Source organism: Eulemur rufifrons, chromosome 15 (genome assembly GCF_041146395.1).
Source record: "Eulemur rufifrons isolate Redbay chromosome 15, OSU_ERuf_1, whole genome shotgun sequence".
NCBI lineage: Eukaryota > Metazoa > Chordata > Mammalia > Primates > Lemuridae > Eulemur > Eulemur rufifrons.
The window spans coordinates 93504239-93792596 of record NC_090997.1 but is presented as its reverse complement, the minus strand read 5'-3'; the positions used below and the strand labels follow the sequence as shown (position 1 = coordinate 93792596).

Below are 288358 nucleotides of genomic sequence, written 5' to 3'. Positions count from 1 at the left end.
ATAACAAATCCCATAGTGTCAAACGCCTTTGCCAGAAGGATTGCTCAAACCTTTGGAAGCATTCTCAAGTACACATGCTTAATCACTGCAGGCCCAGTTCATGGAAAAATGACATGGTACTTGTGTGGGCGGAAGGTTCCTGTCACTTTCTTTGGGCCATCAATCCCATTGTCAGCTTCTGTAGCCAATATCATCCTGTTCTCCTTTCTTGGGGCTAGCAGTACTTAAGTATTAGAAATGCGATGAGCGCAGGGGATCTAATGATATTTTTTTCCAAATAGCTTAGATTTTTCTAGAATAGGCCTGATTTCAAATATCCTGTCCCCTTGCCTTTTAAAGTACATTCTGTACTCATCATATTGAGTCCCAATTTTTACTTTAAAAGTAGGTTACAGCATTTCTTCTCTTCAGCTTATTAAAGATTGTAAGTTACCTGCCCAAGAAGGAGATATATATTAAATTATATAAATCAAGTAAATAAATTATGTAAATTAAGCCTTGTCAAAATATAATAAATCTAATATTCACTTCACTTTTTAATAAACCAACAAGACATTCAATTTTTCCTTCAATCAATATTTGTCACACATAGGGCAGTTGATGAAACAGAGGCTCAGTGTGACATGATATCTCTTCTCAAGGAGTTTGCAGTTTAGTTGAAGATGAATACAACTCATGAAGAATTGTGAGCAAGAAGCATAGACAAACAGGTGTGATAATGGTATGGCATAAATTGCTACCATTGTGGAAATTCAGGAAGAGGAAACAAGTATAGGAAGGAATAGTCAGACAAACCTTAGAAAGAAAATGGCAGATGACTAGACCTCTGAGATCTTGTTGGACTTGAATGGACACAGAGGAAGAGTGTCCTCGTAGGGAAAATATTGAAGAGAGTGTGGTGGGCATGTATACCAAGGTCAGGCTGGAGGAGTGAAGTGTTTGACTGGTAGGGAATGCAACAAAATGAAGACAGAAAATTGGACTATGGAAAGGTTTAAGACAGGCAGATGCATTCAGACTTAGTGGAGTAGTGCATGGGAAACCACTGAAAGGTTTTGACAAAGTGCTAAGTTTCAGGAAGCTCAGGCTGGATAAGAAGTCTGGTAAACTAAAGGTCTTCCATTATGATTCAAGTGATAGCAAAGAGGCCTTAGACTAACTTGGTATAAGTGAAATGGAAAAGGAAGGAGAGCTGTAAATGATATTGAAAAAGATCTATCAAGACTAGATGCAAAGAATAAAAGACAAGAATGGGTCATGGGTTACTCCAAACCTAGCAACTGGGCCCATGGTAATCACCAAATACCTGGGTAACCTGAATCACTGATTTCTACATTATATGGAATTGAGTGAATATTGATGCCACGGATAAAGAGGAGACTTTAGAAGATACTCTATTTGAGAAAGAAAATGAGTTGGGTTTTAAATTCATAAATTGTGAGATGATAAAGGGAAATCCAAATTAAAGTATCTCTTAGACAATCAATGAGGTACATAGCTCTCGGGAGAGGTAACGAAAAGAATCAGCTGCAAGAATGTGACACTAAAGCCCAATGTGTGGCTGAGGGGTCCAAGGAAAGGCTCTATAGTGAGAGAAGAGCACAGGCACAAGGTGAAGCTTTACTGCTACTATCCCTTGAATTTGAAGACCAGTTATATTACACACGGAAGTTCTGTCCGGTGCTGAGAGATGTTACAATGACAGAGCTGTGTACATAATCTCACCATACTTGATCAAATTGCATTTTAGTATTAAAGCTCTGTGAGAGAGCTGTTTTTTAAAATGTATTGACTTCTGTTAAATTAACAAATAATTTTTTTGAATTAATAGAATGTGTTTCAAACTCCCAGCCTGAAGCATTAGATGAATCAAAGTGGTGTGTGGCATAACTTACATCTTTCACCATCTCTGTTTCTAGAATAATATGCCATGACTAAGTACAGGGGGATTTATGTGGGGCTCTGACATACATTATAGCACAACTACCTTGATAAATTGCACAGTTATTATTATACTAATTCTTAGACGAGAAAACCAAAGACCACAGAAATTTGGTAGCTTGCTTCAAATCAAATAGTATATGGTAGAAATAAGGTTGTTTCCAAGGTTTTCTGGTTCCAAAGGTCATGCTCTTTCTGCTATGTGATGAGAACTCATGTTCAACAGTGCTTCAGAAAAGGTGGGACCTCCTCCCAAAATCCAGATGAACAAATTACTACAATGCTAGATCTCCAAGAAGAGTTTTCAAGGGAAGCAGGTTGCTAACTTCTTTCCACTTCTTGTATTCCACTGTACATGCGCGCGCGTGCACGCACACACACACACACACACACACACACAAATCTCCTGAAAGGGCTACCAAGGTCAGGAGATGAATTATAGTCCATCACAGGTTCATAAGTATGAGGAATAATTATACTGCTACAAATTCATACTTTATAAAAATAGGTGCTTCTCTATTTACAAACTTTTAACTCACAACCCTATTCCTACATATAAACAAAGCTCCATGTCAAAGCAAAAGTCCACCATTTCTACTCTTCACCAACAGGTGGCACCATGATTGTGCACAGACATTTTAGTCTTAAATTCGTTAATCTGTGGCCAGAATCATAAACTCAGGCAGGTAAAGTAAATGAATGAAGTGAGACCCACGTAAGACAAAAGTGGGTAAAACTTGTGGTAGACTGTGGAGTGCATGCTGATCAATAGAAGGCAGCCAGATCTCAACTCTAGACCATTGTCATCAGGAGGGATTGGGGACCCACTGTTGCAAGTTATTCTGATTTTTCAAGATGGTGCAAAAATTCGTGTGAAAATTCTGACTTTTATGTGAACACTCTTGGTTTTTTAATTTGGCAGCTAATCCACATTTTATAAAAGCACTGTGCAGATGAAACACATGCACATCTGCAGGCCAGATTTTGTGCTTTTTGAATTAGTTTATTAACATTATTAACTCCATCATGTCCAAAAAGTACAAAGCAGGAAGAGTGATGAGAGGCATAAGAACAAAGCCAAGAAAGTAAGAAATTCTGAACTCATGCCACCAATGCCTAGTTAGATTCTCTGGAGAAACCCAACTTTACACAGACATGGATACATTAATTGACTCAAAAGTAATGCTTTGGATTCACAAACAAATGGACTTAGAAATGGCTTTTAAGGGCCTTACCTGTCATCAAGGCAGAAGGGTCGACAACAAACACTTACATTGTGAACCTTCTTCAGAAAGGTATTCTCCTAACACGTCCATAGAAGGGCTACTGTTCTGTGTCTCCAGGACTGTTCAAAAAAAGCCTTTGAAAATTGTCTTATAAGTTACATCAAATATGAACTTTGAAGGCAAGCTGGTCGAGAAAAAATAATTTGACCCCTAATTAAGAGAGGAACTGGAAGAAAGATATTGTGGCATGGTGAGAAAACCATGTGAGATTTGGAATCAGAAGATCTGGACTTTAGTCTTAGCTCTGCTATTAATATCTACGTGATCTTGGGCAAATCTTATAACATTTATGTAGTTCAATTTCATTTTTATAAAGCAGGAGTTAATAATTACTTTCCTTACAAAATTGTTTTATTAATTATAAATATATAATAATATAATATAGTCTCTAAATCATAAGGATTAAACAATTTTTAATTTTAAAAAAATTGCTATTAAGATAACAATAATGAGGAAGAAGAAAATGATGTTGGGAAGAAAAAACATATCAAATGAAGTGCATAAAGCAGAAATCATTTGCACTCTGTGAAAAAAAAAATCTTTCCTGGCTCTTTCTAGATTGAAAGAGCATATAGACTTCTCAGAAACTAGCAATAAAGAACACGAATCCCAAAACAATGTGAATATGGGAGGACAGCTACATCCGACTAAAGCAGCTGAAGCAAAACTATTATCTTCAGGGCTGGGACATTATAAGTCCTAGACTGTGATTTTTAACAATTTACTCTTACTTTTATGATTTATTTTTTATTTTTAGAGCTAGGATCTTGCTTTGTCACCCAGGCTGGAGAGCAGTGGCACAATCACAGCTCACTGTAACCTCAAACTCCTGTGCTCAAGGGATCCTCTAGTCTCAGCCACCCAAGTCGCTGGTACTACAGGTGGGCTCATCACCATACCTGGCTAATTTTTTAAATCTTTTATATAGATTGGGTCGTGCTATATTGCCTAGGCTGGTCTCAAACTCCTGGCCTCAATTGATCCTCTGACCTCTCAAGGTGCTGGGATTACAGGCATGAGCCACCACATCTGGCCCCCTTACTTTTATAATTAAAATCATTTCTGTCACATTGAAAAAACTTGATCTGAGAGTGGGATATCTGGGGATATACACATCTACATCATGACTTTCACTACAGAAAGGTGCAAAGGATAAGAGGAGGCCATCTCCCATTACATTGAGAGAGAATCCAATGCTGGGATATGGGTAGTAAGTGAGGAGTCATAGTGAAGTAGATATTATAATGCCACATTTATATCATTTTGTATTAAGCTGATATATGTATATCAATTTATATCATTTTATAGCCAGTATTTGGCAGCATCCAGGTCAAGAGTTTTTAGCTGATTTATTAATTTAAAAAGATTTTGCAGGAGATGTCCACTCTAGTGATGATTGAATAACTGGGATTTGATTTACTCTCCCACCATAAACTACCAGAAAACTGGACAAAATATATGAGGAAACAGTTTTGGCATATTAGACAACATGTAACACAAGACTGTGATCTCTAAGAGAATGGAGACAAATAAGGTGAACCCAGCTGTCTTCTTGGAGTTGCATTCTGGATCATGAGTCTTGGCAAGATCTCATGTAGAGTGTGGCAATCTCACTTTACTTGGGGAGACAGAAATTAAATTTGAGGGAGGCTGAGTTTGTTAGAACTTGTGGGACAGAGTACTAAAGGGTGTGGGGAAGTACATGGAGAGAGCTCCAGAAAACTTTATAAAGAACAACAATCATATTAAATGTAAATGGTTTAAATTATTTGGTTAAAAGATAGAGATTGTCAAATTGAATAAAAAAGGAAAGACCTAACTATATGATGCCTACAAGAAACTTACTGTACACATAAAAACACAAATAGATTGGAAGTAAAAAAGATGAAACAAGATATATCATACCAACACTAAAAATAAATAAAAAAGAAAAAAGTTAAGTTTCTATATTAATATCAAACAAAATAGATTTTACAGCAAAGAATATTACCAGAGACAAAAAGTTTATTTTATAACAATAGAGGTTAATTAATGAAAAGAACAAACAATCCTAAATGTTTATGCAACTAATATTAGATCTTCAAAATACATGGAACAGAACTGAAAATATGGCAAGGAGAAATAGAAAATCTACAATTATAATTGGAGAGTTCAACATCCCTACTCAATATGCTCCCAAACAAGTAGATATAAAATCAGAAAGGGTCTAGAAAGTTTAAACAACTCTATCAACCAAATTGACCTGATTGCCTATTATAGAACACTTCACTGGACTACAGCAGAGTACTCTTTCTTCTCAAGTGCACACAGAGCATTTACTAAGACAGACCATATTCTGGGGACAGAAAGCAAGTCACAAAAAATATAAATGGGTTCAAGTCTTACAAAGTATATATTTTCTGACCAAAATGGAATTAAATTAGAAATCCATGACAAAACTAATCTGGAAAAATCTTCAAATATTTGGAAATTAAATAACACAATTTTAAGTAACTCATGGTTCAAAGAAGACATCAAAAGATAAATTACAAAGTATTTTGAGACAAATGAAAGTGAAAACACAACATTCCCACACTTGTGAGGTGCAACTAAAGTAGTACGAGAAAGGGTAAAGGAATATTATGAACTACTTTATACTAATGAACACTATACTAATAAACTTGACAACCTAGGTTAAATGGACAAATCCCTTGAAATGTAAAACTACTAAAGTTCATACAAGAAGAAATATATAACCTGAATAGCCCTTACATCTATTAAAGAAATTTAATTGTAGTTAAAAATTTTCCCACAAAGAAAAGTCCTGGCCATGTGGCTTTACTGAGGAATTCTAGCAAACATTTAAGAAAGAAAGAATACCAATTCTACTCAAAGTCTTCCAAGAAATTGAAGAGAAGAGATTATTTTTCAATTCATTTTATAAGACCAATGTTACTCTAATAAACATATTGTAAAAGAGAAAAAAATCCCTGCGCATATATAATCAATTTGCTTGACAAGTTGCCAAGGTAATTTGATGGAGAAAGACGTTTTTAAAAAATGATGCTAGAAAATCTGGACATCTGAGTGCATAAATAAATAACCTTAACTCTTACTTCATACCATGTACAAAACATAGGTTCAATTGGGCCATAGTACTAAATGTAAAATGCAAAACTATGTAACTTCTAAAGGAAAACGTAGGAGAAAATCCTTGAGATATTGACATAGGCAAAAGTTTCTTAAGACATAAGAAGCCCAACCCATAAAAGAAGAATTAATAAATTGTACTATGGGAAAATTATAAACTTCTGTTCTTTAAAAGATACTCTAAAGAAAATTTATAAACAAGCAACAAACTAGGAGAAAATATTTGCAAAACACATCTTCGTAAAATGACTTGTATCCCAAATATATAAAGAACACTTGCAACTCAATGAAAACAAAAACAAAAAATTGGCAAAAATTTTGACAGATGCTTCACTGAAGGGATATAGTTAGAAAACAAGCACTTAAAAAGATACTCAACATCATTAGGCACTGTGAAAATGCAAATTAAGACCACAATGAAAATCATTACATACTTACTGGAATGGCTAAAATTTTAAAAACTGACAAAGCCAGCGTAGACCAGATGCAGAGCAAATGGAATTTCATGCATTACTAGTGAGAATACAAAATTTTACAGTCACCTTAGAAGACAGTGTGGCAGTTTTTTAGAAAGTTCAACATACCATTTGACCCAGCAATTTCATTCTTAGATATTTACTTAAGAAAACTGAGAGTATATATTCATAGGAAGACATGCATACAACTTTATTCATGCATGCAATTTTATAGCAGCTTTATTCATAATTTCCAAAAACAGAAGTCATGTAAATGTTCATCAATAGATAAATGGAAGAACAAATTGTGGTACATTCATACAGTGGAATACTGTACTACTCAGCAATAAAAAGAAATAAACTACTGATACACACAGCATGGATGGATCTCAAATGCATATTGCAAAGTGAAAGACACCTATCTAAAAAGGCTACATATGGTAAATTTCCACTTATGTGACATTCCAGAAAAGGCAAATCAGATCAATGGTTGCTAGTAGCTGGAGGTGGAGGGAGGGAATTGACTACAAAGGGTCACAAGGGAACTTTTGGGGGGGATTAAAAATAGTCTATGTTTTGATTGTGGTGGCAGTTATAGGACTACATACATTTGTCAAACCTTATTGAACTGTACACCTAAAAAGGGTGACTATCACCATTTTTAAATTATATCGCAATAAACCTGACTTGAAAAAAAGTAGACAATAAAAGGAAAGTGGTTACTACATGGCATAGGGAGCAGTGTTGTCTGGGCTCCAAAGATTCACAGGACCTTCACCACAGAAGGTCTTTCATCATCTCTCATCTTACATCTGAACAAGTCCAGAAGCTTCTATTAAGCAAGCTCCCCATTTAACCCAACCATAGTAACTTAATGTATACAGTAACTTCCATACTTGGAAAAAAATACCCCGAAATGTATTGTCTGCTCATGCCAGGTCTTCCTCACTCATTCCAGGAAAGGAAATAGTTGGAAGTCTATGTGACAGGGAACACCTTGAAAACAAAAGCTTGTTCTATGTCCCGAAAACAAAAGCTTGTTCTATGTCCCTAAAACAAAACCGAACAAAACCACAAACAAACACAAACAAACCCACTACCTCTATCCACTCACCAGATTAGTTACAATTCAGAAGACTGACAAGACTGACTGGAGTTGATGTGAAGCAACTGCTGCTCACAGACATTCCTGGTGAGGATGTATTAATAAACAGGAAGGACAATGACTCTGTGTGCTTTCATTTATATGAAATTCCTTCATAGGGGAATCTAAGCGATAGTGACAGCAAGCAGATCAGTGGTTGCCTGGGGCTGAGTGTATACAGGGGGTCTGACTGCAATGGGGTCCAAAGGAACTATTGGGGGTGCTGCAACATTCTTGATTGTAGTGGTAGCCACATGGGTGAATACATTTATCAAAATTATTTGAATGGATGCATTTTATTATATACAAATTATGTCACAATAATGTAGATTTTTTTTTTCAAAAACAAGACTTTAGAGGCCTCTATCCCCTGCAGTGCAATGGACTAGATGCACTTTTTAACCCATTCAGTGAAAACAAGTAAAAATATGGGTTAGTATTTAATTTTTGCATTATATTGATTATGAGCTTGCTATTCACAGCTAAGTCACATAGTAGGTTTTTGTTGTTTTACCTTTTCCATACATTAAAAAATTTTTTTTCTTCTTAGGTTTGTGGAAATAAACAAAAACCAACCAATGAGAACAAATGAAGGCTATTTATTCAAAGCTTTCGATAACAAGGGAGTTGGCCACCATCATTTGCATTTTGGCAGAAACTCAAAGGCAGTCAGAGGAGTGGGAAAGAGAGGAATAAAGAAGTTTCTTTCAGATGTGCCCTGATTGGAAGCCGTAGGCATCAGGAAGCTGGAGGAGGGCTCACTAGAAGCTGGACATCCTACATGATGGGTTAAAGGGACATATTTGGCTTTCTCTGATTGGTCCAAAGTTGGAAGTAGGAACAAAACTTAGAGAGTTTGTCAGTTATTAATCAAATCCTGGCTGTGTTGGCTGATTGCCATAGGGGCTATTGTTTGCCTTCCTGAACCACTTGCTAGAGAGAGCAGTCTGATTTTCTACAAGTCTAACTTACAGATAGCTGGCTGGCTTCCTGGGCTGGTTAGTGACGATAATAGGTTGGTTTCAAGGGCTGGTTGCTGCAGGCTGTGGGTCAGAGCTCTGTTCTTAAACATGGTCTGGCCATTGTTCAACTGTATATTCAGTCTCTAGGTTTCTATGACCTTATTCTTAATTTAAATCCCAAATCATTATCAGATATCTCAATCGCTTCTGAGGGAGTGTATCACTTTAATCTTAATAAGGAAAACTACTGGAAATCCTTTAGTGCTTCTCAGTCTAAACTTGCTCTGTGACCAGGGGACCACCTGCCCTGTCCACTGAGGGATGTGTTGCTCCCCTTCCTTGTATGGGATCTCTTTACTTCTACTTCCCACACCTTCCTCTGTCTTGCTTCATTCTCCTATATTGCTGGTACACATTAACTTCTTGAGAAAAATTGAATGGGTGGTAAAATTTCAAGGACTTTGCTCATCCCAAACTCTCTTTAGCCCAACTTCACTTATACATGATAGCTTGGATAGGTAGAAATTCTCTTTTGCAAAATAATTTTCTTCAAAATAATTTTCCTTCAGAATTTTCAGGCATCACTCCATTGCCTTTTCACCTTTAAATGTTGTTGTCATTCTGGTTCCTCATTCTTTTATGTAGCCTGTTTATTCCTCCCTGGAAGCTTGTGGGATCTTCTTTTTTTTCCCCAACATCCCAAAATTTCACAACGATGCACCTTAGCATGGGAGCCTTTTGATCTATGGTCCTGGACACTTGGTGAGTCCTTCCAATTTGGAAGCTAGTGGCAAACCATCTTGAATTATTTGGTTGTTTATTTCTTTCTCTTTATATTCTTGGTCCTATTTCTAGAGCTTCTTTTTTATATACTCAAATTCAGGGACTATTAGTTCTTTAATTTTCTTATATTTTCTCTCCTGTTTTTAAATTTCTTTGTCTTTTGTTCTGTATTCCATTAAATTTCCTCAAATTTATCTCCCAACCAAGTTTTTCTTCTCTGCTCTTCAACCAGTCACCCAGTTTTAGCCCTATCTTCACCCATACATTCAGAGACTACTGATGTGGCCAATCCCTAAACATTTTGCTGGGGTGTTTGGCAATGTAAATGGGGTGCTTCGTGGTTTTCCATGTAGACAGTTTGAGAATGAAGCTTCTCAGCCCGCCAAGGGTCAGTTTCTACTCTTTTATCTGCTTCCTAGTCTCTAAAATTTGCTGCTATTGTTTCCACTCCTGTTCAATTTGTCCTTGTGGTTTTAAGCCTCAGCAAAAATCTTTTTGCTAGTGTTTTATTGGGGTTTTAGGAGAGAGTGAAAGTAAATATATGTGTTTCATTGTCCATCTTTACCAAGAGGTACTGACCAAGACAGCCTTATTGTTCTCCCAGCTAGACTCAACTTTACACAGGTTTCTTCCTCAGTATACCCACGACCTCCCTTTTCTTAGAGCATTTACTTTAGAAAACTTGCAATTGTAAATTCTTTCTCTGCCCCTTTGAGAAGTAAATCTTCTCTCAGCCTCTTCTCAGTTTTACAACCCAGGAATGTCTTTCTCAAGGACCTGGGAGCTGTGCCTTTGAAATGTAGTCATCAAGAAAGACAGTGTCTCTACTGCTCAGCCTGGGTAGAGGCAGGGTGAATCTAACTCTGATAAGCACAGATTAGCAAGCACAGAAGCCTAATCACTCTGACCAATGTCCCCCACCCTTAATACCTTCCAGTACTTTTCCACTAGCTCACTCCAGTGTTTACCAACTCTCCCACCTTTTGTTTTATTGGAATTGAGTTCAATTTCTTTCCCCTATTGTAATAGTCTTGAATAAAGTCTTGCTTGACTGTTTAACTCTGTTTGGTGCAATTTTTATTTTACTGGGCTTGTACATTTTTAGTTTTAAAAATTATTTGGATCAATAACTGATAGAAGCAAATATTTTATCTGGAAATAAATCATGTTTTTGACACCTTATCTAACTCAATAAACATTTCTTGAGCACTTGGATTGTGCTTGTATTATGCCAGGCATTGAAGATACAAAAATAGCAATAAATTCAGAAAAAGGACAACCACATCCAAAAACGTCTATTATGGTCATTGAGTTTGATTTGTTTACTTATGACTGAGACAAAGACTAGCTTTGTGACATCAGACAAATTTAGTCCCCTCGCTGTACCTCTGTCCTACTCTAAAAAAGCAGTATTGGACTATATGGTTTCTAAATGTCCTGTTTGACTCTTGGATTCTGAGAAGAGTTTGAAGTAATTCAACAACTTATTTTTGACACTAAAATTACTAAAATGATGTTAAATTTTTACTTTATACAATTTATTTAACATGTTCATAGCTTTTAAAAAATATTAGTAGAATTGGATAGGAATAACACAAAATTCAACTAAGTATAGCTCAGTACTCTGAGAGGTACTTACAAATCAATATTTGAGCCTTATCTGAAATCCAAGTGAATTTTTTTTCATCACAGAATATAGTTTCAAGGTCTAAAAAGTATCTCTGGAGAGTATTACATTTTGGAGCTTGCTAAAAGTTCTTCTATAAATACTCCAGCAAGTGAAAGAAAACAAGCCATCAGCAATCACTCCCACGGATTTATTCAGCAGGCCCAGAGTGCTGGACTCTAGTCCTAACCGCTGTCAGGTTATAAAGGAGGCAAAGCCATCATTCAAAGGGATTTAAGTGCCCATTGTGCATAAAGACCTTCTTCATGTCTCAAGGCTAACAAGTTAAGATCAATGGTGCAAGTCTTTTAGCCTTAGTGGGTGCTTGGCACAGCAAAATACAAACACAGTAAAAATAATTTCACTCCAACTCCTGGCTGAGCTTAGCCCAACAGCGGTGGTCAGGCTGTGGAGAACTATAAGTTATCTGTAGTCATGGAGAGTTGTGTGACTGTGGGCAGACAGACTTAACCCCTTGGAGTATCATAAAGTTGCTGAAAGAATGAAAGGAAATAGATTATATGACATGCTTAGCACAGTGCCTGTCATATACAATGTGTTCGATAAGTATAAGCTAAAATTATTAATGTTAACAGTAAGAGTCAATATTAGAGGTAGCGATAGTATTAGAGGTAGAATTTAATCCATCTTGTATGTATTGCAGGGCAGGGGTCCCCAACCTATGGTGAGTTGTATAATTATTTCATGTGCACTACAATGTAATAGTAATAGAAATAAAATGCACAATAAACGTAATGTGCTTGAATCATCCCGAAACCATCCCTCCCACCCCGGTCTGTGGAAAAATTGTCTTCCATGAAAACGGTCCCTGGTACCAAAAAGGTTGGGGACTGCTGTTGTAGGGGATCGAATATACCCCCTCAAAAATACCACTTTAGCATAAGGATTATTTTGAGCTGAAGACACTTGAGAAACAGCAGATGCAGGAAGAACTCTCTTACCTTCCCTTTTCTACCTAAAAGCAGAATATAAAACTTCCCATGAGCAAGGTGCCCTCCCTGTACCAGGAAGGGCAGAAAAACTCTTACTAATCAAATTCCTATCAGCTCAGAGATGGAATCTACATACTAAAGCTTACTAAACCAGCGCTTATCTTCCTCCCATATATTTACCTTTCCACTCCTGAAGCCTAAACTCTCTTTCCTTGACGTGTCACTTTTCTATAAGTTTATCATTCTTTGTTGAGTTGCTATATAAGCCCCGAGTTCTAACCACTTCTTTAAAATACTGATCACTAAGTTTCACCTGCAAGTGTGCCTGCTGCGTGTGTGAATAAACTGTTTTTATCTTGTTAATCTGTCTTTCGTCAGTTTAATTTCCATGGTCCCAGCTGTAGAACCTAAGAGGATAGAGGAAGAGGTTATTGTCTCCCTTATAATAGGTATGTGTGTATGTGACAGCTGTGTCTATTCAGAGGAATATTGATCTCATCTATTGATTCAGGAAGTCTTTGTGGAGGAAGTAAAAACGTCCCAGGGTTAATGGCTCATGAGATGAGGGTTAGGAGGTATAGGAGGAACTGGGGAATTTGGAGGAATCCTCTGGCCAGAGAGGGATGAGAATACAAAGTTATGTCTGAGATCTAGTCTTTCTCAAGTTGGATTTCTCATCTGAACCACAGAACACAGGAAATGATCTGAAGGCCCATTTTCTTAGTTCTCACAAGGGTGTTACGTTCTAGTATCATGCTAGAGACTCTGAAACTGCGCTTTATAAAATTAATAAAGGGCCACAAGGTGAGAAATGTGGTAGGGGCCTGAACTCTGCCAAGGCATAAGCATAGTTAAAATACATTTGTAACCAGCCATTGTTCCCTAACTTGCTTTTCTACAATTGCTTACTCCTCAGGTGTCCTATAGCTGATGGTCATCAAGATTCTTAGCTTTCTTCCTTGTTCCCATAGATAACATCATCCTTGTGAAACCTGAGGCTAGTTTTTGAGCTATCCTCCAGGCTGAGCATTCTGGAGGAATGGCTGACTCACCCAGACCAGTGGCCCATACCAAGGAACTGACTCAACTGGTCTTGCAACCCCCACCCAGAAACTGACTCAGCACAAGAAGACAATTCGTACACACCCCCGTGATTTAGCCTGAACCCAGCCAATCAGCAGACTCAATTGCCTAGCCTTTTGCTGTCCAAATTACCTTTAAAAACCCTTTCTCCCCAGTTCTCCAGGAAATGGATTTGAGAACTTCCTCTGATCTCCTTGCATGGCACCTGTGATATTGAACTCTTTCTCTGCTGTAACCCCTGCTGTTTCAGTATACTGGCTTCCTCTTGAGCAGAGAGCAGTGACCCTGGTAAGGTGATAACAACTCAGGGAGGAAGCTAGTCCATTGCAGATGACTCAGGGTTCTGGGGCTTAAGGCAGGTCTTGGACTTGATGAAGTCATGTGGAAAGTGACTCAGTGGTCTTCAAGTCGTTCCCAAACAGTGCATACTGTGAAATTCTATGCATCTGTTAAAAAAGATAAGGTGGGCTTGTATGTTACATAGAAAAATATCCATGTTATTAATAAATGCAAAAGGGCAATTCTTGAATAGCAAGTGTAGAATACTTCATTTTATTTTTAAAAAAATCCTATATGCAATTACTAAAGTGCAAAACAAATTCTGGAAGATAGTACATCAAACTGGAGAAGAAGTTGCCCTTGGAGAATGAGATTTGAGTGAAAGTAGTGGGTGAGCAAGGATAAACTTTTACTCTTTATCTTTCTTGTTGACATTTCTTCTATCAGCATCTACTTCTTTTGCCATTAAGAACATTTTTCTTCTTAATCACCAGTTCAGATATGGTTCAACAAATCAAGATATGAAAAGAGAAGGTAACTTTGAAAGAGAAGATAACTTTGACAATGCAAGTTGTAGGTGGCAGGGGAGGAGGGAAGTAAGAGACAGAAGTGGTGGAAATATTAATAAGTGTGTAAGTAATTGCAGGTGTTTGGGGAAGTGCTGAGTACTTGGGGAGTGTGCAGGCTGAAACGTTAGAGGTTGGTGAGGATCCAGAGGCAGGCTGGGACTGGATGGGTCATCTGGGAGGATGGGCCAGGTGCTCTAGAAGGTTCCCCAGCACTGAATGCACAGAGCACCCATCTGCCTCTGTAACTCCATCTTCTGGAGGGGTTGGCACAGCCACAGTCTCTGGCTCCAAAGTCAGAGCTTTTCTCAAATCGGTGACTGGACCTGAGTTCCCCAAATGTGAGTCATTCTCATAGCTTCTTTATGCTCTCTCTCCAATTTACTTCTTTTAGCTCAATAAATTTGTCTCCATCTTGACTAAGAATACCCATGAAGTAATGAGTTTCTTTGTTAATTACATTTTCTACTCCATGGTATAGTCATGCATCATTTACTGACAGGGATACGTTCTGAGAAATGTATTGTTGGGTGACTTAGACTTCGTCGTCATGCCAACATCATAGAGCATACTTACACAATCCTGGCGCATACAGCCTATTATACACCTTGACTACCTGTTATAGCTATTGCTCTGATCACTGTCGAGTATGTGGTCCATCATTGAACAAAACGTCATTATGTGATGCATGACTATATTTATTAAAATAATTTTTAAGAAGCATTAGTCTATATCCTACCACCTAAAAGCATCAGAGTGTATTTTGGAAAATAACAAATTACATTATTTATTATATATTAGATGAGATCATTATTGAGGTCATGCTATAAAGTAAAGGAAGGTGGGGATAGTAAATATGTGGAAAGAAATAGACCAAAGACTGAACCAAATTTGGATCCCCTTGCCAGACACTGAAGCCAAGAGTTATGGCAGAAGAAAGAGATGACTTTATCACATGGCACCAAGCAAGGAGAACAAGCGGCTAACACTCAAGACCTGAACCCTCCAATAGTTTACAAGCCAGGGTTTTTAAAGACAGGGATATATATCAGGCAGGCAAAATTGCAGTCAATACATGGAGGTTATACATTGGCGTGGCCCCAAAGATGGGATATCATGAAGTGGCAGGGGTGGGGGTCGGGGCGGATAAGTGGATTCGGAGGTCTTTGGATTAGTGGAAAGGAATGTCGAGGCAAGTGTGACAGGCCCCTTGGGGGAGGGGAATTTAGAACAAAGATTGACAGTCAGGGTTAAGTCTTCAGTTTCCCATTATCTGCATTTTCTATCCATGGAAGTTTCTGACAAACAACTCAAGGACTCCTGTTGAGATGCCATCTTTCTGTTTTCATAGGGAACCAAAACATCTCCTGACCCTGGCTGGCTTGGAGGGCCCCGGTTCTCAATAAGTTGCCCATTTGCTTTTCAAGGCTAGCCAGGTGCCTGGAACTTCCCTTGAGGGGACTCAAGATTTTCCTTTATTTTCATGGTTGGGGGGCCTGGCAGGCCCCTAAGGCAGGTCCCTGCTCTGTCTCAATTATGTTGATTATGTTGGAGAAACAATCATTAATTGTCGGGCCAAATATGGGACACTTTTCATGGGTTTGAGTAAAATTTCCGTCAGGGAAGAGGAGTGACAATGAGTATTGTGGATGAGGACTTTATCACAGGAATTAGACCTTACTTACACAACTGTGAGAGGAGCTGGAGGTCAAGGTCTGACGAGGGAGTTGGAAGCTCAGGGGAAGTCCCCTAGCCAGCCCTCCGGAAGCACTGGGGCAGGCAGGCAAGCAGAGGTTGCAGGGAATCTGGGAGCAACATGTCCAGACCCTGGAGAGGACCCACCATAGAGAGCTGGTTGGGACATCCACGGCGAGCTGGTCCTCCTACACCTGCTGCTGGGCCAGGGTCAACACTGGGTAGTGGGACCAGCAGTCAGGAAGAGGGGCTGGACTCAGAGCAGAAAGTGTGAAGATGAACTGGCAGAAACTGGCATCGCGACGTCTGTTTTTCACAGAGTGTGCTTTGGCCAACTTTCTTTTGGCCAACTCTGACTAAGGCCCATCCTGGGAAGGGGATTCTGAGAAACGTAATTCTGGCTGGGCCAAATCAACACAGTATATAGCCACTACACCATGAGAAGAAAATGTGGGGTTAAGAAATAAGAATAGAATGGGAACTACTGGCCCAGGCAAGAATGGGGACCAGAGGTATAACCACTGATTCCAAGGTTAAAACAATTAATGCAGATCTGGCCTCTCAATGAGCTTCCTGCTAGGGTGATTCACACTTAATTGAACTTTTATTGGCCCCACATGGGTTTTTAAAAGGCCACGAGTCCAGACATTTTTAAGTCTGGCGCCTTAGACCACTCAGCCATCTTGACGCCCAAATCCAGGCATTTTGAAGCCTGGACACAGTACCAACAACCAACAGCCAATGCCTTCCTCTGCATGCCTTGCAGGGGCACAGGTAACAGCTGCAGTCACCTAGTCGTTCATTCTACATTCACGGAGCTCCTGTGTGCCAGCACTGTTCCAGAATCCGAGGATACTGTAACGAGCTGTTCCAGAACCTGAGGATACAGTAATGAGCTCAGGAGACCAAGTTTCTGCTCCATGCTCGCAAGAGGAATGGGAGACAGGCAACAGCCAGGATTGTCCACGCTCCTCGTAGCAGGGAGGTAAGAGCTATGACTGTAAAGCAGCGCACAAGTTTAGAAAGGGACTGGAGATGCTCCCTAAGGTAGGGCAGTCAGGGAAGGCCTCTTTGGGAAGGCAGCTGGTGAAGAATGGAGCCGTGTAGCCCTCTGGGAGGAAAGTCGTAGGAACAACCTGCGCTAAGGCCCAGAGAGCAGAAATGCTTCTTGTGCTGGAGGAACCCCTGTAGGCAAGTGTGACAGGGCAGCCAGGGCCAGGAGGGAGATGAGGCCAGAGACCATGGTAAAGGCTTTGAATTTCATCTCAGTGAGAGTGGAAGTCCCCTGAGGGTTTGAGCAGCAAAGTGACCTCCTCCGACCTTCTGCAAGGCAAATCAAGCTGCCACTGCCCAGGCAGAGCTGACTGGAGTTTTGCGTATAATATAATTTACACCCACACAAACAAGCAGGGCTAGAGAAGGGAAATTTGAGTGACAACTTAACTTTGAATGAAAAGTTACGTTATCATTTAACTTAATGGACGAAAGCATTGGAATATCAATACAGCTCATTTTTTTCTGTAGATAATTTAGTTTCACAACCATGCCCTGCAGTTGGCTGAGGGCCTTATCCGTCAGAAACTTGGCCTCTGGCTGTACAGATGAAATCTGGTGTGGTCCCACTCCTAGTCTGGAGCCCAGACCCCTAGATAGGGCCCCAGACAGCAGGACAGCAGCATCATGTCAGCAGAAGCAGGTGGGAAGGGGAGGGGCTGCTCCTCAAGAGGGGGCTTAGCTGGTGAATGTGAGAGGCAGTGATGGAAGCAATTTGCTAAGTCAGAAAGGCCCAAACGTAAGGAACAGGTTGTGTCAGTATAATTTCAACTTCAACTTCTATTCCATGGCCAGATGCCAGTTCTCGTGGTCATAAAATGTTAGAGCTGTAACAAAATAGTTTAGAGAACTTCAAGTCCTATAAATGATCAAACTGTGCTGCGTAGCCCCAGAATTCCACAGAGGTGACTCAGGGACACCCTGGAGAGGGGATGCAAGAGGGAGCCAGTGGGTGGAGAGAGGGTCTCCTCCCTCCCCACCCCTCCCCACTGCTTCCATCTATGTTAGACTGGGTATTTATCTAAGATTTTGCTTGAAGGAAGAGTTTCGTAGGCAGGCACATGCACACACACACACACACACACACACACACAGAGAAAGAAAAAAAGACAGAAAGAAGTTCAGAGATTAATTACAACTGTTCTGGGCACCCCCTTCCCAAACATGGGCTCTTATCACTTACTGCCTAGGAGCAATATTATTTAATGAAGATTCACTACGTGCCAGACACTCCACTGAGCTTTTTGCAAACGTTCTCTCATTAATCCTCCAGTAACCCTATGAAGCAGATATTATGGTCCTATTAAGAAGAAAATTGAGACTTAGTGAGGTTAAGTAAATTGTTCATGTCTTACACCTAGTGAGTGGCAAAGCCAAGATCTGAACCCAGGCCAAGTCACCTGATGGCTAAACTTTGACTCCTAACTTCTATGCTATCCAGAGAAAAGAAAACCTATCAGCCAAGGTTATTCTCATTACCATTCAAAGAAATTTCTTAAAATATTTAGAATAGCCAGTGCATTTATCTGATGGAGCTGCCATAACAAAACATCATAGACTGGGTGGCTTAAACACAGAAATTGATTTTCTCCTAGTTGTGGAGGTTGGAAAGTCCAAGATCAAGGTGCTGGCAGGTTTGGTTCCTGGCGAGGGCTCTCTTCCTGGATTGCAGATGGCACCTTCTTGCTACACTGTCACTTGGCCTTTCTTGGTGCATATGCATGAAGAGAGAGCAAGCTCTGGGGTTTCTTCCTCTTCTCTGAATGGCACCAGCTCTGTCAGATTAGAGACCCACCCTATGGCCTCATTTAACTTTTATTACCTTCTCATAGGCTCTGTCTCCAAACATGGTCACATTGAGGGTTAGGACTTCAAAATGTGAATTTTGGGGGCACACAAACATTTAGTCCCTAACAACCATAAGGGTTATATATTATAATATTTATAGAGCCTTCAATATTTTATTTAACACATTTTTATGTAGTGCTTACTCTAAGCAAAGCACTATTATAAGTGTGAAGTAAAATAAAATCTTAATCCGCCTCCCAGCTGATTGAGTGGACCCCTCTTGGCCAAAGGGACCCCAGAAAACCCTAAAGCTAAGTGGCTGGCCATGAGAAGAGAGGTCAGACATGCTTCTTCATGCCCCTGTCCCTTCTTGGAGATATCATTTGTAACTCATTAACAGGCCTAAAGTTGCACAAGATGAGACTTAAATCATACCTATAGGTAGGCCATCAATTTCCTTAACAGATCTGGTATATGTCCAGGATATGTCCAGTGGCTTTTCTCTGATTAACAAACTTCCTTATCTTAACTTAAAACATTCCAAGTCTTTAGACAAACAAAGCTTCATTTCTTTAACCAATCACAAATCAAAGAATCTTTAAACTCACCTATAACCTGTAACCTCCTGCTTCGAGATGCCCTGCTTTTCAGGGCCGAACCAATGTACACCTTTCATGTATTGATTTATGACTTTGCATGTACTTGCTGTCTCCCTGAAATGTATAAAACCAAACTATAACCCAACCATGGCAAGACCACTTGCTTTAGGGTTGTTGGACATGGCTCTTCAGGCCATGGTCACACATATTCAGCTCAGAATAAACCCTTTTAAATTATTTTGCAGCGCTTGGGTTCTTTTCCATTGACATAAGTGTTTTTTATAAATATTAACTCCTCTAATACTTCCAACAGCCCTAAGATGTAATATCCCCAATTTTCAGATGAGGAAAAGTGTGGCACAGAAAAACTGAATGATTTGCCCCTTAGTGGTGATTGGGGATGCAAACTTGTCAAACACATCACAGAAGAGTACAGTCGCCCCTCAGTATCATTGGGGGGGTTGGTTCCAGGACCCTGCAGACGCCAAAATCCATGAATGCTCAAATCTCAGATATAAAATGGCATAGTACTTCACATAACCTATGTACATCCTTTAAATCATCTCTGGATTACTTATAATACACAATACAATTCAAATGCTATGTGAATAGTTGTTATACTCTATCCATTTTTATTTGTATTATTTTATTACTAATTGTCATTTTTTTTTTGGTTTCAAATATTTTTGAAATGAGGTTGGTGGCATCCAAGGATGAGGAACGCACTGATATAAAGGGCCAACTGTAATTCAGGGAATCGGGCTCCTTTCCAATCTGTGGCTCTGCCCTCTTCAATCCACGCTTCTGATGTCACTATAGAAGGGGAACGAGTGTGAGAGGTTCTGTGGGCCAAAGCTGGTTTCCTCTCACATTCCATTGGCTAGAACTCAGTCACATGACCACATCTACCTGCAAGGGAGGCTGGGAAATGCAATCCATCTGTGTCCATGTAAAGGAAAAAGTCAGGTGAACAGCTAGCAATCTGGTCCACTATAGAGAAGGACACAGTAAGTGATATAAAATGTACTCAGTTTATTTGGAGGAAAAAATTGAATTTCTTCACTTATTTTTTTTTTTTTAAATTACACATCTAGTAGGGCTAAATGACAATAGGTGGTCAATTTAGCAAATGGCATTTTCTGAGTAGCCACATGTCCGAAGACAGAATCCACAGCGTGGACTGCTTGTGCCTGCGCTGTGGCGAGGCAACCTGTGCAAACAACGAGCTCCCCTTCCCCCTTCTTATCTTTCCCTTTGTGCACCGCCATTCCTCCCTCTGAGCTGCATTCCCTCCTCTCCCACCACTTTCATTTTCACTGTTATTTAGTTCCACTCTGATCCACTTTTCTGTGTGAAGCCAGGCAGGGTCACCACAGGCACAGCCAGACCCTGTCACTTTGGTGGCCCTAGAGCTGCAGGAGAAAGAAGCTGTCAACTGGAGCAGAGAGAGGGCTGGAGACAGGCCAGCACCCAGCTTGTCCCAGTCCCAACACTTTCCAGCTCTAGTTGACCTGGGAAAACTTTACCATGTTGGACATCAGTTTCCCCACTGGTTAAGGTCCAGGTTTATACAGGAACACCTTGGAGATGGGGCTCAACACCATGCAAAGGAGATGCGTTCACAATACTCAGCTCCAGGTGGAGTAAGTGCTGGAAAGTGAATTTAGAGCTGAGGGGCAATATATTGGTAGATGCTCAATCCTTCTTCCCTTAATTGTATCTTTTAAAGAGAAAGACTTTTGCTCTGTCACCTCTGTCACCCAGGCTGGAGTGCAGTGGCACAATCATAGCTCACTGTAACCTCAAATTCCTGGGCTCAAGCGCTCCTCCTGCCTCAGCCTCCCTAGTAGCTGGGACTACAGGTGCGTGCCACTACATCCAGCTAACTTTTTTATTTTTTGTGGAGATGACAGTCTCGGTATATTGCCCAGGCTGGTCTTGAACTCCTGGCATCAAGTGATCTTCCTGCTTCAGCCTCCCAAATTGCTGGGATTACAGATGTGAGACACTCTGCCCAGCCTCTTAATTGTATTTAAAGAAGATAAAATAGAATTTTGAGAAGGATTTGTTCCCACCAAGGAAATGGCTAAGCAAAGGCTGGGTGGCTACATGGCAGAGTTGTTCTCACAGGAGTTCTTAACATTTTTTGGTGCCATGAGCCCCTTTGACCAGTGAAGCCTGTGTATCTCTTCTCAAATTAATGGTTTTTTTTTAAAAAAAATTATTTCAATATGTTTAGGAGGTACACATGCTTTTTTGTTACATGGATGAATTGTACAGTGGTCATGTCGGGGCTTTTAGTGTACTGTCACTTGAATAGTGTACATTGTACCTAACAGTAATTTTTCATCCCTCAGACCCCCTCCCTGCTTCTGAATCTCCATTGTCCATTATACCACCTGCATGACCGTGCACACCCATTGCTTAGCTCCCACTTATAAATAGAACATGTAGTATTTGTTTTTCTATTTCTAAGGTACTTCCCTTAGGATAATGGCCTCCAGTTCCATCCAGGTTGCTGCAAAAGCCATTATTTCATTCTTTTTTTTTTTTTTAAGGCTGAATAGTACCCCATGGTGTGTGTGTATATTTTGTATACACACACACACACACATGTGCACATATATATTATATGTATATATATATATATATATATTCCTATTGTTTTTGTTTCTCCGGAGAACTCTAGTACATAAAATAATATGAGTGCTTCTTTATTAATGCTCTAAAAAGAAGATCTAGCAGTGGGCCCAATAGCTACATAATTTCTAAGTAGTGACTTGTGTAAAAGACATCACAGGGTACTTTCAGTACTGTAAAGTGATATGAAAATAGCTGTGCTTTATATTGGTTACCTCACAGATGATGCCAATACTGGCAATTGTTGCTTGCATTCATAATGGAAGAAAATGCTGAATTGCACTTAGAATTTAGTGGGGAGAATCTAATTCTTCTATTAAAGTTTGTGGAACCTCTGAGTTAAAAACCCCTGTGCAAAAGCCAATTTCAGGGTTGGCGTTGAGGTTGACCTAGATCTCTCTACATACCAGTCAGGTATTTTTGAGGTTTACATCAGGGAAACTAATCACCCAAACACGACTGTCAGCCATTTGTATGCCCTTCATATGCACATAAAATACAGTTCTGGACGCTTTAGGTGCCTCTCTGGGGGACCCATTGAAAGTCCCCTGCTGCTCCTCTTGTCCTGCCCCTGCCTTAATTGCTGCCTCCTGCATGGGGAGGCAAACAAAACACCAGTGCGTGAGTTTTAAATGTGAGGAAGAGGAAAGTTGCTGCCTCACAATGCTTGCTCACATGCAAACACAATGACATATTTCACGACTTGTGGTGGAAGGGTCGTGCGGTTCTGCCTGAGCCTTAGCCAAGTGAGTCAGGAAAGAGGAAATACTTGTTTATTTGCATGGGTGGTGTTGGATGGGATAACTGACCCACTGACCACGTGGCTAGTGAGGACAGGGACAGGACTGAGGTCCTTAACTGTGTTGTGTAGTTTGTAAACCAATGTCCCAGAAGGCAGAACCAGAAGATAGGGCAGAGTAGCCAAGGCTGGCAAGGCCAGGCTGGAGCACAGAACTAAAGTCCAGAGGCTGCACATTCTTTTTTTGTTCAATTCCACTCTCCCTTGGAGTAGCCTCCCCCAAAAAGAAAAAAAAGGGCACTGGCATGTTTTATTAGTGTGCACTGTTCATCTGACAAGTATCTGTTGAGCTCTGGCACACACTGGGTACTGTGCTAGATGGTGGGGGAAAACCGATGCAGCAGCCAAGTCCTTGGTCTCTAGGAGTCCCGTCTAGGGAGGGGATCAGATAAGTAGGCAAATAGTTATAGTCTGGTGCGATGCCTATGCAGGCTCTGAAACCTACCTCAGCACTGTGGGAGCAGGAGGCCCGTTCAACCCATTAAAAAAGAACTCCACTTAAAAAAAATGATGTGCAAAATGCTTTACTTGAACTATTCCAATAAAAACCTCTAAACTTTAGACCACTTTCCCTTTTTTGGATTTTATCCTATACAGAAAAGTAAGCAACAAATAGTAAGTGAGGGAGAAAGAGTGGAGACTGAATTACTTGTCATCACTCCTTGAGAAAGCACTCAATTTCCACCACCTCCCACTTCCAAGACACCTTTTTGCTCAGCCTCATCCCCTGCCAAAGTCAATAAAAATGCCAAGAAGTCAGAAATAAGGATAATATAATACAGTTTATAAAGTTCCATAAAGCAACTAAATTTGAAGACGAATTCTGGTTGCCATCCCTTTGAGAAAAGTGAGCAAGTCAGTACCCGGCGATGAGAGAGGGGAATTGAGACAGAAGCTCAGACCTCAGACGCCACTCACCGCAGCCACAGCCCGCGTGGTTTCGCAAATGCTGGAAGTGAGGCCAGCTCTGATGTGGCTTAGCACCCCACTGCCTGGGGAAATCTGGGAGAGTGAGACCCCCAGGGCTGAGCCTCAGCCTTCGGGTGAAACGCGGTAGCCTTTCTACTAGTACTGATGGAGGGACAGCCTCTTAGGTGTCTTCTTCGTGACGACTCATGGTTTTACTGGGTAGAAAAATAGAAGCGAGAAGCCCTAGTTGATAACCTAGACACTAGCACAATTGGTGACCTTCATGGCACCCAAGTAATTAACACACTTCGGGGAGTGGCTGTTGAATAGTAGTGGGTGCTGGCAAGTCCACCTCTCCTTCACTTGCCAAAACTGAGAGAGGAAATTAATTGTCCAATTTGTACATTTTTAGAGAGTTGAAATGCAATACCAGTGGTCCTGCATCAAGCGTATATTTGGTCTCTCCTGTCTGTGCCTAAAGAAAAAAAATGTGAAAATCACTCTTCATGCATCTTTTTGAATAGCTTCTCCAAATGAACGCTATGCATTTTTTTCTAATTTGGGAGGGGAAATATATCTGCAAGAAAAAATCTGAGTATTTGTAACATCCTCCATGATCCAACCAGCATGAACCCCTCATCAAACTTTCTCTTGTGGGCAACCCCCTTAAACCCCAAAGCCAGCAGGGAAGGGCTTCTGAGCAAGGATGGGAGGTCCCCGATGGCTTGGGCAGCCTCGGTCTCCGTCTATCTTGACAGCACGGAGAATTACTACGGGGTGCCTCCCAGCAAAGCCCGATTCCATACATTCAGAGCCTGGGACTAAATAGGAAGTGCCCAAGTGCCAAAGTAAATGAGTCTCCTCCCTCGGGTGGTGCCAAGGCCCTGAATTTAGACCACAGCTGAAAGGGCTCTTGGAAAACTTTTGGAAACCTCCCCTAGGAAGATGGAAGAAATGCACACACTGTCTCTGTGTGCAGCACGACGGCACTGAATCCGGTCTGCAAACAACTGCAGAGCTTTGCAGGAACTGCAGCTCTACGAGGTGGAGCCTTCATCTGTCCCAAGGAGGCCTCCAACAGACACTTGGGCCAGGCAGCAGTAGTGAGCAATTCTGAGGCAATAAACTCAAACCAGGAGAAAGGGGGACTTTTTTTTGGTCCAAGTCTCAGGTCCTGAGATCTGGGGCAACTTTGAATGTCTCCCTCTTTATTCTCCTTCCCTCTAAAACTACCACTCCTCACTGCTCCACAAACCATCCCTTGAACAGATTTCAGCTTGGCACAGAGATAGGAGACCAGAGGAGGCTTATTGGAGCTGGGAGAGGATTGGCATTAGCCAATGGGGAAGTGGTTGAAATTAACCTCAAAAATTAACCTCAAAAGAGCTATACGAGGGGCCGGGGACAGTGCGGTCCTAGTCTGACATACCCTGATGGTCTTGGTGTGGAGTGCCCAAGCTCTGTCCTACCACATGTCAAGAGGAGAGAGGGGTCAGCCTTCAGCCTGCTCTCAGCTATCCTGGGACCGCCCTATCTCTACTTGACCTTCAGAAAGGGGCCTTGTCCTCCCAAGGGGGGACTTTCCCGGGTCTGCCCTCCCAGACAGCTGCCTGGGATAGATGCATTGAGGCCATGATGGAAGGAAGGAGAGCCAGGGGAGAGGCCAGGGCCAGTGAAAAGTCCCTGACTTATCCCACATGGCTTCGCTGAAATCTGACCAGAGTTCCCTGCCGGGGAGCTTGATCCCCTCCGAGTTTATAGTCTGAACTCCGACCAGTCTGGCTAAGCAGGACTTGAAGAAACTGCCAAATAAAAAGCATCAGCCAGTCCTCTGTCTAGATGGACATGCCAGTCACTCCTGTGCAGTAACTTCAGTGGCACCTGTAGTCACTAATTACCCTGGGATGTTTGTGGCTAGAAAAGTTGTCTTGCTATATCCCTTGTTATACAAAGTGGTCATTTGGAAGAATGCAGGTAAATATATTCTTAAATAGGGACCAAGTTGCCACCTAGGAAAGAAAGGGTGAGAGTCCCCTAACTCTTCCCTTTCTAGAATGTAATGTGATCAGAACTTCTTGGACTGAGATGGTTCAGACAGTAGCCCTGGGCACCCGATCAGAAAGGCATTCCAGGGAAGTGTGAGTTTGTATACCAACCTGGGCTCAATGCTCCACCAGAAGTTTTGTTTGGGGGCTGGTTTTGGCAGATTATTTAACTGAGGCTTTAAGTACCTCCAATAAAACTACCCAAGCCAGTTTAAGACCAGGCTGGGCAACATAGCAAGACCCTATCTCTATAAAAAAAATGAAAAAAAAAAATTAGCCGGGCAAGGGGGAATGTGCCTGTAGTCCCAGCTACTCAGAAGGCTGAGGCAGAAGGATCGCTTGAGCCCAGGAGTTTGAGACTGCAGTGAGCTGTGATCACGCCACTGTACTCCAGCCTGGATGGCAGAGTAAGACCTCATCTTTAAAAATAACAACAACAAACTACCCGGGCAAAGAGAGCAGTCTGTGAGGCTGAGTGCAAATCCCCTTTGGGGATTTAAAACCCTAGATAGATATAACTAGAGAGACTGGGATTGTCCTTTGCCCTGACTTAAAATAAAATATCACTATGGTTTTGAGTTCATCTGGAGTGATGACAGCAATGGCACACTGAACCACAGGGACACAGTTTTCAACAGTGACTCTGTGGCAAAAGAAATTACGATGCTGGAAAATGGGAGCCCAATAGTGAACAGACTTCTCTGGCTTTTATCTCAGCCTGTTGTTTGGAAGCAAGACAGGCCTTTTCGAGTTGAGCAAATCCTGGGATTCTGAGGCAATTTCTTGCAGGGGCATTAGAGGGAGAGACACAAGATGCCTTGTAATTTGGGCACGTGAGAACTGAGACAATTAAATGAAATAGAAAAAGACTACCTCACATTGGGAAAGCAGATCAAAATGGTTAGTTATTTTCAGAGATGAAACAAACTCGAAGCTGTTAGTATTCTCTTACTTCTATTATTGGTCCTTTCGATGAACGGCATATTTAAGGAAACTGAGGCACGTGTATGAGAGATAGCAAAATGTCATTGAACAGAATTTCAGCCAATTTGTGATACTTTTAAACACAGTTTTAACTGATTTTTCAGGAAGAAACAGAGGAAGAAATGAGATGCTTTGCAGGTTTGGGCTGGCATTTGGACCCCGCCCTCAGGCTCTTCTGTGATCTGAGATCAAGGGCACCAAGAGCCCAGCTGTGGGCTGTCAGGAAGGTTGGCGTTGGCGGAAGTTCCGTGAGGCTTGCTGGAAACAGCTTGACTTCAGACTGTGGGGCTCAGACAGAAGGACGGGGAGAGGACTCTAGGCTGGGAAATAAATTCGTGCAAAGACAAAAATAGGAATCATTACAGAAGATTCCAGCGACATTGAGGAGACAAGGCATGTCTGACTGGGATAGGGAATGGCTGTATTGTGGAGGGCCTTGAGTGCTCCTTTCAGGATTAATTATTAGTTCCTGACAGAGCCTGTGGTAAATAAGAGGTTTTTCTCTATGCAGAGGCATAGACCAGGTGGAATCCACATTCAGCTAATCATTGAGTGGAGAATCTTCTGTCTCCAAAATCCCTCTGCAGGCCCCACCCCACACGCACCAAACCTCTGTAATGAGACGGCTGCAGATCATTCCGGCCCTCTCCCTGCTCTGACCCCTGCTAATCGGGGCAGGTGTTCCAAGCAAGTACGTCATAAACACAGAAACGGTGCCCTGGCCCCCCAGTGCCATCGAGGACCCAAGCTCTGTCTAGTTTCTCATTTCCCTCCCTGGCAGGCGGGCTTATGTCCCTCAACTCATAGTCCCCCTCGGCTGCCATCCTGCTCCCACCCTCACTGCTGCCTGCCAGGTGGCAGGAGAGTCTCTCTGTTGGCGAGGGAAATATCACCCCAAAGACCTAAGCCAACTTCACCTGTTGCTCGTTGGCCAGAACCCGGTCCTGTACCCACTGCAGGCTGCAAGGGGGATTGGTGAAGGGACTTCCGGGGAAGAGACCAACACTGCTAGGACGGGTTTGGGCCAGTCATGATTCATGCCCTTGGGCTGGGAATGAAGAGGCCATACAACGCTGAAGTTCTGTCATCAGACAGCAAGGGACAGCTGCTGGAAAAAGGTGGGTGGAGCGTGGGGCCTTTCCACTCAAACTCTCTGCACAGATGATGACAATGAGGCTGAGCTGAAGGGACCTGCCTGGGGTAGCAGAGTAGGCACAGAGCCAGAGATCCTGCCACAGTCAGCCAAGTGCTGGGGGCTCAAGTCACATTCCAAGGCCCAGGGACACCTCCACTGAGGACACTTATAGTTCTTAACCTTCACTGTGCATCAGAAAACCCTGGCGTTCTTGGGGAAAAGCTCGTGAATGCCAGGCTCCACCCCCTGAGGTTCAGATTCAACTGGTTCTGCAGGGGACCCGGCAGCCTCCGTTCCAAAAGCTTCCCAGGTGTAATGGTGTTTTTGATGTGTCCACGTGGCCACTGTCTTCAGTCACTCAATGAAACACTAACTTAGGTGTTGCTGCGAAGGCATTTTGTAGATGTGATTAATCTGTGAATAATCAGTTGACTTTAAGTAAGGGAGATTATCCGAGACTATGTGGGTGGCCCTGATTGAGCCAGTTAAAAGGCCTTAAAAGCAAAGCTGAGGCTTCCTGGGTGAAGAGCGTCCACTGTGGACAGCAGCTTGGGCTGGTGTGGGAGCGTTCCAGCCTGCCCTTCCTGATGGCTGCCCCCCGGATTTCAGACTCCCCTACCCAGACCTCACACCTGCATACGCCAATTCCGGGCACTAAATCTCTACATATGTATCTCCACCGGTTCTGTGTCTCCGACTGAATCCTGCTACACCAGGTAACTTTAATACGCAGCTCAGGCTGAAAACCAGGGGATTATTCAGTGGTGGTTACGGCAAAGTGGTTATTTCACAGTAAAATAACCGAAGGTCAAATCTCATCTCTTCTACCTATGACCTCCGTGACTTCGACTGCCTCAGCTGTAAAATGGGAATCACAGTGTCTACTGCGCAGACACTGTTCAGGTATGTGTAAGTTCACTGCACATCTGAATTGCATGGCGGCAGCTGCTCTTACTATACTATCAGGCCATTCTGGGCCAGGAGCAATGAAACGCCACACAAACAGACAAGCCTGGTGTTCTGGCGTTCCCTCTCATTGCTTGACATCTAAAGTTTAGGACTTCTGTTTAGAGTCACCTAAACACTGCCTTCCCTCACTTTGCTCCTACAATAGGAAGGAGGACACCTGCCGGCACACAGACGCACAGACAACGTCACCAGGTGCAGGCCACGGAGACGGGTCCCCAGCTCTGGTATTTAAGGAGTAATGAGGTCTATCAGTCTCCCAGCATCATTGTTCTAGGGCGTTTTAATAGGTGATTTGGTGTCAGGGCTCAGGTCTCGCTGATCAGTCGGAGGGTGGAGGGTCGTGGCGGTGCTGCTCTCCCTCCCGCCGTCCGTCGCATTTCGTTTCACCGCGGGTGCTCCTGTTGCGCAGCGCGGACACCTTCCTCCCGGGAAGCGCCTCCTCCCCCATCTCCCGCCCTCCGCCGCCCCGCGGTCCGGTTCAGGCTTCAGTCCGGCGGAGCAGTGCCCTCCGGTGGCCGCACGCCGCAGTAGCGGCTCCCTCCGCGAGAGCGCCTGGGCTGCAACCTGCTCTGGGTTTGTCCCGGTTGCTCTGATTTCTTTCTAAGCCACGGAAGCCCACGTGCTCCAGTTAAGGCTTTGATGGGCTGAGAGGAGCTGCCTTTCTATCCTGCCATTAGTGTATGACCTAAGCTGCTCCTGTCACCTCTCTGGGTCTCTGTCGCCTCACCTACAAAACGGGAGGGTTAAATAGATCCTATACGGCGTTAGCATTTAGGATTCAAGGCCTTATGATTCTGCGAAGGTCATTCATTCAACAAATACCATGCGCCCAGTGGAGAGGGTTCAGGTTCATTGGAGAGCAAACCTGTGTGTTCCTGGATCTCACACTGCAGCAGGGGAGACGGATAATAAGCAATAAACATAAAGAAATAAACTGCTTAGTATATTAGAAGGTGATAACGCTACGGGGAAAACAGCGCAGGCGGAGAGCTGTGCCCTGGGAAGGCTGAGGGAGGGGCAGTTGCAGACCATGGAGTCGGGCCAGCCTGACTGCGAGGAGGTGGCCTTTGAGCAAAGATGGGAGGTGAGAGCTGTCTGATAAACTTGAGGACCTATGAGAAAGCCTGTAGGGCTGAATCAGAGTGACTGAAGGGCGCGTTGTGGCCATGAGGCCACTAGGTAACAGGAGACAGTTCCATAGAGTCTGCTAGGCTGTTGCCAAGGAGTTATCCTTGACCCTGAAAGAAATGGGGCCACTGGAAAGTTTTGAGCAGAGGAATGGAATGATTTGCCTCGTGTTTTTTATAGGTTGTGTCTTAACTGCCATACATACCAAAGTACCATGGACTGGGTGACTTACACGCAAACATTTATTATCTCTCGGTTCTGGAGGCTGAGAAGTCCAAGATCAGGGTCCTGGCGATTTGGTTCCTGGTGAGGGCCTTCTTCCTGGCTTCCTCTCCACATGGTGGAGGGAGAGAGAGTAAGCTCTGGTGTCTCCTCCTCTTCTTATAAGGGCACTAATCCAACTTTGGGGGTCCCACCCTTCTGACTCTTCCAAGTCTAATCACCTCCCCAAAGCCCCACCTCCTAATACCACCATATCAGGGGCTGGGGCTTCAACGTGTGATTTTGGGGGAGACACAAACATTCGATCCATAGCAGGGCCACCCGGGCAACTGTATGCGCTGAACTGCAAGGGCAGGTGGGATGGGGGCAGGGGAAGCCAGAGCCCATGGGACAATCCAGGTGAGGGTGGTGGCTGTGGCTTGGGCATGCATGGCAGAGATGGAGGTGGTGTGAAAGGGTCAGATTCTGGAGAGACTTTGAAAGTAGGCGCAACAGGACTTCCTGACAGACTGAATGTGGAATGTGAGAGAAAAAAGACCAGGGTGACTAAGGGTTCCGAGCAGAGTAACTGGAAGTTGCCATCGATTGAGATGGGAACTGAGCTGGGTGGGGCAGAGGTTTGAGGGGAGGACCTGATGTCCCATTTGAAACATGTTAAGTTTAAAATGTCTATTTGTGAAGAGAATTGAATGTGCAAAGTTCAGGGAATTCAGGGGAGAGTCGTTGCTGGAGATAATTATACTGTTCATGGATGAGCACAGATTCTAGAGTCAGATGGATTTGTGTTCAAATCTGAGTCCTGTTACTTACTGGCTGTGTCAGGCTGGAAAAGCGTCTTAACTTCTCTGAACCTTGTTATTCAATATGTATTATTTCAGCACTTCCACGTGACAGGTACTGTTCTGGGTGCTGGGAACACAGGAATAAACAAAATCCCTGCTCTCATGGAGTCTAAAGCCTGGTACAACAGGGATAATAATAAATGACCACCTTAGTGTTCACTGAATGAATAAAGTGGGTAAGTTGCCTTGATCCAGCACACAATATAGTGCTTTGTCTGGGCGTGGTGGCACGCGCCTGTAGTCCCAGCTACTTGGGAGGCTGAGGCAGGAGGATCACTTGAGCCCAGGAGTGTGAGGTTGCAATGAGCTGTGATGATGCCACTGCACTCTAGCCTGGGCAACAGAGCGAGACTCTGTCTCAAAAAAAATATTATAGAATAATATGCTGCCTCCACAGCTGAATACAGCCCCTGATTTTGCTTCCTTGGCTTTATTCCAGAGCCCAGCTACCAAACCCAGCATAATGACAAAAATCGAGATGGTGCTTGAGGAGGCATGGGTGGTCCAGCAAGCAAACAGTAGGGACAGCATTGTAACAGGTGGTTTGTTCTTGTTATAATCAGCATCCTCTTAGTTAACAGTACTATGTTTGCTGTCAGGTGATAGATGTCTGGGATTACTTCTTTCACTCAAAGCTGACCCTTTGAGATGGAAAGTAAACCACAGAGAGGAGATCCCCAAAGATGAGAAGAGTCCCTGGCATGGAAGTCTGAGGTTCCCAAACATTCACAGGGTGGGCAGAGGAAGAAGAGGCCACTAAGGATGCAGAGAGGCAGCGGCTATCAAGACAGGGGTGGGTAAGAGAGGGTGGGGGCTGTGGAGCTCAGGAAGGGGAGGTGGGAGCGAAGGCTAGCGCTGTCCAATGCTGCTGAGAGGGCACAGAGATGGAAGGTGGGGATTTAATGACCAGAAACGTTGCTTCCATTAGTGGCCTGGGTTGCATCCAGGGAGCAGTGAGCAGGGGTATATATGGAGGCTAAGGAAGAAGACACAGTGGATGGGAAAGTCTTTCAAGACATTTGGCTGTGAAAAACAAGGGGGGCAGGAGGATTTTCTAGACAAGGCGAATGTAGGCTTGAGAGAGAAATTTTGAAAAGAAAGAATGGTTAACACCGTTCTAGTTGACAGATCTTTCTTCATAGGCAAAACCAATACACAACTTTGGCTCATGAGCAGGAAAAGGTTGTTTGGGAAGAATCCCATGTAGCTATCGAAAAAGTCTTCAGTCTGGGATTCTTTCCAAAACTGCTTCAGGCAGCTTTAATAAGGGAATCTGTTTCTAGATCAATACAGTTCTAAAATTGATCTGCTTGGTTATCCTACTGGAGCTACTTTCCCATCTCTTTTCTCATAAACATCCTTTTCTCACGTCACACACAAAAAATGCATGCATCTTAGCAGGTTGTAAAAATGTCTGGGGCGCCACACAATTAGGCAAATATGATATAACTGGTGCTGCGACATCTATAATCATAACGCCATATGCTGCTTCCTACCTTCCACCATCCATCCGGTGGGAGACATTTCCAAAAATGCTTTAATTTCTCTAGTTCATTATTATTTCTTAAAAATTGTAATATAGCTGTAATTGATAAATTATTTGATAATGATAATGATATGGATAACTCAATCTGGGAGAATTTTTCACAGCTAGAGCCAAATGATAGAAAGAAATGCAAAGAAATTAAATTTCAATTCATAAACATTTTTATTACAGGGAAATATGATCGGATGATTCAAAACTCTTACATATAAAAATCTATTGCATTAGGGATAAAATTTATGGAGGAAATAGAAGGGATACAGGATCTCAAGGAGAAAAGGGAAGAAGAGTAACATTTTTAAATTGCTTGTTCTTGTGTGTTTTAAATGGGCAATGGTTGGTATCAAACTGCTATGGTATTTATTTTCCATTGTATGTATGTTTTAAAGCAATCTTGCAGTTTTATTTTAAAATGCAAATATGTACAGTAAGCTGCGGGGAGTTAGCTACGCTCCCCACAAAGAGATTTTTTCTCTTCCGATCAGGTCTCTCAGTTGACTACGCCAGTTTGCAGGGAGTTAGCTACACTCCCTGCAAAGAGGTTTTTTCTTCTGATCAGGTCTCTCAGGCAGGGGTCATCGCAAAGGATGAAAAATATAATAGGAAACAGAAATAAAAAATAAAATGGCAATAATAATACACAGAGCCAAAGATATAGTTTATAAAGTAAAGGTTTATGAAAATAGATATTAGGAGGGTATCCGGATGGATATATTTCTACTCGCATAAAATATATCTCCGACTGAAACTCCACACAGGTATTTTATAGGGTAGATACAGGCTCCTGTTGCCTTGGCAATGGGATTTACATATTAACAGGCAGTTTGCTTTAGGGTCAAAGTCTTCTAAAAGGCCACTACAGATCCTTTAACTAACTCTAACTAGGGGAACAATGAGTTATAAAATCTTCTTGGGGCAAACTTCTAAGTTTTATGATAAGGCTATTACTTTAGCAAAAAACAGAGACATCTTGGCTCCGGTGATTGTGTTCTTGGAGACAGAGATGATCCCAGAAGTCAACATGGGCTGTGCTTTGTGTTAGTTACTTTGACCGCATGGTTCTGTCTGGCCCCGGCTTGGGCATTAGCATATCTATCTGATTAGCTCTCATCTGGGGGGGGGGGGGTCCTCGCCTGTCAGCTCCGGCAACCTTTTGGTTCTAAGGGCGAGGCCCGCCTTGTCTTTCAAAACAGGTGAGAACCAAAGGCCCAATTTACAACTGTCTCTTTGAAGTGCAGCTTTTACTGACCTGAGATGAGGCAGCTTTTGAACTAACACATTTATTTTTAATTTAAGGCAAAGCCTTATTTGACTTCTGAAATCAAATCTTGTCTCCAGAAATACAGGGGGCATTTCTATAACTCAGTATTCTTAGGCTCAACATCTCCCCCTTTTTTATTTTTTGAAGAAAGTTGATGGAGTTGGACAGCCATCACAGCAAGGCATTGGTCTCCGGATTCTGGTCTTCTTCGGAGTTTTCTCCAGACTATAAATAAACACAAGCAAAGGATTAAAATAATGCCAAAAGTTACAATAGTGGAATTCCCATAGATTTTAAGATGATAAAGTGGATCAGCTGACTCCAAACCAGAAGAGATGTCATTAATAATGTCAGCTTCAGAGAGCAATTTAAGTTTGTGACTGAAGGTATTTAATATTTCTTGTTGTAAGTTTCTAATCTCTTCAGTCAGATTTCCTTGATTAAGTAGATTTTTTTATGTTTTCCCAAGGAAACCGAGTTTGATTATATATATGAGGTGTAACACAAACTTGAGTGATATTCCAATGGCAATGAAGTCTATGTTGCTTTTGTAGACTTATAACCTGGTCTCCCAACAAGGTGACTGCTTGTTGTAAGTCAGCCACTTGAGTAGCTAATTTAGAGTCAATTTGATTTTGGGTAGACTATAACTGATTTGAATTGTGGTGCCAATTTTGAACAAATTCAGTGGTCTGAACGGTCTGATGCAGACCGCAGAAGCAGTGACAGCAATGATTCCAAAATAGCTGCTATTAAGAGACCAATAAATCTTTTTGTACATTTAGGAATGTGATTAAGTAGTTTGTCTAAAAGGAACATTGCTACTGTTTCTTGCCAGACTCTATTCATTTTAACAGGTAACCACAGTCCTGTTCTGGCTTTGAGAATATAAAGTGTTTCTTTATAAGGATTAAACTTTATAGAATTGTTAATACAGGTATAATAAGAACAGTTGTCACAGGTCACTAGGAAAGAAGGTTCATTATAAACAGCATGTCCAATCATAAATAAGTAAGGCAATCTAACACAAACTTGAATATAATGAGTAGAATTTAAATTAAAAGTCCATTCTCGGCTATTCTTTGTATCCAAAGTGTGCGTGCTAATCCAGGCCTGCAAAAGGTGCCAAGCAGCTGATACTTTCCACAATTGATCATGAATAGGGCCATCTAAAATATGAGGAGCTGGAGAGCTCATACCATCATTGAGCCATGTAATATGACTTTTAAGGTCAGTGTCTTTTACGGACATCGAGGTGGCAGTTTTATTCCAATGAAGCTTTTTAAAATTGTGAGAGGAAGCAGGATGTCCATAGGGACTCCAGTCTAGGACAACACCATAAGATGTGGACCCAGCAAGAGTGCGCCCCATGTGAGCTCTACAATTGTCCCATTGTACCCAAGTTTTAGGGTCAGAAATTATTACTTTCTTACAAATGGGTACATCTGTGGGTGCAATTTTAGAATGCCCAATAGTGATGTGTCTGGTTGCCAGACACTCTTACCACCAGGCTCAGCACACAGATCATGGCAAGAAAAAGATTTACAGATGTTTTAGGTACAGATGTCCGGCTCAATATCCTGTCTGCTTCTTTGTATGTTCTCTTCAGCTGTCCCCACGTCATGATCTGTGCCTGACGTGTCTTCCACTTTTTCCCCTCGAGTTTCCACTCTGGGCTTGATTCTTCTGCTTGGAATCCAGACTGTTTGTCCATCATCTGTCAAAACACAAGCAAAACCTCGACCCCACACCTTCACCCGTCCTTCTTTCCATATATTTTCTACATCACCTTTCCACCAGATAGGCTGGTGAGGGAAAGAGTCTGATTGTCGACTCCCATTCCAATGCTTTTCTATTGCTGTTAATTTATCTTCCTTACGAATATTCAAAAAATTTAAGGTAAATAGGCTTGATTTATTCTATCTTTGGGAGACTGTCTACCTCCCCTTTTTGTTTTAATAACATGTTCTTTAAAGTTTGATGTGTACTTTCTATAATACCTTGTTCTTGAGGATTATGAGGAATGCCAGTAATGTGCTTGATGTCCCATTTAATACAAAAAGCTGCAAAAGAATTACTAGTGTAAGCAGGGCCATTGTCAGTTTTAATGGTGGCTGGGACTCCCATGTATACAAAACAGGAGTGTAAATGTGAGAATACATGTCTAGCAGTTTCTCCAGAGGATGGAGTAGCCATAAGACCGGAATAAGTATCTACAGTCACATGTACAACACCTAACTTGCCAAATTCAGGAATATGAGTAACATCCATTTGTCATAATTTATTTGGTGAGAGACCTCCAGGATTAACTCTTGTAGAAAATTTAGGCTGATTAATTAATTGACAAGTGGGACAATGAGAAATAATATATTTGGCTTGATTATTGATTATATAATTGCATTGACTTTTCTTAAATCAGTTAACATTTGCCATTTGCCAGATTTTCTTTTAATAACAAATACCGGAGAATTCCACAGACTGGTGGACTCCTCTATATGTCCTGCTTGTAATTGTTTTTCTACTAATATTTGAAGAGCACCCAATTTTTTTTTTTTTTTTTTTTTGCGGCCACTGCTCTGTCCATATAGCCTTTTGTGATATCCAATTTAAAGTCAAAGCATAATGGTGCTTTTCAGTAGGAGTGGCTGCTATCCAAAATTTGGATGGCCTAAACCATGCCAAGAAGTATGTGCCTTTGGTGCCTCGAAACTCTTAGCCCCTTGGCTCCTTTTACCCAAACCAAAACAAGGGCTATAATTTATATTTGGCATAATCTGTTAAGCAGGAGCAGATATATTAGGTATATTGATGTATGCTCCCCATTGCTGTAACAGATCTCTTTCCCGCAAATTAATAGCGATGTTAGCCACGTAAGGTTTTAAAGTGGCTGTCTGTTTATCAGGGCCTGAACAATTTAAAATTTGTTGACTTTGAAATATATCAGTCATCGTTCCTATTCTGGTAAGAACAGTAGGAACTTGTAAAGGCCAAGCTTTTGGCCAAAAACTTTTAGAAATAATTGTAACATCAGCTCCAGTATCTACAAGTCCAGCAAAAGATTTGCCATTTTTTTTTTATTTTTTATTTTATTTCAGCTTATTATGGGGGGTACAAAAGTTCAGGTTACATATGTTGCCCATGTACCGCCTATCCTCCCAAGTCAGAGCTCCGGGCATGTCCATTCCCCAGAGAGTGCGCATTGCACTCATCATGTAGGTATACACCCATCCCCTCCTCGCAGCCCCCCTCCCTGAGTCAGCACCTTCAAGCATGACCATTCCCCAAACGGTGCGCAATGCACTCATCATGTAGGCATACATCCATCCCCTCCCCCCACCCCCCACCTCAGTCTGATATCCGATTGGTATCATTCCCAGATGTGAATTTAGGTGATGATCAGGGAAACCAATTTTCTGGTGAGTAGATGTGATGCTTGTTTTTCCATTCTTGGGATACTTCACTTAATATAATGGGTTCCAACTCTCTCCAGGAGAACCAAAGAGATGTCGTATCACTGTTATTTCTTATAGCTGAGTATACTCCATGGTATACATATACCATAACTTACTAATCCAATCATGAATTGATGGGCATTTGGGTTGTTTCCACATCTTTGCGATTGTGAATTGTGCTGCTATAAACATTCGGGTACAGGCGTCTTTGTCATAGAATGACTTATGTTCCTTTGGATAGATGCCCAATAATGGGATTGCTGGATCAAATGGTAGGTCTATTTGGATCTGTTTAAGGTATCTCCATAATGCTTTCCACAGGGGTTGCACTAGTTTGCAGTCACACCAGCAGTGTATAAGTGTTCCTGTCTCTCCGCATCCATGCCAACATGTGTTGTTTTGGGACTTTTTGATAAAGGCCATTCTCACTGGGGTTAAGTGATATCTCATTGTGGTTTTGATTTGCATTTCCCTGATGATTAGGGATGTTGAGCATTTTTTCATATGTTTTTTAGCCATTCTTATATCTTCTTTTGAAAAAATTCTATTCATGTCATTTGCCCACTTCTTGATAGGGTTGTTTGATTTTTTTCTTGCTGATTTTCCTGAGTTCTAAATAGATTCTTGTTATTAGTCCTTTATCTGATATATAGTATGTGAAAATTTTTTCCCATTCTGTAGGCGGTCTGTTTATTCTCGTGACTGTTTCTTTGGCTGTGCAGAAGCTTTTTAATTTAATCAGGTCCCATTCATTTATTTTTGTTGTTGCTGTGGTTGCCTTAGGGGTCTTCTTCATAAATTCTTTGCCTAGGCCAATGTCTGTAAGAGCCTTTCCTACATTTTCTTCTAGAATTCTAATCATTTCACACCTAAGGTTTAAGTCTGTTATCCACCGTGATTTGATTTTTGTGAGAGGTGAAAGCTGTGGGTCCTGTTTCAGTCTTCTACATGTGGCTATCCAATTTTCCCAGCACCATTTATTGAATAGGGATTCTTGTCCCCAGAGTATGTTTTTGTCTGCTTTGTCAAAGATTAAATGTTTATATAAGGATAGTTTTATATTTGGATTTTCTGTTCTGTTCCACTGGTCTGTGTCCCTGCACTTGTGCCAGTACCAGGCAGTTTTAAGAACCACAGCCTTGTAGTGTAGTTTGAAGTCTGGCAAATTAATACCTCTCATTTTGTTTTTATTGCTTAAAATTGCTTTTGCTATATGAGGTCTTCTCTGATTCTATACAAAGTGTATAATTATTTTTTCTAATCTGTGAAAAATGATGTTGGTAATTTAATAGGGATTGCATTGAATCTGTAGATCACTTTGGGTAATATAGACATTTTAACAATGTTGATTCTTCCGATCCATGAGCATGGTATGGTTTTCCACCTATTTACAAGTTCTGCTATTTCCTTCCTCAGTGTTTCATAGTTTTCCCTATAGAGGTCCTTTACCTCTTTAGTTAAATGTATTCCTAGATATTTTATTTCTTTGTTGCTATTTTGAAGGGTATTGAGTCTTTAATTTGGTTCTCTGATTGACTGTTATTGGCATATATGAATGCCTCTGGTTTGTGTGTATTGATTTTGTAACCTGAGACTTTGCTGTATTCGTTAATCAATTCCAGGAGTCTCTTGGTTGAGTCCTTGGGGTTTTCCAGATATAACATCATCAGCAAAGAGTGAGAATTTGATCTCTTCTTTCCCTATTTGGACTCCCTTGATTCTGCTCTCTTGCCTGATAGCTCTCGCAAGGACTTCCAATACTATGTTGAAAAGTAATGGGGACAGTGGGCGGCCTTGTCTGGTTCCAGTTCTAAGTGGAAATGCTTTCAAGTTTTCCCCATTCAGTATGATGTTGGCTGTGGGTTTGTCATATATGGCTTGTATCATTTTTTAGGTAGGTTCCATCTATGCCTATTTTGTTAAGCGTTCTTATCATAAAAGGGTGCTGAATTTTGTCAAATGCTTTCTCTGCATCTATTGAGAGGATCATATGGGTTTTATTTTTGCTTCTATTTATGTGGTGAATTACATTTATAGATTTACGTATGTTGAACCACCCCTGCATCTCTGGGATGAAGCCCACTTGGTCGTGATGGATTATTTTTTTGATAAGAAGTTGGATTCGATTTGCTAGGATTTTATTGAGAATTTTTGCATCTATATTCATAAGAGAAATTGGTCTGTAGTTCTCTTTTTTTGTTGCATCCTTTCCTGGTTTTGGTATCAATGTTATGTTGGCTTGGTAAAACGTGTTGGGGAGAATTCCATCCTTCTCGATATTGGAGAATAGTTTATGTAGGATGGGCACCAGTTCTTCTTTGTATGTGTGGTAAAATTCAGGTGTGAACCCATCTGGACCAGGCCTTTTCTTTTTGGGAATTTTTTTTATTGCTGTTTCTATTTCAGTTCTTGATATTGGTCTATTCAGGAATTCTATTTCTTCCTGGTTGAGCCTGGGAAGGCTATGTGTTTCTAAAAATTTGTCCATTTCCTCCACATTCTCCTGTTTGTGTGCATAAAGATTCTTGTAGAATTCATAGATGATATCGTGTATCTCTGTGGCATCGGTTGTGATTTCTCCTTTTATGTTCCTAATGGAGGTGGATTTTTCTTTTCTGCTCTTGGTTAGTCTAGCCAGAGGTGTGTCTATTTTGTTTATCTTTTCAAAGAACCAACTTTTTTTTATTAATTTCCCTTATGGTTTTTTTGTTGTCCTTTTCATTTAATTCTGATTGGATCTTAGTAATTTCTCGCCTTCTGCTGGGTTTGGGGTCAGTCTGTTCTTCTTTTTCTAGCTCTTTGAGTCTATTCATTAGGTTCTCTATTTGTAAGTTTTCTGTCTTTTTGATATAGGCATTTATGGATATGAATTTTCCTCTCAGGACTGCTTTAGCTGTGTCCCATAGATTTTGATAAGTTGTGTCTCCATTGTCGTTTAATTCAAAGAAACTTTTGATTTCCATCTTGATTTCTTCCTTTATAGAATAATCATTCAGGGGAAGGTTTTTTAGCTTCCATGACTTTGAGTAGGAATGAGAGTTTCTGTTAGAGTTCATTATTACTTTATTCCGCTATGATCTGAGAAGATGCATGGTATAATTTCTATTTTTTAAAATTTTTTAAGACATGCTTTATGGCCTAGGATATGGTCAATCTTAGAAAATGTCCCATGAGCTGATGAGAAGAATATATATTCTGTGGACTTTGGGTAGAATGTCCTGTAGATGTCAGTCAGGCCCATTTGTTCTAGCATTCTATTTAAGTCCATTATTTCTTTGTTTATTTTCTGTTTGGAAGATCTGTCCTGTACTGTCTGTGGGGTGTTAAAGTCTCCAGCTATTACAGTATTGTTATCTATCATTTGGTTCAGATCAAGTAGGGTTTGCTTTTTGAATCTGGGTGCACCTAAGTTGGGTGTGTATATATTAAGTATTGTCATGTCTTCTTGTTGAATTGTGCCTTTCATCAGTATATAGTAGCCATCTTTGTCTTTTATTACTTTTGTTGGTTTAAAAACTAAGTTATTGGAAATTAAGACTGCCACACCAGCTTTCTTTTGGCTACTGTTTGCCTGAAATAGTGATTTCCATCCTTTTATTTTCAGTCTAAATGCATCTTTGCAGGTTAGGTGAGTTTCTTGAAAACAGCAGACACTTGGTTTGTGTTTTTTTATCCATTGGGTCAGTCTATGTCTCTTGAGTGGGGATTTCAAGCCATTCACATTTATTGAGAGAACTGATAAGTGGGACAGATTTCTGTTCAGCTTGTTGGGTAGAACTTCATTGCTATGTTTTCTCTCGAGCCATTGTGGTAGCTGGAATTTGATCTTTAGCTCTTGAGTAGTTTTACATTCGTGGGTCTTTCTTGTGCTGGTACATGTGCAACTCTCTTTTTAGTACTTCTTGGAGGCCTGGTCTTATCTTGGTGAATTCCCTCAGTCCTTGTTTATCTGAGAATGTCTTAATTTCTCCTTCGTATAGAAAACTTAGCTTAGCTGGGTACAAGATTCTAGGCCAGGCATTATTCTGTTTCAGAAGAGTGAGAACGGGGCCCCAACCTCTTCTTGCTTGTAAGGTTTCAGTTGAGAAATCTGGAGTAATTCTAATGGGCTTTCCTTTGTATGTTACTTGTTTCTTTCTCCTTACAGCTCGAAGAAGGGACTCTTTAGTGGATATTTTGGTCAGTCTGATGACTATGTGGTGTGGTGTTTTCCTATTTGCTATGAATCTCCCAGGGGTTCTTTGAACTTCTTGAACCTGTATATCTAGAGTTTTAGCAAGGCCTGAAAAATTTTCCTCAATTATGTCTTCAAATAGCTTATCCAATCCTTGCTTATTATCTTCTTCACCCTCAGGAATGCCAATAACTCTCACGTTAGGCTTCTTCACATAATCCCACATTTCTTGTAGACTCTGATCATTTCTCTTTTTTCTTTGTTCTATCTCTGTGACTGACTTATTTAATTGGAAAGTGTTATCTTCAATCTCTGAGATTCTTTCCTCTGTTTGATCTACCCTGTTCTTGAGACTTTCCACTGTGTTTTGTAGCTCTCTGAATAAATTCTTCATTTCTAGGAGTTCAGTTTCGTTTTTCTTCAATATTTCAATTTCTTTAGTGAATTTTTCTTCCAAATCCTGTATTTTTGTTGAGGTTTCTTTGTGTTGGTTATCCATTTTTTCTTGTATATTATTCAGTTTTTTTATAATCCATAATTGAAATTCTTCCTGTAACATGTTGGTATTTTGAGTCTGGTTTGTGTCAATTGGTTGAGAGCTGGTATTTCTCTTTGAGGGTGAGATTTCCGTTTGATTCTTTGTGCTCCCCGTGTTTTTTCGCTGAGCCCTTCCCATCTGGATCTATCGTTAGATCTTTTCTTACAGTTTTAGTCTGGTTAGCAGCACACTTTTTATTCTGTTCTTAGGCTGTGAAACAATCTAGGTATGTTGCTTCCTTTGTCAAGAGGGGAAGACTGTTGTGTATTGTTTAGAGTTTTTTTTTTACCTCAGTTGGGGGGCTGCTTCTGGTGGATCCAGCCCTAGAGGATTGGAATGACCTAAGACTGTTTTGGCGAGTTAAGTCACTGTGTTGTGGACTTTCAGTTAGCAGGCAGGATCCACACTAGTTGCAGGCAGAAATTCTCTCTGTTTTTGTTTGTTTGTTTGTTTGTTTGTTTTTCCTTTGGTTCTTCCTGTATAGGGGTGGTTTCGGTCTCTTTCCACAGGAAAGACACTGGCTACGGGGGTGGGCGGTGCCCATGCTCGCTCAGCGCCCCAGCTGCTGCAGGTCCCATGGGCAAAAGTTTGCCCTGGCCCAATGTCCCCAAGGACCAGGCTCTACACTCTCACATCTGGAGAAGTACTCAGTATTCACACAAGGCTGGGGCTCCTATAGAGGATCCACAGACTAGGGCAGGGAGCCGCCCAGCACCCTATGGCTCCACAGCGGCTAGGCTGTGGACCCCAAGATGGCGACCACATGCCCACAGATCGCCGACGCTGGGGGTGAATGTTCAGGGTCCGGCAGGCACCAGAGCCAGGGGCCTGGCGAGCTCAGAAGCCCACAGTAGCTCCCCAGCTAGAGGGCCACCAAAAAGAAAAGAAAAGAAAAAGAGAAAAAAAGGAAAGAAAAGAAAAAAAATAAAAAATAAAAATAAAATAAAATAAAATAAAAAATAAAAATTCTGTAATTCGGCTTTTCGCCTTAGCGCATCTCCACCCCTCCCCCCATTAATCGCCATCTCGGTGGAGATCCCTCAGAGTCCAAGCTGTACCCTGTTGATGTCTCCTGTCCACAGAGTACATGCAAAGCCTGAGCTCTTGGCGTGGGTTCACGGACTAGGGGAGCGAGCCACCCAAGGAGCCGCCTGGCACCCTATGGCTCTGCAGCGGCTATGCTGTGGACCCCAAGATGGCGACCACATGCCCACAGATTGCTGGCGCTGGGGGTTAATGTTCAGGGTCCAGCAGGCACCAGAGCCTGGGGCCTGGCAAGTATAGAGGCCCACAGAGCCTCCCTGGCTAGGGAACCGCCGAAAAAAGCAAAAAAATACAAAAAATCTGTGGTTCAGCAACTCTTTGCTGCTTTTCGTCTTAGCACAGCTCCATCCCTCCCCACTAAGTGTGGTCTCGGTGGAGATCCCCCAGAGTCTAAGCTGTTTCCTGTTGATGTCTCCTGTCCACAGAGCCCTATGTCTCCTGCGGTGATTCTACACCGACTTCAGGCAGGTCTCTAATTAAGTGGGTGTGGAGGTCAGTGGGGAGAACAAGCTGCTTTCCTATGAGGCTGAACACCCCCCACTCAATGGTGGGGTGGGTGCAGCCATCCCGTACTCTGCTGTCTATTGTCCGTCCTGCACTGTCCAGAATTTCATGATGCTATTTCCCGTTCACCTCAGACTTTTCTTGCTCTCTGTGTCCCACATTGATTCTCCATGGATTCACACTGCTGTTCTTGTGGGGGAGCGATCCTCTAGCGTTGTGGTAGACCAAGATCCATGCCTTCCTCTCTGGGAGCACAAATCCAGGAGGTCATCTCCACTCCACCATCACAGGACCCCCCCAAGATTTGCCATTTAACTTAATTTCTAATTGAGGTCTCTGGTCATTAATAAAAGTTTGCCAGTATACTTTAGTTCCAGTACTCCCCAAACCTCCTTGCCTTAGAACATCAGATTTTCCAATCTGCATATCAGGTAACAATAGAAGTTGTGCAATCCAGTCTCCAGCCTGAATAAGATAATCAAAATTGGAACTCATCATAACTGAAATTTCTCCTGAGTAATCTGAATCAACTATACCCAAATGCACTGAAATTCTTTTTAATATAAGAGAGCTCTGGTCAGTGATAAAAGCTCTGGAAAGTTGTTTATAATTTTTTTTTTTCCAAATGTCCTTTACGGCCATAATCGACACATTTTACGACAGTTTTTTTGCTTTTTGGGAATGCCTTTCCCACCGCTAGCCTCAGCCAACAATTGCATTTTAAAAGCCTCTGATTTAACTTTTCGGCAAAATTTTCTTTAAAAAATTTTTTGAGCAGCGGATGTAAACGCCGCTAACATTTTGAATTAATATTATTAAAAGCCAATATATGCAACATCAAATTTTTCAAGTCAGGCGGACTAACCGTTTTTTGCACAACATCTTGCAATCTAGTAATAAAATCTACGTAAGTTTCATTAACATTCTACACAAGAAAACATAGACTGTTTAGGAGAATTTATCTTTTCTTATGCTCTAATACAGCACTGCTGAATTTGAGCAATAACCTGATCATCTTTTCTAAGATCTTAGTTTGTTCTTTAAAAGTTTTTCTAGCAGCCTCTCTCAAGGGCAGATTATGCTTCTGGGAATCATTTGCATTAGAAAGCAGCGGTTCCCAAGCTTAAAGCTGCTCACTTGAGTGAAGCAGAGAGCTCTTAAAGTGAAAATTCTCCTTTAGAATTTTTTTCTTTTTCTCTTTTTCTATATTTTCTATAGACCCAAGAAGAAGGTCAGTACCTACTTTTACTGGCTCTGTCTTATCCTGGCCCAACGCAGATGGAAGGTCCCAACTGACCTTCTCTTTTCTGCTAAAAACAGGCTCCAGATCTTTTATTAAGCTTATTTTAGGATGGATATCCCCCGTCTCACTAAAAGAGAATTCTGAGTTAGAATGAAACAGCTGTAGAGCTTGAGAAATTAAAGAGCAGAGCTTTCAAATACAGAGGAATCTTTTTTTTTTTTTTCCTTTTCTTTTACAGAGCGCTTTTCCTAGTGTTTTCAGTGCCAATTGCTTTTGCTGTAGCTTGAACTCACCTGGAGGTGGGAACCAATCACAGTGCTTGGAAATTAAATGTAACAATTTCTCGAGATTTTTCTTTTTGGCAACTAATTTAGCACTCTTTAATAAGCTCTCAACAATTTCACATACTCAGAAAAGATAGTCTTCCTCATTATTTTAATCCAGACAGAATAATAATTTACTTTGCCCTGGAGATGTTCACTTACCTCTCTTTAGGTAAGACACGCGTGTGACATTCAATACTCTCCAGGTCCCTTGCGATGCAATTTGGGAACTTCTTCACTTGAGCAAAGCCTTTTGCCTTCAAGACCCTATCAGAAAATCCTGCCGACTATGCCAGTTTGTGGGGAGTTAGCTACGCTCCCCGCAAAGAGGTTTTTTCTCTTCTGATCAGGTCTCTTAGGCAGGGGCCATCGCAAAGGATGAAAAATATAGTAGGAAACAGAAATAAAAAATAAAATAATGGCAATAATAATACACAGAGCCAAAGGTATAGTTTATAAAGTAAAGGTTTATGAAAATAGATATAAGGAGGGTATCCGGTTGGATATATTTCTACCCGCATAAAATATATCTCCAACTGAAACTCCACACAGGTATTTTATAGGGTAGATACAGGCTCCTGTTGCCTTGGCAATGGGATTTACATATTAACAGGCAGTTTGCTTTAGGGTCAAAGTCTTCTAAAAGGTTACTACAGATCCTTTAACTAACTCTAACTAGGGGAACAATGAGTTATAAAATCTTCTTGGGGCAAACTTCTAAGTTTTATGATAAGGTTATTACTTTAGCAAAAAACAGAGACATCTTAGCTCCGGTGATTGTGTTCTTGGAGACAGAGATGATCCCAGAAGTCAACATAGGCTGTGCTTTGTGTTAATTACTTTAACCACATGGTTCTATGCTTGGGCATTAGCATATCTATCTGATTAGCTCTCATCTCGGGGGTCCTCGCCTGTCAGCTCCGGCAACTTTTTGGATCTAAGGGAGAGGCCTGCCTTGTCTTTCAAAACAGGTGAGAACCAAAGGCCCAGTTTACAGCTGTCTCTTTGAAGTGCAGCTTTTACTGACCAACGAGACGCCCTCCTGAGATGAGGCAGCTTTTGAACTAACACATTTATTTTTTCTTTAAGGCAAAGCCTTATTTGACTTCTGAAATCAAATCTTGTCTCCAGAAATACAGGGGGCGTTTCTATAACTCAATATTCTTAGGCTCAACAGTAAGCCATAAATTTACAGTTTTTCAGCTATTTAAACTTATGATTAAGAACTTTTAGATGGCAGTTTAAAATGTGCAAGGGGGTCCTTAGTTTTTGAATATTTTAGGGGTACACGAGCAAAAATGGTTGATGACCTTTGATATAAGGAATCAAAGGACAGGCTGAACAAGCATGAGAAAGGCCAAAAGACAGATGGTGCCTCGTTGCTGGGCTCCATGGATTTTGTCGGCACCACTGACACGATTCAGTTCCAAACCGAGCCCAGCTCCAAGGAAAGGGAGCCTGAATGGCCTGATGTGAGTTGTGCTCTGCTCGGAGGAGGATGTGGGACACTACGATTGAAATTTGTGCCAGAACCACTCAAAATGTGGAGTGTGCAGTTCTCCCAAAGGAAATGCAGAGTGTAAATATCAAAATAGAGGACTATAGACTGGCTGGGAAAGAACAGCATCGGCCCACAGCAGACATGTCCAAGGCGAAGCTACAGAGCAGTGATGGAATAAATATTGGTGTGGGGGTCCCAGGACAGGATCCTGAGCTCAGACAGAGGGACATTTCCCTTGTCATGGCAGGAGCAGAAAGGAAAGACCAGATGAGGCTGCAGAGGGTGTTTGCAAGTGAGGCCCAGTGGATGATTCCCGTCATTCTACTAAGTGGGGAAGAGAATCATTCAGGATGAGGGGCAGGTGGATCAGGATTTTGGGAGCACATAAGATGACATTTCTCAATTATTTTCTTGTACTTTTCAAGATTTTTTTGTTTTTAATAGAGTCTAATGTTCTCAGTATACGGCACACCATTATAATTCATACAACTACCTCTTCTGGTCTTTTCTCTCCCCAGACTGAGTCAGTTTTCCTCTAGTTCCCACAGCCTTTTGTACACGTCTCTTTTATGGCTCCAACCATATTTATTACCCAAGTTTTGGGGAGTCCATTGAGGATGAATGAGGATGTTGGTGAATTCTAATCTGATTAGCCCTAACTACTGTGGTTCCTACGCAAGTAACCTGAGATCCTACTATATTAAACTCAAACCCAGTTAGATTAGGATTTTCAGGTGCTAAGTGTATAGAAGGTGACATCTAAATTCCCTTTTCAGTGTTCCTCTCTGAATTAGCTTTGGACGGGGGTGCTATATTAGGGGTTGGAATGCTTCCAATAAGGTTGCTCCTGGTCCCCCGATGAGTGGTATAGACCTACATCCAAATGAGTATTCACCCTCCCTTCTCTTCCTCTCTCTCTGTCTCTCTCTGTCTCTCTGTCTCTCTCTCTCACACACACACACACACACACACACACACACGTGAATGCGCGCTCAAAGTCCAGAGAAGTACCGTGTACAGTTTGCTCTGAGAGGGTTCTCATAGGTGAGAGTGAAAATAGTTATCATTCTAAGAGCTCCAAAATGAGTTGTGTGGTTAAAGAATGACTACCAACCTCCTTCTCTTTTCTCCTTTCATTAATCAAATTTATGTTCTTTATAACTTCTAAGTGAATGCAACATAGAAACCCACATGTGAAGAAAGAGGTTAGAATAAACACTGCTCAAGTTTTCTTAGAAATTATAAGAAAAAAATCTCTTCTTTGACTTGATCTATTTAATCTTAGGAATTAGCGTGGGATAAATTAGATGAGATTTATGGTTAGTTCTTTAAAATAATGCAGCAGTTCTGATGTGTCCCCACTGTAAGAATACATGAAATACCCCCATTTACAAAACGGATTGGAGGAGTGGGGATTTAAAAATGAAGCCTGCCATAGTGAAGTTTCCTTTAATGAAACCCAAAAGTGGGTTTAAAATAGTCTATATCAAAATTTAAAACACATGTAACTTTAATACAGCTACTTCCCATCTGAAGTGATGTAGGTATAAGGATATTCATAAGTTTTTTTATAACAGCAAAAGGTTATACTTTTCATAGAATACAGGTTAAATAATGGCCTGCATAATAGGAATACTACGCAGCCTTTGAGAGAATGGAAGGATCTCTAAGACATATTAATTTATAAGCAGAGTTGAGTAAGCATGAAGAACATGCTACCATTTCTGTATGGAAAAATACATACGTAATTATATTTATAAATAGAGTCTTTCTGGAAAGAGGACAGTGATGGTTATAACAGTTGCCTGTATTGAGAAGAATGAGGTGGCGGGAAGGGAGGGTGATTTTTTTTTGTTATTGTCTCAAGTGCATATATTACCTACTCAATATTGTTTATTATAAACATCCTCCACCAATAAAAAATGCACCTTCGTATTAATTGTGGTACAATTTTGAAAACATATTTTGTCAGGTTAATTTCTAGAACATCCAGACCTATATATTTTTTCCCTTTCCCTCTCTCAACGGAAGATGTGGGTTGTGTTACCATTTAACTGTATGATATTGAGCAAATCAACCACCTGTGTGGACTCAGATTCTTCATTTGAAAATAAGCTTAGACTAAAGATGACTTCCAAAAATCTTATTCTAATCTAAGATCCTGTGGTTATATGACTTGATTTTGCATATCTGAAAAAATGCAATAAATTGGCAAAGAGAATCTGGGTGCATGTCAGGAGAGTGAGTGTTGGGGATGTGGCAGAAATAATTGTACACAACTATTTCCACAATATATTTCATTCTTTGACCACACTTTATAAATTCCCTTTAATTTCTACTCCATTTATCTTTGGTCTTCCACTCAAGGAATAACAAAAGAGGCATATTCAACTGAAGGAATTTATTTACTTTTTTTTCTAGGTACATAGATGACATAATTATAGACAAGTTTTGATACATAGGGAAACCCTCTGTCCACCTTTCTTTTTGCTAAATGAATCGTCACAATAATTTTTACAATTTTTAAAACAATACACAGCTTTCTTGGGCTGAAGCAATTGCAAGAACATATTGGTACTGGTATATTACAGCTACTTACAATGTTTAAGAACAGCAATGGAGAAAAATAAGTTATTTAAATATTGATTTCATATACAGAAAGTGCAATGTTGTTAGTTGTTATATAACTTGCTTGACAGTTGCTTTTCTCTATCAATTTAAAAATCAAGATAACTTGGACTCAGACTATTAATTTTTTTCCGAAAATAACACAGTACACACATGCAGCAGTGACTTGGCGAGGTGACCTCTTTTGCTGCAGTTATGAAAGCAAACTTTACTGTATCAGGAACTGATTTCCACTAGACTAGTAATTTCCAATTTCACCCACACCTTGGGTCAGGACAGAGAAAAGGGCCTCTGACTAAGGCAAGGCCATGAAAAGATATCTGCTTCTTGGTTATCTGGGAATGTAAATCGTAGTTGGAGCTGGCCACACTTCCGTCCAGCCAGCTTTGACATTCAAATTATACACAATGTGATGTGGTAGCTACCTGAGCCGAACTGCCTTTCCAGGTTTCTTTTGTGCTTTCCAAAGACAACAATTTTCACTGTTACTCAAAATTCTGTACCAAAAACAACTGATTAAAACTGGATATTGCTGAAGCCAACCACCGGTCTGCTAACATCCACAGGTGGCCCTAACCCACCTCAGTCAAATGTCACACACAAACATTCAGGCTTTTCTCAGACCAAATTAAAAGTTTAAAGCAAAAGAAGACCAAATAAACACTAAAGATATATATATATATATATATATATAAAATTTTTTTAAACAACAAAATAAAGTAAAAACCACCTCAGACCCCTCAGATTAGACATTCCCACTGAAAAGTATTTACGGTCCCTGAATTTGACTTGCTTTGCAAAGGCATTGATTTCCAAAGAATAGTGATAAAAATATGGTTTGGCATTCTCAAAAACTCCAGAAAGTTTTCTTTTCTGGTGTTACCTTTACCTAAATGAAAATCCTACACTGAGAATGAACTACAACTTGGAAATTCACACGAGATTGCTCTCTCCCCTTTGTTACCTTTTACATGACTTTTGTGTGGTGTTTTTGCTCAGCTTAAACAATGAGCAGAATCTCATCAGAATGTCAGACTGTCGCGCCAAGGTATTGCGAAAGCAGGACGAGAAGCCTGTTTTACCGCACCCATCCCCACCACTGCATGTGAAATTCGCTGAATGCTCTGATTACAGGAGAACCCTGCAGCCTCCTTATATTCCAAATGGGCTAGGCCACAACCCAAGAGGACAACAATAAGTTGTTTTTAAGAGTTCAATAGAAATTTGGCAGCTTTACCTTTTTATTCTACATGTCCACAACATCTTCACATGGCATCTTATAGAAGGTGAATATTATTAAAGAAACAAACATTATTTTTAAAAATGCATACCAAAGCGTGAAAAAAAAAATACATCACCTGAGAATGTCCTTTTCCTTTGAAACGTGGATCCAGAGATGAAGCACATGCTCAGAATGGCTTTGTGATGAATGAACTCACTTCCTCCCGCCCCCAGGGAAATCATTTGTTTTAATAAGTAGATGAAATATTATAGACCTTTTGACCAAGACCTTGCGCTCAAGGTGTTTCTGTTATAAATGATCACACTGGATGCTTAAAATAGTGCTCATGATTCAAATGTAAAGGAAACTCATTTTTTAAGAAATGGAAACCTTAATAGTTTAGTTGTATAAATTTGCTGTTTACTAGAAGATCTGACACTAGACTAAAAGAGGATAGAATATGCTGAAATCAGTTGGAAAACAAATGAAATATGCACATACTTAACACATGGCTAATGCAGTTTGTCTGGCTCCATAATGAACCTTTGTTTGAATTAGAAGAATTATCTAAATAAGAAGGAGAACATCTTAATTATAAAACTGAGAAAACTTTTAAAAAACATGTTATAAACTACTTCCCTTTTTAAGTACTTCTTTCTGAAATATGTAACCTTACCATGACCTTTTGCAAAGGTGATCTGTTAGCTGATGAATGAATTTTGGAATGGAAATGGTCAGGTTCCAAGTCAATACTGCAGCACAATGACCAACATGGTAACAATACTAAACTGATTAAAACGAAAGGCAGGTACTATAAACACACACACGCGCACCCACACATACACAATATCTTTGCAAACTCCAGATAGCTTTTTACTAGATTCGTAGTTAGTTTAAAAACCAAAAGCCAAGATGAAATGTGTGCCTGACGAACACCTCTACAAAATAAGCCATGTTAGAATGAGATATTAGAAAAGCCCACTTTTGCTGAAAACATCCCAGACGTTAGATGGCAGTCTAAGCTGAAGATTTGGAACTACGGTTACAGGGTTGTGGGCACTAGATAGATAACTGCTTAAAAGCTTATATTAAGGCAAATAAAAGCTGATTGCTAGAAAGCAATTATTAAAATGTCTCTTGTTTCTCTAAAGGAGAATAGGACCTTTTTTTTTTTTTCCTGGTGCAGCCAGATGTTCTAACTTTTGAACAAATGAGCATGGTCAATAGTGTACAATAGTCTGTTCCTTTGGCCTAGCTAAGCCCGTCTGGCCCTCGGCATCCTCAGGGTGACAGAAGGGCAAGGGCACTATCATAAATGGAACAGGCTGTCCTCCCCCTCCTCCCAGCCTCTGCCAGTGCACAAAGACAGACTGGAGGCCCAGCATTTGTAGCCAGTTGGCATCTTCTGCATTCTGAAAATAAAAATAAGTGCTTTTTTCTTTTCTTTGAAGGTCAAAGAGAGCTGCACTAATTTCCTTGAGGGGGCTTTTCTGGAAGAGAGGGTTCCTCAGTCCTGTGCCAAGTTTTCCTGTTCCGTTTGGCCACACGCTGGGCCTTTCTTCTGGATCTGGTCTGCATGTCCAGAGATGGAGGAATTGCATCAGCATCGTAAGCACAGTGAAAGGGTGGCTCTTGTCCAGGGAGGGCCTGGCTACATGGCCTCGGGGCCTGGTGGCAGTTTGAAGAGTCTGGCTGCGGATAGGAGCTTTCTTATGTGTCTCTCCTCTGTGATGCCGGCCTCCTGAAGGCAAGTGTGGGACAGAGAAGGCACTCGGCTCAGCGTGCTGACCCCTGCTGCGGAGAGGGTGCTGGTGTACATGGGCAGACCGATGGAAATGAGCCAGTCCGACACAGACGCAATGCATCCAGGAGAGACGGGCTTTCTACAGATTTCCGTGAGTCCACCACTTGGGATCTGGATAGATGAAGAAAACAACGTTACAGGAACTCTACATGTGCCCTTGGAGGGCTACTTCTTACACGTCAAAGGAATAGTACTGAAATACTGCATTGGTGGGTTATTATCAGAAAGTGATAATGCAGTGAGATGTCAAAGATCCAGTCTGGCAGGAAGAATTCTAAAAGATGAAACTAAAGAAGTGTTCTACAAATTTCTAGAAGGTGTTTGGAGGAATTAGATCCAACCTGAATATGTCCAACTTTCCAGACTAAGCATTTATATATCCTGTTATTTTGTCTCACTGTGATATAGTGTTCCACGAGAGCCCTAAGGTGATTTAAAGAGATGTACCTGTCACCCGTGTGATAGTGTGAAAAAGGATACTCAATGGGTGGGAGTTTTATTAAGTAGATTTTCTACTATATTTTGAGTCTACATTAAAAATCAGAAAATTAAATATTTAACGAATATAATTATAAAGAATTTAAAACGCAAAAATATCAAGTGTTAGCTAGGACAGGGAACTGGACATTTAACCTTGACTACTGGCTATAAAAGGGCTTTACCTTTCCAAAAGGTGATTTGCTAACAAGTGTGAAAATTCTTGACTTTGTACAGTTTTGATGAAACAAACCCTCTTCAAAAAAATACATCCTCCAGAATTAACCTTGGAAGTCCATGAAGATTTATTAATAAGGATGATCTTTACTATGTTATTTAAAACAAAAGGCTGAAAAAGGTCTAGACATTTCAAAACTATGGGATTGGCTTAATGATACTACATTCACCTACTAGAATACTTTGAAATACAGTAGTCTCCCTTGGATGGGTTCCTTTTCTGTGGTCTGAAAGTATTAAATGGAAAATTCCAGAAATAAACAATTCACAAATTTTAAATTGTTCACCATTCTGTGCAGCGAGATGAAATGTTATACAGTCCTGCTGCATCCCACTTGGGATGTGAATCTTCCCTTTGTCCAGCAAATATGTCATCTACACTCCCCACCCCTTGGTTACCTAGTGGCCATCTCAGTTACCAGATCAACTATTGCAGCAGTGCAGGGCTTGTGCTCGCTACACCCTTGTTTGATTTCATAGGGGCCCCAAAATACAAGAATAGTGATGCTGGCAATTTGGAAATGCCACAGAGAAGCCATAAAGTGCTTCCTTTAAGTGAAAAGGCAAAAGTTCTTGACTTAAGGAAAGAAAACAATTGTATGTTGAGGTTTCTGAGATCTACAGTAAGAACAAAGTCTTTTATCCGTGAAATTGTGAAAGAAGGAAAAAGAAATACGTGCATAGTATATATAGGGTCCAGCATTATCTTCTGAGAGGGCCCAAGGAATCCATTAGGGATGTCAGAACATATACCCTGTGGATAGTACTGGGATAACGGGGGACCATTGTACTGATAATATAAAATAATTTTTTATTAATAGAGAAACAGATTCATGATCTGATAACCCCAAACAATCGGGTTTCAAAACTGTACATTTGCTGTTGTACATGTGCACAGAAGTGATTAGACAGATTTTTAATGGGCAAGTAAAAACTGCATGTATTTATGGTATACAATATGATGGTTTGATATATGAACACACACTGTGGAATGGCTAAATCAAGCTATTTAATATATGCATTATCTCACCTACTTTATCATTTTTTTCTGGTAGGAACACTACAAAGTTGTTACACTTCTTAGCAATTTTCAAGTATATGATATATTGCTATTAACTGTAGTCAATATATTACAGATATCTTGAACTTATTCCTCCTAACTGAACTTTTGAGTCCTTTAGGCAGATTTTTAAAAAGTTCTTTGCAGTGCTGGGAATATGAATAATTTTCCTATCTTTTTTTTTTTCCCCTTCCAAAACTGTATTTTGAAAAAGTTCTAGGCTGATCGTGTATTACTTTCTCCCCAGGTGTCCTTGCTATAGCTGTAGTGAACCCTGCCTACTTGGTAGCTGTCGGTGCTGCTCGTCATTGAGCACCAGAACTAAATGAGGACGTTGGCAGTGCGGGCTGCTTACCGCCATGCGGTGCTGCTTCCGCAGCAGCTTCACCCGGATCTGGTCCATGTTGGTGGCGACGTCCCTCTCGGGCTGATCCAAGTCCTCTGCATATCTCTGTACCAGCGCTTCAGGAATCCCGCAGCGGCCGTGCTGCCAGGGAGAACAGAAATGTGGCATCAGAGGTTGTAAGGATGTTTTGTTCTTTCTCCAAGTTACACCAAACATAAGGTAAGACATGGAACTACTGGAAAGTATCACCAAAAGTTTTAATTTGAAATGAATGTATTTTCTTTATTGTTAAGATGGGTGCTTTAGAGGGAATACTTTCTATATCTTTATCTCTCAAATACAGTGAGCTCTAGGAAAATGGTTTGAAACATAATTAAGGCAGAACACTAGCATCTTATTATTTTGGGGGCCAATGCCTTTAATTCACTCAACTCATTTCGCAAAATGTTAATATGATTCCTTGGATGATATTGAAAACAGCCTCCAAACTGCAGGAGAAAATAACAGGTTTCTACTCTAGATACTTTGCTGTTTGTGCTTAATCTGTTAAGTTATACCACCACATTACTAGGCCAGCATTTACTGTGGAGTAGAATTCTCACTACTTTTTATTTAAAGGGGTTTATTCAAGAAATATCGAGGAGGAGGAGGAGGATCGTATTCTAAGGCATTCACAGTCTTGAGAATTTTGTAACAAGGACTCCGAGAATGCGTTATAACAAAACATGTGTTTCCGGAAGCAAAGCACAGCCACATCTATTATCATTGATTTGTCTTCAAAGGCACTTGGTATTGGTAGATCTTATATATTTTCTCCAAATGAGAAATAATTTTTCATGTTAAATCTAAACATTTTTGGTACACTGGGGGTGATTTTATATTATCTTTTTCCCCCTGTTAGCTGTAGAGATAATTATATAATTATTATATCTGAATAGGGTTCTACAATTTTCAAAGTATGTCCACATTTATTTTATTTGCTCCTAGTAATCCTTCTAAGAGGTAGTTATGGAGCTTATTTTTAACCCCAGTTTACATACAGGGAAATGAAATGGGGAGAGGTAAAAGTCTGAACACATACATGATAGGACACAGACCCGTGAACTCAGGTTTCCCCTGCCCACTAGACCATCCCTTTCAGGAACCAGTTCTGGTAGTGATCGTTCTCCCTGCAAAGGACAGCTGCCCCAAATTAAAACCACCAAGCAACAGCAAAAGAAAAGAAAACTCGGAGGCCGTAGTTGCATTTGATGTGGAGGCTGCTCTGCATTGGACGCCGAGTGTCCTGGCGGGGGACAGCAGCACTGGCTGTGGCTCCTTCTGTGCCACCAGAACAGCCCGTGCCGCGGGGCTGGCCTGGGCCCAGCTGGGGGGGGGGGGGTTCATCTCACATGGCCACCGACTTACAAAACTAAAGGCCTGTGACATGGGCCCAGCGCCTTTGATACCTTATCAGAATACGGCTCCTCAGTGAGATCGATGCCTTCGGCGTGTAGCTTGTTTTCAGTGAGCATTTCCAGGTCCACTCCCCGGGCACAGGAGACCTTCCTGGTCAGGGCCGGGCCCAGCTTCACGCCGTGCTCCTGAAGGCTCGCGCTCTCCGGGAGCTCTGAGAGCCAGGGGGGTGGTCGTGTGCTTGGTGGGCTGCCCGGCTCCTGCCCTGAGGAAGGCCTCGCAGCCAGCGCCGGGGGACAGTCACTGGGGCTGGCGGGGCTGGCGGGGCTGGCGGGGCTGGCGAGGCTGCCCTTTTTCACTGGCAGGCAGGGAGCGTCGGGACTGGGGAGGGTCCCGCCAGGGCCCACAGGAACAGGGTGCAGTCCGTTAGCAAGGCGTTCTCTGCTCTTTTTGGCAGGAACAGGTGGAGGCTGTGATGGATTTTTTGGCTGCGTTCTGGCCTCAGGGACCCTCTGTTCAGCCTCTACCCCTTCTTTGGTGCTGGGGGGAGGGTATGTTCCTTCCAAATCGTGTCCTTTTCTGTGACCCTCGAGAGGTGTCCTTGGGAAAGCGTGTTTGACTCCGGGAGGTTGAGCATCGTAGTTTCTGGGCAAACACGGAGGTGCCGAGCTGCGGGGAGGGGCTGCTGTTGAGCCCTCCGGTTTCTTAGTAGTCGCTTTCTGAGGTTCAGAAAATCTCTTGCTTTGGGTCAGTAGCAGTGCATTGTCGACAGCAGAATCTCGCGTGGGAGGCTGGACCTTGGTGGCAGAGGCGCTTGTCTTTTGTGGCACTTCCGGGACAATCTGGGGGGAGGGTTCTGTCACCTCGGTAGGCACATCTTGTTCAGCACCAGGCTCTCCTTGAAGGTCATCCAGGGAATGGGAACGGGGCCAGGACTCCACAGTCTGGGGGCCCTCCAGGGTCTCACAGCTCCGACAGATGGAAACTGGGAGGCTTCTTCGGTTTTTAGTCAAACCAGTCACACCTGGCGGGTCACAGCCCTCGGAAGTGTCTGGGCGGAGGCCACCACCCAGCCTGCCCTCCTCCTCGCCCTGCTTCAGGGCGCCGCCCGCGGACCTGGTCAAAGGCAGCGTCGGGTAGGCGCCCAGCTGGCTCCTCTTGAACGACTTCAAGCTGGACTCGGTTGATGACTTGGCAGACAGGAGGCTAGTTTTCCGAGTCTTGCCTGTGAGACACAAGGGATATTTTACAGTCACGTTTTAAAAGCGAATCAATCACATTGATGCACGAAGGTGTGCTAACATAATTGAAATCTCCAACTCCCATATCCTATTGTTGAATTACACTAAGGACATAAAATCACCATTTTACGACATCGGGTGATATAAGGTTATTATGGTTCATTTTTATTTTTAGAAAGACTTCTTAGTCTTATTAAAGGACTCATGGAGACTGAAATTAATTGGGTTATAGGGAAACGAAATACGCTGTGTCAGGCAGTAAAATAAATCCAGACTGAAGATCCATTCCTAGCTGCAGTCGGCGTGGGAGGAGGCTGATGGGCCATACCCCATGGAGAAGCCACACTGATGGGACTTCTGTCTGGTGAGTATAATTTCCTACAGTCGTGACTGGAAAATTGAGGAGTGACTGAATTCTGGAACAGGGCCTGTGAGTGGTGCCCCCTGTAGGATAATCAGTGAATACTCAAATAACACCTTTCTGGAAGCTGCTCCCTGATAAATTTGACCTAGAAACAGCCAACCAACCTTGAAACCGACAAGTAAACAAACTTATGTGAGTACTTTGCCAGAGGCAATCTGTAAAAGACTGATATAGTTCTAGGTCCCAGTGAAGCAACAGTCCTGGTTAAAATAAACTGTCACGCTGATAATTGAACAGTCCACCAGACACGATCTACTTATTTGATGACTGTTGAGTGATAGTAACTGCTGCCTCTGAAGCTTGATAAGCTGTACCGAGAATATACTATCCATGGGCCAGGCACCATGCTATGTGCTTTGCTCCCATCAATACTTTAAACACACACACAGCACACACACACACACACACACACACACACACTAACTGTCCCTTGTTACATTTTTGGTTAGTATCATGTTTGTTGTATGCTTTGACACGGGGCTGAGATGCCTGAGGGGAAAACCCCAGATAACAAAACACATGCCCAGTGATCCTACTACTCGAGGCTCAGAGAAAAAGAGGAAAATCCTAAACCCACTTCTGGTTTGGAAGGCACAAAGAAATGCTGGCTCCAATCTCTGGAAAGTCACTGTCTTGTAAGAAAACGTTTTCTCCCTAATCTCTTGTTTCAGTAAACATTTTTAACTAAACATTTAATTTAGGGTTTTGATATCCCCCCATTAAGTAATCTTACCCTTTCAATAAATAAGCAACAAGGAGAAATCAGGTTGTGGGCTGATTTGATTGGGAAGGGAGAGAAAGGGTTGAGTAGTGCCCACGGGAAGAAGGAAATGGCTACTTTGGGGTAAATGAAGACAAATTCTCTGACAAAGTCTCTATGTGTGTGCGCTGTGTGGATGAGGAGAGGGATCAGAAAGAAAAGACCTGGGGCTGTAGCATTACAGGTGGTTTGGCCGTTATCAGCAGGGGGAGAAAGAGATTCCTTCCATGATTTCACAGCTTTCTATTCAGTTCACTCTAATTTCAAACTGATGATATTAAATGTATCAAGCATAATTCCAGACACTTAAGACTGATGTATAAGAACAGTGGTCTGAGCTAGGCACGGTGGCTCACACCTATAGTCCCAACACTCTGGGGGTCAAGCTGGGAGGATCGCTTGAGGCTAAGAGTCCCAGACCAGTCTGGGCAACATAGTGAGACCCTGTCCCTACAAAAAAATAGAAAAATTAGCCAGCTGTGGTACAGCTACTTGGGAGGCTGAGGCAGGAGGATCACTTGAGCCCAGGAGTTGGAGGTTGCAGTGAGATATGATTGGGCCACTGCACTCTAGCCTGGGAGACAGAGCAAGACCCTGTCCAAAAACAAAAAGAAAAAACCCTGAATAACAGTGTCTCCTCAATCAAATTTTTTATGAATGATTCCATCCTTGTGATAAGACACAAATCAACATGTGAAATATTTTTGCATTTGACAAAGCAGAGACATGGTCAAATGGCCATTTGTCCTCCCTTATGGATAATAACGGGAGACCTCAAACCCTGTCTCACCTGTATGTTCCACACTGATAAACAGCAATATGCTGGGCATTTGTAGGTTACTATTTTGTTGTTTCATGGAGATCATTAGCTTAATGTTAGTTCCTACTGAATATATTGATGGCCCATTTTTCATTAACGGAAAAATCATCACAGATAAATGGAAAAGGAAAATGCCTCTTCAGAAAACATATCACATTAAAGCTTAAAAATCAGTTGAAATAGAAAATTCTTAAAACCTCTTTAGCATAAGTTTTAGAAATACGGCTTTCCTTCCCCTTAACTCCCAATATAAACTGCATGGATTAAGTACTATTTTCACATTCCACTTACATAGGAAAGATCCCTGAATTGACTTTGAGTTCAAAGTACGGTCCACCAGTTTCTTTAATCTAGTTCTTCAGCAGGTGCACCTGAATTCTTTGGGGTATTAAAAATTCTGCCAGTGATATCTGTGAAATCCTCACCAATCCAGAACAGTTAGGGGATTAATTTACTGAAAACTGCTGGCTATGGAAAGGTTGTTAACAGAAAAGAAACACCTTCAGAACCTACATGAGGATTTTGATGTTTATTGACACTGACTGAGCATGCTCTGTGACACAGTTGTATTTGGCATTCGAGCTTGACCAGAGGCTACCCAAATATTAGGGTTTGGGGAAAGCTACTATCTTCCCAAATTGATAGAACATCCCGAATGACAGGGCTCATGGGTCAAATGTTGAGGTCCCCAAGATGTCCATCAGAATTGGGATTAGGGTGAAATTAACAAGGTGCCCCAAGGGCACACTCTAAGGGGGTGTTCACACTCACAATCATGAGAGCCTAGGGTTGGTACCTGGAAGTGAGCACCTCTTAGAGTTTGCACCCTGGAAACCTGCCTGCCTCACCCTAGCCCTGGTTTTAGTGCCCACGATGGCTCCCAAACTATTTTTTGCCATGATCCCCAGTAATAAACACATTTTACATTCATCATCCAATACACACGGGTATGTATGTGCACACACACACAAACAAAACTGAAACAAAGATTACAAGTGACAATACTAACAACACTAACCCTTACCTTATGGAACGCATTCTGATATTTTCTATTCTATTTTGTCTTATACAACTACTATCCAGGACCCACTGAATTGATTTCACAACCGACTGATGAATTGGAACCAGATGTCCACTGCAGGCCTCAGACTTAGCCCTGGGTATGGGTGACTGCAAGGCAACCAGACATCCACTTCGAGAGCTGAACTTTAAAAAATTTGCTTAGGTAGGTGTCCAATAATAAATATCTTAACATATGGGCTCCCAGCTGGGATCCAAAGGCAGCTAAAAACTATCAAATCTGGGCATTTTCCACGATAGTCTTCAAGTGTTCGACAGAGATTGAGGTCACTGTGGCAGCATAAACCCTTTGCAGTTGTTCTAATCTCGCTATAATGGGAATTTTGGGGTCACGGCAGCAAACTACAGAGCCACCCTGGTAGCATTTAACCCACCTGACCCTACTGCACTTAAGGGTCCTCATCTGTTTGAGACAAGTATGTTTTCTGAAATTTCATAGTGACTGCTTAGTACAGGGAAGCAACACACAAAACGTGGCCATCCAATCATCCTCTTCCGCAGTGACTGTCACACAGCTGAGGCACTGAAGACACCACTGCCGGTGTGACCCTGATGGATGGCCTACCTGGTAAGTGGTTTTCCTTATGGATCTAATAGTTCCCAACACTCAAATGTTGGTTTTTATTGCGTAAAGAAAAGGGCATAGGAGACACACAATTTAGGTTTTACAGCTGCAGCTATTTGAGATGGAATTTGTTAACCTCTCACAGCAGCCAGCAGGAACAGACAGGGAGGCTAACTACAGGCTAGAATGGGGACGAGGTCAGGAAGGAAAAGATTATCACCGAGTTCATAATGGTAATAGAATTGCTCTTTTGGAGAAAATTGTCCTTTTGAAATCAGTAATTGTCAAAGCGGGGTCCTGGTGACCTGTGCTGACATTACCATTTTCCAGGTTCTCACTGCTTTCGTAGCACCCCGAGTCTCGGGGGGAGCATCCACTCAGACCCTGGCTGTCCACGAGCAGCTTCTCCTGGGATCCTGACTGGTCGCTGTTGCCTAGAGAAGGAGAACACAGGGCATGGAATCACCAGTGGAGAGAAAGGCAAAGGTTCAAAGTCAACCAGACCTCGATTTTATCCTTAGATATAGCCATATACTTTGGAGCCTTGGACTTTTAGAACAGAACAGATTATTTTAAAGTAAATAAGATCAAAATAAACTTGTTGAGATCAGACTATTTTTCTTTCAAGTAAAAGTGTCAATCACATGGAGATAAATTTGGAGAGGGAGTATGTAGTTGGAATATGTTGATCCCATGTAAGTTACCCAAACAGAGGCTGACTCTGGCCTCAAGGCTATGAGGAGAGGGGAAATGCAACATGTCCTGTTGGCAGTGGAGAGCAGTCATAGTCCCTTCTGAGCCATGGCACCGAAGGCACCGTCAAAGAGAAGCAAAGAGTGAACAAATGCCCCATTCGCAAGGTGGGATTAGGGCATATGCTCTTCAGAGACCTGTAAGACTCGTGCTTCAAGCCATTTACATCACCAGCTTTCCAAATTTGGGAGCTAATAAAGTGTCAAATGAAATTTCAAATTTTATTAGCATTTAGGCACCTTCTTAGCCCTTGGGGATACGTGTTCTTGTATTATCTCAGCAGGAGTGAGATTGGCAGGAGGGGGCCAAACCCCTAAGCGGATGAGGGGCCAGTGGCAAATCTACGCTTGTTTCTGTGGTTCGGGATGAGTCACAGGTTTTCTCTCTTTCCTGCTTCCCCCCTTGTCTTGGGCCAGCATTTCTATTTACCACACATCAGGCTAAGGCAACGGAAGCTCAGGAAACCCTCTAACTTGGAAGGTGAGTCACAGATACGCTTACGGAGAACTGGAAGTTGAACATCCTCATTCTGAGGGACGCTGTTACAGAGAAGCATCATCATTTGTCAGCTGTACCTCAACAAAGCTGGGAGGGGACAGGAAATCCAGAGAAGCACAAGCTGTGTCTGTTGCATGAGTCTGCGGAGTGGACCACGTGGGAAGTCATGTGGGCCTCAAGCCCCCAGTACCCCCCGCCGTGTTCTATACAGACAGCATGTGGAGCCTCACATGGGATGCGGAGGCTACACGCAGAATATCTTCGCGTTATTATGCAGAGTAAGTGCTTGGTCACATAAAACAGAAACCAAGAAAACCTTTTCTATATAAAATAGCTAGTTGCTGCGGTGAATGGTTGGATTTTCCTTTCTCTTCACCTCCCACCCCCACCCTTCCAACCACACACACACAGAAAAAAAAAAAATCAATAAACCAGAAATGTGATGCCTCTCCTCTGGCCATCAAAACAAAATTGTGGGGAGGCAGAGGGCTGCCAATCCACATATGTGCCAGCTGTTCCTCGGGTCCACTGGCCACTTCCTGTTTGTGTTTCTCACAGGGAGAGCATTCCGGAACATGAATTACGGCAGAGACGGCTGCATAGTGAGTCCTTAAATCAGAATCCCAAATTAAGAGTGCTATTTTTAAAATGGTTAATGAAAAATTAACTAATTGGAAGCACAAGAGCAAACACTGCCCCCACTACCACCAAACTGTGGAACATTCTAGAGCAATGTCCTCATTGTGTGGAAGAGCCTGTGGATTTGGAGTGGCCTTTGTTCTAGCCTAGCATGTTATTTAGGAAAATGATACTATAAAATGAGGGCTTTGAGCTATCCATTACAACCCAGGAAGAGGAACCTGGGTGTAGCGTGTCCCTGGTGACAACAGCTCAGGGTACGGCAGTGGCCAAAACAGACTGCAGAGTGCTGACCGACGGGAATAACACAGAAAACCTTCCCTGGTGCTGCATGGAAATGCGTGCTGTGTCTGCATCTTAGGGGTGCCAAGCCTCACCAGAAGACACCGCAGGATACCTGAAGTTATTATGGGGAGGGAAGGGATCCAACCCACTGCCTGGAAACCAAGAGTTCAATCTGTAAAATCATGAGGCATAAGGCAAGGGGCTACAGCCACTGTCTTTGTTACCAAGAAAAAGCAGTGGGGTGCCTCTTACATGCAGTACAGAATCAACACCAATAAACTTTCACCACTAATCTGCATTCATGCCAAGTGAGAAAAACAGTGAGAAAAACAAGAAACAAGATGAGTTAGAACCCTAAAAATCCTCGCAGTCGATTAAGAGCAAAAAAAGGCTGGGTTGTGGGGTGGAAATCCCCTTTGAGCATGACCTGAAGGGCATCTGCTTCGGCTAAAGCTGTCCCCCCCACCCCCAACACGTGTGTGTGTGTGTGTGTGTGTGTGTGCGCGCGCACACGCACACATACACACGGAGAATACGCTAAGACACCCATGAGATCTTCAAACCGCAAAAGGTGATGGTGTACAAGGACATGCACCATTTTTTAGAGCAGTTACATCGGGAAAGAAGGAGGGAAGAGAATGGGATTCTTGAACAACAGGACTTTCAATAGGCTTATAACATATTTCTTAAAAAAGAAAAAAAAAGAAATGAAGCAAAAATGGCAAAATACTAACTTTAGTTGAATTCAGAAAATACATGTTTGCCTTTGTTTTAATTTTCTCTGTACTTTTCTGTGTATTTGAAGTAATGCCTAATTAAAAATCTTATAAAAATTATTGTTTATACTGAGCTGTACACTTAAAAATGGTTAAGACAGTAAAATATCAATTATCTGTATTTTACTATAATTAAAAAGTTTTAAAGAATTTTTTTAAAGGAGCTTCCATTTGGCAGATGTAAGACAGTGGGTTTGGACTCAGTGCAAGGAAGACGTATGTGACAGTGAAGAGTCTGCTCCAAATGGAACCTGTATGAAGACGGGTGTTCCCCACGCACTGAGAGAGGCTGGACAAGTCTGACTTCCAAGCAGGGCTGGACACTGTGCTCTCAGTGGAAGCCTGAGCTAGAAAACTTTCAAGATCCCTATATATCTTCAAAGATCTCAATAGACCTCTGTATCTCTCTAGTGCACAGAAATTTAGTTTGACAGAAACCTATTGTGCTCCTCTGACTTATCAGATACTTAAGGGAATACTTCTTAACCACAATGATGTTAACTGCAGTGGATGTGACATCTCGTAACCCTAGGCTATGTCAGGACCCAGACTCTGGGCACTCATTGGTACCCCTGAGCACTGGAAGCCTTTGTTTTAGAACCAATAAAAGGAAGTAAGTACTATGTTATCTATCAGGGAAGTCCTAAACAGTAGAGCAGCACACATCCAAGACGGGATTTATGAAGAAGCAACGAGGCCTTCTTAGCCTTCTGACTTAGCATCCTGATGGATAAAGATACCCTCCTACACAGTGCCCCTGGCTACAAATATCAGGAGGTGATCCTAGGAGGGACAATGAGCCTGAGCCAATGCGCCATGAAACCGACTAAGCACAGGTCCCTATTTACAATCAGGATTTAGCTTTGCTCCTCCTACATTGCAAATGAGAAAGGAAACATAATGGATAGTGTACATAGACCAGCTGTTCTCAGTGGTTGAGGAGGAGCAAATGAGCTGTGTTATACAGCAGATATGGTTCAGGAAAATAAATGATTTAATATAATATTAATTCATATTAATAGAGCTGGTCGGCTGTACCAGTCACTGTAAAGCTCCTTACACACAACCTGGCCATAGACCCCCAAAGTGTCTCTTGCAGGGATTCAAATACTAAAAAGACCTGGTTATAAAGTAGTATCAACCACGAATTACAATTCCCTCCAAATCTCTCCCTGAAGGCAGCCTGTTTATCTTGGGCTTAGACATCTATTTGATGGTGTGTGTTCCTCTATGTTATCAGTTAATTTAGAGGGAGTGCCTCTTTAGCAGAAGCGAATTTAACCTAATGATGCACTTGCTTCCGTGTCTCTTGGGCCTGATACATTCAGTAATGTGTAATTTTTTTTCCCACCATTAACCATGGTTTCGGCGTGTCTTTTAGCGATAGAGATACTATTAGCTACTGATGTGCCCGAAGCAGAGCCCTTGAAAGAAAATACATTTGAATTCAATAACTGGAAAGGATACTCCCCTCGTGAAGAATGATTTCAGGAATATTTCTGATGTCAGATTGAAGAATAAAGAGCAAGATAAGACTGGGTTAATGGAGCAAAGGATACAGTGTATTCAAAACGAATCCATAGAAGCTATGAGCTCGCTGATAATTCTGTTCACGGGCTGTAAAAATAAGCTGTCATTCAGGTTGGGAATTTGCAAGCCAATCAATAAGGAATTCTCTGCACTACACATTCACTTCAGAGAGCCATTTCTTCTTTAACGGATGCTGATGAATTTCATTTATTCAATAACCAATCTATTTGATGAGAAAAAACTCCTTGTGTGCGTTGAGAAGTTAATTAACCCTTTGCTGGGGGAGAAACTCCCAGTTGGCCGGTCACTTTTGTGCCCTGGTATCCTAATGGCCTGCTGAAGGCTGCACATCCCAACAGTAGCCAAGGGGGAGTCTATTCATTTCTTAGCAAAACCATAATTCAATTCTCTTGGACAGCTGGGGCAGCATTATCTTCAACTATTACCTAGAAACACACCAGGAAAGATATCAGTGGGAAGTAAGGTTTTCCTCTGCTCCCACGTTAACAGGCATGTGTGCACTGGGAATTTATGTCTTTGCGCTGTTTGACATAATACGAAATTGACCTTGGCTTTAGAAAGAGCAGGACCCAGTGAGTGACTCCAGGGACCTAAGCACACGTCGGCAGCATCCGGCAGGCCTGCCGGTGACTGAAGCACCTGGCTGATCTGACAGGGAACACCTGTGCGTGTGGCGGGACTTACTGTCATATTCCTGTAACAGCTCCACTGCTGTCAAGAGAACAGCTCTGTGTTCTGGGTCCCTGATATTTAGCTCGTCCAAGTCCTCCTCCTCCAGCAGCTTGAAGGTGTCCAAATCTTCATAGCCATTGAACAGGAAAGTGGGCATGTGCTCCTGGGAGAGGGAGAAAGGAGACAGCGGTGGGTCAGCTGGCCCAGCCGTGGGACACACCACCAATGTGCCTCCAAGCCCCACGCTTTCCCCCATCGTCACTTGTATGCTAATTGAAAGATTAGCAAGTATCATTTATGATATATTCTGTACCTTCCATTCCCCCCAGCTCAGGAGGCAGGAAGGTCGTTTTATGAATCACGGGTTAAGAAGATGCACATCGCAGGCTGTGATGGATTCTGCTAGCTTGCATTATAACTGTGCCCTTGATAAGAGCTAATTTCTTTAACTCCACATGGCCCACAGGGGAGGAGACTCTGCCTTCATTTACATGGCTATTAAAAGCCAACTTAGAAAGCCCCATGAACCTCTGAGGAGCAAGAGTGTTTTGCCAGGAGGAAACAGAAATCTACCCCTGCACCCCAACCCTGCTAGATGCTGGGAGTGATGGTGGGAGAGAGGGGGGAGCTCCCCTTTGGAGCTGGCCATGAGCAGAGCATCAGGGGCTTTGCTTACAGCCTTTCCAGTAGGAATTGTGATCTGTGGCTTAGGCTGTCACCCACAGGTGAGGTCAAGGCCAGCGCTAGAATAATGCTATTTCTGCGGAAGAATGGATACTCATCATAGGGAGCAATGGACCCCTCCCTTACTGGGCAACATAGATCAACCCCTGCTTCACTCTAAAAGTGCCCTCACTTCTTAGTTTGGGAGAGGCAAAGGCAACGTGTGACAAGTGACTGACTTTCAGGTTAATCCGATCAAGGAGGTCCTCCACAGATTTGGGCTGGGGTGGTCTTCCTTTTCTCCTCCTCCTGGTGGGGCGCTTGGGCTTCTCCTCATCCTCGTTCAGCACGTCCACGTAGATGAATTTGAACGTGCCAACTTTGTTGTTCAGCAGGCCCATCCAGGTCCCCATGGGCGGTTTGCTGATTATATCAATGATATCTCCTTTCTGTGGCCCAGAGAGCAAACATCTTTCCATTAGGTACGTTTCTAAGCACAAATCATGAATCAGTCAGATGCGTGAGTCATGCAGATGTGAAAACATTACAAAGGCCAGAATTAGGGCTCCACAAGTCACCCTCCCGAGCTGTTCAGGTAGGAGATGACTGGGAGGGCAGCAGGGGCCAGACGGGACACTTATGACTGGCCCCAGGTCACGGCCCCTCCACCCTCCTCCCTGCAGGACCAGGCATGCCTGGGGCATCTCTGGCATTCTTAGCCAGGCTGCCACCCAGCACCCTGAACACCTTCCCCCATCCAGAGCTCTCCCACTCCTTGGAGAAAGTGTTTCCCACCAGCCCTGTGCCAGCAGCAGTCCCTGTCCTGTGACCGCTGCATGCATCTTGTGGAACTCCATCCGTCCCGCATAAATACCTCTGTTCACACAGAGAACGCAGTCATCTTTCTTTAGATGGAGAAAACACAGAAACCAAGGGGTGGAGAGGCAACAGGGATTCTAGAGGGAAGCTGAGGTCAGAGGACAGGGCCGGGGATAAGGTGGTCACGACAGAGGGATTAATACAAGACCCTCCTGCCTCAACCACTGGCTGCCTTGTGGTTTGTTTTTCACTACAGAGACCAGTGGATCAAGTAGACAGACATTGTCCTCTCTGCACCGTAATAGCCCAGCATTCGACAGTAAGGTAGAAAGAAAAACTCTTAAAAAAACAAAAGAACCCAGTTCACGGCTCTGAGGCCAGGGAGGGAGATACCTTGAGCTTGAGCGAGTCTGTGTCGTAGGGGCTGGGGGTGAAGTCGGTGTGCACCCTGGCGCGCCCGCAGAAGGGGCCCCGGTAGGGCGGCTCTTCATCATCACCGTCTTCTGACTTGACGCTTTCCCTGTTGCTGGTCGAGGAATCGGTGGTACTTACTGTTTGGCCACCTGTATGGGAAAAAGAGGAAGCACCGGGGTGAATGCAGATTGCCCACACGGCAAAGCTGGGAGGTATGGAAGGCATTGCCGATTAGCCAACGAAGGCCCAGAGAACGGAGGTCACGGGCTGCAACCATGTCGGGACCGGAGCCAGGCCCGCTGCCAGTTCTCTGGTTGTTACCCCTCATCAAGCCCCTGCTTGGACAGGGGACTCACAGCAAGTTACCCACATGACACGGAGCCTCCCTGACAGAGGACACTGCGGTACTGCACACTCGACTGCCCTTGCCATTCACGAGCTGTCATCTGCAACGCACTCAACTCTCACCCCGTTTCACAGATGAGGAGACAAATTCAGAGAGGTCATGTCACTTGCCCCAGGGCAAGAACTTAAAGCGGTGGCTTTAAACTTGGTCTCTTTGCCCATATCATTTGGCCACCACCGGCCCTGAACTAGCTGCGCAGCATTGGTCCTCAACGACATTTCCCTTCCCCACCCCTTTATTTTGTTGGTTATCTTTGTGTGCTTTTCACCTTGGCTTATTCATCCTCCTAGATCCCTCCTCTGAGATGCTCTCCCTGTCTTCTCTAATGAATATTAGTCACCACCTCTTTTGTGCCACTGCTGTGTGTCCGCTACTAAACAACTACGATTCTAAGTCCAGAGAGTTCGTATGTCTGACTCTCTAGTAGCAACCGTAGGATTGGAACATGGTCTTAGATATCTTTGAACTGCCCGAACCTGGCACTCAGTAAATGTCTGATCTAAACTCCAAAGAAAAGCATCTACAGTTATAAACGAGACTTACTCATGGAGCTCTGCCCACTCAGAGAACTCCGAAGACTTTCTACGGAACCCCCGGCTTTGAGCTTGGGTTTGTCCATGTGTTCAGAGTCAGGCTGTGAAGTGGGAGGAGAGCCAGGCATTCCATCCAGGCCAGAGTCCTGAAAAGGGTTCAACAGAGTAAGTTTCATCATAGTGGACACGTGTTATTTTGTAATTCTCAGCAATTTAGTCCTCAGCTAAACCAATCAAATCAATATTTATACCCATATTGGATTCTATAACCAATATTCTCCTCCTTTTTAACCTATACCTTTGTTTAATTTTAAAGCTATGTTTAATTCTAAGCCATGTTACTATTTATTAAGCACTCAAAAATTATTTTTCATGCTCAAATAGATATTCGTAAAATCTCTGAGAAAAATCTATCTACCATACAGACAAAATATTTAGTTAAAGGCTTGGAGACTCTTAGCATATTCAACAGTCCGTTAATGAGGGTGGTTTTCAAATGTAGATCAAGCACAACCCACTATTAATTTAATATCTGGAAGGATCATTAGATGGTATTTAATCCACTTTAAAGGGAAACACACTTAAAAAAAGTATACTCCTTTTTCTTTTTTTTTTTTTTGTCAAGACAGAGTCTCATTTTGTTGCCCAGGCTAGAGTGAGTGCCGTGGCGTCAGCTTAGCTCACAGCAACCTCAAACTCCTGGGCTTAAGCGATCCTCCTGCCTCAGCCTCCTGAGTAGCTGGGACTACAGGCATGCGCCACTATGCCTGGCTAATTTTTTCTATATAGATTTTTAGTTGTCCATATAATTTCTTTCTATTTTCAGTAGAGACAGGGTCTCGCTCTTGCTCAGGCTGGTCTCAAACTCCTGACCTCGAGCGATCCTCCCGCCTCGGCCTCCCAGAGTGCTAGGATTACAGGCGTAAGCCACCGCGCCCGGCCAAAAGTATACTCCTTGAAAATAAAATTGGCCAGATTCTTATGTTTCTGTTTATACAAATTATTGAAATCCACTAAAGAAATACCAACCTAAGCCCCAGATATACAGCAAAAATTCTATTTTCGGTCTATAATAAAATTTCCATATACTATTCTATGGTTTTAGCCTCTTTCACTTTTTTTCTAAGTGTTGTTAGTAAAAAGCGAGGAAGGCTCTTTCAGATCAGAATGCTGACAGCAGTGACTCAGCAGTACTTTCACTTTTTGGGGTGGTATTGTCAACTCAGCAGCTCCTCATTTGCACATATAAGTATAACATGCTTTTGGTTAGCGGCGCTGTATCTATAGACAATATCACACTTCAAAAACTTTGCAGTGAGCATTGTTTACTTGCCAAGATAGAAAAGTGCCCGGCATACTGCATGGCCACGTGAGCACAAAACCATCTAAAGGAAACCTGTTATTTGCATGGTGCCGAGTCATCGGAAGGGCTTTAATGCGATTCTGCCCTGCAAACAAATTTAAGGACCACGGCTGTGGCAGCTTTTGATCCAACACACATTTGAGCTTTACATTTAAGGAAAGTGAGGAAACAGCCTCAAAAACAACTATAAACATAGTTGCCACTATTGGGAAGTTGCTGAACCTGCAAAGTATGAATTCCTTAAAAAAAAAATTCCATTTTTCCTTTCTGAATCATGAGATAAGTGATCTTTCCATTTAAAACCTTTTGTAATGATTCTGGGAAAAGCATAGATTTTGAAAAACAGCAGTATTAAATAGATAATCTCTGATATATGTTCTCAAATGCTTTAAAAAGTTAATTTATTCATCACATTATTTATTGATTACCTATAAGAACGGGTACGAGTCCAGGTTCTGGGCATATAGCAGGAACGGAGAAAACAAAAATCACTACCATAATGGTGGATATATTTACTAAAGTTTTTTTTAAAACCACACAAAATCACACATTAATTTTCTCTTTCCAGAAAGCATTATGATGATCAATTGTTTCTTTTTTTTCCTTAACTTATGTGAAATGATTGCTTTAAAAAAAAAACAACAGAGCACTAACAATACAAGATTGCTATAAGGTAGTAAAATTATAGAAAAATGCTCAAAATGACATTAAAATTCTATGCTCATGATCCATAAAGCAGAAAATCGCTGGGAACATAAGCTTATAAGGGCTTTTAGTGGCTGCTTCAATTGTGGGTAAAAGCAAACTTAATAAAGTGCTTTAAATTAGTGGCATCTCTTTCTCTGGCAGGCTATCAGCGGCAGAGGAGCGCGCACAGTTTACTGCGTTGCTAGGCAGAAACACAGAATCACCATCATGTCTTCACTCACAGGGAAAAGAAAATGAAAAGAATAAGGAAAAAAATCGCGGTGAAGACGCACTGAAGGCAGCCCAGACTTCCCCTGCAGGTCTAACAAGCCAGGGACACCACTGGCATTTTGGGTGGGGAATTCTTTGCTGTGGGGCCATCCCATGCATGCAGGGACATTTAGTAGCATCTCTGGCCCACTAGATGCCAGTAACACGCACTTCACTCCGACCCAGTATGACTATCACAGATAACACTAGACATTGCCCCGTGGTTCGTGGGGGGGCGGGGGATTTAAAATCATAGCCCTCTCCCATCTCCCCTCCCCGATGAGAAACACTGTAATAAACTGAAGCTGTCCCCAGGTTTTGTTTGAATCCAAGCGCAGTGGCTGGCTGGCTGGCGGTGTTGAGCGATTCACAGAGTGGTGTTTGGTGTGAGCTCACTCTGGCCACCAGAGGGCAGCAGCTGAGCAACAATGTTTGCTTTCCTGGCTGTTTTATTTGGTAGATAGATAAAGCAGCATCTCCTACATATTTCAAGTAGACAACCAGCTCATATATGGGGACTTCAACAGGCTACAAAGCTTACTGTAAAGGTGCCAGAGGAGAGTGTTTTGAAAATCTAATGGTCAAAATGACCTCGAGGCCCCGCACTCCAAGTGTCTTTATTCCCTCCACCCATGCGATTAAGACAGAAACGGGTCATATTTCTAGCTATGAAATTACAGAACAAGGGGAGGAAAAATCAATTCGGTGATATCTTAATGGCTAAGATAGGGCCAGTTAAGCGAAAACATCTCCCTCAGAAACATGATTACTACTGAAGTCCGGTGGCCAGGAAGTAATTTCTGAGTTTACTTCTCAGACCAGCCTATGTGCTTCTAGAACAATTTATGCTACATTTGGTAACTCTGCTGTCCAGAAAACTTTTTTAGGTTTGACTCTGGTGACATCCATTTTGTAGCAAGGGATATTTTAGAGAGTAAAATCCTTCCTTTGTGTTGAAATTTCTAGTGCTTACTGCACAAAAGGATAATCCTTTCTTTACGAGTGTCTTTCCTTTTGTCTGTCCATAGGACGCCAAGGCAGAGACTGTATTTTATATTCCCAGCACCAACCACCGTGCCTGAACAACCCGAAGTGTTTAACAAATGCTTGTTGAATTGAATGTTTATCCATATAAACAGAGCGTGGTCCTGCGGTGGGTTAATGCCAGGGAATATACATATTTAGCACCATTTAAAAGCACCACTTAAAATCTCAGACGGGTCACCCTCAGCTTTCCTTGTTGTCAGGAAGAACCCAGGGGCTTTCTGCTAGGTAGCCGCTTACCTGCTCAGAGACAGAGCTGCTGTATTTTTTAGACATTCTTTTCCTCATCGTCTCCTTCACTGATTTCACCTTTTTCCCGAGGGAGATGCGGGAGGCAGTGGGTGATTTGATTACTTCTTTGTACACAAAATCTCCTTCTTTACCCTGTAAAACAGAATGTTCCAAGTCCCGTTAGTCACAGAAAATGAAGCCCAGAAACAGGTTTTATTAGTCAAGCCATTAATGTTCTAGCTCTCACAAAAATAGCAGCATTCCCCAAGATCTTCAAGTTTTTCTCGTGTTAACTCAGTGCTGTTTCTCATCTCTTTGATTAAAAATTAAAATCTATTGACTAAGGGGCTTCTTGTTTGTTTGTTCAAAGTAGGATATCAGTTATTTTTTATTATATTTAATCTTAGTACATTCTTGCCCAGTTTTATTTCTTCCATCATTTTAAACACCCAGGGGAATTGCATTTCATCAAAGAGTGATTTACTTGAACCAATGTTCACGTAATCCCAGGAGTATGGCAGAAGAGGGGGAAATACCACTAAGTCGCCCGAGGAAAGGGGTAAGATCACATTGGTGAGAGCTCAGTCATTAGAAATACAACATCTGATTGGATTTCTGTCACTACACGGCTCAGTGTGGTCAGTCCCTAAGAGGGTAAATTCCCTTCTTCTAACAAGCTAGATTTTAGTCTCCTCTTATTCAATTTTGCATTAGGAAAAAATTTTTTAAAAACCCAAAAGGAAAAGAAATCATACTTTCATTTTTTAAAAAGATGGACTACATGCAATTATTGGTTTAAAAATCAATAAAACTTGATATTCAAATAAAATACCTTAATTCTCTTCCAAGAAATTCTCAAACACTTCATCTATATCACAGAGGGGTATTTTAGCTGACCCACGATTGTAATAAATACAAAGCATGAAATCCTCATTTTACAGTTTCATGACAAAATATACAAGGGATAAGCAAAACTGTGTACAAGATTCACCTCCAGCCTTGAGGCCTGAGAAAGCAAACTTCAGGGAACAAAACTTGTGCACTATAGTGGTGGTCTGTTCCTAAACTATGATCCAGAAGCAGGTCCGAGAAGGTAGTAACCTTGGCCCTGAGGTTCTGGTTTGCTTTGGCCCCAGGAGGACTGGGTTCTTTCCAGAACACCACAGATCACAAAGGTCTTGGCCCTTCAGGGCCAGGTACTGGGCCCATGGTAAGACTGATTGTCTTGAAATGCCATTGCAGACTCTAGGTCTCCAAATCACAGGGCTCCATCCTGTTGCACTGCGTGTATGTAATAGTTATGTGCTTGCAAACAGCATGAAAAAAAGACCATGTGCACAAATGACTCAGACCAGAGAAGCCAAACTCATCTGGATTTGTTACTTGAAGAAAATTGGAAACAAAAGCCTTAAAGGAACTGTGTTACTTTCAGGAGGGAGGTGGTGGCCAGAGTGGTCATCATTCCTTCCACATGGTACAGAGGAGAGTCTTTAAGATGGGTGAAATAGGATTGCTTTCCAAATATGATTAAGGTTTACCAAGGAAAACATTACCCAGTATCCACTCTCAAACATAGCAAATGGGAAACTATCGTCAAACACACTGTTTGAATCCAAATCTTTTGCTTTCCTCTGACATATACTCACCATTGGGTCAGAACTATTGCTGCCAATGTGCAGAGAACGATTTGTCAAGTCAAATCCTCCAAAACTGCAGGTTCTCTATGGAAAAGAGAGGGCAGGGCAGAAATAATTCAGTTATGCTTAAGTTAGCAGGCAGTGCACCAACCCACTTCCCATTTGCAGGACAGCTCTGAATCACAAATATGTGTAAAGGATGAAAGTAGAAAACAAGAAATGATGAGAAAAAAAAACACATGATTCATGTCATAAGGAAGTGTCACTAATTTTTCCCTTTCACAGGCCACTGGAACGTTGCCTACACCAGAGGTCTACAATCCCCTTAACCCCCTTAACGTGCAGAAACCAACCATTTACCACCCCCTCCCCCCCAAAAAACCCCAGAAAACCTCCACGACTTTACATAAGTTTAGTGCTGTAAGATTCCTGTCTCTTAGCACAGAACTTCCCCTCAATATCAGCTACATACAGCGGTAAAAATGAAGTGATTTGCATTAGAGGATCCATGCGCTCCATGGTTTTGGAAACCCGGGTCTGAAATCCTACAGCTCTGACACCAACAGCAAGATTTTCTAACAGATTTTGTTTTGTTTAGTTTTAAATCGCTGAGAAGGGGGGAGAAAAGGTTATGTTTATAGTAGTCCAATCAAGCCAAGAGGATTACTCACTCATTGCTTCCCCATCCTAGCCAAAAATGCTGATAACTTTCTCATCTCACTGCCCCACTTAATTAATGACGACCCCTTTTCTCAGAGTGGATGAAGTGGAGACACCACATTTGCCCAGGAAAAAAGGTTGATTCAATGACTATCTTTGACCACCCCTTTAATTTCAATAGGAAAAATGCTGACGTTATACAGAATGAAAACTTCACTGTCCTTTTAGTTTGTTTCTAACTTTGTGGAATTGCTTAAATTTCAGTGATTTTTTTTTTATTTGCTGAACTTGGTTCAAATTCGCTGTTGTTTTTCTAGTGAAAGCCACTCAATGGCCGTCCTGCTCCCCCAAAGCACTGTAATTTTGTTACAACAAATTATCTTTTTTGAAAATTGGTAATAAAAGTTGAACAGCAGGTTTGGGCTTTATCATTCTACATTACCAGTTTTATAGAGAACCCTAAGCACCAGCTATTAAATGGAAAAAATGAACAGAAAAGCACAACATATACTATAAGCATTGCTTATTTAAAATAAATATAGTTTAGATACATAGTAATTAACTGAATTGAGAGCGTAGAAGGAAAAGGCCTAGGTTGTTGGAATCACACAGATATAGACCCAAATCCTGGTTCTGCCATTTACTTGCTGTGTGATCACAGGTGAAGTACTTAAACTCTCTGAGCTTTGAATTCTTCATCAGTAAACTAATATCTACATCATATACTTGAAGACTTCTAGCGCACTGTCTGACATAGGGCACACACTCCATTGACGTGGGTCTCTCCTATTACCTCTCATTAAGGCTACACTAAGAATTTGGTGGCTCGCCCTTACAATTGTTATATTGAAGTCTTAGTCAACTTTACAAATATGCAAATTAATGGCTGTAGCTTTGTTCTGGGCCTTATGATCTGGGGGTTCAATTGTAAAACCAGGGCATCCCAGGAATGGGCCACAAAATGAGAAATGGCAGTTGTAGAAAAAAGGAGGGCCAGACAGGAGATGAGGAAGACATCTCAGGATAACCACCATCAGGATATCACAGATCTGTTGTTCTTCACCAGTGCTGTTGCTGCTGTATTAAACAACCTGCTACTGATTTGTTTTCCAGCGGTCATTACCCTAATTGTATGTTAAATATCAATGGGAATCTGATTTCCTTTATAGCCAACTTAACTGGACCTATATCTACTCTATAAAAAGAGAGAGACCTTTCTACACAAAACACTCACCGAATCACCTGCCACAGCAAGTCATCTTATGACTACTCCTCAAGGCTAATTTTTAACATTGACTTTCCCTTTCCAGCTTATAATGCCAAATAAGTTTGCTCATTCTTGCAAAATCAGTGATTTGATTCTAGTTCCTTTGCTGTGACTCAGGGCTGCACAGACACAGTATGGCACCCAGATGCCTGATCACTTTATGGCTTTTGCACGTACGTCCCGCTTTAAACTATAGCATCCACTGCAACGCTGGAGCCCAGCACGTTATTTCTGAAGCATATGAAATAACTGACAAAAAATTTATGTGGAAACCATAACTGCCGTAAATTAGAAGCTCATTTATGTTTTCATGTGCCTTGTGTATGCATTTATTCCTAAAATGAAAAGCTTAAAGAATGGACTGATTTTTAACTACCAACTAAAATCTCTCCCAGTGATATGCTAAGTTATCTGGAACTGATTCTTTTTTATCAGTGGAGGATTGACAAAAAACATAACAATGAATATTGCTTGAATTAATCTCCAATTTTTTCTATAAGATCAAGTAGTTCTTGAAGCAGCATTCCTTCAAAAGAGAACGTGGATTGTAAAGAGCGTAGTAAAAGTAAATAAACCAGTCTTTGACTTTGATGATGCAAACAAATGAAACCTAGATGAAGATTTTTTTAGTGCATACATCTCCTGTACAGATAATTATAAAAACATTTTAGATAGATGCTTGGGATGAGGCGCACTAGTCAATGGAATGGTCATGCAGTTGAAAACATGTTTTGGGGGGACTGAATTTAAAAATGGACAAAATTCCAAAATGTCATGCATGTCTGTTCTCCCAAACAAAAATTGAATGACCAAATAAAAAGCAATGACAAGTGACCATTTCCAGTGGATACAAAGCATTATCATTTCCCTGAGGTGTCATCAAGCAAATATGGCATTTTTGAAAGGCAAAAGATCAAGGTTGAAGATTAAAGGACACTTTTGGATAAAATGAAGAAAATATATGACAAGGAGAATAGAAAAGAACTTTTTAAAATAAACTTAGCAAAGAAGTAATATTGATCCTTCTTTTTTTTTTTTAAAAAAAAGAGCTCTCTTTCTATTATTGAAACACTTATTTGCTCTTACATTCTCGAGGTAATAAGAAAATTAAAGTTTATTTTCCTGATTACATAATTGCACTTACAATAAAAGGTATGTGCAAACTTCTAATTCAGCATTGACTGCTTATTGTAGCAAGTATTAAAACTGTCCAATACTGCCTCAAGCTCACAGTACCTAAAAAATAACTGAGTCTCAGACTGATACTTGAGATAGAGATTACACAGTACCAACTTGAGTGGAGGTGGGAGGGATGGCGAGATTGGTGCTTAGAAACAGGCTGCGTAAATGTTCACACTCAATGTCAGTGAAGAAGTAATCATTTGCCCACAATGTTAATTAGCACAAATCTCAGAAATATAACTTCTCGAGAGAAAGTCCTGCTGAAGTTATCTCATTAACCTGGCAATAAATAACACCAGAGGCACATGAGCCATTCAAGGTGCTCAAATTGGATAAATTTTCAGTATTTCATGATTTAAACTCGCAGAGGTGAGTCATCAATCAACAGAGAAGTAGATCTGTTCTACCAAGGTAATGTCAAAAGGCACGAAGGCAGATGAATTGGGCGGAAGGCTTCTGAAGGTAAAAGAATAAATGATACCAAGACTGGTATTTTACAAAAGATCTGTGGGTCACAGCAGACCAGAGGGTGAATGAGTGAGAAAGAGAATTCTCTTATTTTAAAATAAAGACAAAATCAACAAAAAACTGTTGTCATGATGCAGAGCCAGAAGAAAAGTTTCTAGTACATACTAATCGTATTAAAAGTGTTGCAAGAATTATACAAATGTGAAAAGATAGAAAATAAGATCTAGGAAGAAAGTCAGCACATGTGGAAGTATTTGGAAAACCCAAGGGTTAGTAAGGACCTAACAATCTTTTCAGAACAGAGAAAGAAGGTCACTTGAAGGTTGGCACTGACAAGTCAGTCTTCATTTTCACAAAAGCAGGACTTGATTGAATGAACTTAACTCACAGTAATCGTCTAGGGAAGAACATCCTACTCATGAATGTGAAGGAACTCTGTGATGCAAGCATACCCTACCCTTTCAGATCTTTAAAAGGAGCCCACAGCTGGCCGTCCCAAGTGGACTAAGCAACATGCCAGAGGGCAGCAGGGCCAGGAACTCCACACTCTTCCTCACTCAGCGCCATTTTATACAGGCCATTGTACAAGCTAAAAGGTGGGAATTTCAGAAGGAAAAATACCTATATTCTGGAATTCAAAATAAGTCATGTCCTGAAAATAAATTTTACTAGGTCTCTGATCATGTGGTCTTAAAACTGAAAATCATTCTGCTATGTGAAACCTTGCTCTATACAGAAGAACCTGCAGGGCAGCGGGAGACATCTCCAAATGTCAATTCATTTGTTTAAAAAGATAAGAACGTTGAATAAACTTAAGTAAAACAAAAGAGCTCTGATTTTTTTCTTTCTGGGTAGATTCGCACACTTTGCGCTTGCCCCACTAATACAAGAAGTGTACTGTGCAATGTTTTCGAATCACAGGGTTGGTGACTGTGATGATGACAGACCTTCCGTGATTGAGCTCCTATTGCTTTCATTAACTGAAAGAGTAAGCATCTCTTTCAAGGGCGAAATGCCCGTCTGTTTTGCATCAGCTTCTTTGAGGTCCAGTAACGTGATGGCTGGGAACCAAGACAGCCGCTCCTGCAGGCTGCCAAACCCCACCCGGGGCCCTGGAAGCTCCCCTCTGGATCAGCACCAACTGGCAAGGGGGTAAATGGACAAGGAGGAAAGGCCACCTCGACGTGAAAGTAGGATTCGAAATGCGAGGGGATGGTGGAATGGACCCTGAAGTTATGAGTAGAAAGAGGAGAGGGAGGAAGAAGCCAGGCTCCCCCGAAGAAAGGCCATAATGCTTGACTGCACATCACAGAAATGACAAGGCCGTCCTAGGGCCATCTTTGTGACTCACAGACTTCTGGTGGATTCTCAAGAGAACCCTTTTAGTACAGCGGTCCACTGTGGCAGCCCACTTCCTCTTTGCCTCCTCCTCCTCCTCCAGCAAGCACCGCCTCAGGTCCTGTTTCTCGGCCTTGCTCAGGGTCCTGTCTGAGGCAGGCCGCACTAGCTGGGTCAGGTTCAGGTGGCTGTACAGACTCCGCTCCACCACGTAGGTGATATTGAACTCGCTGACGGCGGAGCGCCCGCGCACCCTTCTGCTGGGGAAGCCGCAGCTGCCTCCCCCTTTGGGTTTCTGCCGGAGCAGCTGCAGGTCACAGGTGCTGCTGGGGACGCCTTTTCTGGAGGGACGCTGGCAGAGAAAAGCTCTGGAACAGGAATAATTAGTATCCGTTTTCTTCCAGCGGATTTGCTTCCGGACACTCTGAACCTCCTCCAGGGACACCAGAAGGTGGTGCCTGCGACGGTTGTTGTCATAGAAGCAAACACCATCCGTACTTACCCCGTGGCTCAGGGACCCGAGACCCTTCTTCATCTCCCCCTCCGTGAGGGAGCGGGACACTTTCTGGGCCTTTTCTTCTTCTGGGTAGGAGAAGAATGTCCCCATCTTCTTGGGGGGCTTAATCAGGCCCCGACTCTCTCCTTTGCTGAAGGTTTTGACCAGCTTCCGGCCGGCTCCCCAGGTATCCAGGCTGCTGGACGATGGAGACGTGGTGAGAGAGTCCGAGTCATCTTCCGGAGGTTTCTCAAGGGAGCCGTCAAAGAAAAATGGCTTCTTGTGCACTCCCGAGTAAAGGGCAGCCCTTTCGTCCAGGACCGGTGGATTCTCAAACACGTGCTCCTCCCCACCTGGAGGGGAACCAACACAGCGTCCCCTGTGAGCACAAGCTTTGCATTCTCTCCTACAACCTTATTTACGCTCCCCGCCCTGCCAAAAACGAGCCAGTCCACACAGAGACCACAACGACCTCCCTCCGCAGAGCATCACCCTCTTCATAAACCCGGCTCCCACCGAAAGATGCACATAAAAATGAAAATAAACTGTGCGAATGCATAGTTTCACATAAGCTTAATGTTAAAAGGTTTCAGATGTGTTTTCTTCTCTGTCTTTAAATATCTTTGCAGACCAAACACCTCCACAGACCCATTGAAAATGCCGTTTGCAAAATCTAAGCCAGTCATGGTCACGATATGCCTCAGCATTTCAAGGTAATTTCTCCCCAGTGTCCAAGTGCAATCCTCAGAAGCTAGGAATCTGAATCTTTCCCCTTTCTCAAAGGCCCTCCTTTATGTTGGCTCTCGTGGCTTTTTATAGGTGGAGAGTGATGAATGCCATGTGGTTGACAGTGATTTTTTTATTGGTACATATGCCATTTAAGTGATTAAATCTCCAAGGGAGCTTGGGTGGGGTGAAGCAACATAAAAAGTTGTATCTTGCAGACATGATTGACCAATGATCTCCTGTTGACAGGCCAAACACAAGAAGTTAGGGAACTGGGTGATCCTGGCCGGATATTCCACTCAGGCCCTGCTAGGAAGCTGCAAGGGCATTTAAGGCCCCTGACACGCAGGCAGTTCCATGGAGCGTCCTACTTCGGTTTAAGGATTCCAGCTCGTGAAACCCTCACTGGACCCAGGTGGCGGCCAAGCCCTCCGGAGCCCAGTGGAAAGGTTTGGACGTGCTGGCAGGAAAACTGAGTTCTTTTCTGGATGTGTTATGTGAACAGATGTGAGAAAAGAAGTAGGTCAAACTGTGGGTGTAGTGATCCCCACTGGCCGTGGCCCTTTAATTAGAGGGAAACTTTTGAGCTCTGCAGCTCTCCCCTTGCTGAGTTGTGAAGAGGAAAAAAGAAACAGTTCCTTGGGACAGAAGGATGGCTCTAAATATACCAGCAGGGACGAGGGTGCCAGTGTGCGGTTAGTGTGGTTAAATGTCAGCGATAAAGGGGGAGGAAGGCTCATTTCAGAGCGGAGAGACGGCTGGAACTGGAGCAGTCCTTTAAAATTCTAAAGAGGGCTTATGTTCCAACTGATGGGAATTGCAGTTACGAATACAAAGAAAAGGGGCCGGCTACTATTCAACACAGCCCAAGATCAGGTTCACATTAATGTCTGGGAGATGGTAGGGGGCGGGGGAAGTGGGGAAGGAGATGCATTCAAAACTAGGTCCAGTCCAAAGTCCACTGCAGAACTGTTCAGGAATCTCTCAGGAGAGTTTAAAAGCAGGGTCCAGGTTCCTGAGGGGAATTCGTCAGCCCAGAGGCGGTGAACAAATATCATGGAAGTTTCCTGTTCCTTCCTCAGGACACCATACTAATCAGGTGGGGAGACCAAGGGTCTTTGTGCTGTTACAAGTAAAAATGGCCACCTCTTCTAGATACGGCCCAAACTCCACCGCCAGGAGGAAGTGGCTGAGCCACGGCACAGGCTGGAGGCAGAGGCAGCCCCACAGCGGGTTTCTCCATAAAAGAAGTCGGACATGGTTACGGCTTTCCATTCAGCCAAGGTGTGCACTCAGACTTGCAAAGACCCTTATTCACCCACAGTCCTAAGGGGCTTTAGGGAAGCCAGGTGGGTCTACCCTGGAAATTCTACAGATTTGCCCTTGGCAGTGGCTTGGACATCTTCTGGCCTCTGTGTCTGAAGTTGTCATCAGAGAGTCCAGTGCTTCTGTGTCATATCTGGGTCTGTACTCAGCTGGTGCATGCCTGCCCAAGACGTGTGTGGCTCTATTTTCTGGTTCTGGAAAGTCTGACCCTAGTAAGGAGTTGAAGGGAAAAGTGTCAAGTGCTTCCCAAGTGGCTGCAAGGCCTGTGCCGAGAGCAGGGCTTCTGCACTGTAGGTCCTCTCTCTGTGCCTGGCCCTCGGCCTGACATCCCAGCCTGGACCTGGATTCCTTGGATTTGGAGCATCACTTCTCCCATCTCCTCTGACTTAAAAGGACAACTATCCATCCCCTTTGGTATGACTTGCTTCACATGACAGACTTTTATCCGTTTTAGTCAGCTGAGACCCAAACACCAAAGTAAGGTGATTTTGGCAGGGGGAGAGAGGTAGGATGTGGGTTACTGCCAAGAACGTGGATTCATGTGCTAGACTCCAGCACCATGACCTTGGGCAAGTCCTGCCTCCTTTGGAGCCTCTGTTGCATCACCTGCAATCAGGCCTACCCTTACATGAAATCCCTGGCAAGGCTACCATGAGGACAACGTTACGTGTAAAGAGATATGTGAAGGCCCTCAATCAGCTGAAATGCTGGGTATAAAAGCTGATGATTCATGACCATGTACAGCTGAGCCAGAGTGATGGGAAGAGTGTCTCTTCTGGGGCAGAGACACAGAAATGAGCAAAGGGCACTAATGTGGCCCGTATTAAAAATTGTCCAGGGCCATTTGTGCCACGATAGAAACTCAAAACCCAAGTTACAAGGGTGAGATCAAGTGAAGAACTAGGATACTCCTGGCTTCCCCAGGGCTCCAGAGCTCGCGGGGGAGAGAAGAGGTGGGAGCAGAGTGGACACACAGGCTGCTGGGGGGAGCTGGGCTGCCCGGGTGTCACTCTGGGCCTTCCCTGGCTGGCTAGGTGACTGGGAATAAACTAGTACGCCTCTCTGCGTCTCAGCTTCCTCATCTGTGAAATGAGGGTGGTATAATTGCCTGCCTCTGGTGGCTATTCTGAGGGTGGCGTTAAAAGGGAATATAAAATCTAAAGTGTTTAGGGAGTGCCTGGCTCATGGAATGCTCTCAGAATAAATGGTAATTACCATGCAGACAATGTAGTATTGGCACAGGCATGCATACGGGAAGTCAAAGGATCAACTCTTTGTGAGTTCAAGGGCACCGGGAGGAAGGGTTATTATTGGGAGTGTGAATTCTTCCTGCTTTGCCGGAAGAACAGGGACCAAGGGAGCCCCTCCCACGTACCAGTCCTTTTGCCAGGGAGGAACCTCAGAGAGTTCTATTATGCAGGGGCTGGAGGGAGTGCCAGTCAAAGCAGGTGCCCTGAGCTACACACATACACCTGAGGCCCGTCCAGGAGATACGGACAATCTGGCCAGTGGCACTTCAGCTCCTGACACATCAGACACCAGACTGTAACTTGGGACTCAAGCTAAGTCCATTGTCCTTCAGTGAAACCTAATTTATGCCCAGATGGATTAAAATTCAGAGCCAGAAGTCTATACAGTTATTACTTTTTACCCTAGAGTGACCTCTTTTGGTACATTTTTTCTTATTTATAACTATGCCTCTCAGAGATCATTGGATAGATTTATTCTGACATAAATATGCAAATTAGGCTATGTATGTCATTTTAAACATGTTATCCTAGTGCACATGGCCATCATGTGTGAAGGGCCCAATGGGTGACAGGCCCAGCATTGGGTACTTCACCCACTGTATCTCAGTTATGGACAAGACACAGCAATCTATTCGTTATATTTGAGATTTGATTTTGGCAAGTGGGCATGAGGTTTGTTTTGGACTGTGCCTTCAGGTTGACTGTTGACAATTCCATATGGTTCTCCCTGACAGCACCAACTGACACTCTGTGTGTGATTTCAGTAAGAGCTGCCACGGTACGAGAAAATCAGGGGTATATTCTATACTGTGGAAACCACGACTGCCAGGCAGGTATCAAAACATCCAAATGTAAAATCAGCACCGCATCCAAAGTAAACATTATTACCATGAAAAAGAACACCCAAATGAAACCCTGGAATTAAAGACAACCCTAAGTTTATCAAATTAGCCATAAAAAGCTGATATCTCCTAGCACTTTGGGAGGCCAAGGCAGGAGAACTGCTTGAGATCAGGAGTTCGAAGCTGCAATGAGCTATGATGACACCGCTGAACTCCAGCCTGGGTGACCGGTGTGGGGGAAGGGGGATGGCGGGGAAGCTCATTTCTCTCTCTCCCCTCCCCCGTCTTTTCCCTCCTAACTCCTACTGTCCCATAGTAACCCCCTTACCTTCCACAGTATTCTAGGAGATTTAAACCAATAAATAACAATAAACAAACAAAAATAAAAAGCAGCAATAATAACAACAAACCCTTTGCAAATCAGAGGAAGTTCATTTCCTTACATGGTTTAATTTTATTTATATATAACAAATAGGCCTCTACAAAAATAATTTCAAAACCTCCATGTTAAACTTTTGAAATTCCTCACAATGCAGATGTGACATTTTAACAAGTAACATGCTTTTTTTTCTTAAAGGCACGCACTAGTATTTTTTTCCTATTCATATATTATCATTTTCCAAACAGGAAAAATCTTATTCAATTATTTTATCTTTTTGGGGAGGATTTATAAGATGCTGCAAATGCATATTATTAACAAGAGAGATGAGTGTGGTTGAGATTTAAACCGGCATAACTATACTTGAAAGGTTCACTATTCATTTCAATAAATCTAAGCTGATGCCTCTTTTGACATTATAGTTTCATCTGGCTAAACCCAGCCATATAGCTCGTAAAGGTCCCTTTAGAATTGCAGGTCCTTAAAGGCCCATTTGAAATGAGACCTAAGACTGTTTACAAGAAGAACAAATCATCTCTGAGAGATCTGAATGGACATTAAGTGCCCTGACTATGAGATGTTTGCTCAAGATGGATGTATATCAAATTTGGACTAAATTCACTGAGCAAGAACTAGAGTCCTTTTTGGGGGTGGAGGCTTATGCTATAAAAAGTTATAAAGTTTATATAAAATGGTATAAGCTCATAATTAAAGCCATACCACACCTTGAGAACATTTCATTGTCATACACTAGCCATTTTCCGTCTTTGTTACATTTAAATTACTAAGCACCCAAAATGCTTTTGACACCGGGATCCTTCATTCTGTACCACACTGAGCAGGGCCCCGCTGACATGCAGACACGATCCTATTGGCCTTCACCAGAACGCAATCCATTTTCCACTTGAAATCGTATTTTGTTTCTACTGAAAAACTGACCCCAAATGATTTCCTTTGGAATAACCACAGTGGTGTTTGCTTTTATTTTTTTCTTTTTTACCTTCATTGCTGGGCTTTTTCATTTCTTCCACCCTAATTAGTTTCTTTCTGACTCTGCGAGTGGAGTTTACCAGCTTGTGTAACCTCTTAAACTTCACCGACTCCTCGGTCTCATCATCCGATTGTTCTCTTGACTGGCAAAGAAACAAAGGAAAAGTGAATCAGATAATTGCTCCAGAGCCCTGCCCTTGCAGCCAGATGCAGCTGGCCTCGCTGCCAGTCGGAACCTTGGCAGCTCTGTCGCTGAACTTGGAGCACCAACAAATTTGCCCAACAGGTTTACAGAGCCCACATACCATCGTAAGGTCTACAATGCAGTGGAGAATTAGGTCCTAGGCACGGAAACACACGCCCTTGCCCTGGAGTGGCATGTGGGACATTGGTTTCAACTACTTCCCCGTCCTCTTTTAGGAGAACTCCGGCAGGACTCTCTCCCCAAGGCCGGCCCTGCGATTCCAGTTACGCTGCTGTGGTTTGGCCCATCAGGACTTGCTGTGTAACGTGGTCATCAACTACTTCTCCAAACCAAAATTCTGTTGACTTTTTCCAGTCCTTCCCCGAAAATCAAAAACAGCAGGGCAGGAAAGGGGAAGACATGCAAAGAGCCTTCTTCTCGCCCATTGGTCAGGACCGTCTGCCACATAGCAGCCATGCCTTCCCGCCTCTCCCGGCTCCTTCCGAGGGCTCACAAGGCCAGCGTGAGGACAGACCTCGCATTCCTCCAAGACAGACAAGGGAAAAAGCTGACCTTTCAGCCATACAGCACAGTCCATATTCCCTAGCATCCCGTTTCATTTTGCAGGGATTCAGTATGTTCGAGCCCAGCTGTTTTCCCTCAAGTATCAAACATTACAGAGAGAGAGAGAAAAAAATTCTCTCTCTGCGGCAGTGACCCAGGCTAAAAACAATCCTTTCCTTGTGAACAAAATGAGGGTTTCATTTCCAAGTCAGCTCCAACATTCAATATGCAGCTTCCTCTGTTGTATCTGTTCAAAATGTGAGAAAGCAAAAGAGGTCTCCGGCTAAACGAGCGTGCTGCACGGGCCGGGTGCCGGGGCACGCCTGGGAGCTCGCGGCCTCCTGTGCAGCTGGGGACCAATTCCAGCTCCTCCTGCACGTCCTGACAACAACCCTCTCTCCATTTCCTCAAACTCGGTTCACAAAATAGTAGAGAGAGAAATGCCTCAAACTCAAACAGAAAACAAAAACAAACCACATCTCTGAACACGAGTCAAATGTGGAGACTTTTTCCCCCAAGAAAAGCTTGCATTAATCCCAATTTTACAGACAATCAAATAGAGAAGCAAGAGTTAGCAGGGAACAGCTCAAGAGGAGAAGAGGCAGAGATTATATGAATTAGGCATAGAAATGGTGCACGTGTGAGTCTACCAATATTTTCTTAGCACCATGGCACTCTGTAAGGGATAAAAACAACTCATTTCCTGGCCTCTGTCCTCGCCCTGGAGCTCACAGCATACAGCCATTATACATGCTCCCTGTCTGGGTATCAGGCAAATCATTCACCCACTTATGATTAATTATGATAAACTTATCATCAATAAGGTATCAGGACCGGAGTACTTCTCTGTCTTCTGTGAAGTGTATCAATATCTAGGTTCAATTTCTCTAAAATTCCTAGATAAAACGTGGCATGCAGATTTGATAATTAAAGTTAACTACTGGTTGCCTGGTAATACAGAATAGAAACTGGACCCGAAGGTAATGGGTGAGGGAGGTTACATCAGATGCTGGCAATTATGCTTAGGGCATTTGGACTAAAACTTAAAATGTAAAGAATTAAAATAAATAATAAGTATTGCTCCTAATACATACTGGTATTGTCTGCTTTGAATATCATTTTTACTTGATTGAATTGTTGATGCGTGATGAAGCATTCGGAGTGGTCAACCAGAGGAATGAGAACTTGGTTTTAACCCTCATTCTGGATAATTGGAATCTGAATGACAACCCACAGTGCACGGAATTATATACAAACATTTAAAAACATTCTGACTTCTTGATGTAGTTCAAAAAGCCAAGCAATTTTAACAGAGGAAAATTAACAGAGGAAGTATCAGCATTATGTGACAGAAGATCTCTGTACACTATGTCTTTAACCCTTACATTAAAAAATGTCAAAATCAAGTGAAAATGAAATAAGCACAGATTGTTTGTAATCAAGACGCAGGAAGCTATATTACAGGATGAAAATCATTGATGTGTATTTCACCCCCACACCTAAGTTGTTGTTGGTTGTTGGTATCTTTGGGTGTGGGGGTGTAAGGATTGAGGAGAAATTAAAAGAGAAATGGGATATAGAATGAAGTAACACAAAAATCTTAGTCCACAGACACAAATCATATGTAGGAAAGGCGCATTAGAGAGAACTTTTCAGGGAGAAATCGAAATAGTTAAACCAGGACAACAGACCTAAAGGCAATGCCCCCTCACAAAACGCTGCTTTCCTCCGCCCAGATACACTGCGGTGAAAAATAACTTATTTCAGGTCCTTATTTAACTGTTTTCACATGTTCCGTGTGTATTGTTGAGAAACACGAGCTCTTTAGAGCCTTGAACTAATATTATTTTTATTTTTCTAGAAAAATGAAGGTTTTGGAGGTGTTTGCCATCACAAACCATGGCAACCAAGAACAACTTTTGCATTACAGTTTTGGAAACCAGACAAGACAGATCCAGCACAATTTATGTGAAGAAAAATGTAAGATAGAACCCAAGTCATTCAAGAAATATGTCTGTGTATATATATATATATATATTTTTTTTTAAATAGAAAATTTCCTCTTTAGTCAGCCTAGAAGTTACTAGAGTTCAACAATGTATCCCAGGGATGCTTTTTATTGACGGAGAGGTGCTGACTTCTCACTTCCTCCTGAGTCCAGAGGAAAAAATGAGTCGTGAAATATTTGCCTTTAAAAAATTCTCTCCAGCTGTTTTAACACAAAAATGCTGTAAACGGCATGCATTTCTCCTAAACTGAGGGTAAAGCTTAAATTCTTCATATTTCTCTTTTTAATAAGCATGTGCAGCTTCCCAAATGCTGAAAACAATATATTGTATCTTTTTATTCAGGAAATATACCACCAGGGACGGGGGTTTGAGAAAATTTTTTAAAATCAAGAAACATAAAAGAATATATAATTTTCAAATTAAAACATTATATATATCTACTTTAAAAGAAATCTTTCCACTGGAAGAACTTTGGAGACTATAAAGAAAATCTGCATTATACATAAAATAAATGATCAATTCTAAGAAATAGGCTCAGAACTATTACAGAACAGGTTTTAAACAAACTAAAGCGAAAAAATAAAAGTATATATTCATACACATTCAAACATGAGATGGTGTCACCCCGGGGCTGAGCACTAAAATAAACTTTTATACGATCATCTTCCAAACGAGAAGGTGAACGCAATCATGTGTACGGCACAGCCCACCCCCCCCCCACCAAACTTTCAAAAGAAAAAGGCAACTTATCCCACCAAAAGATGTGGAAAAGTGAATTTACAATATTGTAAATAGAAACATTTGATTTCCAGCCTCTCTTTTGCAGATTTTTCCAGCAGAAAGCCCATATGGCTCAACTTTTAATTACTTTGGCTAATGCTATATGTAGTAATTCTGTGGTGAATGCTTAAGTGTTTCATTTCTGGTTTCCATAGCAACATTACATCAGATTGCAGACAGCTGGCTCCACAGTTTTAAACCATAACAAATTGACCAAGCCAAGGCACAAAACTATAGCTGCTTTAAAGAGATAGCGCACCATTCGGCTGCCAGGGCGCTGAATGAGGAACCTATGGGGCGCGTTTGGCACTCGGGGGGAAGGGTGGAGCCTCTTTCCTTAACAGCTTCTTTTGGAACAAGTGCATCCTTGACACATCTGCAATGTTCTAATAGGAAAGACACGGAGCCAGCATGGGGAACTTTTTATAACACAGCTACATTCGGCATGATCAGAAAAAAGGAACACAAGGAATAGCATCTGTAAGTACAAAGATTTATGTGCCGGATCTCACTAAAAGCGTCCCCTTCACTGCTGAACGTGAGCCTGTCACTGCTGGTTGGTAACAGATACTTTACTCAACCCTATAACAAACAGCTCTTGCAACTATGATGCCCAGAACAAATGCTTTCCAAAAGCCACATGGCACTCTTGTGCAGGCACAGTAGAAATGTGCTATAATAAAGGTTAAACCAAACTTGAAAGAAGCAACTAGACTCTTCTGGGGACTGCTTGAGACCATGCTGAGCACAGGATTCCAACTATGCCCTTTGCAGAAACACTCTCACTCAGCTTGCTTCACAAGCTCCAAACACTCAACACACTGTCACAATTAACACCCAGACTCAATCAACTTATCTCCCTCAGTGCCACATAACATTCTGAGATATTCGGGCATTTCTGAAAAGTACTTTGAAATCGGAAATGTATTTGCTTGTAAAATTCACACAGTGGTCTCTTTTTAACCTGTTGCATGATCAGACATATATGCTTCCACTTTCTAGGTCTGCCTTGTCATGGCATTAATCCTAAAGTTAAGAGAAGGAAGCCGATCAGTTGTCAGCTTATGAAAAGCAATGTGCAACGCTGTCTGAATTCAAGCCCTCCCCACGAAAAGCCTCCACTGTTCACAACTGAGCTCCAGCCCATGTATGCTCATTCTCTCAAATTCTCAAAATAACATCCACTATTCTTTTCCAAATGCTATACATTATCACTGGCTGAACGCACCAGGCAAGAATGCTCAGAGTTACCAGGTAAGGAAGTAAACAGGGGAAGGAGGAGGACAAATCTAGAGGGATTTAAGGAAAAAAAAAAAAAGAGAGAAAGAAACATCAGAGGCAGGAGCAAGCAAAAAGCTTTTTCTTGAAGCGATAGAAAATGCATTTTTTTTCCTTTCCAGTTAAACACATTCAGTGACTTACCGGCTTCGGCATTTAGCAGGCCTGAGAGGCAATTTTGAAGATGTCTGTACCCCCCACCCCCTCCCCACTCGGAGAGAGTCTTCACTCTTGTTGCGTCAACTCTGCAATCTCAAAATTAGGATTAGGCACTCCTCGAACATGTTCCTCTGGAGTTACATGATCGGGCAGGCTCTGCAGTCACAGCTGAGGATCCGAAGAGAAAGAGGGGAAGACACTGGATTCAATTAGCTCCTTTCTGCTTGCTGACTGATTCCCCAGTCGCTTGCTAACTGCATAACTTGCAAGAAAGGCATAAGTCATCAGCTCTAAGCAAATCTCCTATTCACCACAAGGAAAAAAGGGAGTGTTGTGCATGGCCAACAATCCCTGTTTTCACTGAGGAAGGCTCCCTGACCTCCTGCTGGCCTGCAGTTCCTTAATTACTGTCTATGGAATTCCAGAGAAAGAAAAAAAGAACGCGAGAATCTGAGCAAATCCAGGACAGGGACTAACCCTTAAAAGTGACAGAACTTAAAAAAAGATCCCGTTTGCAGATAGTCTTCTGAACACCCCCTTAAGGGAGTAGTCTCGATTGAAAATAGACACCTTCCAGTGGCTATTTTTGAAATTACTGAATTAAAACTTATGATTTTGGTTTTCTCCTAGAGTTCTCACTTTCTCTCTCTGTCTCTCTACCCACTTCTTTTTTAAATTTTAACCACCGGAGTAAACGTAGGCTATTTCCCCTTCCCTGAGGCGTCTAAAACTGTCTTACCAAATTGTTTCAATGCTCATTTCAGAGCAGCTGAGTTCTCCTGCATTCTGGAAACGTGAATGTGTGTCACAAGATGATCATTTAATTTTCTCAGGGGTCTCTGGGGAGCAGGAGGCACATGCTGTTACTTAAACAGAACATTGTCTAAACAAGACAGGACTAAAAACCCATATAAAGTCTCCATGACGTGGGCTGCAAGTCACGTCTGTCTGTTCAGGGCTAAGTTCATTCAGCTGGGTAAGTCATTTATTCCCACTGCGTAAGTCATTTATTCCCCCATTTATTCCCCCAGTTTGAGTCCTATTCCCAGGTGTCTCTCCCATTGTGTGAGCTTTATGTATTAGGTCAGGACCTGTCTCTTTGTAGAACATCACAGAACTCAAATACCTGGCTGCACAGGACTCACCAGCGAGTATAAACCATGATCCCTCCTTAAAATGACAACTTTACATCTGGGCAGGGGCCAGAGGTTACCTAAACTAAAAAGCAAAAGAGGGGAATCAGAACACAAAGCTCTCAAGTGGAAGGCAGACGTCCTAGATTCCGCAACAGACCGCCAGCACACCGTCCCCTAGGCTCCTGTCCTGGTCTTCTTCCCTGGGACCTCTGGTACCTCTCACTCTTCAGCAAGAATTGCATCAACCCCCGACTCCCCCAGTCTTCTGCCCAGCAGCGTCCCTTCCCAACCTGTGTGGAGCTTCCTCTTCTTTCTCCCAGCGAGGGTCCACCGCACCTTCCCTATACTGCCTCGTTCCCGTTTCCCGAATCAACTCTCCCACAAAACATCCCTTCCCCACCGCCCTCTGAGGGCCCATAGAACCTGTGGCAGGTGCGTCTCCGATGTTGCACTTCCAATACTCATCTATACCCACGTCCCAGATGCTCACGTTCCCAGGCACTGTGCCGAGCGCTTACACGCAGGACCCCGTTTCACAGACAGCAACGGCAGGGGCAGAATTTGGGACTGCGTGGTTTGCTCCTGTGCTTTACCTGTACAAGGACTTTCTTTCCCCAAGACTGACAACCACGCTGCAATGTTGGGCTTTGAGTTCCTTAAAGCTGTCATTAGAAGTCATCAGTTGAATCTCCTCATTACAGTATAAAAACTAAGAAAATAAGAATGCCCCAGTGAGAATGGGGTAAAGGGAAGAGGATTAGCCCAAAGCCTCTAGAATCAAAACCACCTGGCAAATCACTTTACTTCTATGGGTTTTAATATTCCTACGTGTAAATTTGGTATGATAACATTTACCTTACAGCATTGTTTTAAAAATTGGGTACATATGATCAGCAAATGGAGTTCAGTAAGTGCTTATTACCCACCTGTGCAGTCTTCTATTTGTTATTGAGTGGAGTCCAAACAACACCTATTTTCCTTCTCATGAACTGCTCTTTTCCATGCTGTGTACATCGCAAGGACAGAGGCAAAGTTTTCCACGTGGATGCTAGTGATGAGGCCAGCATCGCAGGCTGGGGCTGAGCAGGCTACTTAGGTGCAGAGCACACTCTGGAATGGGGCAGGCATGGGTTCGGATCCCGTTATGCCACTTGGGAAGAGCATGCGGCCTTGGGCATGTTTCCTAACCTCTCTCGTTTCTAAAGTAGACAGTGAGAAGCCTCCTAGCACCCCTGAGAGGATGAAAGGAGACCTTAATGTGAAGCCTAGTGCCCGGTAGATCAATGCAAGACATGCATGATGTCTGGGCATGAACTATGCAGACACCACAAAGAGGGTGGCAGGAGGGACACATCCCAATTCTTCCCTCCAGCACATGGTGTCCTCCTCATGGCGCTTTACCTGGAGAGCCCCCTAAGGCAAAGAGAAAAAGGGGTGATCCTGTCCACCACTTCTCGGTGTCACTGCCGGCATCTCAGAAGATGACTCAGGTATTTACGGAGACACTCACTGTTGGGCTCTCCCTGGGGACCCAATGTGGAATTGCCTTTCAGAAGACAGGAAGCTCCACGGCGGTGCGGCCCTGTCTGCTGGGTGTCCCCTCGCTTGTATTCACCGTGCAGTGTGCACCTGTAGCAGGCCCTCCGTAAATACAGTGTGATCAGTGTGGAACACAGAAGTTTAGACTCTTCAGACCTGAAGCTCCCAGACCTTGCCATGTATCCAAATAAACTGGGGAACATTTGCAAGGCTAGACTGAGCCAGGGCACCCTGGAAGGCTTCTTGGTGGAGGTTAGGGGGATAGATTTTATGAGAGAAGGGCAACGCCGCTCATTTTCTGGGTAGTGGACTTGAACTTACCCAGCACACAGGAGGTGTCCAAACTTGTGAGAACAGATTCCAGCATTTGACTCCTGGGCTTGGGAACTGTTCATTATTAGTCATAGTTCCTCGGAACAAGGTCCAAAGGCCTCATCGTGGAATATGTGGCTTTGTGTGGTCAGATTCTGACTCTTATTTCTGGTTTCTGTGTGTGTTATGTGCCACTGTTCAGATACTCTGTGCAAAGGACCTCTCAGGGTACTTGGCTCTCACTTCTTCACAGCATCTCAAACACCCATCTCTCCACCTGCTGGTCCCTCTTCTGGGAAAAGCTCTGCTCATTCCATCCACCTCCCCACCTCCTACTCATCCTTCAAGATTCAGCCTTGTGTTGCCTCCTACAGAAAGCCTTCCTGGCTTTGCCCCCACCTCTCTTAGACTATGTGGCTGCACCATAACCTAAACATATTAATATTTTATCCACAGACTGAGAACACGTATACTGTAATCACTGGATTATGCAGATTCTCATTAAATGTCATGCAGACAATGAGCATGGCATCTGTATTCTAGTAATATTTGTTGTTTATTTGACTACACATGATAAATTACAGAAAATATGGGAAATGCAAAAACACACAAAGGAGAAACAAATGACCTATCTACCCACACTCAGAAAAATTAGCAATATTTTAGTTCATGTCTTCCCACTTTTCTCTCTCTCATCCACATTATACACCCTTATGTTACTGTTTTTTTACAAAAAAGGACGACGTTTGATCTTCAGCTTCTCCCCCTCACACAGTCATTATCGGTGTCCCCAAAGACTCCCTGGAGGGAACACACACTGAGTAGAAACCACACGCCCGCCCATAATCGCGGTCCCTCTCTGAGCCACACTGTCGCCTCTGACCCTGGAACCTCAGTGTACACTGCCCAAACTGTTCTAGAACCTGTTTTTAAAAATCAATGTTTTGGAAATATTGCCATGTCCACAAATGTTCAACAAACAAAATACAACATATTAATGATTCAGTAGTATTCAGTCATAAAAGAATCCCATATTTACTTACATAATGCCCCATGATCGTTGGACATTTGCCTATTTCCAGCTTTTCAATATTATAAACAATTCTCTGATACACACTTTGTGGTAAAATTTATAAAATGTCCAACACATTCCTTTTTTTTAGAATACATGATTATAGAATTGATGCGTAAAAGAAAGGGCATATCTTTAAGACTTTTGATACCTATTAACAACTTGCTCTGAAGAAAAATCGTATTATGTAAAAATATCTCACAAGCAGTTGCCAACACTGAGAATTACGATATTCTTTTCCACTTAGGTAAGTAAAAACAGTATCTATGTTTGGGCTAAATGAATATTATATTTCCTGATTTGAATGAATGAATGAATGCACTGACTCAAGGCGTTAGAGAAGGCAAGGAATGCAAACATGAGGACGCTGGCATTGCCTGGGCTCACAAGGCTTACAATCTGGAAGTCTGAGGGTGGGGAGAGCCCCAAGAGAAAGTCAGAGATATGATTAATATACGTCAACTATGATAACTGCATGAGAAACACACACAGACACAGGGACTGGGATGGGCGAGAACTCACCTTTGGGGAAATTGAGACATACTTCAGTGAAGGGAAGGACACTTGCCATGGGTGTGGGGACATTTCCGTGTGCCTGTGAGCCTAGAAGTCCAGTGTTTAGATGGCCCTGAGGCCCACCCTGCCCACCCTTAGATGCCCGCCTATCTAGACAAACAAGAGTTCAGCTGATGCCGCTGCCTTTATAAACAGCATGTGACACCAATCAACAACAGCTTCCCGGCCCTCCCCTTCTCCAAGCTTGATTTCATAATCTCCCCAACATGCCTGATCTCCCTCCGTGGTCCAAAAAGTGAAGCATTCAAGGTCCCTCCCTACCTTAGGGGCAGCACACTGGCTCTGGCCAGCCACGTCCAAGATGTTCCCAGCGCTGAGAACCCAGCAGTGGGCCGGCCATGGTGGGAGCCTCCTTGTCACAGTCATCAAATTAATGTGTTATTCTTTGTGTTTACAGAAAAATTAGTCTCACTGTTTAAATAAGTTAGAATTACTTAAAAATGTGTTTATGAGTTGCCAGAAGTGACTATATAAAACATGAAACACATTGTGGATATTTTCTTTTCCTCTTTTATCACAGAGGAGTCAGGGAAGGACTCATCTGTTTTGTAAGAAATATTTTGCTCATTAGCTGGTGACATCATTGCCCTCTGAAATTAGGAGATTTCTGTTAGCATATGGAAAAAAAGATGAGATTCCATTCTTCTCCCAGAGGTGCAGTATAACACTGAAATAACCTCCCTGCCATTTTCAAAATTAACTAGTTGTCGTCAGACTTGAAGAAAGAGAAAGAGGAGGAGGAGGAGGGGGAGGAGGTGGAGAAGAGGAGAAGATAATTACATGATACTTCTATTTGGAAAAAGTATGTGAAAATTTGAGGTAATATTACTATTCTCTAGGGGCAAAGACTTGTCAGCACTTAATTCACTTAAGAAACTGCTTAAAAATTTAACTATAAAACCAAAGTAGCCACAAATGGATGTTATGTTCCATAATAAATTATCCTATTTCTTAAACTCATGAATTATTTTTAATCGGACCCAAATAATGGTGCTACTTTTCCCAAAAGGAGAATGGAGAAAATATGAGACCTCAAGAGTCCCTACAGCCAAGTCTAAGGCGACCGAGAACGCAAATGAGCCCACCCCTCCCAATTCTGCAAGTTGCCAGGAGGCAGGGAAAATGCCTTGCTTTCTCCTACAGGTGGTAGTTGGGGGGGGGGGTGTGGTGTTAAGTGAAGGAAAGAGGACATCACTCTAAATCTTTGGAAGATCTTTGCCTGGGATTATGTCACCCTGCCCATAGGTCAGAGAACCCTGCTGTTTGTGAGTTAAGGCAACAGTGTTCTGAGAAGGCAGTCAACAGTTCTACAGGTCCCTCTGATAAAAGTGGAGTAGTGTTACCCAAAGCAAATCTATGGTGTCGGGCACACTGAAGACTAAAGCGAAACACCAAACCCACTCATTCCCAAGTGAATTCGACTCTCACACAGCCCCATGCCATGGAAAAAGGATGATTCAGAACATGACTGCCTGCCAAGTGGGGCAATTACATATGCGTTTGAGGTTCTAGTTTCTGGAGCTGATGGAAGTGTTCATCCCAGAAGTGGTAAGTCTCCTAAGGGATTGGGTGGTGTTTGCAAAGTCACATTACTTTTATGGCATCTTAGACTGACTGACTCATAGATTAGGCATGATGACTTCTTAGACAGGGCTGCTAAACAACCTTGTCTAGGCAAGTGACCATGTACAATTACAGAGAACTGATGAAGCCAAACGGCAGTAGAAGGTGTGGACACCAAGTCCCTTCCTACAACTCAAACTTGTGCCACCAGATCAGTGGTCATCTGTTGAAGCTGGAGGCAGGTGGGCCCAATGTCACCACCTAGAGCCGCAATCTTAACGTAATTCTTCTTATCTTTGCACAAAAAATAATAAGCAAATTTACTTCAAGTTCCAAATTGAAATAATCTAGGCTGACTTCCCTACCTGTGAAAAGGAATCATTTAGAGCTAGAACAGTTGTTTGTGGCATCTAATTGGCACAGCTATCAGGCCACAATCTCTGCTGAACACTCAACCACAGAATATTCTCACAACAACTAACAAAATGAGCAACAGCTTGCACCCACCCCCCTAAAAAAACCCCAAAACATACTACTAAAAACTAGCAAAAATATTGCACCAAGAACAACCAAACAAGGAAAGCTACACAATCTAATGCATTGAACTTAAAAACTCCATGAACAAGGTAGGAAATAAATTTCTGAAGCCCACTGGAAAAGGCTCCCACTTCTCCAAAGGCCAGACTGGTAGAATCTTGAGAACTCTTTCACATAACCCCAATTCTGGAAGGAGGTAAACTGCGTGGCCTCTTTATCGTTTTCTGACCTAAGAACAGTGGAAATGGCCACAGGAGAGCAATGAGTACGAAGATGGAAAGTCAATAGTGAGGCTGTTCCTGATTGAAATAAGAACTTACTAGGAATCGGAGAAATGAATTAAAGGCAGAATAGCTATGCCCCACCAGTTACCCCAGCCATGAATCAAGTGCATGGACTGTGATACAGCACATCTAACACAACCTAGGAGAGAAAAGGCAGAGTCCACATATCCCAGTGAAGACACATTCCGCCACTTCCCTGGCCATTACATCAGGCTATAGCAAGAACAAACATGAATGGACCATGAAATAAAGCCCTCAACTGTATCTTGGGTGGAGTGGAGGGATCTATTGTGAGATAGCATGGCAAACAGGTCAAAAAGTAACCCTGTTTATATCAACACAAATACAAAATGTTCTTTGTTTAAACATGGTGATCAGAGCCACCCAAGTATGACCAAGGTGGCAAAAAAAAGACGCATGCCAACTACTCAAACAAACTATAGCAAGGAGGAAAAGGAGAGAGAGAGAGCCAGCCTAAAAAAGACAAAAATCCAATCTTTCGATCCCATCTCTCCATCAGGAGAAAATACAACTCAAGGAACAGGAAGAAATCCCTAACAATTGCTTCACTCTATAAAATAAGTTAATAAGAACATGAACTCAATTAAATGAGACCTCAAAGACAGGATGAAAAAGATGAATGATACAAACCTAAAAGTTGCAGAAATACGGAAACAACCTATCATGGAACCAATTTATAAATCAGAATGAAGAATAGAACCTACACCCTAGAAGTCAGAATATTTATATAGAGAAAAGCTTCATATACTTAAATCAATTTTCTCATATTATGCAAGTTTTAAGATTTATCCAGCTCATCATCTAGACTTTACTGCTCCCACTAGCTGACGTGCATTTTTCCTCCTTCCCCTAGAGAACTCTTATCCCGTGTGAGCTTCAGGCAAGGCTTCCCAGGCCCTCCTTGTTGGGGCTTAATGGAATTTCCGTGTGCAACTATCACACTTGGTAGGAATATCCCAATTAAGTCCACAACCATGGCATCCAACAGTCTGTCTCATCTTCTCAAACATAAGCTGCATGTGCACAGGCACACAGTAGGTATGCAATAACTATATGCAAAATAATTTGTAAAAGAATGTTAAAGATGGCATCCTTTACCTACACTCTTGGTCAAATGTGCAAGGCAAGAAGTGATTTACAACCTTTTAGGAACAAATTGTGCAATGCTACTAGCATTATACTAGTAATAGTACAATCAATATTGGAGCACTGGGAGGGGTGGTATAAAAAGGGAGAGGAACAGGGCAGAGGAGAGAATAAAGGGATATTTTTAAAGAAATCATTCTGTTTTACTGGAATTTGGTTATGTTAAAATATTGCTTCCAAAATGCATGTCATTGTCTGATGAAGTTCTAAGAGTTTTGATATAAGAGGTAAATGGTGACAAAATTTAAACGGACTCTAAGTGAGTGTTGGGCAGCCTAAGATTTCAATAAGCTGGCTTAGGGAGGAGGTGGCCCTCGGTCTGGACCCTGTTCACAAACCACGGTAGGACCTGGGTATCTCCCAACCCATCCATTAAAGAAGGCCCAGCACTAGGGCAAATGATTTAAAGAGGAATTGACATGGCATGAATCAATAATATTGAACAAGTGATGGAAATCCTCTCTTATCTCCAACTTCCCCCAGGATGCTCCCAAGAGCAACATAAGAAACTGGTACTGCAAATCTAAATGCCAATCCCTAAACCAGCTATTTATATCTAAATATCTGTATTTCGATATAATCAGCTAGCAGGGGGAATGTAATATATCCTATTTGGTATTCCTCTATTAGGTTGGACAAAAATGAAATTAACATTTTTATAGGTCAAAAGCTGTCTAATATCTCCAATTTTACAATGCTCAACCTAATAAAAGAAACGACAGGCCAAACTATATCCAAAAGCTACCCCAAATTAAAATAAAAATTTTTAAAAATAGATATGCTCAGAATATATAGTACATGGATATTTTGTCACGATTTATTTTTACTCCTGTGATCCTTAGTATGTTGAGGAAGGCCTGCAGGCAGTACCCTCAACTCCCTGCAACTGTACAAACTGTGGAAGGTAAAGATATACCTGGTTAGTTCCCGAGGTGCAAAGAGCCAAATGTCCAGTTATTTCTGGGCCTGCCAGGAGAGTGCCCCCCAACGGGACAGATATGGAACCTACACCCACACAGTCCATGAGGCCCCTCACCAGCAAGATAAGGACCTAGTTAATTTCAGTACAATTATTTGCTTACTCTTCAGGAACAGTACTCCTCAGTCCAAACATGCTCCTGGAAGTCATAACAGACCCACCCCTAAACGCACTTACACAATAATGCCTTCTGAAACAGAAAAAATATTGATAATGTGTTTGCTAAAAGCATAACCAAGTAAATATGCACCTTTATGTTAAGGTTATTCTGACAATTCCAGCCTATGTGCTGATACGTAAATGTAAGCCATCACTACTCTGTTAATGGCATGTACAAAAATAGCACTTTTGTGAGAACTCAAGTATTTTCAGAATGGCAGGTGAAGGGAAGAGCAGAAGATCTTCACATAAAGTATCAGAAGCTAACGCTCATGGGCTATTTACTCTGTGCTGTTTAATCCTTACAATACCCTTAGGGATAGATATGATTGGTCTGTTTTCCAGTTGACGAAATTGAAGTGCAAAGAGATGAAGCAACCTGCCCACAGAGGCAGAGCTAATAGGTGGGAGATTCGGATCCCAGTCCAAGGTCTGAGTCAAGTCTGAGCTTAACCAGTCCCCTCTCCTGCCCACACTGGGCCAGGGCCTGATTTGCAGAGGCTAGTATGGGCAAGATCTTCCTTCTTGTCTTTGTTTAAACATGGTGATCTTAAAGGACTCGGCAAACACGCCTCAAACTTTGGCCCGTGTCCCAGGCAAAAGCTGGGAATAGAAGGACAGTAGGGAATAAATGACAAAAAGTCACCTAAGCAATGACTCTCGATCAGCTGATAACCAGCTGGAACACAATTCATATTTCTCAAAATACCTCATTATGTATATTTTTCCAATGGATTGACTTTTCCTTAGTCTCACCCTAAATTGCAGATCTAAAGAATCATTACTTTTACTTTTAATGAGAATTTTAATAAATCCCTATTTTAGTTTTAGAATCACGATTTTATTAAAATAGAGAGTAATATTTTCTACTGTAGTCTCCTATCCAACCAAATAACATGGAAATTTATAGGAATTACCCATAAAAATCTGAATAATCATCTGAAGGCTTCAAGTATGCATTTTAAGACCAGAATCAATAACAGTTATTTTTAACATAGTTACATTTAGAAAGACTTAGAAAAGGACTAATTATCTGACACAATGTTAACAGAGCATCCTCAGAGCATCCTATAAAACTGCGGTCCCCAACCCCTGGACTGGTACCAGTCCGCAGCCTGTTAGGACAGGGCTGTACAGCAGAAGGTGAGAGGTGGACCAGCGAGCGAACCTTCTTCTGTATTTACAGCTGCTCCCCGTCGCTCGCATCACAGCCTGAGCTCTGCCTCTCTGCTCCCCAATGTGTGAAAAAATTGTCTTTCATGAAGCCGGTCCCTGGTGCCAAAAAGGTTGGGGACCGCTGCTATAAAGAAATGCTGTTGTCTGCCCCAGTGATACAGGACATAAATGCCCTGTGGTAAATTATTGCTAGGTTTTGTTTCTTCTTTCTCCAGGTCATATCACAAGTCAAGTGAGTAAACTCTTCTTCTGTGTGAGAAATAAACCGAAGCACACCTCCTATTGTTTTGTGTTTAAGCCAAGCTAATAAAACCATTAAAGCTTCAACAAGCAGAACAATTTTCCAGCCATAAATCAAAAAGGATCTTGCCAATTAGAACCCTTTTAAGCTGAAACCCACACACTAAGAGTTATGAAAAAACCCTCTAGGCAAAGAGATACAATGGAAAAAAAGTAAACTCCATTAAAAAGCAAAAAACTTATTCAAAAATGAAAGTTATTTTTATAGTTGGAATCTATGCTCTCTTAAATTTCCTTATCATAAAATATAATAATAGAAGAGGAGAAAGACAGTAGAAACAAAGCCAACCGTTTTCTTGGAGATGCTTTCATGGTGCCTGGAAGGCTGACTCTAATACTGTGGGCTACGTCAATCTTCACATAATTTATGCATCCAATAAATATTCAAGTCAGCAAAAATATGCAAATCATATATATTTTTTTAATTGCTAGAAATATTTATGGGTGGGAGAAGATTTCATAAATTCATCATAAAAAATGCTGCCATAAAAAAAGTCTTCTTTGGGGTCAGATTTCTCCAAATGAGAAAGCCAATGATACTGGTTTATATTTTAACAGCTTTGAAATGTAAAAAGGGATTAATCTTCAGCCTTCTTTTTTTTTTTTTTTTTGCCACGATAATATAAATTAAGCCACTCACCACAAGAACCACTTAAAAGCAATTTTGGGGGATGCTCTGGCTTTTGGCACACACCAGAGTTGCTAATTATCTTTTAGAAAGTTCAAGTTTTGGCTAAGGCTGTGATTCCATCTCCTTCCAAAACATTAAACCTGAATCTTCTGGCTTCAAGACAATTGAGGCAGGTGAAACTTGGATAAACCTGAATAAAACCTGGCTGCTTGGAGAGGAACACATTTATGGTTTACAATTTTAGAAAGCCCCAAAAATATTTAACAGAGGCCAATTGAAAAATCTCATAATATGGGGATATTTTAGTTGAGACCTTGAAAGTCTTCAATCAAGGAAACGCTGAAAATAGCATTTTGTCAAAAGTGAAAGAAGTGACCACATGGTGTTCCGTCTCTCTGTGTCCAAAACAACCACCTGGCTCTCCTGTGCCTCAGACCAGGTTAGTGGCAAAGATATATTTGTAGTTGGAATGAAAGGCTATGAAGATATGCACACATGGATATAAAGTATTATTATAACACCACAGTTATAACATTATAACATTCTTTGCACAAATATTTCCCAACTCTAAATCTCCCCAAATGCAAAAGTGATCAATTATGAAACCATGACTTGCTTTACAAAAAAAAAAACTCACTTCACAAAAACATTTCACCAGAGTTGCTTCATCCCAGGAAGGAGCTCCAGCTACAGAAACACAATTCCAACTTTTTCTGGAACACATTTTGTACGAAGTGAAGCAAATAAAATGAGACCAAGATATATTATTTGTAATGGACTCTAAGAGCTCATGTGCTTTGTTGTCATTGTTGTGGCTGTAACTTTTCTTTACCCATTAAATATTTTCAAAACAATTTAAATAACATCGTAATTGAGTAATTACAGTTTGCTATTTTTTGGAAAGATCTTTCACTGCAAGCATTTTCACTAATATTCAAGCACCAGGTACCGATCACCAACTCTTACCCACCAGCTGTAAAAACAGAAACACCATAATTTACTAAAACTTATGGCTTGAGTAAAAAACTAGAAAACCCAATAAGACAGCATAATTTATTTAAATGTTTTCTTAACCAGAAGGTAAACTGAGCCTCAAAGCACAAAGTTGATAGCATAAAATGAGAGCCCTTAAAACCTTCCCCCTGGTAGGAGGCAAATGAAAAAATAAATGTACCAAAATCAATTAAAATGAAAAATATTAAACGTTCAGATATTTGACAGGAAGTCAAGTTCTTAACCAACAATCACTTTTAAAACTTTTAACTCTCCCAGCAGAAGTTTATTGTTAATGAAAAACAGCACAGAACAGATTCTTCTCTGGCAAAGAGAAAGCTATTTTTCACTTCCCCTGGTATCTATCTTTAGTACTTTACACTCTTGGAAACTGGGAACGTGCATATGGATTTATTATGAGGCAACACGCAATTATCTAATGTCAGTTATGGGGGTGGGGAAGCCTATGAACTCAATGCAAATGAAATCCTAAAGCACGACAGGCATCAATATAGGCATTGAGGTCTGGTGACAAAGGCCTTATGATCCCTGAAACTCTCATGGCCTGGACATTCCCAGCTAGAGCCAGTGAGCTATTTACGTCTCAGTATAGAAAGGAATCGATAGAAAACTGAAAAGCCCTGGACTTCACACAAAAGATACTCAAAGCGCCTAACCCCTGGTGGGTGAATTATCTGAAATTAATTGTTCGGCTACACATCTAGAATAAAGAGAAGGAATATTTTGGCTGGAATTTCTTGCCAAGTTTCCATAAAAACACAGGACAGGGTAAAGTCAGGGTAAGAGGGGCAAGAGTCATTGCGACCTTAGGATCACAATCAGGTTTGAGAAAACTTCAGTGATGACAGTGGTTGGCTGTAGTCCTGAACAGCATGACCAGAGATGGGCATGGGTGTTTGCAGAAAGTCAACTAGCAAAATACCCAACGTGAATAATCCTGCTTCCGAAAACTCTCTCCATTGCTGAATAACTTATCGTCACCTAAGCCTCTAAGCCAAAAGAGAATTTACTCTGCAGAGCTTCTGGAAGATTGTGCTCTACGTGGAAGAAGCATATGGTATTTCTGGCCCTTGGTCTAACTAGGACAAGCTGAATTTATTTTTCAGCTCTCTATGAAGAAACAGTTTGGTAAGAAGTTATGAATGTAAATATGTACATGACATCTCGAATTTGTGTGCACACATGTGGGTGTGATTTTCACTTTTGCATTAAAGCGTAAACTCCACCAGAACAGGGCCTCTCTTTCTCTTTCACCTTTGTAACCCAAACATCTAGCACAATGCCTGCTACGTAGCAAAGGCTCTATAAAGGTCTCCCGAAAGGACAAAGAATCGCTCAAGAGAATGAAATGTCCAATTCAAGAAGAATACATTTCATTCTGATAATTTATATCTAGGTAATAGTTCTGATTGATCCTCTGAAAGGGGTCCAACAAACCAATACTTACTTAATAATACTTTCTTAGCAGGTTGTTCAAAATACCTGGTAATATTCAACTTATAGTAATTTTTTCCTAAATGAGACATGCCTCTCTCCCTGAAGTCTAAGTGTGTGAGGATTTGCTACAGTCCTGTTTCTCTGAAAGAACAAAGTCTTCTAACCTCTCCCTTGACTCAGATGCCATTAATCAGGACAGTATACAATGAATCTGATACTAAAGGACTCACTATGGACAACTGGGTCTTTGTTTTTTCCCCCCAAACTGGGTTTGATTCACATCAGTCTGGAGTTACTGTATTTATTCTTCATGATCCTTTAAGCCCTTGGTTTACATTTATATTATGTTAGTCTTTAAGACTTGGGGATAAGAGACCCAAAAAGGCACATTGAGAAGCATGGACGCAGTTCTTTTGATTAGCTCATAGTCCCAGGACACATTGCTGGCTGGGCTATGACACATTTATTATTATAAATGGTAACGTCTCAGTCTCTTTCACACAAAAGTAAGCCAGGAAGGGTTTTCAAATTCATAATCCTTTGTTTCTTAGATGCAATGGAAATCTGGTGCTTGAATCAGGAAATCAGAGACAAAAAGGTAGCGGGAGAGTTATATTTACTTCTGATAAACCACCATTTGTTGCTTTGTAAATCTGTAGTTGCAAGACATAAAACATGCTCTAAAAGCAGCCAGGAAGAATGAACATTCAAATACAACTTTGTTCTTGAAGTATTCCTATATGAGCTGGACATTGGAGAGGCAAAAAATACAATCTTTCTTGCCCAAGAAGCTCACTATGTCCAAAAAGGCTGAAATATGTGTAATTAATTCTGATACTCTAGGATAACTGTGTATGTTTGATATACAAAGCGAGCTTAACAAAAGCACAGAATAAGAAGCAATAAATAAATATGCTTAAGGAGGTTAACGAAAGTTTTACGAGGGAAGTGACAGTTGGGCTTTGCCTTGGAAAATGAGTAGATTTTCACCAGAAAAAACCTGGAGAAAGATGTTTTAGGTAGAGGAAATTGTGTGAGATAAAACACAAAAGTATGAAAGTACAAAGCAATGCATACAGAGTTCAGTGTGGATGAAATAGAGGGTATTGGGTGTGGTAATGAAAGATGGGATTGGAGAAATTGATTAAAGCCAGATCACATAGGGCCTTGAGTGTGCCAAGAAGTTTGGAGTTTATCTTATAGAAATGGAAAACCATCAGGCTTTTTAAAACACAGGACTGCAAGAAAAGAGGGCTGTTTTAGAAAGAGGACTGGTGGCGTACAACATGGACAGGAGAAGACAAGAGGCTGAAGACAGGGAGGTGGATTTGCTTCCAAATTTTAAGGAAGAGATAACCTAACAAACAAAACAAAAGAACTTCATAACACACGAAAAGGGATAACTCCTTCCATTCCTGCTCCACACAGTTTGATGACGGCACCCTGAAAGTTCTATTTGAAATTCTCGAGTTTTAATTCCCACAATCCCTGTGGAACTTGTAGTTTAAGAAGCACTGTTTTAATGACATTAAAAAAGTATGAATAAATAATAAAAGGTATCCAAATTGGAAAGGAAAAAGTAAAATTATCTGTTTTTGCAAATGGCACAATCTTATATATAGAAAACACTGAGATTACACACACAGATACAAAAACTGTTAGAGCAAATAAACAACTTCAGCAAAGTGACAGGATACAAAATGAACGCATGAAAGTTGCATTTTAATACACTAGAATAAATAATCTGAAAAGAAAATTATGAAAATAATTCCATTTATAACATCAAAAAAAATATTTAGGAATAAATTTAACAAAGGAGGCAAGACTTATATACATTGAAAACTGCAAAACATTGCTGAAAGACATTAAAGACATAAATAAATGGAAAGATAGCCCATGTTCATGGATTGGAAAGACTTCATATTGCTAAGATGACAATATTACACAAATCGATCTACAGATCCAATGTAATCTCTATCAAAATCCCAATGGCATATTTTGAAGCCATAGAAAAAGCCCAACCTAAAATTCATATGGAATCTCAAGGGGTAATGTATATAACCTGAACTTTTGTACCCCCATGATAAGCTGAAATAAATAAACAAACAAACAAAAAAAGAAATTAGAAATAGAAGAAGAAAGTAAATACAAAGTTAGTAGAAGCAAGGAAATAATAAATCAGAGCATAAAAAATCATACAGATGATAGCAAAATTATAGAAAAAGTCAACAAAGCTGACAGTTGTTTTGAAAAAATAAAAACAACAAACCCTTATCTAGACTACTAATAAAAAAGACTCAGGCGCCCCCCCCCCAATAAATAAATAAATAAAAAGATGAACAAAATTGGAGACCTCATACTTCCTGATTTCAAAACTTGTCAAAATGATATAGTACTAGCAAAATGACAGACACAGACCAATGGAATAATATAGAGAGCCCAGAAATAAACTGTCATATATATGACCAATTAACTTTCAAAAAGGGGTCAAGACCATAAAATGGGGGAGAACCATTGATACATAAACCATTTTCAACAAATGGTTGGGAAAATTGGATATCCACATGTAAAAGAGCTAAGTTGGACCCATACATTACATCATATACAAACATTAATTCAAAATGGGTCAAAGACCTAAACTTAAGAGCTCAAACTCCAAAAACCTCAGAAGAAAACACAGGGCAACATTTTCATGCTAGTGTATTTGGCAATGATTTCTTGGGTATAACACAAAAAAGCACAGGCAACGAAAGAAAAAATAGATAATTATTTCAAAATTAAAACTTCTGTGCATTAAAAACACTATGAAAAGAGAAAGAAAGGCAATCCACAGCATGGGCAAAAATATTTACAAATCATATATCTGATAAGGGATTAATATCCAGAATACATAAAGAACATCTACAATCCAACAACAAAACAAACAACATAACTCAAGAATAGGCAAAGGACTTGAATAGATATTTCTACATAGAAGATATACAAATGGCCAATAACCACCTGAAAAGATGCTTAACATCATCAGTCAGTAAGGAAATGCAAATCAAAGGCATGAGATACCATTTCACATCTGTTAGGATCACTATTACCAAAAGAAGGGAAAATGACAGAAAATTTCTGCATTGTTGACAGGAATGTAAAATGCTATAGCTACTTGGGAAAACAGTACAGTGGTTCTTCAAAAGGATAAATATAAAATTAGCATATGATCAAAAAATTCTAACCCTAGGTATATACCCAAAAGAATTGAAAGCAGGGACTCAAAGAGATACTTGAACACATGTTCATAGCAGCACTGTTCACAATAGCCAAAGGGTGGAAACAAACCAAGTGCCCATCAACAAAGGAATGAATAAACAAAATGTGATATATACATACAGTGGAATATTATGCATCCATAAAAAGGAACAAAGTTCTGATACATGCAGCAATGTGGATGAACCTTGAGAACATTATGCTGGGTGAAATAAATGAGAGACAGAACGACAAATATCGCATAATTCCATGCATATAAGGTACCTAGGGCAGTCAAATTCCCAGGGACAGACAGTAGAAAGACAGCTACCAAAAGCTGAGAGTGGAGTGAGGGGGAGAGTGAGGAGTTAATTGTTTAGTGGGTACAGAGTTTCTGTTTGGGGCGATAAAAAGTTTCAGAAAGGTGGATTGTAGCGCTAGCTGCACAGCAATGTGAATGTACTTAATGATACTGAATTGGACACTTTAACAATGGTTAATTTGGGAAAATTTTATGCTATGTATACTTTACTACAATAAAAAAACCAAAAAACAAAAACCCAGCATGATAACACAATCTGGACTGTAGATGGCTCTCTGTTGGGTAAAGAAAACCGAGCAATCTATATGCAGAGATGTCCCTCCCCTTCTCAGACCCTGGTGGAAGTTGGGAGTTGTAAAAAGAAATGCAAAGGCCAGCATTGCAAAGGCAGCCCCTTATTAGCACAAGTGGTCAAGATGCTCAAAGAGATGACAAACTTACATTGCAGTTGGACGAGCCATCGCATGTCGGGTAAGGACCGTCTGGCCAATCGGCAGGGCCCAGGGCAGCTGAGTGCCGGTGCTGGGCCTCGTACTCCTTGAGCTGCAGCGAGAAGACATGGAAAACTGAATAAGAATAACGGCCAGACGCGTGCACCAAGCAGCAGAGAGATCACTTTGGGCACCTTCTTCGCGCTGTTGTTGGTGACTAAGTGTCAGACAGACATGTCTTCCAGACAGAGAGGAAGATAATTACCCTGCCTGTGGGTTTTCATCTAAATCAAACCAACAGACACAACAGCTTCTTTGTATCCTGTGTTCCAAAAAGAACCTTGCCTTTTCACCTCCTGCATCCACACTCATCTTTTCTCAGCTTGATGACAAGTTTGAAAGCAGAAACTGTATATAGTTTGACCTCTGAATTATGGCCCCCCCACACCAATTGTGTAAGTGAAAAAACATACGCTCCTTTTTTCAGGAAGAGACAAAAGGGTCAACTACAGACACTTTAGTAAAACGAGGTAGAAGCCTGAAATTGATTTTTTAAAATCACTTGCTTTTCTTATTCAAAACTGCCTCAAATTGCCGGTCCGATGGCATCACCTCACAAAGGTTATGTGGTTTATTGGGGGCCTTTGAGGATGGGGAGGAAAAATAATAACTATGATATCATCAGAGATATTTAAAATTTAGGTTTAGAAACTAGGTTTCTAGCATTTGAAAACACAGAAAGGCAAGTGAAATGTTATAGAAAGTGAGCAAGTTTAATCTGACAAAATGAGATGAAGGATCTTTCAGAATGGCACGTGTTAGAAGGTCCAGGCGTGTTTTTATAAAACACACAGAAATTGAGCTCTGCTGCTCAATCCAACTAAAAAGTTGTCGCTGCAGTAAAATCCTATCAAAAAGCAGTTTTTATATATGAATTTAAGAGAGTGATCACATTATGTTCCGTGTACCAAGTAATTTAAAAACAGAAATAATTGAACGTGACAGCCCACGGGATGGTGACCGGACAGTCCTCAAGCACTCGAGCTATGTGGATATGGAAAAGCCACCACACTGACAATTATCCCTCCAGGAAAAAGCAACTTTCCCAAGTGTCATTTCTACCTGCGAAATTCTTTTCTGCACATGTCAGTGGGACGAGGTAGGCAGTCCTGATCATCAGGTAATAGCTGGGTTGCAGAACCAAATACCAGCTGGGAGCCCGGGGGACAGATTATTTAAAACAGGCGTGATAATAAATCAACCTCCCAGGGTTATTGCCAGAATTGAGTAAGATAGCACAGCAAAACTCCTAGCACACGGTATCTAGGCAATACAGTTATTATTATAATACTATTATCACCATTGAGGTTTCAGAAAAACGAAAGCTCAAAGTTCACATTAACTCCGCATGTTCAAACGTTTTGCTATTCCGGGCGCTAATCATTTTAATCTTTCTAATGCATTAGGGACACATATTGTTTAATCTTTATAGTAATGTATGTTATGTATTAGAAAACTCTTTCCATCTGGATATATTGGTTTCCGAAATGCGACATTCTCCCTGTATGACTGGGAATATCTGCCCGATGGCAAATGAGATTATCATGGGATTATCAGGTTTTCTCCAGGTCTCTACTCCGTTTTGATACTCAACCTTAGCCGCAACTACCAGGAGCCACTAAATAAGCTTCATCTTTTATGAAAATAAGACACAAATTCCTAACTAGTCAGTCAATCACAAATAGACAATGATTTTTTTCAGCTGTATTTCCATCTCTACCACCTGCTTTGAGGCCTAAAGGTAAGTGTGCTTCTTCCGATAGAGATTGTAATTCTGTGCCCTATCCAACTTATTAGCACTTAACTGTTTTTTAATTACCTTAATTACAACATGCTGTGTGATTTAAAGTTACAAAATAACATCTCCAAATTTTTTAAAGTGCATTGTACAGGGGAAAAACAACTTGGTTAGTACTTATGAAACTACTTTTTTTTTTTTTTTGAGACAGAATCTCACCCTGTTGCCCCGGCTGGAGTGCCGTGGCGTCAGCCTAGCTCACAGCAACCTCAAACTCCTGGGCTCAACCAATCCTTCTTCCTCAGCCTCCCAAGTAGCTGGGACTACAGGCTTGCGCCACCATGTCCGGCTAATTTTTTCTATATATTTTTAGTTGTCCGGATAATTTCTTTCTATTTTTAGTGGACACAGGGTCTCGCTCTTGCTCAAGCTGGTCTCAAACTGCTGACTTCAAGCAATCCTTCCACTTCGGCCTCCCAGAGTGAACCACCACACTCGGCCTGTAAGTACATTTTTATACTCCACTTTGCTTCAAGAAGTTTTGATTTAATTATAATTTCAGGGATAAAAATGGTGATTTATGATTTGAGAATCTGTATATTTTAAAGCAAATTTGTAGTTTTACATTGCTTCCATAGTTATAAGGACATTTGTAGTTTTACATTAATTCCATAGTTATAAGGACATTTTAAAGTGTGCGTGTTTCTTTTTTAAGTAGAAATGCTCCTTTATATCCTGGTCTCATTGTCTTCTCACAGTTGAAGTCCACGACATGATTCTTAGAGAGATGGCCAACTTTAGTAGATTAATGGTTAATTCTATCTTGGAGACCTCTGGGGGGAGAGATTTTACACCATTCCAATTTCTACTAGTGCTTATTGTAAAGAACATTTACATTATACCAAATCTAAATCCCCTCCAGCTGCTATTTTAATTCATTTCTTTCTATTCTGTCCTCAGTAGAGAATTAAAAAACAATCAAAACATTTTCCAGTACGTCTTAAAGGTGTATGTTTAACAATCCTTCAGACACTTAAAGACTGTCATTAAGTCCTTTTCTGCTTCTTCTCTGAGATAAATCCTTTCAAACTTCTCCCCATGGGACTAATTTTTAAAAACCTTTTATGAACTCTCCATGAGCCCATGTGTCCAAATCTCTGTGATTTGATGCTGCTACTACAAGGAAATGACTCAATGATACATCTAGGTTCCCAGTTCATAATCCTACGTTCTGGTATACCAGGTGCCCAAATTCCCTTTACGAGACTGTTCACCTATCCCCCAGCTATCCCTCCACTGTAAGTATAAGCTCACACTTGCACCCTGCTCTAGAGGACATGGCTAATAGAAGCTGTCCCCACAAAGATGCCTAGAAGGCTGTTCCTTCTCCCCAGTCAGCTTTCAGACACTTTTTTCCTGGTGGAACAAACTCTACAATGCAATTCACCTTCTAGACTTCCTCACACCCCATGGGTTCAGGCTGAGGCTAGATTTCTCCTGCAATCACATTCTTGTCCAGCTTCTCCCTCTGACTCAACTGGTTCCCTTCCTCACTTAGAGAGTTCTTTTAAAAGCCTTCCTTCAATAAATGACTCGCACAATGCTGTAAGTCGGATGTTCATCTTCCCAAACCTCATGTTACAATTTGGTCCCAACGTTGGCGTAGGGGCCTAATGAGAGGTGTTTGGGTCATGGGGGCAGATCCCTCATGAATAGACTAATTAACTGGAGGGGTAGGTGAATTCTCCTCCATTGGTTTCTGATGGAGCCTTTCTCTAGATGTCCAATCTTTCAGCCTGCACAACCGTGAGCCAAATAAACCTCTTCTTTATAAATTATCCAACCTCAGATACTCCTTTATAGCCAACACTAAAGGGACTAAGACACTGATGAATCCCTGCCTCAGGCTCTGCTTTAGGGAAACTGATGTGAACAACCCCTGGAATTAAGAAAAGTTCATGATGCCAAACAGCAGTGACAAACATGAGGTGCTCATTTTTAATTGCCTATGGACTTTATTTTTGACTGTCACACAGATATAGCCTTGTGGAACCAGATACACACTGATCAGATGAGTCAATATGTAATATTTAGTGATTAGATCACATTACTTTGAGCAGTCTTTAGTATTAATAATTATCATTTAAGGAAATATGATTATTAAGTCATAGTTTACCATAGATAGTGTATCCAGTTAAAATTTCAAAGGACATATTTTTCTATAACAAGGCTCCATCATTGCTGAGTAGCATCATACCAAAAAATTACTGGTATTCTCCTTTATTCAAGGCTTTAAATGTGAGATTACCCCCTACCCTCCTATCTTCACCAACACACACAAAAATTACCCAGGTAAATGAATAACCTATAACTTCCAAGTGTCTCACTAGGCTTTCCGTATCTTGCAGAACTAGTACAAGATTTGAATACCCTGAACTTACTTGCTGAGAGCTATGTATGCTCTTAAAATGAGTACGGGCACACCTTATTTTATTGTGCTTCGCTTTATTATGCTTCACACATGTTGCAATTTTACAAATTGAAGGTTTGTGGCAGCCCTGCATAGAGCAATTCTACTGGTGCCATTTTTCCAACGGTGTATGCTCACTTTGAGTCTTTGTATCACGTTTTGGTAGTTTGCACAATATTTCAAACTTTATCATTCTTATTATATCTCTTATGGTGATCTATGATCAATAATCTTGACGTTCCAATTGTAGTAGTTTTGGAGTGCCACAAACCACACCCAAGTAAGATGGGGAACTTAACTGACAAATTTGTGTGTTCTGACTGCTGCACAGCAGTTCCCGTCTCTCTCCCTCTCCTCAGGCCTCCCTATTCCCTGAGACACAACAATATTGAAATTAGGCCAGTTAACAACCCCACAATGGCCTCGAACTGTTCAAGTGGAAGGAAGAGTCACACATCTCTCATTTTAAATCAAAAGCCAGAGATGATTAAGCTCAGCGAGGAAGGCATGTTGAGGCAGGTCAAAAGCAAGGCCTCTGAATGCAAAGCCAACTCGTGAATGCAAAGGTATCAAAAGTGCTGCTCTAGTGAACACAGCAATGATAAGAAAGAAAAACAGCCTCACTGCTGATAAAGTCTGAGTGGTCTGGATAGAAGCTCAAAGCAGCCACAACATTCCCCTGAACCCATAATCCAGAGCAAGGCCCTAACATGGTCTTGTCCTGTACTCATCTATTTTCTGACCACGGGTAAATTGCAAGGTCTAAGTCTTAACACGTTTTTAATACAGCGATAAAGTAAACCTAGACCCTGAGCTGCTCATCAGTTAAAGGAGGCAGATTCTCTCTGCACTTTATTTTCTGTTCTCAATAACATCTTTCTCGAAGTGTTCCGTCTCCACCTAAGAAGCAGCCCATTTAGACACCTGCAGTTGAGGGTGTGAGCTGCCCTGAGAAGGGCCGTCCAAAAAGCATCTCTGCTGCATCCTCATTCGTCACAGGTGCCCATCTTTGTATCTGGAATCTAGTAAAGTTTGGAGAATGGCACCAATTTTTTCTTCAGGCTTCTGCATTTGCGGATTGCCTTATGGACAATATTCTTGATCCCTCGATGAGCACCGTGGCTGCATCTGTGACAGGGAAAGGCAGCCAAGCTGGTGGGAGCCCTGCACAAATCTGCCTGCAGCTGTGCCACCTTCTCGCCGCGTTGCCTTCTGATTGCCCTTCCGTGTAAACAATGGCTAGTTCTTGAATTACGAGCTCAGAAGAAGCTTCAAGCAATCTTTTTCCTCCACATTCCCCTCAACTTGAAAATATTCCTTTGTTTCTTTTTCGATTATAGAAACATGCTGTGTCTAAAGTGGGCTAGAGCAAGGCTGCTTTTTTCTCTTGCTCCAAGAACACTGGATTAGGCACCAACATGGGCAACTCCCTTTCCACACAGGTGCTGTCAGAGGACTGCAGACACCTTCCCTTCGGTTTTACTATTAAAAGCAGTGCAGCAGCATCCCCCTTCCCAGGAGGTAATTAACGTCTTGCTCGCCAGGGTAAAAGTAAATACAGGTCTGCATTTCTCGTGTGCACTTTCTAGGAACTCAGTTGGACTTCCCAAATGCTATGGCATGCCCAAGGAATGGAATCGGAGAGAAAATGTATGGTGACTTTTTGCCCCGGCCAGCAGCTGGGCCAGATGGTCAATGGTGTGGTTAAACAGATCAGGCTGAGGATGAAGGCCAGGCGATCAGCAGCATGGACAGGAGGTTGTCACCTGTCACCTGTTCCATCGCCTGCCTAGCACCAGCCACCTCATCTGCAGTAAGCTCAGCGACACCAGCCAGCCACGGCTGCCACCTCCATGTGGAAGTCTCTCAAGCCACAGAGGGAGAGGAGCCAGCAGGTGGGTAACCCCAGGCAGTCCTGGCCACCAGGTCTCCTAGTAAACCGGTCTCACCCTCCAGCCCACATAGGTGGTTTTTTCTTTTCCCAAGGTTGTCTCAGCAACAAATCAAACTTTTTTTCTTAACTACCGAGGTTCAGAGTCAGTTATAGTATTACTCTCTTAGCTGCAGTTTTGCTTTCCACAATTTCAATTACCCATGGTCAGAAAATAGATGAGTACGTACAATAAGATATTCTGAGACAGAGAACACATTCACATAACTTTTATTATAGGATATTATTATAATTGTCCAATTTTATTATTAGTTATTGTTGTTAATCTCTTACTGTCCTAATTTATAAATTAAACTTTATCATATATATATATATATATATATGAAAAAATACAGTATATACAGAGTTCGATACTATACAAGTTTTTAGGCATCCACGGAGGGTGCGGGAACGTATCCCTGTGGATAGAGGGGACTACTGTATACTAAACTAAACCGAGGGTGCTTGCCACCGTTTCAAGGTTTCAAACCTTTAGGGTTCCAATTAATGGTTGCTATGGAGTGAATACTGGTCTCCTCCAAAGCTCATGTTGAAATTTTGCTGTCGTGGTGGTGGTGTTAGGAGGTGGGACTCTGGGAGCTGATCGGGTGGTGTTAATTCCATTATAAAAGGGCAAGTTCAGCCGCCCTTTGCCTGTTGGCCCTTCTGCCTTCTGCCAGGTGAGCGTCCAGCGCACAGGTGCCACCTGGGAAGGGAGAAGGGTCTCACCAGACCCCAAACCTGCTCCTCGACATCAGACTTCCCAGCCTCCTGCACTCCGAGCCAACAGATGCCTGTGCTGCTCTGTGACAGCAGCACAAAATGACTGCGACAATAATAAAGTTATAGCTCGTTCGATGGATCCTTGGGGATTGGAAGGTTTTCATCCATTTATAAACCTGTTTATTTGTGACTTATCTGCACAGCACTGACCCAACTGACCAAAGTGAAAATCCAAGAGCTAATTAGTCTGTTGTCAACAACAAAGCAGGGAATCTTTTGACAAATTGTGTCTCACTATCATAACTGCTACTCCGGTTCCCTAAAGGTTTATTAGGCTTCTGTTAGTGCCTAATTTAACTCAGGGGAGGAAAAAAAGAGACGTGATAAACTGCAATTGATATTTACTTAGATTGAAAGTAAGCCAAATTTTAAGGTATATCTGAAGCAAAAGCTTTAGATTATTCAAAGTTCAGTTTGTGAAGGCATCTTACAGAACTGAGGTTTTTTTATTTGACTTTTATTTAATAAATAATTTTGTACCATGGATTACATTCTTATCAGTCTTTTCAAAAGGTCTGTAAATTTTGCAATGGTACTCAGAGGGTCATTTTTCTCCTAATGTCTGCTATTTATTCATTCGTGTAGTTGTTAAATATGGAAGCTTCACCTCACAAGGTGGAATGCTTCCATCAAGTAAACTGAACGTAATAAACATTTGGCCAGACACCATGGTTCATGCCTGTAATCCTAGCACTTTGGGAGGCCAAGGCGGGAGGATTGCTTGAGGCCAGGAGTTTGAGACCAGCCTGTGCCAAGTGTGAGACCCCATCTCCACAAAAAAAGAGAAAAATTAGCTGGGTCTGGTGGCACATGCCTGTAGTCCTAGCACTTGGAAGGCTGAGGTGGGAGGATCGCTTGAGCCCAGGAGTTAGAGGCTGCAGTGAGCTATAATGACGTTACTGCACTGTAGCTTAGGTGACAGAGCGAGACCCAGTCTCAAAAAATAAAAAAAAAATTAATAAATATTTTATCTGACAATGTGGATACCCAATAACCACTAAAATATCATCAAAATAACACATTAGATATTACGGCTGGTCCGAAGGTAGTGAGTTATCTCACTTGACTGTTCACAGTCAGTAATAGATATTATGTTCCTCTACCCTTTGATGCCCCCAATATTTTTAAACGTCAGGCGGCCCAGTGCTCACAGATACCGCTGAGACACCTGCATGCTCACCCTAGCGAGGGCTTCCTCAATGGTGATCATCTTTTCTTTGACCATCATCATCAGCTGGATCCGTTCCTCATCACTCATCGTTATTTCGCTGGCAACATAACCAACATCTTCTCCTGGAGATTGAGGAGAGAGAGGAGCAGGCATGAGAACAGGGGAGATGACACAGAAGACCCACGCTGATAGACTGTCGTCTCCGGCTGGGGACAGGCATTGCTCAGAGGCACTATGCTGCCCGCTACTCACGCTGCAACAGGGCAGTAGGACCGCGCTGCTTTACTGGAGGCCCATGAGCACCTCTGACTGGGAAATTGGCTCCCAGAACATGTGGATGTTATGATGGAAACAATCCCTCAAATGATAGAGCCTTTGAGATGGAGTGAGCAGTGGGGGGGAGGGGGAGGTTTTGAAAACTGTGACAGGAAGGTCCTCGTCATAGGCAGGGCAGAGATCTCATGTAAACAACCAACCAGATCTGACAAGCACTGCACGGCTGCTTCGGCTGAGGGTTCTCTCCATGAGAAATATGAACGGGAAGGAAATATTTTTGCAGAGGAGTGGGAGAAAACTGTCAGTCACAACAGAGGAAGGTAAGGTCACAGAGTCCAAACCCGCAGCCTGGTAAAACCCTTCAACCTTACTAAGCTACGTGGTGGTTGTTCCACTAAGGATAAGCGCAAATAAATAAAATCACAGATATGAAGCATGTTGAGTTCATGAGAAGAAGGACACTATGTATGTCTGTATCTGGAAATATTATTGTAATAAAAAGGTTTCCAAACTGTCAGGGGAAGTTGACTTCCAGCTCGAAACTGAAGGCAGCCAGAACCGCAGAGGAGAAGAGAATCCCCCCTTAGATTCCTTCTAAAGTCTTCCCTGCAAAGCCAACGGACTGCCGTTGCTGATGCTGTATTTGAGCCCCGTTGGCCAGTTGTGTGAGTGACAGTCACGTGACCGGTCCGTGAGTGGGGAAGGACATGTCGGTGGAAGTGGGCCGTAAGGCGCAGACCGGGAACAAGCCCACATTCCAGTCCCTCATCCTGCCCCTGTCCCGTCTCTCTCATTCATCTTTCACCAACGCCCGGTGTCATGAGGATGCCCGGCTGCGGCTTAGTGCGCCCTTGGTGTAGAAGGACAGAGTGAAGGAGTCTGGCTGCAGACTCACAGGAACCCATTTCAGGCAGGGCCTACTTTGGAATTTATGTTCCCCTGTATTTTCCTATCTCATTTCCATTCTGTAATCAATCAGTCCGGAAATACTACTCGAGTTCCCTTCGCCACTCATCTACTTGTACGGGAAGAGTAATAGTGTGTGCGGGGAGGAGAGAGGCCTGCTGGCTTGATTCATTTTCCTATCTGTGTCGTCTCTGACTGCGGGGAGGGTGACGGGGAGTTGGCCGGGTTTCTAGCCCACGTGGGCTGGTAACTGCTGGTTTCCTCCTTCCCTCCCTCCCTCCCTCCCTCTCTCTCTCTAGCTCTTTCTCCTTAGCTTTCTTCCTAAATAAGACTTCCTTGGAATCCAAGATTTGTTTTGAATCACAAATAATCCTGAGTATATCAGAAGGAAAAACTGGGAATGTTCAAGAATAACTTCCTTAAAGTAGAACAACTTAAAAAAAAAGAACCACGTGGAACGCTGCCACGGAACCCAGGTGTGCTATGGCCAATCTGCGGCTCTCATCTTTTTTTCTCATGTCCACGTGTGTAGATAATTGGAGACACACTCTGAACCGCAGTGGACACTATGATTTTGCAAAGGAAAACAAGTCGTGTCACCGGTGAGCAAGGAAAAATTTCCATCTATTGATAATCATATTCAGCGGGACTGGAATCTGGAAGTGGATTTGTTCCGCTTTCCTCACTAAATACCGGGGAAACATAACTGGGCCTCAAAGGGATGACATATTTACTTACTATATAAACAACAACAAAAAGACACAGCCAAGAGTAGGGCAGAACTCCCTTCACAAAGCAGCCTGGGCGAATTCCCATGATGTCAGGCCGTTAAGAGTTTCCAGGGGCAACAACCCCAGACCCGTCCCTGCCACGGAAGAGCACTGAAAGTTCAGAAGACTTTCAATGCAAAGTCGCAAAGACTCCAAGTAGGGTCCAAAACCAGCAAAGGCTAAGACTTTCTAGACCCTGTTAGGTTAGATCTTAGTAAGGTGAAAGTAAAGATCTTTCCGAAGTTGGTGTAACTGAGAAAACTAAAGATTTGGTCTTTGCGGTCAGATCTATGGAAAAGAAAGGACTGCTAACTCTTCCCATTTGTTTTCTTTAATCTAAAAAAAAAAAACAACCCACTGGGACGAAGTCTTAAAGTAATGATAGGAATGTCCGAAAGCTGAACGTTTTATGGGCACATGCAATCAGTTACTCTAACTTACAGCGCCCATTTAGATTAGCGGCTCGGGCTTCTTAACGTTTCAGAGCTAAATGGACCTACTGTCCGCCAGCTGCACTGCAGTACCTTTTGAAGTCTGCCTCATTATTCCTTTCTGGTTCTTTCGGAAGTTCTGCCAGAAATACTTATTTTTCTTCTTCCAATCTCCTTTTCCTTAAAAAAAAAAAAAAAACAAAAAAAAGCACAAGCAATAAATTCATTAATAACAAAAGTGGCCTCTTCCTTATAATTCAAAGCTAATAAGAATACTTTGATTTAACAAAAAGACAGTTTTTCCCTTTCAGTTTGTGAAAGACTGGGGAATGCCTATAAAGTTGTTTAAAAAGAAATGCAAATTTCCTAGTAGCAAGAAATGGTGCAGTGGAATTAAGATGAGAAATAAAGAAACATCAAAAAGGCAGGCAAAACATGCATTTTTGTATTCACTTTGATGTTTGTTTAACTAGCATGCCTAATTCTGCCTTGTCTTGTGGTATATTTTCCCCCTTTGGTCTTAGCCACAATTACTTCAACTACACCACAAATAGGATATTTTAAGAAGTTAACTTAATGTTTTGTTGTTGTTCCTATTGTTGATCTACCCTTGGTTTATTTTTGTGATTCCAGATCTAATGTTGAGACCAGAATGACTGGTATGTCCTGTGCCCACTGGTCAGCGCGGCGGGTCCCCACGGTCTGGGGGGTTGACCTGCACTGCTGCTCGACGGCATGTAGTTTGCACGGGTCTAGCTATGGCACGAGTGGGGCGTGACTCCTCCCTCTCTGGCATTCAGGCTACTCAGTGAGCTACCTACAGCTTACCCAGAGCACGGGATGAGAAAGAACAGATTGCAATCTGGCTGTGACATCTCCCGGCTTGGTCTCTCACTAACCTCCCACCCTCCCCTGACTACTGTGGGTGACTTCCAAGCGACAATAAACTCACCGCCATAGCCGGACAGTACTAATATTTGGTAGAGTTTCAATCACCAAAGTAAGTAATATCTTTTAAAAAGCAAAGGGGAAGTATAATGAAAGGGTAGAACTGCCCTTTATTCTTTAAAAAGAAAAAGCAGCAGTGATATCTGCCATCGTGCTGATGTGGCACACTGAAAACAGCAGCTCTGTCACCATCTGGTGTCTGTCTGGTTGCTCCACGGCCACTGGAAACAGGGCCCAGGAAAGTCATGGGTTTCCGCAGTCTAGACGGGTGGTGCCAAGCAATGCCGCATGGAGCAGACATGTGGGAACCACGTCCATGGCGCTCTCGGGCTAGAAAGGGCATCATTTGTCAAAACAGGATGCCTTTATTTAAGTTCTGACAACCCTCAGAGCTGTGGGAATGAAATCAGAGCCCTTCAGCCTGAGACGTCCAATGTATTCTTATCTTGACACAAGCTTCATGGTATCTGCTGCCTTCGGGCTTAACACTAAAGCAAATGTCAGCCATAAAGGGTTAAAGAAGACTTATCATTATTAATTCAACCTTCTCTCAGACAATTTGGTAATATATTTCTTTGACTATAAGCTATAGTCCCTTCTTCCCTTTTCCGATTTTAATGTTTCTGAAATGGAGATGCAGCCTAAAAAATAAATGATAATAGCTAACATTTGTTCAGCACTTAACCATATCTGGGCACTTTGCTGCCTAATGGCACATCTCATTTAATAGTCATATATATGATGTATTATTGTTCCCATTTAGTAGATGAGAAAACTGAGGCTTAGGGAAAAAAGTGACTTGCTCAAGGTCTTAACTACTGAGGTTGGTAGAGTTGTGATTCAAATCCAGGCAACCTGAGGTTGCCCTAATCACTACTGCCCACCCACCCTCTGACCCAAACAGAAAAGCTATGACTAAACCAAGCATGCATTTTATAATCAAGGATCTACAAAATACACAACGCCTTAATTGCGCAGAATCTTTGATCCAAAAAGTCCAAATTGAAGGATGTATCCTAAGGACCTTATCAGGGACACAGACCACAGAATTTTTACGGCAGCATCATTTGTCTACAATGGAGAAAAAACTGGAAGCTAAAGGTCCAGCACAGAACTGACTTGTTCATCAAATTATGGCACATCCAAGATGATGAAATATTATGCAGACTTAAGTGCTCACAACATATTCAATTTTAAAAATTATAAAATAGTATGTAGAACATGATCACGATTATTTTTTTTTAAAAACCACACAAATAGGAAAAAAAGAGAGAAGGAAGTTATACATCACATTCTTAACAGTGTTTATTTCTGACTAGAGGGGTTTCTTTGCGGTTTTAGTGTTTTCACGTTTACGTTATCTATAAAGCATTAAAAAAGAGCAATTAAATAGTTAAACCAAGGAAAGTGGTACTGACCTACAGAGCCGTCTTCTGAATTTGATTTATGAAGAGGGTTCCTAGAAAAGAGAACAAGCCGGATTACCAGGGAGCCTTGCTTTCATGGGAGAACTGAAACTCCTCCTAACTAGTCTGACCCAGCATCAATACTGCTTAACAGAGCCAGGGGAAATTGGTGTAGGATGTTTACCACGGGCCTTTTCTACCTGTCTGCCGGCTTCCTAGAAACAGCCTTGTGTGCCGTTTGTCAACATTTATTAAGGACTCACCCAGGGTAAGACCTATAATATTAAACGAAGAGAATAGACTTCACTAGATGATTGTGCAAGTACCTTTCACTTCTGTGAACCGTTAAGTATGGCCATTGGAAAGTCTCTCGTGTAAGTGGAAAAGAGAAAGCAAATGATAATGAAAATGTAAACTCAGTACTGCAGAGGCCACCTAGCCCAGCAGCTGAGTTAAGTGGTCAGTTGTAAGAATAATGAGGGGCGGGGTGGGAGGAGTGGGAGGGAGACTGGATGCCCCGAACAGAGGCCGCGGCAGCCAGTATGCAGTTCCTCCAGGGGTCACCGCCAAGCGGCAAGTGCAACGTTCGTCTCGCTAAATCTCCCAATGTTCAAAGAAAAGCCAGAAATCTGCATTTTTGCAGGATAGCCCCAGATTTTTAAGTGATGGCAAGTAATTCCATGTTTTTAGAAATGTGTTCAAGTTAATCAATGCATGTCTGGGCACCAGATTTGGCCCCACATCCCACCCCACACCCTGGCACCCTACCCCCTTGCTGCCAGTTTGTGAAGGTTAATATAGAGGAACCTGAATAACCTGAAAAGTATACACAGCCCCGAACCAGTTAATTAAGCATTTCTCCAGAAAATACTTAGATACCAATATAAAGCAAGCAGGCAGGGAAACCAAAGAAAGTTAAAATTGGTTGTCTCAAAAACGAAAGAGCAGAACTTTGAGCATGATCTTTCATTACATGAGTCCAAAGCCCAGAGGGCAAGGCCAGTGTCCCTGGTGTGCTGACCCGGAAACCAGACAGAAGGAACCTACATCAGAACAGAAGCACAGACACTCAGGGCACTGAAACCAGAATCTTCACTCAGACCTCACTGCCGTGACGGAGGATGGAAACACTTCCACGTCTGACTGCTTGGGAAGACAGAGGTTGGAAGCCAGATCTGAGTTACATCGAAAAAATTAGCAGAAGAGAAGCAGAACATTCAAATCATCTGACAGTGATTTTTCTGCCTACCTTACAGACGAAAGGACCTCACAAATTTAAGGTGACCAGAGCCAGCTCTAATAAGCTGCCACCCTTCAGTGCAGCCGCCTTGGTGCTGGCTGACTGCTGGGTGCCACCGCAGAATGGAAGGCCCCAGCCTCGCAAGCAAGGCTGAGGGGAGAGAACTGTTTCTGGCCAGCACAGAAATCTGAAAGGCTTCTATTGTAAACTAGGGAGAGTAGGAGCTGAGAACAGAAGCGGGGAGAAACAGTTATAGAGGACAAGGGCTACATTTGAATTCTAGTTAATTCCCCCTTACTACTATGTTGTGAACACAGAAAATATAAGGAAAAATCTAACTCATCAAAAAATTGGTGGCCCGGCACGGTGGCTCATGCCTGTATTCCTTGCACTCTGGGAGGCTGAGGCGGGAGGATCACTTGAGGTCAGGAGTTTGAGACCAGCCTGAGCAAGAGCAAGACCCCGTCTTTCGTAAAAATAGAAAAATTAGCCAGGTGTCCTGGTGCATGCCTGTATTCCCAGCTACTCAGGAAGCTGAGGCAGGAAGCTCGGTTGAGCCCAGGAGTTTGAGGTTACAGTGAGCTATGATGACGCTACTGCACTCCATCTGGGGTGACAAAGCAAGGCTCTGTCTTCAAAAAAAAGTGGCCAGGAGCGGTGGCTCATGCCTATCTGTAATCCCAGCACTTTGGAGGCTGAGGTGGGAACATTGCTTGAGCCTAGGAGTTCAAGACCAACGTGGACAACATCGTAAAACCCCTTCTCTGCAAAAGATTTTTTTAAAAAAACTAGCCAGGCGTGGTGGTGCAAACCTGTAGTCCCAGTTACTCTGGAGGCTGAGGCGGGAGGACCTGCTTGAGCCCAGGAGTTTGAGGTTACAGTGAGCTATGATTACGCCCCTGCACTCCAGCCTGGACAAGAGAGAGAGATGTGGACTCTAAAAGAAATTTAAAAAAAAAGAAGAGGATGGAAAAGAAGAACAAGAAGAAGGGAAAGAGGAGGAGCAGCAGCAGCAAAAGCAAATTGGAAAACGCACAGGGCCACCGGGGAAGAATGGGCAAAACAAAAAGGCCACAGGGAACAAGCAGTTGGCCAGTGGGCCAGGGCTTAAGGCAGGAAATCCTTCAAAGAGCAATAATCTTTAAGCTAAGTTTGGACTCTTAACATTTTTTTTTCTCAGATCTTACTGTTGGATTTTAAACTTGAAGTCACGGTACTGTGCATCAGTCCCCTCACTCCCGCTGGCCGTGACCTGGCAGCAGGCTGTCTGTAAGGGCCCACTAAGAGCACAGGGAGCCCCACACGTATTAATATTTTTATGCCACTCTAAGGACTAGGAAAGTCTCGGCCTAATTGCTCAGATCCAAATATATCAAATATCCCTAGCTGTGGATAAAACTGGTTAACCATGTAATGAATTAAAAATATGTATGTGAGCTTTTACTTTTTCTAAAAGAAATATTTTTGTGGGAAAATGGTCTAAAGAAAGATTACTTTCCTTTAGTCCTTCGCTGGTTTAGAATAATAAACCTTATCGAGTTGTAAGGAATTTTTTCCAATCATTTAGTCCAATCCCAATTTTACAGGAAACCGTGGTCTCCAGAAATCAAGGAAGCGGCCGGCGGTTCCACAGCTACGCGGGGCCAACACAGGACTGTACCCAGGTGACCTAGACTCCAGCCCCACTGTTCTTCCAATATATGCCTTACTCTCTTTAGTCTGGAAAAAAAATGTACATAAAATCGTCTCAATTCAAAGGCTCATTTCTATTTTTCCAACCCTGTTTTCACTCTTTCTGCCAAAGGAGAATGTTTAGTATCATAAAAATACTTTGGACCTTACACTGCAGAAAAAGGTAAGCTTTTACTACCATGCGGTTTTCACAAAATACAACAGTATTTTCCTCTCTAAAATGATGATTTACAGTGTTTTCATTATTTTTATCTACTTTCTTCAAACTATCACATATTTTGAATAATTTTATCCTCTGGTTTGGACTTGTCCTAGTCATCACTTGTCTTTCCTCGGGATGCCAGCAGATGGCACTGTAGTTTCTTTATTCATCTTGGGGTGAGTGCGATTTTTGTTTTTAAAATTTCACAAGTTCACCATCCAGACACTGTCCAAAGAATAACAAGCCAATGTTTCATAAATATGAGCCTCCTCAACTCATCAAATTTGCAAAGGAGGAAAATGACACCATATGAATTTGAATGCAGACAGGGGTTGGCAGAGCACTGATGCAAAAATGCCGTCTCCTTTCTCCTTGAGACTGATTATAGAATTCATCTAGCAGGAGAAAAAAAAATCAATGATGTAACCCAATTCCAAATTTGGAAGGCAGCAGGTGGAGGGGGTCATTTACTGATCTCCTGGTGGAAGAAATTAATGCTCAGAAGTCAGCTCCAAAGAGGCCCCGGGTAGCATATCCTTCTTCCAGCCTGAGAAAGGCAGACGCTGGGAGCAGATCTGAGGCCTCTTGGATCCACCACCTTCATTGTCAATGGGTAATAAGGACGGGAACTTTAGCATGGATTTCGATGACCAGGAAGCAATAATTTACATTTTATTGCACTCTGATGATTTAAAGATTTAATAATCATCAAGTATCGCATTTTTAAAATTTTTTTTATTTTTTAAGAGACAGGGTTTTGCTCTGTCAACCAGGCTGGAGTGCAGTGGCAGGATCATAGCTCACTGCAGCCTCACACTCCTGGGCTCAAGAGATCCTCCTGCTTCAGCCTCCCAAGTGGCTGGGACTACAAGTGTGCGCCACCATCCCCAGGTGCATTTTGACCAGACGACGTCTCAATATGTTGCCCAGGCTGGTCTTGACAGAATCAAACTTTACCAAATACCTTTTCATCAATAACTATGACTATCAAATCCCAACAGTGTTTAAGTGTAAACAATTTTTCTTCCAGATGCCTAAACTCCTTTAGTTGTCCCTGAAAACAAAATTCACTTAAGAAAACTCCTAAATTATGGAATGTATTAATTAGATCAAAAAACCAATTTAAGGGATAGCATCCCCAGTGCTTAGCTAATTTCTTTTCTCCAACCTCAGTCTTTTAGAGATTCTTTGTTAAATTGCTTTGTTCATTCATTTTCACTCATTCTTTCACCCAGCAAATATTTATTCACCTCCCAGTACGAGTCAGGCATCCTCTGAGAACTTAGCAGGAAACAAGACAGATAAGATTCCTGCGGCCCTGCAGCCTGGAAGGGGTGGGGAGAGCGACTGCAGAGTCAAGGGGTGGGGAGAATTCCAGATGGATGGACAGAGACGGCCTCTCTCAAGAGGTTACAATTGAAACCTAATGACCAGCTGGCATAACACCCACTTCCACAAATTCGGAAGGCTGGGTGGGGAAGTGGCAGGGGAGGAAACATGAGGCCTACTTTGGACACGCCTGTAGAGATGGTAAAGACACAGTTGGACAGAGTCTAGAGCTGGAGTCTAGAGTTGGAGTCTAGAGCTGGAGACAAGAATGTGGAAGTCGCTTGCATCTTCAAAGCTATGAAACAATAAAGAGGAGCATTATGAAGACTGCCCTCTGGGGAAACCCAATATTTAGGGATTAAAAAGAACCGGTGAAGCTTGGGGAGGAGTGGTCAGTGGGAGAAGAAATACCAGGAGAGTACACTTTTGCCTTTTCTGGCTAGAATCATATTAAACTCCATTTTACAAAAATTATATTGCTGCCTCCAACTCTACACAGGGTAAACTCTAGGTTGCCATATTTTCTTTTCTAGTAGAGTCAAATGGTTTCCAGTGGAGATCCCGGTAAGACCATACAGCAGAAGGAGGAAGAAACACAGGTCCAGGTGGAATTCCTTACACTTGTGTAGAACTCCTCTTCAACATGATGCTCTGTGAGCCACTCATCACAGAACAAGACCATCACCGAGCCTGGGGGGTGATGACTTGCCTGAGGTCCAGTCATGCTGGGCAGGGGCCAAGCTGGGGTGGGCAGCCCTCTCTGACTCCTGAGTCCAGCATCTTGCCCTGTTCACCACACTCTTTCTCATTTATATAACGGGATTTCATCTCGTATGCTCTCTACAGGATGCCACTTTTCTGTGATTCATGGGATGGATGGAAAGGACACCATTATATACCGGCCCTGCACTTGGGTAAAATACTGAAATGATACTCAAGAACTTGTGAAGACAGAATGTTTTCAACACCGAATCTGAACACGGTCTATGGAGATATCAGAACCAAGTACTTGCAGAACACTGTTCAGGAGCTGGCTGTGTTGACTGCTCCTCCTGTCCGCGTAGAAACAAAGGAGGCCAAATATTATGGCTCAAATTCATTCTTCTTCTCATGTCTATTTATATACAAATAGCCTGAGGTACCTCCAGGCAAAGACAACTCTATCTCGTTTTTACATACTGAGTCTGCACACCACAAAAAAGTACAGTGAATAACCAAGCATAAAGAAATTCTTAAAATAGACTTCATGTCTTGGCTTTGATGGGCTGTCCAGAAGCTTCATTATAACCAAAGCAAAAAAAAAAAAAAAAAAAAACAACAAAGGCAGTTATAACCTAATTTCCAAGAAAGGAACATATGTTATATGTTACTGGAAAACCTGTACTTAAGAGATTTTTTTTTTTTAAGTTCCTTAATCTTGAGTCTCAGGAAATAAACTTCTCCATTAGTTTATTTCCTGCTGAACTTGGAATCAGGGTTTGTGCTGTGTCTCAGTCTTTTCCTGCATCATCCCGGCCCAGCCAAGGCAGGCCCCAAAGCCAGCAGAAGCCTTTTCTTCAATATGTAGAAGAATGACTAACACATCTGTGCTATGAGATTGTGCACGGACGGGGTTGGAGGGAGAAGGTTAAAGGGCTGAAGGACTTACAAGCAGTTAAGATTTTCTTTATGTCCTACTTAAGTGTGACTAACTACGTGCATTCACATTTTGCTTCTTTCGTGACAAATTATTTTATGCAAAATAAGTAATTTCATAATTTAATATTTCTTATCCTTTGGGCATGGAAGATATTTTTATCATACAAACCTATCACCTCTGTTTAATGGAAATGAATATGAAACAAAATTCACTGCAGACTATGTACTGTCTGCCATGAAAATTCAAGGGTCACCCTCTCGCTGGCCGCAGGGCCAGGACTCAGGTGAGGCGAGAGAGACACTGAGGGTCCAGGCCCTGGGAGGTGCTCACTGTCGGGGCCAGGCAGGTGCAGGGAGTGAGCACCTCCTTAAATCCCACACCCTGGATCTGGCCCTTCGTGGCCGATAGCCGCTGGGTTTCATACACTTGACATCATTTAGCTTGGGAATTCACTGGCTGAGACTGAAAGTAATTCTGTTGCCAAAATGTGGCATATTGTTAGAACTCCATGAATATTTAGTATCAATGACAACGTTGGTGACATTTTGTCAAGCCGGTCAAAACACTCCCCACACAGGCTTTTTCTTTCATTTCACGGTCTATTCCCAGCCTGTACGTTCTGGCTTTTTGTTCCAAAGTCACCTTCATAAAATGATCAAGGCAGGTGTCTGCGGTATCAAATCCAAGGCAGTGGCCCCACCCGGCATAGGCTAAGAGCGCACATGCTCAGAAGTCAGGCAGACCTGGAGGTAAATGACAGTGCTTCCACCCGTCTAAGCTCTGATTGTCTTTTTATGTGAAATAGTGATGATAAAAACAGTGCCTGCCTAATAGGTTGTTAGGAGGATTATGTGAGGCAGCGAATGTCAGCCTCGAACTTGGTGAGTCCCAAATAAACGCTACCTCTGATAACTATTCGTCAGAGCTGCCCCGAACTGTCTTCACAAATTAGTTTTCACAGAATTCACTGTCCTCATCCCAAGTACCGCCACCACGTTACCTCCCATTCTAGATTCCAACAGTTTCCAAAATACTAGGGTTCCTCCTTTTAAATTTTTTTAACACTAACTTCTCTCAAATAACTAGGATGGACACTGATTTTTCTTGCACGTCTCGAACCCTTTATAAAAGCAATTTGTGCTTTTCTTAGACGTACCAAAAAAAAAAAAAATACATAATGATCGAGCATGATGTTGAAAACTCTTTATCCAATTGATTTTCAGCATAATATTTCTATTTGCCTATATCCTATTGTCTTCCGTAAGCAGTATTTAGCTTACTGTATGTAGCACATTATTTGGTGTATACTAAGTAACTTTTTACTGATGTTGAGGCAGCTTTTCAGTAGGGACACTTATATCATGGGAAATGGCTTGGGTCCGTCAGTTATGTAACATTAACTCTCCAAAAGAAATGGCAGGATTTTGAGGTTTATGAATTATGGATATTGTCTCAAAACAATAATACCATCTAATCTTTAATTCTGATTCAAAGGGGCTCTTTTACCATGAGTTGCAAATTCTTACACTTGGAGGACTTGAAAAAGTTTGCCACCTTTCAGGGGTGGGGAAGCTGTGGCCTCAAGGCCACATGTGGCCCTCCAGATCTCCAAGTGCAGCCCCTCGGCCAAATCCAAACTTCACCGAACAAATTCTTTTAATAAAATTTGGATTCAGTCAAAAGGCCACACTCAACAATCCAGAAGGCCACAGTGGCCCCAAGGCTGCAGGTTCCCCACCCCAAGTGGCCTATTCCTTCTGTATAACATGTCTCAAAAGAGCATCTTATTCATAAAAATAAGAAGGAGAAAGATAGTGCCAATTTATGTCTTCAACTTCAGTTGTAATGACAATCACATTCGTTACCCTTGAATCCCGGGCTATTTGTAGGAGATATATGGAAGTTCTAGGTAACTAAACATGATCTTTCCTGCTGCAAATCAAGCCTGTCTCCTTTTGTTTTGCATTTGGCGGAAATCATGAGCAGCTGACTGGTTCCTCAATGTGAATGATGTCTCACTGTTGTCACAAGGCCACTACCCAGGAAGTGGCACAGCACAGCCAATGGCTCCGAATGTGGGTGTTCAAAGCCAAGCTCTACCACTTACTGATCAGTGACTCTGGGCAAGTTACCTGGTCCCGCTGAATCCCAGTTCCCTGCTATGCAAAATAGAGACAATAATATGGTTTCCAGAGGTTTCGATCAGTTACAACCTTTACTGTACTTAGAATATGCCTGCACATGCCAAGCACTAAATAAAATAAATTAAAAGAAAAGAAAATATGCTTGCTATTATTATTGGCCTTTTCTTTCAACCAGCTTCACCTACGGGTCATGTCTCCCTCAGTCCTTCTCCAAATGTGCTTCCGTTTCTCAACACGGAAGGGGCTGGTTCTCTGGCACCTCCGGAGCGGCTAACAAGCTCCCCAGGCCAAGAGCAGAGCTCCCTTCTGCTGAATCTGAAAATCCCTCACAAAGGTGCTTTTCAAAGAGATTTACGTCCTTTCATTCACCAACTGCTCACTTGTACCAAAAGTGAATGATGCAGGTCACTGGCAGAAACTGAAGAGTTCTGTGTCTGAAAAGCAGCCAGATGCCATCTCTCCACACAGAGGTCCCCGGCCTAGTTGTGTCCAGGCCACAGCCTCACCAAGGCCAGGACTACACAAGTGCAGAAGGGCACATGGGCCCGGAGCAGGGAATCAGATCTGGGACGAGGTTCCAAAAAACCTCTCAACGGGTCTTCTCTTTTCCATCAGGGCCATATATATTTTTTTCACTTGTGACCCCCTTGGGTTTGAACTGTCTAAGAAGTTGATATAAAATTTGCTCTCTGGAAGGTAGCTTTGATGTTGGTAACACCACTGACAGTAATAGCACATATGCCAGCACTGCAAAGTTATCAATGCCTTCCCAATTCCTTCCAATTTAGTAACTAACCTTCAGTAACTAACATTCTTTTAACTAAGGTCATAGAAAAAGGAATCAGTAACTACGCAGTCTCACAGACAATCAGTGATGACTTATTGTTTGGTTGGTGTAGGTAATGAAGCTCTACACACCTGGATGAGGGAACTGCACACAACACGGTCTGTACCTCCCAGGAGCTCCCAAGGACTTGGGTGGATTTTACTGACTACAAGTTTAGAACGATAGAGCCCGTTGCCTCCCATGTCAACATCCATTCTCATCTTTTTTCTCACAGAACTCCGGTTTTCTTTGGGGTGGCAGTGTACCCTGTTTAAACACTCACTTTCCCAGACTCCCTTGCAGATGGTGGGGGCCAGGTGTCAGTGTGTGGCAGGGAAGGGACACTGGCGCTTTATGGTGGGGTGTTTCTAAGAAAGCTGGTGCTTTCCTGATGCAAAGGACTGACTCAGTGCACACATCTTTTGCCCTTGGCTCTTCCCCATTGTCCTGCCTAAAACAGGGGCGCATTGCCCAAGCCGTCATCATTATCATTTTATCATAAGAAAGGCAGTCACAATGGTAAAGTAGGAGAAGGAATAATTCCTTGAGTAGCGGCACAAGCCTTGGCACACCTACCTCCGGACTCCTTGCTATATGACAATATGCTCCCATTTGTGCCAATACTGAAATATCAGTTGCCCCCAACTGAATATAATCCTAACATTTAGAGGTTAAGAATAAAAACAACTAACCTCTATAAAGCACTGGTCTGCTTTACCAAACACAATGATATATATCTCATTATATTTTAGGCTCACAGCGACTCTAAAAAGAACTAGCCCCATCATACATGTGATGGAACTCAGAACTTGTCCAAGATCACGCAACTAACTAATAATTGTAAGTCACAGAGCTGCTGCTAAAACTCAGCTCTTCAGACACCCAACCCAATGTTTTTCCCACTGAAACTCCGGCTCTGCGGAGTTGAGGGCCCTCAACAGTCTTGCTTATCACTGTATTCATGGTGACAGGTACAATACTGTGAGCCCTGAGCCAAAACAGTGGGCATTTTCTCTAATTACTGGTCTAGAAAGTGCAATTTAAGTTTGTAACCTGGCCACTGGAATTTGCAGCCCCAGGTCAAATTCTGACTTTTGATGATTTTTCAAAAGGCATACAAATGAAGGTGTAAAAAAAAGAAAGGGCCTTGAACTTCTGCTTTTCATTCTGGATTTGGTATAACCAATAAAAAACTAATGGCTTCATTTTATGGCCTCACTGTGAATTTGAAATTTTACTTAGGTCGTTTTTATTTATCTTAAGATTTACTCAATTATTGTCAAAAGCAAAATAAAATAAAACAAAACAGGGTTGGCAGCACTTGACTTTCACACAAATGCTAGTTTTTATAAAATGAAAAAAAGATTATGAGTAATTTTGTATGAGCTTAAGCAGTCTACTAAAAAGAAAACACCTTTGTTTACATTTTTAAATGGCTGTTTACATGTTTTGCAAATGGAGCAAAGTTATTCCTTCCCTCTATTTCTATTTTAAAATTTCCTGCACATGTGTAAGATTAATAAATACGTGGTCCAAGAAAGGCTTTTCTGCAGGAAATGTGGCTGAGGATTGAGGCTGGCTGGCTGGACAGGGAAGGACAGGGAAGCCTCTGGAAGCCTTTGGCTATCAGTATGCACCAGGCAGGCCCAGCTCAAAGCTGGTACGAAAATGGACTGCCACCACAACTGGGACAGGACAGGGTCACTGATCCCAGCAGAGACTGGCACAGTGAGGGACCCCGGCTTTTAGAATTATTCTCAAATTTACATGAACCTACAGGGAAAGCAAGGCAGCAGAGGGCCCACCCTTCCAGCCTCAGCCTCTGGGCGAGGAAGAGTGGGGCAGATGGGAGGAAAAGAGGCTCCATTCAATTATCTCCCCCTGACGTTTCCATGGTGATGGCTCCGGAAACGGGTCAGAACTTTCTCAGTGGGAACAAACAGTGGCTCTCATTCACTGTCCCCGAAGCCTGCTGGACATGCTGGCCGCTGTGCAGGCTGGGCACAGGGGACCCTGGGAGGGACGTGGGGCCAGGGACTACTAAGCCCGTCCTCCGTCAGCTGCTCTGGGGGGCAGCAGGGGAGTTGGTGGAGCCACCCCTGAAGGCAGCAAAAGCTGGAGGCGCTGCAAGCACGGAGGGCCCTTCCTTCCTCCCTGAAGCACAGTGACCAGCCACCCCTCCCGAACATCACCCTGGGAGCCGCCTGCCTGCCCTACTTCTCCCAGTGGGCAGCATGAACAAGGTGGTGCCCCTGAATCTGGGTCCTTTCCACCGTGACCACTCGAGCCTTTTTCCCCCTCACTTTTAATTCCTCCACAGACACAGCTGATGGAAATTTTTTCTATGTTATAAATAGCATGAAAATGGGAACTCCAGTTTGCCTGTCTTCTCAGATCTCATTTTGAAATTCAAACACATCTTTGTCCCGTCCATGTGCCCTCCGCACCTGGACCCACTGAGCCGTGGGTGCCACCCTCTCTGGACTCTGCTTGCTGATCTCACTTTGCCCTGATGGCCTCACGTCCTTCCCCTTTCTGGTTCTGTGAGCGCACCAGCACCGGCTTAGAAATGATTCGGACACCAGCACGCTGTGCCAGTGTCACCATGATGATAAAATGACCTCTACCAGCATCCTCAGCTGAGCAGCCTCGAATTCTACCTGCGCTCGAGATGCGCAGTAGAAGCAAAGAGCTTAAGTCCAACAGAACAAGACAGAGGTTTTGGCAACGATTCATAAAACTCAGCTGGCTGCTTCAGATCTCCTGGGAAACTTGTTAAAGTCTCCAGGCAAGGGTTCCGCATCTGGAGAATCTAATCTAAAAACCTCCAGGGTCCCACATCTGGAAAATCTAATCCATTGGGTGGGGGTTGGCAAGGGGGCTGAGGATCAGTCTTTCCAATAAGCTCTCCAGGTGACTCTGGTGTGTGGACACTCTTGGAACCACTAGCTTATTAACCCGGTGGAGTCCGGGGAGCACACTGCCCACCCTCCTTCTCCATTCCCTCCTTACAGGCTCCCTCGCCAATGCCTCCAACATAAAATAAGCAACACTGCAAGTGAGATTTTCAGAAAAGAATACAGAGAAAACAATAAACAACCAGCCAATACACTGCAAGCATTATTCTGTGTCAGATTTTATTTGAACAAGGCTTTTAGACAAGAGGTTGGGGGCCAGGTTTAGTCTTGACCACCACATATTCCTGGCATGAAAGAGAGGCTCCCCAAGGATTAGACGAAGGAACAGCCAGCGGATGAAAGAATTTAGAAAGTGGAGGCAGAATAAAGAAAGGCCTTGACAAGCTTCAGACTGTCAGGGTCTCTCCCCTCTACCACTGGGCTCCCTGCCTCCGGGGAGGCCCTCGGCCCGCCTCCTCCTGCTGACACTGGTGCTTCTGACTCACAAAGCCAAGCACTGGGCCACTCCTGAGCTGGCTCTGAAGGCCGTCCGCGAGCCTGCCCCGGCCCACGACGCCATTCCCTCGGGTGCTGTGGGTGCTGTGCCCTCACAGCTCCGCACATCCTTTCTTCCACCTGAACTTCCTTCCTTCCATTTCTGCCTAAGAGCACCCCCGCCCTCCCCCGGGGGTGTACTCCTGCAGAACCTGTGGTGCATCTGGTATCTACCCCTTTAGCTCAGCTGCACTACTTCTCCCAGAATCCTCTTCCCTGCATAGTTTGGGGTTAGCTCGAGCCATTAGAGCTATTTTACTTGCAAAGTAGCCATTTTCTATCTATGCTTCAAGGTCGGTGTGGGCATGAGGCTTTGCTGCAGTGCCCCCGGGTCCCTGGGCAGCATGGGGCATAGGCTGGGCCTGCACTGCTCACATTCCCACTGGGCCTCCTCCTTGGAGTGTCCGAATCCTGGGCCTGGGGGGTGTGGAGCTCCTGAGGAAGGATGCCAGCCACTCCTGCAGGTCCCTGCACCCTCGAAGTGGGAGGCCTGCGTGGAGGTGGCAAGAATTGGTGTGGGAGTCAGCCCACCGTGGGAGGCTGTACTGTCCTTGCTTTTGTCACTTGGCATGTGTTCATTTTGCCTGACTACCCATCCTGCACCGTCAGACACAGAAGGGGCAGCCTCACCTGGGCTGTGGACCCAGCCCCCACAAATGCACGATGCTGTGGGGCCCTCAGCACATGCCCATCCACTGGGGGTTCACCATCCCTGTCTTTTCTGCAGTTCTGCCGTCCTGACGATGTTCACCCTGCATTATAATCTTCTTTTTTCATATCCTCAGACTGGGAGAGGGCAGCTACTCTTGCTATCCTATTCATCTTTCTAGGGCCCCAGTGCATTCGTCCATCCAGCAGACACTGGGTAACTGTTTATTAAGTTAAACTTCACGAGCTGCCTGCCTGGCCTGTCCCTGGCCTCTCCGAGGGCACCAGACTTTCGCTGCACTTGCAGAGGAAGGATGAGAGGCTTGGCCCTAGCAGACCAACAGACCTAACCTGGAATCCAGCACTGCCTTGCCACAGGTCTGTGACCTTGAAAAGTCATTTACCTTTCTAAACTGTGGTTTCCTTAACTGTGAAATACCATCTACATTATAGATGTGTTAGGACAATGAATAAGATATGCAGGGAGCACTTGGTAAACTATAGGTCTGAGTCTCCCCTTCCTGCCAGTACAGAAATGCTGTTTATTTACTGATACCTTCCCGCTCCCGGCCCAATTCTGTTCCCTCTTACACAGGAGAGAGAATAAGCAGCAGACATCTCCGTACATTAAACAACTCCTGGCAGCAGCGCCTGTCCCCAGCAATTGCAGCAAGCGTGCACACAGCCTGCCGCCGGGAGGATGCAGGGCAGGCATGTGGGCTCCAGCTGTGGCCGGGTCGGCTGGAGGCTCACTTGCCAGACAGAGGGAAGGGCAACAGAGTTGTGGGTCGGGAACAGCTGAGGCGGAGGATTCTGGCCCAGCTGCTCCCACCCCAAGGCCCTGCATTCTGGAATGTTGAGCCCCTCAAATATGCTGTGCGATGGAGCCACACACGTGCGGACACAGATACTCCTGCACAAACACACTTCAGCATGTTGCTGCCGCGAGGGCTCTATGAGAATGGCTGTTGTTTCCTGGCTTCCCCTTACTGGGGCATCAAAAAGGAAACTGAAGCTCACGTGGGAAAGGGCATAATTTAGGGCCAGTGACTGTGACCACTGTTGAGCTCTGCGTGTGGCACTATCTGATGAGCCTGAGAATGGACACCACAGTCGCGCTATGCCCGCTGCAGGCAGGGGGTGGGGGAGGGAACCGCAGAATGTGGGCACCTCCCATGTGCCAGGCACCACACTGAGCATTTCACACGGCTGCCTGCAGAAAGAGCTGTTATTGTTCAAGTTTTATTGATTAGAAATCTGAGGCTTGGAGCATCCAAGTACTTTGTTCATAATCCCTTATCTAGCAAAGCTTAAACTCAGGCTCGGGTACTGCCCAGCTCCTGAGCCTGCCCCAGCTACAACATAATATGCAGAGTCCAAGCAAACTTGACGGGTGCAGGCACAGCTTGAGGCTGGGGCAGAAAATGAAAGGTGGCCCCAGGTAGAAGGAGCCCTGGACACCACTGACTCGGACTCGTCACTGTGCAAATGAGGGAGCTGAAGCCTGAAGGAGTGAGGGGACAGAGGACAGGTCATAGACGAGCAGCGCACTTAAAGCTCTGGCCTCCCAGCCAGTGACCTTGCTCTCAGGCCCAAGTTGCCTCTGGTTCTCTCCGTGGTGCTGCTCTAACAGGCCCTGCGGGCCCACCTCCCCGTCCTGGGAGGACACTGGGCACAGAGCAAGGTCACACCCACCTGAACCAAGCAGAACCGCCTTATTAACCCCTCTGACGGGCATGCCTCCAGGACTTCCTCGCTCCTGTACACAGACACAGGGCACACTGCACGCTCCCCGTGGGAGGACACCGGGGTCCCCTCCCCACGCCACAGCCCTGCTAAAAACAGGATGTGGACACAGGATGCATTAGCATTGGCTCCAGGGCACATGGCTCGACCTGGATCTCCTAGCAGCTCACAGACCTCACTAGCTCCTCCCACTGAAGCTGGTCTACTTCCAAGGGAGGACTGATGATTCCACAGCATGATTTTTTTAAAATAACTAAATATTTTGTATCTGTTTCTTGATATCGGATTTTTATCTGGAAATATTATGTAGTCTTGTTGTTTCTATTCTAAAAAGGAGGAAAATCTGGGGAGACTTGAATAAGATTGTGGATTGGAATCAGGTGGGGAGCAACCCTGAGATCTGGCAATTTGCGGAAGCCACTATTCTCTCTGCTAGACACTGTTTACAGGTGTCTTTTTAATGTTAATATTTACCGGCAGAAAGCACCTCTTATCAAGTGCTATCAGTTTGAGGAGGCACTGACTGACACATACTAGGTAACAGGGTCTTCTCTAATTCCAGTCCTGGGAACAATCCAGTTTTAACCCAATTGCAAAGAACGAGGGGCATTCAGTGAATTTGACGCAAGTACTGAATGAGCTACTTGCTCCACGCAAACCGCCATTCTGAACACTGAAGAGAATCAGAAAGAGGAAGAGAACGAACACTTGGCCTCGGAGCTCATGACCATCCTGGCTTGTGTGGGATCAGAAGGACTAGCAGGTGGCTCAAGCGACAGGCAAAGGCATGAACTTGGGCCAAACAGGATAGACAATGCAGACAAGATTACTGAGCGCTCGCTATGTGCGTGGTAGTTCACTAAGCGAGGTAAGTACTACAATTATCCTCCTCATTTTATAATTATGGAAACAGTAGACAGGCCAAGTAACTTGCCCAAGAGTTGCAGAGCTGGTAAGATAGCCTGGATTTGAACCCAGAGAGTCTGGTAGGAGGCAGGGCACCTTAATTCCCAGGCTATAATGACTCTTAGACTGGATTGAGCTGTTTGTCTCTAGCTCTGGGAACTTAGACAAGCTAATTAGTCTCAAATATAGTATATATCTGAATGAGTTCATGAAGAAATAAATGACAAAATACAATAAGAGATTTGCACAGTGGCCAATATACAGAAATAATGCAAGAAGCAAAGTTATGATGATGCTGACAATGATGATGATGATGATGATGATACATGTTATAGTACATTAAGAGACATCAGATCCATGGAGTCCACATAGGGACAAGGATATAGCCGACGAAGGGGTTGAGAACACATTCAAGGAGAAACAGTCCTCAAAATAGGAATTAAAGGAAATGTTTTCAAGGCATGAAATCCAGACAGCCCAGCACTCATTTGGGAAAAAGAGTGGACAGTGCACTGGAGTTTGGGTTATGTGAGTGGGAGATGTGGAAGACCCAACAATAAACATGGGCTGGGGCTGGGTTTGGGGGCTCTGATTACCGCAGTGAAACCATGGCAAGGTCCTCATTTACAGATGCCATCAGGGGATTTGAGTATCCCTTCAATGTGATGTGGCCTAATTGCATTTTAGGGGAACAAATCTGAAAGTAATTTCTTAAATGCTCTTTAGTTCACAAAAAGAGCACCAAGGGTCTCCTTTGGAGTAGTGAAGATGAAAAAGAGGATGCTATGCTTTGAGTATGGTTGTTTCTGTCCCCACCAAAACTCATGTTGAAATTTGATTCTCAGCATGGCAGTGTTGGGAGGTGGGGCCAGGGGGAGGTGTTTGGGTCATGGGGACAGAACCCTCATGCACAGATCATGTCCTGTGAGAGTGGATTGTTATAAAACACGCCTCCTCCTCCAGTTGGTCCCCCCTCTTTGCAGGTGTTTGCTTCTCCTTCGGCTTCTCTGCCATGTTCCGATGCAGCACAAAAGCCCTCCCCAGAAGCCAGGGACATGCCCTTGAACTTCCCAGCCCACAGAACTAAGACCTAAATAAACCCCTGTTCTTTATAAATTACCCAGTTTCAGGTATTCTGTTATAGCAACACAAAATCGACTAAGACAGAGAAAAATGAAGAAGTTATAGCATTAGAAACAACAGGATTTGGCAATTGAAAATTTGGGTCAAGGAAGAAAAAAAGAAGATCATGATGTAAAGCTTCAGTGAAGGGCAGGAAGGTGGTCCCAAGGACAGAAAGGGGGAAGGAGGGACACAGAGCGGGTGGTCAGAGAGAGGAGGAGAGGAGGATCAGGAGGGAGTGATGAGTTGTTACGAGGCTGTGCAGTTGGGAGCGGCTGGCATTGCTCAGCAAGAGGCCACACAGGAAGGCCAGCACATTGGGAAGGGCCTCAGGGCTAGAGAGGTAAATCTGAGGTGGGCATCTAGAGCACACAGTTCAAAGCCAAGGGCATGGGTGAGTGCCCCGGGAGAGCTTGCTGGCCGGATAAACAGCCCAGGGAGCAGCCACAGTAAGGGATGGGCAGAGCTGCAAAGGGTGGGTGGAAAGGGAGGAGAAACTGCAAGCCGCAAAGTCACAGACACCAAGGGCACCAAGAGAAGTGTGACCGGAAGAAAAGTCAGCAGGACTGAGCAGGGACTGCATGTGGGAAGAGGCCTCCAGTTTGGCTACTGTAGGCCCACTGACCCCTCAAAGAACATTTCAGCAGGGAATGAAGGCAGGAGTCAGGCTTCAAGGGAAAAGTTCACAACTGGGGAAACAGAGAATTATAGTTTGGAAGAAAGGCAGGAAGATTTTCACAGGGGAAAGAAGAACTACGTGTGTTTGTGCTCACTCACTCCTTAATTCATTTACTGAACGTCTTGTAGGTGCCAGTAGAGAAGTGAAAGATCTAGAGGTCAAGGAGCTCAGAGTGGGAGATGACAACACACACACACACGCACACGCACACACACGTACTCCACCACAACGGTAGCAGGAGAACCTAGGCGGCATAGAGCCCCAGTAGCAGGACACTTCACCTCAACTCTGTGGCTTAGGGAAGACTTTCGGGAGGGACCAAGACCAGACCTGAGGTTTTAAGGTTGAATGGAGCTTGCCCAGGTAAGGGGTTGGGGAAAGGTGAGATAGTGGGGGACAGAGCACCCCGGTGGACAGAGCTCCAATTTCTGAGGCTCCTCAGCACGCCACGAGGAAGCAGGGTCTGGCTGAGAAAGTGCAGCAGCTTCACCCCACCTGGGGAGCAGGTGGCGAGGGATGAGTGTCCAGATAGGCAGAGGGCAGACCACGAGGCGGGAGGAGGATGAGGAAGGCAGGATCAGAGGTGCCAGCAAGCCGGAGAGCAGCAGGCGACCAGAGCCAGGAAGAGGGTCAGAGGAACCCGAGCAGGGGCTGCTTCTCTGCGGTCAGAGACGAAAGGGGGGTGAAGGCAGAGATCTGTGAGGAGGAGACTTTTCTCCTGCTGACAGTCAAGAGAGTAATCAGCTTGTCAGATTTAACAAACCTGAGAGGGAAGCTGTGTCCAAGCAGAGTAAATGCTTTCCTAGAACATTTAGAAACTATATTCGACCCACATTATTCAACCGCAAAACACTGCCCTATTGGCTTTCCCTTTTTTATTTATCCTCCTTTCCCATCATGCTATATATTTTTGGCCTTTTTCACCATAAAATAGTTCAAGTGTAGTCATAGGTAATGAAAAGAAGGGAAACTAAATCAGTGAATTTTCAACGCTGGTGAAAGACTTAGTAGAAAAGAAGTTATAAATATTGGCGAAGGTGAAGTTTTGGGATTTATTCTGGACCTTCCTGACTCTACAGATAAATAACAAAAACCCATTTTATATCTAGGTGAGAGCAGAACTTGCTCTTATTTCCAAGGGAACCACTGGTGTGCAGGTTTTAACTGCTGCTGCTGTTTATTTAATGCTAAGGCTCTCGATTTGCCCCTACACCTCTCCATTTGGAGAAGCAATACATTATAAGGACCTCAGGACTATAGCTCAATGGTTAGGAGAATGGGGTCTTGACTGGGATCAAATCCCAGCTCCGCCACTCGGTAGCTATGTAGCCCTGGGCAACGTACTGACGTCTCTGTTCTTCTGCTTTTGTAAACAGGAATAATAGATGAAACGTCATAGTTGTTGTAAGTACTACATGAGTCAATGCTGAGTGCTTACATCAGTTCCTGACACATAACAAGAACTCAGTAAACATTACCTATGATTACCTGTTGTTTTTTTTTTTTTTTTTTTTTCAATTTTCAGTCCATATGAACCAACCCCATAAGCACTCCCTCTATAAACATACCAAGAAAAAACCAGGCAGCCCAGGCTTCCTTGAACATGATGAATCTAAACTATCTTGACATGTAGCTTATTTGTCAGAGATCTAGTTAATTTTCAGATAACTGTTTCATGTGTATACTATACAAATAAAAGATTAAAGTATCATAGAAATTGCCACTAATTTCCTATGTCTTATTCTCTCTCTTTCCTTAAGAAAAGAACCCTATTTTGTTCAGGGGAGCAATGTGCTTAACTAAAAACATTCATGTCCTTAAACTACCTATAGCAATGGTGGTCCAGTTATCCAATTCTGGGTCCCCTTTCTTTTCTTTGCTTTATTTTTCTCCATACGACCATTTAAAATATATACTATTTTTTCTATTATCTCACTATACTCTCAAATGTAAGCTGCATGTAGCTCATGCTAGTCTGTGCACTACTATCTCCTAGAGCCTGGAGGGTGCTCTCCACAGAGGCAGATGCCCAGTGAACAGCTGCCACATGAAGACAGATCGGAATGTGGTGGGTAGGGTTTCTAGGAAAGCTTTGCAAAAGGATGTGATTTGGCCTTCTGCCCAGTTGCCTTCTTCCCCCACCCAGCCTCTGCTTCCCACCTAGAAGATGCAGCAGCCACTTGGAGGTCACGAGAGGGAAAAAGAAACAAAACAAGAAAAAGAAAAAAAGCACAATCTGACGGTCAGGGTTCCTGAAGGTCTCCTTGAGCCACCCCTGGATCTACCAATGACAAGGATGTGTCTACTGAACCTTATATTTGTTTATGTCACTATTTGTCAGGTTTTCTGTTACTTGTAGCTAAAGTCGTTCCTCATAAATAGGAGTTTCAAAGCAATTTCCCAGCCAAATTAAAAAAAAAAAAACAGCCTTACTCTCTAGATATTCTTGAAAGCAGCTAGTGAGTAACAAGAAATTTAGCTAATGTTCACCTTTTCAGCCAGCTGACACGGATCCAACGCTGGTATAATAAAATAGACTGTCTCATCAATAAGCAATGTAGATGGATATAAATAGAACAGGCTCAAATGAAAGCTCCCTTGGCCTCCGTTATTAAACTTTCAGTGAAAGCATATGGAGGGACCAGACAGAGTGTAAGAAAATAAGGATGAGTGGGGATCCTGCCAAACCAGTGACAGGGGCAGGGAGGCTTCTATCAATCTACCTATAACATCTATCTGTTAATATCTACCCACCTACGTATTTACCTATCTATCGTGCAGGCCAAGCACAACCACAGACCAGCAGCCCCACCTGGCAGGAACATCCAAGTGCTGTGGTGCCAGGTATGTTACATTCTCACCACTTGTCTCCCCACAAAAGACCTACCTCCTCCACCTCTCTGGTTGGAGAGACGTTAAACCCTGTTACATGCTGGATACTACTGGGAGAAATGATGTATTTTTTTTAGAAACTGACATTTGCATCGTAATTAATGCCAGATACCTCCCTGAGAAGAGGTCTTTGCCGGGGAGGAAGGAGGAAGGCACGTGCATGGGGTCCCTGCGACAACTGGGGAGATCATGGGCCTCAAGGCAGGTGTCATGGGGCCGGGGCTCGACTTCCCACGTTGCCTGTCGCCTCTGTACCTCTGCTTCTAAGGGCAGGCTGCTGCAGGACTTGCCCACTTCTGTTTACCGAGTTCTCCTGCCTTTTGAATAAAAAGCAGAAGAAAACTTCCGCCCATAGAACACCACTCTGACTCAGAACAAAATTTCAGCTGGCAGACACTCTGCAGACACTAACCAGACACAGCCAACTGGTTTGCCAGGTCACCCTTCAGGGATTCAACATTCAACTGCAAAGCAACCAGCAAGCATTTTGATGTGAGGAATAGTGGGATTTTCTGTCTACATTTCCAAGTATAATGAACAGATTAGTCAATACCAACACTGCATCAGACCTACTAAAATTACAATATGACCTAAAGATGAGTGGTATCTCACCTTTAAAAACAATCAAAAAACAACACCTCTTGGAAGATTTAATACAAAATAATCATCAATGTAAAAATAAGTGTCGCCATTTTGCAACCATGACAGTAATAACTGATTCAAGCAAGAATCCTTAAAAGAATCTAAAACCAATAAGTGAGAGGTTGAAGAGGAACAGGGTATTCACATAGTCTCAGATTATCTCCCCACAGAATATTTACTCCTCACGGGGGGAAATTGTAACTTCTCAGAGGAAACCTGGCAGATAGCGCCTTAACCAAATGATCAAAGTTAACCAATAATGGGACAAACAGACATCGTATACCTCCTGATGTCACTGTGGAGAAAAAAAGAAACAAAGAACCTCCAAACGACAAACACTTCACACAAAACAACTAGCCTACGCCCTTAAAAAAATGTCAATGTCATAAAAGACAAAGGAAGGCTAAGAAACCATTTCAGATGAAATGTGACAAAAGAGACATAAACACTATGAATAATTTTTTAAAGTGCTAGATTGAGGGAAAAAGTGTTGTAAGAGACATCATTGGGACAATTAGAGAAACTTGAATGTGAACCGTATTTTAGAAAAAGTCATTGTTACGTTTCCTGTATGTGGTAATTGTACTACGGTTCTGTAAGAGAATGTCCTTGTCCTTAGGAAATAGATGCTGAAGCATTTAGGGGTGAAGTCCACGCTGTCTGCAACGCACTCTGAAGTGGGTCAGAAATAATAACTAGTGGCATCGCGTGTGTGTGTGTGTGTGTGTGTGTGCGCGCGAGCGTGTGTGCGCACGGGAGAGAGTAAGAGAGGATAAATGTCAACAATTGATGAGTCAAAGTAAAAGTTATATAAAAGTCCAATGCCTGATTCTTACAGCTTTTCTCTAAGTTTAAAAATTTTCAAAAGAAAGGTTTTTAAAGTTTAAAAAAAAAAGAGTACCATAATTTTCAAGAACCGTTAGTAGAGAAATGAAGGAAAATGTTTTAAAATTTTCCAATTGTTTAGAAACACGTAAGTTTGAATTATTTAGAAGTACAGAAGCAAAATGGCAGTGTCAGAGTGGAGAGGGGGTGTGTGTGTCCGTGTGTTTAGCATTTTTGTTAACCTCAGAGGAGGCCGTCGGTCTCTCTCTCGGCCACAAGAGTCATGCCACATTTTACTCCGTAAAGGATATAAACACGGAAAGAATGACTCCCCACAACTGAGGGAAAGGACTGCCCAGCCTAACTAAGGTTAGAACAAATTTGGTGAGTCACTTCCTCTTAGCAGGAAGGGCAAACATTTCTTGTTTCTTGAAGGATTCGGAGATTCTGACGGAACACCTGAGCTCTCGGCCTGAATCATGCTACGTAAGTAGTAAACTAGGTTAGGAGAAACTACAACCCATTCGCTCAATGCTTCCATGCCCCCGTGGGTACTTCCAAGTTCAAAACCAATGTCAACTTAAATCTCTGTGCATGTCAGCCTGAACCTTAATAAGGTTCCGGAGAGGACACGATGCCACCAAAACAGAAGAGTTCATGTTATATCCACATTTGTCCTCTAAACTCGAGTGGGCAACACCTTGGTTTTCTTTGGCACATCACTCGCAACGCTCCTCAGTCCTGAACCAAACCTACGTAAGAACTGCAGCTTCCTGGCAAAGCCGTCTTCCCTCCGGAAGCTGCCTCGGTGCCAGCAGCACACACACGTGGACGGATTAGGCAGAGCTGTGCTCTAAAGCACACACACGCTCTCCCAACGTGTGCTTTTCATTCCAGAAATACTTTCTTCCTAAACCACTTCTATGCCTCTCTTGGCACGAACAGTACACGTGGCTCTGTGCCAAAGGAAGTGTCTGTTTAGAGGTGTGGACTTTCTTTAAATTTCTTTACCTCAGAAGATCATAAACAGAACATTCTAGTATAATTACGATGGAATAAAGTAGAAAAGGAAAAGGTTATGGGGGGGAAAAAAAACATTTGTTTTATTTTTGGTTTTGTTTTATTTAAGTTGCCTAAAAGAAATACTAGAACACAAGATAAAACATAAAATTATCTTCCATGAGAGTAGAAATTACAGAGTTTAAGTTTGGGCAGGGCAGCAAAAATATTACCTTTAACGGGAAAGGTCAGTGATCATTTGCCGTCTTCTGACACACACGTCATTTATTCTTGTTTTAAGGTCACTTACAAAAGGTCATTTACCAAATGAGGTACAGGGGAGGGTTTTTTAATTATTGTTTTATTCTGGAACATGCAGTATTTTACTTTTGTCCCTTGCTTCTTGATAACTTTCACCCTATATTCAAAATTAATGTAAAAGTTGAAAACTTTTTGGCTAACTTACCTGTCCTTTCCCTTTCTCTATGTTCACAACCAGGTATTTCTGTAGGGTTCACTCACAACAAGCAGTGTGAAATCAATAACTCTTCGCAGAACCCTCAGGCATCACCAATTGGATTACAAAACACACTGTTAACCACCTACATACATGTACACACACAACATATAAAGGAAAACGACATCAAACTCCACAGTACATACGCACACGATCGCCTGTTGGATTTCCTTCAGTATGAACCTAAAAGACACCTTCTCGGAAAGTCTGATCCTGGGCAGAGGGAGGAAAACTTACTTTCTTTCCACTTCTGGTGTTGACACGGCGCTGCAGAAGCCAAGCGACTCCTACGAGAGAAGATTCGTATTGTCAGTGTGGGCAGAGCAGCAGGCTTCATCTCATTTGTACCGAATATCACTTAAAAAAAAAAAAGGCAGAAGCAAAAATAGATGATTAAAGTCATTGTGCTTACTTCGATCTGGGACCGCAGCTGAAGTGACGTGGGACTGGCATCGGGTTTCTCCTAAAACAGAACAGATGCCGGTTTAATGAGACTTCCAAACGTGGCACACACCAGAAAGACCAATAGATGTGTAAGAAGAGAAGGAAGGATTTGGGGGACGCTGGGGTATATAATGGGAGGAGATGGCGGAGATACACAGCTTTTCTGGAAAAACTAAAGTACTTTTAAAATGAGAGATCTGGCCTCTTAAAATTGAACTGTTTTCCAAACTTCATGCTAGACACTGCTGACAATTTTACTGCCTAAGAAAACAGCACAATCTAACTGAAGGGCACAGATATATTAATCCTTAGACCATCACTTGGACATTGAATTACTGCAATCTATTTGATTTCAGTTATTTTTCAATAACAGTAGAATTTCAGTCTGATTTCAAAGTTCTAAACACATTTAGAGTGCTACGCAACATAGGACTAGTTGTTAGCGTCTTTTGGAAGCTGGAACGCTAACTCGATGTTATCTTGCAGCCTGAAAAATCACATACTCCTGTAAGACGAATGAACCAGCCTAGCTAGAAATTTAAAACCAAAAACTCTCAGCCTCCAGCCAATAAATGATATATAAATGTGTGACATTATGAGTGCACTGAAAAAAAAATCATTAAATCTTTGTGGGTTTTTTTTTTGAGACAGAGTCTCACTCTGTTGCCCAGGCTAGAGTGCTGTGGTATCAGCCTAGCTCAGCAACCTCAAACTCCTGGGCTCAAGCAATCCTCCTGCCTCAGCCTCCCGAGTAGCTGAGACTACAGGCATGTGCCACCATGCCCAGCTAATTTTTTTTTCTATAATATTTTTATCTGTCCATATAATGTCTTTCTATATTTAGTAGAGACGGAGTCTCGCTCTTGCTCAGGCTGGTCTCAAACTCCCGAGCTCAAACGATCCGCCCGCCCCGGCCTCCCAGAGTGCTAGGATTACAGGCGTGAGCCACCGTGCCTGGCCAAAATCATTAAATCTTGAAAGAGAGGCAGAGGCATCAAATAATTTTAGAGGTAAAACCATGTAGTATAACACCTCCATTTTATAGTTAAAGGAGGCTGTATGCCCTCTGAAAGTAAAAGGGAAGAAATAAACCATTTACCTATGATGAAAATAAATTATGCAAATTATGCATTCTCATGTGCATCTGTTGTTTGATTTATTAAAGTTGGCTACTTCATCATTAACACAAAACTAGACCAATATTAAGAAACTTACTGAAGTATAAAAGTAGCAATCAAATACTACAATAATTATGACTCAGAGTAAAGTTATACATTTAAATAGGGGACAAGAATCTAGTACAAATGTAGAGTATCAGAGTGAATGTGCTTTCATGCAGGATTGGGAGGGGTGTTCTAGGGACCTGCTGCTCAGCACTGTTCATGTGGTTGACAACGTTGTACGATACACTCAGAAACTGGGGGGAGGATGAATTTTATGTTACGTGTATTTTTGCCAGAACTAAAAAAAAAAAAAAAAAAAAAAAAAAATGAATGTGCTGGGATGAGGACATCTGAGAATGGGATGATTGTGGCCAAGCAGCCTGAAAGAGAAAAGTGTTTTAAGGGACTGGTGACACACAGTCCCCCCACACCTGTCCCCCACTCCCCATTCTTATTTGTTATAAGATATCACAGTGGTGTGAAATCCTCACAGAACTTCTCTCTCATTAGTTTCTTCCTGATTTTTATTTGCTGCCGTTGTTCATAAAGGACATATTTATATTTCTGTACCAAACTTGAAAGATCATTTTTACAAGATAGTACATGGAAAATGCTTGCGTTCTATTCCAAGGGCAGTTGGTAGCATGTCAGACTCAGGTACAGTTAACAAAGGGGCTATATCCTTTGGACATTCCTGTACTTACAGACCTATCACAATTCCTCAGTATCTAACCTTTTGGCATCTCACAGAGAAATTTACAAACTTAAACAGCAGGAGGTAAATTTTTAAACCTAAATCTTCCCTATTCATGAGTTGGTACAGAGACCTCAGAATGCTGATGAGGCCTGTCATTTCCTCTGAAGTTTTCTCTGAAACCGTTTCCCCTTTACCACCCAATTGCAGCCCATGTGCTTCTATAACCATCAACAAAAACGACTGATTCAACTCCCCACCCCTCCCCTCCTCCATTCTCACCTTTTCTTCAAGCTCTAAGTGTCTACCTCACTAAGTAATAGTTATGATAGGAAATTTTCTTCTATTCTTCTATTGTATATGTTCATCTGTATTTTTCTATTAGATTTTATTTGTTGAATATACCATTTTTCATGTCATATCATAAATGTAATGTTTATGGCATATTATGCAAAATGTACCTGTTCGTACATACAAAGTAGTTGCTTGTTAACAACTATTTTAGATGTTTGATGATAAAAAAGCAACATTTTAAACATTTCAGCTTAACATGTTAGTTTGTGACTTTTAATAGGCATTCTATTGTGTTTTAGCTACTTAAAAAACAATTGTTTACAGAGGCAGGGGTCTTGCTACGTTGCCCAGGCTGGAATGCAGTGGCTATTCACAGCTGCCATCACCGCACACTGTAACCTTGAACTCCTGGGCTCAGGCCAATCCTCAGCCTCCCCAGTAGTTGGGACTACAGGTGTGAGACACTATGCGTGGCTAATTTTTTCTAGTTTTAGTTGCCTGGCTAATTTTTTTCTATTTTTTAGTAGAGATGGGGTCTCACTCTTGCTCAGGCTGGTCTTGAACTCCTGACCTCAAGCGATTCTCCTGCCTCGGCCTCCCAGAGTGCTAGGATTACAGGCGTGAGCCACCACACCCAGCCTAAAATACATTCTTGAGGTGTTAAAATTTTTAAAAATAAGTGTCATAGAAAACTATACATGCATTTTATTATTAATATAGAAGGACCATGCTAAAATCATTTCATATCTATAGTTTGAAAAGCTAAACTACAGTACTATAGTTTAAAAAAAAAAAATAGAATCAGGCGACCAAAAAAATTACTGGGAAAACCTCAAATCCATTTCTTGTCTGGTTGGAAAATTTGTGGAAACAACCGTTCCCCAAATGTTTATTATGTCTAACTAGAAGCAAAAAAAAAAAAAAAAAAAATTTTGAGATGAAATCAGAGGTTTGCCAAAACCAAAACATGTGTACCTGCGTGTGCTTTCACCTGCTTGCACATGTATTCACACATATGTCCACTGTCATACTAAAAGAACATGGGTCCAATACAAAACTAAGGGTCTGACCCTAAATGACTACATTTTGCTTTAAAGTGTTACAACCCATTGTGTGAGACACCAGTTTCAAAAACCCACCCAAGGCAGAATAAGGTCCTAGAAAACAAATATCATGCCCCCATCCCCACTCTGACTTTGTTTCCACCTTCTTGTGGAAATCCACACCTCCTCACTCCCTTAATGCTGCCAGTGTTCCAAGCCAAATGAACTTCACAGCTGGAAAAGCAGAGGGGTAAACCTTTCTATTATTCCAAAAGCAGAGAGGAAGAACAACCGGCGCCCACCAACTCGGCGTGGTGCCAAGTTCTCCTCCACACCAGGTACAGGAAGGGGGAGGTGGAAAAGCCAGAGACCACTGCATGCTTAGCAACAGGCAACAGGCTTAGAAAGTAAAATGCCACATGCTACTACTGATGCGCTCCATTAATGAAGGGAACCTAGCTCTAAACTGCTGGGGAAAGTTCTGCCGGTGGTAGATTTTAAAACTCACGTGGCATCTACCACTTCACAAGAAGACTGCAGAGCTATGTTATCTTTCAGTTGGCAAAGTACACTATACTTTTTCTTCAGGAGAGATCCTTATCATAACAGATAAACCAGACAGACAGAAACCTATAGGTAAACTCTGCTTAAATATATACCTTAAATAAATACCCTGCATACTGCTTAGTCTTGGCTTTTATTTGTTCTCCTTCTTATAACAAATGGGGCCATGCTACCAAATTCTAGTAGGTTATTTCTCAACTTTTAAAAAAGCAGGCCCCTTTTTCCAAGTTTGAAAAGTAAAATTATCACACCTTTATTTTTATTGGAAGAATCAAAAAGACCCTAACTATTGACAAAGTCCTGGAAGTTCAAGTGTTGACTCCATGACTGCTATTTAACTTCTTAGCTACCATTTAACTTCTTAGTCCTGGGCTAGCCTGTCCTGGGCTAACCACCCTCCCCAGAGTCCATTAGATGAGCCCCACCAATCTACACACGGACCAGTGGAAGGCAATCATGCATGCAGATCCCAGAGTAACCCAAAATTCAACATATCTGAAATTCTAGTCTTGCCTTTGCCTCGGAACCAGATCTCCTCCTGTCTGCCTTCTCTATTCCAGCCAATCATGGGATGTCTGTTCATTTTACCAGGACTTAAAACTCAACATTGTCTTGGGAGTCTTCTTGCTGCTCATTAAATAAGCTGCCCAGAGCCACTGCTGTTCTATTCACAAGCTTTCTTGCATTCATCCAGTAAATCCCTTCCACTCGAGGCCCTCTGCCTCACAGGTACCTGGGCCACCACTGCAGGGTGGAGTGGGACGTCCTCTCTGGGCACTAGGAGACTGGATTCCAGTCCTGCTCCCCACTATAGTGAGACCGTGTTGTCTGCTTTGGTTTTTCTGATGGCAACAAAAGGCAAATAGACTACTTGATTATCTTTAGGTTCCTTTTTTTATTCTAAAACGCTGTGATGAAGCAGTGTCATGCCCTCCAATCACTACTGTCAAGTACATCTTCTGGAAATCGTACTCTCTGCCCTTGCTATTCAAAGCGTGGTCCGTGGGCCATCAGCCTCACCTGGGAGTTTGTCATACCTGCAGTCTCAGGCACCTCCCCAGACCTCCTGGATCAAAACCTGCACTTTTCCGAAATCCCCAAGGGATGTCTATGCTCATCTCTGAGAAGCACACTGCTCTGTGTCATTTCTGCTTCAAAATCTTTTATGGAAACACAATACTGACAGGATAAAGTCCACATGTCTGAAAGAAGGGCCCCTTCACCAATCCTAAACCCTCTTCTTAGTGAACAATTGCTGTGTCCACTGTCCCCGGAGCACACACTGAGCCTAACGTCACTTTTGCTCATGCTACCTAAACGTGCTTCTCCTTCCCGTCCATCATCCTCTTATCCTTTAGATCCAACTTCAGTGCCCGCTCCTGTCAAAGCTTCCCTGCCCAGCTGTGCCTTAAATGATGTGGCTGAGTATGGTCAAAACAATCACTATTTGTTAAGTGTACCTATGGGTACCAACTCTTCTACTCACTTACTGGTTTCCTCAACTAGTCTGCAAATGCCCTTGTAATAGGAATTTATTGTAGCCTCCCATAATCCATCAAAACCTATTTACTTAGCACTTACTATGTGCCAGGTCTCCATTTCAAGGGCTAAATGCAGCTGTGATGCAGCTGTGATCAAGACATGGGTTCGACCCCTCAAGGATGTTACCGTCTTACAGCCTCGCACAGGCTCTCTGCACAAGAACAGCACACCTGGGCACCTATTGGTTTGGTTTGCTTAAATTGGATCACTTTGCCAACGAGTCTGACTCTTTCTTCCATTAATCTGTGTTTGCAGCTTCACTGTCTGGAGCATGTACTTTCATGTTTAACATTTAATTAACATTGGGTTGCAGAGTTACACTGGGAAGTAAAAGTCATTCAGCAAATATTTAAGATCTATGACTTAGATCTGTAAGAACTTAAAAAAGAATGTTGTAATGTTTAATCACTTTGAGGTAAAAATCAGCAGTGGTTTGTCAGTTTCGACATCCATCTCTACCTTTTCATCTTTTCATGTCTCCTTCCACCCATATCATTCACAGATAAAACAGGAGATGTAATCATTTTTCTGGCTCCCACAAGTTCATGGCCCGGTATAAGAAATTTTTTTCTGAGTGAAGTGAATGGAAAAGTACTCTCATCCCATCATATCAAAGAAGAGTTCCAAGGGAAAAAAACTGTTTTCACAGTAAAGAATTCTATCTCACTGAGTGCAACCTTAAAATCTATCCATAATTAATAGATCAGTGCATCTATAGAAACTTTGGTAAGAAATAAACCTAAAGTGGCAATTTCCACCTAGCCATTAATGCACTAAAATAAGTGAGTCTAGGGCCAGGCGCGGTGGCTCACGCCTGTAATCCTAGCACTCTGGGAGGCCGAGGCAGGTGGATCGCTCGAGGTCAGGAGTTCGAGACCAGCCTGAGCAAGAGAGAGACCCCGTCTCTACTAAAACTAGAAAGAAATTATATGGACAACTAAAATATATATATAGAAAAAATTAGCCGGGCATGGTGGCGCATGCCTGTAGTCCCAGCTACTCGGGAGGCTGAGGCAGTAGGATCGCTTAAGCCCAGGAGTTTGAGGTTGCTGTGAGCTAGACTGACGCCACAGCACTCACTCTAGCCCGGGCAACAGAGTGAGACTCTGTCTCAAAAAAAAAAAAAGTGAGTCTTTTGCGGCATTTGTCTTAAGTTCTGCAATTAATTAGTTACCTATTTATTTAGACCTCACCATGTTCCCAAAAATGACTTAAGAAGGCTTACAAAACTGAAGTTCAATGTTACACGATAAAGTAAAAAGTTAAAGAGCGGCTGGTCCGATGGTAGTGGGTTATCAGAACTTATTAACACTAGTGTCACTAAAGTTGGTATTCAACCACCCATTGCTAAATTTGACTGGCTTTAAAAAAAAAAAAAGTTAAAGAACTAATCTACATGATAAAAATTGGCAGGTGGGGGTACCAAAATTGTAAAGTAAAACAGATCCAGGAATTAGGTTAGTTCATAAAATGTGAGCCATGGGACCCTACACTAGAAATGGACCACATGGTCAGTTACAGGATTGATGTTACCACACTTTTATGTTTTAAGGTATTCACAGGTACATGACTCTGCTAGTGAAAATTTCTCCTCTGGCTACTGGCAGAGAGAATACTATGCTATACCGAATGACATCACAAGCGTTCCTCCTGCAGAACTCATTTTGCCCCATAAGTGCTTTAATGCTGGGCAAAGCTGGACTTAGGTCTGAGAGCCCATAGCAAAAACTGAGGGACCTAACACAGGCCTCCCTGCAGTCCACACTCCCCTACCCATTTGAAGGAGTCAGGGAGAGTCTCCACGGCAGGGACAGAAATCAACTGGAGACAGCAGGTGAGCTCTACCATCTTGAAGCAGGCTGTGGTACAATCCATAGGCTCCACAAAAAGTTTGTGGACTTGGTTGACCAATTGGAGGGAAGGAGGCTGTTTACTCGGATAAGCGAAGAAATGCGAACATGAAGGAGGTCCAGGGAAGAGAGGGCCGGGAGCTGCTCAGTGCAGAGACTCCCAGCCTTTTGCTCAAGGAGGTCCCCATCAATGACAGCACCCTGCACACTGGGAGAAACTGGGAGGATTTGAGGTGGAAAAAAGTTATATTTTAAAATAATATCTAATGACTATAAAGAAAATATAATCAGAGTATTGGTGAAGATATTAAATATTGAGTTGGCATAAAACCTCCAAGTAAAATCATTTCCGTTTTTTTCAACAAAAGTCTTGAACTTACTTCCTTGGAAATAACTTGTTTGAAATAACTTTGTCTATATATATGCTTGCGAGGACAATAAGCCATTCCACATCAGGACTTTTAGTGATGGCCTCTCTATGTTCTTGTTGGTCATTGCTAACAAGAAATTTTACTCACATGACTAAGTGATAAAAATTATTTTAACCATTTTTACAACCATTTAATTATGGCAATTTCTATTTCATGGGTCTAACTGCACTTTATTCGATTAACGAGCATAGTGAAATTTCTTACGAAAATGTAACAGATTTCAAATCCAGTTAAATTTTTTCAATTAGATATTTCAAAACACTGGCAGTTCTAACATGCAGCCGTGTGAATGCAACGTTCATCCTGAAGCTAGCTTGGCCACACTGGACCAGCGGTATCCCACCACCACATGTAACCACTGCACCTTGGACTATGTGCCTGAATTTTGAACCAAACTCTTCCAAGAGCTCTAAGGTCCCTTGACCGCGATGGCCAAGTTGGCTGCTGAAGTGCATGTCACCCGCTGTGCTTGCTGCCCAAGGGAATCAGACAGCACTCTGCCTGGGACCACACCCCAATAAGCCCTATCAGCGGTTCTCAAACTGAGTGCACTGCAGTCCCCTGGAGGGCTTCTGTGACCCAGATTGCTGGCTCCCACCCCCAAAGTCTCAGATTCAGTGGGTCTGGGGTGGGCCCTGCTAATTTGCATTTTTGCCAAGTTCTCAGGTGATGCTGAAGCTGCCGGCTGGGAAGCCACATTTTGAGAACTGCCAGCCCAGACAAGGCTGCTCAGAGCTGCCTCTAGTTGGACTCAGGGGTCTGCAGGTAAAAGGGTCCATATATTTGGAGCCACAACCTGAAGTTTGGGCTAGTCTGCAGTGCTCTAAAGGGAATAATCAAGACTAATGACTTTAAAGTTAAAAGAGCAAAGACAGTCTCCACATCATTTTTTTTAAAAAAGGATGAGGAGAAAGGGCAAGTAGAGCCAAGTGTCCAACGATAGAATAAACTGTTGACCACATGTGGAAACTGTATCAGTGGAGGATTTGCGCTTCACTAAGGGGCATCTGTTGCCTGGGGTGGGGCCTTTTTCAGAACCTGGTCAGACCTCAGTGACGACTGCAATCCCACTGCTTGGCCGGCATGTACTCACTGGAAGTTGTAAGTTTTGCAGGATAATTTAGACTTTACATTATATTTTATGGGAAAATGAACTAACTCAATGACTCAAAACATTCTGGAACCGATGATCTTCAGAAGTTGGTGACAGCCTATAACTGAACAAACTAACGTATTCACTTATTCAACCAATATATTTCCCTTCCTCTTTGTCCTCAGTTGACATTTTGGGTACTGGGAGTATAAAGAATAGCCAATGACCTTCAGGAGTTCAAGGTTAAGTAAGACAAACAGATAACTGAGAATATAAAAAACCAAAGCCTTCCACGTTATCATATAAATAACATCTGAACTGATCAGTATGCAGATTGGGTATCTGAAAATCGGTTTTACAAAATTGTGCAGCCTGATCAAACTGACGATGCCAAATTTTAATGACTTCTCTGACAGATCAGCTCACATTTTCTCATGAAGTGTCACTATTATTGTTGTCTTTGCTGTTGTAAAATCAAAGTGCTATCATGGCATTTAAACAGCCTTCTCTCTCGCTCTGATTCATATTTTCAAACCATCTTTGAACACTGTGTAACCATCTTTAAAAAGCTTCAGAATCAATGGCAATCCAGTGCATTCTGAAATCACCCAAAAACCTACTTTTAAAAGAAATGAATTTTTGAATTAGTAGTGTTGCCTAATGATATAAAACATGGGAAAAAAAAAAAAAAAAACAACCACATGGATAGATGTCATACTATTTGAGAAAGAAAAAAATAAAATGAAAATTGGCATCTCAGGTTGTGACAAATACCAAACTTTAGCCCAGGGCAAACTTTTTCCTGTTCCATTATAAATGCTTGCAAAATCTGGTTTAGAACAGAAACACAGGCAGACAAAGCCCCAGTGTAATATACATAAATGATATGTTTCTGTTCTTGTATAGTGATTTTCCTCCCTTCTGAGCATTAATCTTTGAATGACTTACTCTATAAATTATGGAACTTAGTTCAAAAGCAAATGAAATTTAAAATACCCATTTATTGAATGGCAAAAGTGCCATGTTGAAATTACCATGATTTATCTATTTCTCTAACGGTTACTGTAGCAAACTTACTTCATTGCTCAAAATTATTACCTGGTTGCATAGTTTACTCTGGTTTAAACATAAATTTATCCTACTGTTCAGAACAGCAGCTGTTTGTCAGGATCTTGTTCATTCATCCCCAACCATGAGGCCCAACTTTATCTTTCTACAGCTCTAAAGCGGCACAGTGAGGTACATATACATAGCACTCATTTTTTGGAAACCAATTAAATTCACGTGCACCACTGATTACTAAAATGGGGGAAGGGGCAATGCAAAGTAGCATTTGACCAGAATAGAGTTCACCCACACTGTGCTCACATGCCTATTTGTAACCGGTATGGTTCTGGTAGCTCAGGCAGAAAGTATATATTGGCATTCAAAAGGCAACACTGTCTGTAAAACTAATATGTTTCTTAGGCATTAATGCCTGTGGGCACTGCTATCACAGCAACTAAATCCTTGCTGCTGGCCTAGAGAGAGATTCTGATTTAAAATCCAACTTTTTCTTCATACCAAGAGGAGGACTTCCTCATTTCCCTGCTCGTGACTTACTTGGTTGGTATAGAAGTTGGGGAAAAATGCATGTTCTCCACCTGAAGGAAAATTTACAACATACCAAAAAACGGACTAAATGGCTGAATATATAAAGAATGCTGATAAAGAAATAAGAAAACATTACTTCAGATGGAAAAATGGGCAAATGACTCTAAGAGATGAACCACAGAAATAAAGATAGAAAAATATGTGTGTTCTTACAAGTAGTTAGAGAAATACAATTTTAAAAGGACAATGAGACTACTTTTCACCAAACTGGTAATGTTTTGTTTTTTTCCCCAATAATATTAAATACTTGGAAGTATAAATTAAGAAAAGGGGAGCCACGTGCTGCTGGCTGGAGTGCGAACTATAGAGTATTTCCAGGTGGTAACTTAGCAGCGTTTCAAGAGTCTTTAAAATGTGCCCCCTTTGCAACCTGCTATGCTCATATCTAATATCTAATATCTCCTAAGGAGAAAATAAGCTATTAACATAAATATATACACTTAAAGATATTCATGGTCACATTTTTATAATAACAAAAAATTGAACATTGCCTAAACAGCTCAAATTGGGGAACATAAATAAACTATGATATATTCACAAGACAAAAGGGTATGTAATGATTAAAAATAACAACATTAAACAACATTTAATAAGGGGAAAGTATTCCTTACTGAAGGTTAAGGAATATAAGCAAGAACACTACATATACGGTTTGACCTCATTGTGTATTTTGGTATGTGGTGTACATATATAAACAGTGGAGTGTAAACTCCATGGGGCAGAACATTCTATATGTTTAGTTCACTGATGTATCCCCCAGAATCCAGCAGAGTGTCTGACACTTAACAGTTACTCAGTATGTGTTGAACAGATATATACATCAGACAAACGCCTGTGGTTATATCTGAGTTGGAAGCGTGGGTGGGGGCCTTAAGCATAATCATTATTTTCTTTCTTAGGTTTTTCTGAATCTTGTGATTATTCTACAATGTGTATATACTGCTTTTACAATCAGAAAGCAAAACAAAAATGTTTCTACTTAAAATCTATTATTTTAATGTTATTCCTTCTATAGATCCAGAGTCAGATTTGGTTCAAATTTACATACACACACACACACACACACACACACACACACACACGCACACTACCAAGGTTTCATACCACAACTGGGACATAGACAATCCATGACATAGAAAATCTAAGTTAATTTTTTTAATCCCCTATGATGACAAATCTCTTCTCTACACATAGATCTTTGCAGAGCAGTTGTAATTTAAAGATACATTATTCAATACACACCCTTTATTTTTTAATTGCATTGTATTATTAAGGATTCTGAAACATCAATAATTTAGGATTTTCATCACAGAAATTTTGCTTTACTTTTTCTTTTTCTTAAAATGCCTTATTAAATTCATCTTTCCTGTAGCATGGAAAGGAAGAATTGAAGTATTTTCCTCTTGTCTCTTAACTGGCCTCAATCACCTAAATATCACCAGGGTGCTAATTAGAAAAGTTATTTCATAGAACATTATGCATATTACATGCATAGAAAATCTGCATGTATGTAAACATTAAGGCAATTTTCCCCCAACAGATAATATTTTTTCCTGGGAAAAGCAAACAAAAACCTCAAAACAATACAAACAAGAAACCTATTAGGACCTGATCTCCAATGGCAGAAAAGAGATGGATGGTCCCTTCCTGGCACCTGTAGCAGTGCAGATAAAAGCAGTGAGTCCAAACACAATGACTAATGTGGCTGGGAACCAGGCTAGGAGGACAGACTGTGTCCCCAAATACTACAAGTCCACCTAAAAAGGCTGACACGAACCTAGAGATAGGATTGTTATTTAGAGAACCAAGACGATGTAGAGTCTTACGAGGGCACAATCAGATCTGTTTTAAAAAAACAAAAAGACATAATCCCTATAATGATAGGGCATCACTTCTACACCACCCACATTTTCCCTGCCAACCCTAAAACAATGCATGCAAATTCAAAACACTAACCCTTGAATTTTCATTCATTCTATAATATGCACCATAAAGACAATCCAAGGAGAGTGCTCACCTTCACCACAAAACCCCAAGCTAGAATGAGAAATCATTAGGGTCCTGGTGCAAACGTTAAATGCTATACTTATTCATTTCGAAAGTTGCTGTGAAGACTTTTTTTGAAGATTCCAAATTTTAATTCACCAGACGAACGCCCTCAACAACTCATGAAAATGCTTATTATATGAAAGAGAAAATGATCTTTGGAAATGAAGAGGATTCATTCTTTGCCATAATTAACAAATTTAAAGCAACAAATAAACCCTTCAAATTTCACCAAAAATGTCACAGAGCTGGGATGAGCAATGAGAATGGTCGAATAGGCAAGAGATGACAGGGACTAATTACCAGGCAAGAGTTACTGTTGGGGAAAGGACTGGTTGCACCGAAAGCATATAGGACTTTAAAAGTTGTGACGGGGGCGGGGAGGGGAGAAAAGAGAAAGAAAAAAGTTATGTCTTGGGGTCTGGAGGTTATTGTGTGTTATTGACAGAACTTTAGGAGAATTAAGGATGTCACCCCCTCCTGGGCCTTCTCTGATCCTCTGAGACTGGGTCAGGGGCTTCCACGCTAACACTTAACCACACTATTCTGCCTGCACAGGCTTCAGTGTACCCCGGGCACATGCTGTAGGTTGCTCACCTTTAATGTCTCAAGATCTAGCAAAGCGCTTGGTACAGATTAAGCATCTAATAAATATTGGTTAAATAAATAAATTAATGCAAGGCAGTAGAGTACAAGAGATTGGAAGTGGAGACACCACGGCACCTAAAGCTTAGTGTCTTATACATAGTAGGGAGTCAATAAACATTTATAAATTGCCTTTCAATTTCTACTATGTTTTTAGTCCCTGGGTATTAGCACTGTATAATTTGATCCACAAAGCATGAGAAAGACAGTATGTTGAAGAGTAAAACAAAACAATGACAGAAACATGTTCAAGAAAGGACAGAAACCGTGCTCAGTGCTATATATATCTTCTACCACATGTGTCAAGGGTTTTGTTAGAGATCACATAGACTGCCATTTGTCCCTGTTTATCCTGAGTAGGCAACCGGGGGGAAGCTGAATGGAGTGATTTGGGGATACATAAAAGCAAACAACTACTTTCTTTAAAATTTCCTCTTAATTATATTCAAATGGTATACATTTTATAAACTGAATTGATGGACTGATTCAGTTATGTATACCAAAGTATCATAGAAAGTATTATAGAAAGAACAGTGACAAAATCCTTTGTGGGTACCTGGTCCATTTCCCTTATAAACCCCAAGCATTTACTGAGTGCCCACTAAGCCCCCAAGCTTGTTCTCAGATTGCACCCCACTTCCCCACCTTCTGGGGATCATTAAATCTCCAGCTATCAATTGAATACATCTGCGGGGGCCACTCCTGGAGTCTCAGGTGCTTCTGTGGCACCTTCCCTGTCACCATTATCAGCAGCAGCAGCAACATCATCCTCTTCGCTTCACTCCCCACATGGCCAACGTTTATCACGTGCTTACTTGGTGAGACACACCACGCTAGGCACTTCACTGCTTGTTTTCATTTAATCTTCTCAAAAACATTATAAGGGGCCAGGCTCCGTGGCTCACGCCTGCCATCCCAGCACTTTGTGAAGCTGAGGCAGGAGGATGGCTTAAGTCCAGGAGTTTGAGGCTGCAGTGAGTTATGATGACACCACTGCACTCTAGCCCGGGCAACAGAGAGAGACCCTGTCTCAAAAAAAAAAAGAAAAAAGAAAAACTTTTAAGGCAGAAATTTTTACTATTTCCATTTTTACCAACAAGGAAACAGGCATGGAGAGATTAAGTAACTTGCCCGAGCCGCATGCCTGAAGGTGGTGGAGTCTATCGCTTCTGTGTGATTTGATTCTGGGCTCCAGACTCTTCACTGTTATGCTAACATCTTTTGGCCCTTCTGGTCAGTGTTCCAGTGCTGAAACAGGCTTCCTTTAGCTTCCTGAGTCTCTGTCCTTCTCCCCTCCTATCTAGGTTGTGTCCAAGTGTTCTGTTTCGTGCCTTCTAAGGCCTTATTCTGACAACTGCACAATAAACCTCACCTTCTCCCAGGACAGGGGTTCTGCTCCATTCATGTTCAGCCTGGTGACTAAGTCCCTTCCTCCTGCTCACACGTCCAGCAATGGGGAGACATCCAAATGTGGGCTGCTCTCAGTTTCCCAGTGCCACCCCTGCCCCACTGCCCTGTGTTGAGGACCCCCATCACCTGGTGCTTGCCCAGACTTCAACTTCCTGCTGGAGGACTGAGCCTCTCAAGTAAATCCCCACAACGAGGCCTCCCCTAGTAGGGGGTCTATATCCAAGAGCTGGTCTCTCCTGCAGGTTTATGTTCCTGTTATCAATAAACAGCCTTGTCTGGCAAAAACCAGAAGCTGCTGAGGATGATAAAGGATCTCAGTGAATCCCTACTGGGATCTTGGGTGATCTCTTTCAATTGCAATCCAATGAAGGTGCATTCTCTCCTGAGGCAGCACAACCCAAGTCACAAAGACACACAGACACTGTGCTGAGGGGGTGGTGTGTGTGCAGGAGCTCCCTCTTCCTGCAAGCCACTGAGGGGCCTGCCACCTGTCAGATATCATGCAGTTAATTAGATAACACTTGTGAAGGGGTTTGTGACACGCAGCACACATGTCGTCCGGGATCTCACACGTGGCGTGCCACATTGCAAAACTCAAGAGCTATTTTTAAAATCTATCTACCAGTTGAGCAAAAGTTAAGAGTGTTTCCTTTTGTAGACTGCTTTAAACCCATTACTCTTCCATTGAGAATATTTCAAAAGGAGCACGCAACTGATGGGGATTATTGAATAGGGTACAAAGGACACAAGGACGGACACACACACACACACACATACACACAGTTACAATCCATGCCAAGCTTTCAGGGAAACCTCAAAGAGTTTGCTTTGTTTCATCTATTCTTTTGAAAACAAGTAATTCAAGGGGGGAAGGAGGAAACAAATTGCTTCTTGTCTGTCCAGATGTCACGTCCACAAAGGTGAGTGAGTCATGACACTGCGCACACACACTGCGGAGGCGTCTGGGATGCCCATAACCTGTGAAGACAAGGCCAGCTTCTCTGGGGCCCTGGCTAGACTCGCTTGGGCAGTAAAGCCAAGTGCCTTGATGGGTGTAGGTTTTTAAGTGTGGGATCACCTTTACCTTCCCACACTATAATTACACAAAGCTTTTCTGGCTTTAGGAAAAATAAAAGGTTTATTTTTAATTAATGAGGACAGGTCCCTAATTCCCACTTTAAAAGAGCTTCCTTTTGCCAGAGGGAATCCTATGAATGAGTGGGTAGGTTTAATGGATTGCCTCTGGCTAAGAGGTTTGAGAGTAGTTACCCCAAAGAGTAGAGCCACTAAAGGCCGCCTACTTTCCGCGTGGGCTTTCCCTTCCATAACACACCACATCATGATGGCTCTGCGGTGACCTCTGTTCTGCCGGCTCTTGGGTGATCGTCATCAATTTTTAAATTCTTCAAGTCTGCAGGGGCAGGTGCTAGCACATTCTCAACCCCATTTGTATCTATCTTTCATATATCTATGCTCAGACAGCACTGCTGATCATACCAAGTAACTTAGTCAAACCTGAATAGTGATCCTCCTTTGATTTAAACTGTTCTCATTTTTAAAGAAAGTATTTCCAACAAAACTAATACTTCTTTAAGTGCTGTTTTATAACCCCCAGACATGTGACTAACATGGGGCCCTTTAGAAAAAAGCCTGTGCCAAGCAAATGTCAGAAAAGTGAAATTCTTCCCCGGAGCCTAGCGCTCAACAGGAAGGAAAGGAAGCAGCACAAACACATGGAAGCCAGTTCCCAGCAGTCTCTGCACTAATCAGAATTTCCCGGGCATACAAATGATGGTCACTAAATAATGCGCACATGTACATTGTTCAGCTGGCGTGCACACGCCCATAGCACTCACTAATTTCCTCTCTCAAATTAAAAATATTCAATGCAAAATTCCAAATTCATTTGTCAATGGAAGCCATTACCCATTTGTCATAAAATTAAGAAAATATTGTACTCTGTGAAGTCGATGGTGTTGGCTCACGGTGAGTAAGCACAGCGAGGCATCAGGCTTGGTGCTTCACAAAGATTCCCTCCTGAGAAGTGTATTCACTCCCCCTGGGCTCAGAAGAACATAAGCCCCATGAGAGCAAACACTGCACCCACTTCCTCACTGCCACAGCCCCCGGTCCCAGAACAGAGCCTGGCACACCACGGGTGCTCGGTGAATGTGGTGGATAAATTTTAAAAAATTATTTCAATTAGTTCTCACTGCAGCCTCCATAGGTAGGTACTATGTTTATCTCTGTTTTATAGAGGAAGAAACTGAGGCTCAGAGGGATTTAAGTAACCTGCTCACAGTCACATGGCCACCAAGTGGCAATGCCAGGATTTCCTCCCCAGGCTGCCAGCTTCCTGAGGTCACTCTGAACCGCTCCACTGGACACCCAAGGGACTCTGGCATTCAATTCTCTGCTGGAGCCACTTGCATCCAACAGAATAATCATATACCTACAGGAATACTCCAGAAATTCTTCCCACGATACACTTTCTCACTGCGCCCCATGACCTAATATTCAGCATGCCTGGGTTCTCCAACCTACTTATTTTGGTGCTTATTTTATTTCCTTATATAATAAAAAAACCCCTCTCTTTTTAGTAAATATTATACTAAAAAAGTAGACAAACAAATCTTGTGGGTTGACTGGTGCCTGGTGTAAATATTAATGATGGGCTCCTGGCAAAGGAGGGTCTCAGAAGCCATCCACACTTTAGAGCTTTCCATCCTCCAAGGAGGGACAAGCTCCCTTCTTCAACCGTTCTTGTTCAAACTTCATACAAAGGAAGAGCAATTCACCATATATTTATTCTTTCTCTTTTTTTAAAATCCTTCATCATCCCTCTTTTCTTCTCTTCCCTTTGGTGTATTCATACAAATACGTTGAACCCTCCCCATAGAAAGGGAGCGAGGGGAAGCAGCGGGAAGGGAGGAAGCAGGCTGGTTAATTCTCTACTCATTCATGGCATCCATTCCTTTAAAGCCAAAGTTCAAAGTCCGTGCATGAATTTTCTATACCCACTGCCTCTGTTCACCTCACTTTGATCATTCAAGGCCATGCATCAAGTTAGGTGCTAAGAGCATAGTGAGGAATGAGCCTCAGGTCTCTCCCTCCAGCTGCTGCTCCCCTGCTCCACAAGAACGTCCTGACAGCACCTCAACGGTGCATTATAAAGTGAGCTCCTCATCTTCCTGCACAGCCAGCTCCTCCTCCTCCATCTCACATGTCAACAGCCACACTCCCCTCCCAGAGACTTATCCTGATCCCTTCCATAGAGTCCACCAAGACCTAAATTCCTCCAACAGGTTTTTTCTGTTCACCTCCTCATTTCCATGTCTACACCCAGTATCTCTGCTCAGACTTTGTCCTGGACTGGCAACAGCCTTCTAGCTGCTCTTCCTCCTCCAAATAACTGAAGACATTGCTGAATTAAGATTTCCCATGAACGTAATCCTCCTGTCATTCTCTCCAACAAAAACTTTCCTGTGTCCCCTCTTAACAACAGAACAATGTCAAACTATTAAACTGACATTCAATGGCCGGGTGTGGTGGCTCACGCCTATAATCTTAGCACTCTGGGAGGCCGAGGTAGGAGGATCACTTGAGGTCAGGAGTTCGAGACCAGCCTGAGCAAAAGTGAGACCCCCAATACCTACTAAAACGGTAAAAATTGGCGGGTGTGGTGTCGCACGCCTATAGTCCCAGCTACTCGGGAGGCTGTGGCAAGAGGATCCCCTTGAGCCCAGGAGTTTGAGGTTGCTGTAAGCTAGGCTGATGCCACGGCACTCTAACCTGGGCAACACAGTGAGACTCTGTCTCAAATAAATAAATAAATAAATAAACTGGCATTCAAGACTTCCTATTCTGCAAGTTACTTAGTCTCCCTAATTTAATTGAAACTGAACTCCATTCATCTCCCTTGAACACCCTGAAAATGACTCAAACTACTCAAATACTAAAGTAGCTCAAACTACTACAGGAATAGTAAAGAACTGTGCATTTGGTAAGAAATCAATGTACACACCAAGTTCAAAGTTTACACAATAGTAAATATTTCCCTGTAGAGTCCCATCATTAAAACCTTAGCAATGTTCTGATACACTGAGTTGATTTCTTTAAGAAATGCCACTTTTCTTTTTTTCCAACAGTAATGATTTTCCCATGATCCTTTCCCTATATTCTTTATGATGTGGTATTATAGCTTTTGGGAATGCAATGCAAACTGAAATAATTATGGTACAAATTCTAAGTTTAAAAACCAAACACCAAATACTTTATCATTTTATTTACATCATTTTTAAAACCTTCTTTTTCTGTCACTCATGGATGCTTTGGGTGTAACTGTAATGTATTAAATAATCCTTCTCTCAAGATGCCAGCACCTGTATAGATACCTGCTATTATTGCCAGGAGAGAAGAAGGTACAAATTGGGTGCTAAATAATTTTTTTTTATTTTCCTGAGACAGGGTCTCACTCTAGACAATCTGGAATACAGTGGCACAACCATAGCTCACTGCAACCTCAACCTCCTAGGCCACCCTCTTGGCTCAGCCCCCCACCAGGTAGCTAGGACTACAGGCATATGCCACCATGACTGGCTAATGACAGAGTCTCATTATGTTGCCCAGGCTGGTCTCAAACTCCTCATCTCAAGTGATCCTCCTGCCTCAGCCTCCCAAGTGCTAAGATTAACAAGTGTGAGCCACCATGCCTGGCCTTACATTGTTTAATAAATGAAGCATAAGTTTCTCAATCCTTACATCAAAATCTAGCCAAAACAATCCCTCTTACCTGCAAAAATAGTAAAGATCTTAAAAATCATGAAATTTGGTAAGTCATACATATATATGCTCCTTTAACATCTCAACTACAAGTTATAATGTGTCAGAAGCAACAACACTCAGTCCAGCTTCAGGCCATGAAAAAGTTATGCAACAATATGAATTATATCAAAATGGAGACTAAGTATTTGAAAAACTGGTGGAAAAAATGTATCAAGAGCAAAGCCTGCATAAAGACTTCAGCAAATATTCCAATTATGGTCTTTGGGAATAAATTTTCAAACAACTGAGAATTTTAAGGGGATTTCACACTTCATGTTAATTTACCAGATTTTACAAAGAAAATAACTAAAAGGCCAAATGGCAGGGGTCTTCTTTTTTTTTTTTTTTTTTTATTCCACACAGCTTTGGATACAGCCTTGTGTCTGGAGAGGACTCGATACATGTTGACTGAATGTAATTGCACAATGCTGGATTCCATAAATCTTGTCTCCTACAATTTGATGTGTGTTTGTTTAGGGGGGTTAATTTTTTTATATTGCATTTCTCTTGGTCCCTGAGGGTACCTAGTAAGTGCTGAATCAATATTGACTGACTGACTGAATCACAGGATTACATATTTAACTAGAATTCATGAAACTGCTTAAATAAAAATACAGACCTGGAAGGCCTTTTTATGTCTGTATCATAGATGTGTGGGCAAAGCTCTTATACCACTGGGTAGCTTGTCAGTACAGTAGTCAGTACACAATGAGGCCCTCCTCGTAACTAGCCCACCTTAGACAGAACACTTATCTCTAATGCAATGTGGTTGTTTATTACCTTATAAAGTTTCCATTTACTTTGGCATGTCACGTCAAGTGTAACTTATAATTAAGCTTGTCCTATGGAGAAAAAGTAATGCTGATGATTACAGCTCATTGGTTTACAGGAAGGCATGGCTCTTGTCTCAAGAGGACCAATTCAGAGAACTTTAAGAACTTTCTCAGATAAGAAACACCTGTTCTAGATGACTAGTAATTTTGTGATTTGGATATAAAACCATTAAATGTATCACCATGAAGCACTGCTTTCCACAAACACTGCCTTTTTCTTGTAACAAAACACCACCTCAACATTCCAACCGTTTGTTGTGGGGAATGTTCATCAGGGCTGTGCAGAAAACACTCTACACTTGCCGTTCCTCTAACACAGCCGTATTCACCACCTCTGAGCGACACACACCGGGAGGTTCTCCACCAGCAACACCTCGATGTAAGAAGTATGATTCCTGTTACACTGACAGCGTGTTCCATTACGTCTGCGGTGAAAGTCACTCCGGAAGTGATTGGACTTAGTCATTTGATACATGCTTCGTGACTGCCGCCAGCAGTTCAACTTTACTTAAAACAAGAGGAAAATGTCCTTCTGTTGTCTAGCTTTAAATATGGAACGTCATTTTTAAGAACAACTTTGAAGTGACTTAGGTGCAAAATTTCTTATATAGCCCCAAGGTGGAACTGGTATGAAACAGCCTCCCTTCTCTGACGTTAGTAATATCAGTAGCATTTCAAACACTTTAAAGAAAACAAAACTGGGCCAGGCATGGTGGCTAATGCTTGTAATCCCAGCACTCTGGGAGGCTGAAGCAGGAGGATCGCTTGAGGTCAGGAGTTCGAGACCATTTCTACTAAAAATAGAAAAAGTCAGCTGGCCAAGTAAAAATGAAAACAAAAAATTAGCTGGACGTAGTGGCGAGCGCCTGTAGTCCCAGCTATTCAGGAGGCTGAGGCAGAAGGATCATTTGAACCCAGGAGTTTGAGGTTGGTGTGAGCTAGGTTGATGCCACGGCACTCTAGCCCGGGCAACAGAGAGAGACTGTCTTAAAAACAAACAAACAAAAAAAACCAAACAAAAACAAACTGAACTTGAGAATTCATTTAAGCAGGAACTGGTTTTGAAAATTTCTAAATTCAATATTGTAAGTCACATATTATCATCCACTTACAACTCTTTATAACTGGATATCCAGTTAATACTGGTAAAGCATCTGCACAATACAAGTCACTGTGACAAACGTTCTAAAGGACACGGGGATGCAACTTAAACCCAGCCGCCTGGGTCCTCGTAATTTGGTAGAGACGAGACAAGTACAAGAACAACAATATACGGTAGAAAAGAGCAGACATTGATGGGAAGTACAATAAAATTGCAATGGGGATTCCGAGGGACAAGTGCCACTTCACCTGGGGAACCAAGAAGGGCCTGCAGAGGAGGTGACAGTGAAGGGTCGAATGGCAAGTGCAAGAGGTGAGTGATGGTCTAGAGGAAGAAAGGTGGCAGAAAGGGGCAGGGACTGTTTTTCTTTATAACGAATCTCTTAAATGTATTCGATAACACATAAACTGCATGATAATAAAAGCTGGGGGGGGGGGCATCTCACACCATATGTAACTATTAAGTCAAAATGGATCAAAGACCTAAACATAAGGACTAAGAGTATAAAATCTGTGGAAGACAGCACAATGGAAATGCCTCATGACATGGGATATGGCAATGATTTCTTGGATATGACACCAAAAACATAGGCACCAACAGAAAAAATAAATTGCGCTTCATCAAAATTATAAAAGCTTTTGTGCATCAAAGGACACCATCAACCAGAGGGAAAGACAACCCAGAGAACAGAAGCAAATATTTACAAATAATTTATCTGATAAGGCTGTGGTCCCTAAGCCCTTGGGCTTGCAGACCGGTATTGGTCCATGGCCTGTTAGGAACCGAGCCACAGAGCAGAAGGTGAAGGTGCGTGGGGGCAAGTGAGCAAAGCTTCACCTATATTTACAGCTGCTCCCCATCGCTCGCATCACTGCCTGAGCTCCACCTCCTGTCAGATTAGTGGCAGCATTAGATTCTCAAGGAGCAGGAACCCTACTGTAAACTGCACAAGTGAGGGATGTAGCTCGAGTGCTCCTTATGAGAATCTAATGCCTGGTGATCTGAGGTGGAGCTGAGGTGGTGATGCTAGCACTGGGGAGTGGCTGCAAATACAGATTATCATTAGCAGAGAGTTCTGACTGCACAATAAATGTCATGTGCTTGAATTATCCTGAAACCATCTCCCACTCTCCTACCACCCTTCCCTCAACCCCTGGCTCCATGGAAAAATTGTCTTCTAAGAAACCAGTCCCTGGTGCCAAAAAGACTGGGGACCTCTGTGATAAGGGATTAGTATCCAGAATATATAAAGAACTTCTACAACTCAACAACAACAAAAATAAACAATATAATTCACAAATGGGAAAAGGACTTGTAGAGACATTTCTACAAAGAAGATACACAGATGGCCAATAAGCATGTGAAAAGATGCCCAATATCACTAATCAATCATTAAGAAAATGCAAATCAAAACCATAATGAGGTACCACTTCACACAGATTAGGATGGCAAACTCTCTCTCTCTCTCTCTCCTCCCTCTCTCTCCCTCTGTCTCTCTCTCTCTATATATACATATGTAGAAAACAAAATAACAAGTCTTGGCAAGGATAAGGAGAAATTAGAACACCTCTGCTCTGTTGGTGGGAATGGAAAATAGTGTAACGGCTATGAAAAACCGTATGGTGGTTCTTCAAAAAATAAAAAATGGAATTCCAAATGATCCAGCAATTCCACTTCTGGGTATATTCCCAAAGGAAACAAAAGCAGGGACTGAAAGAAGTATTTGTACACTCATGTTCACAGAAGCATTATTTGCAATAGAAAGTATGGTGGAAGCACCCCAACTATCCATTAGCAGACGAAAGGACAGACAAGGTGTGGCGTACAGAACAAAGGAGTATTATTCAGCCTTAAAAAGGAAAGAAATCCTGCCACAAGCTACAAGATGGAAGAAGGTTGAGGACATTATGCTAAACGTTATATGAAATAAGCCAGTCACAAAAGGACAAGTACTGCGTAATTCTCCTTATAAGAGGTAACGAGAGCAATCAGTTCATAGACACAGAAAGTAGAATGGTGGTTGCCAGGGTCTGCAGGGGCCTGGAGTTGGGTGTAGGGATTGGGAGTTGTTGTTTGACAGGTACAGGGGTCCAGCTTTGCAGGATGAAAATAGTTCTGTGGATGGACGGTGGTGATGGTTACACAGCAATGTGAGTGTATTTACTGCCACTAACCTGCATACTTAAAATCAGCTGAGATGATAAATTTTATGTTATGTATATTTTATCATACTTTTTTTTAAAAATAATTTTGAAAAAAACTAAAAGAATAGAAGCTAAACTGAACTAAAAAATAAAAAAGTTCAGCCCTCCTCCATCCCTCCCTGCTGTGGACAATGCTGTCCTAGGCCTGCGAGGCGCCCGTCCTCAGAGCCCCATGTGTCCCCGCATCTCCCCGCTGCTCTCTGCCGTCACTGCCGTTCCTGACTCGGCATGGCGTCCAGCCAGTCCCTTAGGGACAGACCCTTCCTCGCTTCCCTGAATTCCCACGCCCGGCCTCTTGCATCCACGCTCCACAGTCCCCACAAGCTGTCCTAGAAGGTGACGTGCATGCTGGCTGCCTCTCTGCCAGGCACTGAGGGAGGGGACACTGTTCTCTCTGAGTTTGAGCACCGGCATTTAGGAATCTGCGTGCAAACAGTTACACTATTTAACATACCCAACAGATTAAAACATCACACATATGCCAGCTGCTTTTATCTATACCTCCTTTTTTAATCTCTTGCAGTTCAGAAACAGATTTCACTCATACCAGTGATGTTCACACTGGGCCTCCTAATGAAGCCCGTCAGAGGTATTCTGTGAGGTTCCGGTGGCCAGCCAAAACAAACAAGCGGAAATGAAAACAAACAGGTTGCTGAATAAATTCAAATCTGACTAAAATGCTGGCTTGTGTTCAAAATCTTCATCTCCTGGGGTCAGGCCAGGTGACTGGCACCCAGCAATGAGAAGAATGCCCGTCTGGCCTGTTCTACAGCCATGCCCTGCCCTGCCCTGTCCTGTCCCCAAGTCAGTGTGGCATGGGTACAGGGCACATCTCTGCCGGCAGAAAATGTCTCCAAGTTTTCCATGGAGGCTACTTCCAGCACAAGATGAGTTGGGGGACCAAAGATTACATTGTCAATTTCTGATTTTTTTTTTTTTTTTTTTTTTTTAAGGAACAAATGAAGCTTTAAAGTTAACAAAAGTGGATACGTTCCCAGGTCAAGCCACAAAGTCCAGCTTGTCTCATGATGTGCTGGGACACAGGCCTGCTGAACTACCGGCCAGGGGTAACAAGTTTCCATGGGAAAGTGGGGTCAGGGCTAGACTGGGGATACCAAAAAGAATCCACCCCCCTGGGGGGGGAGGTGAGCGAAGGCATCCAGCTTCAGCCTCCAGTTATTGCTGATGGCCCTTTTCATCTGGGCAGTGGGGGCAGTGAGAGTGCAGGAGTGAGGGTGGGCTCCAGGCACAGAGGAGGGAATGAGGGCCAGGGTGGGGAGGAAGCAGGCTCGCAGGGGTGAGGAGGGTGTGCTGAAGAACGAGGGGAGGGGAAAGGAGCAGGTGGACAGGCAGGTCCTGGGCATCTTCAGCCTCAGCCCTGCTGGCCCCAGCCTGGAGTAGCAGGCTGTGGAGACGGGACAGAACTTCCTGTTTCCCTCTGTGCCTTTCCAGCAAATCCCACTGGAGTCAAGGTGGGAAGGAAAAAGGGACATCTCTGCTCACCTTCCTTCCTGCTCCTCCCTCCCTTTACGATATTTTCCACTTCTCCTGGCCACCATTATTTGCTAACATTCTCTCTCGCTCACACGCAGGCTCACAGATGTGAACACGGGCAGGTGAGAAGTGGGATGGCAGAGCTGGAGGGACAGTTAGGCTGAAGGGGGGCGTGGAATCGTACCACATCCAGGGTGTGGAGTACGGTGAGGAAAAGGAAGCTGGGAGCAGAGGCAAGAGGTAGAAGCACCTGCTCATCTGCAGGAAGGTCCGTAAACCTTTGGTCAAGCTGCCCTGTGAGCAGAATCGACAATCTCTTCCTATACTATAAAGAGTTGCATTGGTCCTTTCGTGGGTCCCACTCAGCTGTCCCCACTTGCGTTATTATTGTTCCTGTCATTATTGTGCAGTTCCATGCAGCTATACAACAGGCTCAGTTGTGTTAAAGAAAAACACCAAAGCTGCTGCTGCCTTGGAGAGTTTGCTACCAGATGGAACAGAAAATCCAGCATGGGAGAAGGCACAAGCCACGCCCCTATGAAGCTAGAAAGTCAGTTTGGAAAGGACTGGAGCACCAAAGGCATGTTTTTATTGTGCTCCAGTTTTTATGTCGTTTATCCTCAGTGGATCCTGGATTTTTACATCTGGATATCCATTCTAAGACAACAGCCCTTAGAACCATGTTAAAAAAATAGGTTTACATAAGCAAACTGTAAAGCAGGAGTTTTTTTTTTTTTTTTTTTTTTATCAAATACAGTTTAATTGGGAGCCTTTCGTCTTCTAATTAGAAGTTTGAACCTCTTAATATATTTTACATTTTTCTTAGCCAGCAGGTTCATTCAGTAATAAAGGTACTCCTTTTCCAGAATTATATTTTCCAAAACTTTCTTTCTTAAAAAAGTTCTGCTGATGCATGCTATTTTTAAATACCAAGAGGGTAAAAAGAAAGCCCCACTTTTTGAAGATGGGAATCCAAATATCTCCAAAATGCACAGCTATTATCATTCATCCCACAAATATTTATTGAGCATCTACTACATGCTTAGGACTGTTCTAGCCATAGATACAGATAGATGCAGTGACGGACAACATACTTAAGTGTGCACCCACAACAGAAAGGGGAAAAATAGCATTCAAAGTATGATGGAATTTTGGAATTAGTGGTAAAGTTTCCACAATCTGTGAAGATACTAACAACCACTGAACTGTGCACTTAAAAGCGTTGACTTATATGGCATATTAATTATATCTCAATTAAAAAACCTCATTGTAAAAGGCCCCATGGGAGTATTCTGAGAGAATATGAATGTGTTTTCACCTGGTACATATACAGTAAATGTTTTATAAAGAATATAATCAGCTATAGCATTTAATTAAAAAATGATTATCTATCTGGAAAAAGAAATGTATATATATAAAATCTTCGATATTACTACAATTGGCATTATCTTTCTATCTATAATTGCCCTTGTAAATCCAGCTCTGTTAAACGCATCTAAACTTTAGTTGTTTACTTCTGCTGGTCCAGATCATGGCATAGGACAAATTAGGTAATTATGCATGTCCTTGTCCCAATTAGTCAGAAATCAGCACTGCACTTCCTTTATGTTGTGGAGTCCTGACCGGAACCCGGGGAACTGCTCTTCCAGGCCAGTTTAACTAAGTTGTCCCACCAGTAAGGATGACCCACCTTTATGTCATTTCCATTGTCCCAATGCTTCCTGTATCCCTGTGAGAACTGATAGAGAGCTAGTATTTGTTGTAAGTAGATCTGTGTCAGCCACTATGAGTATGACTAATATAATTGTCATTTTTGGCTGTCTTGTCCTATTGTAACATCATCTTCCTGAAACATATCTATTACTAATAACTCCCCATGACACCAAGTAAGCTACTAAAACACATGGAAACCCAGTAAATGTTTTTATTTTGCTGTTTTACCATTCTCTGCCATTCACTCTCAGGAAGAATACTGTATACCATTATTTAGCCATCTCTAAAAGAGTCACTATATAATCCACTAAAATTACAATATGATAGGGCCCTCTAATATTAGGTTGTTCTGTTATAAACTGAGTTTTCAAGGAAAAGCTGTAAGTAAAATAAAATGTCTTTATTTTAACTTCTTGAATGGAATTTTTCTAAAGTCTACTATCTGCTGCATTCTAAAACAATGTAGAAAATACCATTTAACAGATGGTTTTTAAGATTGCTCACAGAATCGAGAAAGTGTGCCAACCTGTTTGCCCCCATTCCTGATAGTCTAGACTTTGGGCTTTTAGAGTTCTCGTATTTACTTTTTAAATTTTCTGTACCTTCATTTGCTAGCATGTCTTACCATTATCAGATGACTGTCTGTAGCAGCCAGTCAGCCCTCTGAGTTTGCTGCTTATAACCTGCTTAGCTAAAACACGTGCGTTTGTGGGTGAGCGTATACGTCTGCGTATGCAAAGAGAGAAGAGAGATGAAGAGAAGAGGGAAAGAGAAAATGAATAGAAAATAATGTGGAATTCTGGAAGGCTACCTGAAGCCCAACCGTTTACACTTGTTATCTTTGGGGAGCATGTATTAGATGTTAAACTTCTACTTTAGAAAATTAAAAAAAAATTTTTACAATGAGTGTATTGCTGTAATTTACATAATAAAAATACTCATCATATTAGTATTTTATATTATGCTTTATAATATTACACTTTTATATTCTATTACCCAAGCACATAAACTAATCTGGAAATCAAGGTGTCATGAACTGACTCTTGCAGGATGCTCTGAAGAATTGCTAGAGAGAAAAATGCGAGGTTACTGAGTGCCCTGGGGGATTAGGAGAATTTGGCATTGACCTCTGGTTTCAAATCCTATCTCTGATATTTACTAGCTGTTCGACTTTTAAGAGGTTGTTGAACAATCTAATTTTATGATTAGACTTATGAATAATTAGTATTTCTACTATAAGTAATAATATTTATTATAAATCTTCATCGAGCTATATAACACGTACCCAGGAACTCTACTGAGTGTTATAAAAACATTACCTTTTTTAATCTTTACAACAACCCGATGAAGAAGGCAATGTCACCTGAATCAGTCACTGCTAGAACCCAGGCTCCACTCAGAGAAGGTCCAGGCTGGCAGCCTGGATCTTCCCCGCCAGGTCCTATCACCTCCCTCTTGAAACATTGGGGTTACCTCTAGCCAACCTAAATCATAAGATTACTAACAGCCACCTCACTGGGCTATTAAAAGAACTAAATAAAGTAATAGATGTGGGTGCCTCATCAATTCTAATGTACCTTTAAAAATGTCACTTTTGTGATAATTATCAGCACCACTATTATTACAGCTTCCTCATACTTTGTTCCATCCTCCCTAATTCTTGGCAGTGCTTTAGATTTCAAGGCAGATGAAGTATCCTGAGGTTTAGAAATGTGAAGGTATATTGATGATCAATAATACCACTAGCATTTAAAAGATTCATCAAAAGTATTAAATAGTAAATTTTTCCTTAAGTTAAAATTCTCCTTTGGAAAGACATGTTTAATCTGCATGTGTCAAGTGACTGACTCCAATGAAGAATTCAGATAAAATACCAAGACAGATCCCGAAAGATGAAAGAGATCAAAGGAGTATTTTGGAAAAGAGAAAACCACACCTTACGGAGAAAGGACATCCACATACAAACAAAAATACCCTCTGAAATCACAGATAGAAAGCTGTCTTCCTTTTGGTATCTTTGTTAAGAAACCACGTCTCTGCTGTTGCACACATTAAAAAATAACACACACACCCCCACACACATCCAGATGTTCACAAATATTCATGATGTGCTTCCAATTTGGCTTGGACTTGTTCTTGATTTATTTTTGATTAAGTTTCATCAGCTTCTGCTAGGGCCCATGAGGTGGATGGCACTGCTGTAGCACAAATTTAGAACATCTTCATATTCTAAGTAATTGCAGAAAGTCTCTCCAACTACCCCTTATAAATAAATAACTTACGCACAAGCCTCGGGATAGCCAGATAGGAACAGTTGGCTTACTCCTGAACCTGAACTCTAGAGTTGCTAAATTAAGCCTCCATTTCTAATACAAAGATTGATTTATCAAGGGAGGGGGGGAAAAAAACTAGAGCTTTTTTTTTTTTTTTTTTTTTTTGGTAATTCAATGAAACATTAAAGAAGAGGCAAGAGCTGTGCTCTGGGATACTGAGATTTTCCAAAGTTACCACGATAGTTAGTGTCCTTCCAGACACCAAATAGTTGAAAAACCAGAGTAACTAAAGCAACTGCATTGAACAAATCTGCTCAACATTTTATCATCTTGCCTTTTTGTTCTTAAAACAAAAACCTTGAAACTTCCAAATTGAAAGAAAAGGCAGCTCCAAATCCAAACATACTACCGAAATGGTGTTCAAATAAGAGGGAGCCAGAGAAAGCTAATCGATAATGCTTGGTGATGCAGGGCTCACTTGCTGCTGTAGGTCATTTCAGTGCACTGGAGCTGTGACGAGAGATCAGTCTAAAATATGGACCTGTAGGTCAGGATGCCAGTGTCAGGTGTGTGTGGCAACACCAGCAAAGGCTCGGGGCCCTGCCCAAGTAGCTTCCAGGCTGGGCCCTGCAGGTATCTGCCTAATCCCATTCCAGATGCCAACCTTCCTCAGGCCAACCAGGGCCCTGGAGGACAGGTAGGCCACTTGGCCTGGGCCACTCAGTTTTCACCAAGGGTCTCAAATTTAGACCTTGGACATCATTGCTAAATGACATTATACATATAGCTGCAGAAACCCACTCTAAGGGTCTGAAAATAGGCAAACATTCATTGCACTCCTTCACATTTTGTCTCACTTCAAGACCTCACTGCCTCTAGTGTGCTACAAATTAACATTTTTAAATAGCCTGTAATTAGCTTGTGATTAGCCCAAATAAACTGCACTGTAATCTTCCATGTTAAAAGTGTTTAATTGTCAGGTGTAAACATTGAGATCACCCGACAATTTTGGGATCCTGGATTTAATATTCCAGGCCTCCAAAAAGGCACCTGGCTTGGGTCTCACCCACCCTCTGAAAGGTCCTGATTCCAAAAACAGGGATGCTCCTTTTCCCTGCCAAGCCCTGGCCAGGCACTGGATTCTGCCATCAAAGTGTCAGAAAATGTCTTTTACTTGTGTTCCTCAGCTTTTCTCCCCAGTTAGTGTCCATTTGCTGAACACATACGAATGCTCTATGTTGTATTTAAATAGAAACAACAACAAAGCTCAGACTGTTTGCGTTTTGGCAAGTAATTATATTTTAAGCAGTATGCTAGTTTGTTTTTTGATCCCCCAAAGCATATTATATTTTATTAAAGCAAACAAGCCAAAATCAGTCATTTATAAATGCTCAGGAGCAAAAAGAGAAAATGAAATTGAATTTGTTGATTCACATTGGAAAAATCTAAAGACTTCTTTACTCTTAAACTGTTATATCACACCGAACGTAGCCAATTTGTTGGTTTCCATGGTCACACAAGTAGTCTGCAAGCAGTGTCTAAGAGAATGGAAACACACCGGAACTGATTGCAGGGTTAACAAAAACCTCCTTAATTATCAGAGATATGGAATGCCAAGATCAAATCTGGCACCAAGAGATCTGTTTATGTCCATATTCACACAGGGCAATGCACAAAAAATGCTGACTAAATTGGGACTGGGCATTTGATTACAAATGTGACTTTGTCTGAGAGGAGTCAGAGCAGAGAACTGTATTACCATCTGGCTTAAGATATAATGGCCTCAGTGTATTTTGACATCAAGTGTGTGAATCCCACAGCAGAATGGAGTTCAGACTCACCATCTAATGCCCATAGATACTGATTGCAACCTGCAAAGCAACAGTAGCCCAAAGCTAGGGAATGATGTAAGTTAAGATAAAAGGAAACAAAACAAACTGCTGTTTAGAGAAACAACCAGGCTTTAGCAGGATAACTGAAGACAATATGCAATATAGTTTTCATCCTTATCCTGTGCAAGTGAAAATAAGAATCCCGGGTGTACCTATGTCTTCTCTGCTTCTATCCTCTGAGGGGAGACCAACATTTCCAAAAAGTGTTGCTCACCTTATGAACTGAGCTGGGGAAAACCTCACTTTCCTGATCATTTTTTCTTCTTTCTTTTTATTTATTTTTTAATTTTTTTATCCAGCCCTTTACAGAAAAACTGATCATTTTCTTGAAATCTGTTTTCCACATGCATTTCTCTCTGTAGCAGTAACAAAAGAACAGTCAATAAAAGGAAACAAAAACCCACACACAGACTGGACTACGTGGACATGTCTGCACTAAGCCACAAGCAAAGCAAGATCAAGTTCACCTTGACCCACCCGGTCAAGATTGCGAAACGGCAATCAGTTTTGTTTTGTCAGATGAATAGCAATGAATCAGAACAACATTCTATTGTATCTTTTTATATCATTAATAACCTAAGGACCTGTGAAAGAACACCATGTCTCTTTTTCCCCCACATAATATATCTTAGTTTTCAGCCACAGTAAACTTCTTGCGATGGCCTGTAAAGGCCACATTTTGACTTTCCTGAACTGGGTCAGGGGCCCTCTTTCTGCATTCCTGCACAGCATTTTAATAGTCTGTTTACTTGCCTCATGCAGAACCATTCCTACCCCACCAACAATCATTCTACTATCACATTTCACTGTCATGCAATATTTTTATTGACATTCCAAGTCCTTAAAAACCTTGGTGCATCTCCGTCTCCACTTGGGCTCCCTTTTTCTTGTACACACACAGTCACGATAACGCCTTGGCTCAGATGCGAGCTGCTGGAGGTGGGGACTTCGGCGGCTCTGTGCCCCTCCAACAACCACACAAACTTATTTGCTGCCAACACCCAAACAGATTCAACCTCAGGGATGCCAACGACGTTGATACTGCCAGTAATAAGAGGCCACCTTGCACAAGACCCTTTCCTGGCCACAGTGTCACTTTGACAGATGTCAGACTTAGCATCTCTAGAGTCGGGCCCATTATGGACTTGGAAAGCTGCTGTCATTTCTGATTGCAGCTTCTCGCAGCCAAAAAAGAATCACACGGTGCTCGGGGATGTGCCAAATGTGGAGAAATATGGGCAACTTCCCTGCTGTTCACAAGCACTCATGTCCCAATCCCCAGCAGAGGCAAAGGCTGTGGTCCAAACACACCATTCCTTTAGGGCCCATTTGGTGCTAAACACAAACTCTCACCATAGTTATAAATGTGAATCATAATTCCTGTTTATACTGTTGAAATTTTACCCATCTGTACTTCTGTTGTCTTCATCGAAACTAACTGGCCCCAAAGACACTTTATCACATGCTTTATTCCAGTCAGGATGCGGGTGATTAGGTCCTAGAGAAACAGCCTGACATCCAGTCCAGAAAGTTAATTATTAACATAATTATCGAAACCTTTTATTTTTCAGGGTTAAGTCAAGCATCTCTGTGGGAGGGATGTCTTTTGGTTTGTTTGTTCTCCAGGTGATGATGTAATTAGCTCTTAAGGACAATGCATTTTTTAACTTTTTAAAGCCAAACACAAATACCGAAATATCTATCCTATGTATAGAATATTTCCTCCATCCCCAAAATTCACCCAGAGGATTCAGAATGAAACAAAGTCATAAACCAATTCAATCCATCCCTCAAAACTTTCCATCCTCAACACTGTCATCTAACAGCCGTCCCCAACCTTTTTGGCACCAGGGATGACAATTTTTCCATGGATAAGGGAGGGAGGACAGTTTCAGGATGATTCAAGTGCATTACATTTATTGTGCAGTCAAACCTTTCTGCTAATGATAATCTATATTTGCAGCCGCTCCCCAGCGCTGGCATCACTGCCTCAGCTCCACCTCAGATCAACAGGCATTAGATTCTCATAAGGAGCGTGCAACCTAGATCCCTCACACGCGCAGTTTACGGGAAGGTTCTCGCTCCTGTGAGAATCTAATGCTGCTGCTGATCTGGACAAGAGGCGGAGCTCAGGTGGTGATGTGAGTGATGGGGAGCAGCTATAAATACAGGTGAAGCTTTGCTCGCTCCCCCTCAGCTCCCCTACCTCCTGCTGTGTGGCCCAGGGGTTGGGGACCACAGTTCTAAATGACTTTTTTTTACAGCAGACACAACAAACATAATGGTACTTTTGCCCCTATAAAATGTCCTGGGCTTCTAATGTATTACTCTGTATCTCTTCTCATGGCCTCTGGTGGACTATTTCTTCTCCCAGCCATCTTGCACTCAGCTTTGCAGGGCTGCTGACACACACAGAAAGGAAGTGTTCACCTGTAGGTCCTCAAACCCAAAGCTGCTCCAACTCGGCAGCAAAGCAGGGAGGCAGTTTGTCTACTTGTCTGAAGGCAGAATAGAAAGTGTAGAAAGATATGTAAACTTCAGATGCAGTAAAAGGAAACATTATGGACTGAAAGTTACAGCTTTTCAAGACAATGGAGTCGAAATCTGTGACAAGCTAACCACCGTGAGAGGGAACTTTCAGTAGGTTGGCAGTGTTTCGGGCATCGCCTCAATGATGGATAACCTCAAAACTAGTCCAGTCTAACACCAACGTCTAGACGTCTGAGCCACAGGAAGGACACATGAAACACCTGGCACCTGACCTGGTCTTCCGAGGTTTTAGCATTCCCCTGTACCGCTGCAACTTACCTGGAATTTCATAGAAAGCATTTGAATATGCCAATTCTGGGTCTTACTTTTCTCGCTAATTACAATTCAAAGAATGAACAGTCAAGCTTCCAGCCTGGCTTGAATTAGGTCTCATCCATTTCACTCACCACCAAATTCTTGCACCTTTGATGGGAACTAATTAAGCTCATGTAGTGTATTTTCCCCCCCAAGACCGTCTTTTGCGGCTCTGGACCACAGCACACCAAATTAGCCCCATCTTTCTAAACGGGAAGGAGAGGCCGGGTGTGGTGGCTCACGCCTGTAATCCCAGCATTTTGGGAGGCCGAGGCAGGAGGATAGCTTGAAGCCAGGAGTTCAAGACCAGTCTGAACAAGTGGGATACCCTGTGTCTACAAAAAACAGAAAACTTAGCCAGGCATGGTGGCATGTGTCTGTAGTCCCAGCTACTCAAGAGTCTGAGGCAGGAGCCCAGGAGTTGGAGGTTGCAGGGGGCTATGATAACGCCACTGCCCTCTAGTCCAGGCGAGAGAGTACAACTCTGTCTCAAAAAAAATAAAAATAAATGGGAAGGAGGTTATTTATCCCACCAACAGGCAGGCTTCCTTTCTTTTCCTAACCAACTACAATTGTGAGAAGAGCAGTTTAGAGTGGAATCAGAGATCTACCAACTCACAGCAATCATTACCTTGCATGGTAAAATGTCCAAGGAGGCCACAAAGTATACTACCAGACTGTAAGTCGAGGTAAAAATTGCAACACTCAAGAATTCGGTGCAAAATTTAAGTTGTTGTTCTGTGGTAATCTTGCCAAAATGAAAGTACTTTTCTATTAACTAGGTTCCAATAGGAGAACCTAATGAATTTTATAGAGTGTGGAAGTCTTTTGACACGAGGTTACTTTCTTCATAAAAAGGAAATAACCCCACCATTCACACATGCTAGGGAACAAAGTCATAGGAAAAAAGCCCTTGACAACTAAGACGCCCACCTCAGCCAAGGTATTGGCTCCAGGACGATGGCATTCTGCCCCCAACTAACACTTCTCAGCCTCAACCAACTTTATTAAACTCACTCCCATCCCTGTCGACTACTAAATCAGTAGGGGAAAAAAGCAAAAGAAACAATTAATATTTGGCAGTCATAATATCAGATTACTCCTGACCCAAAGAATCTACTTCGGTTGAGCTAAAGAAATAAATAAAAGTACCATAGTCTTGTGGTAGAAACAGAACTTACAACAGAGGTACCCAACTAACTCATTTTTGGGTCCCTTACATAAGAGGAATCCTTCTGTATAACATAAAAGGAATGATTAATAAAAGAACTATCTGTTCATAATTAGTTCTAAATTAGTTGCTTAATTATTGGGGGGTTTTTTGTTGTTGTTGTTCTCGGTCTAAGTAGATTTTTTTCAGTGGGGGCTGGGGAGGGAATAGGATTCAATTGAATCAGCAGTTTTCAAACTTTTTTCAAAGGCAGAGGAACTTTGTTATTCAAAACAGAGCCAGGTAGCCCCTGTACATGAGATGGTCTGGAAGGAGCTGGTCTGGATGAGAGGATAAAGAGGGTTGAGTCTTTTCTTCTGTCTCACTCCTCACCCTCTTCCTGAGAAGGTCTTAAGGTCAAGACAGTGAAACAAAACAATCTGAATGGCAGGGAACTAAAATGAATCCAATATGTAGCAAATTTAAACTGATAAATATAGACGCTTCAGTAAGATATGTTGTAGCCAACATACAGTATGGAACTACTAGCACACATACAGATTAAATAGAGCTCACCTAAGCCATTTATTTACTATCACACGCAAGTCCAAATGCTCCACTAATTACACACATAAAGGTCTTTACGAAACTGCCAAATGATTTCATGCACCTAAGTGAGAGAGGAGAATATAGCAATGAAAGATGGTTACAACAAAGAAGTCACAAAGACATGGAAGAAGAACTATTATAAAATGTTAAGTAAAAAAGCAAGAAGTGATTTACACACACACACACACACACACACACACACACAGGATTGTACTGCTGATTTTAAAATGCCCAGAAAAACACTGAAAGGGTACCTACTAAAATACCCACATGGTTATTGCTACGTGACAGATTATGGGTGATTTCTTGCTTCTTTAAGTTTTATATTATTTTTCAAAACAAGAAAAGGAGAAGGGAAGAAAAGAAAAAGGGAAAGAACGAGAAAAAAGAACTGGCTTAGACACCCTTTGCGCTTAGAGCTGATAAAAATTTAGTATAATAAAAACATCTTTTTCCTGTAAGTCAAAAAAAAAAAAAAAAACAGAAATAAAAATCTAGTGTTTTAATGAGTACTGAGATCTGACCCTATCGCCCCAGCCAACACTCACTCAGTTTGATGCCGCAGCAGGACCGGGCTGGTCCTCCAGGGATCTGCATGTCTACCCTGCACAGAGCAGCAGCCTGCAGACAGCTGCCCCAGGCAGGCCAGGCCTGCAAGGAGGACCCAGGAGGAGCCTGAACCCGAGCAGCCCGCTCAGCAGAGGTCTGTGCCCAGCGCCTCCACTCACCACATCCAGGTCCTGGGAAACCCGCCGTTTCCGCAGCTCCTCCATCCTCTCGCACACGTCGGAGAAGCAAGTATTGTAGTAATCTGCATACTGCTGTGCCAGGTCGTCGATGTTTCCCAGTGAGCCGTCCTGAGCAGCAGGAAGAAACAGGACAAGAACACAGGCGGTCAGGGCAGTGCACCTTGTTAAAGCCCACAGCCACTGGACCTCCCTCTACGCACGTTTATAGAAATAACGGCCCATATTTATTAAGCGGCGAGCATTAAGTGCCAGTCTAAGTTTCCCATGTGAGATCTCCTAATACTCAGGACACCCTCTGAGATGGGGCCTGTTTTTTTCCTCACTGTATCAATAGGCAAACAGTAGCTCAAAGAAGCTGAGTGGCTGCCCAGGGATCCCAGGACCAAGAAGCAAAGAGGCCAGATCTCCAACCTGGAACTGTCTGATGCCGAGGTCATAGGCCTCAACCTGCACCTCTCTACTTGTCTAGCACGACTAGCAGAAAATGCCAGGGAAGTGCCTTCAGCAAGGGCACAGTGTAAGAGGCCCCCTAATGCCAGCGCAGCCCCTGGCCATGCCAGCACCTCCTGGGGAGCTCATGAAAGAGACAGATGCCAGGACCACCTCCAGAAATTCTAACTGGAGCCTGAGAATTCAGAAACCAATGAGAAGAAATGTTGCATCTTGGACATAGCTTACCAAATATCACCTTGTAAGGCTCTCACAAAAGTGGAAAATCTTTTTGTCATTTATGTTCATTTGTATTCATTATTCTAGTCATTAATATTCATATTAATCATTAGACTTATTCATTAATCATTCCAAGTACAGGTGCAAAAGTACATGCTACAAATGCACCTAAATAAATAAGTAAACATGTCACTTGTCTCTTCAGCAAGACAAGTGCCCAAGTAGTTGCTCTGGAGCCCATCCTCCCAGTTTACACCCAACTCTGCTGCCTTGTACTGGTTCAGTGGCCTGGGGCCTGTTTCTTCATCTCTCAGGAACACTGGAATGATCACAGCACCTGCATCACGTGGGGAGCACTCAGACCTTAGCCTGCTCATATGTTCTGCCTGGCACATAGTAAGTGCTCAAAACTCACTGTGGTGTAACATGCACTAGAAGCCCATGTTTCATACTGCAGTCTTCCTTTAGCTGAGTGGAGTCCTAAATGCATGTCTGAGCACCTACATGGAGGAGACGGCTGCTGCGTCCCTGTGTGAGCTGTACCACTTCTTCCATCAATTCGTTTGTGCAGAAAGACATCCCCTCTCCTCGGCTCCTTTTTACCTCCCAACATGTTACTCTTTGGCACGAATAAATGACTTGACCAAGACAACTGAGGAAAATGATTTTACCAAGACAACTGAGGAAAATACAACTTTTAGACATCACAAAGTTGCACGCATATTTTCCATTTTACAGACTGCTTGCCAGCCCCTGCGGCTATTTAATGTCGGTGCACCACCCAGGGCAACACAGGCCGGCTCCTGCAGAGCAGCCCTAGGTGCAGGCAGGGCTTGGGAGTCGGGTTTCTCCCAGAGCCCTTCTGCTCAAGAGCTAAAGCCTGGTCAGGCAGAGTGAGGACCATCCCTACCCCACTTCTGCATTTGCTGATTTTACAGAACTAAGGGAGAGGAGAAACAGAAATCAAAAGAAATGGTTTTTTAGAAAAACTTCTTCCTTTCCCAGCAGTAACATGTGCTGCATTTGAGGCAACTGCTTCAAAGTTCCTCATACAGAGCTAGGGACAAGCAGGGCTCTTCCAAGGCCAGGAAGATCTTTGAACATTTGAACATGTTTGGGCAAAAGTCATTCCCTCTCTACAGTCGGTCTGTCTGTCTGAGATGACTGGCTAGACACAGACCCACAGCAGCCAGGGTGGGAGCCCTCCCTCCTCAAAATGTGGATGGTCACATGTCCAGGACGGCAATGACATCAGTCAGGATGGAAATCTGCTGCCGACCCTCCGAGGACATGCACAGCGGCCTCCCATCTTTGCTTTACTGGCTCTAGGAAAGGCAACTGCCTGAAAACAGAAAGAATCTCTCTTGGGAGGAGAGGGAGCCAGGCCAGAACAGCTGAAGGTGGGGTTCCTGCAATATGCGGTGATAAATTATAATCCCGAGGACTACCCTGACTCGTTGCAACTCTACAACACATGCCCCCTGGGCCACAGCACAAACATCCACAACCTCCCAACTGGTTTTCAGTCTCTTTCCCCACCTGGCCCAATCTGCCACCAAAGTGAGCTTGCTAAGCAGAGATCTGACCGTGTCTCCCTCCACTGAGAGCCTTCCATGCCACGCCCTTCACCCACCCCGCAAAATAAACCCGAAACGTACCAGCCTGGCTCTCAGTTCCCTCACCTGGGGTCCCCATTTCCAGCCCAGTGAAGGCCTGTGGACTGGGGGGGCCAGAGAAGAGCCAGACAGCCACAGGCAGCCTCCTCCAGCAGCGCACGGCAGGGCCCCCCAACCCCCATCAACACACACACACACTCACACACACACGCACACGCACACACACAGGGAACTGAGGGAAACTACTAGAAGAAACTAGGAGAGGAGGGCAGAAGAGCATCTCCCATGGGCTCATCTTTTCTGACCACCAGTTACTAACAGCCACGACTAGGAGAGCAAAGCACCAGCCCCAGGGAGGAAAGGGCTCGATTTCACAGCTGCCTGGGCCACTCAGGGAAGCACCTGGGCAGTCCCCAGGACAAAGGGAACTGGGCAATCTTTAGCATCAGGGCATCCACCCCATTAAACTAGGGATGTTTGCTTACACTTCAAAGAAACAAAGGCCTCGCCATCCCCATTCACCCCGAGCACCTCACGTTTTCTCAGCTCCTCTCCCCAGCAAATATTGGGAATAAAATTCAAAGGGGCACCCTTCTCAGTGTGACTTTGAGGGGAAAGGAAGCAACTTTTCATGAGATACAGCCCTGATCCCCACCACTGCCCATGCCCCTGGGAGATCCTGGGCTCTTCAAAGTTGCTGTGGTCTCTCGGGGATGTGACGTTATCCTCATCCAGAGACTTCTGCCTTCATCCATCCAGGAAATGTAAGACACCTGTCACCTCTGACCAACTAGAACAAACGTCCTGGTCCTCTAATATCCAAGTGAACTTGTTAAGGGGGTTATAGCCACACACCTTCCTGTGGCTTGCTGTTCTGGAATGGAAACCAATCACTCTCTTACACACAGAGCCCCACGCCGAGGTGTCCAACGTGGAGTTCTGGTTTCTGTCAATAGTAACCAGCTTTCATGTTTGTGAACTGTCAGACCTATCACAGCAGACTGTTTTCTTGGACTAATCAAAGCCACCAGAAAAAAATTAGACGACAAATATTTATATAGCTTTGTTCAAACTGCCTTTCCCCCCTTTTCTCTCCTTTCTCATATATCCTAACAACATTCTTATGATCCAGGAAAAAACAAACTCAGTTTTTCCTATACTCTTATAACACAGATCACTTCTGACACCAACCAGATGTGTGTGGGTTTCGCCCCCCACACCAACCAAGCAATCAGTTCTGCAGCGGACACCAGCTGGCGGCTCTCTACTTCAATCCAATTCTATCGACCTGGAGACAGCGCCAGATCCCACAGGGAGAGGGCTCCGTCCCCCAAAATTGCCCTCCACTTCTGACACCAATAGCAAGCTCCAGGTTGTTTTACCAGCTACAAAGTGGGGTTCCCATAATCCCCTCCTTGGGTCTGATTAATTTGCTAAAGCAGCTCACAGAACTCAGGGCAACACTGTACTTACATTTACCGGTTAATAATAAAGGTTATTACAAAGGATACCGATGAAGACCAGATGAAAAGATGCATAGGGCAAGGTATGGGGGGAGCGGCTCACAGCTCCCCTGACCTCTCTAGACTTGCAATCCTCCAGAAACCTCCAAGTATTCAGCTCAGAACCCAGTCTTTGGGTTTTTAGGGAAGCTTTATCATGGAGGCATGATTGATTAAATCAAAGGCCACTGGTGACTGGCTCAACCTTCAGCCCCTCTCCCCTCCCCTGGAGGTTGGGGGGTGGGGCTGAAACTCCCAGCCAGTAATCCTGCCAGGGTCTTTCCTGCGACCAGCCCCCCTCCTGAAGCTACCTAGGGGTGGCTAGCCATCAGTCAAGTCTTTAGCATATAAAAAGACAGGTCACTTTAGACATTCCAACTTGTTTTGCCAGTAAACAAGGTTAAGATCAAATACAAATTTCACAATATCACAAGCATCTTCAAAGCCAACTCTTCTGTTATAAAGTTTGCAAGCTACTGATCAAACTTTTTTTTTCTTACTAGTGAAATTCTCTATCCCACTGCCAATCACTTAAAACTCCCCCCAATAATTTGGAGACCTGAAAGATTTACCTGTTGCTCACGAGGAAGAAAGCAGCTGTTGACTTAACTCTGGCCAAAGCAAGCCAACATTTCACACCCTGCAATATGCTGTAATAGCCACTGCTCACTCCAGATAATAATTTAGAACAGGGTGGCATAGCTGCCTTTACATTTTCCCAAATCGCTTTCCAGATGTGCAGTAAGTTCCCATAATTACCACTTTCATCAGTCTTGATGACTTAAATGCCGAGAAAGGCAAAAGTATAAAAGAATGTGTATTTTTTAGAAGTTGGCCTTGTCTGCCATTCCCCCCAAAGAGAATCTTTTACATCCCAATCAAGTGGAACCAACAAACTAGCTGAGGATTCTCTTTATCCACTCAAAACCCAGGCTCTTAAAAAACAAATAATAATAATGGTAATGGGTGTGGGAAGAAAACTTTGGGAAGCGATGAATGTGTTTATGGCAGTGCTGGTTTCGCCAGGGTACGCTTGCCCCCAACTCTCTGAACTGTAGACATTAAATACGCAGAGCTTTTTACATGTCAATTACACCTCAATAAAGTGACTGTTTTAAAAAAGTCCATCCTCTTTCAGGACTATCTGACAAATTTTGCATCCTTTTTATCCAACTTGTTCTTATTTGAGATAGCTACAGACCTCAGTGAAATATTTTTTCACAGACTCGGTGAAAATATTTAATTTTACTAAAAATATTTGCAACATGAGTCTGTAGGAAATCTAAATCATGCAGCTGATGTTTCGATAGTACTGTACTTGTGCATCTTTCTTTTGGAGAATGTTAAGTCTGTGTCTGACTCAATATCTCACAATGCTAACTAAGGTCAAGAGGCACCGATGCTACAAAATAAACTTCTAACCATAACAAGACTTTACGTCATCTCTACATTCATTATAATAAGTATCACTATTAAAACACTAAAACAGATTCCTTTTGAAATGTTTCTTTTCTTTTAAAGTGTTCAAAAAGTTCTGGCCTACAGTTTACTACTGGCCTCATCTGTTTCACTTCTTCCTTATTTTTCCCCTTCGGTTCTCAGGCTTAAACATTAGTTCAGGTTGAGCAAAAGGGGAAAACTTTATTTCCTCAAAAGAATTTTTTTAAGTAAATTGTGAAATTTTGTATTATCTTTCTACAAGAATTTTCGCATCCCTGTCTATAAAAACAAGAAAAAAGATGCATGTGGTTTCAAGTTCCCTTTCCTTTTTGTATTATAGAACCAGGCATCTGTCTGTACAACTGTCCATTTCACTTGGTCCAGACTCAAGCTGTGGTCCCACTACCAGTATCAGCTCAGTGGAAGACAAACTTGTGTAACCTTCCCCCAAAGCCACAGAGCACACAGATCTCGAACTCTCGTCTTTCAAACAACCAACATACAAATACAGCGATAAGGGCATTGTACCCAACAGCTCAGACTGGGGTGACTGTTTTTGCAATTAAGGAGAAAAGAAACTGAGCACTGTTCTCACAATTGGCTTAACAGTATTCCCGATATTTATCCCAATGCACTTCTGTCTCTGGAAAATTCAAAAACTAAAATGACTATAAAGACAGAAGGCATCTGTATCATTATCTTTGTTATTTTTCCTGTTCTTTCCCCAGATGTCATTTATGGTTTAGAATATGTTGACAGACTTAATGGGGTAAAAAAGAAAAAGAAAAAAAAAAAAAAACTCTTTGAAAATACCAGGAGATACAATGTAATCTGTCTCCTGCAGACTATATGCAAATGAAATTGTGGTCCTCCTATTTCATGTATCTATAAAGGCAGAGCCCCAAGAGGAAATTCAAATGTGTGTTCTAACTCCCCAGAGTGGAGAGGAAGAAAGAGAACAGATTCCTGACTCATTTACTGTTTCTCTACCTTTTCTATCCACAACAAGAAGTACATATATGATATATTTTGTGTAATATAAATTCTGTTACCCCTGTTCTTCTGGAGAGGGACGGATGGAGATTATATGTATATATCTTCATCTATATTCCCTCCAAGCCAAATCCACTAAATGAAATCACTACAATACAATGAAGCCTAACTAGTTTCTTGAATGACTTCACAATGTGTTTTCACTCTTAATTAGCTTGTTTAAAGATTTTGAGGTGATAAACACTTTCAGCAAACCTTTCAGGTGAAATTGCTACATACCTTGTTCAGCCTCACTGAATCCAAGCAATGTGCAATGTCACTGTTCGCGCTGGCTCTATCATCCCACCTTGCCATGTCATTCTGGAGAAATTCATTGAGTAACTGATCTCAAATATTGTTCTGAGTTATAACTCCCAGTGTTTCTACAGATGGTTTAAGCTGGAATGCAGTGTGTCTCAGGAAAAAGTTTTTAACATGTAGCAACTAAAAACATACACTAAAGGGACATATTAGATCATGCTGAAGGCGAGGGAGGGCCCTGGGGGCACACCCACATGGCAGGTGGCTGAAGCAGGGCTGATTTCATACCTTCCACTCCCCTCTCTCCAAAAACACGCAGAATTTGCCAGTGCAATGTCTGATTCTTGCTTTGGCAAATATGGCCATGGTGTCACTACTGGGCATAGGTGGGTTCCAGTTAACACAAATCCCCTCCTAGAAAATGAATGGCCTCCCAGAAGGCAGGATTGACCACACCCCCCTTCCCAGAACTCTCTCAGCTCCCTCTTCTAGAGCAGTGGTCTCCAAATGTCTGGGGAAAAAACAGCAGGAAAACAACTGGGGCATAGAACCTTCTCAATATATGTATGTTTATTTATGAATATATATTATATCTACGTAAAACTATAAATACTTAATATCAATTCTATTTATAACTACAATTATTTACATTAAAATACACACAAAAATAGGCACTTTAAGTGAGATAAAAACAGGTATAAATAAAGAGTTTGAAGTTCCTTCCTATTCCCAAATGGATAAGCAACTGCAGTGTTATTCACCCTGCAGACCATGACCCAGTAGGAGTTGAACGGGTCAAGGTTGGCCCAGAGAAGCCCAACTGCTATAGGTGACTTGGGAGCTGGTGAAACAGCCCATACAGGCTGCTGCTTCCACCTCTAGTACTGACCTAAAGTCACCCTAGGTCAGCCAGGCAGGCAGTTAGGAAGTTGGATGTGAATGAGAACAAGGACAAAACAGAGCCCACGAGGAGACTGGAACCATGAAGACAAGTAGAATCCACCTGTTTCTCAACAACTCCAACCGTGGTGCCACCGGTGATCCATAAGAGAAGGTTGTGCTCTGCACAATGGACCTGCACACACCTAGGAAAAGGACTAGGAAAAGGAGGAGATCTGGCATGTCCTGGGGGTGCTGTGGGTCCCGGCGCTGCCTCATGCCAACAAGGTGAGCTAGCAGATCAGTGACACCATGTGTGAGCTGCCTGGCGTCCTCTGCCAACCTTTAGGGTCTAAAAAACACGGCTGCTGCTGATTCACATCCAGCCTCCATATCTCACACACGGTATCTTTTGTGGCTGTCCCTAACCCACAAACACGTTGGGAACGGTTAACACAGCACAAGCCACCACAGGGTCTTAAGATGGATTTAGACATTTGAGACCAGCATTTGATTAAATGATATTGCACAGCCGTGGCACAGCATAGAGGACCACAGAATAGAACGGAAAATGTTGGAGCACATCTCATGAAGTTGTGTATATGAATTACTATACTGGATCACAATGTCAAATATATTCCTTCCAGTGAATCTGTGACAAAAGTTTCAAAGTCACTGATGGAGATCACCTCCCAGGCTGCAGCCCTGGGGGTTCTCACACTTTCTCTATTTTAGAACCTCACTTCCTCCGGGTCTCCTGGTCACTCTCAACCCCTCCTCCTCAGCTCACCCTTAAACACAGACGCCTCTCAAGTTCTCTGCACTGTTCTCTTCTTATACTCTCTGCTCTCCTGGGGAAATGTCATCTGTACTAGGATGGAATGAAAAACATCTTTTCTTCTCGTGTACTTCCATCAGGCCCAATGCAGCCTCCTTAACGCTAGGATTTGAAAGTCTTGAGATTTTTAGCAAAAACATTATTATCAAAATTTTATGCATGAACTAGTAATCCCTAATTACCAGTTGGGAAGGAATTTGAACAAACTCAGTTTCCTGGCCATGGAGATTATGGCCATGGCTATAACCCATGGTCACAAAGAAGGCCTCCCCCCCATCCCTCATGCAGAGAGTACGCGCTGGCACCTCTGCACATCATGTTGTCAGGTGCGATGAAGAAGGTGATGAAGGCTATAAAATTTGCTTGTGTTTGTGGCCTTCAATCATCAACAATTTATAGTTTATTTCATTAATTCAAATAATATTTACTGAACACCTACTATGCTTCTGGTGCTGTGCTAGGTGCTAAGTATACAATATAAAATCAAGAAACGTGAATTTTTATATTACTAGACAGAAAAGCAAAATGTAGTCATTAGTTTATTTTAATGCAGTCATATGGTTAAGTCATGAGAATTTGAAGGGATTTACTAAGCTGTTTGCTTAATATAAGATCTCTTTGGAACTAAAGGCTCTGAAAAATCCAGTCTGCTGGCGATCAGGGGCTCAACAGAGTGTTGCACAGGAACCTTGAGAACTTGCAAATGCAAAGAAAAGGATGTGTACATTGATTATTTGTTTCTTTATAAGTATTGATTCAGACAAATATGGACATTTGGATTTAGCAGATGGCAATTTTTAGACTGAACTCATTTTCCATTTCTAAACTGCCCTGAGCTTAATAGAATCAGATTTGGAAAGAATAGCAGAGCTAATTGGGTGGGAATGAAGTCACAATTTTAGAACAGATTCACAGATTTTGATGAGTATGAATCACACTTTGAGTTTTCTCTGGTTGCCTCTGGCACACAAACCTGAGGATGTGGGCATTTTCAAGCATTTGACCAATCAAAATCTGACAGTGATATTACTAGAATTTTGAAAATGAATATATTAATCTCAGAACAATCCTAAAATTTCTAGCAACGTAGTTAGATGATGTATAATATCACAGTGTGTTGTGTTTTATGAGAATTAAATTCTGCCATAGCTTGAGCAGAGAACCACAAGGTGTGACCCATACATGGAGTCAGACTGAACTTAACTCTGATTTCCTTTAAGCGAGACACGGAAGTCCAGATCGACTGACAGTAGGCACCAGCTGTAACCATTCACAAAGTTGACTAAACAGTTTCTTAGTAACCATTGCCAAAATTCCACATTTTTAAGAACCGATAGGTAATACCTGAAAAAAATAGTCTTTGCATGGCACGTGCCCTTCTGCATTTACGTAAATCACATACAAATGACTTGACATGACGCTTGGGATTTCCTTGAAAACCCCCGGATGGAGGGGTAATGAGTGAAGATAGAGATGAAACAAGATCAGCAGTGATGGAAAAACTACAGCAGCTGATGGAATAGAGGAACTCTTGAACATATTCTCTCTACCTTTGTACACAACAAAAATTTCTCATTATAAAATTTTATTGTAAAAGGTAGCTCATTTGTTTATGTGTTTGTTGTCACCAGGAGACTTTAGGGTTTTGAAAGCCGGTTCTGGGTCTTATTCATTTCTGCAACCTCAGTACCTAACACCATCGCAACTCCAGACACTTAGCAGTTACCTAAGAAATATCCATCAAACAAATGGATAGATGGATAAATGGAAGGGAGGAAGGATGAATGGATGGATGGATGGAAGGATGGATGGATGGAAGGAAGGTTGGATGAATGGATGGTTGGATGGATGGATGGAAGGATGGATGGATGGATGGATGGAAGGATGGATGGATGGAAGGAAGGTTGGATGAATGGATGGATGGAAGGATGGATGGATAGAAGGATGGATGGATGGATGGAAGGCATTGGAGCTGATCTTTGCCCTCCTGAGAGTGCCCTAAAATTCATTCAGCAACTATGAATAGACAGACTGCCCATTAAAGTAGCATTTTTACATATACTGATGAGCTCTTACTCACTGTCCCTGTCCCCACTAAAAGTAATACAGCCAAGTGAGTGAGACCCTGAAACACAAAGTATGTCCTTAGAAACAAAAACAAATGAAGAACTGGGAGATAGGGGTGGGAGGTACGGCTTCAGGCAGCAGGGACAACAAATGTAATCCTGGAGTCAGGAGATAGCCTAACCTGTTCCAAGAAGAAAAGCTATCCTGGTGGATAAAGAGTCAAAGTACAGAGGCGTGGCAGGACAGGGGGCTGGGGAGACAGGAAGGAACCCAGATTTGGGGATTCCTCATGAATTCAATGGCCACAGAAGGATATTTAAGCAGGAAGATAGAGCCCAAGCTCCTTGCTTTAAATAGAGCACTAAATTCCCTGATGTACACTTCAGTGACAACCAAACCACAGAGATTTTGAAGGCAGTGGCCCTGATTTCATTAACTTTGCAATCCACATAATAACTTAACAGGACACTCCATTGGCACCTGTGAATTGATAATTCCTTGGCCCTTACCAGCTAGAAACCCCCCTAACAAACGGGGATTTCATCCAGGAAGCTCACCCAGACCTTGGCCAGCTCTGTCTTATTATATTTCTGTCCAGCTGTGAATTATTAACACTGCTGACACCAATATAGTGACCCTAAGAAAACCACTGCCACGGTATCTGCCTCTGTGATCCTCGGCAGGAGTCCCCTTTCCCACTTCTGTCATACAAAAGGCTGTGGCTTTTCAACGGTGCAGACAGGGTCAAAATTCACTGGGATGTTATTCCTCTAAAAGAGGCTATGGCTGCAATCACACATGGAGAGACGCTTCCCAGAGTCAGTCTGGCCTGCGTGAGGAAGAATCGTGAGAGCTCCCGCCAAGGGATCAGAAAGTCTTGCATCTGAACCCCACTCTGCCACTTATGAGCTGGTGACCCAGAGTAAGGTACTTAACCTTGCACAACCTCATTTTCTTCATCTGTAAAATAGCAATAACGTAACAGCCGCCCCACAGGTAATAATAGGATTAAATAAAATGATACCTGTAACCCCTTAGCAGATCATCCGGCACTCAATAAGCACCCATGAAATGGAAATCATCACTCCTCCAAATAGGAAGGCAAAAATTTCCCCTATTATTTGACGGAACCAGGTTATATCACAAGAGGGGCACAGAATTCCAATTTTTTGTAAACACAAAGACCTAGAACTTCAATACAGGAAAGGGCCCTAAATATGATCTTCTTTGGTAACTTTATTTTAAAAATGAATAAATAGTAACTGAAGACCATAGAGTTTTCAGTGAGTTGTCTCAGAAGACAAGAAACCAAGCCTCCCAAATCAAAGTATAGGAAATACTGATTTCTAATTATTTCCACTTATTGCTGAAAATTCTAAACATATTACAGGTCATAGACCTTGCTGGAATCCAAAGATGTTTCTTATACCAAAAAGAATGAAAGGAAAGTTCCTTGGTGCAATGGGCGTAATTAAAGTCACAAAAGTCTCACAATCTTCTCATATCATGACAGAAAAAAGCAATTACAATTTTGAAACAAAGATAGACTATACAAGGCCAGGTGCGGTGGCTCACACCTGTAATCCTAGCACTTTGGGAGGCTGAGGTGGGAGGATCACTTGAGACCAGGAGTTCAAGACCACCCTGGGTAACACAGCAAGACCCCATCTCTACAAAAAAATTTAAAAATTAGCCAGGCGTGGTGGTGCACACCTGTAGGCCCAGCTCCTTGGGAGGCTGAGGCTGGAGGATTGCTTGAGCCCAGGAGTTTGAGGTTGCAGTGAGCTATGATGACGCCACTGCACTCTAGCCCAAACAACAGAGCAAGACTCTGTCTGTAAAAAAAGAAAAAGAAAAAATATAGACTGTATGGAAAGGCACTGAATATCCCAGGAACTCATGTGGTGAATGCTCAACACTCCGCTCCCATCAGGGAAACCAGAGGAAGACACACCTGGAGGGCCACAAGTTCCCACTGATGTTGTAAGAAAACAAATATACAACAGCAACGCTGTGATCACAGAAAACATGCTCATTCCCTTTGTGGTAATGTGCGGCTACAATAAGGCCCATCCAGAGGCTGAAGGGAAACCTGCTTGTTTCTATTTACTGTAAACTATTTCAGAGCCCTTTAGATACCACTTGGGTGGTATCTTTCCAAAGTCAGAAATCAATTTACCCATTGCCCTGGAAAAACGCCAAGCAATCCCAAAACAACTCTTCATTCCACACTAACCCTCCCCACGCCTGCTTCATGATTTAGCTTCTGGCATCTGCTCTTCTGAGCACTCCCTGGTGGCTGGGCCATTCTCACTACAGCAATCGCTGCACCGAGGATTCCGTTTAGGGAGTCGAGGGCCTGCTTTTGAGTGTCAGGTGTAGGGGCAATCTGTTGGTTTTATCCTATACCACATCCTGATCTGTAACATATAGGAAAAAATCAGATTTAGAGAATGCCAGCCCAACAAAATTATTCTTGTCGCAGGCACGCACGTGAGTATTATCTACACCTATATCTATGTATCTGTCCATCTATACAACCATCTACACGTGTAACTATATAAAATATTATATATGACAGATGGCCATTCTTTCATTTCAGTTCCTTCAGAGAGAAAAGTTCTTTCCTAACTACATCACTTCCCCTCAAGATGATCTCAATTTTCATCATACAAGACTTTCACTTTTGCCAAGAATATAATGTGAAAGTGCTCTGAAAAAGCATCCAAGCACATGGATCTGTTCTTACTTGTAGATTAAAAACACCTTGGAAGTTAATAAAATTGTATTATATTAGATTGTTGTGAAATAAGCAGATTTTAGCTGCTCTTGTCACGCACCAAAAAAAAGGAATCATGTAAGACAATACAATACATATGTTAATCTGCTTCACTATAGGAACTATTGCACTACCGAAATGTGTCTGTATGTATCTATATGTATCCCATAATATCATGTTGTAAACCTCAAATAGACACAATAATATTTATTTTAAAAAATAAAAGCATCTTGGAAGTTGAGAGTATTTGCTTTGTACCACAGGAGCTGAGAATTTACTAATATTGCTACTGGCTTTTTCATTGACATCTAATGTTTAGATGTTTAATGTATACTTTTTTGAAAGAGCAATTCATTTCACAGAAGAATTAACATTTTTATCAACTCAACAGGGAAATCTTGCTTAACAGTTTTACTGGTCAATGATTGCTTGGACATACTCCCCTCTTTCCCATTCATGTTCTTGGATTTCCAACGAAACAATTTCATAAGAGGAAATGAACTAGTTAAAACATGCCTGCCACCTACCCAAACTTTTTATGCTTCTCAATTGCCCTATAAAAAGGGGCAATTTCACTTTCTTCTGTGGGATGTGGCTAGGACAAATATTTTTCTTTTAATTGTTTGCCACACTCTAGGGGAAAGCCTACAAGGAAAATTAAATGTATTATCAAGACGCCTAGTTTAAAAAAAAAAAAAAGTGCTGATTCTGTTGGGATGAGAACCACAGAGCACAGCAGTTCCCCAACTGGATTTGAATTTTATACTGAGAAGTCACACACTGGGCTCCCTCCTTGCACCCTCCAGTACCCTCGAAACACAGACATTAGAGAGGTCCTGTTAGAACCTGAGTTAGATCATGGCCCTCAGCTCAACAACCCTACTCAGGTTCCCATTTCCTTCAGAATAAAGGCCACCAGTCCCAAGAGTGGCCTAAAAGTCTCATCACACTGGGCACGCCCCCTTGCTCGCTGTCCGGCCACACTGGCCACCCTGCAGTGGCACTCCAGACCCAGGCTTTGAACTTGCCCCCCTCTGCCTGTTCAGAAGGGGACAAGTTCTCCCCACCATTGCCTGACCTCACCCCTTGCAGATGTTACTTAGATACCTTCTTCTCAAGGGACATCCTATCTCAAATTGCAACCTCCCTCCCCTTTATGCACAATCTCTAACCCCATTCTCTGCCTTATAATTATTCATATCACTTTTCACCACGTAAAATAGTTTGCATTATTACTTGTTTATCTTTTTTATTGTCTCCCTCCCCCAACTAAAGTGTCAAGCCCAGGAAGGCAAAGATTTTCCTAAGTTTTGTTCGGCGCTTGGGACAGAGCCTAGCAGGCTTTCAATATAAAGGTACTGAATGAATGAACAAAAAAGTGGGAAAAAAAATGATCAATCAACAAGCACTGCACCAGGCACTATGCTCAGGCCTGTGGGAGATGAATATAAACTATTCACGTATTGCTTTATGCTTCAAATCTCTTCCAACTAACATACCTACTCTTTGGTTCTCAGACTTAAAAGTAACTAGCAAGTTTTAATTTCTAAAGCACCTATGACTTCATTATAATTTAAAAAGCCAATATTAACTATGCTGGTGCCTTATGTATGTGTACCATCCTGTTCTCTTTGTATGGTTTCAAAAGAAACAAATGGAATATAGTTCAAGGTGTTAATTACATAAGCTTATTAAAAATGAACCCCTAAGAGGTGTCAGTTCTAACACTTAGCACTTCTATGTTTATGTAGTTTATTAGTTTTATATATGTGAGAAAGTTGAATGCAGTAGGCATAATATTGCAAATTAGCCACTACCAAAGGAAAATTATTTCATTCCATAGACAAGCCTTATAAAGAACTGGCTCTAGTCTGTAAGTCTGAAAGAGAGAGAGCATGGCAGCACAAACAGGTTTTTACATGCTCGTGTTTCTGGGTTCAGGGTAAGGAGGTGGTGTGCTTCCTTATGTGATTGCAATTTAAACAATTTCTCATAATCAGAAAAGAAGTATTTGCATGATTCCATTTTGTAAAACTGAATAACAACTATCTCCAGGCATTCTGTACATCCACATCATAAATGATCTAGACTGATAAATTTGGACAATTTCTTCGTTTTACATTTCGAGAAAAAGTTCTGTGAATAACTACTAGTGGGGAAAATGGTTCTGTTAATGAATATCCCAGAATAAGACCTTTGACCTGCAAGAGCAAACCTGGGCCACAAATACAGGAAGGAAAAAAAAAAAAGAAAGATTCTCAAAAGGCCATTAAATTTAACTGCGAACAGCAGGTACTTTGCCTTCCTCCCCGATCTCAGCAAGCAGGTGTGCTGGGAAGCCGGACAGTAGAAGATTCCCTCTTCCTGTTGCTGCTTCCCCTTCCTTCGGAGCACCCTCAACCCAAGGGGCATCCTGGCTCTGGGCCTAGACCGAGGTCAATTCTGCACCCACCTCCCTACAGACAAGAGTGGCTGTGGGTCTTGACATGACTCTCTGCCTAAAATACAGAAGAGACAACTTGCGTCTCCATAGAAATAACTCACAAAACGCCTAAAAACAGATCAGTCAATTAATTTCAACCTCACTTCATTTTCTCCTCCACATTAGCCCGGCGACATCAGGTAAAACACAGAGGAAAGAGGGGATTCTTCATTCCTGAAACTTGCAGTTCCATGACGCTGGTGTTCTGACAGCAACATCCAAGGAAATCACCAGGAGGAAGCTACCGAGCACGAGGCACCAGGGAATAAATACAGGTCGCCAAATTGTTTTTCAAGATAAAATTTCACTTCTTATACAAAGAACATATTTCAATACCTTATTAGGTCAGAACGTATTTTTGAAAAAACAGGAGACCCTAAATAACTCCAAAGCAGAGAGAAAATTTAACAGGATAAAACCAAGATGATGCTGTTAAAAGACAAAAAGAGAAAAAGCCTGAGATTAAGTCATTTCAACCCAGTGTGTTCCCAGAGGGATAACTCAAGGACTGGAATGCTGGGACTAATGTTTCAAAACTTTCCACAGATGACTTCTGTGTAAATACCCTTCTGATTCCAAACCTTGGCAACCATCTTTAAATCTCCAAGGACAGTCACCTACTTGTTCCTTAGAGCTGCACTGAACTGCATCCATACTCCACAATTTTGTTTTTAAAACATGTACAGATAGGCTTAAGAGAACACAGAATAATTTGTCTAGAAGGGGGCACTAGAGAGATAGCTTGATCTATCCTTCTACCCTTCCTTACGCCTACGGCCATTTACAAAAGAGAAAAATGCTATTTGTTATTAACAAATTATTTACCCATTTTTGTGGGAGTTTTTTTGTGTGGTTTAGTTTTGTTTGTTTGGTTTCCGGTTTTTTTGTCAAGGAAAGAGAAGAGCCAGTATAGTGAAGTGATTAAGATCTCAGGCCCTGACCGTAAGTAACATTAAATCTCTTTGTGCCTTGGAGAGAGGTACCTGCCTCAGGTATTATCTGCCAAATAAATGAGATAATCCATGTGGAACACTCAGGACAGCCTTTGACACCCAAAAACTCAAGAAATGATTGCTCTTAACCATTAACAATTGCTATCATTGCTTATAATTTATTGGAGTATCTTGACCAACTCTTACACTATCTTCAAAAATTTTCCTACATCATAACAAAATCATCTTTGCCCAGGTAGAAACAGTTTCAATGTGTGAAGCAGGTATGACTGCAGATAAAGGCACTCTTAGAAGTCCCAGAGACTCAGGTAAACCAACCCAGCTTCCAAAGCGGTCCTTCCCCCTTTCCTAGCACACATCCAGGCATTCTCCCCAACAGGGATTAGCTCTGCCAGGCCAATGCATGTGTCTTCTCCCTTTGTGACTCTTTGCAATGCCACCAGCACGTCGCACAAGGCAGGCATTTACTAAGAGCTTAACAACTGCACAGATCCATATCTTCCAAACTAAGAGACAGCATGCAGCTTCAGGAATCATATGGATTATTTGCCTTTGTTGCATTTGATCAAGTCTGTAAAACAAGCTGAATGGCTTCTGTTGACTTCCTGACACGTGTGGATTCAGAGCCCAGGAGGATTCCTGTATCTATGTCAGACAGAAAATAGAAGGAGTGTGTGTGTGTGTGTGTGTGTGTGTGTGTTTGCAGTGGGGAGGGGAGGTCTTGGATGGATGAGAGGAATGTTAGGGGCAAAGTTAACGTCTATTGAGCATCTGTGTACCTATACCATGTGTCAGGTATTATATGTTATTTCACTTAAAACATACAAGACTTGATGTAGGTTTTATGACACCATTGAGGGCACAGACACCCGGGGAGGTTGCAAACACGTCCAGCGTCAAGTGGCTACTCAAAGCAGATCCAGGCTTCAAATCCATGTCTGTCTACTCCAAAATCTGGCGTGAGCCCCCAGAAGTACGGGTTTACCTCAGTTGGGTATATAGCAAACTTGAGCTAAACTTAACTGTTTATTTAAGAAATTATAAAACCATCTACTAAGGCCTTCCACAGAAAGCAACCCCGCCCCTATTATGTTTTTAAATAAAACTCACTGTGAGTTAACGATACTCCTGAGATGCATACGCCGTACAGCTGCATAATTCGCCAAACCTCGCACAGGAGGAAACATATGGTCAGGGGCTTGGTCAGGCCAGACAAATTGCGACATCCTCCGCTCCACCATTTCTTCCTGGAGCTGGGCTCACAGCTGACCCCGCAGCCTTGAGGGACCCCACCCACGGGCCCCGTGGGAAAAGCTGTGACCCTGAAATGCTGACAAGGCTGCTGCTGCCCAGACTCCGCAGACTTCTGAGGGCTGCCCCCTCCCCGGCGCTGTACCCCAGCACGGCATATGAGAGCTCGAAATGCGACAAGGAGTCCAGCGCAAGGGGGCAGGAGCCTGGTCTGTGCCCACCAACGACCCCACCCCAATTTGGGTGGGAGAACTGGGCTTGAGGCTGACGGACGGGAGCAGGTAGGTCCTGATACAGATCTGGCCTTGACCTCAGCCCGCTCCAGAGGGCAGGGGGGTGTGTCATCACATCCTGGTAGCCCTGGCCCACCCCTCCCCCAGGAAAGCTTCCTGAGGAAATCCTGACTGCTCCAGAGAAATGGGAGGCTCCGGCAGGAGGATGTAAACAGGAGCAGTGCATTTTGTTCTGTTTCCCTGCAGACCGGAGCAGGGCCTCTGGCTACACAATTTTTTGGCAGCGGTGCAAATAAAATGCCAAGCTGATCAATGGCTCGGATGACTAGAATTTACAAGTCAAGAATATGCCCAGTCTGACTCCACTGAGGACTGCTGAAAGGACTGAGGCGTTCTCACCTAAGCGTTCAGCTTAAGGAAGAATAATTACGATAAATAACAAAAATACAAACAGCACTCTTGAGGCAAGTTCTCCAGCCAAAGTGCAGAATGGTCTCCAGCCCACAACCAGTCCAGCTCGGGCGCAAACCCACCTGGCTAGAGGTTAACTTCCACACGGTCAGGGCCATGTGCCCTGATGTCTCTCTGAGACTTAGCAGGGTGCCTGGCATGTGGCAGATGCACAATAAATATTTGCTGAATGAGAGTTTTTCTCTCTGAAGTGAGATAATCTCTCCCAGCTCGCTCCATGCCCACACATAAGAACATACATACACACCCAGAACACTGCCCTAAAAATCAGAAAAGGAAAATAAAGAGAATGAGTAAAAAGGATACCAACCATCACCCTTTGCTCACACCAACCCCATCCATCCCATCCCATGTTTGTGCTCGTCCTTGGAAATCTCTTCTGGGCCAGTGGATTTCTTTTCCTTTCTTTTCTTTTTTTTTTTTTTGAGACAGGGTTTCATCCTGTCACCCAGGCCAGAGCGCAGCGGAGTGATCTTAGCTCACTGCAGCCTTGAACTCCTGAGCTCGTAAGATCCTCCTGCCTCAGCCTCCCGAGTAGCTGGGACTACAGGCACTGGCCACAATGCCCAGCCTCAGGGCATCCACCCATCTCACCAGGTACAGAACCCAGGAGAAGGGATGCTGTCAGGCTGGAGAGCAAGCCAGCACCTGGCCGGCACAGCCCTCGCCACATTCCCCGCTAGCGGTGATTGACAGCTCTTCTTAGGAAAGGGGAGTATTAACAGAATAAAGATTCAAGTACACACTGGAGTGCCGTGAAAACCAGTGTGGGCTAGATAGAAAGCAATAACTTGGTATTAATAATTAACTACCAAAATTAGAGAATTAATTGTCTTTTAACAAAGCCCTAAGATGCCTCTATCTGTATTTTATTTTTAGGAACAGTAATATAGAGGTTATAGAGATTTTTGAGTCATTTAATTAAGTCTGACACAATTATCCCCCCCAGTGAGCTTTTTAAACACAAAGCTTCATTTAAATATTATTTGGGATCATCCCTTTAAGTACTAGAAACTGCATGCATGTTACCGTTCATATCAACTCAAGATATTGATTCAGCGTAGGGAAAAACTCTTCCCTTTTGCGATTTAACAATCATTTGTAATTTTTTATCTCTGTCATGTTTCTTTCTCAGGCCACTGTGAAACGCTGAACAATCTTTTGGACTGAGGGGGTCTGCTGCCCCCATCCATGCAGTGGATTCTAGGGCCACCAGCGCAGGACCTGATGTTAGGACCTCCTTCCCTCAAACAGCTGAAACAGTCCTGTCTGTCCATGGGGGGCAGTAAGCCCTGGGGACTCCCACAGAGTGACCGCATCTTACAAGGACACCATACAGCTTTTAGTCACCGCACTTCCTGAGAAGGGCAATGAGAGTAACGTGAAAAGACGTCTTATTTTAGAAGATATTTGCTCATGCATCGTAGAAAGAGGTTTTCTAATTGATCAAATGCCCTAGAAAACTTCAATAAAACAGAGCAGACTGATCTGGGCAGTTAAGATTTAAAAGTTAGCTCAAAAACTATTGCCAGCGTGCCCGGCTAATTTTTTAAATTTTTTGTACAGACAGGGTTTCACGATATTGCCCAGGCTGGTCTCGAACTCCTGGCCTCAAGCAATCCTCCCTACTCCCAAAGTGCTGGGATTATAGGCATGAGCCACCATGCACGGCCTGAAAGTCTAGTTTAAAAGAACTCTACTAACATGATCATCCCCCACAAAGGACACGCAGTCCTGCCTATTGCAGGGGATGTTCTCTCCCAGGAAAATCACAATCTGAAAGTGGAGCCACACACACACACACACACACACACACACACACACACACAAAACCAGTAAGGCAATATATGACATGCTAAATACTCAGAAGAATTAGGATTAAGAGAGCTACCTGAGAGTTTCGGAATCCACCAGAACCCAAAAATAATGAGAAAAAAGGAAGAGATCTTACTTGGAGAAGGGTGTCCTAAGTGGAATCCTATTTTCTCTTAATTTTTCCAAATGACAAAACTCAGGCCCAAACACAAACACTTGCTGAGCTTGTATCCAGGGTCCAGATGTTCCAAGTCAGACGCTAGAAATGTACCATCGCCTCACCAGGTCCAGACAAAACTTCATTAAATGAGGTTCTTCTTGATCCATCTTATGCTTCGTTCCTTCCAAGTAACCAACACCTTCTCGTGCCTGTATCTTACAACTAACTTCCTCAGCGCAGCGTCTTCCTTTCTGAAACCTCCCTTCCTCACAAATGGTCTCCACTTTCCTGCCCACATCGATCTTTCAGTCAAAGCTCCCCTTACATGAGCGCTTTTAGATGTAAAAGGCGCTTATAGATTGGGGAGGCTGCCCCATCTGAATTCCTAAAGAGAAATTCAGTCCCGAGATAGGGGAGGATGAGGAGTACTATAGAATCGCCCCTCCCTCAGATCCTCTACCAGGAGAGCCGAAGGCATCTTTGAAGGGGGCTCCGTGCCCCCCAATATGTCTCGGTAAAAAATAAAAAGACAGTAAAAGAATTTGATCCACCAAAACAGAAAACAGTAAACAGGCCTCCTAAAGACAGCAAATGTCAAATGAATGATTCAAACAGTATGCGCTACACAGTGTGCAGACAAGAGAAATACTGATTTTGCCATGTCAAGAGACCATACTATAAAAAAAGCAGCCCAGAGTTGTGAATCATGACAGTGAAGCCTGACAGCCAAGAACTTGCCTGCTCTGCTCATAATGGGGCTCAGTACAATAGTTGAGAGAAAAAATTTTGCTAATCATGGAATGTTCTTTATTTTGTAATATTGCTATCTCTTGACTCCATATTTCATTTTTACTATTTTGCAATGTTTCCTGTTGTTAGAACTTTGGGGGACGTTGCTGACTCTATCCATGTGTTCTTGCCATCTCCTGTGGCAGAATGTACTCTCACCTTGACTTTGCATCTATGGAAACCTTCCTTTTGGTCTTGAGTCACTTCCTACCCCAGCTACAGCAATTGCTACTTTTATGTTCTTCTTGAAAACTGAATCATAAACTCTACATGTGGTCAGGTCAGGCAACTTTGGCATTTCAACTTCCACACTACACTAACTAGCAGTCTACACCCTTTTTTTAATCTATGGCTAAGCTTAACTCCAAGTTACTGGTTCCTCTTGTCATTTTCTTAAGCCAGTGTGCACCTATCCACACGCCCCGTTGACTTTCTGCAGCTACTTGGTGAGTGCGAGGGTCCGCAAAGGAAAGGGTGGCAGCTGTGGATCATCTCTTAAAATTTCTGGTGCCGTTTCCCTTTGGGACCACGAATCACCTTCCTTCTTAATCTCAACTTTAAAACTTTCCTTTTCCTTTGCAAATCAGAAGTTCCTTAATAGGATGTCTGCTGGGCTGTGTAATGGTCCCCAAAGGGAAATGATGGAGATCTGGGCTTGAGTCATTGAACTAGAGCTGGAAAAAGTAATTGGCAGTAACGTCCCACAGAGAGCAGTCCTTCACTAAAAGCATGCGCTACAGATGAGCTAGGAAAGTCTATTTTTCTAACCATCCATTTTCATATTACTTTATGAAGACATTTCATTAAAAGCATTTACTCTGAATGAATGGTGAGGATTAAAATTAATTTATTTGGGGATTTGAACTTTTTAGAATGAATGTCTCATTACATTTTAATTAAAATGTCCAGTATAGAGTCCATAGGGAATAAAATATACTATAAACGGTTTCCATTTTCTCCATATCCTCTCTTACTTTCATTCCTAACCCTCAGCAATCCAGTAAGGAGTGATTTCTGACTCCCCAAATCTTGTATTATAGTTAAGATGCCTGCACATTCTACATAGCCTCAAAGACCTCAAAGGGGAGTAAAATGGTACCAGGAGGGGTCTCAAGCAAAGGTTAACAATTTCATCCAGAAACTTTGATGGCTCCTTCCCTAACACCATCCTCCCAGAATACCATGATTCTCATGATGCTGGATTTGAAGGACTGCGGAGAGGGAATTTGAAGGGTGAGCCCAAGGGGTAGTTCAGGGCAGCTCTGGACTTACGGACGTCACCATCAACATTCCTTTGCAGCTGTGCCTCCCCCAAAACCCCTGGCTGGAGTCCATGCCCCACATCAGCGTATCTGCCCCCTTGCCTTAGAAGTCAGAAATCTAGCACCAGGGAGACTTTTATCCATGTTGAGCTAAGATTCTCTCTCCATACCTTCTCCCAGCTCTGTCCTGGGTAGTGTCTGAGATGGAAAGAGGAAAGGCAGAGAGGTGTCTTCCTCTTTGGGAGACTTTAATTCAACTCCACCACTTCAGATGAAGGCGGAAAGCATTCTCCAGCCTACATTTCCTCACCACTGCCACCCCCACGCCACCTTCATAAAAATATATATACTGGTAATAATGGTGAGCAGGAAAAGAGGGGACAGCCACAGGCACTGGTCTGAGGCCATGTCTGGGTGGGAAGGCGGGACACAGTGCGATTTCTCCCACTGCCCCGTCCACTCCATCGCTCAGCTCATATAACCGAACAAGAAATGCTGCGCATTCATCAAGGAAAGTAGAAAAACAAAAAAATAAAAGTAAATAAAAAGAAAATAAAAGGAACTGTGCTTCCCTCTGTCTTTGTCTCTCTTGGCACTCACCAAGTGCCTCGGGGGAGGCACCTGTCTTCCTCACCGTTGGGGGCCCACCCGTGTCCAGCAAACATTTGCTGAATACGTGTCTATGCTGCTACGGCCGGGGTTTTGCTGAGGCGCAGTGCTTATCTCCCTCCTCATGTTTCCTTGTCTACTGGTCAAGGTGCTGCGCTGTGCGAGGTACTGAAACTGGAAAAAGCTCTCCTCTCTTCATACGTTTCTCCTTCTCCCCGAAGCTCACAGCTGCTCCCCTGTAATGATAAAGTCCCCACCCGTACTAATTTCCTATGGCTGCCATAGCAATGGATCAACAACTGGGTGGCTTAAAACAACAGAAATGCATTGGCTTGTGGTTCTAGAGGCTAGAAGTCCTTGCCACTCACTTCCTAGCTCTGGTGGTTTGCCAGCAATCTTGGGCATTCCTCGGCTTGTAGACGCATCGGTCCAATCTCTAGTGTCACGTGGTGTTCTCTTTGGATGTCTTTATCTCAGCTTCCCTCTGTGCATGTCTGTGTCTGTGTCCAAATAAGGACATCAGTTATATTGGCTGGGTGCCCACCCTGATGACCTCATCTAAGCTTGGTTAAATCTGAAAAGAACCTATTTCCAGATAAAGTCACATTCTAAGATACCAGGGGTTAGGGCTTCCACATATCCTTTTTGGAGAGACCCAATTCAACCCACAACAGCACCTCACGGGGTCACTGGAACAGTGACATGAGATAACACATGGAAAGAGCATGGTGCAGTGTTTGACACGCAGTACCTGCTCAATAAATACCAGTAGCTAACATCAGTATTATTCTTATTATTCTTCCTGGGTCATTCCTTCTTTCTGTCCCATAGCATATTGTTAAAAAGGATTTAAAAGCAAGTCTTTGTAGCAGTGAAGTTTCAAAGAAGAATATTCCAGCTGTCACACAAAAATATAACCTCCAATCAAACTTCTTGGGAAAAAAATAATTACAACGGTTGACTGGGTGATAAATTGTGGGATGTTCCTTGATCTGTCTCCTGAACTCTGAAGCATCAAGGACGCGTGGGATGAGGAACTGTGTAAGAATCAGTAAAGGAAGTCCTCCAAAAAATCTGCTGACAACTGAATTTCTAAGTTCTTTTAGTTTGTAAAAAAAAAAAAAAAAATTCAACTCTACCCTGCACATGTTCCCTATAGAACCAAAAAGGAATATGGGCACATTTCAGAGATATTGTGGGTTCAGGTCCAGACCTCTGCAATAAAGCGAATATCATGATAGGGCAAGTCACGTGAATTTCTTGGTTTCCCAGTGCATATAAGTTATGTTTACACTATACTGTAGTCTATTAAGTGTGCAACAGCATTATATCTAAAAATAAAATGCAGAGACCTTAATTTTAAAATACTTTATTGCTAAAAATGCTAACAACCATCTTTCTGAGCCTTCAGCAATTTGTACTTTTTTGCTGGTAGAGGGTCTTGCCCCAATGTGGATGGCTGCTGATTGACCGTGGTTGGGGTGGCCGCAGCAATTTTGAAAAATAAGACAACAATGAAGTTTGCCATCTAATAGACTCTTCCTTTCAGGAAAAGGAGGCCACTCAAACTTTCTTCATAACAGCAATAAAGCTGTTTTGCTTTATTATCATTCCTTGTTCACTGGAGTAGCACTTTTAATTTCCCTCAAGAACTTTTCTTTTGCATTCACAACTTGGCTAACTGTGCACAAGAGGCCTAGCTCTCGGCCTATCTCGGCTTTCAACACGCCTTCCTCACTAGGCTAAGCTTAATCATTTCTAGCTTTCGATTTAAAGTGAGAGATGTACGGTTCTTCCTTTCACTTGAACACTTAATGGCCATTACAGAGTTATTAATTGGCCTAATTTCAACATTATTGCATCTCAAGGAATAGGGAGCCCTGGGGAAAGGTCAATGGAGCAGTCAGAACACACACACCATCTATCGAGTTCGCCATCTTATATGGGCATGGTTCATGGTGCCCCAAAACAATTACAGTAGTAACATCAAAAACCACAGATCACCATAACAGAATAATGATGAAAAAGCTTGAAATGTGCAAGAATTACCAAAACGTATCACAGAGACTCAAACTGATCATGTGCTGTTCGAAAAAATGGTGCCAGAAGACTTGCTAGACACAGAGTTTTCACAAAGCTTAAATTTGTAAAAAAAAAAAAAAAAATACAGTGTCTGCAAAGCGCAATACAAGGTATGCCCATATATACATACTTACACATTTTTTTTAAATAAAAAGTCCAAGGACCATAGATGCTTAAGCATGGCTTTAGAAAACCAGAAACTAGAAAACCAACTATCTAAGGAGGAATGACTTAAATTTAAAGGAAAATAATGAAGTTCATCACCTCCAGTGTGAAAAGATACTTAAGAGTCTGGCTGTACCCCTAGCTGAACAACAGTGACTGTCACAACCAAGGCACTGGCCTGCTTTTCTCCGCACTAATAAAGCTTGTTTGGATACGGACCCTCCTGGACCACAGGAGGAAACGTCACGACTCCTTCCCCCTATTCGTTTTGCCAAGTGATTTTTCTACCAAAACAACACTCAGAGCCTCATCAGTCCTCCCTGCCAACTGCATTGCATAACTCGGTGCTTACTTCTCTTGACCCGACTAGCAAGTTAGGATTCAGACCGACCCACCTTGGCTTGCTCACTTGGTTCTTGGCTGGTCCTCAGGAACCACAGGTAACCCAGTGCCATTGGGCAACTCTTGCCCTGGATTTTCTTCTTTATATGTAAGGACTTGAAACAGAACATACCCAAACTTGTCTGCTACCAACAATAGGTTTATGTGCCTCAAAATCTTGATTTTTTTTTTTTTTTTAAAGCCAAACCTAATGAAACCAAACTGCTCCCCAGCTTGAAAATCTTTTTGGTGACAACAGAAGACTGTCTTTCCCAATGTTGTGAAAGTGGGCCTTTCTGTTTTCCGCACTAGAAGAACAAACTGGAAGACATGGGACTGAAGTGGTGCTGTTCTAGAGCTTGCTGCAGCCTGCTTTCAATGAGGCGCTAGGTGTCCGTGCTTTTCTCCACCTCCTTGCAATTGGGGGGCCGGCAAAGCCTTGAGTGTTTGCCATACTGACCCACGCTATGACATCCAAGTCCCCAGGAACCAGGGAACCTGGGCAGAAACTAGGAAAACCCAGACTGCAGGTCACTTTCTGGCTTTACCCTCAAACTCTGCTCAAAGAATAGCAGAGCCCATATCCATCTGGGCCTGTTCTGCAGATATATAAGCTCGTTATTTTCCCTGTTCTACAGATAAAACAAATCAACTTGGAAGGCTAAAATTTGCAGAAGCCAAAATCAAACAGCAGTTGTTGAATTATGGGCATTGAAATACGAGCAATGAAATATGGACATGTTTAAAAGAAAATGAAGAAGCCTAGATTATTTACATGGCTAAAGGATAGCGGGTGCCAACAAGAGGAAGTTTCTTATAGCACTGAGGGCATAAAAACCAGTCAGTGTATATAGTAAAGGCACCCTATGAATTGCAAGAAGTTATACAAATGTAAGTACAATCATTCTAATCTCTAGAGCAGCACTTCTTAGAGTACAGGATGTGACCTGCTAAGATTCTCTTGAGGTTTAAGGACTGCACTAGTTCTATCTGTCTCCCCTCCTGGTTTCTATGGAAGTTCCTCCACTTCTATAGAAGGCATCTTGCCTTCTAAAGATGCAAACTCAGAATATGTAGCTACTTAGGGACATGACGAGCCAAAGAGTTCTTAATATAGAACGCTAACGTGGGGTTACTATCTGACATTTTGTTCTTTTGAAACAGGTACACAGTTCTTCGCTAATGCAAAAGTTACATCACATAGATTTTACAATATCCTTTACGTATCATTTATGAATCACTTGACAACTATTTACTTTAATACTCATAATGAAGTCTCAGTTTCATAATATTCTAATCAAGGCAAATTGCTACTGTGCATCAGTGTTATGAGGCTCTTCCATTAAATCCCCACCCTGGCTCCACATGTTAGGTAAGTTACGTCCACAAGTTGCAGAAGGCAGTCATGAGCATACCCCAGTGGATTATGTCTTAATGCTAGAATTCTTAGAAAGTTTTTAATAAAACTGTAATTCACAATAAAATATACTTTAAAAATGAAATGTTTTCTCTTTCCAGAATAAATGGTCTTTACAGACTTAGATTCATAATGAAGTTAACCCAAAATAAAAATTTATGTAAGCAGCAAATTTATTCACTGCAATTCTTTCTCAAACCACAGTGAGTCCCACTTTCTGCCGTATTCACACTGAAATGTGTCAAGGGATGCCTTTTTAAATTCCTGATTAGAGACTGAAGACTCCTAATTAAAACTCAAAGATTCAGAATGAATCATTTGAACCCCGACAAAAACAGCTGTTCAACGAATGAAACCCAGGGAAAATATTCTAAAGAAAAAAAATCAGGATAATGAAACCAGATTTAGTATATTCACATGAGTTCATCACTCAAAAAACTGAAATCATTAATTAAGTGGATGCTTTTAATATTTTACATGTTTCTAATAAGTCAACTATTCAAAAGCTTTCATATTATTGTGCAATTTAGACATACACACGCACACAAAAAGACTAAAAATAGCAATGTTGATACCATTTAAACAGAAAATATATTTTTGTTACAAATATTTTCTTGCCTCCAGAAAATCTTGGTTATTCAGAAACATTCGTATATTTTCTCACTTGAGTATAGAAGAATATTTTAAACACATATTTCTTAAGATGTAACCTGAAGGTTAATACCTTGATACAATTTATGCATTTATTTTAAAACTATATATTAAAAAGGGCATTTGAACTAAATTAAATCAACAGCTAAAATCAATCCTAAATGGAATGTGTGGAATTAGAACATCATCCCTCCATTTAAAGATAAAAATGAAGGGAAATTAATTCATATTCTAACTAAAGAGGTTAAACTTTTATTAATAGTTAATAACACACATTTACAAACAGTTCTAGTGATTTTATTAATCCTCATGAAACCCGATGATGTGAGTGGCTATCAACCTCATCATTTTATAGATGAGGAAACTGAAACACAAAATAGTTATATAACTTGCCCTGGTTACATGTCCATTAATGGCTGAAGCCAGGATTTGAGCTCAATTTTAAATAGTTCCTTAGCTCTTAACTGCTTTATTATGCATACTACCTTTCGGTTTTCTAAGAGATGTTTAATTATTTTTTTTGTTTCTAAATACTTTAATCTAGATTAAAGTTGTTACTCTTCTCTCTTTCAAAACTTTTTTTTTTTTTTTTTTTTTTTTAACCCAGATCATTTTCAAGCAAGGAAGTCTGCAAAATTGTTCATGGTTTATTTTATAAGTGAAGTCTTTAATCCATCTGAAAAATGGATGAAATTTTATAGCAAATGCACATATTCTTGAACTAAGAGTATTTCTTTCTTCTACAAGTAATATTGGAACACCATATTTTCAAAGTACCAAAAACAGTATATAAAGAAAGGCTGGCCGGCCGCTCACTCTAGTAATCCTAGCACTCCAGGAGGCTGAGGCAGGAGGATCAGTTGAGGCCAGGAGTTCCAAACAGCCTGAGCAAGAGTAAGACCCCATCTTTACAAAAGATAGAAAAATTAGCATGTTGGTGCTCTCATGTAAGTTGACATTGGAGGATAGCTTGAGCCCAGGAGTTTGAGGTTGCAGTGAGCTATGATGATACCACTGCACTCTAGCCTGGGTGACAGAACTGAGACTCTGTCTCAAAAACACAAACAAACAAAAGCATATAAGCATATTTTAGATCTAAGTGGGAAAAAAAATCTTGCCTAATAGCAAAACTTAGGCAAAATTATTAAAGTCAATAAAGTCAAAGGTGCCTAAGTAAATTTTAATTGTAGCTAGGTTTCAAGACATATACCAAGATTTTTTACTCTGCTCAACAATAGCATTTTTGGTTAAAAATCATATGATTCTTATACTGCATTGATTAGTTTCTTATTATTTGCATGCTAGAAGAAAGAATGAAGCCATAACCAGGCACAGAGTGACAGGCACAGACGCCGAACCTTTCTCACTAACTACTGGCTGCAAAATGAAACTAATAAATGGTGAGTGAAGCATCAAAATCAGTCATGAATGGAATCTGCATCACAGACATCCAAGGAGGACTGCAATGTATCCCAGTGGACACATGGAACCTAGTCTGAAGGGTAAACATTACAAATACAAACGTATTCCTGTTTTCACGAGTCATCTTGGAAAGTTGAAAGACATAAGAGAGGCTTTCAGAGAAGAAAAACAACATACTGATTAAAGAGAGGAAAAACTATCCCATTATCCAGCATTTGTCGTCTGAGTCTCAGAGTTACCGCAATGCCTGGGTACCCAGGCTCCAGGCTGGAGATGTCTATGTTACATGACTTCATGCTAGAGAGATACAAGATAGTTCATCTCTGAGGCATCTCTCCTCATAAAGAATTAATGCTGCCCAGGGAAACACTTCACAGAACAAAAGAAGGGACACTAGACATCTGGCTAGGAGCAAAGCTAATGAGGAACAGACCTACCATTTTCGGTTCTCGTTACCAACAGTGAATGAATAAGTGGATGAGTATCCCATTTGAAAAGTGACAATTTCATATGGTGACAAAAGTATATTTTGCCTCAAAATTAGCCTGAAGGTTTGGTTAAATCTTACAGTCTTAGTCTGTACTCACTGGTATTAAATGGTATAGTTAATTGTAGGAGTCTTAGCCTCTGTCCATCTAAATTCACTCTTTTGAGATCAATTTCCTTTTTATTGTATGACAAGAATGTGTGTAAACCAGGGGTAAGTACATCACCTATTACAGCGGGATTACGATGGCCAAGTCTAAAGCAGGAAGCACCGCGGCCCTCTTAAAAAGAATACTTTAGATAAACCCACAGGTTTCCCTCTTACGGTAAAATTGAGCTATGGATTTGTTAAACAATCTAATTGTGAAACTGAATATTTCCCACTATTTCACTGTACTCTAGAATTAGCTTTTAAAAGATGGATTTAAAGATCATTCAGCTGTAGCATAGTGTGCATATTATTATAAATAATAATTCCTCCTTTTAAGGAACCACATAATTGACTTTAGGATAGTGAGACAGGTATACAGATACATGTACGTATATGTGATTAAAGACATTTTTCTTTAGAAAGAAAAAAAAAATCACAAGACATACATCTTTACAACATCTTGCATTAACTCAGCATGCTCTCTAGCGTAAAAGAATTATCAAAAGACAGCTAGCACGGAGCAATCCTTGCTTAGACACCAGTAAAACGTTGGGCCTAAGGAAGCCAGGTGATAGGTGATGATCGGGTTCACAAGCATTTGGTCCGGGCTCTCGCCATCTCTGCCTGGATCACTTAAGTAGTCTCTTTCTCCCCAAACTCATCACCAAGTCATCCCCCACGGGGGTTAATTTTCCGAAACACAAAAGCAAACACGTCCCACGCCAGCTTAAAACTCTGCAACGGCTTCTCCTGGGTGCCCACAGAATGACATCCAGCCACATTTGCACACATACCTGGCACCCACCTCAGTGCTCTGAGCCCTCTCCCACCTTTGTCCCACTTCACTCTGCGGGGAAGGCCCTTCCTTCCCCTTTCCTCTTTACCCCTCTCACCTTAGAAGGCCTGTCTGGAAACTCCTACTCACCCGCCAGGGCCCAAATCCAAAGGTATGTCTGGGCAGTGGCCTCCCCCGCTTCCTGGGCCAATGATCCTACAGCCTTCAGGGCACTCTGCCCGCCACCCAGTGGGAAGGCTATGTAGGCACGGGACGGAGGGTGGGGCTGCCACAGCTTTTCCTACAAAACTCCGCTTTTATAGAAGTCAGGGGTGTATCATTAATACTTAGCTCAACAGCTTAAGCAAAACAGCTGACAGCCAATAAATAAAGGCCTGAATAGATGTGGGAAAGAATTAACTACAGGTGGCTAAGGGGCTCACACCTGCAGCCCTAGCACACCGGAGGCCGGGCTGGGAGCATCACTTGAGCTTGAGTTTGAGGCTGCAGTGAGCTATCATGGTTCCACTGCACTCCAGTCTGAGCCACAGGAGTGGGACCCTGCCTCAAAAAATAAATAATTTAATTAACTAAAAATAAATGAAATAAAATTGCAACTAGAAATCAATTTTAGGGAAATATATGTGCCAACTCTCAGCGTCTCCATTTATATCTGCATGATTTAGTACACACGTTTCCATCTGAACTGTAAAATGGGGACAATAATACCCACTGGCCACACTGAGGATCAAGTGAGGTAAGGTACTCCAGGAGCCCAGCACAGCAGTGGAACTCCGTCTTCCAAGTGCTGCCCCCCACCCCCATAGAGCTTGCATGCTACTATCAGAGAAGTTGGAGTCAACCATGAAAAACAAGGACATCAGTAATAATCCAAGCAGAGGATTATTATTACAGTATGGCTGAGCAAAAGAACAAAGAGAAGGTAGAGACAGCAAATGAAGGCAGAAAGGTGGGAGGAGGGGACCCTGAAAGAAGGTACTTTAGCACAAGGGCCATCTTTGGCAGGAAAAGATTCAGTGACCCCAGCCAGAATTATGAAAGCCATTAACTTCGTCTTTGGCAAAGAAGTGAACATCGGAATGCCTGAGTTCTGGCCCCTACTCGGTTACCTTGAACAAGTCATTACACCCAGAGCCCTTGGAGCCCTCCTCTCTGAATAAGGGGGTTGAGGGCTCATTTCCAAGGGCACTTCAGTCTCTTCCACTACATCACCCTGCAACTTCTCCGCTTACAAAATCTACGAGGCTTTCAGCTGGCTAAAAGGAACATAAAATTAAGATGAAGTCAGAATATCTGAAGCGGGCTGACTCTCAAATTCCAATATGTACAATTAATTAAGTCATTAGCTGATAGGCTTAACTCAAGAAACCTCCCAAGAGAATATGTAAATTAGCTGCTTTCAAAGGAGTTAGCATTTTAAAAGGCCCCTCGGGATCTCACTAACATCTCCCCTCCCCCACATTTGGCCTAAAACAACAAAGGAAAGGAGGGGGGTTTGGGTTTTTGTTTGTTTTGGATTTTGTTTGTATTTAGAACTGGAGTAAATAGCAAGACGGGATAAATGTGACAGTTCCGTGGACTGAAGCTTACGACATAGTTTTCTTTAGCTTGTACAGGACTCAGAGTAGAGGAAGGTTCGGAGTATCTCTATACAATGCATATTTTCTAAGCCTGCTGGGAAATGGGTGTAAATTGTAAGAACGGAGCAGGGAACAGAGGAAATTTCAGGTTGGGGGAGGTGCATCTTGCAGGATCCTACAAACAATAGGCACTACCAACCCCCCTCCCAGTTTACAAGTAGTTTTAAAGACCTAGCTCTGCTTTAAAGGCCCCCGAATTCTGGAGGCAGAAGCTAAAGAACTATCACAATTTGCCAAATGGATAATCAGTCCTGAAAAAAATGATCTACCATATCTAACCGGCATCTAATAGGCATCTAATAACCTTAGCAATTCCTACTCTTAAAAACAACTACGCTTCCCCACCAAAAAGAGGAATCGTGTGTCTGCAACCATCGAGTAAAGGTAAAAGAGTAAAATCCCACAGGATTCTGACTCATTTTGCACTTCTCAGCAGAAGTCTAAGCACGTCGTAGGAAAAGGTGACAGGCTTTGAAAACGCAGGCCAACCACAGGTTGCAGTTCATGAATAGAACAGTACATTTCACAAGAACACCATGGTTTAATTGCCCAGGGCTTACACACATTTTGCAATTTACCATTACTGTTTCCAGTGGAAGCACCAGGATTTTAATTTGCGTGATCAAACTGCCTAAATGGTAGCTACAGCCTGAGCAGAATTTGTTAACATCTTCATAAATGCATCCCATTGTAGCGGGTACATAAGTCTTTACAGAACGGTGTTTTGGTGTGACGCCTGCATTTAAGAAGTACATACTTTTTTCCTTTTTCAATCAACAAAACTATGTTCTCAGAAACCAGTAAGTCACAGGCACTGGAGATAGAAAAGTGAGTAAGATACTGACCCTGCCCTCCAGGCACTCACAGTCTCACAGTCTAGCATTTCTTTTGTAAGCTCATTTTCTCTTAATTCTATATCTATTTATATATTCACTTATTAGCATTTATTTATTCTAGCACAGCTCAAACATTTTCATGCTGTAAATTATACTATTATTTCTTCTCTAAATGAGCACTTTGTTAACAATTATCTGAAAGCAACTATTTGGTGCTTAACTGTGCATGGACTGAATTAATCTACATGCAAAATGTGTCCTAATGAACTAAAACACCATCCGTATTTACTGAGATCCATGACTCTGGGGCAATACCCTTCCCTGGGTTATAACCAACAAAATCCAGGGGTGAGGAGACTTGCTCAGCACTGTCAGAAAAGAGGAACTGCACTCATTCACATAAAAAATGTCTCTGCCTACTAGGCTGTGAAGTTTGATTTTTACACTTACAATATAAAAAAGTAAAGTACTGTGCCTGAAATCTGTTAAGACACAGATTTCCCCCATTACCTCCGCTCTCCTCTTCAAGTTGAATAGGGAAAAAGAATGTTTCAAATTGCTTTGTACAGAAAATACTGGAAATTACATTTCTACTAAGTTGATCTGAGATAATTAACTATGGAGCATCACAGCATCAGGCTCCCGACTGGTACTGGCCAGGGACCTGGGGTCAAGTCTGACATTGGCACTAACAAGGTTGTGCCACTGGTCAAGTCACTTCACCACTCTAGGCAGATAGATGACTGCAAAATCCTATATTGTAAATGCAAAAATGAACGAAATGGTGGCTTTTATTTCAGTAAGAATAGGGAAAGTCAACTGTCAGTTTTGTGTCTTGATATATTCCCCAAAGATGCAGTTTTTAGAAACACCTGGAGGAAGGTTTTCTAATAGCAGAGAGAAGATCTTCCCTTTTAACCTTGTGTCTCCCTGCATGGCTTGTACAAAGGAGAGTTAGGCCACGTCTTTTTCCTCTGAATTTTACTAAAGAATAATCCTGATGCCCACGTTTACCCCATACAAAGAATGGGAAAACACAAAGGACATAACCCGTTTCGGACAAGCTTTTATGTTCTTTCCAGGCTCACGATAAACTATTAGCTCTGTAAGAAGTACATATTTTCTTTGCTCCTGCATCTGCCCTTTGAATAACAAGTTTGAACTTCTGGGGCTCCACCCCATTTTTTAACTTCGCCAAAGAACACTTTGCTACAACTGACCCAACAGTGCTGGAATCTGCCAGGCAAGAGAAAGCAAATCTTCAGAAAGTGCCACCTGCTAACCCTTCTCCCTAAAGTAACCCACAGCCCAACTTCCATGTCAGCCAGCCCACCGACCCTCCCCACCCCCCACCCCACACCCTAGTAAGGGATGCAATGGGATGTTATCAAACCAATTTCCTCTGGGACTTAAAATTTACAGGGCTGGATCTAAGCAAGAAATAACAAGATGAGTTTCCTGCTTGATGAAATTAAAAAACAATGTCACCACAACTTTAAAATGTTCATTGGGTTTTCTGGAATTTCAATGAAGGACCACATTCATCTGTATAGTTCAAAAATGCAAAAACAACCTTTTATATCCAAAATATATAGTATGTAAATGTACATTGTATATGTATGTACATACATTCTTTAAATACTGGTGAGTAAGAAGAGCAGATAAAAATCTTTAGCCAACTTTCCCAGGTTCTCTGTACAGTAATAATCACAATACCAGTGGACACCTGAAAACAGAGTACCTGAGACTTTAGGATGTCTGGAAAGAAGAGGCACAAGACTCTATCTGCAGGGGAAAAAATAGAAAACTACATTTACTGAGCACCTACTATATGCCGAACAGTATGCCAAGCACTTGATACACATCAGTTCAGCTAAATCTCAGAAAATGCAAGAAGCAAGTCTTCTTTTCCTCACTGTTCAGGTGATGAAACTGAGGATGAGAGGGGTTGAATAACTTGGCCAAGATCACGCAGTCAGTCAGAAAGCTGGGGCTTGACCCAGCCTAACTTACTTCAAAGCCCAAGAGCTTAATCAGTGTGCTAAAACCATACAGTGTTTATCATTCCCAAAGAAGGGTTTCTTTCTAAAAATGGCATCTCCTCCCATTCGACAAACAAAAGATCTCAAAGTAAATCTAGACCCTTTTCCAATAATCTACACATCTGACAACTCCAAATCTTTAAACTAAAGTTGCCCTTTTATGTGTGGATTAAGATGTGTGACTGTAATAACCCCCACCCATCCAATTCGGTCTACCTGCCTAACTACAGGTCCACCAAAGTAAATCTACTAATTCCCCGAGGTATTAAAACCTGAGCAGGTTAAAACTTCATCCTCCAAGGATTTAAGAACTGTTTTCCAGAAACTTTGCCAAATCCATGGGTGGTTTTGGTCACTGGACATTTCAAAATACATGACAGCACAGATTTAGCAAAATAAGTCCTATTGTTTTTAAGCCCCAAACATATAAAACAAATATCCTGCAGTTCTACAAACTGAAACACTGCAAACAGAGTGAGCAAACATTGTGGCGGTTCGGAGTAAGGAAATGGTTGTTTTTCTCTCGTGGTCACACAACAAATGGTGAAGAGATAAACATCAGTAACATCAGCCTTTCCCCAAATCCAACATCCACCAAATACTATTTATTTATCTACTTCTTTGAAGGACTCTTTTTTTTTTTTTTTTTGCCTCTTCCACACCAACATCTCAGCAGGTGTCCCACATTAAACTGTTGAATATCGTACCCCGATTGTTTAACAAATATCTTTGATGTGATCTGTGGCTGGTTATTTTTTAATTAGGGATTGAAATCCAATACCTTGTGTATTTAACCCCCTAAGCACTAGAGCAAGAGAAGGACGAATCTGAGGAGTGGGGCTGCCCAGCGGGTGGGCGACAAGGGAGAGCTCGGTCCCAGAGGGACGGCTGCGGCCACGCTTCCCGCGCGTCCCCTCCCCAGGTAACTCACCAGGATGCCCATCACGTCCCTCCAGAGTCGGGAGAACGCCTCGGACGTGCCAGCGCCCGGCTCGGGTTCCGGAGCGGGCTCCGGCTCCGGCTCCGGCTCGGGCTCGGGCCCCGGGCCAGCTGCTCCCGCGTCCTCCATGGCCGCGTCCCGCGCGCCGGCCGTGCGTCCCGGTCCCCGAGGCGCCCTCGCCCCGCACAGCGCGCGGCCGGCCCTCGGCGCCGGGTCCCCGCCCGCCGCGTCACCGAGCCGCGCCCCCGAGCCGCATGCCCCGGCCACCCGGCGGGGGCCCCTAGCACGAGCCCGCACCTCGGCCCTAGGTGGCCGCGGGCAGCGCCACTGACAACTCCAGAAAGTTTCCCATCCCAACTCGGCTCGGCAACAGGGTAGCAGGAGGCAAAGTCCGCACCACCGAGTGGTACGGCGGGGACTTCTCCCAGCCCAGAAGCAATTAAACCCGCTGCAAAGGCATTTCTTCCTGTGACGGGGACCAGCTAACTAAGGCACGCCACCCTTCTCTTCTAGCAAGTCCGGGCAGGGCCCTGCAGGGTGACCGCGGCGCCGCTGGAACTTGGAGGGAGCTCCCCGGGACCCCTCTCTGCAGAATGAGCTCTTCCAGCTCCACATGACTCTCCCCTCGAGGCTAAAGAAAGCGTTTAGCAACAAAAGGTGCTCTGATGTCAGGCTCTTTGCATGGAAATGAGCCGCGGACAGGAGAACAAATCGCCTGTTGAAAGAGCAGCGGCGCTGCGCTCCCCGGCCCGCGCAGGGTCCCGATCACGCTATTCACGGAAACGTTTTGTTCACAGAAACTCAACAAAGTTAATCTTTAAGCTACTCCCCCCGCAAAGGGTTCGGGAGTAGTCGGTGTCGTTACAATGCACACCTCGCCCCTCGTGAAGCCAAGCGACATAAGGAATTACAACCCTGCCTCTGTCAGCCAAGACTCCGCTGAAAAACAAGTGTGAAAGCTTGGGCACGAGCCATTGTTTGGATCATTTTTATGAGTGGGGGCATTTTGGCTCCTGAGTGCCCACAGTGCCATGCATCGCCAGGGCTTTCAGCTGATGAGGGGAAGTGTGCTTTGGGTTCTAATGGTTCCTGTACGTTCGGAAACACAGGGAAGGGCTGTTTTCAAAACTAAATGTTAATGGTTGTGGCCACTCAGCCTACACACACTTGGGGCCCTGTGTGTGTTTTTCCAAGGGGAAGATGCATGACGGATTTATTTTCTGAGGGAAATAGCCCTGTAGAGATTATTTTTTCCTTTTGTGAGTCTATCTTTAAAAGCCACTCAGAGAATTTTCCCTGGGAGATGACAGTACTTGTCACATTTGATTTGGTGATTGATCACTTTGCGAAACAGTTAAGAAACCAAGAGGAGGATTCTGCCCCTAAGTTAAAGAGCTGTGCGGTTAAAAAAAAAAAAAATTAAGAAAGAAAAGAGAAAGAGATGCCCCCATGGAGAGAGCCCTTGCTTGTTTCTGAGGCCTCTCCCGTTTGTTGTTTTTTGGGGTTTTTTTGTTTTGCTTTGTTTTGTTTTTTCCTTCTGAGCCCACATAAAAGAAAGAGGCTCAGAGCATGTCCTTGAAATCCCCTTGCTAAAGCGTGAATTGCCAGGAGCACCAATCAATGCAATGGATAGAGTCCTTATAGGAAAGTTCAAAATGTTAAGACTTTTTAAAAGTTTATAAGCACAATTCCTAATGATAATATTTTTGAAAGGAAACAAAAAGAATGAGAAAGTCTTCCCTTGATAGTATCAAGGCATTGTGTTGAAGTAGAAAGAGCACTGGGCTCGGAGTCAATATAGCAGGCCTGGTGTTTTCCTGGGCTGATGCCAGAGTTAAGCCAGATGGGTTTCCAAGGCTCCCTTGTGCTCTATGCTGCTGTGAATCCCAATAAATTCCATTAAAGCAGGTGGGCTTTAATAAAAAAAATTGCCACTTCTATAAGAAAAAAAGTAAATGGTGATAAAAGGTAAATAGCTTTTACAGTTGATTTTACCGGTATATTTAAGAATTTCAATTTGTTAGCCATGTGATACTTTTTTAAATGCAAGAAAATGCATGGAGCTGTGCTGCTTCCAAGGGGCAGCTTGTTCCCTGCATAAATACTGTCTGGTAAGTGACTGAACCAGGAGTCATGCCAGCAGGCAGCGGGGTTGGGATAAGGGCTGCCTCTCCAGAACCTATCAGGACTTTTTTTCTTCTGGACTCAACAGATGACCTGGGGCAAAGCATTTGATCTTTTGGTGCTGCAGTTTCCTCATCCAAAATGAGGTGAGGCCACACCAATTGCCACCCACTTTCCCAGAGGTGACAGTATGTTTCAGGGGCATCTAAAGACAAATACAATTTAGTGACAACACATACACACATATCAATATAATAAAACCTTAGCCAGCATTTTGACACTAATAGAAATCAATCTAAGCTCTTTTTTCTGGCACTCCCTAATAAATGGACTTAGAAATGAGATAATATAATACGCATATAATATGAAATTTGTGTTTGATATATTGCCTAAAGTCACTTTTGTGCTTTTGGAACATGAATAATTTTGTTGATTGTTTTAAAAATGGAGCCAAACTTCTTTACTCATCAACTTCTGTGCATTAACTCAATAGGAGTCTGATTACAGATCCCAAGATTGAGTCTTTTCTCCTTTAGTTAACTTCACTCTTCTTCTAAAAGTGCCTTCAGGGTTTTTAAACAAAGTTTCCCTTTTACCGTCATCATCATTGTTGTCATCATCGTCATGATCACCACTACTTCAGAGTTCCATAGTGTAACATTTACCAAGAACATTTTGTAATAGAATTCTATCCCACGAGGGTAGGAAAGGGCCTTGAAGAAGATCTGGGTCAAATCTTTCATTTTGCAGATGAAGAAATGTGCTCCAGAGAACCTGAAGCAAGAGTTTGGGTAAACATAACTACATGGGGCAGAATCAAAGTAAGAACAACCTGATCATTTTTAGAGTTCTTTCATCTATGTTGTACTTCAGTTGATTCAAGCTCTGCAAGGTAGGCAGATGTAGTTACTCCACTGAAGATGAGTACACCGGAATCCTGTTCTCCCTCTTCCCTGTCCATCAAGGCTCTTGTCCAGCTGGTTGGAATTGCTATCATGTTGGTGAGTCGATTCCAAGGAAGGGGATCTAGAAAAGGATTTGCCAGATTTCTAGTAGAGACCCAAAAGTTGTTGTGAAATCAATTCTGTGGATCCTGATAAACACTTATTGTAACAAATGAACATAAAACTATCATAATGCATTCAGTGAGAATAGTGATAATGTAGCAATCTCAATAAGTATTATTTGTTGAAAATTAGTCTCCATCATATTGTTATACATGTAAAGGTATAACATATACACATAAACACGTTTGTATTGGCTTGCTTTGTAAATGTTGTTCTTACAGTGGAGCAGGATTACAGAAGTTTAAAAGCCACTAGTCTAGCAGTTGTAGGGTATTTAGGGTATAGGTGCACTCTATTTAGGTCATCATGCCAACACAAGAAAGATAACTAGTTTATTGCTTGACAGTATTAAAGAAAATGAAAATGGAGAACAGGACTAAAGAATCCCTGAGCAGACAAAACCAGTTAAGCCTCATAAGTGACTTCAACCTTGCTTGATTCATAAACATCAGCAAAACTTAACTTTAGCTATTTCTTGTAAAGGTTTACATTGGAGAAAAATAGAACTTAAGCTCAACGAATCAGAAGTGGCCAACAAACTTATATAACTAGGGCCTTTCCAAGGCGATAGACAAATAAAGCAACTGTATAATTGTAACCAATCAAGTGTTTGCTTTGCTATACTTCTGTGTCTGTCCTGTAAAAGGCTCCCCCTTGCATTCCTGCAGTGGAGCTCCTGAACCACTTCTGGTTTGGAGCGGTCTAATTCATGAATCGTTGTTTGCTCCTATAAACTCTTCTAAAACATTTTTATTGTGCCTCAATTTACCTTTTTAACAACAGTAAAGATACAGTTTCACAGTAGAAAGCACAGATATAATGAAGTCAAAACAAAGCTTGGTTTTAATTTTTACTCGTTTCTATAAGACGTTGGGCAAGTTATTTATCCCATCTATTAAATGCAAAAACTCCTCCCATTTAATACAGCTGTTGTGAAGTTACCTGTGATAATGCAGGCACCTCTATGAATTAGAACCTTTCTCCTTTTCCCCTCCCTTTGCTCTTGCTTGCCCTACCACTCATTGGGTGAGGCTATATCTACAAATACAAAATTTCCTTGTTCATACCTATGTCTCTTGGCTCACACAGAGTAGTAAGTCCTAGCCCTGGAATGTGGTTGCTGAGTGATGGAGTGGGGGAGGTGACCTCTAGCAGGGTGAGATGATTAGGATAGTTCAGTTTTCATAATAAAGACAGTAATGGCAGCAATAACAATAGCTATTGTCATTTATTGAAAACCTACTCTCTGCCAGACATTGTGCTTGAATTTTAAAAATATTTCAGTGAAACTTTAAAATTCTCAAAATGGAACTCATGATTTCCCGCCATGATCCAACTCTCCCTCCCTCTCTCTTTCCCATTTCAGTTCATTCATTCGTTTATTCAAGCTACCAACCACATCCTTCCCTTTCCTCACCATCACTCTCCCCTAAACCAAGGATACACCCTGCTGACCCAACTTCCTAACTCGAGGTCAAATTAACCCACTTCTCTATCTCCATCACCATTGTCAGAGACCCCAATGTCATCTTCTCTTACAATATTTTATTTAAAGTAGAGTCTCTCAGGGTGTGGACCCCACCACACAATCCTTAGCATCACCAAGGAACCCGATAGAAATGCAAATTTATGGGCCCCACCCCAAGCCTAGTGAGTCAGATACTCTGGGGTGTATCCAGCAATCTGTGTTTTAACAAGTCCCCTGGCGGATAATGACAGTGCTCAAATTTGAGAGCCCTGCAAACTATGGGTATGTCAAAATAAGGAACTGGACCACAATGCTGAGGAAATAATGACTTTTTAAAATAGAATGCAGTATATTAAAAAGCTATACCAGGTTGTTTTTTAAAATTCACTGGTAAAAGATGTCATGAGATAAATGATAAATAAATTGATATCCCAAAACCAAATATTCAGAGATATTCTTTCTTTCTTTCTTTTTTTTTTGTTAAGACTAGTCAAGTGAGGTAGTGAGAAGGGGGGAAAGAGTAGAACAAGGAGTTAGATCTGTAACTGACTGTGAACAATCAAGTGAGATAACTCACTACCTTTGGATCAGCCTGGGGATATTTGGTTTTAAAGGGCAAACAAACCAGTCTGAGCAAGAGCGAGACCCCGTCTCTACTAAAAATAGAAAGAAATTATATGGACAGCTAAAAATATATATATAGAAAAATTAGCCAGGCATGGTGGCACATGCCTGTAGTCCCAGCTACTCGGGAGGCTGAGGCAGGAGGATTGCTTGAGCCCAGGAGTTTGAGGTTGCTGTGAGCAAGGCTGACACCATGGCACTCTAGCCCAGGCAACAGAGTGAGACTCTGTCTCAAAAAAAAAAAAAAAAAAAGGGCAAATAAATATTGAAATTAAAATGTATTCTCCATCAGAATAGAATGTTTTAGGAACACAGCAAATACTTGTTATTTTATTTATTATTGGTTGATTGATTGATTGAGACAGAGCCTCAGCAAGAGTGCAGCGGCACCAACATAGCTCACTGCAATCTCAAACTCCTAGGTTCAAGTGATTCTCCTGTCTCAGCCTCCCAAATAGCTGGGACTACAGGCATGTGCCACTAATTTTTTTCAATTTTTTGTAGAGATGGGGTCTTGCTCTTGCTCAGGCTGCTCTTGAATTCTTGGCCTCAGGCAATCCTCCCTCCTCAGCTTTCCAGAATGCTATGATTATAGGCACCACGCCCAGCCTAAACACTTCTTATTTTAAAAAGACAACTACAACACATTTTCTGCTTATAGCAGAGATTTAATTTGAAAGATTATAAATAGTCCAAATTATTTTTTATCATGCTGCCTGCCGCTGAAATTGAGCAATGAAAATAGACAAGCTCATTTAATTTTTGCCTACACTCAGCAACCCTCTCTGGCACTCCTACACGGGGCATTCCACAGTGCCTGGGGGAACCGACTTCAAGGAAAGACTGATAGTCGAAAATATTTTTCCCCCATCACAATCCCAAACCAATTTTTTTCACAAATGCCTTAAAGGCGAGCCAAGCCCATGCTAAAGCATCACCTGTTTAAAAGCCCCCTTTTCTGGGAGTGTTTGGTAAAAGAGATGAGAAGAACTAAGAACAAACTAAAGAGAAATTAAAATAATGTGAAGGCAGCCAGAACAGGCAAGTGAGAGAAGGTAAACGAGCGAAGTGAGGATGCAGGGCTACAAATACTTTGAAGTCTCTTCTACTCTAACAAGCGATGCAAGGAGACTGGCCAGTTGGGTTTTCATTCGTGTTGACGCTACGTAAACACCAAGTTCTGCCTGGGAATTGCAACATCAGACACAATAGTACCGTGACAGGTATTTCATTTTACACAGTAGGGTCACACTAGATGATTGCTAAAGCCCCTTGCACTTTGGAACTATGAGAATTTTGAGTAACATACATTCACAGACAAGCAGCACAGTTCTGGGTGTCTACAGGTGCCCATGAGGATTTAAACAGTGTGCTGTGTGAATTGAATCTCATCCTGTTTAAGGCAAAGAACCATCAGACTTCAACTCACTATAGAGTGACTTCTGAATTAAGACGAGAGCAGTCTCTCCCGTGGAGAGCTGTGAGAGTATATGAGAGGGATTGCACATTTAGGAGGAGGAAAAAAAGGTGGAGAGGGCATGATCTGTAGAATCATACTCCCTGTGATTTATTTTTGTAGCTTAGGAGAATGTAAGAGGCAAAAAAAAAAAAAAAGAAATGTGTTAATAAGAGACCAGAGATTATGTTAACTATTTCCAAGTTATGCAAGAAAAGACTTTAAGCACAGCTGGAAGTATCCACCAGCCAAATTGATTCATCTATCTTGTCTTTTTTATAAACTTTACCCTGTAAGAATGCCTACTTGGCTGTCCCTATTGTTAAACATGATTATGGAAAATAGTTTTTTTCCATTAAATTTAAAAGCTCCAGTTAAAACTGTCCCACTCTGGCCAGGCACGGTGGCTCATGCCTATAATCCCAGCACTTTGAGAGGCCGAGGCGGGAGGATCACTTGAGCGCAGAAGTTCGAGACTAGCCTGGGCAACGTAGTGAGACTCTATCACCGAAAAAAATTTAAAAATTAGCCAGTATGGTGGTTCCCACCTATAGTCCCAGCTACTCAGGAGGCTGAGGCGAGAGGACTGCTTGAGCCCAGGAGTTTGAGGTTGTAGTGAACCATGATGACACCACTGCTCTCTAGCCTGGGCAACAGAGCGAGATCCTATCTCTAAGAAAAACAAAGACAAAAAAATAGTTGCTCTGCTTCTTTGAGGTGCCGTAATGTAATATGCATAGGACAAAAAGTTCTCACTTAGATAATGAACCCCAGTAAACAGATTATTACAATCTTAACCAGAGTTAAAGTATATTGCAGGATACTTTGACTGAACAATACCACATTATTTATTTATTTATTCACATTTATGATTAATGACATTTATTTTAAAAGGCATTGAGCTGAGTGTAACATTCTGGGAAAAAAATCTGTGTTGAGTCATTACAAAGGAAAGTGTGCTATCCTTTTTACTGTTCGTTTTTCTAAAAGCACAGACTTGCTAGATAAATTACTTGAGGAAGACCCATGAGCCTCAGATGCGCTGCCCAGCCCTGATGTCAACTCAGCATGTGGCTCTGCTCCATTCTGTTCTGCCTTTCATGGAGAAGCCAACATTTTATATCATAAGGAGCAAAATTTCTATGCTAGTAAAACTGATCTGCCAGCTATTACAGAGACACCCTCATTCCTATTCCTAAAAAAAAAAGTTTTCAACTTTTCCTTCAGCTGTAAAATTCTATTGTTTTAGAATCTCACAAACATGGCTTCCTTCTCACGACATCTACGTCCCCTCCTTTCCATGTATAGAAAGTCTTATGGACTCCTCCTCCTAGTTGTGGAAGGCCGTTTCCCTTTCCTGGGTACTCGCCTTCAAACTGCATTTCCTGTGACACACAGATGCACGCGCACACACACACACACACGCACACACACACAAAGGTTCGGTTATCTCAGTTTCTCTGAGCTGCCATATACAATTGAAGATATAAATAGATGAACTCTGTGAAGAACTCATGAAAAGAGGTGGCGCCATGGGAATGTCTCAATGAGCTTCTCACATACGGAGATAGAAGCTTCGAGGGACAGGACACTGGGGTCATGGCTGCTCCTTTAAATAGTGCCTTGGTCAAGCTTAGTGAAACAGTTCCCTGTGTAAGGCAACACATCACATGCTCTGCTCCTATGGTTAGTGCTGGTCTGAATGAGGTTTGAAATCTAAGAAAAATACTCATATGGTTGAGCGGGCACTAGATTTTCTGCACCATTTCCCGCTCAATGAATAGAATTTTTTTTTTAACAAATGGATCATCTAGGCATATTTTCCCCTACACCTTATAAATGAAATTACTAGGTGCTAGCTACCCTTTATCTAATGAATGTTCTCAAAAATCAGATGATGTTGATTCCAGTAGCAAAGAGACACTTAACAAAGAGCCCTTGTTCTAGAAATGAGGTCATTTGGACAGTCTATCCATTAAGAAAAAGCCTATTTTGCTTTCAGAGGTCACCTATTAGGGCAGGAAATCCATCTTTCAGCCAGTGAACTAACATCTGGCCTAAGTCTTCTGGGCTGAAATGTCAATTTCCTGATCTAAATGGAACACACATGAAAGAAAAAAAAAGATGAAAAATACAGATCTTCATTTTCTGAAGAATTCTTCAACGGCAGTATAGATAAAGATTCTCCAAAAAAGAGCTAGTCTTTAAAAATCAAAACAAGCAAAAATAATAAAATATTTGTAGGAAAATTTTATTTCTTTCTGTAATGATGTAAAGATAAATGATAGCAAAGGGATGAATCAATTATTCACTGGTAGATCCATAAATAAATCTACTTTAATCTAGACCCACTAGTCATAATTCATGATGATTCATTCCAGGCTGGGCAGGATTTACTTTTGTGCTATGAGAAGGAGGTGGGGCGGAGTTTACTAACTAAATTAACAGGATAAAACTTGAGGAAGAAAACCGGGAGGATGTTTAACCCACATAAGAAAATAACTCCTTAAAGCTGGTTAAAAGTGCCATAAAACATTTCACGTATAATTCTCAAATTGGCCACTCAATTTGCCTTTTATACTCTTTGAAAATATTTCATAATTTTGACCAGTCTTTCTCCTACCAGTACAAATTACAGAGATTCTCACTGCGTTCATCATTCATTCATCCATGCCACAAATATTGGTTGAGTGCCTATTAAGTCTGACACCGTGGCAGATATCAGCAGTAGACAGGCCTGGTGTTCAGGATCATCTGACCTAGTAAGGGAGATGGAAAAGTAAGAAATAGGATATGTACACAATAAAGAGATGCTCAAAGGAGAGAATGGCCAACCTGGTGGGAAACTAGATTTCACAAAGGATGTGATCCCTGTGAAGTGTTTGGAGACCACACAATTCACCAGCCAGATAAGGAAGTGTTAATAAAAAGAAAGACTTTCTAGGCAAAAGGACCAGCCTGGAGGTGTTAAACTGAGTATAAAGTCCAGCATGGAGGGTGGGATAGGACATTGGAGGTAGGAGGCAGTAAGGATGGGTGGCCCTGGATGCCATGCTCAGAGGGAAGATTTTACTGTGTTTGCCTTTCTGATGTCATCCTTAGCTGTAACTCCACCCCCTTTGTCTTCCAATCAGTAAAGCAGAGTAGTAATGCAAGTATGTGATAAAATCTGATTCCGTCTCACCAGCTACTGCAATAAGAGCAATACGGAGTCGCTGAGGATTACAGATGGGGAAGCGTTAACTGTCTGATCTAGGTTCATTTTAAAATTAATGGCAATCGGGAGCCTAGCTTAGAAGAGGATGAAATCTGAGACAAGGCAACTTCTAAGAGTCATGCTACTAACCCAGGCAAGAGGTTACCGTAGCACCAGGGCACATACTGTGGATTTGCTCACCAGACACCCATTCTGACTCCCTTCCAGCAAGCAGGGGCACAGCTTGGCTGGCGAGGATGAAAGTGGAATCATGGTGATTCTGTAGCACTGGCTTCCTGGTTTGGGGGCTGCCTGATGGGGGCAGAGGCATCAGTTAGTTCTTGGTGGCCCAGTTCTGGGTGAGACTTGCAGACTTAGTGTGACCAACCATCCTGGTTTGTCCACGACTATATCACAGTTTGAGCACTGAAAATCCCAAATCCTGAAAAACCCTCACACTCAGGTTAACTGAGTTTAGTCACAGGATAAAGCTGTAGTCATTCCTGAATGCTCAGCCCAGAGTCTATTTCTGCAGTCTTCCCAACAATTCTGAGTAATCTGTAAGTCTTAATATTATAAATCCCCTTAAAAAAAAAACAAACAAAAACAGACTAAAGTAGATTCTTCTTTTTGCAGCTAAGAACTGGAGGAAGACAGCATGAGCAACGGTCATGGAGCTGGAGAGGAGGGGAATTTCAGGACTTCTGGAAGCTGACAGGGAAGGAGGTGGTTAATGGGACAGGGGAGTTGAGTGCAGTGGCGTCATCATAGCTCACTGCAGCCTCAAACTCCTGGGCTCAAGTGATCCTCCTGCCTCAGCCTCCTGAGTAGCTGGGACCACAGATGCATGCCACTGCGCCCCATGCTAATTTTTCTATTTTTAGTAGAGACGGGGTCTCGCTCTTGCTCAAGCTGGCCTCAAACTCCTGACCTCAAACAATCCTCCCACTTCGGCCTCCCAGAGTGCTAGGATTACAGGTGTGAGCCACTGCACGGGGCCTATAGAACCTGTTTATGTGTCTTGTCTCTCCCACTAGATTAAGCTTGTCAAAATCAGGATTTGTGATTTATTTTCATATTTCAGTACCTACTACAAAATAGACATTCAGTAAATATTCATTGAACTGGAATCCAGTGAAGATGGTCTAGGCTTAGTGTCAGGGAAATGTGGCTAGAATGCAATCCTTATTTAGGATACTTAAATCTGATCGATTTTGTTGTTATTACTGGGTAAGAAAATGCGTCAATCATCTCCTCCTGGATCTTGTTCTAATAGTACCTTCTCTTAAACCTCCAATCTCTCCTTCTCTACTAGTTCTTTTCTGCTTAATTTATAAATTTGCTCAAACCATTCACATTCATAAACATCTTTCTTCAAACCTGTGATTCCCCCTATCATCTTGCTTAATCCATTTTTCTCCCAGTCATTCTTCAATCTCATGCAACCCAGTTTCCACTCCTCCCGCTTCACCTGAAGTTGCAGTGACTCCTGAGTAGGGTTACCAGTGACTCCAAAAATGTGTATTCCGTTGATACTTCTCCCTTCTCTGACATTACTGTAGCATTGGACACTGCTGATCCCTCGCCCCTTCCTGTAATCCTCACCTCCCTTGGCATCATGCCATCATGATACATTCCAAGGCCCCCAATGAATGCTTAAAACCTCCAATAGTACGGAACCTTATACTATGTTTTTTCCTATACACACCTACCCACGATAAAGTTTAATTTATAAATTAGGCACAGTAAGAGATTAACAACATGTAATAGTAAAATAGAACAATTCTAACAATATGCAAGCATCAGTACTCTTGTGCTTTGGGGCCACTATTAAGTAAAATAAGGGTTACTTGACCCGAAGCACTGTGATACCCTGATGGTAGATCTGATAAGCGAGTTGACCACTACGTGACTAACGTGTGGGCAGCGTCTGTAGTGTGGATCCAGGGGACAGAGGATGCATGTTCTGGGTGGGACAGAGTGGGATGGTGCAATATTTCATCATGCTATTCAGAGTGGTGTGCACTTTAGAACTTATGAATTGCTTATTTCTGGAATTTTCCATTTAATATTTTTGAGCCAAGGTTGACTGTGGGTAACTGAAACCCCAGAAAGTGAAATCTTGGATAACAGGGACACTACTGTAATTCACAACCCCCCAGGCTCTTGGTTTGCTTAACTCCAAATTGAAGAGGGTTAAAAGAGATATTTGAGGTTTACTCCATTTCTAGCATTCTGTAATCCAGGAGTGGATATTCAGGGTGCAATAATTGGTTTAAGGAGTAAATTGGTAAGGAGGTGCTAACAGACAAGGAATCAAGGAAATGCTTTTCCTGTTGAGTGAAAGCTAATTATGTAATGGGTGGGCAAAGCCATCCGGAAGGTAAGCCATATAAGAAATATATGCATTGCTGATGAGACTAGAGTATTCCTCAATTCTCCACCTAGAAATCAAGCGGTACCTTCAGGAAGTGCCAATGAAATGTGACTGATGGAAGGAAAATTATAATTGTAAATTCGTACAAGACTCAGATATTTGGCAGGATGCATCAAAAGCCACAAAAAGTTTCACATCCTCTGACCCAGTATTTAGATTCTTGGGAATTTGTCCTAGTAAATTACTGGAAAGAAATCAGAGGCTCTGTGCTCGGAGACTCATTATTACATTTTATATAAATAATATTGAAATTTTGAAAAGAAGCTGCATATCCCATAACAGAAGAATGGTCAAATAAATGACCATATGGTAGTCTTGAAGGAATGATATCTATGGATTAAAATGTTAATACCACATAAAAAGATATAACAGCATGGGGACATATCCTCTGTATGAAAAACTTAACTGTAAGAAATTAGTAGTGCATATGGGCCAAAGGAAGAGAACCTGCACGTGTTTTATGCTGGTATTTGCAACACAGCAGGAGCTCAATAGATACTTTTTGAACAAACAAATAAATGAATGTAAAGTGAAAACTGTTGATGCATTAGGGTGGTGGGATTTTGAATCAAATTATTTTTGAAACTTTTTTTATACTGTTACTATGTTGTTTGATGATGAACACAATTAAATGTTAATAACTAGTATTTATTGAGTATTTACTGTGTACAGGCCCTGGCCTATATAATAAATATTTTATAATGCTTCCTATTCATCACCTTCCAAAACCTGCCTGCTCTTTTTCCATCTCCAGATTCAGACATTCATGGAGCCAAATTTAATGCCAGCCAGATACAGAAGTGCCTTGAGAGTGAGTCTGATGCATGAATGAATGAATAAATGCCTCAGTGAGTGAGAGTGGCAGAGACTGAGGCCCCCAATACTAGTGCCTTAGACCACAAGGTCTCTGGTGTGATGACTGGGCATGAATTCTCAGTACTCACTCAGTCTAAGCACCAGACTTCTAGATTCTCTTTATGTAAATAATTGTTAGAATTGGCATGACTGAATTCCTGAAGCGAAGAGACAAAGAGTTCTTTCCTAAACAGTTTCAGAAAGAATAACCTTTTATATAACTTACAATAATTCCTGAATGCCTCACTGTTAAATAATGGAATGTGCTACGAAAGGTTTACATATTATAACATTTCCAAAAAGGCAGGAATGCGCTATGGCAAATAATTCACGGATGGAACCTGAATGAATCCTGCATCCAACAAAAACAAGCAGGAGCTCTTGGGAGTCCCATTTAAAAAAAAAAAAAAGTTTTCTCAATATTTCCTCAAACCTCCTTAATAATAACAAATATTCAGGAACCATGTCTTTTGATCCACCCATAGCATTTAACTTTCCTGGTTTTTCAGGTTTCATGATAAATCTGGTGTCACGGATGAACAAGAGCTCTTTATTGGACCACATTTTATCACTGGCTTATGCATGCAAGGGTTCTGTAGAGGCCATTGGAATTTCTTGTCTTCATCCAAGAAAAGTATTTAGCCTCTGGTCAGCAACACAAGCAATTTCACCCTTGATTTTTCTTGGGTACAGAATCTACCTCCTTTTCTCTTCATCTCTAGATTTTCCAGTAAGAGACATTATTTTTGAAGTTGCTCTGTGCCGTTGGCTATTCTCCGGATTCCTTCCCTTTCCAGCGGACTCAGAATGGAGTGCACAGTCAGCCAGGCGCCATGTCTGATCACCACTGTGTTCCACAAGGCACAAATGGCAGTATTTTTAAGCACAGCAATCTCAGAGTTTCCTCTAGTTCAGGAGCTCCTGTGACAAAGAGCCTCACTTTGATCTTTCATGCACATATATGCCCAAGATACACACCTCTTCTCATAATTCTATTAACATAAATCCCCGACTGTGCCGGAGCTCAGGCACCTTGGTAAAGCAATCGTAAATACTACCTGGATCATTTCAACATACGGTGACTGATTTCTTTCAGAAGTATTTAGAATCTACAAAGGAAAACCAGCAAAACATCTCATAAACCAATGGTATCAAACGCCACTCATTCTCTTGTTCTATAAAATAAAATGTCTGACTTTCAGTGCCTAGGAGAAGAAGAATTGAGAGTCCAACACACGCTGCCTAGCATTTCCTGAGAGCTTTCTCCTAACCACAGATGCATTCTGGCTAAACCAATTAATCTGGGCATCATGCCCCGAAGTAGGCTGTGTGCTGCTCGAAGTCAATAACAGCGTGACATATATCTATGCTTTGTACCCGCTTAATTTGTCCCTGGCTGGAATACATGAACTTTTATTTGTGCTATTATCATCATATCCTGTCTAGACTGAAAACAGCTTCAAAGTGGCTCCCTTCATATTCCGAGCATTAAAAATAAAGGGGCCAGTCTGCCCCATGCTGCCTGCACGGGGACTCTGGTGGGTTTCCTCTCGGCCCCTCTCATCTCAAATACTAGAAACAGAGGGAAGATCGTGGAAGCTGCTTCCAACTGGGAAAACCTAGATAAGAGTCAAACTTGACATTAGCTAGTAAATGTTGTGATCTGACTCCAGTAATACTATATTTTAAGTAACTCATTTGGAAAAATAATGCATTTTAAATCAAGCTAGGCAGAAGTAATGTTTGGACTGTGTTGTGATTCTACTTTGAAAACACTGGTGCTCCAGGAAATCAATGAACAAAAGGATTACTGTATCCTCAGGGTTGTCGGGGAAAGAATCTGCTGGTCGGCAGCACAGGGATTCAGGGAGGCGGAAGTGCAGGGGTGTGGCAGTCTATTCTTAGTTCTGAGATTTTGACAGGGCAAGAAAGCTCCTAAAACTAAGGTAAGAAAACCTCTTAAATTTGAAAAAGTTTGAATTTATATAAAACTGACCAATTAATGGGTTACTAGCATCATAAAACAAAAAAAAAATACTGTCCTTTCAAGGATTCCTCAAAGAATTTAAGGTAGTGGTTGACCAGATGGGCTTTGGCTTCAGACAGACCCAGTTCAACTCCCAGCAAGTTACTCTCTAAGGTTTGCTTTCTTCAGTGACAAAACAGGGGTTAATGGTAGTGTCTATGACATAGTGTTGATATGAGCAATAAATAAGATAGTTTGCAAAGAGCTTAACACCATGAGTGGCACATATAAATGATCAACAGAACACATTAGCTACTTTTTAAATTATTATGTGAAAATGTTACAGTACGTCTGGCATAAAGTACTCAATAAATGATCATAGTGGTTTTTAAAAATTTCATTTTAATTCTATTTAATAACAATGGTAAATAGTAGCTCACTTAATCCTTGAATGCTTGCAGATCTTTAACTGCTTTTTAAAAAAGTCATTCACACTATATTTCATTAGTAGACTTGGAGCTTCAGAGAGCAAAAGGTGTTCTAAACCCATCCTCTCTTTCTTGCCCCCCCTCTTGAGCTAAAGACACAGTCAATAATGACGTGAGGTGGAGAATAGAGAAGGAAAATAGAAAGGACAACTATTTCCAAACTTTTGTTTGAGGGCCTAACATGAAAACGTATGCCGCCGATTAGAGGGAAATGACCCTGCAGGTCTTAGAAATAACTCCCAGGCTCAGGCACAAAATAATACACTCAGCAGGCTCAGTAAATTCCTCATTACCATATAAATTGTTTTCAAGTCTGATCTAATAGGATACGATTAATAATTGGGATTTGTTTTCTTCCAAGAAACTGAATGACTGAAAGGAGCCTGATATAGTTTAAAAGACCATTCCTAAATTGATCAAGTAACTATTTTTTCATTTTGTTTTATATAAACAAAAGTGTTCTCATTCACGTGCCAGATCCTCATGGAAGCTGAGTGAGGAAGTTTACAGCTGTGGCCTTGTAGTTGCATGAGTTCGCTACAGGAAGTGGGGCCACAGCTACTCACCATATGGCTTATAAAATGAGAATTACGAAAACTATGGCTGCCCAGGGACAGGACTCGTGACTCCATGTTGTTTATGCTCTGATTAGAATACCTGGTGGGCTCCCAGGATTGCTTGGGCTACCTCCCAGTCCTTTTTGCTTCCTCTTTGGACCATTTCTAAGAAGCAAAAGCTTGTTGCTGGTATAAAATTTAATGCAATCTGAGTTCCTATGAAAATCTGGACAGGAAAACACTGAGCTTATGCTAAAGGTAATTTTCAGAGGAACAAGGTTTCCTTGTTGAAGTTGTCCAAAATTCCAAGCCATGCAAGGGGGAGGGAAGGATTAGCAAGTTAAGGGAAATAAGACCAGCAAAATAAGTCCTTTGATGAGGAGTTAACACAATGTGCTCAAGCCAGTTGACACAATTACAGCTCCCACTTCTCATGCCAGAAGGAGCAGGTAGCAGTTTCTAATTCCATTGCCCACCCTACACCCGGCATGCGGCCGCACGTGCCACAGCCGCGGAGGCCCTTGTCAATTACAAACAGCATTAAAATGACATGCCATCTGCTCTACAAATGTCACTGAGCTCGTGCCACCTGTTGAGGGGTTGTGGGGCAGTGGAAGGGTAAAGAGTCTCGACACAGGTTTGTGTATTTATACGAACAAAGAGCCACTTCATTCAATGTTCTCCCTCGACCACCACCCTCTGTTCCCCCTTCTTTGCCAGAAATCTTTCGAATAGTTTTGCAGCGGTATTTTGTACCCAGAAGAGCATTAGTTGTATTTAAATACCATGGCCCAGCAATCACAGGACATTGAAAAATATGCAGTATACCTCAACTAGTAAAGTAAATAATAGCTCTAAGTTATTTGCGAACCATCCTCCACTTGTATTCACAAATAAACATGAAGGAAAACTGCAGCCAAGAGGATTTGAGCTCAGTGAATTTCTCGGGGCGAATACCAAGACACTGGAATAGGAATATGGGAGGTTACAAAAGCTCTTTTCCAAAGATCTGGACATTAGGATAGTATGTCAGCATTAGGAGATCATGTTGGCTTCCGTGAGCTCCCACCCTGGCCTCGTAATGCAGTTTCCCCTTCTACGGAGTCTGAGCCCAACTTGGAGGTTTGCCTCAGTTGGTTTCTCCTTTGTCTGCTACTAACTCCCATGACCTGTTTTGTTGTTGGGAGAGAAGTATTGTTTTTTTTTTTTTTTTTTTTTTTTTGCTGGTATTGTTGGGTGAGTCTTCCTGTTCAATCCCTGAACATCCCGTTGGATCTCTGTTGACGCTCCTACCTGTCCTTCAAGACACAATCAGATTCCACTTTCCCTGGGCAGATTTTCTTGACAGTCTCTCCCCACCCAGCAAGAGCCTCCCTTTTTACCAGGGCAGTATCCTGCAAACCCCACGCTCAGAGCAATTATCACACTGCATTTTTAATTGTCTGTTGGCCTCCTTGTCTCTTCTATTAGACTGGGAGCTGTCTGAAGGCAGGAACTACAAAGCATTTCTGTTTTTTCGTATTATTCTTAGTGCCTAGCACAGCGGCCTGGAAATAAAAGAGTCTCAGTGAATAGTAGCAATCACAGTCAACTCTTATGGAATTCTTACTACATGCCAGGCACCGCTCTCAGCATGCTAATAATAGAACTTATCTCCTAGGGCTGTTAGAATGATTTACATAATGAATATAAAGGCACGTCTAAAGCCTAGCCTAGAGTAAATGGTCAATAAACGTTAGTTAATTTTATTTCTTGCATTATGTCATTTAACTCTCAGAACATAATTTTATGCAGTGCTACTACTATTTTTTTTTTCTTTTCATTTTAAAGATGAGGGAATGGATATGATAAAGGTTAAGAAACTTGCCTATGGTCATTCACTCAGTTTTAAGTGCCAGAGCAGTATTTTTACAACATCTTTATGGTTTTTGATGACTAAGTGCTGTCTATATAGTATTACTTCTTTTTCTTCTCAATCAGATTTATGGAGGTATAATGTACACACTATAAAATTCACGCTTTTTACTGCACAGTGCTATGAGTTTCATGGTCCTGTAACCAGCACGACAACCAAGATATAGAACTGTTCCATCACCCCAAAATCTCCCCTCATGGTATTTGGCAGTCCACCACCCCCACCCTGAAGCTCCAGAAAACGCTGATTTAATTTTTGTCCTTACTGTTCTGCCTTTTCCAAAATGTGTCATATACATGGAATCATATAGTATGTAGCCTTTTTTTTTTTTTTGAGACAGAATCTCACTTTGTCACTCCAAGTAGAGTGCAGTGACATCATTGTAGCTCACTGCAACCTCAAACTCCTTGGCTCAAGCAATCCTCCTACCTCAGCCTCCTGAGTAGCTGGGACTACAGGCGTGCACCATGATGCCCAGCTAAATTTTTCTATTTTTATTAGGTGTGGAGTATCACTCTTGCTCAGGCTGGTCTCTGTTCTCGAACTTCTGAACTCAAGCAAACCGCCCACTTTGGCCTCCCAGAGTGGTAGGATTACAAGGTGTGAGCCACTGCACCTGGCTGAGTACGCAGCCTTTTTTTTTTTGTGTGTGTGTGTGTGTGTGTGTGTGTGTGTATGTGTTTAAACAACTTTATTGAGATACAATTTACGTATCATAACATCCACCAATTTGAAATATATAATCATTATAAATATTTATGTGTTCAATTATGTGGGAAACTATTCTGTGGTCTTTATACAGATTAATTACACTCTCTGTGATAACTCTGCAATGTTGACATTATTGGCATTCATTGATAGTATGTAGTGTTTTGAGTCTGTATTCTTTCACTTAGCAGGAAACCTTTGGCATACATCCAGATTGCTGAGTGTATCAGGAGTTTGTCCCTTTTTATTGCCGAGTAGTGTTCCAGTATACGAATGTGCTACAGTTTCCCCATTGACTAGTCAAAGCATGTTTGCCTATTTTCCAGTTTTTGTTGATTATGAACAAAGCCACTGTAAACATTCATAGACATGTTTTTAATGAACATAGGTTTTCATTTCACTTGGGTAAACACCTAGGAGTGGGGTGGGTGCATCGTAGAGTAAGTGTATATGCATATTCAATTTTATAAGAAACTGCCAAAATATTTTTCGGCAGTGGCTGCACCATTTTGCATTCCAGAGAGTTCACTTTGCTCCACAACCTTGCCAGCAATTGGTATTACAAGGCTTTGTTTAAAAAAGTCATTCTAGTAGTTATTTTGATGTTTTTTTAATTTGCATTTCCCTAATGACTAATGGTGTTGAGTATCTTTGCACATGTTCTGTTAAATCTTGTGCCCATTTAAAAATTGGGCTATTTTCTTTTCTGTTCTGTTCTTTCTTTTCCTTTTCTTTTCTTTCTTTCTTTCTTTCTTTTTTTTTTTTTTTGGAGACAGAGTCTCTGTTGCCCTGGGTAGAGTGCAGCAGCATCATCATAGCTCACTACAACCTCAAGCTCCTGGGCTCAAGTGATCCTCCTGCCTCGGCCTCCCGAGTAGCTGAGACTACAGGCTCAGGCCACCACACCCAGCTAATTTTTTCTATTTTTGGTAGAGATGGGGTCTCCCTCAGGCTCAGGCTGGTTCTGAACTCCTGACCTCAAGTGATCCTCCCACCTTGGCCTGTTTTCTTATTATTGGTTTTGAGATATCTAACTATATATTCTGGATACAAGTCCTTTATCAGATACGTACTTTGCAAATATTTTCTCTCAGTCTGTGGTTGTTTTTTCATTTTCTAATGTCTTTCAAGGAGAATTTTAAATTTTTATCAAGTCCAATTTATCCATTTTTCTTTTATGCATTGTATTGTGTTGTTTTAACTAAGGAATCTCTTCTGGCAAAGTCACAAAGATTTCACATTTAGGTCTACGATCTATTTTGAGTTAACCTTTGCATAAGGTATGATGTATGGCTTTGAAGTTCATTTTTTTCCACATATGGATGTCCAAGTTTTCCAGCACCATTTGTTAAAAAGGTAGAGTAGTGGTTTGAACTTGGGTTTTTCTGGTTTTAGAGGCTAAGTTCTTACCACGTACTTCCTGGTACTATGCTTGTTTATATTTTTAATCTTCTGCTGGATTCTAAATTCTCTGACAGACTTCCCTCCATCTCCCATAGCATAGTGCCTTGAGTATAGTATGCCCTCACTAAGTACTCCTGAGTTGACTGCTTAAATGAAGGGTGGAATGATAATTACTTAAAGCTGGCCAGTCCTTGTTCTCCCTTGCCCAAGAAAGGAACGGTATCCTCATATACAGTTTAGAGCTCTGACCCACCCAGCAGGCAGGCAAAGGTCACTTGTCCAATATTTACAACAGTTGATGTTCACACCCTGTGCCTTTTAATATTAAAATACAACAATAGAGGAATTACTTTCTTTTTTTTAAAAAAAAAAGCAATATGAGGAGGTAACATGAGCCCCCATCTACAAATGGCGTGAGGACAATTGTCTTTCTTCTGACCACATTCCTTCCTGGTGTACAAGCCCTGGCTGTCCTAAGGAATGATGATTTGCCAATCTGCTCTGACCAGTGGGCAGGGTTAGCTCAGGAGCCAGAACTAGTGGGTGGATACGGGCGGAGGCAGGAAATATGCAACACCAGTGTAACTGAGATTAACTGAGGTCCTGATTCTGATCCTAGAGTAAATATGCCAGTGCGGGCAAGCCCTCAGCATGACCTTCAGCTCCATGGATTTATAAGCAAAGGCCTATCTGTTACTCACGGAGGCTAAGACCAGCAGACCATTGCTTAGCCTTTGCCACTGAAAAGTCAAGAAGACCTTGCAAAGTCCGTTTCAAAGGCTGTTGCATTTATAGCCCACCACTCTTCTTAGATTATAATAACCCTCAGTTCTCCCCCAAATCCCACACTTTCCTTTTTGCAAGCAGCATAAACTACAAGCACCAAACCATTCCTGATGGGGCCACTTAAAGAAAGAGAATCTTACAAACTGAAAAGGAACAATTCTATTTTCCAGATATGAGAAACTGGATCACAAGACAGAAAAGCAGAAAATACTTTAAAAAGCTCCCAGATTTTTGATGAACAACTGATATGATACCTGAAAGGTTCTTTGCCCAAGGTCCACTACAGAGCAAGTTGTTAGAAATGCCATATCAGTAGCCATCATCATATATTTTGAGTTTTTAAAAATGTTTTTTTATTGTGCTAAATGCCATTATTAAATTTTGTACAAGGCACAATACACATATATACACACACATGCATGCATGCATGCACACACATGAGACACACACGTGAGACACAAAAGAGAGAAATATAGAGGGATATAGAGATTAAGAAACGCAGAGAAGGGCCGGGCGTGGTGGCTCATGCCTGTAATCCTCGCACTCTGGGAGGCCAAGGCAGGAGGATCACTTGAACTCAGGAGTTCAAGAGCAGCCTGAGCAAGAGTGAGACCCCATCTCTACTAAAAAATAGAAAGAAATAAGCCAGGCAAGTAAAAATAGAAAAAATTAGCTGGGCACGGTGTTGTACACCTGTAGTCCCAGCTACTGGTGAGGCTGAGGCAGAATGATCACTTGAGCCCAAGAGTTTGAAGTTGCTGTGAGCTAGGCTGATGCCACTGCACTCTAATCCAGTTGACAGAGTAAGACTAGGAAAGAAAAAAAAAAAAGAAAGAAAGAAACTCAAAGAAAAAGATAGATCCAGATATAGCAAAGAAAGAGGTAAAAAACAGTGCCAATGTTGTCGTCGTCAGTTAAGCACCTTTCTTATCTCCGTGATAAATCTCTTGAGTGTTCGGGCTGTCCCCCTTCCATGTTTTCTACTCTTATATTATCATAGAACTCACTCTAGGATCACGGTTCCTATTCAGTGCTTTGCATATTTTGAATAATCAGAGTCCGCTGAGTTATTTCAGGGGAAAATTAAATAAAATATATTTGTTGTGTAATTATTACTGGAAAAGTTATCACGCCCTGAGCCAAGTGACCAATTAAACAAAATTCTACTGACCAAGTAATTTGCTTTCCACCAAAATAAAGCCAAGTTAAGTTGACTAAGAGGCTGAGCAAAAATGTTAATAACTTAATTCCACAAGCAGCTGCCTAATTCAACGTGCACCAGGAGGGAGATGACAGGTCATCCTGGTAGGGCTGGATTCTCAGGACAAATCATAAGTCACCTTTGAAGGCTGAGTGCAGCACGAGGTGGAAGGACAGTAAATACAATGGGATGCGTGAGGCACTGGGGCAGCTGTGGAACCTGCTTCATGAATATCCTGTTCCAGGAAGATGTCATTACTTAATGGGTTTGGCAGCTCATTATACTGTCAGCTCTTTTAGGGCAGGGCCCCAGCTTGCTGCCAGTGCTTATGAAGGTTGTGCTGAGGGTGTGGCACGGGGCCAGTTCTCTGGGGCACTCGATGATGACTAAGAGGCACTGTCACCACATATGTTTGAAAATACCAAGGCCTGGTCATCTGACCCTTGAGCACATAGCGCAAAGTGAGTCCCTAGAGGCACTAACCAAGTCCTGTGGGCAGGATGGAAGTTCTTCCCATCCTTGGGTGCAGCTGGTTTCTGAGACCGGGTGGTTCTGAGTGGGCTGTTGGGTAATGTATTCTACAGCTTCTTTCTCAGGAGAAAGCAGGGCTGAAAAAGTAAACCTGACCTTGACTCAGCCCTGAGGGAACACATCTGTGTTCCCAGGTAGAGGAGGCTGTAAAAATGGAAGGAAAAGGCCATCTTGATAAATCAAAGGAGGAAGGGTTGTAGAGACTAGTGAGCAGGTAGGTTCACCTCCCCTACTTCAGCAAGATCTAAGACTCCCCAGAGAAACCTGGTAGGGGTTGAAATAATCGCAGGTTTTGAAAAGACCACAAAGTATTGGAAGCAGAGAGCAACATCAGTAACAGAGGAAGTGGGAGGGGTGAGGTTCCTCGACAGTCAAGGTAGGTCCTCCTGGGACCCAGCTAGAGGCTGGAACCTTGAAGCTCAGAGGCAGGTGGCCCTGGCTGGTCAGGAATTGTTCTGGTTCATTTCCATCTTCCCCTCACATTCATCTCTGCCCTGTCTGCCTAATTCAACATGCACCGTCTGTTCCCTTGGAGGCTGACATCTATAGACGGTATCCTGATTCCCTGGTTCTCTGGCTTCCTCTGGGTTGAGTCAACGGCAGAGGAAGAGAGTAGAAGGAGAGAAGGGTAGGTAGGGTATTTATGTTTGTCCTTACCTGGACCCACACCTGTCAGAGTTTTAGCAGTTGCTACATTCCTCTAAGGCCAGAGATCAGCAGAGGTAACCCCTCTTCCAGGGCTCTGGTTCTTGATTAAACAAGGGTTTCCTCTAATTTTCCCATCAGGCCTAGAGATAATAAGAGCTTCCTGACATCATTAGTCTTTGGTGCATCACTATCCTTATTTGTTCTTTAGTCCTAGTCCTGCCCATACCCATGCATATTAAATAGTGCCATCACTCAACTCTTATAAAACCCTTTGAGTCTGCCAATGTTTACTGCTGGATTCTGACTGAAAGAGGGATCAATATCCAGGTTTCCATGGAGTGAGCAAAAGCTTTGGTGAGCTTCTGATTGTAAACTCAGCGACAAATAGAATCTAACTTTCCTCTGGAACCAGGCAGCAGTAGATGAGAGAGGGAAAGGACTTCAGAAAATAAGCCTCAATTCAGAAATATCAATGAGAAAATGACCCTGGAACAATTACCAAAAGTAATCAGGGTTAAAAAGTTGAATAGGTTCTGAAGAAACATCCATTCATGAACTGACTAGTTGAATGTAGAAGTTATTTTAACATAATTTTCTAGAAGTTGTAAAATTTTAAAGGTAGGTCTTTAAAAAGTTCTTCTTTTTCTAGTTTCTTAAGGGGAAGATTTGGTTATTGGGTTGAGATCTTTCTTGCTTTTAAATATTGGCATTTACAGCTATTCCTTGCCCTCTGTGCACTGCTTTAGCTGCATCCCATAAGTTTTGGTGTTTTCCATTATTTCATCTTAAAGCATTTGATAATTTTTTTGTGATTTCTTCTTTGATCCATTGATATTTAGGAGTATATTGTTTAATTTTCCCATAATTGTGAATTTCCCAAATTTCCTTCTGTTATCAATTTCTAATTTAATTCCATTATGGTCAGAAAACATACTTTGTATTTCAATCTTTTTATATTGAGTTTTGCCTTATGGCTTAGTACATTGCCTATCCTGGAGAATGTTCCATTTGTGCTTGAGATAAATGTGTATTTGGCTGCTGTTGGCTGGAGGATGGAGCCATGTTTTTATTTTTTAATCAAGTCTAAAGTACAGAGGTGCCTAGAATCAAGCACATTCTCATCTCCTATACCTTTTCCATGATCAAATTGGGAGAATAGTTGCAATCATCTGTGTGTGTGTGTGTGTGTGTGTGTGTGTATGTAAGCCATGTGTATATATAAAAATTCTGTGTGCATATATATATATATACACGCATGTACATATATGTGTATATAATTCCTGAAGCATGGGGACATGTTATATGAGCTTGGGAATAAAGCAACATGAAGTAATAGAAACAACAGAGATCCAAGATTTCCAACTATGACTCTCTGACACAGGTATCCAGGCAAATCCTAGAAAATTAGAAGGGTGGACTCCAAAGTTCCTTCTAATGTTAAAATGGTAGACAAATTACTTCTCTGTCTCTCTCACTTTGATCATTTGTATTAACAAAAATCATAATAATACTAGCTCCTTAAATATCTTGTAAATGATGAATTTTTTGATTAAATGAGAAATGACATGAAAATTACTTAGCACAGTGTTTGGTACACAGTAGTCATTTAATGAATGGTAGTGTTTTTAGATATAGAACTGCTATTACTACTAATAAAGAAGGGTTTTACTAGTCCTGTTTTCCCTAGTAAAAGATACAGGGAATTCTTTTTTATAGTGCTTTAGGATTTTGAAGCTCTGGCCTCATCTTGTTTCCTTGTTCTAAATGAACAAGGAAAAGAATATGAAAATAATATCTTATTTCTGGGAGGCAGAGTTTTGCTGTTGTTTGTTCATTTAACCAGGCCCCTAAAGCTTATTCTAGGGAATCTAAAAGGGTTGGATCACTTGGTGGGGATATTTTGGAGGAGAAAAAGCATCTGATTGGCATAGGAAGGTCAGAGTAGATAACTTTAACATCCTTCCAACCTTGAATTTATTCAGGTAGGCAATAGAGGATATGAAAATGAGTATTAGCATAAAATCATCTTGTGAATCTGATCATACTAATGAAAGAAGGACACATTAATCAATTTACTTCTTGGAACTAGATTCAGGTTTTTAGCCTCCCATATTCAGTTTACTAAATCACTTTTGACAGCACGTTATGGTAATGTAGTCATAGGAAAGAGTTAATTCATTTCTACCCAAAAGCAATTTACTACCTCTCAAGTGTAGAATAAGAGCTACAATGTGTTGCTAACCTGATATCCATGCATCAATGGAAATAGGCCCTAGGAACTTAAAGTTTCCTTCCTCCCCAATGTCTTGACAACATTCGAGGTTCCTAAAAAATCTCCCCTCCAAATGTGGGGGCGGACAGTGGACACAGCTACCTCTATAAATTTATTCTGATTTAAAAGTTGAGACTTTGTAACTAAAGATAGCATGCTGAATTAATGTTTTGCTTCTCGTGCCCTCCTAATGCAGTTTGACCCCAAAGGTTTCTTAAATTTATATAATTTTCAGGCATAAAACTGCAGAGAATTTTTGAAAAGACTCTAATGATATCAAGATGTATAATTTTTACAGCACCAAAAAATGCTGTAAAATAAACATCAATCTCTGAAATCATTATGAAATAGAAATCTTTATAACATTAGATTGTTCTCCCTGCCTCCAGTATTACTAAGTCTCTGGCAACTGGCTATAGTTTAAACTTCACACATTCTCACAAAACCATTCTATAGACCGCAGGGCCTAAGAGGACAGAGAAGTTCATTTTGTTCCCTGCTGTCCCCCAGACACCTTCAGCAGTGTCAGGCATATAGTGAATACCCAGTAGGTAATTTTTTGAATGGCTTCCCTCCTTTAACACAAAAACATTCATATATAATTTAAAGTATTTTTAAATGCTTGCAAAATTTTCTGTATGCTTTCATTTATAAATTACTTAATCATATTTCAACCCCAAGGGAAAACATAACCTAATGGTCCTCTGACAGTAAACTTATAGACTTGTTTAAAGTGTAAAATTAGGGGGCGGGGGGAGGGGATGGGTGTATACCTACATGATGAGTGCGATGTGCACTGTCTGGGGAATGGACACGCTTGAAGCTCTGACTCGGGGGGATGGGCGGGACATGGGCAATATATATAACCTGAACTTTTGTATCCCTATGATAAGCTGCAATTTAAAAAAAAGAAAAGAAAAAAAATAAAGTGGAAAATTGTTATATAAGAAATTATGGTAAAATTAGTTGCAAATCAACAATTCACTGTACTTTCTTTTAATGAATGCTATTTCCCTGAAAACTTATAAATTATACACTCTGGAAGGCCAAGGCAGGAGGATCACTTGAGTTCAGGAGTTTGAGACCAGCCTGAGCAAGAGGGAGACCCCATCTCTACTAGAAAAAATAGAAAAAATTAGCCAGGCATCGTGGAACATTCCTGTAGTCCCAACTGCTTGGGAGGCTGAGGCAGGAGGATCGCTTCAGCCTAAGAGTTTGAGGTTGCAGTGAGCTATGATCATGCCACTGCCCTCTACCCAGGGTGACAGAATGAGACTCTGTCTCAAAAAACAAACAACAACAACAAAAAAACCACTTTGTAAATTATAGCCATTTATTACTAAAAGTGGTGGTATTTTGTTAACATTAATGCTTCTGGGTTGCCATAAAATATGCACACACACACACACACACACACACCCCAAATATTGCATGGGATAGACATATGCTAAAATAATTACTTATTATTTACCAGAAATTCAAATTTAACTGGATAGCCTGTGTTTTTTTTTTTTCTTTTCTAAATTTGACATTCCTAGCTTCAAAGTAAGTATCATTGTTCTCATCTCAAAGTGTTGTCACAATCAAATAAAGGATGTTTAAAATATAAACCTGTAACTGTCTTCAAACACAATGTCTTCAAGCTATTTTACCATCCTCTTTCTTCGGGAAAATAAACAAACTAAAGAGGAAAATGGCTTCCTGAGTGCCGGCCTGGCGTGACTCTCCACAGGGCCTCTCCTTTGTAGCTCTGTAAGGTCAGGTGCTCCCCGGGACAGAGTTCTACTCTCTGTGAAGAATGAACCGTATTTCACATTACAGACTCTCACCGGGGTACTCTTCTAGAAGTTTCTTCCCATTTCTGGAAGAGTAGCCAGGCCCATGTGGAAATGCTAGAAATTTCAAGAATGCCACAACAAAGAGATTGTCTTCCCTGCAGACCTTTCTCCCCTCAGGTTAAGCCCACGCTGAGGTAGCAGCGCACAGCTGCGGAGCCGTGGCTCCTGGCCCCTGCCTTCCCCAGCGTGGGAACGTGTGCCTTCACTGTGTTGCTAAATTCCCCAAATCCTTTCAACAACAGGCAACAGTCAAGCAGAGTAATAAACTGCCTCATACTTTGGTGTCCTCCATGCAAGCTCCTTCTCACTAAATGCGCTGTGGGGAGAAAACTTGTCTCTCCTTTCCCCTGCCCATGATCCCTGCCTCCAATTGCCACCAGATGGACACTGGCCAGGTGCCCACATGTGTGCGACACTCTGGATAAACAGGCTCAAGGCGGCTGGGGGTCCCAGAGTGCTGCCTTCAGAGTCTGATAGAGCGGCGTTTAAAACCAATTGTCAGCTGGGCACAGTGGCTCATGTCTATAATCCCAGAACTTTGGGAGGCTGAGGTGGGAGGATAGCATGAGGTCAGGAGTTCGAGACCAGACTGAGCAACAGAGTGAGACCTCCCGCCAATCTCAACAAAAAATTTAAAAAATTAGCTGGGTGGGGAGGTGCACACCTGTAGTCCCAGCTACTCAGGAGGCTGAGGTGGGGGTGTTGCTTGAGGCCAGGGGTTCAAGGTTACAGTGAGCTATGGTCATGACACTGCATTTCAGCCTGGGCAACAGAGTAAGACCCTGTCTCAAAAACAAATAAATAAATAAAACCAACTGGTTTTGAGTCACTCATTCAATCCTACTGAGCCTCAGTTTTCTCATCTATAAAATGGGGCTATGAATACCATGTAGCCTATAGAATTACCTGAGACATTGGTGTAAAACATCTAGGGACATCATAAACACTAAGTAAATGCCACTATTTTTAATATTAAAAATATAGTAATATATTTAATGTTCCATAGAAATTTACTTTTTAACAAGTATTTCCTCCTTCAAAGTAACAAGGATTTCAAATAGGTTTTTAATGGTAATTAACAAAAGACAATAAAATCAATACATATAAGTGGTATCAAAATTATAATAGAGCTTTACATTTCATTTTTTGGAAGAACACTAAGCGGCTGGTTTCCCTATACTTACAGGGAGATTATGAGACCTGCACAGTGTTTTTGTCACCACTGGACTAGTGCAGAGGATGGAGCACAGACTGTTGGAATACTGGAAATCAGTAATTTCACGGAAGGGCCAGGTGTGGGCCATACAGCAGCTGTCCCCAAGCCCAGGTCAAGGGCTAGAATGCACAGCCCTCGCCTGTGCTGTGACCTGGGAGAGGCACGTCCGGCACAGTTCTGCACTGTCCCTCAGGCCAACTGCACCTCCTAGACAGGGGGACAGTACTTGTCCACTTGCCTCCAGCCTGTGCTGCCATCAGCTTAATCTGAATGTGCCACAGGCCACCAAGAAAATGCTTCTCCACCCTGTGGGATTGCCACCCAGTCAGTCAATACTCAAAAAGGAGCTGGAAGAGTTTTTATTAGTAATATTTCTCGTTCCAAATTTTCTCCATTTCTTGCTCTCTCCAAGGGAGAAACTAAGAACAGAAATCAGAATCTGGGTTCTGCTCACCCAAAGAATAATGCATTTATTCTGTTCAAAAAATGCTTTGATTGTTGATTTGTTTACTTCAACTCCTTCTCTGAAGGAGAGTATCAGAATTTTGGGGACGAAGCAAAAATTGGGAGAGAGAGAGAGAGAGAAAGTATGCACGTGTGTGTGCAAACAGAGAACTCCTTTCTCTAAGCACTCAAAATTCCTCTGTAATGAGCCTGCCTACCCAACTGAAGCACCAAAACTAGTTATTTTTTTCCCCAAAGCTCCATTTAAACCACCTTAAAAGTGGGTAGGCAGTAATGCTGGGACTCATTTCCTTCATTAGGCTTTAGTTTGCTTATCAGTAAAATGAAGGCACTGTATTAACACTATCTCAGACCTTTCCAGATCCAAAATGTTCTTACTACATTTAATCGAATCAGGAACAGTGGACTAGAAATCACCGTAAGCAAAGCAAAGTCAACACTGGGGTGGGGGTGTGTGTGTGTGTGTGTGAAAATGTTCCTTTTTTTTTTTTTTTTTTACGTGGAGAGGGGGTCTCGCTCATGCTCAGGCTGGTCTTGAACTCCTGGCCTCAAGGGATCCTTGTGCCTTGGCCTCGCAAAGTGCAAGGATTATAGGTGTGGGCCACTGTGCCTGGACGACAACAAGTCTCATTAGTACCAGGATTTACTCGGCATCCATGAAATTTTTCTTTGCCTATTTCAAAAGCAAGAACCACATTCTGTGCATTTTAGCAAAATGGCCGTACTAGCGGTTTTTAACCCCTGTTCTTTGGAAAAGGCAAATGTCAGTATGTAGCACAGGGGAGGGGCTGGAATACCCCACTGAGCAGTTGAACCACTTTAGAAAGAAAATAGCACTTTTTTCAGATTCTTTTTTCCATTCAACAAGATACAAGAGCAATTCACATTTTCAAGACTATTTTTTTTTTTACTCCACTCTCCCCATTGCAATTAGGAGCTTGGGATTTGGTCACACAGGCTGAGGTTCACAGCTCCACGCTGCCATTTATATGGCATTACTCAAAACGTGGGGCATTAGCAATTCCATGCCTCATGCAGTCCTTTCTGTGCAAGAAGAGGAATAAAAGTAACAGCAGCAACCACGTATCAAGTACTTAGTTATATTCTAGGCAGGGTGCTAAGAAAGTGACCAGTTGTTGCTTAATCTTCCTACATCTTGGTGAGAAAGGACCTATTTCTGTCATTCCGATTCGGACCTCATTGTGGTGAGAAACTCATCTTTACAGGGAGGTTCAGATATTGTCCAGGGTCTCGAAGCCAGTGAGGAAAGGATCCAGGATTTGTACGACTCTGACCCTGAAGGCTGTGTTCTCACCCATTCCTGGATTCTGCCACTGGTCTCCATTTTGACCACTGACCCTGTGACAGTTTCTTGGCTGTGTGGCCTCATTTGAATTCTTGTCTGCCTTCTTTTGTGGCCAAGAACACATCTCCAAAGCCATCTGTAGCCATGGAACTCAATTTCCTGTGCAAAATCTAAGTGCATCATTCCAGAAATGTGGGAGTGACCAGTGCCACTTGGCACTGTGTGACAGGGCCAGTCCAGGTGTAGCAGACACAGACACATCGTGCTTTTCAGAGACGAGATTCCCTTTCCCTCCCCAAATCTGTGCCAGGGGCTCAATTGCAATTCACTGGCTTTTCCATGAAACAATTCAGCCTTCCGAATTAGGCCAACGACTATTTCTCAGGGTTCTCTTGCTCTCTGATGAATGTTAATGCTCGCAGTGTATTAGAATAATAAATATTTCCTAAGTTCCCGTGAGAGACTTGAAACTTCACTTTTCCTCCTCCCAGGATAGCTGATGTGGTTGCTCTAAGGTGAGGACTATGTCACAACATTGTTGACAGAGAATCAGGAACACAGTATTTTGTCACTTGGGGAAGGCCCTAGCTGATGGCTTTCTTTAGGATGTTAACTCACTGTCCCTCTTGGGCAGGCTACAGGGTGCTAGCATGCGATTTTAGAAAATTTAGATCCCGGTGTCAGTGGCACAAACGAGATTTCCCTAATTCTCCTCCCCATCCAGGAGTAGCTGGGTGTCGGCTCCAGCATCTGCCCACGCTGCCCGGGAAGGAGTGGCTTTTGAGAAGCATGGGTGGAAACCCCAGTCATACCTGGCTGTCCAGTGTCTGGGGTCAGGCACATGGAATGCCAACCCTACGCCTTCTCTGAAACCCACGGAGCACAATCACTCGGCTTCCATTCCAAAGGGAAGAAAAGCAGACAGTTCAAGGGCATCTCCTCAAACCAGGCATTTATCCGACAGAATTGCAAACCAGTAGGGATGTTTCACTGGCTGCTGATTTCTGGCTGCAGGCAGGGAGCCCAGCCTAAGGAGGAAAAGCCACACCCGGTCATCTCTAGTCATGGAGAGCTCTGTTCTGAGAACACCCAGAGGGGCATTTCCAGCACCACTGACCACCTACAGTGTTTGGATCATTTAGAGTTTGCAGTGCTCTCGATCATTATGGATCAGAGTAGATCTGATCCACCCCTCTGGGCTGCTGTTGATGCAAGTAGACCCTTTAAAGCCCGGCATAGAACCTGCGATAAATGGAATTTGCATATCATCTCCTTTGTTGCTCTGCCCTGATGCTAATTTACTAGAGAGAGGAGCCCAGCTGCCAGGGCTCAGCTCTGGCTCTAGCCACTTGCTGAGTGACTGGGTTCCCACGAGACTCAGTTTGAGCAGCTTGCCCGTCACAGCTCTCTTCCAGGCAGAGCCTTCTGAAGGCTGCGTTTTGAGCTGTAGAGCCCCACAGGCCAGTGCGTTTCCAGGAGCACGTGACCGAAGGCCGAGTGTTGCTAATATCTGTGATGATATCTGTATCCCAAAGACAATCCCTTTTCTGTGGAAGGCTCCATTAGCCCATATCCCAGGATGAAGCCGGTGAGACCCGAGGTGGAGGGAGCCCCCAGGCAGCTGTGTCACCCTGTGCCCGTGGTGGATGGCAGGCAAGTTCAGAGCTCAGGGAACACAGTGGTTTAAAACCTTTTAAAAAAATGAGTTGGATAACCATTCCGTTTGGGTGATTTAGTTATACAGCTCCCCGAGGCAGGGAACGAGACTAAACTATTTCTTTCAGCTGCATGATTCCATGAAGAGATCATCACAGAAGACAGCTCCGTCTACCTTCTAATCTCAAGTAACAATGAAACACACTTCATTGAGTACATTTTAAAAAGTTAGTTCCTTCCTCTTCCATATTCAGTGTTTTTTACAAATCTTCCTTTGCCTGATTTTGCTACCAGTGTTAAAGATGCTAGCTACTCTTTTTCAGGAGGAGCTTAACCGAATTCTTTTAAATACTAGTGTCTGTTTTGCGGGGGGCATCCTACACTCTTCCTTTTTTTTAAGATGGGGTCTTGCTACGTTGCCCCGGCTGATCTTGAACTCCTGGCCTCAAGGGATCCTTCCGCCTTAGCCTCCCAAGTAGCTGGGATTACAAGGGGCACACCACCCCACGGGGCTAAACTCTTCTCCTCAAAGTCTGCACTTTCCCTATTATCTTATCTCTAGTAGCTCCTGAGAAACTAGCCACAGCAAGCATAATGATTACAATAAATACCTTATGCCCCAAGCTGTGACTTTCTTATTCTTATCACTTATTTTTGGCTTTTGTTTGATTCAAAGCACATTTCAACACTCAGTAGATCAGTCCCACCTGCCTTCCCTTTATCTCACCATTTTTTTCCCCCCAGAGTGCTGCTTTCCTTAGCATTCTTGGAGAGAGAATAGCCTCGCTCACCAGACGGCCCAAACGGCTCTCAGGAAGTGCGGGCATTGGGGTTGGGCAGACCTGGGAAAGTCACTGCCATTGCTCATATTAAATTGACCACATGTAATTGCCAATATTAGACCATTTTGACTGACAAAAATAACTTCATGGGAGTTAAACCAACATACAGGAGTTTGAGGCCCATAATCTCACAGCGAGCCACAATCCTATAAACACCCTTCCCGCAGAGAGAGTAAGATTGTCTTTCCCTCTTTCATGGAACGTCTTCAGGCTGAATACCACTGTTCTCTAAAGATGATAATAGCTGGCACTTATTGGACAATGTTTGCATCATCCCATTGAATACCGATTCTAAGCGGTGGGGACTCCATCCCATTCCACACGTGGAACACTGGGGCTCGGAGGCCGGCGGCCTCGCTCTGCTCCCTGGCACTTGCCCCTCCTCTTTGCATTAAACTTTCCAAAGTTATTCTTTTTGTAAAATTTTTAATTGACATGTAACAATCGTGCAAACTTAAATACCTGCATACAATGTGTAACGATTAAATCAGGATAATTAACATATCCATCCCCTCATACACTTATCATTTCAAAGTTTTGCCTGAAGCAAGTATGAGCAAATTATCAACCACCCGCCTTTTGCCACGATGGTGATGCCTCCCTGTGGATAAGGAAACTGTGGGAACAGTGCCGTTTATTTACCCATCTGTGGTCCCTCATTTCCTCATGTATAATATAAACGCTTTGACGGTCTAAGAGTTTCTTAAAGTTGTAGGCAGACGACCCATTTGTACGCATTATGAACAAAGTATTACAGGAATTCAGAGCACACATGTATCGTATTATCGATGCCATCAAATAAAATCTAAGAAATTAAATTAATCTGACACATACTTAATGAAGTACATAATCATTATTATGCCGCATGGTGATTAGGCATAAACGGGAAGCATTCAACATCAATGTAATTGGTGAGACTTGACACAGCCAAACCCAGTTTTTAGGTTTTCTCTGATCCTGCTTAGCTTTGCAAGATCTGTAGTGGGCACCATATGGACCGTGTCCCCTGATTGCATGTGTCGTCATCATCGTCACCTACACTGACCAGCTCAGTGCACCCATTCCCATAATAGCTAGGGTTTCCTTGTCTCTTCCCCCCTACTTTCTAGCCTAGGGTAGCCGTATCTAGGCCTTTGCACCTCCCAGCCCTAAAGTCACACCCTGAAGCGGCTCTTGAGCAACTGCGGAATCTGTGGTTTTTCTGCTCCTTAGATGTTTTGGATGCTGAGGGCGTGAAGTGACTCATCTCTGGCGCTGGTGTTGTGGTTGGAAGCTGCCCTGGGCCCACATAAAAGAAGCTGGAGGAGGAAAGGCCTGGGCCCAGGTTGCTAGTGAGCCCGGGATCCCTTTGTGGCAAGTGACCCTACTCACATTGGTTTGAACCCAAGGGAATTGATTGGCTCCTGTAACTGAAAGATGAGGAGTGGACCCAGGTACCTGGGCTGTCACTAGGATCTGCGTCTCCTTCCCTAAGCTCCACTTTTCTCCCAGCTGATTTCATCGTAGGCAGGCTTGTTCGTGCGTGGGGAAGATGCCCATCGGCAGCTCTGGGCTTGAATCAATCGTCTCAGAAGTTAGAGAAGGAAGCACCGCATTTCCAATAGTTTCAGCCAAATTCCTGAGATCAGCTCTGTTTGCCTGACCCTTCCCTGACCTAAGCAGAGAGGCTCTGTCACCAGGCAGCCCTGAGACTGGACAATGGTGGGCACTAGTGGGCTACAGAGAGAACTGGATGCCTTTACTAGAAGAGGGAGAACAAGCCGGGCTGTGGAAGTTAATGTATGACCACTCTAGCTGTGAGTCAGGGCAGAGAGGGCACAAGTAGAACGAGCCCCCGTATCTGGGGGACTTTGCTCCGAGAAAGGGAAGTATCAGGATTAAGGTAAGTGGGAGACATTGGAGCAGATATTGTCCAAGTGACCCACTGCACCTACTGAGTGGGCCTTACAAGACCATAAACTGAGGAAAAGGTTCTACTTTCCTATCCCTTAAAACATTTCCCTCAACTGCATGCTGTTATTTGAAATTTCTTTAATCATAGTCCCTTATTCTAGAAACAAAGAAAAGGGACTTCAGTGCAAATGCCCTGGGAAAGGCAACACAGCCAAAGTAGAAATTAAAATATCATATAGGCCGGGCGCAGTGGCTCACGCCTGTAATCCTAGCACTCTGGGAGGCCGAGGCGGGTGGATCGCTCAAGGTCAGGAGTTCGAGACCAGCCTGAGCAATGAGCGAGACCTCGTCTCTACTAAAAATAGAAAGAAATTATCTGGCCAACTAAAATATATATAGAAAAAAAAAATTAGCCGGGCATGGTGGCGCATGCCTGTAGTCCCAGCTACTCGGGAGGCTGAGGCAGTAGGATCGCTTAAGTCCAGGAGTTTGAGGTTGCTGTGAGCTAGGCTGATGCCACGGCACTCACTCTAGCCTGGGCAACAGAGCGACACTCTGTCTCAAAAAAAAAATAAAAAAATAAAAAAAAAAAAAATAAAATATCATATCACTTTTGACTTTTTTTTTTTTGAGACAAGGTCCTGTTCTGTTGCCTGAGCTAGAGTGCAGTGGTGCAATCTTAGCTCACTGCAGCCTCAACCTCCTGGGCTCAAGCGATCCTCCTGCCTCAGCTTCCCGAGTAGCTGGGATGACACGTGCAAACCACCAGTCCCAGCTAATTTTTAAAAAAGTTTTTCTTAGAGATGAGGTCTCCCTCAGTTGTTCAGGCTAGTCTTGAACTCCTGGCTTCAAGTGATCCTTCCCCTTCGGCCTCTCAAAATGCCACTTTTGATTTTGATAAGGAAAGACAGTTAAGAAGCAGGGAAAGAGAATGCCATTCAAAAGAGAAGGAAGAAAGGAAGGAAGGAATCCAGAAGATCAAAGAAAGAAGACAAAAAACTTTCGTGACTTTTCAAAATTGCCAATGTCAGCCTGGTGGATTGCACATGACAATGGCCACACGACTTACCTTAGTGGAAAATTCTATTATATAGTGCATGTTTACGATTGATCTTTTTGCTTTTAAAGCTTCCTAGTTTATTGAGTAGAAACCCAAACTTCCATACTTAGTGCTTGCTCTTGGTTGATAGTTCTCAGTAGTCTGGACAATCCTGGTCGAGTTAGGTCATAATTCAAGCGAGCGAGAAGAATTCAAGGTAAAATATGCCACCGGAGAAATTCACTGGCTCTCAGCTGTATAAAGAGACTTAGCATTTCTTAATAAAGTTAAACTTTTCTTTTCTTTTGTGATGTAATCTCTGTTTTGCTAAACAGAATGTTAAACTCTGTTGAACTTTATTCCAAAAGAGGGAGGGAAACAGTCCAAGCAATTATCTCCCATCATGGCTAAGGCGCAGAAATTCCGGTTCAGCCAACACTGAGGACACACTGAAGGCACCTGTGCTGTCCTCAGTGGGACAGCACCCTGATTGCGCCTTCAGGGAAGGAGAGTGTGTTTGGGAGGCTGATCTCTGGGCCACCTGGCTCCCAGACCCGACCACATGGGTTGGACCACTTGTTTCAAAACATTCTGAAGGTTTCCCAATGGTGGTAACATGAGGACCAAAACGTGACATCGTAGTCACAAGTCTTTCTATGATATTCACTCTTCAGTATGAAAAATAATTAAAAGCACATGAGCAGGGACCAAAGAATATTCTAAAAAACACCAGTAAAGAGAATCAGTGTTGTCTTCCTCACCATGCACCTTATTGGAAATAGTGATATTATGGTCATTTCTCGACCGTTTGGCACTGCTATCACAAGGAGAATGACACGAAAATGCCAGGAACAGTGTGGGATGGAGCAAAGTAAAGAGTCAAGTGGAAGAAGGCAGGCAGAGAGAAAGGATGCCTTTTTATCTCTTTCACAAAACATACTGAAATCTGTCAGAACTTTTCTGTGAGTTCCCAGTTCTCAACTGGGAGAAGGAAGGGAATTCTTTCTCCATAGATCTGGGAATCAAATACTAGAAGCTAAAGGGCATTGGGTGTAATCACAGATAAAAAGTAAACATTTCATTAACCCTTCGAAATTCACGGCTTTTGCTTGTGTTTGCAGTTGCTATATAGCACCCATATCCTGGCAGGATAGAAATGAACTCACCCTCTGGTTATGTATCAAAGGGAGCAGCACCCCCAACCTCCACTCCCCGACCTATAAAACCCATTGCACTTGTTCTCAGGTTCCCATTTTTCAGATGTTCTCCAAGTACAACAGCCTTATCAGTAATAACTACCTGTGTCTCTGAAGCTAATGAGGCTTAAAAAGACACCTTTGCCCCAAAGCCATCTCTTTAAGCTTATCTTCCCGTACAAAGGCTACCATTGGCTACCATGAAGATCGCTGCAATATCCCTCCAGACAACCCCCCAGGGAGGCCTGGAGACAAACTCCAGGGGGTGGGCTCTTCCTCTTACCACTTCTCTGCCCTTTACCGACAAGTCAACAGCAAGGGAAGACAGTGACAAAAATTAGTTAGAGGCTCTAGGCTTGAGATTGTGAGGCATCTGAAATCAGGTAGGAAGGGACCCGAGGTGTGTGCTTGCATTAGCTGCACCGCCCCCCGACCACCCAGGCAACACCAGGTGGTCCTCCTTTCTCTTTTCTTGCCTGCCATCAACTCAAAGTACAAAATGCTTCTGGAGTTATGGATTGTCAGGTGACTTGGGCTGGGAATGAACCCAAACAATCCCTTGAACTGACATTGTATTCTGGTTTTTTTTTGTTGTTGTTGTGTTTTATTTTTGGCACAGTAAGAAAGAAGAGGGCACAGGCATGCCCTAAATGGTGCACCGTCTGGGATTCAGCTGTCTCCACTTTACCGCCTCTCTAGTAACCTAGAGGCTAGAAGGTGAAATCTCTCTGGCCTGTCTTGTTTGGTAACCAGGTTTGATGCAAATAATTTGGGCAAGATGTTGTGTTCACATTTAGAAACACGGACTCTGGGGCTAACTGCTGAGAACCAGGTTGGAAATGTTAATGTAATTGCTATCAGGACATTTTTCTGATCTTAGAGTGGCACCAACGAGGTGTGTGCGTGTGCACATGTTCGTGTATGTGAGTGTGTATTCTGTGCACGTCTGTGTGTCCTCTAGTGTTGGCTTGGGATTCGCTGAGAGTAGGAAATTGTAGACGTAAAATATCATTCTTGAAGTCAGGGAAAGGTGAGCACGAAGCTCTCATGTGTTAGATAAGAAATAAAGCTGAGATCACTTCCTGCTGCAGGTGAGGATGGATGTATAGTTCAATCTCCCCTCTCAGTTTATTGTTATATTTTTAATTATATTACATTTTAAATAACTGAGTTGTAGAGGTGTCTGTGTGTTGTTTCTTTTCAAGTCTGTAGCTCTGGGGACAGACTGTGTTTCTGTGACTGTGACAAGACCGGGCTGGTTCCCATGATGGCTCGACTGTGCGGGACGGTGATGAGGGCTCGGCTCGCAGACCTATCCCAGGGCCGCTCCGTCATTTACTCTGATTTCTCTAAGTGATTGAGCAGCACACTTGTCACACACTCCTTCTTCAGGGATCGAGTTATAATTAAATCCAGGGACACGCTCTGACAGCTGGAGCTGGCAGGATTTGAGTTTGGTATTTATTCTTGCAGAAGCCCGCAGCTATAGCGTGTGTTCCGCGTGCGCCCGACCAGTTATGGTGATAATGAAATGTCTGTTCTGTCTGCAGTTTAGTCTGTTTGGTGAGAATGAAAACCCAGTAGAATGGACTTGCTTTGACTACAGATTGAAGCATTTTCTTATAAAACTCAAGCCCTACTTTTTCCAGAGAGGACTAAAGGTTAGTTCCATATTGGGCAGACAAACAAGAAACCATAACTAAGTAGTTAAGAATAGGTAAACACAAATGGCATGGAAGAGGGGAGATGTCTGGTAGGGTGCCAGTGTGCAGCTCAGATTTAACAGCTTCATCAAAGGGAATGTGTTAAATGTTCATTAACTAAATTTACAAATGATCCCCAACTGGGAGGTGTTGCAAACAACAGAGAGATAACACACACACACACACACACACACACACACACATTACATGTGTGTGCATACACACAGAGCAGAAAATGAAGTAGCATTCTGGCTGGAAAATAGACTGAAGATAAAATAATCTTAAGTACAGATATCCAACCATCCCCCAGGGATCTTGGACAAGATCTGAGACACCCCCAGAAGGAGAAAGAGTGGGGCCACTGGACGCCCACAGAGGCAGAAGAGTGATTGAAGAACACTCGGTGGTAACATGCTAATCAGGAAACTCATGCCTTTCATTTACGGGAAATTTTTGTTATTATTTCATTGATTTCCTCCATTTTGTTTCTTCGGCTCTCTCCTTCTAGAACTTTTACTATTTGGGTATTTGACCTATTGGACTGGCCATCGAACTTCCTTAGAATGTCTGTCCTGTTTCCTATCTCGTTTTGACAGATTTCTTAAACTTTATCTTCTAAGCCTTCTATAGATTGCTTTTGTTTTCAAAATGTTCTTTTTTTTAATAGTATGTTTTTGTTTTTGCTTCCCCTAGCTCCCCGAGGAGACTTGTAGTATAATTTTGAAGCGTTTTTCTGTCCCCCACATCGTCTCTGCTGCCTCTGAGTCATCTCCGCATTCTTCTGTCCAGGTATCTGTCTTTCATGGCCATGGCCTCCCCCTTGTCTGGTGATCCTTTGTTCTCTGTCCGTACTGAAGACCGAGGCACTAGAAATCAGACTGGAAGCCCTGCGTTGGGGGGCTTTTTGCTTGGGGGGGCCTCACTACAGTGACCTGGTGGAGGGCGCAGGGTCTTGGTGGGATCTCCAAATGTCAGCATTTGTAGATCTCACCTATTGGGCAGGTTGTTTTCAACAAAGAGGAATCCTTCCATCTCCTGTCTTGGTGGCTGGGGTGGGGAGAGGCTATGGAAAACCTGGCTAGCAGCACTGTGGGAGCTGAGTTCGAGAAGGTGACTGGGCATCAGTCTGAATCCCAGGGCACTCTACTGCCCGCCCTGAGGAGGGTGCTAGTGCGAGGTGATGGCAGGACGCAAATGCCAAGTGCTTTGTGGGAGGATGTAAGTCCCACGGGGACCGAGACCTTGGCTGGCTTGTTTGCCACTATCTCCCAAGTGCAAGAACGATACTGGCCATAGTGAAAATCCACAATCAATATTTTTTAAAAGAATGAATGAATGAATGGATGGATGAACATGATCTCATTTAATTATCTGAGGAACTCAGTTATAACTCTGACTTACCCTTTTGTGAAAGGTTAGGAAACAAGTCCCAGCAACTTGGGACTTTTGTTTCCCAGGGGATTGCTCTTTCTAGAAGGGTTGTTTTTGTGTAATCTGAGAATTACCCATAATAATTATCCATGCTAACCCGTGTCAACCAACGACTGAATGAGATAGCCGAGTGGGCTTGGCTAAGTTACTCAGCATTTATTCAACACAATATTATTGAGTGAGTGCCCACTATGTGCTTGGCACCAGGCTGGGAGGTTTATATTCATTAACTCTTGTGTTATCCCCACGGTAGCCTTGCCGGGTAGCCAGTTGGCCTAAACCCAGTTTCTTAAAGATCTATTTGACTAATGAAGAGTTGGCTTAAAAGTCAACATCCATTTAAAAGCCTACATTTTATTATGTAGTGTTCTATATTTTCTTGGCATTTTGGAGCAGTTTAGTAATAAAAAAAGTAGTTCCTCTAGGAGCCCATCTAACTTAATTTTGTATTTATATTAAGTATTTATTGAACTTGCAGACTTTTTTTTTAAATGATGGGATTGTTTTGTATACTTGAAAGTGCCTTTTTCTATTTGACCTACTTTTGGATAGTTAAGCTCTTTTTAGTCGGTTTATGTAAGGCCCTTTATTCAGAATTTAAATTAAATTCAAAATTAAATTAAAATTAAACCTTAATTTAATTTAACATTTATTTCCATGACACAACTACAGATATAAAAATGCTCCAAAGGAGATTCAGTTTTGCATGAGTGGGCTTTTAGGTAAGATGTTCTCCAGCCAGGCTGCACTGAGAGAAGAATGGGGACCCAGACCCGGGCAGGCCTCTTACTGTTGCTCTTCCTTCCCCACCTTCCCCCCAACCCTCCTCACTCTCAGCCAGGGAGGAGCAGACTGGGGCCTGGCTTCTGATTTTTATGATTCTCAGTGTCAAATGCTGTTTGTCCTGTTCCCCTGAGACAGAGGGAAGGCACTCAGGTGGGTCACTGAGTGTGCTGGGGACAGACAAAACTTCCTGGCAACCTTTCAAACGCTCTTCTCACCTGCTCATCCATAAACAATGCCCTCAGACATCAATGGGACATGTGAATGGCTTAAAATAGGGATGACTAAAGTAGCCAGAAAATTAGATAACCTTAAAGCATAATGATTTTATTTATTGTAGAAATGCTTATAATAATTAAAACAGAAAGAAAAAGGGAGAACTTATATTATTCCTGCCTGCCTAACATATCTTTGGATCAGAATTTGTTAATTTTGTTGAATATGTTAACTATTTTAATAAGTCTCTATTTTTAATATGAGAAAATAGAATCAAATTGCAATTTGAGGGAGAGGAAGGAACTCAGGGTTAGGTGTAAAAGAGAGGCAATTATTTTAGAATGTGGATCTGTCAAACCCAATCTAAGAATCATAAATGCAGTACTCAAAGACTGTACATCTTGCTGCTTTTTAAGGAAGGTCAAAAACAGATGATTCTTAAAGCATAATTGTCTTTATTGTCATATTTGGAAAACTATTGGTGTGTCAACATAATGTCTACAAACTTTCAGAAGGAATTTTTGTTGAATTTTCTGGACATTATCTGGAATAAAGATGATGTCCTTCTGCCACTGTAGTGCTTTGTGGGTGGCTCTGACCCTGCCCTGGGTCTGTCCCCTGAGACTCTGACCAGTGACCCTGAGTCTGACTTTGCACGGAACTCTTAGCACAACCAGTTGGCAGGTCTGGGCATATGAACCAAATGTCCTTCCATGCAATAAAATTCTAGCATTTTAATTTTTCAGGTGTTAAATGGTATTTTTTTTTTCCTTGAGACAGAGTCTCACTCTGTTGCCCTGGCTAGAGTACAGTGGCGTCATCATAGCTCACTGCAACCTCAAACTCCTGGGCTCAAGTGATCCTCCTGCCTCAGCTTCCTGAGTAGCTGGAAATTATAGGTGCACACCACCACACCCAGCTAATTTTTCCATTTTTTGGTAGAGATAGGGTCTCGATCTTGCTGAGGCTGCTTTCCAACTCCTGACCTCATGCTATCCTCCTGCCTCAGCCTCCCAGAGTGCTAGGATTATAGGCATGAGCCACCGTGCCCAGGCTTAAATGGTATTTTGAAGAGTACAGCCATAGGGATATCCACCAAACTAGACTTTACAGTGCTGTTGACTGTAGTGGCTGAATCTGCTATCTGACCTGTGCCAGGAGCCACCTCAGCTGCAAGTACAATCCTCTGTGACATGCATTTATGGCTGTCATCTTGATGAATAGTATAGACTCCGGGGCCAGACTGCCGGGGCTCAAATCCAGGTCATAAATCCTATGTGACCACTTGTGTGCTCTCTATCTTTATCAGTACAATAGGGATTTCATGCACCGAGCTCATGGTGTTGTGGTGAGCATTTCATGAGTTAATACGTGTAGAGAGCTTAGAACAGTGCCTGGCACATGGTAAATGGCATGTAAGCGTCAGTTGGTAATGTATTGTTACCATTATGATTTACCTGAAGCAAGTGGAACTACACAAACGCACAGGAGAGCACTCGAGGGAGTAAATACTTAAGTTAACAATCGCTTCTTCTGTAATCTTGGAATTTCTCTTCTCTTCCTTTCTCTTTGCTGACAGCTTTCTCATCCTTCTCTTCCCGTTTTCTTCACACGTTCTATGTTCCCTCTTCCTCCATCGCAGCTTATGTAATTCTATTTTGGGCAATTTCTTTCTTACACTTAGACATCCCCTGAATCCTCTTCCTCTTTTCTCTTACTCTTGCAAGTTTTATTTTATTTCATTTTATTTTAATCAACTAATTGATATGAGAGGTGGCTGTTAAAAAGGTAGAGCCAGGCTCTTGACCTGCGGCATCAGAAGGAGGCGAGTTACAAAGGGAGAGAGTCCGAGGCTGGCCAGAGGGGCCCGGGTTCCTTCTGGTTGCAGAGCTTTATGTCTGCCATTTCAGATTGATATTCATATTTTACTAACATTTATCTTCTACCTCAGGTGGCTTTTGCCTTGGACTATGGCGTTTAGATGGATTATCATTTAACCCTTACAACAACTCCTTGAAGGCAGGTATCACTCCTATCTTACAGATGAAGAAAAGCAAAACTAGAGAGCGATAAAAACCTCACCCAAGGTAACACACCTAGGAAGTAGAGAGCCAGAACTGGAACCCCTACATTCTGACTCCAAGCTCCATTCTCTCCCCACTACTCAGAATCCATCCCACACATAGAAGTAAAATAGTAATGCACAAATTCCATCAATGCCATACCCTTTAAACTGTCTAAAAGTCTTGTTTGGAATTTTGTAGAAGTTTCTATATAGTGCTTCATCTTCCTTTAAATAAACCAAATTTTTCTCCAGCACTCGATCCATCCAGCCACCTGTCTGATCAGCCCTCCATCCCTCCATCTGTCTATCCATCCAGTCATCCCTCCGTCCATCCATCTATCCTGCCAATCACATATCCATGCATCCAGTTATCCATCCATCCAACCATCCATTCTTTTATTATTTATTTAGCATGTCCCAGGCATTATAATAAGTTCTGCAGAAACCTCTGTTTTTAAGAAGTTCTAGGTAATCCCTGTCTTTAAGAAGAAATCTTAAGAAGATTTAACAAGAAATCTTAAGAAGGAATCCCTGTCTTTAAGGAGTCTAGGGCAGGGGGCAACATGTAAATTTGAAAATTGCAATCTAATGTGGTAAATGTTAATACACAGTGGTACTTATGGAAATGCAGGTGAGGTGGGGAGGGAAATTTCTAACTTTTCCTAGGGCAGATTTTTTTTTAACTGGGGTTCTTGGAACTTTGGAAGGTCAGTGGAGGAACCACCTGAAGTCATGTGCAAAATTTTCTCAGAGGGGTTTGTGGCCAAGGGAGTAGAGAGATGGGGGTTTGATCAGGGCATCACAGAGGAGTTTTAACTGTGCTCATGTCTAAGCTGACCAAGAGTTTGCCAGGAATTAGAAGGGGAAGAAGACAGTTCAAGTAAACGAAACCACAAGTGGAAAAGTACATGCAAATAATTTGCTTGGACTCCAGCCTAGGGTACCATTCAAGGCAGCAGCAGGAGACAAAGCACCTAGGATAAGTGGTTGGGGTCCTGATCAAGAAAGGAAGGATATGCAAGGCCACAAATGAATTCTCAAGATATTGACAATGCTCTCAAAAGCATAATTATAGTTCATTGTAACATTTACTCTTCAGTGTCATTAAACAAAACCACAGAAGTTCTTTTTGTGCTTTTCCAGAAGCTTGTAGCAAATTCTCTATATCTTAGGATAAATTTGCATTCAGGAGTGGAGCTATCAGCCTAACCCTGTTTCTGGGGGATAATGTGTCCTGAATTCCAAACCACAGCTTGTAAAACTTCTGAAGCGCCATGAGGCTGTGAACTGGTGTGGTGGCATCTCCTGTTGGTGCCATGGCGGTAGACCACCAAAACCCTGATGTTGAAATATGGGGCTGTGAATAAGAGGAGGGACAGAGAAAGAGAATATTGTCCACAGTGAAGAACTGCTTATTTTGTTATTCAAAAAGAAGCAGAGGGATTGCAGACGTGGATTTTACTAGAGGTAATAGTAGTTAAATTTATAATCCAGGTATTACTCTGGAATTCTCTGCCACACTAATTTTATTTTCTTCCCAAGCCTCTGGGATTGCAAAACTAATCAGGTAGATTAAGTAGGTTAGTTAAATTAAGATATATACACGATCATCTCCCAAAAAGGAAGCTGGTCTGAGCTGGAACTGTTCTATAGATTTCAAGGCTCATTTGCTGGTCTCCTTAGATAGGACAGGAACGATATTCCTAAGCCTGATAATTCCCCTTTCTGTCAGAGTGAATCAATACATCTTTTCGCATCCTCAGCACAAAACCCCAAATGTGCTTGCTTCCTTTTCTAAAAGAAAGCCTCTGTCTCGCTGGGATTAAGAGGGCATAGTCCCATGACACAGTTTGCAGTCAAATTTTGGCATCTGAAAAACCTTCCCTCTTTCAAGAACTGTGGGCAACCAGTCAGGAGGGAACAGCGCTTTGGCATTTGGGCTGAAAATGCTACCTTCCAACTGAGCTGCTCTTAACGTATTGTTTCTGAAACCAGGGGACGCACGTGTAAACAAGAGCAGGCTTTGTACTGCGGGGACATTTTTGAGCAGCACATCTGCACCACGTTGAAAGGCAACTGGCCAGCTGTGTGTGTTCGCTTTCTCCCGTACACCAGCTTCCCTCGGACTCCGGAACAGCCCCACAGGGCCTGCTGGCTACCTCTCACCACTCACATTTCAGATTCTTTCGCTTTGTTCATACCATCGCCACGGAATCTTACATTTCACACACAGCCCATCTGACTGGCAGCCCTTTCCTCTCAATGACCCACCACCCCTATTCTCTACTTTTGGTCCCAGTCCTACCAAGAAGGTGAGTGGAAATTTGTCCAAGCAGAGGCTCACTAGCTCAAAACATCCACACTGATATTTCTTCTAGGGTTCCCTTCCCTAATTCTATTTTCATTCGACGAGTATTTATTGGGCACCGTCTTCAGCTCCTCAGACACGCTAGTGAGCAAAACAGACTTCTGGAAGCCAACCTGAGGGGCCTCCACTCCCCAAAGTGGAGTCCGGAGCCAGATAAGGGACAAGAAGGGCCCGAGGCCAGCCTGGGGCTCCCAGCACCTGTACAGCAAGCCGTGGGGCCCGCAGACCCAGCCACGTGACCTCTGCACTCTTCCCTTTCCTTAATCATCTTTCCTGAACAAATCCAATCCCTTTTATAATTAAAAAGGAGAAGAACGTCACACTCTACAGAACACTGCTTCCACAGAGGAGACAGAAACAAAGTTGTTTAGCAAGCTGAGAAGAAAACTCCTTCACTAGATAGAGTGTTAGATGCTAAATAGTTAATCTGATGGCCCCGCTCCCCTGAGGCTTGGAATATGAAGCACACAGTTCCATCCTTCATTCTTAGCGTGTGTGGAAATCTTTTAAAAAATTTTCGCAGATAAGCAGAGGGCGGAAAAGCTCTGGTCTTTCAGAGGAAAAACTTTTCTTGGATTCCAAAACCTTTTTAGAGTCTTGGGGGTAAAATAAATATCTACACATATCTTTATATAGATACATACATCTTTATATAACTATATTTTATACAATAAATGATAAGCCACAAAAACCTGGGAAAGGAATTCCAAAGCGGAGGCTGCCTGGCCCCCTTGGAATTTCGATGAAGTCATCAGAAGCGCTGAAAATCCCCAGAGAGTGACAGTTATTTTATACCTGTTTCCCACCACAGTTCCTTCCTGAATATTCCTGCCGAAATGTCAGAAGGACACACGCAGAAAAACAGCCTTAAAATTCAAAAAAAGGACAGCCTACGTACCCTGGAGTCTTCATCCTCCATGACAGGGGCTGCGGGTGAGTCCATCGGGCCATACGTTCAGATGGTCTCTGACTTCCTCTCTGACTCAGACCGCGCGAATCCACAGCACTGATGTAAGGCTCTTAATGGGAATCTGTTTTCAATTCAGGGCAGATGTGGGACACTCTTGTAGCCCTAGGGATTATCAACTTTAAAACAAATCGCCTTCAGGACGATAAGTGCAGAGGCAGTAACGGCTTCCTGAGGCCTCACTGGGTTCCTTCCAAATGCTTAACGTATAACACAATAACTGTGGCACAACAGCAAGTTTTGCTCTTTAGGTTCTCAGACTTTAAAATGAAGCTTACAAATACCCCCTCGGAAACAAAGCTTGTAAATGTATCTCCAAATGTTTAACTAGAAATTCAGACATTTTAGGAACATACAACAGTGGTCAAAATGCCCCTCCCTCCTGCCCCCCCACAAAACTATCTTAGCACTCATTGTTTGGCTCATTGAGTGTAGCTTTTCCACAAATTGAAATTGAATTGTTCTGATTCAGCATTTTCTTGGCTCATGAAAAGGAAGGGAGGATTATTCCAAGACTTCCACAGAGAAATATCTAGAAATCCATTTAACACGGGCAGTTGAATGTTCTAGAATTAGTGTTCACGGAGACCACTTTGTAGAGTTGGTTCATCTGCCAGATTTTAAACTCTAAAAAATCCTAGCTGGGGCTTAATATGGTTTAATAACCCTGAAAAGAGGTTACAAAAACACTAATGTTGAAGATATTTATAGGAAAAATGTAAAAATTTTCATAAAACTTTCCTTTTAACAAAATAAAACAGTTTTATATAGTCTTTTAAAATATTAAAAGTTAATGTGCATGGCATTTCCCCCACATAGATAAGTTTAGGGGTAAGTAACATCAGTGAATAGTCAGAAGACAGTCATATTTAAAATATGTATTAGGAAAACATAGTCTATTCTTTAAAATTAATATCATGAGTGTGATGTAACACAGCTACATGGCAAAGCATCAAGTCACCAAAGAACATTAGGGCTACTATTTCTCTTATCTTCATGGGGAAAAAATAGATTAAACTCCCAATTAAACTTCCTGTACTTTAAGAATGCTCTAAAATAACCACTGGAAAGGATATTAAGAGTTCTGGATGGGACATAAAGGGACCTGTCCCCAGATCTCTGTTTACCTGAATGGCTCTGGACAAGCTAGTGCCCAGGCCACAGTTTCCTATTTGTTTTTATTTTTATTTTTATTATTTTTTTAGAGACAGGATCTTGCTCTGCCAGGAGTGCAGAGCTGGAGTGCAGTGGTGTGATCATAGCTCATTGCAGCCTGGAACTCCTGGGCTCAAGTTATCCTCTTGCCTCAGCCTCCTGAGTAGCAGGGACTACAAGCTCATGGCTCCATGCCCAGCTGATTTTTTCTTATTTTTTGTAGAGATTGGGTCTTGCTATGTTGTCCAGGCTGGTCTCAAACTCCTGGTCTCAAGCAATCCTCCCACCTCAGCCTCCCAAAATTCTGAGATTATAGGCATGAGCCACTGTGCCTGGCCAGTTTCCTTATTTATAAAGTGGCTGAATTAGGTAGATGATTTCTAAAATCCAAACCTCAAATATCAGTGATGATGTATTAACAAAGATCTGGTAGAACAGAGGGTAAAGGCCTTTTTTGTTCTTTTGTTTTCAAAAGTAATCACTAACTGCCACCTGCTTAACATCTCAGACAAAAAGTTTTTTCCAACTTGGAGCATGTATTTACAATTTTGGTTGACAAGGCAAATTGTAGCCAAAAAGTTGGATCTAAAGGGTCAAGAAACTCACTACCTTATACAAATTAGACACCTAGATTTTCTTTGGGTTGATAGACTTTTAGGGAAACAATTACCAAAGGCATAACTTCCAAATTCTAATCCTTCTCACAGGCATCCATAATGTACTTACTTAGCAATTACTATCAAAGTGGGTAAAAAAAACCAGACATTGTCAGTGAGAAGTGGGGGTAAGGTAGAGGTAAGGTGGGGGATCCTCGGGCTGGAAGATGGTGTGGTTTGGTGAGAGAGCACCAGCTTACCAGTCAGGAGGACCAAGGTCTAGTTTCAGGGCTGCTACTAATTAATCGTGTGATCTTGGCCACATGTCCCCGTTCCAGGCCTCTGTTTCCTTGCCTGTGTCAGGAAGGATTTGCTCTGTCCATCCTCTTGCTCTCTCAACAACCAAAGGAGAAATTCTACCCCGTGGGATGTAGTTTTGTTTTACAGTTTGGCTCTTAGGGGCACAGAAGCCAAGCCTCTAACAAGTGTATGTCGGTGCACGGTGTGTATCAGACACAGCTGCAGAGCAGGCACCGGTCCACGGCCAGCCTGGGAGAGGGTCTTTGTCTTGTCGTGGGAGATACCCACCCACCTGCAGAAAAGAGCTCAGTGCTAGCAACGAAGTCCCGTGATAAAGAACATCATCCAATTGAAGTTTTCTTTCTGAAAACTATTTTTATTGCTCAGCTCTGATTTGATAATATATGAACATTCTTTAAAAATAATCATGTATTAATGTAATACTGGTGTTAGGGGTTGAATTGTGCCCCTCCACCAGAGTCATATGTTGAAGTCCCCACCCACAGTAACTCAAAATGTGACCTTATTTGGAGATAGGGTCTTTATGGAGTTAATTAAATTAAGATGAGGTCATCAGGGTGGGCCCTAATCCAAACACAATCTAACACTGAAATTACTCAACAAAGCACAGGAAAATACCAAAAAAAAAAAAAAAAAAAAAAATATATATATATATATATATGTAAACCTAAAGAAACCAGGTGACAGGGAGGGCACACAGCTGGGAATGCCCACGGCACTGTTCTTATTCAAGGTACCGTGCGCACTGGCTCACCCCAAGCCAGAGTTCAGCTGTTACCTGCCAGCACCTCTACCAGGCACAGGAATCTAGACATTTATAACACACCCTCTTATTAATTACAAGAACTTTTTCCAAATATAAACAAATGCGGCAATGATGTATTGTTATTTCATACCACAAAAAGTAGGCTACCTTGATTTTCTCTATTAATGTACTTTATCAAAAATAAAAAGAGATACCAAGGAATGGGCTGGTGAATGTACATCAAAACACCACTTATTACATGGAGCAAGTGGCTGTAGTTTCCAAAGATAAAATTCAAACGGGATCCTGTATCATTATTCCCAAATGCCTTACCTGACAATGTTTAAAAGTGAGTAATTTATACAAAGCCGTTATGAAAGAAAACAAATATTCCAAACTTACATATTTATTAAAATCAATCTCCATTATTTTTCTTCTTAAAAAGCTTAGCCACAGATATAGTCTCTAAATACTGACAGTATTCAGGGCCCAAACAAAGCTGAAATGAAGGCTAGACTCAAACAGTGCAGGGAATAGGAAGGAGGAGAAAGTTTAAGGTTAACTACCTAAGCCAGGCAGGTGGCTGTGACCCCAGAGGGAATGGGATTCCACAAGGCTTAACTTCTCAAAGACAAAGTTTGAATGTTCAGCTGGAATGGATAGATGAATGGTTCTGGCAGAGTTTGATGCTTTCAAAATTGTGAGGAGGAGGGGAAAAAATCTGCTGCCATGCACAGAGTTGAGCTGAATTTTGCAACTTGCCTATCAGCAGATGATTACATGTTTTCCATCATATTTTCCACGTTTCTATGACCTAGTAGCTTGTTTGCATGTCATTTACATTAAACCTGATCTGCTTAACTTTCCCATGTGAGTTATAAGTGATGGTGTAAGCTTCACAGAGCTGTGCAGGAGGAAAAAAATTAAAATTTAGTTGTGTCTGTACCATCTGGAGGTCAGTTCCCACTGTGCGTACCAAAAAGCTCAGTTTATTATGTTACTTCTCAATACTCAAACATTTCTTCCTAAGTGAAAGATTCTTTCTATGCATTTCTTGGCATTCCAAATTGTTTGATTCAGAAAAGTTTCATAACGTTGTAAATCTTTTCCATCAGTCAAGATTTCCTGAACTAGAAAGTGGCTGGTGATATTCCTGCACAAAGAGAAATAGCTAAAAGTTGTATTATGTATTGTTCACACAGTGGGTTAACACATTGGCCTTTCCTTCTTGGGATTCGTAAAGTTTCACATGGTTTTGAGATGATTCAAGTGTGAAGACTTTAAACAATATTCCTTCCAACTCTCAGACAATGATTCAACACGTTGTTTCTCATAACTGCCTGCCGATAAGAGTCAGCTAAGGGTGCGTGTTGGAAATATGACTCCCAGCCCCCTTCTCTTGGAAGGCTGATTCTGTAGGATGGTAGGACTCTGGGGTCCTTACCATTGGGCAACTTTAAGAAACACTATTCCCTGACTCTTAACCATGTTTGGATATTGGGATCACTTGCGGCGCTTTAAAAAAAAAAGTTCTGAGCTTTGGTCCCACTGCAGAGATTCTGGCTGGGTCCAGGGTGTGGCCTGAGCATTGGGATTTTTTGAAGCTTCTAGATGATTTCAACGTGCAGCCAGTGTTGACAACCACTGAGCTGATTGAAACAACAGCCAGTTCACTGTAACACTTGTGAAAGCAATATCTAACATTTCCATTAAGATATACAAAGTACTTTTACATACACGCCTTTCATTTGAATCCTTGACAACCTGGTGAAATAGGGTAGAGGTGATGTTATCTTTCTTTTATAGATAAGCAAACTAAAGCTGGGAGAGGTGAAGTGGTTTGACTGAGGGCTACTCTAAGCAATTCCTTCTGGAATTGGTAAGGCTTGCGTAGATACTCTTGAGGTTCCTCTGCTCCTACCAGCTATCCAGTGTTCCTAGCATCCCTTTATTTATTTACTTTCATTTTTTAAGTTTTTTTATAGAGAGAGGGTCTTGCTATGTTGACCAGGCTGGTCTCGAACTCCCTGCCTCAAGAGATCCTCCTGCCTCAGTCTCCCAAAGTGGTGGGATTATAGGCGTGAGCCCCCACTCTCTGCTCCAGCATCCCTTTAAAAGTAATGAAAGAAAAGAACCCAAAAAACCCCTCTCATTTGCCTAGAGCTTCTTGCACATCATAAGTATTATTAGTAATAATACTAACGACAGCAGCAGGAGCTAACCTGGGCCCCTTTCTACACATTGTGCTAAGCGCTCTGCATCGTTATCCTAATTGGCTCAAGGACTCCGTGAGGGAGGTCATATCCCCATTTACAGATTAGGAATCTGAGGCTTAGAGAATAAGTAACTGGCCAAAGGTCACATTCCTATGCAAACATTCTTCTTATTTTATCTAAACCTCTTCTTATTTTCCTTCCAGTCAACCAAATTTTAGCAAGAGGCAGAGAAGAAAGTATTTGGTAAAGTATTTCGGAGTAAGCTATTATTGACAATTTCGCCTTCCTTGAACAGTATCACCACTTCTAACATGAAGATTGGATCTTTTGGCTGGGTGTGGTGGCTCACACCTATAGTCCTAGCTACTCAGGAGGCTGAGGTGGGAGGATGGCTTGAGCCCAATGAGCTATGATTGCACCACTCTACTCCAGCCTGGGTGACAGAGCAAGACCTTGTCTCTAAAAAAAAAAAGATTGGCTCTTTTAAGAAATGTCTAGAGCTAATCATTAAAAAGCTTGAATATGTAGCACTTGAATAGTTCAGGTGGAGAATCATGACTTGTTAATTCTTAACTAACTCTGCCTTTCCAGAGACAGTCATCGTGCACTAAATTGAGTCCTAGATCTGACACCAGAAGGCTTGAGCCTGGGTCCTAACTGCTTTTTGTTAGTGATGGGGTCTTGAGCCAGTCACATCCAGGAGAAGGCTTAATGTTTTGAGTGAATCAGGCCAAGGCGGATTAATCAATGTTCTCATATCTATTTTTCTCTAAGGTTTCCAAAACACTGAACTTATTGTTACTTAAGTATTCAGAACTTAAAGTAAATCAAGTCAAGACTCTGGATTCTAGAGGTTCAAGAGACATGAGGAACACCTTGGGTAGCTATATAAACTCTTTACAGAAATCTGGTACCATTTTATGATGCTATGAGAGGCAGAAAGATGTAAAAGAACAGAATTTCTTTATATCTCAAATTTCTAAGACTGTCATTTGGTGTGGGAATTTTAGTTCCTTTCTGCAAAGTGGAGGTGATGTAAAAGATCGAGGGCAAAGAGATTTGTAAATGCAAAGTCCCTGAGGCAGGGAAAAAAGGTTGGTGTAGTTGAGAAACTGGAAAAAGTCAAGTAGATTGGAGCTCGGAAGGCGTGAGAAAGAAGGTTCCCGAGGGGCCAGGTTGCACGGCCCTCAGGGGCAACGGTGAGCAGTGGATTTCATCTGAAATCTAACAGGACACCACTGAAGAATTTTAAACAGAGAAGCAGCATGATCTGATTCAAGCTCCAGTGTAATTTCTGTGGTGTGTGGAGAAAGAATTGGCAGATATTCAAGACAATAATGACCTTTCTTTGCCCAAGCAATACTTGTTAGAAAAAGCAGAAATTATAATCTGCTTATATTTTTAAAGCAATCTTCTATGAACCTCATCCTTCATAGGATGAGGAATAATAGTTGTTCTACATTGTCAATTGGGACAGAGAGAGAGATATATAGACCATCAAGTTTTAACCTGCCTAGCTAAGGACAGGAATGCATTTCACAACACTTTATTTATTGTGTGTCAAAATAAAAGATAACAGAATCCTCTAAAAATCGCTGTCAGTGAAAGGCATGCCTTCAGGTCTCCTTCTGGAGAAAGGTGCCGTGTTGGCAGTCAGCAAGATCCAGCCATAGGTAACCTCATTAAGTCCTGGGTGGGGTACCAGGAATTCTTTGCTTCCTTGTTTTGCACAGGTAATAGCAAACAAAATGCAAAGATGCATAACAAGGAGAAATGATTGCCATACAAATATCACTTCCCATTATAGAATTTCTTTTTTTACTTTATAGATCACTTTAATCAATAAAATAAGTAATGATAACATACATATTTTTGCAAGCATAAACACTCAAGTATACTAAGGACAAAAATATGGAATGCTTCATGAATTTGCATGTCATTCTTGCTCAGGGGCCATTCTAATCTTCTCTGTATCGTTCCAATTTTAGTATCTGTGCTGCTGAAGCAAGCACCCATTATAGAATTCTTAGCATCCCTGATAGACAGAAAAGTTGAGACATTCAAATTTCCCCTGGACTAGCTCAGAAATGAATCCTCTGTCCTTACATAGTCTTCTACTTCCACTGTCCAGACAGGGTAGGAGAACAGTAACATTCTGTATAACACACAATTGGACATGTACAGATGGGAATGGACACACTTTTACAGCTCTAAAAGTCAAACTCTCTTTACCTCTTGATGGTTTTCTCTCTCTCTCTCTCTCTCTTTTTTTTTTGACACAGGGTCTCACTCTGTTGTCCCAGCTAGAGTACAGTGATGTCATCACAGTTCACTGCAACCTCACATTCCTGTGCTCAAGCAATCCTCCTGCCTCAGCCTCCAGAGTGGCTGGGACTACAGGCACACATCACCATGCCTAGCTAATTTGTGTATTTTTTGTAGAGACGGAGGTCTGGACATGTTGCTCAGGCTAGTCTCGAACTCCTGACCTCAAGCAATCCTCCTGCCTTGGCCTCCTAAAGTGCTAGAATTACAGGCGTGAGCCACCATGCCCAACCCAGCCTCATGACAGTTTTCTTTTTAGGTTTCAGTTCAATGCAAAGCATCTTTCTGTGGTTGAGTTATGAACTCCAAAAATAGGGGCTTGTAATGGAAATGTGGACAGACGCCTCGCTGTAGCCGCACTACTGGGCACCGCTATAGTCATCAGTTTTAATGAGAGCTGTTAATATCACCTCCATCAGAATGGTTGCCCTGGGCTGACTTTCTGGGCCGTACACAGGTGCTCTCAGCCAAGAATGTAATGTAGGTTATTACATTATCAATGAGGCACAGATGTGCTTTCTGTCTGAACTCAAGGTGGTGTTCCTGCCAAGTGCATAACTCTTTCAGTGGGCCCAGGTCTGTTTGTATCAAAATGCTGTTCTAGCTCAGTGAACCTGAGAACTGCCTTCTGCTTCCCCAGGACATGAGTTCAGAAAACACACTTAAGAATGCAAGAAGGCTGGGCTCTCACAAGGTAGACACAGGCTTTCTTAAGAACACGAAACTCCTCCTGCCACCTTCTGTTTTTTCAGGGAAGGCGTCAGTCACTGCATATTCACTCGTTGACTCATCAGGTTTTTCTTGGGCACCTATTCTGTGCCAGGTACCCTGGAGGAGTCAAGGATGATCCTGCCAAGGGGTCTGCCCACCGGCATCCTGCAATGATCTCCACTGCTTCTGTTCTTCTCTTCCAACTTCTTCAGAATCATCTCTCAAAATTCCTGCCTCCCTCACGCTCCCTGAGGCTCTGCTTGTAACATCGTGGTGGTTTCTAGTGTTGAATGTTTATCTGAATTTACAACCCAGCATTTCCTTTTCCCTAAACATGAAACCCCATTCACTGAGCTTTTGTTATTCATTTTGGTCCCTGGGATCTATCTGAGTCTGTCTTGAAGCCAGATTTTCCTTAAAGCTGGCAGCGGCAGTCCTGCGGTTAGCCAAGTGGCCTGGCTGGGCGCTGCCCTGCCAACGTGGAGCCTGGGTGCTGAGAAGGGGCTTGGGAGTGCGGCTGAGGGGCCATCCTTGACGCGGCACTGCACCTGCCTGCGTCCTTAGTGAGAAGTCCCGGAAGTCTGTCAAGGGGGGAGAATAGTGGCTTAGGAGGAAAAATGGGTTCTCCTTGGTGTGAGGGTGCAATTTAGAATCGATCTTGACTTTGAGAGTGGCATTGCCTTGCTGTCCAGGAAAATCTATTTCTAATACAGGAGCTAAATGGCGGCAAAAGAGGTTACCACCCTGGCCACAGCACAGACTCCCTGTTGTCATTTCAGTTTTAAGCACAGAGCTGAACAGACACAAGTAAGACACTGGGAAATATGTGTGTGTGTGTGTGTGTGTGTGTGTGTGTGTGTGTGTGTGTCGGGGGCAGGGGTTGTGTGTGAGCTTGGAGAAGCACACAGTATTTTCCTGGGCATCTGAGAGCACCAAGCTGGGGAAGAACCTTCTGAGAAAGGCAGAGTCAGGGCTTAGTGTCTGCAGTCCCTCCATCCTTTTGCTTGCTGCATACCCATGACTGTTAACTAAAGATGACAGAAAGGTGCTGAAGATAAATGGGCGTGCTCTTCCAGTTCCTTTCTGCCTACTGCCCCAGCCCTGCCGTGCTTGGTTTCAATTCACCTCTTCTTTCCTCACTCCCGTTTCTTTTCTGTTCCTTGTTTGACTGATGGTTTGGCAGAGGCAGCATGAAGGGGTGGCTGGTGCATTAGCCCTGTTGTCTGTCCTCCCCCCATTCCACAGGGACGTGGCTGTTGCTGGGGAACACGGGACTGTCATTCCCAGATCCCAAAGATCTGGGCCAGCTGCGGTGGTGGCCCCAGTGGCACCACGGCTGTTCTACATGGCTGGCCTCGTTATGAAGTGAATCTCTTGACAGGCAATTTGCGTCTGCCACCTGTATCTAGAAATCCTTCGCTAAGGCTGTGAAATGCATCCAATCTCGTCTCCTCCCAGGTTTAGCTTTTACGACATGTTACATTTCCACTTACCATACATTGCCCTGCTTGCATTTTCATTTGGTGCTTGAAACATTCTGATCACCTCTCCTTTCTCCTAGGCAGATGGGCACATGTTTTGTAAGTGGGAGGAAGGCAAGGACATAGGGACCCAGCAGATGGTAAATATCAAACCAACGTGCTTCCGACTCAGGAAGACTGGGGTGGTACAGCAAGTCCCCACAATGGGAATCTGAGTTTGGATGAAATACAGAGGACCAAGGGTTGGTTGGCTTTCTATCTAGGGATTTACCATAGACTTCCTTTTGTCAAATACCAGGGAGAAATCTTACTGATAATTAACTCAACGGTATAATAGACAATACATCGGCATTTAAAAAGCTCTTTTAGGAGCTTTATCAAACATGTAGATCCAAAACAAAGCACATAAAAAACTGATTAATGTTATTATATTTATATATCAAGTGCACAGACTGTATCATACGATTCTTTTGGGGGGCAACTATAAGATGATTAATATGATAATTTGAGTGACATCTAAAAATAATTTTGATTTAAAATAGAAATCCTTTCCAACAAATATTTCATAATAGAAAAATTAAGCTTCTTCAGATTTCATGAAAATTGAAAGGAACATTATGAAAATGGTATCCTCTGATCTCTTTTAGTATTTTCAAAATATTCTATATTTCAAATATATATGCATATTATATTTAAACTTGGGCTAAAGAAAAATGTTTGTTTTTAAATATGTTATTTATTTTTTTGAGACAAGGTCTCACTCTGTTGCCCAAGCTAGAGTACAGTGGTGTCATGATAGCTCACTGCAACTTCAAATTCCTGGGCTCAAGGGATCCACCTGCTTTGGCCTCCTGAATAGCTGGGACTACAGGAGTGTGCCGCCACACCCAGCTAGATGTTTTATTTTTTGTAGAGATGGAGTCTTTGTCTAGGCTGGTCTCAAACTCTTGGCCTCAATTGATCCTCCCACCTTGGCCTCCCAAAGTGCTAGGATTATAGGTGTGAGCCACAGTGCCCAGTCTAAATACGCTATTTTGTTCAGAAATAAAAACAGGAAAAGCATCATTTAAAAAGCCAAGCGTTCAGTGTTTCAAATGGTGTTAAAATGATGAAAACTGTCTTAGTCTTCAAAAAATCTTATCATCCCCACAGAAATCTCCCCCCAGCAGGTAAAGCATGGTCTATTCTAGTATCCCCTCCATGGGATCCAGGCTCTTCTCTCTGACAGGGGAGTCAGTTCCCGCCATATTTTTGCCAGGCATTTCTTCTTCTCCATTGACCTTACACTTCATTTACGCAGTGAGTGAAAGCGTATTAGGTTAGGTATGTGCTGGGTTGTGGAGGTACAATGATGAGCAAGACAGGCCTAGCCCCGCCTTCATGGAGCATCCAGCCACAGGCAGCGACATGAGCAGTAGCCATGGACCCGGGAGGGCCAGGCTGGGTGAAGGACTGAGTGCTATTCATGAGGCCTTTCACAGGAGCTGCTCACCTGCCCACGTGGACTGGTGAGGATCGCAGGGCAGTGGGGAGAATTTTGTCCTTGCTTTGTAAAAATGCAAGAGTGATGCCTGGATTTCTTCTCTCTCTGCCCGTGCTGTTCCTCTGAAGTTTGAGGACAGGTTACAGTATTGGCATTGGCAACCCTGCCCTTCATAGAATTTTGGTTTAATCCCAGACATGCTGAATGCCTGGCAGATTAACTTTGGTTCTGTTTTAGCTTCCTCAGTCATAGGCATTGGTCTCGAATGATTCCAAGCTCTCTGAGAACAGGTGTTGCCCCTACTCTGGGCATGAACGTTTCTCCCTCAGCCCTTGCAGACGAGGATCTTTGACTGCTGTCCAGTCATGACATATACATGGCCAAGGTAACGGAGGAGAATAGAAAATAGGAAAAATACCAGGCTGTTTGCATTGGAACATGGTAACCATGAAATGAGCAAACATTTAATTTTGTTTATTGAGGTCACTGCGAAAGCTGCAGAATCCCTTATAACAACTTTCAGGACATTTGATGCATGCCTTTTTGAAGCACCTCAAGCTGAGCCGGTTGTTCTGAAACGTCAGAATGTTCCATTCCGGTAAGCATTCAACACGTATTGAGTTCTCCCTTTGTGCAGGACTCTGTGAAGTGCAGCTAACATGTATGAGGGGAACGAAAGAGGAGAAAATGAAAACCGCGGAAGCTGTGAGTCAGTGGACAGTGAAAACAATCGGAAAAGGCTCTCCGGTTTGGGTTGATTACAGGCTGAATTGATTCCCGAAGGGAAGAAGCCCACCCATTCTTTTTAATGCCTGTCTTATTCGTGTGGTCCCCTCTTCAATGTGAGGGGTTGCTTAGGCAGTAATTTTTGCTTGTGAAGTAAGGTAGTCTCACAACACTGCAGCCTGAGTGTGAGGAAGCTCGGAATCACGGCTCTGCTGCTACTGCGCCTGTGACTGCGGGCAAGTCCCCGTAACCTCTGTGGGTCTCAGTTTTCACATCTGTACAGCGAGGGCAGTAAACACATCTACTCAAGGGTTTATTGGGAGGACTGAATGGGATACTAACCATAAATTGCTTAGCGCAAGGCCAAGTCCAGAAATGTTCAATAAATGTTAAGCTCTTATTATTGAGAATTATATCAAGTCTGGAAAAATCAACGAGTTAGGATTCTTTAGTTTGCTAGTTTCGAAAATGGCTCCATCTAGCATAAGCGAGAAGTTACGTGCATTCTACCAGGTTAAAAATTGGAAGCCGAGCGTGGGGGTGTGTGTACCAGTAGTCCCAGCTACTCGGGGATGAGGGGGAAGGATCGCTTGAGCCTGGGCAGCTCAAGTGACACCTGGTCTCTTAAAAAAATAAAAAAGGGAAAACCAAGTACTCAGCTATTCATTTACTTAACAAACATCTATGGAGCATTTTCCATGCACTCGGCAGTGGGCAAGGTACAGGAGATGCAGCTACACAAGTAACAGTTCCCATCTTCCAGCATCTTAAAGTCTAGTAGAGCAGGTCAGTAAATAAACTGACAATGACAATAGAGCATATGTGCTTAATAAGTGCAGTCTGGCAGATCCATCCTTTGAAAGCCCAGAGCTTGGGAGAGAAGCATACCGAAGAGATTGCATGCTCACTACACTCTAGCATTTTAATTCTAAAGGAATGGAAGATGCAAGTCAGGAACACATGGGAGATTACTTCAGGCCTGGCCTCGAGTTCCAGCCTCAGGAACTCTTTTCTCCCTCGGCTGGGATGTCATTCTTTGGTCTCTGAGATGAATGCTGGCCTTGAGCAGGAGTTTAAGGAGCTCTAGGCCAACCCTACTTGATTCAGGTTTAAGCTAAATTTGCAGCCAAGAAGGCCCTAACCATATGCCCTAAATCTGATTCCTATCTTTCTGCCCGCTGTTCCTTCAGAACTGGGCTCGTCCTTCCTTGCACACATTTAAAGACTCTGATCTGCATGCTCATGGGTGGCATCCTGCTGCCTCCTATGACTTCTCTTGCCCCTTAGGCTTCTACATAATATTTTTTGTAAAAGTTTAGTTGATATATAATTCATATAGCATACAGTGCACTCATTTAAGAAATACATACAATGGCTTTTAGCATATTCACAGAGCTGTGCAACCATTATCACAATCAACCTCAGAACATTGCCATCACCCAAAAGAAACTCCCATACCCCTTAGCTGTCACCCACAATCCTCCCATCCCCCCAAATCTGGCAACAACTAATATACCTTTCACCTCTATAGATTGGCTTATTCTGAACATTTCATATAAGCAGACGTTACAGACTGAATTGTGTGTCCCCTAAATTCATATTTTGAAGCCTTAAACCCCAATATGACTATATCTGGAGATAGGGCCTTTAAGGAGGTGATTAAGGCTGAATGAGGTCCTAAGGGTGGGGCCTTAATCCAATAGGACTATTGTCCTTATAAGAAAAGGAAGAGACATCAGAAATGTGCACACGGGGAAAAGGCCACATAAGGACACAGGGAGAAGACATTTGCAAGCCAAGTAGAGAGGCCTCAGGAGAAACCAAACCTGCCAATACCTTGATCTTGGACTTCCAGCCTTCATTCAGAACTGTGAGAATATAAAGTTCAGTTGCTTAGGCCACCCAGTCTGTGGTGCTTTTTTGTGTCAGCCCTAGCACACTAATACAGGTGGACTCATGCAATATGTAGCCTTTGGTGTCTGGCTTCTTTCACTTAGCATATTGTTTTCAAGGTTTAATCGATGTTGTAACGTGTTAGTACCTCATTCCTTTTATTGACAAATAATATTCCATTGTATAAATATACCTTGTTTTGTTTATCATTCATCATCTGATGGACATTTGGGTTGTTTCCTCCTTTCAGCTATTATGAATAATGCTGCTATGAGCATTCATACATGAGTGCTTGTGTGGACATATGTTTTCCTTTGTCTTGGGTATATATCTAGGAGTGCAATTTCTGGATCATATGAGAACTCTATGTATATAACTTTTGAGGAACTGTCAAACTTTTTTCTGGTGTGGCTGCACCATTTTATAATCTCATCAGCAATGAATGAAAGTAGCAATGTCCCCACATCCTTGTTAACACTTGTTACTGTCTGTCTGTTTTTATTTATAGCCATCCTAGTGATTGTGGCTTGGCATCTCATTGTGGTTTTGGCTTGCACTTCCCCAATAACTAGTGATGTTGAGCATCTTTTCGTATGCTTATTGGCTATTCATGTACCTTCTTTGGAAAAATGTCTATTAAGATCCTTTACCCATTTTTAATTGGCAATTATTATTATTATTCTTATTTTTAGAGATGAAGTCTTGCTATGCTGCCCAGGCTGGAATGCAGTGGCTGTTCACAGGTGCTATCACGGCACACCACAGCCTCAAACTCCTGCGTTCAAGCAATCCTCCTGCATCAGCCTCCCAGGAAGCTGGAACTACATGCATGAGCCACTGCACGTGGTGGCAACTGATTTTATTATTGAGTGGTTATCATTCTTTATATATTCTAGAAACAGGTTCCTTATGAGATATATGATTTGCAAAAAATTTGTCCCATTCTATGGGTTATATTTTTACTTTTTTGATGGTATCTTTTGAAGTACAAAGGTTTTAATTTTGATGAAGTCAAATTAATCACATTTTCTTTTTGTTGCTTCTGCTTTTGGTGTCATCTCTAAGAAATCATTGCCAAATCCAAAGTCACAAAGATTTACTTAGATGTTTTCCTCTAATAGTTCTATAGCTTTTTTACATTTAGATCTTTTATCAATTTTGAGTTAATTTTTTGCATATAGTGTGAGGTAGGTGTACAACTTCATTCTTTTGCACTTGAATATTCGGTTATCCTAGCATTATTTGTTGAAAAGACTATTCATTTCCTAATTGAATTGTCTTGGCACTCTTTAGGAAAATAAATTGACCATAAATGTAAGAGTTTATTTCTGAACACTCAATTCTATCACATTGAGCTATATGTCTGTTGTTATGCCAGTACTGTACTGTCTTGGTAACTGTAGCTTTGTAGTAAAGTTTTGGAATCTGGAAGTGTGAGTCCTCTAGCTTTGGTTTGTTTTTTTTTTTTTTTGGTTATTCTGGGTTCCTTGAAGCCTGCTAGGCTTTTGAAGGACCAATTCTCTCTGGTGCCTTTTGCTGGGATCCTTCTGTATGCCGAGTCCCTGAGGTTGGCCTGCACATGGGCCAAGGCTGCCACGTGGTCTGGTTCCCATATGCCTTTGTATTGTTCAGTCTACGTGAGCAGACTTTTTCTAGCCCCTGACATTGGATCTTGTGAACCCAAATTCCTGATGGGTACCTCGTGGGGGAGGAGACGGAATTCTAAGCCCAACTCTCATGGTGTTCCAAACGGGACTGATGTGTTGGGTCTGATGGCTCACTATGGAATCCTCAGATTTAATTAGCTTTGATGGAAAGTTTGTAAGTATTGCCATGTTGTGGCTATTGTTTTTAAATTATAAAAGTGTTATAGTCACATCTTTCAAAAATGGCAAACAGAAAAAAAAATTTCACCATAATCAGAACTCACTTGTTATGGTACAAGTGTTACAGTGCCAGGTTATAATATAATTATCAATTATCTATTGCATTAGTACAGATATACTCTTCTTCTTCTGTAGAAAGAAGCTTTTGCATGATTTTTGAATTTAATTTGAATTGAGATTTCCACTAGGAATTTTTTGGTATCTATTAGTTACCTTATGGTTTGAGAGGCTGCACACATTTTTGGAAGCATAGTCAAGCAAAATTATACTTTGGGCCTAGAAAGAGTTTTCTTCATGAGGGTGTGTTCATAGGAATGTAGTTACCTGGACTTATTTTGAAGTTAGGTTAAGATTTAACATGTAGTTTTTCTCCTGTTGCACTTTTTCCTCTGTACAAAGATGCATGCATTTCTAAACACTTCATCTCATCCTTACAATGATTCTCAATACAGGCTACAGACGTTGGTGTTAAATCAGTGTGGCTTCCTGCCCATCTGAACAGAATGTGCCACTCTGTTGATTGAAACCTGGGTTCTTGCAATCATTATGCTCGATTTTCTCCAGGTTGACCAGCAAGGGGCACTAAAGCATAGCATCTCCTCCCTACTTCCTCCCAGCAACAGCAGAGGTTTCAATAAGCAACTGGGCACGAATCTGGAAACTGTGCACTCTTATAGTAGGAAAAAACAAAAACAAAAACAAAAACAAAAACAACTGGTGGTAGTCGCCTTGATATTTTTCAAGGGTATTGATATTTTTTAAATGAGAAGAATTCTGATTGGGCAAAAAGGCAGCAAAACAACTCCAAATCCAGAATCATTCTTTGTTTGCAAGCCATAATTCTCCTGTCTAGTCAATACTATTAGGTAAACCAGCAGAATCCTGTCACTGCTTTTCTGTGAATTACTGTATTTTTTTTCCCATCCAGAGAACATAATGGCCTCGCCACATAACGCGTTCCTAAAAGGATGAACTACTTGATGTTACAGTGACAAGCAATTATTATAGAGGCCTACTGGTTGGTCTTTTTTTTCCCCTTCCCTTTAAATTTTGCCTGCCTATTTATTTCCATCAGCTACCAAGGATGACTCTTTTATTGTTTCGAATAAAGGATGCAATCTATATGCTAGGCACACATTATGAATAATTCCTTGTCATAACAAGGCACAAATGTCCTTCAGAGATTGGCACGAAGTTACTGAAGCTGTTTAGGATTTGGTAATGAGCCTTTCTTTCTTTCTTCCTTTTTTTAAAAAAAAATTTAGCTTTTATCCATGCTTAATCACACCAAGCTACTGAAACACTAAGAATGATGGAATTTAATAATTAGGCCACCAAGCTGGAAGCAAATACCCCTTCTGGTATCTAATTCTTAATCAAAGAAATAGTTTTTGAAGGCTCTGTCCACTTATCACTATTATAGAAATAATGCATGTAAAGGTAATTAATTCAATATTAATGCTCAATTACAGGCCAATATATGATATTTTGAATGACATTTCATTCTTTTTTTTTTTTTTTTTTTTTAAAAAAAAACACTTTTCTTTTAAGACTGAGGGTTTTGGGGCCCCGTTATTTGTGGCATATGAGAATTGTGTATTAAAATGGATTGCGTACTTCACTCTCTCATCACAGCCCTCTGCCCTCAAATACAATCCAAAACCTCACATGGCTGATTACTTAAGAACCCTTAAGAAGTCTTAGCTAAATGATGGATAGCTCAGAGTATGATTTCTAATATTTATCTCCCTGCTAGCCAGAATTAGAAATTGGAGGTTGCCGAGCAAAGATTTTTTAGGGGCTGGGGCAGATATCCAGAGAGAGATGAAAAAGACAGAACAAGAGAAAGGAGAGAGGACTGATTCCATGTTTTCTAAACCACCCTGAGGACGGTCTACCTTGGCTGCTTGAGATGATTCTGATATGTCCCTGCCCCCTACCTGGGCCTTTCTTGTCTTTGATCCCAGGGAGATGGGGGGCCATAGATGACTGGCGACGCTAAGAGCACGGCTCCTGTGCATGGTTCGTATTCTGGCTGCCTGACCTCGGGCAATCCACTTAACTTACCTAACTCTCAGTTAATTCTTCTGTAGGGTGAAGATTCATTCACTCATTTAACAAATATTTGTCAAATGCCTGTCATATGCCAGGCACCATTTTAAGCACAGAAGTTTATCCTGAGGATCAAATAAGAGGATGAATGTAAAACACTTAGCATTGTGACAATGAACACAGGTCATTATTACCTATTGAGAATCAACTGTGTGCAGGCCCTGTGCAATCTACTTTGGGCAATTACTAACCCATGTCTGTCTTAGATTTCCTCATTTGCAAAGGGAGAGTCTTGCCTCATCTGGCTGTCATGAGGTTTAAATTAGGTAATGTATAAAAAGTGCTAGAACAGTGCCCAGCACATGATAACCGTTTGCTAGCCTTACCTTAGTTTCTCAGTGATAACATGGAGAGGTAAATGTTATGATCACTGCTTTTGGTCAAGGGCAAGTGGTGGCAAGTGGCAGATTGGTACCTCTATCTGTTGGACCCAAAGCCTGTGCTTTTCCCACTGTACCCTGGTGCCTCCTAGAAGTACTGGAGGCCGGGCTTGAGACCACACAGACTGCCTACCTGTGAGCTCCTTTGTGGCTCTGAATGCCACTCCCCAGTTCCTCTGGGTCTCCCTTATTAGCCCACATGTGTGTCACACACTCACATCTACAGTCTCTGCAGTTAGCATTCATTCTGATAAGCTCCCTCTCTCCTCGGGGAAATTATACTGCCATTTATACATTTAGCAAAATCACCACCCACTGCTATAGGGCCTGCATACTTTTTGCTAGACAATAAAGTAAAAAAATTTTAAATTAAAAAAAAAATGTATGTGAGCCTTCTCAGGGAGAAAGCCATTTTAATGGCTTGCTTATTTAATCGTTCAATCATTGATTCATCGGTTAGTCATCACTCACGCACTGGAAGCCAGGCCCTGTACTAGGTAAATTGTTCAATTTCTGTGAACCACATGCTGTATTGTTTTCTCAGTATGTAAAAATATCGAATCCTAATGGTAGATTTTGTACAAATTAGTTAAAAAGACAGAACGCAGCAAAACACAACGTTTGCTTATTTGCATTTAATGTGTCCGGTGGCTGTCACTGACTGTCAGAGGAAGATCGTTCTATCAACACTTTGCAGCTTAAATAAGAAGCAGATTTTCTCACAGTGTCCTTTCTATATTTCTCCCTTGGGAAATGCAGAGCCACAAATCACATGGAGATGCTTTAGCACCAAATGAATCTCCTTCTGAGACTGGTGGGCGAAAGTGACTGCTTTCATAAACTATTTCTTCTTGACTTGATGAAGTTGAAAATGTTGCAAATGTTCCAAAGAGCAACATTACACTAAGCTGATGGTGAATTTGTGGAAAATTAAGGTCCATAGTTAAACAGGGTAATTATTTCTTTAAAAAAACAACATACAAGACCAGTGTTTTCCCCCCCAAAGTGTATCTCAATCAGGAGGAAGAAGAGTTTTGAGGATTTGTACCCTTATGGCATGAATTCTGAATTTTATGTCCCCAAAGATCTACGATTATTCGATTATTGAGAATGTGTTTGCTGTTTATTGTTCACTGACACCTTTCTTCTTTTATTAATATTATGTCAACTCTCCCCTAGAGAAAGCTTTGGACTAGCTCTTCGATTAAAACAACAAACAAATAGGAAAATACCCTTATTGCCTTTTCTCCTGGTCTTTTGGAAACTTGTGCTGTGACTTTTTACTGATTACCACCCTCCTGGGCTTTTTCCTTTGGGGTTCCTGGTGGGAATACTCTAGAAAGTAGTATTGTTTAAGAGATAAAGACTTCCACTGAGCTCCATTATTTGGCAATTTGAAGGATTGCAAAAGGAATTTTAAGTATTTTCTGCCTGATATTGCCTGTTAGTATTTAGGGATGACCATGAGGTTTCCATCAAGAACTTGAAATTAGGGATTAACATGCAATTAAATGGCAAATCAATACATAATGCATTACATCAGAGACATATGCAAAGTGCTTTAAAAAGACAGAGCTGTTAAAAATATTTACCAATCACCATGATCAGAGCAGATGGTCTAGCCTCAGGCTTTAATCCTTTAGTTGCTGGAATTTGGGGCAGTCTAGGGCTTCCCAGGGAGGGTTCAGGATGGCCAGGGTGATAGTGCTTTATCAACTACAGTCCTATGAAATTATCTCCATGATTTAACAATTGGTTTGCAGAGGTAGCTTTTTTTTTTTTGAGACAGAGTCTCACTCTGTTGCCTGGGCTAAAGTGCTGTGGCGTCAGCCTAGCTCACAGCAACCTCAAACTCCTGGGTTCAAGCAATCCTTCTGCCTCAGCCTCCCGAGTAGCTGGGACTACAGGCATGTGCCACCATGCCCGGCTAATTTTTTTCTATGTATATTTTTAGCTGTCCAGATCATTTCTTTCTATTTTTAGTAGAGATGGGGTCTCGATCTTGCTCAGGTTGGTCTCGAACTCCTGACCTCGAGTGATCCTCCCGCCTCGGCCTCCCAGAGTGCTACAGGCATGAGCCACCGCACCCGGCCACAGAGGTAGCTTTTCTATGAAATGAATGGGCTCCTTCTTTCATGGGAACTTTCCAAATAAATATTCACTTTCACACCTAATTTTTACTCATAAAGGTTTATTGTCTCTTTAAGAGGTCCCACAAACTTTTATAAGATTTAAGCCCCCACTAAACAAGATTTTGGACCTATGATATGGCCATAACTGTGCACACCAGTTGAGTATCATCCCAGCCAGCGAGGCTGAATGACAACTATTAAAGGTATCCCCGTGAGGGTTTGGGATGGGCCAACTTTGGCTATACCAATGGAGGTTCTCACTGTCCAGTGGAGACAGTGCTCTTGCCTGAAGCTTCAACCTCTCCCATCACAATGTCAGGTCTATCCAATTTAGGAGATAGAGGAACCAGTATACCTTAGCCTGGTACCATGATCATTTCTCATGATCTTTCACCAAACATTCATTTCTTCTATTTCCTGTTTACTGAGAAGCCTTCTGATTAGAACTGAGCTCCCCTGTGCTGGCCACTGGACTTAAGGGTCCAGTCCCTTGGGTAGTTCTATTTCTCAGGACAAATTAATCAATTGGCATTCTAGTTTATTATTAATTAATCTAAACACTGGCCAGTGTGAGTCTCCATCTGAGAGACAATCTAAGCTAAAGTTTCTGAGTCTGTGAAGCTAGTCTATGGACCATGGCAAACTGACTAAAGTCAACATTCTGTCTCCAGGGACAAGACACTCCATCGCATTGCCCTTGGCCTTCTGCCTTCATTTTCAGCAATACTTTATTGGAACTGTTTATTTGTCTCCCTAATAGATTGTAAACTCCTTGAGAGCAGGGACCATCTGCATTGCAAACACTTAGCACAAATACGCAGCACAGAACAAGAATTCAGTAAATATTTAGTGAATGAGTAAGTGGAATAATAAAAAGTGTGTGATATTCTTTGGGTACTAGTAAACAGTAGGAATGCAAACTTTTAGCTAAATCTACAAATAGTTTTGTTTTTGAACAAATCTATCTTTTTCATTGCAAAAGTATTCATACTACTTTGGAGGTTGAAGATCTTTCATCTGAATGTTTACAAGCATGTCAGATAAATTATGAACCTGATCCTGGTTGATATAAAGTAATCCCTTCCTTAAAATATTTTCTTTTTCACTACAGAATAGTCCTTTTATAGTTTTATGTCTATCAAATCTGCAAATATTTAGGGGGATTGGGAATCTTTTTGTACTTGGCACTAAAAGCTAGTGATGAGAAGAAGTTGAATCAGGAATTTAAGGAGTCTTGGGATGGATTCCTTTATTGAAGAATGTGTGAAATAATGCAAATAAATGGTATTGATGCTATCACAGATCATTTTCAACACCCAGAAAAACCTACTGTTTGTTTTAAAGCACACACATGTAAATGTTATCCCACTACATTAAAATTTTTAGGCTGAAGTTGAGGGAAAGAAACAATCTGATGAAAATAGCTGTTTAAAAAAGAACATCCAGAGGAAAATGAATGAACTGAATGATAAGAGAAATATTAATGAAAAGAATTCTACTTATTCATAACTATACATTCCTGTCAGCTCTTGTTTCTGATTCTAGTGTTCTGCCAACCCTCAATTATATGGGTGATCTACATGAGAGAGAGGAGAATATAACGCATGTGCGTGTTTGTGCGTGTTTACGTGTGTTTGTGTGTGCTTGTGGGTGTTTGTGCGTGCTTATGCGCGTGTGTTAGGGATAAGCAGATGCTTCCCAGCTTAATTCTTGCTTTCTTGTTTTCTCAAACTTGAAAACAAAATCAAAACAAAACATTCTATCCCCCATCACTAACTAACTGAGAGAAAAGAAAAAATCTCTTTAGTTACTATTAACTATATTGCCAGTTCTGTAACTTGCCTTAGAAGTGAAAGAACCCCGGCAGAGACAACTAATATTTTTTCTGTGGGATAATTAATTGCCCTAAGTTAATGTTTTCAAGTCAGTAATCACTTCTGTTAGATTGACCCTTTCTGCCTCAAAGGTAAGACACGAAAATTCCCAGCCTCAAGCAGGAATCATCTGGCCGCTATCTTTGTATCACTTTTCAATTGTATAAATGTATAAACAGTATCCATGCTATAGTACTAAGAACTGATTTTATTAGCAGCATCTACAACTTAATTACAGGCTACCTGGTATCATCTTCACTTCCTTGATAGAGCTGCATTGGAGAGAGAAACCAGCGTTTGGGAATTGTGTTTGTGTTCAGAAAGAGAGGAGTCGGTGCTGTTTGTTTTCATAAGCAGAGAGGAAGTTATCAACCCTGCAGATTCCAAAATTTTAAATCTCAAGAGCTTTTAACATTTCCTCTTTAAGGCATCAAGCAGCTGTTTCTCTTGGGAGGACTCCTGGAAGCCAACTGAGTTGAACATGGGGTAATGGAATGTAGGCTTGGAAAAGGAATGCTGAGATACAGCTTGTAATCTCTCTCTCCGTGTCTCTCTCTCTCTCTCTCTCTCTCACACACACACACACACACACACACCACGTCTGCGCACACATGCCCCAGACCCCAGAACCTGTGAGCTGCTCAACTAAAGTTCTTTTTTGCTTATAGCCAGGCTATGCAAGAATCCACCCTGTCAAATCACCCTCCGGGGCCTATGCTTACAGGTGCCCTGTGGCTAGAGGCACAACTGTGATCAGCTGCCTTGAAACAGCAGTCACCAGACACACAACCCCAGGGGAAGCAATGGCAACAACAACAACAGCAGCAGCAGCTCCTTCTCCAAACTGCCACGTGACTGCATCAGAGTCCTCCTTATTAAAGAAATTGAAGGCCTATAGTGTGCACCGTAAAAGATGCTCTGGTTTTCTATACCATAGTCCTCTTCTTTCTGTTAGAGCTATAAATAGCTCCTCAGCACCCAGGAACACTGGCCCGGTCTCTAAATATCTGTGTTACTTGTAATATCATAATAACCATTTATAATAAAGGAAATTCCCGCCACTGGGTGTATTCATCCTTCAATATGTGGATGTAGTATTCTGATATCGTCGTCTTGTGGAGGCCGTGGGAAAAGCCACGGCCTGTGAACAAAGCTGGTCTCCCCTGCAGGGCTGGGACACATTGTCCAGTGTCACACATGCAGGGAAAAAATGCATTTGAGGACAGGAAACCAGAACTTAGCAGGTGGTGGGGTCTAGACTTCCAGGAGTCTAAGTGTGCTTCTGGGTCCTGCAGGGTTGGAGGGGGCCGGTGGCCTTGCCACGTGAACACAGGCCTACAGCTGGGAAAGGAGGAAGATGAGGAAGCTCCCCGTTGAGGGCATAGAACGTGGTTGTGTGTTATTTGATTCTTTTTGCCATCCCCAGCCATTTAGTAGGGGTTCTCTTTAAATGTTCCAGCCTAGTCTCAGAGTGCGTGGGGAATTCAGAGACCAGTCTCAGGGCAGCAGCTGAGAGTAGAGTCAGGGGGAGGCAGTGTCCCTGAGGCTGGTGTAGTTGTCATAGGAGAGACTTCAAATCTTGGCCACGTGAGCCACAGGCCTCTCCCATGGCAAAGTCTCCCTGCATTGCCTAACCTGGAGGATCAGGTTTGGTTCACCTAAAGAGTGGTTTCCTTTCATCATTTCTCTAAAATGTTAAGATTGGTCATCGCTCATTTCCATAGTCGTCTCAGTAACTAACGTTTTGAAAAATGACCATAGCTGTCACGACTGTGTAGGGGGCTAAAAGTTAAAATCCAGCCTTAAAGCAGGATTTCAGCTTTCCCGATCACATCCAATTCTAATTCTCCCATTCAATCTCCAACCAAAACATCCTGTTTTCAGAGGGTGGCCAAGATATAAGATTTATATCATTAATAAGGGTAAAAATAGCGCATAGTGAGTGCCAGCAGACTAGAGAACACAGACGTATACAGCATATAGCCACAGCCCATGGTCCTTAAGGAAGAAATTATTTCCTCTCTTCTGGTTTCGGATAGTCCATAGGAGGAAAAGAATCCATAAGAAAATATTTTGTCCAGCTGTAGATGAGCCAGTGGCATACAGGACCTGGAGGCACCCACAGTATCGTCCACCAAAAAAAAAAAAAGATCAGAATAAAATGCAGTATGTGTTTGCTATAGTGGCAGCTCCCCCTTTTGAGAGAAATACCAATTGGGATATAGAGGTCATGCCTTAACCTGTAAATCACCTTGCAAATGATAAACCTCTTTCTGTGAAGGTTGTCATGAACATCGGGGTGTGAGGGGCACGCGAAAGGGCACCTGAGACAGTCCCACATGCACAGTTCACTCGGCCTCGAGAAAGACTCAACACTGGGAATCGGAGTTTTTGTTGTTAGGGGAGAGATTCTGAAATCGCTTGGGCATGAAAGTGTTCCCAGGCTGATTCCAAGCTACCAAAGTACAGAGTCCAAAGACACTCAGAGTCTCATAAAGTGTCTTGCCAAGAAAAAAATGGAACTTTGCCTTCTTGGCTTCCAAAAAGAGCGTTTCCATCCAGGTTCCCACCGGAATGGAGAAGTCATTCACATATTTTCCCACCCTTTCTGGTCTCTCTGAATCACAATGACTTTATTTGAGCTGGTTATTTACAAAAGGAAAATGGTCCCTTAAAATCAGGCCAAAGAGGAGTCTTCAGGTAAAAAAAGAAGGTTAGTAAAAAATAGCAGGATATAGGAGGGGGGGTGGGTACAAAAAAAAAAAAAAAGAAAAGAAAAAAAAAATACCAGGATATGAGACAGCATAACTGCAACTGAAAACCAAAAATTAGGTACAGAAAAAAGACTGGTGGTAAATAACACAA

The 288358-nt window shown here is 42.3% G+C and overlaps 1 protein-coding gene and 1 non-coding gene across 5 annotated transcripts; both read right to left on the bottom strand.

The window, feature by feature from the left end:
* Positions 1–49998: 49998 nt before the first annotated feature.
* On the bottom strand, positions 49999–216975 carry SASH1 (SAM and SH3 domain containing 1). Of its 4 annotated transcripts, none has more exons than XM_069487623.1 (20): positions 216762–216975; positions 180633–180761; positions 144507–144557; positions 144332–144381; positions 120607–120647; positions 118334–118420; positions 115867–115979; positions 107716–107817; positions 84873–85005; positions 78867–79702; positions 73948–74022; positions 72311–72454; positions 68717–68852; positions 67747–67916; positions 66774–66983; positions 65884–66034; positions 61018–61131; positions 55861–57032; positions 54422–54553; positions 49999–52403 (listed from the first exon to the last, which is right to left on the bottom strand). In XM_069487623.1, exons 1-20 carry the CDS (start codon positions 216897–216899, stop codon positions 52140–52142), a joined length of 4248 nt encoding a protein of 1415 aa, XP_069343724.1. In that variant the 5' UTR covers positions 216900–216975; the 3' UTR covers positions 49999–52139. The 4 variants fall into 4 exon arrangements, with proteins under 4 accessions (XP_069343724.1, XP_069343726.1, XP_069343727.1 ...); XM_069487625.1 differs by having other exon boundaries at positions 79356–79702; XM_069487626.1 differs by lacking the exons at positions 107716–107817; positions 115867–115979; positions 118334–118420; ... (3 more) ...; positions 180633–180761; positions 216762–216975 and adding an exon at positions 89822–89833.
* Positions 216976–270395: 53420 nt separating this feature from the next.
* On the bottom strand, positions 270396–270502 carry LOC138396111 (U6 spliceosomal RNA). The gene has a single exon (XR_011235591.1). It is a non-coding gene; the product is annotated as a U6 spliceosomal RNA (small nuclear RNA).
* Between the last annotated feature and the right edge of the window lie 17856 nt (positions 270503–288358).

What these genes read in the sequence shown, in the direction of transcription:
- SASH1 (XM_069487623.1), bottom strand. Translation starts at nt 216,899, where the DNA reads ATGGAGGACGCGGGAGCAGCTGGCCCGGGGCCCGAGCCCGAGCCGGAG. An exon ending in TTCAGAAGACGGCTCTGTAG is followed by an intron (nt 118,421 to 120,606) that starts GTCAGTACCACT and finishes TTTTTTTTTAAG; the next exon opens with GAAAAGGAGATTGGAAGAAG. An exon ending in TGAGAATCCACCAGAAGTCT is followed by an intron (nt 74,023 to 78,866) that starts GTGAGTCACAAA and finishes TCTTTTCCATAG; the next exon opens with AGAACCTGCAGTTTTGGAGG.